The 204,422-nt window shown below is 41.4% G+C and overlaps 1 protein-coding gene, 1 long non-coding RNA gene and 1 pseudogene across 2 annotated transcripts; 2 read left to right on the top strand and 1 right to left on the bottom strand.

Moving 5' to 3' along the window:
- Nucleotides 1-22,782: 22,782 nt before the first annotated feature.
- Nucleotides 22,783-197,301, bottom strand: ST6GALNAC5 (ST6 N-acetylgalactosaminide alpha-2,6-sialyltransferase 5). The gene is made up of 5 exons (XM_059136800.1): nucleotides 197,020-197,301; nucleotides 195,963-196,187; nucleotides 51,604-52,013; nucleotides 45,417-45,524; nucleotides 22,783-27,342 (listed from the first exon to the last, which is right to left on the bottom strand). The coding sequence occupies exons 1-5, from the start codon at nucleotides 197,032-197,034 to the stop codon at nucleotides 27,111-27,113; spliced, it is 990 nt and encodes a 329-aa protein (XP_058992783.1). The 5' UTR covers nucleotides 197,035-197,301; the 3' UTR covers nucleotides 22,783-27,110.
- Nucleotides 86,821-96,852, top strand: LOC131809589 (uncharacterized). The gene is made up of 3 exons (XR_009345230.1): nucleotides 86,821-86,948; nucleotides 88,990-89,067; nucleotides 96,370-96,852. It is a non-coding gene; the product is annotated as an uncharacterized LOC131809589 (long non-coding RNA).
- Nucleotides 162,134-163,775, top strand: LOC131809587 (aspartate aminotransferase, cytoplasmic-like; annotated as a pseudogene).
- Nucleotides 197,302-204,422: the final 7,121 nt, after the last annotated feature.

Genomic DNA, 204,422 nt, shown 5'->3' with positions numbered 1-204,422 from the left:
GAATTCTGCAGCTTTAATTATATGTAAATATTTTAAAAATGAGCTCCTTAACTGAAGTCTTCAGAACCTTATTTGCTGTCAGTTTTCTGGAAAATATAAGACCTTTGAGAATTTCATATTATTGACTACACAAGAGAAACAGATCCCATCATTTTTTTTTTAAAGATTTTATTTATTTGACAGAGAGAGATCACAAGTAGGCAGAGAGGCAGGCAGAGAGAGGGAAGCAGGCTCCCTGCTGAGCAGAGAGCCCGATGTGGGACTCAATCCCAGAACCCTGAGATCATGACCTGAGCCGAAGGCAGAGGCTTAACCCACTGAACCACCCAGGTGCCCCCCCCATCATTTTTAATTTCTAAGCATTCTTTGATCCTCAAGAGTTGATTACATCCTCTACAGTTTCCATATTGAAAGAGACACTGTTTCTTTTTGTTTAAGGAAAGCCCTGTTCACTGGCTGGGTCTATACTTTTCCTGAGATAATCTCATAGAGTGGATGACTGTCTGGAAATTTCACATGTAGGGCCCTACCTTCATGTTTGATGCATCACTTAAGGCAGGAAAGACCTTTCTGCTCTCTGACATCACTTTTTTTTTTTTTAAGCCAATTAGCCATCTTCCTATCTTTCTCTCATCACTGGCAGTAGTGTTGCGATTGTGTTTTCGCCATCAGCCCCAGATACTGGATTTTTTAAAATTTGTTTGTTTGTTTGTTTGTTTTTTGCATATAGAGTGAAAAAAAACCATGAAGGTTAAGTATTCATGTCCTACAAGATATCTTTTTGTATTTTTTTACCTTTTTATATTTTGTTTTTTCTAAGAATTTATGTGTTAATCTTTATTCATTACAAAGTTCTGATTTGTAATTATAGGTAACATTAAGAAGACAACTCTTCCTCCACAATAAAACCTCCTAAAATTAATATTCCATAGGATTTGTTTTCCTTTTAACACTTAAAATATTACCCTTTAATTACATGCAAAATGGTCATACTTTTCATAGGCAAAGAATTAACTATTAACTGTCAGGTTAGAACAAATGATATTAAGGCTTTTTGCCAGCTCTGAATCTTCATTTGAATTGATCTTTTTATTGGTGTCTAGATAAATTCAAATATTTTATCTGAATGAATGGAGAGGGATTCTTCTGTACAGAGGGAAAAACAAGCTTACTATTGACTAGCCAGATCATAGTAGCACTAAGAGACGGAAAAAGTTGACCATAGAACCCTGCAGACGCCTACACAAGGTCATGAACATTAGGGTGAGGCGGAGCTATTTAGCGTCAAAAGGAAATATGATTGATCTTGAGCTGAAGTAATTTAGTCTGAATATAATGAAACGTACCCTGATGGCAAGGAGAGGCTGTAGAAGGTGCCCTTCTTAGTTAAAACCAAACTGGGAAAAGTAATCCTGGATATAATATACAGGATTAATTTTGTCGAGGCAGAGTTTCAAAGGGCAGTTATTTCTCTTTCTGTTTCATTATTGAATTTTTAGAATACAGCTAAAGCAGAAAGCTTAAACAATGTTAAATGTTCAGCTCATAACCATAATCTTTTTACATAAAGTATACTCTGCTTTCAATAATAAGTAAATCCTCTGCATGTGGTAAGTGGGTAATATTGTAAGTGCAATTAAATAGTCCAGACTTTAAATTATACCATAAAAGCGCATCCTTAAATATATTCTGGAGTCACAAAATGCTGAACGACGGAAAGGGGTTTTCTTTTTGCTTTTTTCACGGTGTTGTGAGGATCAGATGAGATAATGTTATGACTAAACACTTCAGAAATTGTAAATATGTGGTGGTGCTGTTTTCCTTATTTTGGCTTAGGAAGATATCAACAGGGAAGTTTAATGATGCCGCTGTCCCTTGTTCTGCGGCACGCACATACCTGTGTAAGCTACTTAGCTTGCTGTTTGTTCTCTGGTGTTCTTTTTCTCCCCCCGCCATGGTGTCCTTCGGGGAGACAAGGAATATAGTTAAATGGGTCCTGGCAGACCTGGCCTGACCTTTTAGGGGAGGGACGGGATATAATGATGCCATTCGGCAAAGGCAGCCTGCGGGATTAAAAAGAAACCAAACGATGTGGATTTTAAAATTATGAAAGGCATTCATTTGCAGTTTATGAAAGGGAAATGTAGTTTGGATGCAAAGCTGATTAAATTGGATCAAGAAAAATTGGAATTAAGTACATAAAATAATGCATGCATTTATGGTTTCAATTTTTATATATCCTCAGCTAGTTGAAAATGATGATTCCCACAACAAGCATAACTCAGCTTGTTTCTGCTTACTGAGTATTTTCTACTATGGTATATGTTGATAGCATTTCTTCCATTATGTATGTTGTATAGCAGAGTTACAGTTACTGTGGGAATCATAATTTGAAATTTTGACTCGCGTGTTTCTGGAATCTTTACAACATTAACATAGAACTTTTTCCATTGATTTTTACCAAAATTAAATCCATCTGTAGCAGTTTCCATTTTAACTTGTGAAAGAAATATTTTACAAACATACCACAAGGTATGGCTATAAAATAATGAAATCAGTATCCATTTTGGCTTATGAAATCAGCCTCATTACCTCATTGTGGCATCTTTACCCGAGGGCATTTACCACAAAGTTAGTTCTCCAGGATCGCTGTTCTCCCCATCTGCGCATGCCCTTGCTGTGTAAATATGAAAGTCTTTCCATTCATGGACAATACACTGTGGTAATACCCAGTCTTTTTTTGCTCAGTGCAAATATGTTTCTGTTTTGGGAAGGTGCTGTAAAATGTTTGGTTTCTTCTAACTGTGAAGACCCTTGAATATGGGATTGATGTAGTTGAAGTTGTGACCAAGACACCAGTTATTAAAAATTCACTTACTTCAAACAGAGCAAGGTCATAAAAAGGGGCTTACTGTTTGGGCTGCTTGCTGCCCCAGAGTCCTCAGAGGACTTCCACATTTGCCCGTGAAATACTCAGTCACAGGGTCTCCCGGGTGAGGCTCATGTGATGGGACTCATGTTCCTATGATCTGACCTTTTCCGACTGCGGAAGTGCCAGCCGCTGACTGCACCAGAGCTTCAGCGACAGCTGTTAGGACAAATGAGGAGCACTTTCCTAGGGGTCATTAAATCAGGTCATAAATGAAAAGCACCTCATAGAGTGCCTAACACAGGAAAATTTTACCCCTCTGTTCTTTGCTGGCCAGGACTCTCTACCTAGCCCTTGTTTTTAACCTCCACTCAGGCCCAGGGGTCACTCATTCTAAAGAACACTAGCCATGGTGCTCCCAGACTCCTATTCCCTTCTCTTCTCCGAGCCTCAGTGTTTCGTGTGTTTAACTCCCTCTGTGGTCTGTCCACTTTGTTAGAGATACATCTTTAACATGATTGAATGGACATGATTGAATGGACTTGAATGGACACCCTAGGACCCGGATGTCTGGATAGTAATCCAGTCCAAAGTTTCCTGATGTTCCTCCATCCCAGTGGTCACTGCCTTTCCAGGAGACCTCCTTCTCTACCTGCCTCCTCCACCCCATGTGAATTAGGAAATTTTAAGTTTCAAAAGATAGAAACCCAACAAGAACAAATCTACACAGAGAAGGGAATTTGATGGAAGGACCTTAGAATATCACATTGAGGGGGTCTGGCCTGGGCTTCAGCAGGGACTGGAATGGCACCTGATTTTACTCTCTGCATTTCTTCCTCCCTCCCAGAGACTGGCTTTCTCACATGGCTGGAAACACCAGAGCCTTATGTCCTGTGCTTCACCACAAGAGAGAGGAATATTACTCTCTTCCTTTATTTCTACTTAAAAGGCTTGTGGCAGAACAGACTAACCCTGCCGGCACCAAGGGTTCACTTGGCCAGCTGGTCAGGGTCCTGGAAGCACATCGGGACGTGTGGTGGCATACCCCCATCTGTTAGGGCCTCTCCCAGAGAAGGGAGAGCGCTCAGGAGCCGGGTGGCCACCCCTATCGCTGCTCCCGCTAGCGTGCTCTTCATGCGTGGTCCGTGGAGCTTGCTTGGAAATGCAGAACATCAGGCCCCACTGCAGACCCACTGAGCCAGAATCTGCATTTTAACAAGGTCCCCAAGGAGATTCTCATGCACATGGAAGGAGGAGAAGCACACTGATCGACTTGATCCTCCTAGACTAAACGACCCAACTTCATCCTGAAAGGAGACTATGAAAGAGAGCAAATGCTTGTAAAACAAACAGCCACGGAAGCATATTTTATGGGTTGGCTTCTCAGCATTGTCACTGACTTTTAGTCGGACCTTTTAAGACAGCACCGCTTTCATTCTCTGCTTTTTTTCTTCTGAGCCTTTTCCAGAATGTTTAATGGTTGAACAGGCGTCTAATGAGCACTTACTGTATGTTGTCTATACAAAGTCTTTGACACTCCTCCCCTCAAGGGGTGGAGCCAAAATCCCCTCCCCTGAATATGAGCTGGCCTTACTGACTTAACTCTAATAAACAGAATGTGGCAGAACGATACCAAATGACTTACAAAGCCAAATCATAGAAGTTGATCTAGCATCTGCCTGACTCCTTTCCCTCAGGGCTTTCGCTGTTGGAACCCAGCCACCATCGCCTGCAGAAGCCCAGGCCACAAGGAGGGGCCCGTGCATGTGTATTCGGCCAATAGCCCTGGTTGGGTCCCAGCTAGTGGCCAGCAGGAGGCTCTGGGGATACAGGGGACACACTCTGTAGAGGCTTCCTGACTGCAACCGCTGGAGAGACTGACCCCAAGTGAGAACCACCTAGTGGATCACCAGAACTGTGAGATAATAATTTGGGGGAAAAAACTATTTTGTTCCACGTTTAGTATGGTTTGTTGTACAGGGACTGTCGCTGAAACACTGTGTTAATGTGTTACCCACTCTGGCAGACACTTTGAGGGATGCAAAGAAACGGGATGCAAAAGAGTTACAAATTAATTCTTGAAAGACTCACATGAAGAGATGAAGTAACTACATAGCAGATGGCAAGTGCCCTTAAAGAGGTATAGAGTAGACATTTAAGAAAATCTTCCATTTGTAATTGATACATACATATGTTATGAATATTGTTTACTTCCAGGGGAAGGGGCAGAGAAGACTTCAAGATAGAAGTGAAATCTGACAAAGCAATTAGATTTCTCTGTTGCTTTCCCCCTCCGTTTCCCACTGCTGCTCTTCCAAAACTACAGATTTTCTTCAATCCTGTCCCCCTTCCTCAGACTTTCCAGTCACTGAAATATTTTGATTTGTACTCTGAAAAGGAAATTGAGGGAAGGTGACCAGCTTAAACTCCTTCTCTACTGCCTGCAAATGGACCTCTGCTTCCCCCCCCATCCATCCTATTGCGCCCGCTCTTTGGGCTTGGAGACTGAGTCGCTGAGACGGAGTCTCCTGGGATAGTGCTTCACTAACAAACGCTCCTCTCCTTACCCTGCAGTCAGTCTTCCTTTGCATGCACGTGATTTACCTCATGTTTTATAAGATATTCAAGCTTTCTCATCTTAAAAACTCAAAATCCTATGTTTCCTTTTAAATGCAAATATAGAAATGCTATGGAATATAGAGTTCTTTTCTACTTCATCTCATAGCCTATTATTTTGAGTGAATGGGTGCCATTCACCGACTTGACTTCCCTGCCCTGCATTTGTTTGTGAACCTTTCCATGAACCTAGCTTCTGCCTCCACCACTGCCCTGAAACTCTTTTCTTTGCTGATATCAATGATCTCTCAATTTGCCAAATCGGGTGGAATTTTTCTGCCTTTACCTTTCTTTTCTCTCCTTATTATATAACAGTTGTTGATTACTTCCACTTTTAAAAACATTTCCTCCTCTGCCTCCACGGTACTGCTCCTCCTGGTGCCTCCCTTGCCCCCGCCGAGTTTTCTTCACTCCGCCTCTCCTTTTCGGTCTTTGACATCCCACAGCAGCCTTTCTGCAGAGTTCTGCCCTCAGACTCTTCAGACCCAGCACTGTCCCTGCATACTTTCATCCCCATCTGTGGTTTCCGCTGTTACCTCCACGTCACTAGCAGCCAAATTTCTCCACCTTGGCATCTCCCTTGAGTTCTAGAAATGCCCTTTTGTACTGCAAATCCCCACAGGAATCTCAAATTCAGTAGAACCCAAACTGAGTTTATGATCTCTCATAATCACCTCACTACACGGCTCTTCTCCGTCTCTTTTTCTCAGTTTAGATTCGGAATCCTCTCGGAATAGGGGCAGGTTATAAGGATATCTGTGTCCCATGTAAGTGCTCACGAAAGCATGTACTGTGGTGGTGGCTCTTAGTAGTCAGGTGGGAAAAATGACATTTTCTGTGGATGTCAGTTAGCCTTTTATCCCAGTGCTTGCTCAGCAGGCCCATGATGGCTGGGGGTGGGGGTGGGGGAGTGGTTATGGTGGCCAGGAGGGAGACTATGGGCTCAACTGAATTGTGTCTAGTTTACCAATAGCAGAGATGTACATTAAACCCAAACACTAATTGGTGCTTCCATTTCCCAGGTAACAGGTAATAGGTTGATCATACTGACCACCACAGAGTGGCAGAGATTCATCCACACTGAAACACACACGTATATTGAGTATGGATTTGCATTCTCTGCTCTTAAAGCTTCTGCCAGCATCACCATCAATACATTCACAGAGATCGTTATCTAGCATCATCGTATCATTCTGCACAGTTCTGGGTCTGAGCAAGGAACTCATTTCACAGCAAAGAAGTGCATCCGTGGACATACGACCACGGAATTACCTGAATTTACACATAGCCCATAACCTGAGAGTGGCTGGTTTTGTCCCCACCCAGAGACAGCACTTCCAAAAGAAGGGGCTTCTGTTTGCCGGAATGCAATACAGGCTTTGAATCAGAGACCACGACATGGCATTATTTCACCCGTGGCCAGAATACACAGCTCTGGGAACAAGGAGTGGAAAGGGGAGCCTCTCTTCTCACTCTTACATCTAATAATCCATGCACGGAATCTCTGCTTCCTGTCCTGCCAACTTTGAGCCTTGCTAGTATGGAGCTTTTATCCCTGATGGGAAAAATGCTTTCACCCAGGGGACACCACCGTGGTTCCATTAATTTTGAAGAGAAGACCGCCACCGGGCCATTCCGGGCCCTGTTATCACTGAACATGCCAAAAATAAAGAGTTTCTACACTGGCTGGAGTGATGGAGGCCAATCACTAAAGGGAAATGGAGTAGCCGTTACACACTGAGGACAAGGGAGTCTATGTGGCAAACGGATCTCTTTGGGGGTGCTCCTTACTAGTTCCATATCCAATAGTAGACATTAATGGAAAACTATGACAATCCAAAACTACGACCAACAACAACAAAAACAAGGCAGGAGGACTGAGGACTCAGGTGTCTGAATGAAGGTGTGGACCCCTCCATCAGGTAAAGAACAGACTGATTCAGCTTCTGGCTGAGAACAAAGGAAATAAATAGGTAGAGGAACATAGGAAGCCATAGATAGCAGCAATAGTCCATAGCCAGCTACTGAAAGGAGAATTTTGTAATAGCTTTATGGATCTCCTCTTTGCCCTTTATATGTTCATATGTGCATGCTATTTCTCTTTCCCCATTTTTATTTTATGCAAGTTAGTGGTGCTTAACCTTATATTTATTTAGGTATATTTATTTAGGTAGGAAAATATTCAGTGGGACTGAGGGAATTTAGGGGGTAATTAATAAAGCCAGTAGTGCATACAATACCATTTCTGGCTGTGCATCTCCTTATTTTGGTGAAAGGTGAGAATGTCTTCCCTTGGATAAGGAACAGCATCTTGTTAGATGGAAATATAGAGTTGCATCATTGTTGTACAGGTCTCAAGTGTGTGTTGAAAAGTGAATGCAGAAATTAAGTAGCCAAAGGGGTATACTGGTCCAATTATCAATTTGTTGTCTCTTAGCTCCAAATCCACTCATTATCACCGGTGATAATGTTGCTGAATGAAGCCTTAAGAATTTCTTTTGTAGGGATGCCTGGGTGGCTCAGTGGGTTAAAGCCTCTGCCTTCGGCTCAGGTCATGATCCCAGGGTCCTGGGATCGAGTCCTGCATCGGGCTCTCTGCTCAGCGGGGAACCTGCTTCCTCCTCTCTCTCTGCCTGCCTCTCTGCCTACTTGTGATCTCTGTCTGTCAAATAAATAAATAAAAATCTTTAAAAATTTCTTTTGTAGTAACATGATGTTAGGCTTTGTCAATAGAGGGTGCTGGGGGAGGCGGCAGGAAGAAGGAGCCTCTCCTCCCATTTCTGGTATGGTCCTTCCTTGTCCCCCTGCCCGGCGCGTCTCTGCACGAGTGTGTGTACGCGTGTTTTCTGCGGCGCCTCGTGGCTGCCCCACAGAGCACCTTCCTGTGGGCAGCTTTCTAGCGAAGGGTTGCTGGCAAAGCACCCTGTCCTGAGTTCCCAAGTGGCTGAGCTACCCCAGGCAACTGGGCCCCAGCAGCCCTCTGGAGTGCTAGGCAAAGCTATCCTCTGGAAGAAGCCACACCCAAGAACTCCTGAAAATCAGCCACCTGAAAGGTATGGAGCAAGTTGTCCAGGAGGAGCCCAGCCAGCAGCACCCCGAGATGGAGATGCCCCCAGATGTGCCCTGGGGGAAGGTTCCCCCCTGTGTACTCTGCAGCAAGGCTGCTGGGGCCCAGTTGCCTGGGGTAGCTCAGCCACTTGCCTCTCGGTGAACCTTTTTGTCGTCCAATGAGCCCCACTGCACCCTCTCCAACAATGTCAGGACCTCAGCCCCTGAGGGGTGGCTTCTTCCTTGGGTCCTCTATCTCAGTCCGAGGGATGGTGAGAAGGCTGCTGTCAGAGGGCTGCCTCTGATGCCTGCTGTTCTATTTGTAGAGTTCTCTTTCTCTTTCTCTCTCAGTAGTCAAGTCCCCCTCCCTCTAATTCCTTGTCCAAATTGCTATGGAATTTTTGTCTTCTCGTTGGACTTTGACTGACACACCTCCTGACAGGAACCTGATGGCATTAAATGGTGAAATTTCTTGACCACAGTCATTTAAATTGTTCAAATTATGCCTCTGGCTGGATTCAAGGGAAAGCCCTCTTCCCTCCCAGAGAGCTGGACAAAGGATTGGAGACCCCTCTTACCACCTCTGCCTAACTGGGAAGGCTTCCCTGGGAAACTTCCACGAAGGGTTAAGAGATGGAAGAAGTACTTCCTTCCAACACAGTCTGGCGGCTGGAGCCAGCCCAAGTGAGGCGCAGACTTATCATACATGTGGAAACCATCCAATAAGGTCTCGTCGACTCTGTTTTAGGAACTCTGATTCTTTTGGCTCTAGGCAGCTTCTTGCTTTTTGTAATGAGTACATGGAAATGAAAAGATTCAGGCAACAAGATTTCTTGTAACCTTGCCATGAATGAAGATGGATCAAAGGGGAAAAAATATGTTAGAGGCACACTGGTGGAAGAAATACTCTCATTTGGTTAGTGAGGAAAGTGCTTACAGAGTAAGAAAGCTGAAGAGTGTAGTCGTTAAGAGCCCGAGTTTTGCACTTCTGTAGCTTGTCAGTCTGACAAATGCACATTATATAAGGAAAAGAATAATTAAAATTACAAATAAGAAAATACACTTATAAGCCAATAAAACTGAAGGTGGGAGAGAGAAATTGAGGCTGAAATAAGAGAAACTAAATAAAAAAGAATAAAAACAATAAAACCAGAAGCTCAGTTACAAAGTATAACTGGGGGAAATGAGACAAAAGAATTAGAATTTTAGATGTTAGAATCAGAAGCTTAGAATTTGAAGGATGTGTTTCTGAATAAAGCAGAAGTAGGAAGAGGAAACAAAAATATTTTAAAGTGGCAACAATGGAGGGGAAATTTAAATGGAATATAAAGAGTAAGCGAGGTAGCTGAAACTATTTTAAAGGAAGATAAAAATAAAACCAAAACTAGTCAAAGGAGTCTAACATTCTCTAAGTGCTAAACATTTAGAAAATGAAACAAACTAAAAATAAATATGGAAAACAAAGGATGAACAATTTAAAACGTGAGAAGAGTAACATTAAAAAAAAAAAAAAAAAGCAAATTGCCTGCTTTTTAAGAGACACCTGGCTTTTGTTACTTTTATTCTCCAGATACTTAAGCATCCTCTAGTTCTTTTAGATCGTCTCTGTAACTTTAATGCCCAAGGTCACATGTTTTACAGAGTACACCCTTGGGGCTCCTTTAGAACGAAAGTCAAAGGTCACCGAAAGTTCAACATGTTCAGCCTCCTTCTCCAACAGCTCTTGGCTCCCATGTCTACATGGCTTTTTAACTCGGTACCTTGAAGGGTTGGGCATGGAAACAGGCAGGAAAGCTACCAGCACCATCGGGCCAGCCCTGTGGTCAGGCTCAGCTCTACAAGAAGGGCCATGCACGTGCCCTTCACTAACTGTCCAGCAGTCCTTCTCCAAATATACTGCCTGCCTACGCAACTCGCGGGGTGGAGATGATTATGAAGCCTCTTTGCTTCTCTTTTCATTGTGGCTGCAGCTCAGACAATCATATGGTTTTGTAATATTTCTGGTCTTAGGGAAAAAGCTGATCAATGGTTTTCAAACATTTTGACTACCACCCACAGTAAGAAAGTTCCTAGAGGAATTCCGAGAGGAATATCACTCTGCCTGTTTTAAGGACTTGTCAATGGGCTGTAAGTAATATGGAAATGTGTTTTTTCTTTTGCCTTTTTTCCCATATCACTACATATATATCTACATATATCTATACAACTAAAAAAGAAGTTAGACAAAATAAGTACCTTCTCTAACATCCTCCACTCTGTTCTTTTCAATCCTTTTATATTCTATATTATAGAATTATCTCGAGTGGGAGCCAGATCAATGTTTTTCAAAATATTGGGCTTCCATCTGCAGTAAGAAATACATTTTACACTGTGACATAATGCGTGTGTGTGTGTGTTTATATCTACATAATTAGAAGTTTTACAGATGGTACAGACATTCTTCCTAAAATGGGCCTTTTAATTTTCTATCCTATTATATTATAGTTTTATTGATGGCTTCCCAGTAATATCTAGCTATACTTGCCTCAGCAGACTTCCTACCAAGAAGACATAATGAAAGCCTGGAAAACTACAGCCAAGAATAATACCCAACAGGGTGGTGAATTATTACAAACATCTTTGTACTGAGAAGGCCCTTCACCACTCCCTGGAGCTGCTCTGTGTCCTTACCTTGTGTCCTTATTCCTCCGCACTTGCTGAGTATGAACACCATCGATGTGAATGGCACGGCCTCTATCTCCAAGGCACTTATAGTAGGGAACCAGAACACTGGTGAAGAGAGTTCCGGGAGAGGTTCCAGAAGGTGTCACTGAATTGACAGTAATCGTTGGACACAATTTTTTGGAAAGTGACAGAAACCCCAACACAATTATGCTTAACATTCCACGTGTTTTTTCAAGTATTGATTTACCTCACTGAATGCCTGGGAGAGGTCTGTTTTCAGACTCAGCTCATTCCAGCACTAATGACATTCTAAGCTCCATCGGTCATAGCCGCTTCTCCAGGAATGGCTCCATTCACAAGGTGATTCCTCTTGTGGTAGCAAATACGGCGTTAGCAGTCTCAAACCCTAAAGCACCATGAGCTGGGGGAAGAGTTTGTAACGCCATGTTCCCATCCATGAACCAATTATTGTGTCTAGAAGACCGGATATGCCAGTAAGTTTAAACCAATCAGGGCCTATCCCTGGAGCTTTACCTAGAGTTAATCCCTCATTAACTACATAGTGAAGAGTAGAGGAACTGATTTTCCAAAGAAAATATGGGGACCTATGGTCTGAAAGGTGGGAACATGGAAGCTGGGCTGTCAATGACAGTGTGCAGCCCAGGGTTGGGTTGTGTGGGGAAGGGTTGTCAGTAGAGGAGAATACAGGTGAGGGGGAGCACTCAAGGCGCAGGAGCAGCCTGAGCAAACCTGGAGCCACCTGGAATTGCCTGGTGTAGTTGGACCTTCTGGACGTACGTGAAGGAGCCGGGACAGATGAGACCAAAGTTCATAAGGGAGGCAATGGGTTCTGAATCCAGGCTATGGCATGAAACGAAATCGAGCAGCTAGTCAGAATTCAGAGAAAGGTTCCAAGTGAAATTTGTACTTTAAGAGACTCATTCTGCCTTGGGGAATGAAAATGAGTTGAAGAAAGGCAATCCTGGGAGGCCACGTTCGTCCAGGCAAGAGTTAGTTAATGGAACAGGGCAGCACTACCTGTGAGTGGGGAGGGAGGGCGCGAATTGATGCAAAGCTCTGTGCTCCTTTTCTCAGAACCCCGTGATATGATCTTTCAATTCGGTTGGCTCATGCAAAGGAGGGAGAGATCCTTTAATATTTAACTGACTTCAAACAAAGATCAAATAATTCCCGAAAGCTTTACTTTTCGAAAGGGAAGAAGCTACCTGTTGAGGGTGGGGGCAGGGAACTCGTCATACAAGTCCATCCCATTCAAGAGTTAAATTACCTTGCAATAAATGAGATGGCATAAAGACATTTCTAAACTCACCAGACAGGACTCATCTCCTCCCTATCCCATAGAGCCGTGGGTTCAACAGAGTTCCCACAGAGTCTTGTTATCAACATTCCATGTGTGCATTTTTATCCCCCACAAAATTATGAGGGGGAGGACAGAAACCTCTTCCTGTTGACTGAAACAATTATTCTTTTTCTCTCTCCCTCCCTTTCCCGAGCACCTCTACTTGGATCAAGGCATCACGACAGGTGCTGGAGACACAGAAGTGAATCCCAGCTGGACCTGAACTCAACCTCTTTGGTTTCGGGGTGGGTTCTAGTGTAGGAAGTGAGACATTTCATGAATACTGGGAGAGACCTCTATCAGAATAGAATGGGAGGAAGAGTCAGCTCCACGTGGTGAGATCAGGAAGTGCTTCATCAGAGGCAACCAGAGACGACTCAGAACATGAGACTTAAGGCTAGTGGCCCGAGAAGGTGGACAGGAGAAAGGAAGGGCATTGAGTGGGAAGCACTTTTCAGGAAGGCAGATTTTTGTTTTGTTTTGTTTAAGATTTTATTTATGTATTTGACAGAGAGAGAAAGAGAGAGAACATAAGCAAGGGGAGCCGCAGTCAGAGGAAGAGGGAGAAGCAGGCTCCCTGTTTAGCAGGGAGCCCGACACAGGCCTCAATCCCAGGACCCTGGGATCACGACCAGAGCCGAAGGCAGATGCCTAACGGACTGAACCATCCAGGCACCCTGTGGTAGGCAGATGTTTAACATGTCTTTGACCTCACAGGTGTCTACAGATCTATGTAGCCATTTCTTTTAGGCACTTCTGGAGGACCCCTCCGCCCATGCTGGGACTGAGTCATCCTGGACATGAGCCCTCCATATATTCTTACTTAATTCTTACCACAACACTGTGCAATGGTAACAATTGGAGGGACCCCAGTTTTACAGAAAATAGAGGTCTAGCAAAGTGGTTGAGAGGCACCCAGTTGGGAAGGGGGGGAGTCCAGGGTTCTGACACTGGCTGGCTTATAGGCCTTTGCTTTGCTGGAGCACACAGTGACCACCCTGAGCTCTGTGAGCAATGACGTCCCTTTGCATCTGAATCAGATTACACAAGGAGGGCTCACTTTTCTGCCCTCATTTATTCATTTTATTTGCCAGAAACAGACCGACAGTTTTGATACCTGCTTAAAGAAGAAGCTAATTATAAGGGCGCCTGGGTGGCTCAGTGGGTTAAGCTTCTGCCTTTGGCTCATGTCATGATCTCAGGGTCCTGGGATCAAGCCCCGCATCGGGCTCTCCACTCAGCAGGGAGCTTGCTTCCCTCTCACCCTCTGCCTACTTGTGATCTCGCTCTCTGTCAAACAGATAAAATCTTTAAAAATAAATAAATAAATAAAAATTAAAAAATTAAAAACGAAGAAGCTCATTATAGACAGAATGAACAGCACACACACACAGACATTCAGCAATAGTGATGGTTAATCTATGGAGAAAGACATCTGGTTTTAAGGATACAGGTTTATTATTACTAAAATAAGCCAAATGTGATTTTTTTTCTCTCACCATAAGAACCACCTACAATTAAATGGAGAACAAGGAATAATCTTTTAGGAATTGAAACACTGATACTTATTTTGATGTTTTTCTTTAAAAAATAATTCTTAGCAGAAGAAAAGTTTTTAGCATTCCTAGAAACCCATGAAACATTGCTTAATTCCTATAACTTCCATGCTTAACAAGGTTAGTGATACACGGCTAACATCACCAAGTCCATGTCTTCATCTTGGAATTCAAGGTCGGCAACAATAATAAACCAAATGGACACTGAGGTAGCTATTTTAATGGCAGAAAAATACAGACTTTAGGGAAAAGGCTATGGTAGGGATAACACTGGGTAATAGTAAACAATAGCAAGTAATTTAACCAGGAAGATAAAATAATTACAAACTTGCCTGCATCTCACTATAGCTAACACAAAGTGTTTGTGGATTGCTGGAAGAAAACTCAAAGTCATACTAAAGGGCTTCAAAACACTTCTCTATTATTATTTGAGCAGACTAAAATTAGTAGCAATAGAAAAAACTTGAGCAATCCAATTGCCAAGCTTGATTTAATGGACAAATATAGAAATCCCACCAAAATTTTAAAAATACACATTCTTCTCAAGTACTCAGGAAACACTTACACAATTTGGCAAATGTAGTATATAAAACAAATATCGACTCTTTCAAAGAATTAGCATAATGACCACATTCTCTAACTATAACAATTAAGTTAGATATCACCACACAAAAATTAGTAAGGCCTTCTGTATTTGTAACTTAAAAAAATTTTTTTAAATTTTATTCATTTTAATTGACTTTACTATTTTATTTTGTTTTATTTTATTTTGCTTTGAAGGTGGAGATGCATCCACCTTAAACTTTTAAAAACTGAAGTACAATCGACATACGACATTGTATTAGTTTCAGGGGTACAACATTGTGATTCAGTAGTTATATACATTACAAAATGATCACCATGGTAAGTCTAGTTACCATCTATCACCATACAAAAAAAAAGTTTTTACAGTATTATTGACTATAGTCCCCATGTTGTATATCCCCAGGTCATATGTGTAACTGGAAGATTGTATCTCTTACTCCCCTTCACCTATGTCATCCATCCCTCCGCATCTCTCCCCTCTGGCAACTATCAGTTTGTTCTCTGTGTCTGAGTCTGTTTTGCTTGTTTACTTGTTTAACTTTTTAGATTCCACATAGAAGTGACATCATATGGCATCTGTTATCTCTGACTTATTTCACTTATCATGATAACCTCTAGATCTATCTATGTTGTCACAAACGGCAAGATTTCATTCTTTTTATGGCTGAGTTATATTCCTTTGTAGATATATGCCACATCTTCTTTACCCAAGGATGCTAAACGTCTTTCCATATTTTGGCCTTTGTAAATAATGCTGCAATGCATATGTATTTCTCAGTTCTTGTTTTTGTTTTCTTTGATAAATAGAGGTGGAATTGCTAGATCATATGATAGTTCTATTTTTAATTTTTAAAGGAATCTCCTTATTGTTTTCCATAAAGGCCACACCTATTTACATCCCCACCAACAGTGCATGGTGGTTCCCCTTTCCTCCACATCGTCATCAACACGTGTCATTTCTTGTCTTTTTAATAATGGCTATTCTGACAGGTATGAGGAGATATCTCATTGTGGTTTTGATTTGCATTTCCCTGATGATTAGTGTTGTTAAGCACCTTTTCTCATGTCTGTGGTCCATCTGTATGTCTTCTTTGGAAAATGTCTTCAGGTCTTCTGCCTGTTTTTTAATGATTGTATGTTCTTTTGGTGCTGAGTTGCGAGAGGTCTTTGTATATTTTGGGGTTGACCCCTTATTGGATAGATCATTTGCAAACACGTTCTCCCATTCAGTAAGTTCCCTTTCCATTTTATTGATGATTTCCTTTGCTCTGCAGAACTTTTTTCATTTGCTGTGTTCCCATTTGTTTTTTCTTGCTTTTGTTGTTATCGCTGAAACCAGTGTGAAAGAGCTTACTGCCTATGTTTTCTTCAAGAAGTTTTATGGTTTTAGTTCTGATATTTAAGTCTTTAATCCATTTTAAGACTATTTTTTGTATAGAGTGTAAGAAAGTGATCCAGTTCACTCTTTTGCATGTAGTTGTCCTGTTTTAATAGCACCATTTATTAAGGGACTGTCTTTTTTCCATTGGATGTTCTTGTCACCTTTGTCATAGATTAATTTTATAAGTGTGGTTTCTTTCAGGCTCTATTCTGTTCTGTTGTTCTCTGTGTCTGTTTTTGTGCCGGGCCAACCTATCTTGATTGCTATCGTTTTATAGTAGAGTTTGAAATCTGGGAATGTGATCCTTCCAGGCTTGTTCCTGTTTCTCAAGATTGCTTTGGCTAATCAGAGTCTCTTCTGGTTCCTTACAAGTTTTATGATTGTTTGTTCTAGTTCTGTGAAAAATGCCTTGGCGTTTGGTAGGGATTAAATTGAATACATGGACTGCTTTGAGTAGTATGGACATTTTAACAATATTAAATCTTCTACTCCATAATCATGGTATGTCTTTCCATTTATTTCTGTTGTCTTTAACTCCTTTCATTAATGTTTTATAGTTTTCAGAGTACAGGTCTTTTACTTCCTTCGTTAAATTTATTCTAGGTACTTTATTCTTCCTGACACAATTGTAAATGGATTGTTTTCTCGATTTAAAAAATATGGATAAATGGGAAGAATGGATGGCTTTTTCTTATTTAACAGTACAATTTCTATTCTCAGTAAAAATAAATATAGAATAAATTATGAAAATAGAAAAAACCTCCAGCATTTGTCAAGTACCACAGTAACAACTATTGCAGCAGGAATCATCTATGGATACTAAAATTAGTGCCTGTGTTGAGAAACAGGAAATTTACATATTTGAAAACATCTTCATGCAAAATTCCTAATAATTATAAAGGGGGAAATAGTAGCTTTATAGTGAGGATATCACTTGCATGAGTGAGGGTTTTCCAGAGAAACAAAGCCAATAGGATACATCTATCTCTGTATTTCTGTATCTACCTATAGAGCGGTTAATTTTAAAGACTTGGCTCATGTGATTGTGGAGCCTAGCAAGTCTGAAATCTCGGGCAAGCTGGCAGGCTAGCAATTCAGACAGGAGTTGATGTTATAGCCCGGAATCAAATCTGCAGGACAGGTTAGCAATGGGAAACTCAGGCAAGGTTTCTACATTGCAGTCTTGGGGTGGGGGTGGGGTTGGGGGAATCTTGCTTCCTTTTTCAGGAAATGTCAGTTTTTGCTCTTAAGGCCTTCAAGTGATTGGATGAGTATCCCACACCCCCAGATTACCCCACTACAGAGGGTAATCTGCTTTACTCAAAGTCTGCTTTGATTGTTAGTGTTACCAAGTCTAAAATATTTTCCTCATAGAAATAGCTAAACTGGTACTTTTCCAAACAACTAGGCACCATAGCCTATCCACAATGACACATGAAATTAACCATGACACTACCTTAATATAATGATCAAATTTAGCATCACTGTTAATGAGATATATTGACATCCTGTACCTCCTGATACTATGCACTTAAAAAAATACATCACTTTAATGGTACTACATGGTCTTCATTAAACTTGACAATTGTTGAGTTCATTTAGCTCTAATGCTGAATATAAGATCGATATACAAAATCAATTGTATTTTTATATATACTAACACAAACAGGTAGAAAATTAAATTAAAAAAAAAAAAACCACTTACAATAGCACCAAACCTATCAAACTCCCAGGAATAGATATAAGAAAAGATGTGGAAGATCTCTATATGGAAAACTTTGAATTGTATTCATGAATTTAAATACTTGATATTGTTAAAATGTCAGTTCTCCTCAAACTAATCCATAGAATCAATGCAATCACAATAGAAATCCTAGCAGGTTTTATTAAATATGGAAAGTGACACTCTGATTCTAAAATTCTATGTACATATGGAAATACCAAATGCCAAAAATAAATAAAGCAATATTGAAGATGAATAAACTAGATACTTTCTACTTCTAGATGTTGGGATTTATGAAATTATAATAATTAAGGTAATTTGGTAATGGTGCAAGAGATAAAAATGATATAGAATTCAAAGTTAAGAGACAATCCCACATACATACAGTAGCTTATTTATTGAGAAAAGGACACTTGAATTCAATGTAGAAAGGGTGGTATTTACAATAAATGATGCTGTATCACTAGATCCTCTTAAAGGAGGGGACAAACCTTGACCCCTACATCACAACATGTCCCAAAATTAATTTGGGATGGATCAAATACAAATACAAAAGGAAAAAAATATGAAGCTTTTCTTAGAAAAAAAGATAAGAGATGGCCACAGGCTAGGTAAGAATTCTTAATAGGACACAAATTATATACATGAAATCCAGATAAATTATAGTTAAAATTATTAAAATTAAGAACTTTCAGTCATTCAATATACCATTAAGACAGTGAAAAGACAAGCCATACACTGCAATATATATAACAAAGGAGTTGAAACTAGATTATATAAAGAATTCTTGTAAAGGGGTGCCTGGGTGGCTCAGTGGGTTAAAGCCTCTGCCTTTGGCTCAGGTCGTGATCCCAGGGTCCTGGGATCAAGCCCTGCATCAGGCTCTCTGCTCAGTGGGGAGCCTGCGTCCCCCACCCCCAACCTGCTTCTCTGCCTGATTGTGATCTCTGTCTGTCAAATAAATAAAATAAAATCTTAAAAAAAAACAACAAAAAAAAGAAGTCCTGTAAAGAAGAAAAAGCATGACAACCCAACTAAAAGGATGGTCCAAAGCTCAGACTAGGCAGGTCACAAAAGGGGATGTGTAAATAGTCAACAAGCATATGAAAAGAAGCTCAACTTCATCATCAGAGAAAGGCAAATCTAAAACCACGGTAATTTACCACTATATAGCCAGCAAAAGGGACACATTTATAAGGACTGCTGATACCAAGCATTGGTAAATGTGTGGAGTAAATGTGGCACTCAGTTACTGCTGATGGGAGTGTAAAATGATGCAACTAATTTGGAAAACTGGCAATATCTAGTAAGGCCTAGCACAGGTGTACGTTTGACTCAGCAATTCCACTCCTTGCTACATACCCAATCGAAACAAGCTCTCTGTCCATCAAAATGCATATACAAGAATGATCATGACAACTGTATTCATGGTAGCCCTAAACTGGAACCAACCCAAGACCACCCATATTAAGTTGCCAATTCTGATGCAAAATGATACTGTATAGTTATGAAAAAGAACCACTGCTATATACATCAACAAAGGTGAATCTTACAAACATAATTTTGACTAAAAGAAGCCAGACCAAAAAAGTACACAACAAATAATTCTATTTATATGGAATTTAAAAATAGGCAAAATAAAATCTACATTGGTGGAAGTAAGAAAGTGCTCACCCTTGACAGGGAGATTGACTGCAAGGGATTATGAATGAGCCTTCTGGGGTGCTGGAAATGTACTCTGTTGTCCTCCTAATAGTGGTGACATGGAAGTACAGTTATATAAAACGCCATCAGTCTATATACATAAAGTCTGTGTACATTATTAGAAAAAAAACTTAACAAAAATTAGTCATTTAAAAAAAAAAAGAATCAGCAAGACATTCTTTAACATCCAGTAAGGTGAGAGGAAAATTGCCCTAGAAGATACCCAAGCTTATTATAAAGCTATAATAATTAAGACTGTGATATTAGTACAAAGGTAGACAATTTGGTTAAAATGAAACAATATAGAGGACAGAAATAAATCCTCACAAACCCGGAAATCTGATTGCTGATCACTGGAGAAGAATGAATCTCAGTAAATGGTGCTAAGACAGTTGGTTTTTATACAAAACAGACGTGCTTTCTACTTCACTTTATGCAAAAATATAAATCCTTTATGGCCACATGAGAGAAAAAAATTTGAAATTTTTAAGAGTAACATATAATTTTTAAGAGTTACATAAGAGTAACAAGAGTAATTATTGATCAGGAGCGGTGGAAGATTTATTAAAGAGGGTATAAGAAGCTCTAATCATATAAGAAGCTAGAAAACATGACTACACTGAAATTAAAAGCTTCTGTTCATTGATATCACCATAGAGAAAAAAGAAAGACATGCCACAAATTGGAAGAAGATATTTGCAAACACAGACATTAATAAATACCATATAGAATATATTGAGAATTCCTTAAGAGAAAAAGGAAAAGTGAGCTAACCCAGCAGGAAAGTAGAAAAAAATGGATAGACATTTTACAGACAAGGTAATACTAACTGAAGAGAAAACACGGTAAACCTGATGAGAAGTTAGGGACACACAAGTCAAGATCGCAGTGAGATACAATTCACATGTACCAGAAGGACAACATTTTATAGTCTGAAAATACCAAGTCAAGAGTTAGCAAAGATGTGGACAACTAGGAGTTGGAAAATTAGGAGTATAAAGTGGAGTATAAACTAGTTGTGGAAAATTAGGAGTATAAAGTGTCCAGCCACTTTGGAAAACAACCTAGCAGTATCATGCACGGGGGTACAATTGTACTCTATAGTTTAGCAATTTTATCCCTAGGTATATTTCCTGCATAGAACTTCTTGCACACATGTGCCAAAAGAATTTCCCAGGAATGGTCACAAAAACATTGTACATATTAGCAACCAACTAATAACCCTAATGTTCACTGAAAGAATGGATAAAAATAAATTATGGTATAGTCACACACTGGCATTACACAATCATGAAAATAAACTAGAGTTATATGCAGAGAAAATGGATACATGTTGGGAAGAAAAACCAATTTTTGGAAGACTTTACAATGTAACTTTTATTTATTACTATGTAAAACTAAATAATATATTGCTTATTGATATATCTGCATGTAATAAAACTAATATTTAGAAAGTAAGAGAATGGTAAATTGAAAATCCAAGACAATAGAAGGAACACTCAGTGGGCTTCGCAGATAATGGTAATTTTCTTACGTTCACTTCATAATTTACATATTTGTCACTTATTTAATATGTATCAAATATTACGTACATTGTGAATATGATGTAATAGAGTATTTGAATATTCTAATAGAAATTACTACATATAAATTTCTGCCAGAAAGTACAATGGTGCCTGAAGGGAGAGACTCCAGCAACAGCCTGGTGGCTTCTAATCTAACTTTCCCACTGACTAGCTCCCTTACCTTGGGAAAGTTACTCATGTGCCCTGTACCTCAGTTTTCACATCTGTAGAGGGGAATGCTAAAATAACCCATTTATTATTGGGTTATTGTGAGCATTAATTGCAGTTATACATGTAAACCTTTTAGAGGTTGCCTGGGACCTGGCAAGCCATGTGTCAACTCTCATCTTCATCACCCTGGGGGTCAGATGCACTTCTCTTGCTCTGTTTACTTTTCTGCACAACGGGATAATAAGATTATTGTGAAATAATTATAGAGAGCTCACAACATTGTGCAGACCACCCAGTAGATCTTTAGTGATAAAATATGATTTTAAAAATTTTAATTCACTCTCATGGAAAACAAAACCTACATTTGGTTTTAAAATTAAAAGAACCAGTCTCATGGTAAAGAGGTTAAGATGCTAACACTTGAAATGATTTATGTACATAGCTGGAAATGTGGTTTCTTTTAAGTGTAGTTAGATGTGGCATTTACCAGATTTCTCCCAACATCCCAGCTGGGATCCTGTTTGAAATCTTACGATAAACTCTTTCCTAATATTTTATGAAATAACATTTTGTGATTACAATAAAAATGTTGAAAATGTGGGAAGATCTATAATCCTGTCCATTCAGAAGGAAGCATTCTCTCAGTTTCGTGTAGTGTAAAATTTAACTACTTCATCACCTTTTTTTCATGCTTTTCAAAATGAAACTGAGATCCTACAAATGGGTATGTGGAAGAACAGGCACTGAAAGAAAAGGGTTCCAGAGTGCTCACACGTTCAAGAAGATAGTGATTATGGCTCCTTGTGGAGGCCCCCACCAGCCGTTGACTCACCTTTCCTGACTTGATTCCATCTTGTCCTCTCTTGTAACCAGGAGGTAATCGGACACCAGATGTGGGCCAGGTGGGGACCCTAGATGGTGACTGGGAGGCTACACCTGAGGGCACCCTCTCCCAAGAGTTCTCCTTTCCCCTCATGTTCTGGTAGGGATAAAAGCACTGGGGATCTGCTTCATGGCAACAAAAGGGGGTGGATTTTTGTTTGTTTGTTTCATTTTGATTTTAAGATAAATGTATACTTCATTGTTATAGACCCTCAGAAATCACCAGTTGGAATTTGCAGCAGATTTGGGAAGCTGTCAAGTTTAAGGCAGGCTAGAACTCATCTCATTTTAGCCTCCCTTTTGTAATTGAACCAGAGAAGTCAGAGCCGGGCCTGCTTCTACATATGTTATAGCATTTGTCAATATTAAATTTAATTTGTGCTAAGAGCAGCTTGCTAACAGCGAGAACACAAAGCTTGCCGAACTTCACTTTGTGTGTTCAGTACAGCCAACATTAACAAACCTAATGAATTCAGCTACATTATCCTATCCAAATCTAGGTCAGTTCTGTTGATTAAAAATGTTCTAGGTTTGAGGACTGACCCTGTAAAAACCCACTTAAAATTTAACTACTTCATCACCTGTTCTGTCTGTCGCACTTCTCAAATGGAAGACTATATACTGGTTACCAATCCAATGGGCCACCATTAAGAGGTCATCACCAACAACAGACATTTATTGAGCGCCTATTGTGTGCAAGGCACTGTACTAGGCATGGGGCTACAAAGACAAAGGAGAAACAGTCCCTGCTCTCCAAGAGCTTACAATCTGATTAGACTAATAGGACACACACATAAAGAGACAGGAACAATAATACAAGGTAGCATAGAATATTAGGGCACTGAGTAAAAACAAACAGGATTGCAGACTTTTTTTGCTTTTCTATGGCGGCTCAATACCCTGAGTAGGTGGGGATGCGTGAGCTGGAATAGAGGGCTTGCTCATATTCGTTTTCAAATCTATAGACACTCTCTCACCTCTCTCCACTCTGAAGCATCTTCTGGCATTTGCTAGAACCTAGGCAGTGAATTCACATCCCCCGCCCAATGCCTTAGTATTCTAGTTTTCTCTGAGGTGGCCTTTCAATAGGGTGTCCCACTGTCCCAGTTTGCCCGGGGCTTGTCCTCTGGTTTAGCACTGAAGATTGTCCTGAAGATCCTCCCCACCCCTACCAGCCCGAAGGAAACCAAGATGATGCTTCTTAACGACCTAGTCCTGGAGCCAGATGTCTTCGTCCCACCTACTGTGCTCATTGCCTGGCAGGGCCCACCCCATGCCTGTTCCCCAGATATGTCTCTAGTTGAACAACCTTAACAGCCTCCAAAGACTGCTGGTTGAAGAGCCCAGTGTAGACAGACGACAATCAGGAGAGAATGATGGCGGAAGGGTGGGACTGAGGTTCCAGAGAGAAGCAGGAAGGATGGAAGGAAGGATTGGCTCAGGGACGAAACATGTAGGAGTGTTACCCTCCCCTTCTAACACTACAGAGAGAAGAGGAATCTCAGAGTAAGTCTGAACTAAGAGTCTGAGTCATCACCCCAGTGGAAATCAGGGTGTATTTCTGAAATGCAGTCACCCCTGCATAAGGACAACTATTTGGGTGGGTATTAAACCGGTACAGATATGTTCACATAAGACTGCATGGATCCTGACAAAATTCTAGTTTGTTCCGTCCACTTTTACTTAACATTCATTTAGCCTCCCAATCAATAATTCTAACGTTTGAGGTGAATTTTTACTTCAAAATGAGATGATATACTTCAATTTTAATGTGATTAAAATAGATCAGTAATGGAGAATACTTCAGGAGACAAAGGGAGTCTGTCCAGAGAGGTGTTGTTTGGCCTCTGAGGCACATACCAGCAATGGTGTCAGGATTCAGAGAAAACAACCGCGAACTTCTCTTTCAGAGTCAGTATTTTGTGTTTTGCTTTCCTTTATTTTTTTTTCAAGATGAGCTCTCGCTCTGAAATCTTAGGACCTTGGAAGTTCCTGAATCACTCTGGTTTTATGTCTAGCCCTTAGGAGCACATCCCAGGGTTAGTGAAGCACAGGGACTTAGTTACCAAACACCCATTAACCATAATGGAAATCACGCAGCAAAGTCCCCATGCAGCACACTGAATATTTACCTCCTAATGTTCTTTTAATGTACGCTTTCTTGGGTGAATATTTACTGTAGAATATTAAATGTAAGATTCCTCTTTTTATGGGCCATTTGAAGTGATTGATTTTGTTTGTGAATTCCTGTATCTTTGCCCATAATGGCTATCTATTGTAATGGCCTCTGCCAAATGTTCTTGCATTGAAATAACAGACGCCATGCATCGGCCAGCTGTGGCTTTGTATTACTGGGGTCTTAAAAGCGAGGAGGTAGCTGATGACACAGCTGGGAAAGAAGACAAAGGTGTATAACATAACGAGTAGGACTAAGGCTCCCAACACAATTGGATATTGAAATCACTGAGGTCTGCAAACATGGTTCTGTCATCATCTTTTATATCAGAGTTGATGTTTAGTGGTTTTGAATGGTGTTGAGACCGAGAGTCAGGAAATGATAGTGGCAAGATAAGAATTCAATTGCCCATAGCCAGCTCCGTCGGCACAATCTATCAGAATTCCAGGCATATTCTTGAAGTGTTATAATAAAAACCATTGCCCAAGTGATCAGTCTTACACCTATTTATACCATATTTGAAAAAATATGAATTCCCATACTGCCGTATCTTAGCTACATTTAGATGTAAGCTATTTCCCATTGAAGCCAGGGGTTTTCAGAATTTGGTTGCTTTACACTCTACTGAGTATTTGGGAAGAAGGAAGAAGTTACAAAAAAGATGCAGTTATCATACGGTCCTAAAACAAAAACAAAAACAAACAAAAAAACAAACCAAATCCTGAAACCTAAAGATAACCCAGGCATTTGAGATATTACAGATTAGGTAATACAGCTACATTTTTGCAGGTCCCAAGTATGCCTTTCCAAATTTCCATAAAAATAAAACTTGTTAAAGGAGCTATTTACATCTGAACAACATATTGTCTTCAAGTGATGGTAAAGGTGGCCTATAAATCCATCACATGAAATTCATACTCTTTTTCTTACGTTCACAAAGGGTCGTGTGTCCGGAGTCCATGCCACAAAAGATATCGGGCTGGAATGATATTCTACAGTCTCTTTAAAAATTACAAGAAAGTCTGAAGAACACATATATGTTTCCATACACAATAATCCCAACTTTGTTTTGTTTCTGTCCTATAAATATCCGGACTGTGTTTACACCCCAACCACAGAACCCCATATGATAAGTAGTACTAGTTAGTGCAAGGGAATGGAATCTTAGTACTAAGTAAGGAAAGCGAAAGGAAGTGGCAATGTGAAAAACCTTCTTTAGTCACAGGTCAGGTCAGGTTCTGTGAAACAATGTCGGTCTCCACACGTAATACTTGCTGGTGCCTTTGAATGTGGCATTGGAAAAGTGCATGCCTTCTAAGTCATGTGGAAAAAAAAAAAACCCACTGGTATATTTTTAAAAAGACTAATTTTGAGGAATATCACTTGCTTAAATGAAGGTCCTTCATACTAATCTGGATAAAATAAGTCCTTCATACTCCTCCAGACCAGGGAATGGCTGTGACTATCATGTGAGACTTGCAGTGAGTGAATCTGAATAGTTCACAGGATAAATGAGTCGTCTGTTAGGGAAGCTCCTTGTCTTCTCTTCTCACAGACTCAGAGAAGGACTGTTTCTTGCTCCTATAGCCAGGGAACACCACAGAGGTTCTCTCTCTCTTAGTTTTTTGCCCTCCCTCTTTTTGGGGTTCAAGAAACACCAGAAAAGCATGGGGGTAGACTGTAGCCGATGGGGACCAGTGAGGAAGTTGTGTTTTTAACCACAGAAGGAGATAAATAGTAGGGGGAGAAAAGACCCCCAGAAGTCAGGCTTTTGCTACTGAAGAAACCCTATCAATCCAAGTGTAAGGTTCTCAAGTGGGTCAAGGAGAGGCTTACAGAATTTTAGATTTGGAAGGAAACTTACACTGTCATGTGGTACAGGGACATCATTCTCACACAAGGAAACTAGGGTTTATGCCAAGTAACCTACACCAACTATTACTAAAGACAACTATCTTTAAGTTTCTTTTGTTAGTATCTTTTTGTTGTAACAACACAGTTTTTGGTTTTCGGTTTTGTCATTTGGAACATTTCTTTACATTAGAAAATGTCATAGCTCTTCTTGAAGCCCAAGGGTTCAAAAAACGCCAACGTGACATTTCCAAGCCAATCAATTGCTAACCATGAGTGTCGTGAACCCAGTCACTCACCAGCCCCATTCTAGGTGTCTTCCAACCATCATTCAGAGTTAAAGAGTTAAGAAGGATAAATTACCACATAATCATAATCTATAAAAATACTGGCCTAGAGTACACTAAAAAACTTTTAATAAATAAATATTGGGCATTTGCTTTATGAAAGTCAGTGGAGATGTGCTCTTCAGAAATCATGTCCACACTTTCAGATCGCTTTTTACAAATCACACATACAGAGCCCAACAGATGACAAAGATTATAGATCAGGTTAGGATACAACTTAATAGAAAAAGGTCTTTCGATGTGGCATTTCTACAAAGGAACACAACTAACATCGTTGAGTTGCTCGTGCTTCGGTTTTGAAGGCGATACTTAAAGAGATCCAGAATGTTCTTTAGACCACAGCAGCATCACTGACATGGGCGTTTAGCTCCCCAAGTAACCCCTTTTGCAAGGGATGACGCTCGTGTGGACATAGTAATTCTGGAATTTTCTCCTTACACACCAACCGCAGTGCTTGGCGGTCCTGCCTCCGAGCCATCTGCACGTGTTGGTCATGGAGGAGTTTCCTGCTCCCGGTCCCGTCCCTCTCGTGTGTCTGCCGGCTCTGGAAGTTCAGCGCCCTGGCGTCTGATGCAGTAGGTACTTGAGGTTTTGGTCTGGCACCCTCACTGCTCAGAACACAGGTTTATTCTCTGGAGGCTTTAGAGCAAGTGATTCTGGTTTCCAGTCTGGCTGAAAAAAGTGAATGTTGAATGTCCGTGCCCAGTTCTTAAAGACGCGTTTCTCTGTGATGAAGCGGTGATGGCTGCCCTTCCGTCCTCGCTCGTGGGAGAGGTACATGGTGCATTCGTCAGGTCCAAACGGTTCATAATAGTGGTAAGGTACTGATGGGTGATTGGGATCCCTGTAGGAGGAAGATGAGATGACTGAGTAAAGGGGAAAAACCTCCGTGACTGAGGAAGCTGATGAGCACAACATCTATTTCCAAGTCAAGTCAGTTCCAACAGAGGGTTTTCCTGATGTGTACACAAGAAGCAAGTGGAAGGGTTTTGAGGTTGTGAAATAAATGTTTGAGCATCACTATCAAAGAGAGAGATTAAAAGTATACTATGGGACATGCGGGGCTTTGGGACGTAGAAAGCCCACGTTGCTAAGACCCCCACTGTAGTTCCTCCACTCTTGCCCTTGCAGTCAGTTCAGCATAAGCAGCTACAAAGATGTTTCCAAAACAAAAACACACCACATTTCCCTCCCATCCCCCCGCTCCACCAAATCCTCCAGAAGCTTCTAATTATAATAAAAGCGTGGCTTACAGGGTGTTACATGAGGTGGTTCTCTCCAGAGCTTTCTTCTAACCCAGGCTTGCCAAACAGGCTCCAGCCATACTGGCCTTTCTGGTCATCAGCTCTGCCAAGCTTGACCTTCAGGCCTTGGCATGTGAAGACAGTCACCTGGTTGTAACACATTTCTAACCAGTTCACTCCTTCTTACTGCTGGGTACTGACATCAACATGTCCTCTTCAGAGAGGATTTACCTCACACCTGTCCCTTTGCATGCATGCTCTCTCTTTCTCAGGTTTATTTTTCTCACAGCATTAATCCCTCTCCAGAATTGCTGCTGTTTGCTTCTTTATAATCTGTTCATGAGGGCAGGCCTTTGTCTTGTTCTTAGTAGGTCCTCAATAAATACTTTTAAAATTTCTGCTGTTGACAGAAATTTATATGGCGTTGACAACTCAACAGCAAACCTCTAAAGACAATTTCTCCTCCAACATGGAAAGCTGATGATCCTAGTTTGATCCCACAGAACAAAGACAGTAAGCATGATGCCACCATTTTCTTCTTGTTCTAGGTAGACAATGGACCCAAATCCAGAGTATCTAAATCCAGAAATTCCAAATCCTTAAATCCTTACACTGTAGCTGGATAGCCCAAACATTTTTTTTCTGTTTCTATATCCCTATTTCACCTCAAATGAGAAACCCTGGCTCGTTTCTTGAGGTTGGTGTGCAAAGGACTGACACGTTGAGGCAGTTGGGTGCCCTGTGTTACTAAAATATCTAACCCCCAAAGAACCCTGGTCTCACACTGGTTTCCATTCTAGTCCAATCCACACCACCTCTTCCATGTTGAAGTCTATGATGGAATTAGTCAAGGTACCCCAACAGGCAAACCTTCCTGTCTTGAGCTACGCTCACCAACTGGTTCTGACGTAGAGCTTCAGTGCTTCTCTTAAAAGGCTCAGGCAAATCACCTTTCCGTGCCCGGTGCCCTGGGGCCCCCACTTGGTGCACTCGGGCTCTACTCTAAGTACAGTACCTTTGTTCCTCAGAGATGTTCATCTTGCTAGACACCTATTTGTTTTCTTCAGACGAGATCAATACACAAATAGCTCCTAGAGTAGCAACTTTACTGAGGTCAGGGATCGAAGTCTTTTATCAAGAGGGGTGTCAAGTTTGTGGCTCTGACAACAATAAACCTTTTGAGCTGCCTCTCCTCTGAGGTTAAAGTTCTTCCAGGAAGAGAGATTTATTTTTGTCATGCAGCATTTAAACATTCCTCCTCCTGGGTTGGATGGTATGCCGAATTAATACTTTGCATCTGCATCAGGCTTGTCTCAGAAGTATCTCTGTGTTCCACAGTGACACATCAGATCCAGCCCTGTCTAACTAATACAGATTTCACGTCTTTACTTACTCCAGAAATTGGAATCTCCTTGAAGTTTTAACAAAGGGTAATTTCCATACAGAAAATGCATTCTAGGAAGAATTCAAGCTGGAACTGAATACCATGGAGAAAAGAATAAACAAAAAAAGATAAAACTTTGTGAGACAAATGTCCCCAGATTCATATGGCACAATTTGGGGAACAGTGCCGAATTCACCGTGGCATGGTACACTTGGAGTTAAGCTTTTATTCCAATATAAATCAGGTTTTAAATCTGATTTATCTGCACTTTGAACATATTACTGGAATCAATCTGATTAAAGAAACAATTAAGCTTCTAAAAATACCATGAGATTGAGTTGGCACCTAGGAATACAGAGAAATTGGAAACCAGCTAACGGATGCTAGAAGATCAGTTTCCTTATTCAGGAAGACCATCTCTTGGAATGAAAATTTATTTGGCTCCCTATTGATCCCTTAAAGGGAGAATTAAATTTACACATTTAATTGTTATGATTTCCAAGGTGTCCAGATAAGTGGGATTGTTTCCACACTTTAAAATTCTGCCCAAATGGCCGAGGAGTGTTTTGTGGGCCTTGAGGGCAGAGCCGAAGAGCCTGTGGGAACAGCCCTCCCGCTGAAAAGCTGCCACCTACTGTAATTCACCACTGCGTCCTTCCTAGAATAAGGTCCTCATTCCTTAGGTCTTTCCTCAAACCTGACTTTAAAGACTGAAGTAGCTTTTTCTCCTTCCTCCTGACCCAGCAGCAATATACATCAGCAGAATTTCCACATCAGGAGGCTACTGTTGTAAAGGAGAGTCTGGCACCCCAGTTCCTGTCTGGGGGGGCCAGGGAAAGCGGAGGGCATGGAGGTGTGAGGGCGGCGATCATCTCAGAGCCAGTTTCCCAAGGGGCCACAGCCTGTCATCAGCACTCTAAGGGTCACCTCGGGAATAAATCCTGCAAAAACTGTGTGGCGGAGGGTTTTTGTTTCTTTAGGGACGAAGCAGGGTGCGGCGAGGGGAGTCGTGAGAGAACGAACATTCAGTGCACACAGGGAGCTTTAAAGAAATACCACTGCCTGTGTCTCACCTTCACAGATTCGGGCTTAATTGATTTGGAGGGGGGTTCCAGGCATAGCTATTTTAAAAGTACGTGAAGTTCGAGTATCAGAATAAATAATGGTAGTACTGGATTATAAACCCCATAAAATGAAAGAAACACCCACGAGTCCATGATGATTTCAGTAAATAGCTGAATCTATAAATAAACAGGGAAGAAGAAACGGCATTTCCATATAGAAGAATTCCAATAAATCTAGAGAGAATGAGGGAATAGAGAAATCACCACTAAAACAGCCTTGCAGCTGTTGCAAGCAAGGTGTGCCGATGAATGAAACATTAGTGGGGAAAAATGATGAAGAGAAATAGGTTATTTAGATGAAGTATCTCCCCCAAGATATTTATAATGACAAAGGGAAAAATAATAACTTCGAGGTGAGTAAACCCAGCAAACACCACCTTAGCGAGGCAATTAAGGTTAACACTGCCACACTGAGACATCTGACATCACGTGTCTGTTGACATGTGGGATGCTGGGAAGGGCTTCCTGCTCCTGTGGTACCCTCCCCAGGAATGCACAGCCTCAACCCAATCATAAGAAAACATCACGCGAATCCAAAGTGAGCGACCTCCTGTGACAATATCCAGATTTCTTCAATGTCGTGAAAAAGAAGAGAGACTGAAGGATGGCCCCGGACAGGAGGAGACCGAGAGCCAAGATATGTAAATGCGAAGGGATCCTGGAGTTTAGGTCCTGGAGGAGATCAGAGACCTCAGCCGGAAAACTGGTGAAATCTGGGTAAAGTCTGTTGTTTAGGTAAGAGTTTCGCACTGGTGTTCATTTCTTAGTTTTGATCATTGGACTGTAATGATGCAAAATGTTAACATTAGGGGAAGGGAGGTGAAGGGTATACAGGAACTCTCTGTGCTACTTATGCAACTTTTGGTAAGTGCAAAACTTTGTTAATGTTGAAAAGCACCTTATTTTTTTTTTTTTAAGATTTTATTTATTTATTTGACAGACAGAGATCACAAGTAGGCAGAGAGGCAGGCAGAGAGAGAGAGAGAAGGAAGCAGGCTCCCCGCTGAGCAGAGAGCCTGATGCGGGACTCGATCCCAGGACCCTGAGATCATGACCTGAGCCAAAGGCAGTGGCTTAACCCACTGAGCCACCCAGGTGCCCCTGAAAAGCGCCTTATGAGAGTCTAAATACACAGCTAGGTTGAGGACGGCTGATTTAGTGAGGTTCTTCCTAAGCTATGGTGCTTCACTTCCGTGATCCCTTCCACGTCCCCATCAGGCAAGGGAGGGAGCCTAAGGTCAGGGTCATTGCTCCGTCTGAGGGCTGAGGAGCCGGCGGGCAGGAGGGGTCCAGGTCCTGGCTGTAAGCACACAGCCTCACTCATGGACCATCCTGGGTGCCGGACTTTAGTTACTTTTACAGCACCGAACAGAGCGCTGGGCATTTGACACGACTGAATCCTCCCAATGCCCCCATGCCAGAGGTACCGTTCTGACCCCTATTTTAGAGATGACAAAAAAGATGTCAGAGATGACAGAAAAACTGAAGAAGTTTCAGGGCTCAGATGTGGACCAAAGTGGAACTCCTAAGAGCGAGTCTCTGTATCTCGGAAAACCTGCTCTACCAGGTGGGTTTCTGTACCAATGGCCCCTGTTGGAACCTGGTTTGGAACAACTCTGTCCTCCCTGCGTTCTCCTGAGCACCTGCGGACAGAGGTGCCCCGGGCTTGGTGGACACTCTGCAGCTCATCAGCGTGAGCAGCAGAGCCCTTGTGCTCCCTGAATGTCATCCTCGTGAATATTAATGGTGACGGGAGTCAGTCACGTTTCATTTGTGAATCTCTGGCAGCTCAGCTGTACAACCGGCAGAAGCGTCCTGATGTCAACAAGCCTGCGAGAATCCTTCCAGTTCTAGGTGTGATCTGGGTTGACCCTGATCCGTTAGTTGGGGCTGAAGTATCCACAAGGCTACAGAGGTTCCAGGAAGGGAATGGTGGCTTTGCCTCTCTCTAGAGCTCTCAGACTCTCTAAACACCCTTCTGTGCGGGCATGGTACCCGGCATCCAGTAGGTAGTCAAGAAATGCTAGTAGAATAGAGCTGAATGGACAGCTGTCAAGTGTCTAGAGTGTTCTGAAATTAGCTTGAATTGCGGGCCACTAGGGATACTAGTAGCATCCCGAAGGAAATGCTCCTAGAGCAGGCCTTCCCACACATCTGCTTCAGCCCGGTGGGACCTGCTGAGTCCCCTTGACTCTTTTACAGCCTCTTACAGAAGGAAAATGTCTATACCCCTTGGAAGCCAGTGGACTAATTCTGGTGATTCTGGGGCAGACAGAGCAGCGAGAGCCTGCCGCTGTCCACCCTTTCTGGGGCAGAGAGCCGGAGTGAGTCATCCGGACTCCCACTCACCCTCCACAACTCCGGCACCTCTGGTGGTGTTACAACATTTCTTCATAGATCGATGGTACCCACAGGGAGGAAGGTGATGGAAACACCCCAGGGCTGCCAAGAGTGGGTCAAATCAGGGCAAAGACAGAAGAAGGAAATCATGGCAAAGAAAACTGTCTGGGAGAAAACACACCACTATATTTGAAGTCTACTTCATAAAATGTGAACCTCCTGGGTGCATTACCATTCCCTACCTGTCTCTGTAAGCCTCTGATTCTACACAGTGGACTGTCGCCAACTAGAACTTTCCCTGTTACACCGGCAGCTTTATTAATGTTCGCTAGCTAATAATTCTAGTAGAATCAACTCTCTGATATTCATGATACCTTTGAGATGTCCTTCACATTATGGATGAGATATTAATTTAGTTCCATGACAGTGATCACTCTGAGTCATTACTCTGCTAATTAATACTCAAGAAACGACGGGTGACAGAGAGTTGTAAACTTGGTAATGTGTTAAGTATGACCAGAAATAAGATTATTAGGTAGAATTTAAACGCTTGGCCCATTATTATCGCAAATAATTTACAGTGGAAAATGAGATTAAAAATACTCACCGTAACTTAGTTTGGAAGGCAATGATAACAGATTTTTTTTCATTGCAATTTATAGACCATCTGGAGAGAATGGATTTGGCTTTCTATATGAGATGGCATGACTTAAGGGTCTACTGTCCACACAAAAATATATTTTGAGACTGTCTCTGGTGCAACGTGGCATTAATTTTCCCCAGCTTTCAGAATACCGATGAGCCTGGAGCCCAGGGCTAGGGGCAGGATGGAGACTAATTGCCTGACGGCTGAGCCCCTCTGTGAAGACCCAGCGCTCACTCCAGCTGAGTACGACGAACAGGTGGCCGCCACTGATGTCCTAGGACCCTTCAGATTTGAATTGGTCATTTGCTAATTATATTTTTCATTCACTGGACACTTCTGGGCTTGGGATAACTATAGAATCAGTTTCTTACACACTGCCAAGGTAACGAAGGTTTTCTTTATTCACTGAGTCAATCAATACTGAGTACATACTATGTGCCAGACACAAAAACAAGTCCTGAAGACGCAAGTCTGGACAGAGCACTGACCCCTCCTCTTGACGAGACTATAGGCAAATAAAGGATCCCGACAAACTGGGGCAGTGGGGGGTGAGGGTTGGCAGAGGGCCCAGTGGGGGCACAGGCAGGGTCTGACAGGAGTGAGGAAAGCTTGCAGGAGGAGGGCCTGCTGCATGTGAGACCGTGGAGGAAGGTCCTGGAGACCCTAGCTCTGTCACTTCCCTGCCCTATGACCCCGGATGGCTGTTTTAGGTCTTCAAGCTTGACATGTGAAATAATGAGAGTAATGTTTATCTCATGGCATTATCACAAGGCTTCCATGAAATGGCACATGTATTCATACTAAGCACAGGACCAGCGTGTGGTGTGTGCAGAAAAATAGCCATTAATATTATTTTAAAGAACCAGCAGTGATCAGCCAGATGAAGAAGGGGCTGCAAATTCCAAGCTGAGGGCCAAAGGCCAGATGTCTGCAGGGGGAGCTCCTTTCTAAGGAGAAAGAAGTCTGTGTGGGAAGACGAGGGGAGACTAGAGCAGATGCAGAAGCCAGGTCCTGGAGGCTGTGTCCTAAGCAAGGGGGTGGGAATTCTGTTCTAAAAGCTTTGGGGGGGGAGGAGTCAAGATGGCGGAGAAGTAGCAAGCTGAGACTGCTTCAGCTAGCCGGAGATCAGCTAGATAGCTTATCTAAAGATTGCAAACACCTGAAAATCCATCGGCAGATCGAAGAGAAGAAGAACAGCAATTCTGGAAACAGAAAAACAACCACTTTCTGAAAGGTAGGACCGGCGGAGAAGTGAATCCAAAGCGACGGGAAGATAGACCCCGGGGGGAGGGGCCGGCTCCCGGCAAGCGGCGGAGCAACCGCGCACAAAATCAGGACTTTTAAAAGTCTGTTCCGCGGAGGGACATCGCTCCAGAGGCTAAACCGGAGCGAAGCCCACGCGGGGTCAGCGTGGCCTCAGGTCCCGCAGGGTCACAGAAGGATCGGGGGTGTCTGAGTGTCGCAGAGCTTGCGGGTATTGGAACGGGAAAGCCGGCTACAGAGACAGAGCCGACAGTAAGCTCGCAGCTCCGTGTTACCTTGAACCGGTCGCAGGCTCGGTGAGCTCGGAGCGCGGCCGGAGGTCAGGCAGACGGGAGTAACTGGGCGCTGTTCTCTGAGGGCGCACTGAGGAGTGGGGCCCTGGGCTCTCGGCTCCTCCGGGCCGGAGACCAGGAGGCCGCCATTTGTATTCCCGTCCTCTGGAACTCTACGGAAAGCGCTCAGGGAACAAAAGCTCCTGAAAGCAAACCCGAGCGGATTACTCACCCCGGCCCCGGGTAAGGGCGGTGTAATTCCGCCTGGGGCAAAGACACTTGAAAATCACTACAACAGGCCCCTCCCCCAGAAGATCAACAAGAAATCCAGCCGAGACCAAGCTCACATACCAAGGAGTGCGGTTTCAATACCAAGGAGAGCAGCAGAATTCCAGAGGAGGAGAAAGCCAAGCACGGAACTCATGGCTTTTTTCCTGTGATTTTCTTTAGTCTTGCAGTTAATTTAATTTTTTCTTTTTCATTTTTTTTTTTTTTTGTTTCTTTCTCGCCTTCGGGTAAAATTTTTTTTTTTTTTTTTAACTGTTACCTTTTTCTTTTTTAACGATTTTTTACTAGTTTATCTAATATATATATATATTTTTTTACATTTTTCTTAGGTGTTTTCTTTTTTTAAAAAAAATTCTTTTCTTTTTTTTTTTTTTTTTTCTTTTTTCTTTCTTCCTTTTTGAACCTCTTTTTATCCCCTTTCTCCCCACTCACGATTTTGGATCTCTTCTAATTTGGCTAAAGCATATTTTCCTGGGGTTGTTGCCACCCTTTTAGTATTTTACTTGCCCCTTCATTTACTCTTATCTGGACAAAATGACAAGACGTAAAAATTCACCACAAAAAAAAGAACAAGAGGCAGTACCGAAGGCTAGGGACCTAATCAATACAGACATCGGTAATATGTCAGATCTAGAGTTCAGAATGACAATTCTCAAGGTTCTAGCTGGGCTCGAAAAAGGCATGGAAGATATTAGAGAAACCCTCTCGAGAGATATAAAAGCCCTTTCTGGAGAAATAAAAGAACTAAAATCTAACCAAGTTGAAATCAAAAAAGCTATTAATGAGGTGCAATCAAAAATGGAGGCTCTCACTGCTAGGATAAATGAGGCAGAAGAAAGAATTAGTGATATAGAAGACCAAATGACAGAGAATAAAGAAGCTGATCAAAAGAGGGACAAACAGCTACTGGACCACGAGGGGAGAATTCGAGAAATAAGTGACACCATAAGACGAAACAACATTAGAATAATTGGGATTCCAGAAGAAGAAGAAAGTGAGAGGGGAGCAGAAGGTATACTGGAGAGAATTATTGGGGAGAATTTCCCCAATATGGCAAAGGGAACAAGCATCAAAATTCAGGAGGTTCAGAGAATGCCCCTCAAAATAAATAAGAATAGGCCCACACCCCGTCACATAATAGTAAAATTTACAAGTCTCAATGACAAAGAGAAAATCCTGAAAGCAGCCCGGGAAAAGAAGTCTGTAACATACAATGGTAAAAATATTAGATTGGCAGCTGACTTATCCACAGAGACCTGGCAGGCCAGAAAGAGCTGGCATGATATTTTCAGAGCACTAAACGAGAAAAACATGCAGCCAAGAATACTATATCCAGCTAGGCTATCATTGAAAATAGAAGGAGAGATTAAAAGCTTCCAGGACAAACAACAACTGAAAGAATTTGCAAATACCAAACCAGCTCTACAGGAAGTATTGAAAGGGGTCCTCTAAGCAAAGAGAGAGCCTACAAGTGGTAGATCAGAAAGGAACAGAGACCATATACAGTAACAGTCACCTTACAGGCAATACAATGGCACTAAATTCATATCTCTCAATAGTTACCCTGAATGTGAATGGGCTAAATGCCCCTGTCAAAAGACACAGGGTATCAGAATGGATAAAAAAACAAAACCCATCTATATGTTGCCTCCAAGAAACACATTTTAAGCCCGAAGACACCTCCAGATTTAAAGTGAGGGGGTGGAAAAGAATTTACCATGCTAATGGACATCAGAAGAAAGCAGGAGTGGCAATCCTTATATCAGATCAATTAGATTTTAAGCCAAAGACTGTAATAAGAGATGAGGAAGGACACTATATCATACTCAAAGGGTCTGTCCAACAAGAAGATTTAACAATTTTAAATATCTATGCCCCCAACGTGGGAGCAGCCAACTATATAAACCAATTAATAACAAAATCAAAGAAACACATAAACAACAATACAATAATAGTAGGGGACTTTAATATTCCCCTCACTGAAATGGACAGGTCATCCAAGCAAAAGATCAGCAAGGAAATAAAGGCCTTAAATGACACACTGGACCAGATGGACATCACAGATATATTCAGAATATTTCATCCCAAAGCAACAGAATACACATTCTTCTCTAGTGCACATGGTACATTCTCCAGAATAGATCACATCCTCGGTCCTAAATCAGGACTCAACCGGTATCAAAAGATTGGGATCATTCCCTGCATATTTTCAGACCACAATGCTCTAAAGCTAGAACTCAACCACAAAAGGAAGTTTGGAAAGAACCCAAATACATGGAGACTAAAGAGTATCCTTCTAAAGAATGAATGGGTCAACCGGGAAATTAAAGAAGAATTGAAAAAAATCATGGAAACAAATGATAATGAAAATACAACGGTTCAAAATCTGTGGGACACAACAAAGGCAGTCCTGAGAGGAAAATATATAGCGGTACAAGCCTTTCTCAAGAAACAAGAAAGGTCTCAGGTACACAACCTAACCCTACACCTAAAGGAGCTGGAGAAGGAACAAGAAAGAAACCCTAAGCCCAGCAGGAGAAGAGAAATCATAAAGATCAGAGCAGAAATCAATGAAATAGAAACCAAAAAAACAATAGAACAAATCAACGAAACTAGGAGCTGGTTCTTTGAAAGAATTAATAAAATTGATAAACCCCTGGCCCGACTTATCAAAAAGAAAAGAGAAAGGACCCAAATAAATAAAATCATGAATGAAAGAGGAGAGATCACAACTAACACCAAGGAAATACAAACTATTATAAGAACATACTATGAGCAACTCTACGGCAATAAATTTGACAATCTGGAAGAAATGGATGCATTCCTAGAAACATATAAACTACCACAACTGAACCATGAAGAAATAGAAAGCCTGAACAGACCCATAACCAGTAAGGAGATTGAAACAGTCATTAAAAATCTCCAAACAAACAAAAGCCCAGGGCCAGACGGCTTCCCGGGGGAATTCTACCAAACATTTAAAGAAGAACTAATTCCTATTCTCCTGAAACTGTTCCAAAAAATAGAAATGGAAGGAAAACTTCCAAACTCATTTTATGAGGCCAGCATCACCTTGATCCCAAAACCAGACAAGGATCCCACCAAAAAAGAGAGCTATAGACCGATATCCTTGATGAACACAGATGCGAAAATACTCAACAAAATACTAGCCAATCGGATTCAACAGTACATTAAAAAGATTATTCACCACGACCAAGTGGGATTTATTCCAGGGCTGCAAGGTTGGTTCAACATCCGCAAATCAGTCAATGTGATACAACACATCAATAAAAGTAAGAACAAGAACCATATGATACTCTCAATAGATGCTGAAAAAGCATTTGACAAAGTACAACATCCCTTCCTGATCAAAACTCTTCAAAGTGTAGGGATAGAGGGCACATACCTCAATATCATCAAAGCCATCTATGAAAAACCCACCGCAAATATCATTCTCAATGGAGAAAAACTGAAAGCTTTTCCGCTAAGGTCAGGAACACGGCAGGGATGTCCATTATCACCACTGCTATTCAACATCGTACTAGAGGTCCTAGCCTCAGCAATCAGACAACAAAAGGAAATTAAAGGCATCCAAATCGGCAAAGAAGAAGTCAAATTATCACTCTTCGCAGATGATATGATACTATATGTGGAAAACCCAAAAGACTCCACTCCAAAACTGCTAGAACTTATACAGGAATTCAGTAAAGTGTCAGGATATAAAATCAATGCACAGAAATCAGTTGCATTTCTCTACACCAACAGCAAGACAGAAGAAAGAGATATTAAGGAGTCAATCCCATTTACAATTGCATCCAAAACCATAAGATACCTAGGAATAAACCTAACCAAAGAGACACAGAATCTATACTCAGAAAACTATAAAGTACTCATGAAAGAAATTGAGGAAGACACAAAGAAATGGAAAAATGTTCCATGCTCCTGGATTGGAAGAATAAATATTGTGAAAATGTCTATGCTACCTAAAGCAATCTACACATTTAATGCAATTCCTATCAAAGTACCATCCATCTTTTTCAAAGAAATGGAACAAATAATTCTAAAATTTATATGGAACCAGAAAAGACCTCGAATAGCCAAAGGGATATTGAAAAAGAAAGCCAACGTTGGTGGCATCACAATTCCGGACTTCAAGCTCTATTACAAAGCTGTCATCATCAAGACAGCATGGTACTGGCACAAAAACAGACACATAGATCAATGGAACAGAATAGAGAGCCCAGAAATAGACCCTCAACTCTATGGTCAACTAATCTTCGACAAAGCAGGAAAGAATGTCCAATGGAAAAAAGACAGCCTTTTCAATAAATGGTGCTGGGAAAATTGGACAGCCACATGCAGAAAAATGAAATTGGACCATTTCCTTACACCACACACAAAAATAGACTCAAAATGGATGAAGGACCTCAATGTACGAAAGGAATCCATCAAAATCCTTGAGGAGAACACGGGCAGCAACCTCTTCGACCTCTGCCGCAGCAACATCTTCCTAGGAACAACGCAAAAGGCAAGGGAAGCAAGGGAAAAAATGAACTACTGGGATTTCATCAAGATCAAAAGCTTTTGCACAGCAAAGGAAACAGTTAACAAAATCAAAAGACAACTGACAGAATGGGAGAAGATATTTGCAAACGACATATCAGATAAAGGACTAGTGTCCAGAATCTATAAAGAACTTAGCAAACTCAACACCCAAAGAACAAATAATCCAATCAAGAAATGGGCAGAAGACATGAACAGACATTTCTGCAAAGAAGACATCCAGATGGCCAACAGACACATGAAAAAGTGCTCCATATCACTTGGCATCAGGGAAATACAAATCAAAACCACAATGAGATATCACCTCACACCAGTCAGAATGGCTAAAATCAACAAGTCAGGAAATGACAGATGCTGGCGAGGATGCGGAGAAAGGGGAACCCTCCTACACTGTTGGTGGGAATGCAAGCTGGTGCAGCCACTCTGGAAAACAGCATGGAGGTTCCTCAAAATGTTGAAAATAGAACTGCCCTATGACCCAGCAATTGCACTATTGGGTATTTACCCTAAAGATACAAATGTAGTGATCCAAAGGGACACATGCACCCGAATGTTTATAGCAGCAATGTCCACAATAGCCAAACTATGGAAAGAACCTAGATGTCCATCAACAGATGAATGGATCAAGAAGATGTGGTATATATACACAATGGAATACTATGCAGCCATCAAAAGAAATGAAATCTTGCCATTTGCAACAACATGGATGGAACTAGAGCGTATCATGCTTAGCGAAATAAGTCAAGCAGAGAAAGACAACTATCATATGATCTCCCTGATATGAGGAAGTGGTGATGCAACATGGAGGCTTAAGTGGGTAGAAGAATAAATGAAACAAGATGGGATTGGGAGGGAGACAAACCATAAGTGACTCTTAATCTCACAAAACAAACTGAGGGTTGCCGGGGGGAGGGGGTTGGGGAGAAGGGGGTGGGATTATGGACATTGGGGAGGGTATGTGATTTGGTGAGTGCTGTGAAGTGTGTAAACCTGGTGATTCACAGACCTGGGGATAAAAATATATGTATATAAAAAATATATGTTTATAAAAAATAAAAAAAAAAAAAATTAAAAAAAAAAAAATAAATAAAATAAAAGCTTTGGGGAGGGCGCCTGGGTGGTTCGGTCCCATTAAGCATCTGTCATTGGCTCAGCTCATGATCCCAGGGTTGTGGGTTCAAGCCCTGCACTGGGCTCCCCACTCAGCGGAGAGCCTGCTTCTCCCTCTGCCTGCTACTCTGCCTACCTATGTTCTGTATTTCTCTGGATAAAATCCTTAATAATCTTTAATAAAATAAAATAAAAGCTTTGGGGAACTACTGAGGGGTTGAACTGAGTCAGATGTAGTCTCTCCAGCAGCACAGTGGTGTCTGGAGAGGAAGGAGAGAGAGCAGACTTGGGGAGAGCAGTCAGGAGCTACCTCGGCACCAAGCCAGGAGCTACCTCGGCACCAAGCTACCAAGGCCCCACAGACGACCTTCATTCTGTTAGATTTGGCCAGGTTTTGAGGAATGCGTCTGTCCATTTATAGATCCGCTGCTCCCATCTGTGGTTTTAAATATGAAAGTGGGACTATGAGGAGTCCACGTGCTTAGTAGTTTAGGGGCTACGAGAAGTTTTCTTGCCAAAGAATGACTCCTGGAAGCAACTCAGGGCCTGTGGGTGGAGGGGTAGGGAGGCTAGAGTTCTGGGAGGGCTGGATGGAAACGGGGAGCTCTCGGCTTGCAGGAGCGAGCCCGTCCACCTTTATCCTGGGAACCGGTCCCTCAGGGATTGCTCAGCTCTTTGCTCCCCCGGGGAATAATTTAGTCCCCTACTCCCTCTCATCTTCTGTTCCCTCCCTCATGCCATGCATGTGGCGGCTGATTTTCCCTTTGGGTCACTGTCATCTTAGGCTGACAGAGATGACCACAGAAGTAGCCCAGTGTTCGATCTCTCTGTGCCTCTGCTTCCCCAGCAATAAGAAGGCAATGATTAGATTCTCCCGAAAGGCATGTGACCAGAGAGCAGCAGGACTGACTGTAGCTCACACCGGAGGCTGTCAGAGTTCTTATTTGCCAGGCGACTCCTGTCAGAGAAGAGCCCGGATGTAACACAGAGAGAAGTGGATCTGCTCTTGGCGGAGGGGGGATGGGTGGGCCCAGTCTTCCTTCTCTCTTGCCCTGTTCCACCCAGTAGGGTCAGAGGAATACAAGGACCCCTCTGAGTCCGGCAGAAAGTCAGAGGCGGATGTTTGAGGAAAGCTGCGGGTCAGATGCGACTCATAGGCAGACAGTGTGGATTTTCTCCCACAGGTGCCTCGTGAGCTTTCTGGCTCTTTTGACCGAATTGTGTCCAAGTGACCCCAAGGGGACTGAAGGCAGAGACTGTCTTACTCAACCCTAATTACGTCCTCAGTACCCAACATGAGTTGGTTGAGGGAATGAAGTCTCTGTGGTTAATTTAGCAAATAACTCCTTTTGAGGATACTAGCTGCGTCTTAAAGTCAGAAAAAGTTGCTTTACCACAAATCAGCAGTTGGCTTCCTTTCTGCTTGCTGAAGTCTGGCCCCCTATGCCTAACTCTCTAGTCTAGCGAGACACTGGGAAGCCACAGAATGGGCTGTGGGAGCTGGAGGCCCCATGTGATGGCCTGTGGGAGCTGGAGGCCACGTGCAGCCCAGTCCCCGTGGGGCAGAAAAGTGGCATACAAGAGGCCACACAGGTCCTTCCCTTTCTACCAGCCAGGCTCTCCTCACCCCCTGGGCATCATTTGATACCGCTCGCTGGACATCTCCTTAAAATGTGGGAATGGGCACCCACACTTGCATATTAGCGCGTCCCTTCACCTGATACATTTGTGCATTTCTAATATACACCACGCTTAACATACACCAAGCCTTCCTCATCTAGTGTCTTATGAGATTATCATGGAAACCCTCACAGTAAGTACTGTTGTCGTCACCATCTTAGGGATACGGAAGCTAAGTCACTATACTACAGAGATAGTCCGTGAGATAGTGAGTATGTAACTGGCCCAAGATCACTAAGGTCAGTAAAGTCAAGTAACTTTCTCCAAGTCACATAGCTTCTGAGCAGCAGAAGTGGTTATTTTCTCTTCTTCTTTTGGAAAAAGTTCAGGGCCCTTGGAGAATTTGTGTTCTGGTGGGCTCAAACAGCCTGAGCTCTGCTATCTCCCAGAAACTTCCATACCATTCCTGGGTCCTGGTGAGAGCTTACCTCCTTAAGTCCTGGAGCCCAGGACACACAAACCCTGCTGGGCCCTTAGAGTTCTCAACTTCCTCCAAAATAAAAACAAAAGGGGGAACGGCTAGATGAGCAGCAGGACTGACTTCCAAGTTGCTTTTTCATTCTCCAGTGATCGATACTGTCTGCGAGAGTCCTTTGACTCCAAGTGGCTGTGCTGTGTTCATTACGTCTTCGTGTGGATAAGGCTTACAGTGAGTTTCTAAAAGGCAACAGCTGTGTCCTAGTCTTTGAACCTGCCAAAGTTCTTAGTAACTTTTGGGGCAACTCTCAAGTACTTAGGAAAACATTAATAATTATTTTATATATCTTACAATATCTTATTAATGTATTAGTACTATTCCTAATACTAATCGTCTTTCCTGAGCACGAGCTGTGTGCAGGACACAGAGTCAGACATTCTACTACAATTCATGGTCTCATGCAATCCTCACCATGACCTGCTGGCTTTTTTGGCTGTTTTTTTATTACCATCCTGTACATGAGGGAAGCAAGACTCAGGGTCCCGGGGTTGCTAACTGGGTGGTTCAGCTAACCTGTCGCGGAGACAAAGGTTACAGGAAGTTGGGAGGCAGCGTGTGCCGCTTCTGGTTCTTCCCTTCTCGGCCTCCCTGAGCGGGAATTACGACTGAACAGGGCGCTCCCTCCAGCCTCACCGTGTCTGCTGCCCGACACCCGGCATTCTTCTCCACTTGCTCTACCAGGACACAGAATACAGGGTCCTTCCAAAGAGCTCTTGGAGAAAGCGTGTTGTGAGAGCAACCGTCGAACCTTCGGGATGGGGGCTGGGGAAAAGAACGCCTGAGACGGTGACAGCATAAGGTGCACCAACAGTCTCTTGACGGCCTTCTTAGGGCCATCCTGAAAGCTGCTTCCCTTCTATGGACAGTCGTGATGAACTAACCCGGAGTAAGAGGAATGACAGGTTGACTTGCCTTTCATTTATTTTCCATAATAAATGGAATATTTCCTTGAACACTAGAAGTCATTAACATTTCAATTTATTCATGCTCTTTCTCTCTGGCATCCTGAAGGCAATGTTACATAATTACACCTGCCATATAGCTATCGACTGTGACGGCCCTTTGTGTGTCCATAAGCACCTGCTCCCACTGCCTTTGTTAGCCTGTTGGCTTGAGGAGGCAGTTGGCTGGGTTTTTTTTGTTTTTTGTTTTTTTTTACACTATCCTACCTTCTTTCTGCATGTGGGTTGCTAACTAGGGAAGCAAGCCTAGTGAGTTAAGTGACGAGGGACTGGGTGGGGGTCCAAGCTAACTCTTGCCATGTACGAGGCGCAGATCCGAGCACTTTACATCTACTAACTTATTTCATCCACTGACGACCTCATGGCTGAGTCTCCAGGATCACCGAGTCCACTTCTAACGAGGAGGAAGCCGAGCTCCTGAGAGACCGAACAACTAGCTCAAGGTCACACTCAGTTAGGAAGTGGCCCGGCAGAGCCGACTGGAGCTGACCCCACAGCCTTCCTCACCACATCACATCCCTCCTGGGGACCAGGGAGTCTAGGCAACTATCAAAGGCCTCTCCTGCCCAGCTTTCTCCTCTGTGCCCTGACTCTCTCAGACAAACTGGTACGGCCGCTGTGCTGGGTCTCTGGGTTAAAGAGAGTGGGAGAAAAGTGGCAAAGTGGCAAATGAGCATGATTAAGTCCTCTGTCCTTGCGTCCAACCTCCCAACTTCAGATTCCGTGTAAAAGGCCCGCGGCCTTCAAGAAGTCGTTAGGTTTCAAACACACGCAGGTATGAGCAGGCATATATTTTAATGAGCAAGTTCAAAATGCCCCCCACCCCGGGTTTTGCCATTTGAAGATCAGGATGGAGGCCATGAGCAGGTCATCAGGCACTCCCGAAAAGTAGGGCACTTTCTGAACATACCGGCATCGCTACTCTCAATCACAGGTGGATTTTCAAACCAGTTTCCGCAAACCAGGCCCTGAGGTTTTCCCGGTGCGGCTGTGTGTGCGCTCCCAGTGCTGGCTGGGCCCGTATGGGGGGAGGGGTAGCAGGGGAGATGTGTGTCTGTTCCCTTTAAAGTGGCACATCAAAATCATTATGTCTGTGCTTTTGGCCTTACAAGTACAAACCAAGGCTACTGACGTGGGGAGGAAAAGAGGCCCAGAGCAAAATTTTAATTTTAGCAAACAGGCCTTACCATCAAAGAAATTGCCCTCTTTAATTCATTAAAAATTACTGCATTCCTTTCAAATGAGAATAAAACTAATATTCCTTAATGCTTGCTCATCATTAATATTATGCCAATTATTGCATTACTTGTGGTTGATAAATATTCAGAGGCTACAAGGAGCCCACAAGACGGATTAGTTCTCCAGCAGTGCAAACAAAAACTTTCAATATTTTATATCACATAATTAAATGCTGTTTGTTGTTTCTAGAACCAGAACTTGGGACGTGTTAATTAATTGCTTCGAGAAGACAGTTAGACAGGTTTCATGGCTGATACTTGGAATCAGACCTTTGTAAGCCCTGCACGACCCTGCTGAAGAATCACACTTGCAGAATAAATCCTACCTGCAGAAGTCTGGGGGCACCATGCCGTACACATTGATCCTGTCACAGAGCTCCAGCGCGATCGTCATCGTGAACCAGCCAGTGCTGAGCCAAGTGTTGGAGATCTTCCTGGAAGCAACAACAGAGAAGTCCACAAGCTGCTGAAGTCATCATTACAACCACGACCATCTTAAATCCTTTGGGGAGCAAGGCTGACTCTCTCTCTCTATTCAGTCGGTAAACAGCTGTAACTTTACCAGATAGAAATTGCTCACCAATAGCATCGTATTCCACAGTAAGTGATAAATGACATCCATTTTCCGCCATGGTGGGTTATGACAGGAAAGGGTGCTCAGGCGACTTCTATATCATCAGAGATGATGAGAGTGTTTCAGGGTATAAGTGTGTAGGACCACAACCCAAGCTCTTTAAGGTGACAGTCCCCACATGTCAACTCTTTATTAACTAGAATACTTGACTAATTAGAAATATTCCTTGTTCCCCAAGCAGGCTGTATAATGAAGAGGTTATTAAATATGTATAAACACACAGATGTGACTATGTATTGACTGATATCTATTGATCGATCAAACAATCTTGGGGTAAAAGCTTGCCTTCAGTTAGACGAATTAACATTGACATCTTGATTGAATGTCTTTTCTTTTAGGAAGAGTGCATTCATTTGGGAAAGGGCTAATTACTAGAGAAAAAGGACCACAGGAATGCTTATGCTTAATTGAGCAATTGCTTGATTTTACCTCAGAACATCCAGAGCCCTCTAAAACTTTTTTTTTTTTATTAGAAGACTGAATTGACAAAATTTAAGGAGTGAATGTGTATGTTCCTAAATTCATTCATTTGCCCATTCAAACACCTGTGCTGAGCTCCAGCCATGTGCCATGCCTAAGGATAACCGTGGAGACGTAACATCAAGGTCTAATTTGACCCTCTGAGAATGACTCGGTCTACCATTGCTTTGCTGCTGTGGATATTAATTTCAATTCTTAGGGGGTTGCGGCTTTTGCTTTTTTTTCCCCGGTGCTTATGGTATGCCTCATTAGCCGGTTTCAAACACCTTATTCCCAAGGTCAGACTGTCTGACTTTGCCCGGCCATAGCACCATATGTGATGTGAATACCAGAGTTGCTGAAAAGCTTTTCTGTTTGCACAGTGTAGCACCCCTCTTTGAGAAGGAAGAAGACTTTTTGCGAATCATTTTGCATTATTTCCATTTCACATATGGGCTCCCCCCAATCCCACAAAAAAACCATAAAAGCAAAGCAGCATAATAAGGAGTCTTTTATCTTGTCAAATACCTGACAGGAATGGGTGATGCAGTCATGACTGAGTTTGTGGTTTCCACTTTGTAGTTCTTAATCCCTTTACTCATTTTAGCTTTCCATAACATTGTCCCTTGACCCAGTACTAGCCCAGGGAGTACATTTTTTTTTTATTTATTTTTTATTTTTGTAAAGATTTTATTTATTTATTTGACAGAGAAAGAGAGACAGTGAGAGAGGGGAACACAAGCAGGGGAAGTGGGAGAAGGAGAAGCAGGCTTCCCGCTGAGCAGGGAGCTCGATGCGGGGCTCTATCCCAGGATCCTGGGATCATGACCTGAGCCAAAGGCAGACGCTTAATGACTGAGCCACCCATGTGCCCCAGGAAGTACATTTTCAAAGCTCCTAAGGAGGAGAACATCATGGGTTTGTACGTTGGCTGTTATACCACAGGCCAGCGGAATGACCTGAGGTGGGTTATCGCTCATCGTTCATGAGCCCGGACTGCCCATCTATAACGCAGGCCTTGGCTTCCTGAGCTACTCCAGGGACTAAGTGAGAGAACACCATAAAAAGAGACTAGTGTGTTGATACATCGAGACCCCTTCCTCCTCTCTTGGTTGCCAGATTGGAGCAAATGAAGCAAATAATTCAGCCATTACTTTCAGTGTGTGTGTTGTGTTTTTTTAGCATCCCTGAAGAAATTGCTATCCTTCCAACTCCACTGCTGGCTCTGGTGAGGGATCCACCATCAATCATCAGGGCAGTAAGGACGAAATTCTGGAGCCTCCAGCCTACAGAGCTATTAACGATCCTCTTCTTTCTCCCCAAGGCCGTATATTCATAAGAACTCTGGGACTTAGGGAACCTGGTGGCTCAGTCAGTTGACCATCTGACTCTTGATTTTAGCTCAAGGTTGTGATCTTAGGACCCTGAGATCGAGCCCTGCGACGGGCTCTGTGTTGGCTGTGAGACACTTGGAATTCTCTCTCTCTCCCTCTCCCTTCCCACTCCTCTCTCTTAAAAAACCAACCAACCAACCAACCAACCAACCACTATGGGACTGAAGGAGGTGAGGCAGAGCAGAGCTAGCTGACTGAGGAAGGGAAAGGGGAAGGCCTCTTGCCTCAAGTTAGAATCTGTCTTCACCCGCCGGGCTGTGTGGTGCAACGGCCAAGTGTTCGATACTCACACTGGGTCAGTGAATAACCGAGAAGCTGGGAGACCCAGGAAGAGACTGTGTCCCTGTGCTTTCAGGGTTGTCGGCAGCGCCAAGAGGGTTCTCCCCGTGGCAGAAACTCTCCGTTCTCTTGGCTTTCTTTTGTGAGATATAGTAGAGACTGTCAGGCACGGCCAGAAATACTAGAGGGTGTGGCTCTACAGAAAGAGATTTCGTGGGTATTAATGGGGGAGAATGCGTAGTGAAGGACAAAAGAAGCCCCCGTGAAGAGTTCTTTCAAGTGTCACTTAGAATTCCCCAGATCCCGGAAAGAGTAGCCTTCTGGGATCACGTGCTATCCAGCTGCAACTGCCTTGTGCTGTCGTTCTGAAAAGATCTGAACTCTTTTTCCAGCAAAGGAATATCTACTGTTTTTACACTTAATCAGCTATAATGAAGGAATATGAAGAGCTGTCATGTGCTTATTAGGGAAAATGATCAGATATTCTTTTATATGATGAAGTAACACACGGAGCTGATAATTCTATAGTGCACACTAAATTACAATTAAAGGCCTTTCTGCTCCACCAGAATCTCATTTATAATCTCTATGGAAATATTCTTCCTGCAGTTATTTCATTTATGCTTCCTTTATCTAATTACTATAATATTGGTTCTGAATCATATTTTCCTAATACACCCTTATTCAATTAGAAAGTTATTTTCAAGTACAGTTACTTTCTAATATCCAAGAATACCACTTGGCCATCTCTGTCATTTGTCACACTTCTTAATTGCAGATTCTTCCTGGGCCATATTTCCCCCTCCACTTTTAAGTAGAGTGAAACTTCTCTACATCAAAATCTATTGAATTATTCTGTCCCCCCCCCCCCAATAACAGCCTGAATGAATGTCCTGATCATGAGATGTACAAAATTAGGCATTCCACATTTTGGGTACCTGTAATACATCTTCCTGTTTGGCTGGGTTTCAAGAAAAGCATACAGAGAAGAAATATTCTTGGACCCCCTGAATGTTTTGTGTTTTAATGTTCAGAAACACATTTGTTCTGAGGGGCTATTTCTACCTTGGTTCTCTTAGCTTGGAGTATCCACGTAAGGAATATGAGCATATGAGAATACTGAGTCAATACAATATTAGCCTCTTTAAGACAGGTTCCTAAAGGTAAGAGGCACAGAGATTCCAGAAGCGACAATGTCGTTGGCACCCTACACATCCATAAGTGTGATTCTCCTGAAAAGGAACTGTATGGAACTTTGTAGATGGATGTCTGCACGTGAGAGGACCAGTAGCCAGTACACAAAGACTTGGTTCCTTCTACCAGCTGGGTTCACCAGAGAGACCGACCCACAGAACAAAGTTTTCACTGGTCAGAATTTAATTAGCTTAGTGAAAAAGATATGTCTTCATGTGAGCGTGTTTCCTGAAGATCTAAGTGACCAAAAGGTGAAGTGATTGGTCTCCAAGTTACCAACTTAAAATAATCCCTTAAGAAGATGCAGGGCAATGTGTAGTTACCTTAAATAGCTTAGACTGCAGCCACGTTTCAGGAATTCTTAAATTAACAAAAACCATTAAACTACAAAGAGGGGAAGTGTTTTCTATTGAGTAGTGTTACTACTTATTTCGAATTTTCCAACCAGCAAAAATGAAACTGTAAATAACTCCTTTCATTCTTCTTCCCTTATAAAATGCTCTGCTAGTTAAATAATTCATTCATATGTGTGACAGTCCCTCTGATTTGTGGTTTTTGCAGGGCAGTAAAATTGGATTTCGTGATGACCAGGATCTCCTATGTGATCTGCTGGCTGGGCTAACCACAGAGGCCACTGGGCCTGTAGGGAAGGAGGCCACAGGGCCAGCAGCCAGCTCTCCCCTCTTTTGTACATCACATGCCATGCTTACCCTGGCCTAGACCTGCTCTTAAATGGTCCCCAGGTTTCCAGAATTTAAAAAGAATGGTCCTCCACACAAAGAAGTTGGGGCAAAACTTTGGTCTTTCTCTAAGACCCTGCTCTCTGATAGTAAGTTCCCCAACCTAGCCTAACCATGGATTTCATACTTTATGTTTTTCATTTTGTTTATCATGTCTTTTTAGTTTTAAGAAATCAACCCAGCAACAGTTTTTGTAAGGGAAGGAGGTAAATTATATCATTAAATATATATTAATTATAACATTACATGTTTTAGAATTAAGGAAACAAATTTAATCATCAGACCAGTCCTATGAGCCTAGTTGCTATGCTCTTTTCTCATCTGAGGTCACTGCAAGGTTAGATAACTTGTCCAGGGTCACGTAACTAGTGAAAGATAGAGTCAGAATTCCAGACTCGAGCTGTGTATTTAGACAACACTGTGCCACGCCTTTTGATACCTAGCTGTCCTTTCTTTTTCACCTAGATTGGGCCAGCTGGTGGCCCTTCATCTTGGCCTCCTCAAGGGCCACTCCCCCCCCACCCCCGCCAGTAGCCCTCAGGATTGGAGCCTTAGAGGACTTTTCTCCAACCCCTTGTGTGTTCTCTCACCTCTGAGCCCTGGACCCACAGGGAGGTTTCCCTTCCCTTCCCAGCTTCTTCTTTACCTGGATAAATACTTATTGGCCCAAGTTTCAGCTTAATTATATCTTTTGGAGAAAGCCTCTTCCTCATTCCCTCATCCCCTAGATCAGTGCTTTTCAAAATATTTTGACCTATAACAAGAAATAACATTTCACATCATGACTGAGCTTATACACATATGTGCGTGTGTATGGTTTCATTTCATTTTATTTTTAAAAATGTGTTAATTCAGGGACACCTGGCCAGCTAAGTTGTAAAACCATGTGATTTTTGATCTTGGGATTGTGTATTTGTGCCCCACACGGAATGCAGAGATGACTTAAATAAATAAAACTTTAGAAAAGTGAATAGGAGCACCTGGGTGGCTCAGTGGATTGAGAGGCTGACTCTTGGTTTCAGCTCAGGTCATGATCTCAGGGTCCTGGAATCCAGCCCCACATCCGGCTCTCTGCTCAGCAGGGAGCCTGCTTCCCCCTCCCTCTCTGCCTGCCTCTCTACCTACTTGTGATCTCCGTCTGTCAAATAAATAAATAAATAAAATATTTTAAAAAAATCGGGCACCTGGGTGGCTCAGTGGGTTAAGCCGCTGCCTTCGGCTCAGGTCATGATCTCAGAGTCCTTGGATCGAGCCCCGCATCGGGCTCTCTGCTCAGCAGGGAGCCTGCTTCCCTCTCTCTCTCTCTCTCTCTGCCTGCCTCTCTGTCTACTTGTGATCTCTCTCTGTCAAATAAATAAATAAAATCTTTAAAAAATATATTTTAAAAAATCGATGCACTGAATGAACGTTTGCTTCGAAAGACAAGAATAAATCCATACCCTCCCTGAGGTCGGTATTCTCACAAGTAAAAGGAAATGCAATAAAACTATTATCTTGCACTTACTACCTGGGTAAGGGAGCAACTGTGTAGCCTGCCCCTCCCAAATAAGGACTTGGCCTTGAATTACCCATGCAGAGTCTCAGTGCTTCGCTAACTTGGTCTTAATGAGTTCGGTTGGAGCAGCTGGGAGACCAGGGCCCCCTGGAGGCGAGCTCTACCAATGGCATGAGCAGCGGGCCCCCCACAAAAAGCCTCAGCCAAAGTTTTGCTTTGGGTAACTCAGAAAACAGCGCGGCCTGGGGGCGGACGCGTCCTTGCCCTCCCTCCCCCGCGGCCCCGCCCCGCCCCGCCCTGCCCCGCCCGGCCCTCTACCTGTCTTTGCCGGTCTCGCGCTTGAAGAGCTCGTCGAACTGCAGCATCTTGTGGCGCGTGATCATGAAGGCCTTCAGCCGCGGCAGCACCTGGCTCAGGAGCTGCAGGTTGTTGTAGACCTGGCCCTTGCCGTCCCTCCGCATGTAGCTGCTGGGGCCCCAGAAGATGAACACGGTGCCCTGGCTCACGTTGAGCAGGTCGTGGCGGTTGCGGAGGATCCTCTGGATGCTGGAATGCGCGATGACCCGCAGGCTGGTGCGGCTGCCCACGTCGCGCCCGTAGCCACGCGTCGGCGCGTCATTCATGCGGATGACACACTCCGTCTGGTCTATCTGGGGGCCTTGCCGGCTGCGCAGCAGGTGCCCCGAGCTGGTCACCAAGGCACAGTCCCTGCAGTGCATTTTCAGGGGCTAGAAGGCAGAGGGGGGAAGGACTCCATCAGCAGGCCACCCTCACTTGGCATCAGCGGGTCATTTTCGCTGCCGCTAAGGGCTGCCGGGTCCCCCTCTACCCCTCCCATGCCAGCCTCTATCCCTGCTGCTGGGGCCTCATCAGCCCTTCCTTTCGTTCTCTCCCAAAGCAGATGACAAGACCGCAAGAGGGCTTGCACTGACCTGTCAAACCCTGGACTCTGGGCTTTACTGATATTAAATAACCAAATCCCCATATCAACCCTGCAAGGTCGCTGTGACTGCCATTTTACAGAGGTGCGATGGAAAGAAATCCGCCCAAGGACGCATAACTAGCAAGCACTGAAGTCACGCCTTCAAACCCAGGTCTTCCTGAATCCAAAGTTACCCCCAAAATAAAGTAGAGACTACACTAGCATTTGCTCTGACATGAGCTTGGAAGTTCTTAAGTCACGTTATTGAAAGTTAAATGTGTATCAATATTCTTGGCTGCTGTACAAATATGTTTATCCTGAATAAACATCGCCTAAGAATCACATGGCAGGGGGAGGGGGGAAGACATCCATGTGGTAATCCCTCAGATGCCATAATTTTGAAAGGACAACTAGGATAGTTTCTCTGTTTTAAAAGGACAGGGCGCAAGACTGAGTTGGTCCATCTTCAAAAATGTAAAAACAAAACAAAACAGAACAAAGAAAAAAAAAATCCTCAGGCTCAGAGCACCGACCTCAGCCGGTGAACACGTGCCCTGTGGAAGCCCACCAGGGACAACTCCAATGACAAGGTTCATTTCAACACCTTGAACCAATGATTTGCTTTCTGAACGCCTACGTTCCCACACATTAAACATTCCCCTGTTCATGTTTAATGAGAAATATCTCTTAGTTGCTGTTTGCAGATAATGTAATTAGGGCCTGAGGCCAAGGCCAGCAAGTGCACAAGAAAATGACAATCAAGAATGGTCTGAAGGAGAGCTGCATTGTTACACGTGCCCCAGAGCCTCTGCCCTTCTTCCCTGTGAACACTGAACAGGACACGCTGGCTCCCTGCCTGGTTTTGGGAAGTCGGATCCCGCTTAGTCCTTCTATTTAGCCTGGGAGTTTCCTGAGCCACAGCTCTGCCTTCAGAACCAGGCAAGGGCACCTGAGGACAGCCACCTTCCCACACTGCGTGGTCGCCAAGGGCACCAGCTCTGGGGGGTTATACGACCCGTCAAGCCTTGTCTCCATTACCTATTAACTGTGGGACCTTGGCAAGCCACTGACCTGTGAGAATCTTGGGTTTCTCATCTTCAAATGAGGATAACAAATGCTCCATTCTATCTTGGTTGGATAAAAATGCACACAGTATTAGACCAGGCCATTTGAAATTGCCAGTATTTGAAAAATAGCAGTTGCAGGGGGTGGGGGGGGGGTGAACCCAGTCCTTACATAGGAGCTGGCGCGGTGATCATTGGGTAATGAGACTGTTCTTGGGATTACCTGTCGGAGTGGAGTGATTGCAGACACTCACTAAGTCAGTGCTGATCACTTCGGGTTGATAATTGACGTAGAAGCTTATGAAGTGGAGATTCTACCGTTGCAAATTCTCATCATTCATTTGACACCCAATTACTCTCAGGTGACAAGTGCTATGATGGGCAGTGAGAATGCAAATGGAATGCAAAAACAGAAGCCCCTCGAAGTTTACACTTTAGTGAGGGACAGTGGGTCAGTCAGAACATGCAATAGAGTGTGAGAGGATGAGGTCTGTGCGAAAGTCTTAGTCAAGGGGGCTGTTTAGAGCACAGCAAGGCGGGGGTTGGAGGTGGGGCGGACAATGGAGAGAGAGACCACTTTTGCTAAAAGCGATGAGATGTCTCTATGGGCCAGACACTGTTCTGAGCTTTTTATGTAATTGCATCAATTCCTCAAATAATCCCATAAGAAGGGTATTATATTATCACCCCTATTTTACTAATGAGAATTTTAAGGGATAGGGAAAGTAAGGAGCTTGCTCAAGGCCATACAGTTAGGAAGTGGTAGAGCTGAGATTCAAACCCAGGAAAGCATACTGCAGAGCTGCTGGATTAACCATCACAGCACCACGGTGCAGTAGAATAAATCGAACATGTGCCGTGAGATGTCTTCTTAAGTCGTTGCCTTCTTTCCTTCTTCTATCAACCCCCAAAGCTCAGTGATGCTGTTTCTTAACCAGTAGTGTTATCTCTTTTAGGGCACGGGGCCGGCTGGATGCGGTAAAGTGACCAAGGTCTTGTATCCAATATGTCCAATCCTTGGAGCCCCGTTAACAGTAGACCCCATCCATGTAGAGCCTTAAGTGAAGGAGAGTAGAAGGTACTTAAGACCAAATCTTCCTGGGATGCCTGGGTGGCTCAGTCAGTGAAGCGTCTGCCTTCGGCTCAGGTCATGATCCCAGGGTCGGGCTCCCTGCTCCTTGAGGAGCCGCTTTTCCCTCTGTCTGCCCCTCCACTTGCCTGTGTGTGTGCACTCTCCTTCTCTCTGACAAATAAATAATATCTTAAAAAAAAAAAAAAAAGATCTTTCTTTGAGGAATAGCTGCATTACAGATGTGTAGAAACTGGTCCCCATTCCTCTCCTCCTGGAACCCGGAGCCAGAAGCCCGTCTGAATCCCCTGAACGAACGGCTAGGGGTGAGGAGCAATTTCATGGGCCAAAGGACGGGGGAAATACTTAGTTTTCTTTTTTCTGATTTTGCCTGAACACCCCACACAGAAAAGATGAAGAGGGAAAGTCAAATGATCTGTTCAACCATGGAGTTCCTATCATGTCTCAGGCACTGAACTGGGTGATATAGATAAAAAAGATCCTGACCTTCCTCTCAGGAGGGCACCCAATCTAAGTGAGTGTGCCCCCAGAGAAGCAATTACAGGACCGGGGAGTAAGTGCTAGAATCGATTAGGCACACGGGGCCATGAGACCAAAGGTGAGGGAACACTGGAGCTGGTCTGGAGGAGCTGGAGGGCTGGTGGACCAGGAAAGGACAGAGCAAAGGGAACCAACAGATGAGGAAACTTTGAAGAGGTGCTGGTCGATGGGGTCACAAGACATGAGAGGATAAGTGAAACCAGACTTGGCAAGTGTTCTCTGGATTTGGCGGTGCTGGCCACAAGACTCTCAGTTGAACCGAAAGGGCGGAGCCTGAGCCCGGTTGGCCGGGAGGGAAGTGGAAGTGGGAGCTTGGCGGTGAGGGCTGGTGGAGGGTCAATGGTGGAGCAAGAGGATTTGCAGGGCAGACTCAGGCACTCAGGGTGAACGACCCACCCAATTTGTTAGGGGTTGTTTGGGACATATTGGAAAGCCTGCATCCTAGGAAACCTCTACTCGTGGGGAAACCCACTAAAAAATGTCCTACAAGATTGACAGGGGTATCTGCAAATACCATGTTCCTCTGTGATGATTAGGGTCAGGAAACCCAGGTCTGAACTTTATGTCAGGTCCTTAGCGTTCTAACTTATAAAACAAAGAGGAGATCAACTAGATACTTGTGGCCGCATGACATTTATTCGTTCATTCATTTAAAAGACACTTACTGAGCACTCAGTACACCGGTGAGGTACCGTGTAACTCAATACATTTGTTTAATAAGGTCACTTCGTAGGATTTCATTTCATTGGACCCTCAGGCCATTGGAACCTACTTTTTCTCATCAGACTCACCCTAAATTATCATCTTGAATTTTCTAGCATGACTGGTAATTACAAGACATTGTGCTTATTTTTACTGGGGAAAACATTCTGAAGAGAAGTCTTTGCATCTCTCTCCCCCATAATTAATTATTCTGCTGTGATTCTCAGAGCACAGGCTGGTTGACAGGTGAACCCCGTGTCACCTGTGGAAATTCCAGTGCCTTCTGTCTCCCGCCTCTGTGCATGTGAGGTGAGCAGAAGACCCTTCCAGGGAAGGCAAAGTTTCCTGAATGTGCCCTACTGATCCTCTGTGGTCACTGGCCACCACCCACATACGCTGGGTCCGCCCAGTCCAGAAATTCCTCCCTCATGATTCCTGCCCATCTGCCTGGGCTCCAAGGGATTGATTACCTCGGGCGACAACACCCACTCTTTGCCTTGTGCAGATACCAAACAATGAGCATAAGAGTGAAGTCTGAATTATGCCTTAAGTGTCTTCTGGTAAGTGGTGCCAATAAAATGACAATTGCGGTTCTAAACAGAATGTTACATTTCCCGCAGCTGAGAAGAGCGTGTACCAAAGGCTGAATCACTTCCAAAGGAGGAAATGAAGTCTGTTTTCTGCCTTCGGAAGGACAGATGATGTCTGGGGAGGCAGGATGACTAGAGATTATACAAATTCCATGACCCTGTTTCTCAGGATGCGTTATGGGTCCTCCGAGAGAGCCACGCTCCTCCACATCCCAGGATGATTATAATCCTTGGTGTCTTAATGATAAGGGTGGAGATACACATGCCTTGGTGAGTTAGGATTCCTGATGCCGTATTCACATGTTCCTCAGATGCTGGGTTCATGAATCACCGAGCAGAGGACGGGAAAGTGAACTTGCAGTTCTGTTAGCGCGTCTGGGATCTAAAGTTCCATGGAGAAGGCAGGAGTGCAGGCAGCTCCCAGGGAACTCACTGGCTAGCCGGGCCTCCTCTCTGACTTCTTCCTCACAGTGCTCAGTCCCTTGATTCTGGGACATTTTCCTTAAAGCCCCATTTAGTGAAGTATCCCATCCTTTGGTAAGACACAGAGACGCCCATATTAGATTACTCTAATATGTATCTAATATTGATCATCTCTCTTGCTTCCTGACCCCATAAGAGGCATTCAATTAACACTGAATAATAGATGGGTAGATTGGTAAATGAGTGAATGAGACCCAACGGCTTGCCTTGTCTGTTCTCTGAGAAAGCCACCCTCTTGAGACATAAAGAGAAGACACGATGTGGTGCCCTAACCAGGTGTTTGCCTAAAGACCCCATCCCTGTGTGCTAGATGCCATGGGGAGAAGAAGGCGGGGCGTATAATGTGAAAGCCTTTGTCTGCAGAGAAGGCGGTTGTGGCCCTTTGCCTCAGGACAGCCTCCCCGTCCAGGGAGCCATAATGGCCAGAGCTGAGGGCACTGCTTGGAATTAATGGCTGGCTAGGAAAATGGCCCAGGACACGGTGAGGGCCATTAAGCCCAGCCAGTTATTAATCCCCAGTAAGAGCTTGATGCCAAGGTCATTAGAGCTGTTGTGAAGTAAAAAAATGCCCAGGAAAATCTACAATGCATAGAGGCCACTGGTGCTCAGAGTTGCAGCCTCGTCAGGCCCCCAATGTGTGCAGGAGAGGGGCCCGTGGGAGACGGGCAGCCTGGCTCTCTGGGGGAAGCGTGCACTGCGCGGACGGACACAAACACGGAGCTTACCATTTTATTTTTGCCCTCACTTTTGCTCTTGGCTAATATGTAAGCATTTGTCATCATCCTGGGACCTAGGGCAGTGTCTGCAACTTAGTAGGGGCCCAGGAAGGTTTTAGCGTGTTTTAGAAGGTATGAGTGAGTCTCTCTCCTTCTACCTAGTCCCCCCTCCATCAGAGAACAGTGGGGCATGACAATTTGCATCACAACTTACTCCTTTGGGCTCAGGCGACAGGGAAACCCTTGCTTGAGGAGGCACGCTCAGGGAATCAAGGTCTGATTTCTGTCACAGCCCAGAGAGCAGGAGCAGAAGGAATTCTCCCTGTGACCCAGCTGATGTCTCCTGAGCCTTTCTTAAGAGAATAGACCAGGCCAAGTCAAATTAAACTTGACACCTAAAACGCTCAGTGATGTCCTTGCAAACATTTGCAGCATGGCAATCTCAGGCTTCACTTTTTAAAATTCTGATTTATTTGGCAGAGGGAAAGGTACCTCAGAGCATAATGTCCATTAGCTCAGTAATGAGACCAGTCTTGCTCTGGGAGCTGCCTGTTGGTCTGGAGCAAACATAAGATATATTAAATGGCTTTAGGTGTTTCAAGAATCTCTGCACTTTTCAATCTGATGTTTTCCTGTAATTACTGGGCTTTTATTAGCTGTCAATCTCGGTTCAGCCTGACACAGGTATAAGCCACTCTGATTATTTAATGTGATTCCCTAGAAAAATGTTACTCTTTCAAGCTGCTCTTCTCTCTCAGTGACAATCCCACCCACCAGCCTTCACTGCCAAGAAGTCCTCCTCTCCGCCCCCCAACCCATTTTCCATGATTTCCATCTACGCTGCCTGAGGATGAGAGCTCCAAAGGCAGGGGGCAGTACTGAGCAGTGTGTAAATTAGGGTCTTTGGAGTCACAGGCTTGAACTGGCTTCTTCCTCTCCTTAGGTGGATAATTTTGGGCAAGGTGACTTAGTTTTTCTGAGTCCCCTGGTTTTTTTTTTTTTTTTTTTTTCATCTGTAATATGAATGTGGTAACGCCAATCTCAAAGGGAAGGTTTGCCATCTCAGTTAAAGGCATCCCTTCTACCCAGTTTCTCAAGACAAAATTCAAAGCTCATTCTTGATACCTCTCTCTCTCCACCTGCTACAACTCTTCCAGCCTTATTGGATCTATCCCCGTCCACGTATCCTAAACCTATCCCTTCTCACCCAATAGCATCACTGGCAGAAATCTCATAGATTGTCTAGGCTGATAATTTTCAAGGTGTGGTTCCCAGACCCACTGTGACAACCAAGTTTAGGAATTTTCTAGAAATGCAAATTCTCAGACCCCATCCTAGACCTACAGACTCAGATGCTCTGAGGTGGAGCCCAGCCACCTGTGTTTTCACAAGTCCTCCAAGTGATTTCTGATGCATCCTCAAGGTTGAGAGCCCCTGGACCACTCTAGGATCCTCATTTTACAGAGGAAGGAGCCTAAAGTCAAGAGGTTCAATGATTTGCTCAAGGTCACACCCTACAAGAAGGACTGGGGATGAACCCCAGGTCTCCTCACTCCTACACATCTAAGAAAAGCCACCTATATCCATAGCCTGGTCAGAGTTGCTGGGGACACACTGAAAAAGAGTCCTGAGTTCCTGGTGCCCTGAAGCAGAAGTGGTTTTGTGGAGACAGATGAGAAAGGAGGATCATTCTTTAGCAGCACTGCCCACCTCTGCACCACCTACTGCCTGCCTGGAAAAAGCAGCCAGGAAGAGCCACAGAGCCGGCGAGCCCCGCCTGATAGGGAGAAAGCATGCGCAAGGCTGGTGGCCGCTCTCGCCCTAGGAGGTGGGGCATGGGGGTTCTCTCCAGCCAGCACAGCCCCCCAAAGGCGTGGCCAGACTCATACACCCGCTGTGGATTGAACTGTGTTCCTCCAACAGCCCCTCGCCACACACCCACAAAGTGACATTGAAGTCCCACCTGCGGACATGATCTTACTTGGAAAAAGCATTTTTGCCTGCGTAATTAAGAAAGTAAGTCAAGGGGCGCCTGGGTGGCCCAGTGGGTTAAGCCGCTGCCTTCAGCTCAGGTCATGATCTCAGGGTCCTGGGATCGAGCCCCGCATCGGGCTCTCTGCTCAGCAGGGAGCCTGCTTCCCTCTCTCTCTCTCTCTCTCTCTGCCTGCCTCTCTGCCTACTTGTGATCTCTGTCTGTCAAATAAATAAAAATAAAATCTTTAAAAAAAAAAAAAGAAAGAAAGAAAGTCAAGAGGAGGTTGCACTGGATTAGAACAGCCCTTGTGTACTTAGAAGAAGAGACTCAGAGCCACAATGACACCCAGGGAGAACACCCGTGAAGAAGGAGGCAGAGGTCACAGCGAGGCACGGACTGGCCCCGGATGCTGAGGCAGCTGTAAGGTACAAGGTAGGATTCCTAGAGCTTTCGGGAAGAGCCCAGCTTGGCCAAAGCCTTGATCTCAGACTCCCAGCTGCCAGGACTGTGAGAGGATCAATTTCAGTTGTTCTAAGACAGCCAGGTTGTGGTAATTTGTTCTGGCAGCTCTGGAGACGAATACACGGCTCCCTACTCGGTCTTCACCCTCTGCCTCCCACCACCCCACGAGCACCCCCTGCTCCACACTGGGTCTGGCAGCTTTCACCCTCATACTTCGTGCCCCACATGGCTGCAAGGCTGAGAATTTTAATGCAGTGCACTCCATTCCCCTGCCCTACCTGAAGAGTAAAATCCAAATTCTTTGCCTGGTCGGGGCCTTGTCCGTCCTGTGGCCCTGAACTCGATTCACTTGCCATTCTCAGCTCCAGGGACTGCTGCTCTCCTTTCTGTCTCGGGGAGAGACTGAGAGATCGGGTGCTCCCTCTCGGCCTCTGGTCTTCGTCTCCCCAGTTATTCACATGCCCTGATCCTTCCTGTCTCTCATGTCTCAGCTTGAAAGTCATCTCCTCCAGGAGGTCCTCCCTGACTGCCTTAATTGGACAGAGTCTCCCCCACTTATTATATAACAAGGATATTAACTGCTAATAACACAGACAAAACGTTCAGCTGATATGCCAGGCATGGTTCTCAATACAAGACATTAATCTAACACCTGAGTTAATCCTGAAAACAGCCTTGACAGGCAAGTTCTACCACGGTTCTCGTTTTTACCAGGCGAGGAAGTTGAGCTGCAAGTTTATCACGATCCTCTCATGCACGATCCTGTTGATTTCCTCTGACACCTACCACAGTCTCCAGTGATTTACATTTTTAATTGCCACTACAGCAAGAGTGCCACGAGAACAGAGATCACGATGCACGTCTGGCACACAGCAGGTCCTCAATAGATTGTTAAAGAAATACTTGACTGCCTTACTTTCTCAGCAAGCAGCAGAGGATTTTTCTCTGTCCAAAAAAGGTGTGGATGAGTCGCCAGAGCCACAAGCCTGTTTCCAGAGCCTCTTTCTTCTCTGAAGTGCCAGCACGAGGGCTGAGGGTACAGGATGGCTCACCTCCCAGCCTTTCAAATAGCCCCCGGCTGGGATTCCCCTCAAAGGTCACTCCTACGCAATTCCTTCCTCTAGGAGGCAAGCAGGTCTAAGGGCCACCTGTGCTCATTAAAACAAACAAAAAGCTGCATTCTTATGAGGGTAAGGCGACATATAATACTGCCAGACAAACCAGATTCCACGAAACTGGCTTCTTTGGCCCCTGCTACATTTGAAAGGGCTTTCACGTAAACACAGCATGGCCCAAATCTGATAACTGATAACAAAAGAATTAGGAGAATATGGGGGTTCCACATATAGCTGAATTGAGTGGAGGAGAAAAAAAGCTATGGTCTCAGTTGACCAGATGAGAAAACAATCTAATGGGACAGAACATTAAATCTGTAAATGAAGTAGAAAGAGTCAGACTTGGGTTCAAATCCCAGTTAAGTCATTTATTGATAGGTACTTCCCTAGTCAGCCTCAATGTTCTCATCTGCAAAATGGCATGGCAAGCACTCAAGAAGGTGTAACTAATACGACTGTCATGGGTTAATTGTCACAGACTCAAAAAGGGCCCTCCTGAATAAGCCACTACCCGCCTCTCTTTCTATCCAGTCACTCCAGAACCTGTACAGTCCACCTGCTATATCTGCTGAATCTGATCTTTTCTACCCATCTGCACCTTGCTTCCCCCTGCCCCCACCCCTGCATCAACTCACGTCTTCCCTGGATCACTGCCAGGCTTCCCACATACACTTCTACTGTCCACATATGTCCGGGAGGACTTTCTGAAAAGCATAGCTCATTAGGACCTGCTTGTGCTTAGTATCTCTACACCCTAAAATCCCTGAGGATCCTCCTGTTGCTTTGAGGACCAAGTCCTTCCAGTGGCTTATGAGACCCTCATATCACTTTCCCCCCAAGTCCTTCTGTATCCCCCACCCTCTCGTAGCTCCCCATACTCCACTTGCATTGACTTTGACTTTGTAGCTCCAAGTGGCACTATTCAAAGGTTTTGCCTTGGGGCCTTTGCACATGCTTTCTCTGGAAGCCAAGCTGGCTCAATTATAAAGTGGAACATAATTTCTACCTCGCAGGGGGATTCTGTGGCTTAACTGAAATAATCACAGCATTCAAAGGCTCCCTCCCCTGCCTCCTCTCTCCCAACTTTTGAAACTCCTTCATCATTCACTCAAAGCATCACACCCTCAGAGAACCTTCCCTAAACTCCACCCTGTTTCTCCTTTTCTAGTTCTCACCATGTCGGCAATCTTTGAGTCAGGGTCTCTCTTCCCTCACAGAATGGCAAGGTTCTTAGGAACTGGGTTCATGCCTCTGTGGGGTTTAGCTCACTGTAGCATCCCCGGGACCTAATATATAGTGGTTGCTTTCTAAGTATTTGCTGCACAAGGAGCTAAATTTAGTTCATGCAGGTGAGGAGAACATTCTAGAACCACGGCCCTCCCCTAGGCTTTCTCTCTGGTTTTCCTTTCCGTTTGGTATGCCCAAGTGTAGATCAAGAGACAAATCATCCCAAATCGAATATTTAATTTGATGCAAATGCTTCATCTTCTCATAGAAGACTGAGTAGTACCAACTAAACTGATTACACTGTAACCTTACTTCTATCCACTTTATTATCTAAGCATAAGGGAGTTTTCAAAATAAGTCATTATTTGAGGCTTTGAACACTGACTACTGCCAAGTAGCAAATAACCAGATTGTGTCCGTGTTGACACGTTGGTTCTCGAGCTGATGGTTTGTTTATGGAACTGCCTACTTTAGGGGCTCTGAGAGTGGAAGGATAGTCATCAGCAGCCTGAACAACAGCTCAGCACCCCAGCTGGAAACACACGAGTAAACAAAATCATAATTTCTAACTTTGCCAAGCTCAGTAAACACCATCATGATGCGTTACTAGTAAGGCAGCCATTAGTTAAATAAACACAGCACAAAGCTAAGAGGGTTATTGATGCTGGCACAGTATACTCGTTTGCTGACCACTGATGGACATTAGCTGTGATGTACACACTAGGGAGCTACTTTGCCACCTGCTTTCATTTGCTGAACATCATGCATCCTCTGGGCCACAGAATTACTTAGTTTGTATTAGTGAAAGATCGCCTTTTCTTCTTTTCTCTCGCTCACTGTATAGTTATTCAGTACCTACTCCCTGTGTAATGGCAGCTTTTGGGCAGGCTGCCCGGGACACAACTGCCTTTGCTCCTCTGGCTATAGCTCGGTGCGCAGGGGCTATGAAGGCAGGAAAGCTGTTCCTGGTGAGAGAGACAAAGGCACACCCCTCCTCTAGCTTTGTCAAGAAACTGTGAGTGGGGGCGCCTGGGTGGCTCAGTGGGTTGAGCTTCTGCCTTCGGCTCGGGTCATGATCTCAGGGTCCTGGGATCGAGCCCCGCATGGGGCTCTCTGCTCAGCGGGGAGCCTGCTTCCCCCTTCTCTCTCTGCCTGCCTCTCTGCCTACTTGTGATCGATCTCTCTCTGTCAAATCAATAAATAAAATATTAAAAAAAAAAAAAAAGAAACCGTGAGTGGATGAAGTCAGATAGCATTGATAGCTTAAGAGCGTTTCAATTCTTTTTTTTTGAGAGAGGTGCTTTTTTGGTAAAAACAAAGCAACATCAGACGGAACCAGGGAAGATATTTAGGCAGTCCTCTTCGTGTCTCCATGTATTATTATTAGATCCATATATATTAGATCTCTCTTTAGAGTACACTCCGGCATATCAGCAGATCTGTGACTCCCTGGGGACTCAGGATCCTGACTCATGGCTTCAGCCCTCTGCTCACTGGAGATGTCCCTTCTGTTCCAGCTCTTCCTCATCAGGTCCCGGAAATGCCATAATAACAACAGTGATGGTTACCAATGGTTATGAAGCAACTTTTAATATTATTATTATTATTAATATTATATTAATCTCAGTTAATTCTAAAGCAAGGTATATATTACCACCTTGGTTTACATTTGAGGTAAGAGAGGTTCAAAGTTGAATTGCTCAAGGTCATAGTGTTTCTTTCTTTCTTTCTTTTAAAGATTTTAATTTTTTTTTTTCTACTTGACAGAGAGATAGAGAGAGCGAGCAGGTAGGCAGAGCAGCAGGCAGAGGGAGAGGGAGAAGCAGGCCCTCCACTGAGCAGAGACCCCGATGTGGGGCTTGATCCCAGGACCCTGGGATCATGACCTGAGCCGAAGGCAGCCACTTAACCAACTGAGATACCCAGGTGCCCCAGGTAATAGTGCTTCTAAGGCACAGCCTGTATCTTGGGTCAATCTTAGTCCTAAGTATGTGGGTGATCTGGCCACCATAACAGGCAAGACAGAGTTGAGTGGAAGACTGGCAAAGAAAAGAAAACTGAAGAGTCTCAAGAGGAGGAAAAAGAAAATCTACAGAGGGGAGGAATTAGTAGATAACAAGAAAGGCAGGAGAATGTAGAAAGCACTGGAAAACCAACATTAGAGGTGCTGAGATGATACAGTGACTATAAAACTTCTTAGGGGGACAGAAAGACTAAAGAGAAAATTTAGTAGAACAGCCTAGAATTCTGGAGGCATTCAGTGCAGCAACAAATATTTCTAGCACTCAAAAGCCATCCGTACACAACACACTGCATTATAATAAGTGACATTCATAAAGGGGACCCTAAGTCATCAAGAAGAGCTTAAATTAAGTTAAGCTTTGTTCACTTATGTAAGAAAGTATAAAATCAATTTGGAACCTTCAAGAATAGTTTAGACAAATATGATTTGGTGCTAAAAGGGACTATACTTATATTATTTTATTTTAAGCCTCATTTGTTCATAAGACTCATTCCTCAACCAGACTTCAAAATGAGGTGCTAGACTGTTCTGAAGTTATTGCTGGCGGGTAAATAAGCTTTTCTTTCTGCATTCACGTGCGATAGACTTTCTGACACGAGTCATGTTTCCTTCTCCCGGGGCAGTCATAGATGGAAGCCTGCCCAGTCAGGGACCACATTCCTTGTCCCCATGCCTCTGGCGGTGGGGGGACATGCCTCCCAATGAAATCAGAGTGAAGGTCACTGGAGAACTTAAGAAGCAGGTGCCTTCCCCACTCTCTCTCTCTTCCCGATGTCTTGATATACACAGCACAGTGAACCTGGAAGTCCCTGGTCAAAGAGGGCAAAGCCAAAGAGTGAAAGGAGACCAAGTCCTTCAATCGCTGCTTAAATCAGAAATATCAGAAACTCCCACTTTCTTGACTATGTGAGCAAGAATAAAGAAAGCTATACATTTTATAAAGTAGGCAGGATAACTATAATTACTCTATCAGACAGCCAGGAAATTTTCTTTTCCTTCCCTTCCCTTCTTTTCCTTCCTTCCTTCCTTCCTCTTCTTCCTTTGTTTTTTGTCTACTTATTTTACTAAGTGGCTAGAGCGCAGGAACCACAGTACAGCTCTGATCCTATCACTCCAGCTCAAAGATCTTCCACAACTCCCTATTACCTGTAGAGAGAAGTCTGCATTTCTCAGAGTGACCCTTCATATCTTATTTTTTACTGACCCATTTGAAGAACTCCCCCAATCAGGACCATCACTCATTTATCCAAAAGTGTCATCTCCTTGTCTTTGCCCACAGAGTAGCGTCCTTTGGGAATGACTCCAGTCACTGAAAGTTAACTTACCACTCGTGGTCCCATGTCAAGGCCATTTGATTCACAAAGTGTCCTTCGTTCCAACTGCTTGAGTTCAAATCCCATCACTTACCCATTGCTGACTTTGGCAAATTTCTCAACTTCCTTGTACCTTAGTTTCCTCATCTATAGAATAATGGTACTGATAGAAACTACTGCAGAAGACTGTGAGGGCTCGGAGGGCTAGTCTGCTCAGGGTGCTTGGCTGCTCTTTGCCATCGATGCCATTGGTGACTGCAAATTACTTCCTCATCAGTCGTGACCAGTCATGTGTCGCCTTCTTGGGAGGCAGAGGAACTTTCCATTGTTGTGTCCCATACTGTCCTACAAAGTGGCTTAATTAAATATAGAAGATGCCTAATAAATGTTGGCTGAATGAATGGATATGTAAGTTTCTAAAGCGGCAAGAATTGGGTTTCATTTTTCCATTTACTCATGATTTGCTCAGAAGACTATGATGTTTTCCTCCAGCTTCAGTTCTACTCAGAGAATGGCAAGATCTTTTTTTTTTTTTTTTTTTTTTTTTAAACACAGATCTCCCTTGACTTAGGAAAGGGTAATATAATGATAAACCCCCTGTAAGTTGAAAATACCACAAGCCAAAAATGCATTTAAAAAAAAATACATTTAATACACCTAACCTATCAAACACTGTAACTTGGTCTAACCTGCCTTAACCATGCTCAGAACATTTACATTAGCCTGCAGTTGGGCAAAATCATCTCATACCAGGCCTGTTTTATTGTGAAATGTCGACTATCTCACCTTATTTATTGAATCCTGTGCTGACAGTGAAAAACAATGGTTGTCTGGGTATAGAATGGTTGTAAGTGTCTTCTTGCAATCATGGGGGAAGGCTGGGAGCTGCCACTTCCCAGCACCCCCAGAGAACATCGTAACACATATGGCCGGCCTCGAAAGATGATCAAAATTTGATGATTGAAGTAAGGTCTCTAATGAATGCATATTGCTCTCACACCACTATAAAGTCAAAAAATTGTTAGTTGAACCATTATAAGTTGGGGTACCATCTGTATCCTGAAGTTCTGAGAGGCTCTGATAATTTTTCTGACTTTCCATGAAATATTCTGACCCACCACCTGATCACGAGGACCTGTTTTACTAGGAAGCTTTGTCTTGGCTTTCAAGGCATGAGAAGGAGAGAGATGCTCTGGCCAGGCTGAGCAGAGACAGACATGTTCACCTTCTGTGCTTATTCCTAGATGTGTCAGAGGTGTCTGAGATGCCCAGGATTTGTCTTGAAAGGCTACAGAAGGGTTAAATGATTTGAGGCTGGAAGGATAAATATCGCTGGGAGCTGACAGCACAGGGGGCCAGAGCAGGGGTCGCTGAAGAAAGGCACTGGTAAATACAGCGCCAGACAGACCGTATTCCCCACTGCTCTGGCTCGGCTCATTTTCACTTGCACTCAGGGCTGATGGGATGTTTGCTTCAAAGATAAGACTCTGGAGGGAAGCCAGGACTATAAATCAGTCTCCAAACAAGGAGGAGAGGGTTCTTTAGAACAATATTGGTGTTTAAAAATATTAAAACAGTGAAACTCTCCCACTCAGTAAATGATATCTGGCATGAAATTAGTCCAATTCCTGATAGACTTTTCCCGCTGGACGGCACATAGGAGCTTCGCCCTCAAACCATCTACAGCTAAACTCTTCAATCTCCCCACATCTGCCACCTTTCCTGTCCTGTGATGAGGATCCCAGACCTACCCCGCTGCCCAAACCCCAAGCCTGGGAGTCATACTAACCCTCTCTCTCTTTCTCTGCCTCGACCAATCATTACTCATTAAGTCTTATTATCCTTAGCCTCAAGTTCTCCTAACTCTGCCCCTTCTCTCCATTCCTAGTGGGAATGCCCCTGTTCAGCCCTCCACCATCTCTCACCTGAATTCCGACAATCTTATTATACCCAGCTTTATATGCCAAGGCCCCTTGCTAGCCCACAAACTCCTTGGGATGTTGTCTTACCCACAGAGCTTACTCCAGTATCCAACACACAGAAGATGCTCAATTAATGGTCACTCATTTCAAGCTTATGCTTCCAACCTTCGGAAGAGGCCAAGAGAAACTGAAGTAGACCTTCACTTCTGTCCCCAAGTGCAGGTCCTCTGAGAGCGGGTCAAAAGTGCCACACCCAAGTATAAAGGAACCTGAATACTTTTCAATCCATCTTCAGTATAAAAGACAACACAAATTTTTGTTGTAAGTGATTGGAGGTCGAGGAATATATCTTTTGGGATTAGTTACAATATAGAACCATGAAAAGACCCTTAGCCGTTGTGCGGTAGGAGCTGGCCCTTTCTCATTCTTCTCCGTATCATGAACATTTTTTAGTTTCTGTTTTGGAATGGAGGTGAAGGGACTCTTGGCCAGCACCCCTCCTTCCTCTACCCCTTCCATCCCCTGGGGGAACATTGACATTGGAGCCAGCCGTTACCAGAACCACTGCCCTGCTGCCTGGGACCTCTGCCTGCCTTGCTCTCCATCAGTTTAGGGGAAGCCTGTGGGGCAAGAGCCAGACTCCAGCAGTATGTTCTACAGCACAGCCTTGTACCAAACATATTACCATTCATTCATTCGTTCATTCAAAAAACAAAATACTATATATATATATATATATATATATATATATATTATATAATATATATATATATTTAAATGTTAAAGGATTTTATTTATTAGAGGAAGAAAGAGCACAAGCAGGGGTTGGGGGGCAGAGGGAGATGCTAAGGATACAAGAGTGAGCTAACTAGACATGTCTCTGCCATCACGGCAGCTACCTACAAGCTGGGGAGGCAGACACCAAACTGATAAATAAGTCAAATAGGCCCAGGGCGGACACCTGCTGTGCTGTGCCCTTTCTGCTGACTTTGGAGAGCCCTGGAAAGTATGTGGTTCCTTGGCACCTGGAACCAGGGCTGTATGTGTCCCACCCTGGAAAGCACTAATGTTAGCCCGCCCAAACCCTTCCAACGACACCTCTGCAAGCCAGTGCCAACACTGGAATTAGTCCCAGGTCCACGCAAAGGCATCCCGGCCAGGATGCATAGGTGTGCCTTTCAGAAAGCAGTTTTACATGCAATCTGCCATACTGTGCCCTCATCTGGAGACGGCGGGGTGGGTGAGAAGGAGGAGGAAATTAACATGAGAGGAGCTGATCCAAAGTGCTCCCCCAGGTCTGAGCATGAAAGTCCCCTCCGCTGGCTAAGAGGCCAGGAGCCTCTCCTTAATCACATTTCCCAGGGTGCTTTTTCCTTCGAAACTGGCAGCAAACAAGTCAAAGGTGGCATGACATTTACATGAAAGAAAGAGTCTCTCCAAGAGGTGAAGGAACTTGACCAAGGTCGCACAGTGAGTCAGTGTCAATGCAGGGAAGAGAAATCGTGTTTAAACCTCTAGCCCAGTTTCCTTTCCATTATGCAACGCCGTCTATTAAGAGAAAATCTTAGGGAATAATATTCTTTCCTGAAAATAGTTTCAGCAGGTGCCCGCCTCCCTCTGGAAATGAGCTCATGAAAGGAGACTGAGCCCGTCTACCTGTATTTACATGTTTACTATTTACCAGACGCTGAGGCCAGTAAGGCAGCCCAGGCTCTGTAGTCAGAGAGGAGACCCCTGCCTTGAGTCAGGAGACAGGCATGAGGGAGGGGCCAGTGATCTTACAAAGAGCACGGAGCTGGGAACTGGCTGACCTCTCTGTCTTCGGGCTTTTCCTATCGCTTACATTGCTTGCATCACGTCCTGCAACCGTCTCCCCCTTCTGCACCCTAGCGCATAACCAGCACACTCAAGCCGTCTCCCTCCTGGCTACCCAAGGATGTCACTGTGGCTGCAGAAGGACCCCGTGTTCCAGATCTTCTTAACCACATTTCCTAGTTAGAATCCATCTAGTCCATGACCTGTTTTCCTCAAGACTGTTCCAGGTGCCCAGAGAAAGCTGATTCTCACAAAGTAAATTATGTCGGGAGTACAAAAGTTCAGTTGTAATCTCTTTAATTCCTTAAGGCAAAGGAGTGAGTGTGCTGGACGGTCAGGCATTTTAGCATCCTTGGAGTGAGATCTGTGTGTGGGGACAGGGGGGAGATTTCAGAATCTTTGGTGGGGCTTTTTCAGTAAATCCTCAGTGCCTATAATGTTTATGCCAAGGACAAACAGAATCCACGAGGAGCTGGGGGCCGGAGGAAGGATTCAGAAGTAGAAAGGGCAGAGGGGCCGGGGAGATGACCTGCCGGTACAGAGTTTTGGGGTCTCACATGTCAAAGGCTTTTCTGAAATCCCCAAAATCCGACTCCGCCACTGAGATTTTCTTGGCCTTCCAGAGGGACACACTCTTCCCATCCCACACTGGGGCACCTGTTATCTCACACCCTGAGGCCAGTCGAGGGCACGGGCTTCTCATCTAACCCGGGGAGGATGCTACATCCTGCCCTTCACCTTCCATGCATCCCACAGAGTTCCATACCAGAGGTGAGACTCTGACAGCTTGGGGGCACCAACATGCATGGGTTCATTCATTCACTGAACAAGTATTTCTTGAGCTCCAACCCTTGCACGTTAGAACCGTATCAGGCACCGTGAAGTCAATGGAAAGTGAAATAGCCATCGTTTCTGCCTTCATAAAACATATGGTTTAGCGGGGAAAACAGGGGTCAGATAATTGCACAAATACATAGTTATAACTGAAATAAATGCTATGAGAGAAAAGCACAGGCCGTTATGAGAATATTTTCTGGGGACACTAATCCAGGCTGGGCTTGGGGTGTCAGCATCGTGATGTGGTCCCCGCTTTCGGGAAGCTCCCAAGCTGCCAGGCCCACCAGAACCAAACAGTCCCTTCCTCTCTGCCTTGGGTTGGGCCACAGCTGGATGCCTGGGCTCCCCTAGACCTGGAACCCCGGACGGCAACCCCTTTACACAAATTGGCTGTAGTTCGGTCAGCGTTAACACAGGACGCCTGCCTAGGGGACCCAGATGACTCCCATCTTTAAAAAACTTCCCACCTGCTTCACAGCTCACGCTTTTCTGGTTGTCTCTGCCATGTCTCAATTCAGCCATACCCCCCTGCTCGGCCTCTTGCTTCTCTGCCTGTGCTGTGTGAACACGGCATAATAAAGCGCAGCGAGTACGGAAAGGTCACCAACCCTAAATTCTAACGTTGAAGGCTCCTGTCTCCTTTACTGCCATGAGTTCTGAGCCTGCCCCGGATTTCAGGTCCACTTTTGTGGAGCACCCCCCACCCCCAGCCGAGTGTCACCCCACAGTTCAGAACAGGCCCTGTGCTCCAATACTGAAAGCTGCTATGTCCGCAGGGGCCTCTGGTTACTTTTCTTTCTTTCTTTTTTTTTTTTTTTTCCGGGTTACTTTTCATGCATCTCCCCAGGAGCCTGTGCCGGGGGGGCTTAAACAGCACGTGCCAGCGCCTAGGGCCAGTCTGATTCTAGGGGCTCTTGTTGAAGATTCTCTCCTGGATCAGATGCTAGCCAGCCTCCTCTGAGCCTCTTTCTCCACCAGGCCTGTCAACCTTGGCCTATAAAGATGAACAAACGCAGTTTCTAACAGCTCAAGCCTGCATCCCTGACATGGCCGGGTTCCCCTCCAAGTGCCTGAGAGATCTCAAGGCTGCCAAGAGCATTTGCTGTTTGCTTCAGCCAACCTTTGAAGACCCCTATCTCCCAGACGCTGTGGGAGGTGGGAGCCTAACCTCTTCCAGCGCCAGTTAACAAGTGGATTTCGCACGGACTAGTTCCCTCTTCTGATTTTTGCAGTTTTCTACTTCCCTGCTTATCCCGACCCCCATGCACAGCCATCCCGGAACCCTCAGGCTGCCTTTTACATGCCCAGTCATCTCTGTACGCATCGAAGCTGGGTTCCGCTCATGTTGGACACTTTCTCTGTTGTTTCCCTCTCCAGCTTCATCTTGGCACCCTGAAAGTAAGGATTGCCACAGCCTTAACTCTCGCTACATCAGGGAACTGGGCCGCTGTCACCTTGCATGGAGCTGTACCCACACAATGCAAGGCGCTCTTAGTTACTTACCCAGAAAAATGAGTTCCAGCTACACACAGGAGAAGCTACCCCAGTACCCGTTGGCTGGGATTGCCGTAGTGAGATGCCACAGACTGGGGAACTGCCACAGCCGTAGTTCATGTCCTCACCATTTTGGAGACAGGAAGTCTAAGATAACATGTCTGCACATTTGGTTTCTTCTGAGGCTTCTCACCTTTGCTTGCAGATGGCCTCCTTCTCACTGTGTCCTTACGTGGTTGTCTCTAGTTTCGTGTTGTCTGGGTCCTAATTTCCTCTTCTTCTAAGAACATAGGTCGGATTGATTTAGGGCCCACCCTGAAGACCTCATTCTAATATAATTACCTCTTTAAATGCCCTATCTCCAGAGAGTCCTTCTGAGGTCCTGGGGGTAAAGACTTCAACATGCAGATTTGGGGTGAGTTAGCCCAGAATACTCAATGTGCCCAGAAATATTGATTCAGAAAGAGTACAGATGTAGGAGGAAGAAAACCGGAAAGGCTGTGAGATACCTCTCTTCTAAACGGGGTAATCCATAGGACTGACATTACAGGATAGGAGGTAAAATCCAACTACTTGGAAGAACATTTTCGTATCTTTATTTTCTCCTTCTTTTTTAGATTTTTTTTAAGATTATTTATTTGAGAGAGGGATAGAGAGAGTTCATATGTGCACACGCATGTGTGCACACACACACACACAATCACATGTGTGCATGCGCTGGAGAGGGGAAGGGGCAGAGGGAGAGAGAATCTCAAGCAGACTCCCCACTGAGCAGGGAGCCCTGATGTGGGGCTCCATCCCAAGACCCTGAGATCATGACCTGAGCTGAAACTAACAGTTGGATGCTCAACTAACTGGGGCACCCAGGCACCCCCCGGAGTCTGACTCTTTAAGATGCAACAGAAAACAAACCCAGTTTTCATCACGATTCCTTTTACTGGTCCCCAGTGTGAGCACACTGAAGTTAAAGAGACAGAAGCATCCTTCCTTGAGTTTCCTGTAAACTAATGAACAAATCATGCAGCCAGCGTGGGTTGCTCAAAAGCTCTGAGTCCCGAGGTAGCTCTGTTTTCTGGATGTTGGCAGTCATTTGAAGAACATGAGGAATCTAATAGTGTTGCGAGTAAACACTGCCTTACACTGGCTTCCTTGGCCTGCACGCTTCAGGGGTACAAAGTCCACAGGGGAAGTCAACACTTTCTATAGAACACTTTCTCGGGTCTACAAGAATAAAGGTCTAGCTCAAGCCTGTGTCTGTGGGAGAGGGCCCCATGCTGTGTCTGTAAATCTCTCTTCCTGGGAGAGGTACAGTTACATTATATAGCAAAGCTTCTCCTCAGTGAGGTGTTTGCAACCACCCTAATTTTCTGTTTTTATGAAATTGATGGCAAGGGAAAGCTTTTATTAGAGTGATTAAAATACCACTCTCCTCGGAAGAACGCATGCTGGGTTTCTAGGAACTGGACATGTCCCAGATGGCACTAGATGTGCATCTTGTTGGCTAGAGAAAAAAATAAAATTTAAATAGGCAAAGAGGGGTGTAGCACTGGCTACTGACTGGCATGACCATGTCTGTGTAAGAAAGGCATTTCTGTTCTTATTAGGAGGTCTGATTACACAGTTCTCAAATTTCCCCTTAAGCCTCCTGAGACGAGTGTGAGGTGCAACCTTGTAAATTGTCAGCACATATAAAGCTAAGATTTAGAGAGTGGTTTCCACTGTGCATCCTATAAAATGTGTCCCAGGAGGAAGATTAGTATCAATCACAGGCTTATTGGAGACAGAGATGGGATCCAATGATAACCTGGCACTATCAAGTAGAGTAATGGTCTAAGAAGAAAAAGCAATCAGAGAGGAAAAGGAATATCCCAAAAGAAAGACAGAAGGAGAAAATCAGGGGGCAATGTATCATATTGATGAACAGGGGCTGTTATCCAGGACAAAGGCTCATGTGAGCAATGCGGGTTCTCAGACAATGGATATTTCTGAAAGCTGAGCTTGGAGAGAGCAGGAGGAGATTTCCAGAGCACACCCAGCAGCCGGACTCTGGGCATGGTAGCACCGAAAGGGAATGAAGTCATTCCCACACGGGAGTCTTCCGCGTCCTACTTGAGAGTCATTGGCTTATTTCAGAGGCTTCTGAAAGGGCTCTTGGAAAAGAGCAAAGCAGCATTCACCATATGCCCCGCCAATTGGGTTGCTGGATTCTGTGGACTTCTTTGAGCTGCTACTAGTCCAGACATGAGTGCATGAGTGGGGGATGGAGACAAGTATGACTACTTTTGAAAAGGGAGGCTGGTCTGACAACTTTAAAAAAAAAGACCGATGGAAAGTTTTTCTTATCCTGGAATTTGCTGACACTCCTCTTATCAAGAGGCACAATCTAATTCTCTTTAATCAGCCCGAACTGTGGGCTGACCCGAGTGCCTCATCACCCGTGAATGGAATGCACTGGAAAGTGTCACTGTGGGACTCCGAAAGCTGGATTAGAAATGGTGATATGCCTTCGGCCTGGCTCTGTCTTGGGATGCTTAATGCTGGAACTCAAAAGCTCAGGCCACAGAAAAGGGCCATTTGCAGGTGCTCTGGCCAACAGCTCTATGTGAGGGCCCAGCCAACAGCTGGGATCCCAGCCCCAGCCTCTCTCTGACTGCAACCCTATGAGTCACGTAAGCGACCTTGGGGGAGACCAGCCTCGTTTGATCTAGTCAACCCTCAAGACTGAGAGATAATACTAATAAGTGATTCTTGGGGTTTTACACCAACTTTTGAGTAGGTTGTTATAGATACGTTTCCTCAGAGGCATGGCGTCAACAGCATTGCCTGCTACCTCCCAAGCTAAAAGAGGAAGGAAGGAGGAAGAAGCTGCATATACAGGGGAACTGCCTCATGAGCGCCAGACCACAGCCTGGGCTCCCACTCAGAACCACATTTGAGACACACTGTATCCATTCAACAGGAGGATCCCCTCTAAAGCACCCCTGTCAACTTCAAATAGCTCATGAGGAGAATCTGCTATTGAAAGAGCATCTCAGATTTATAGTTCAGACTTCAAAGGCCGTTGCTCCATGTGATTAGTACAATTAAAGTTTTCCTCATCATCAAAATAATATGGATTCTTAGCTCCATTCTTTGCACTGTTTGGACTGTATCACGCAATCTAAGGGGTTTCCTTGTAGAATACAATCTGATTTTTTGCTTCAGTGTTGTGTTGGAAACACGGTCTGATGTCTGTGGTCTGAGACTTTTTCATTTTCAGGCCAGTTTAAAGTAAAAGACGGGAAAGGACACACAAGCCACTCCTATATTCCAGAACTGTTGGCAAAATATCAGTTTCTCCATGTGACAGACACGTATTTTTAATCACGTCCCAGGACTGCAGGCACATCCAAGGTGGGTCTTTGTAGCAGAAGGAGCTAGCCTCCTACAGCACTGCAGTTGTGAAGGGGCAAGAACTTTCAGGAACCTCAGATGGTTGTAAACAAAGGATCCAGGCATGCCTTCTCGAGCATGCAGATCTATTTACGAAGTCTGGCAGAAGTTGGAATTAACATGAAGTGGGAACATGTTCTCCGTTCTCTCCACCCCTTGGCTCTGAAGGTGCAGGCCCTCAGGGAGAACTCACAGGACTTTGTAAACCCACACCACAGTATGGTGAGTAAAGCATACGTGGTTGGGCCGTGCCTGGGACCCAAGGCACTTCTGCAGTGACAACAAAGCAGCTTGCCCCTACTGCTTGGAGGATGGCCTCTTTCTCCCTCCTCGAATTTTATCTAGAGAAGGGACAAGTTTTTCAATGTTCCACGCCACTGAGCCGTGGGGGACATTTAATACTTCTGCCAGGAACAAATTGCCTTTGGGAAGATCTGGGCATATTCTCCTGTGGCCCAGTCTTCAAAGAGTGTGATTGCTTAACAATGGGACAGTGTGAGCAGAGAGAGCATTGTTTTCCTTTCCAGAAGCTCAAGGGAGTTTGTGAGGTTTCACTGCTTCCCCAGGCTTCAAGGAACCAAAAGTTCCAGTAGGCAGGGCGAAGGGGCTCTGTGGGGCCCCCTCAAGTTCTTTTCTAGCTCCTAGGGAAACGTCATGTTCATCTGTTCTGTTATTTCCATGCTTGTTTTCAATTTGATGCGATGGGTAAAGTTTGCAGCCTGTTCTGCCTGCTCAGTGAGAAAGAAGACAATAGAGCATAACCATGGACCAATCGCAAGAATCACTACCGTTTATCGAATGCTCACAAGTACCTGATGTGTCTTATCTAGCTCACTGGATCCTCAAAACGTGGGGCAGGTCCTTTAATTCTTCCTCATCACACATCGGAAAAGTGGGGCTTGAAAGGAATTAAATTACTTTCCCATAGCCGCTCAGCCAGAGGCAGAGGCTGGATCTGAGCCGAAGCCTGATTCCAGGAGCCCGAAAGCTGCAGCTCAGGACTTGGCCTCTCGGGCGTGATTCAGGTCTGGGGCTTTGGAGGCGGAGTCCCTGCTGGACTGTTTCCTCCTCACCATGTTCTGCACAAATGATTTTTCCTCTCGAAGACGCCATTCCTCCATCTGTGGAGTGAGCACAGTAACAGTTCTCTAGAAACCTATCGCTTGGGGTCGTTGGGAGGAATACAAACGTTTGTAGCTGCTTTTGCGCCCTCCGTGTACTCAGCAGCCCGCAGACCATCACCGCTGGTAGGATTCTGAACCCTTAAGGGTCGTTAGGATTCTTCATCGGGGATAAGAAGTCTAATGATCATCTGTTAAATGACTAGACCTGGCAGGACAGAATAGATGAGATACTGAGGCAAGAGAATGAGAGTGGCTCTTTCTGGAACTCTCCTTCTGCCCTTTGTGTTTCTTTCTTTCTTTCTTTTTTTAAATTTTTTATTTTTTATAAACATATATTTTTATCCCCAGGGGTACAGGTCTGTGAATCGCCAGGTTTACATACTTCACAGCACTCACCAAAGCACATACTCTCTCCAATGTCCATAATCCCACCCCCTTCTCCCAACCCCCCTCCCCCCAGCAACCCTCAGTTTGTTTTGTGGGATTAAGAGTCACTTATGGTTTGTCTCCCTCCCAATTCCATCTTGTTTCATTGATTCTTCTTCTACCCACTTAAGCCCCCATGTTGCATCACCACTTCCTCATATCAGGGAGATCATATGATAGTTGTCGCCCTTTGTGTTTCTAATATTCTCTGCAGCCCTGGTGTGACAGACTCTTCTTCTTCTTCCAGCACTACATCACGGAAGAGAACACTAATTCAGAATGAAACCCAAACTGCCGAGGGCTGAAAGGGGATCCTTGAAGGGGTGCCATACGGATTTCATTGGAAGGGGGTGGGGAGGTGGGTCACCAGGTTATGGTTAGAAGAGTGCTCAGGTAGAAACCGAATCAAATCTTTGGCTTTACAGCTGAGGAAACTGAGGCAGGACCGACCACAGCCCTTGTCCGTGGACGCACTGAGACTCAGAAATTCTTATTCCATACCCCGTGCTCTTTCGCTCTGCTTCTTTTCCACTCTACTTCTCTCGCCGTATTAGCTCCTCAATATAGCTCCCACATTTTGAACAAGCCTTGTTTTTAGTATTTAATACCAAATTCTTATCTCACATTATACTCTTTTCATACTACTGAGATTTACAAATACTACGAAGTCCTGTGGAGGAACTTTCAGTAATAAGCAGTGAACGATCATTTTTCCTCCTCCTAGCTAAGGATACAAGACAAGGGTTGCAGCAATTCAATATCAGGAGCTTTCCAATTTAAAAATATAAAAGAAACACGCAAAACCCAGAATTTTAGCTTTCCTCGAAAATGTAGAACATCTGGGTCACCAGGTCCCTGTTCCCTTATAATCCCAGTCAAGGGGAGCGGAGCAGCAGCCCTGTGGTGTGGGGAGGGCATCCATCTGCCCTTGTGCCCTTGGCACTCGCGAGGCCAGTCTTGTATTTACAGCTCCTGCCTGGCTCCTTGAGACGTCTCTATTTGTACCCCCTAAACCCCTACGACTAGATAGCTACTAGCTCTCTTGGCCAGTCAAGAGAGAATAAGACTCTCTGTCACTTGATATCTTGTGGAAACATCCGCTGTTCTACTTCATTGACGTTGTGATGCTGAAGGAAATAGAAACTGACGTCATGTACGTGGAGAGCAGCCCTCGGGACGAGCGCCGCCCCGGGGACTGCTTGGGTGGGAGCGCAGAGGTCTCCGCTCCGCTTGCTTTTTGCCTGTTCCTGGGTACAGTCTGCAACACACAAGCTAGGACCAGGCCTGCGAGTTCCCTGGATGCTCTCTGACTTACAAGAAGGCCCAGCCTCTCTCTTTTTTTTTGGATGCTGTACCCAGACTCGTAGTCCATAATGTCCCATTCATGTCATTGCCAATTTTCCTTCTTTACAGTTGCTCACGTAAGTCAGAAATAAGAAGTCTTCACGATGACTCACATTATTTTTGAAACAATTCTGAGCTTATTACTTATATTCAGTTAAAAACGGTGTGGTACATAAACAATGAATCTTGAAACACTGAAAAAAAAAAAAAAGGAAACATGGAAGAAGTTGCTGGAACTCCCAATTTCAGTGCAATATTCCACCCCCCTTCTGTGCACGGAGGGCACTTCAAAGGCTTGGGAATGGCATTGTCTTCTCCAATATGAAACTATTTGAAAAAGAAAATAGTATAATGAAAAGAGGGTGCATCCCAGTGAGTTTGAGTGGAAAGGCTGACATACAAGGGAGCCAAAGGGAATGTTTAAGTAACACTGGAACGCAGATGGGACCAGAAGGCTGGCGGCAACCTCAGCCTCTGCCTCAACTAGAAGCAAGTGACCTTCAGAAAATCACTTAGCGTACAGAGCCTTTTTCCAGGGGTGCGGGGGATGTTTGAGTGAGGAGTTACTACTGTGTACTTTGAGACAGAGGCATTACCTATGCTGTAGCCATTCCAGAAATGCTTGGTGATGACTAAAAGTCAATCATCTTTCCTCCTGGAGAGGAGGAGGAGGAGGAGGACAAGGACTTGGCTAGGGTTGAGTCTGAACCCCTGCCTTCAGGGATGCTCAGAAGACTGGCTCTGTGGAAACAGCCAGTTACAAGCTTACAAGTTCCTCTGTGAATAGGATGGAATCCTCTCCAGGCCACCTTTTCCCTTTCCCAAACAGTTTTCTAAGTTCCAACCATCTGCCCATTAAGTTCTGTCTTGCCTCTGGAGCTTTGCAAATGCTGTGGCCTCTGAAGCTTTGCATATACTGTTCCCTCTTTCTACAAAGTCCTTTCAGCTTGGTTCTTTGAAGCCTTACACCATTTCCTATCCTTGAGGCTTTACACAATTACCTCAGAAGAAACTCTATTAGACCACACCTAATACTGAAATAAGCACCCTTCTGTCCTCCCCAAGCACCCACTCTTCAACCACTTCCGTAGGGTCCATTCTGCATCAATTTGATGCTTGCTGCCCTCTCTCTCCTTAGACTGCGAGCTCTTTGAGGTGGTACATGGTGAGCTCTCCACACGTATTTGCTGGGTGAACAAGAGAATTGTTCTTGTGCATAGATGTGTGAGAACATTAGTACATTGAAATCCACTGACTGAGAAACTATTATGTAGAGAAACGTATGTTGCCCTAGAGACCTGGAGTCTAAACCCAGCTGTTATTAAGTAGCCACACATGAAGGAGGGTCGCTCAAGTTTCTAAACCTTAGTTTTCTAAGCCGTGAAATCAAGATTGAAAAACTCCACAATTTCCACTTCACAAATCATTGTGAGGAACATGTGATAATTTCTGCACATGGCCATGTTTCTCAGAAAATTCCATCCCGGTTGTTTTCTGGTGGCTGACACGCAGGTCCCAGAGGCCTTCTCCACCTGAGGATCCATCATTCATTCCCCACAGCGCAAGGAAGGAGGTCGGCGGTTTGGGGGCAGTGGCAGGGGCACATGTGAATCTGAGTGTGTGGCCCTGCTCTCTCCGTGGCCCGGCTAGTGGGTGTCTATCCAGCTGGGCCAGTGGCGACTTCTGGAAGCAGCCCATCACCTAAGTCAAGAGCACATCCTATTTTTACAACATCTTCTGAGAAGGCAGTGGCTAGAGTCACAGAATTCATTGCTTGGATCATTCCGAGCCTTTTAGGAGGGTGGTAGTCTGCCTGCTTATATCCTTTATTCCTAACTTTCGGGAAAGCTACACTAAATCTGCCACTGCCTCCTGCTAATTGCCTGTAAATCACCCAAGTGTGAAGTTCCACAGGCCTTTCCATACGCATAGCGTTGAAGGGTCCCACACAATCAGAGGCCCTGATGGGGAATCCTGTCATTCGGCCGATGGAACAGTAATAGATGTGGAAGTAAGTGATGCATAATGGATCATGGGATTTAAAATCCAGCCTCCACAGCCGAGCTGCCTGACAAGGTTAGCGGATTATATGGCACAGCCGCATCAATTATGAAATAGCAAACACTCTCCCCTCCCCATGCATCTCAGAAGGTGGGAACCATTCTATTCTGGGTCCTTCTGTAAGAGCAGAATACTTGCTTTTATTGATCAGCCTGGGGTCTAAGGAAATAGAAGGGATAGGGAAACACTTCGGTCCCAGGAATGACAGGCAATGATCCTTTACTTATGACTTTATCCACAATTTGGCTTGACAATTGATGGGAAATGAAGTGTGATCAATTTCAGCCGACTGTACATCGTTTCCCATTGACTGACCTGCCAAATCGTTGATTGAATAATTAGTTAAGGTTGGGGCTGAGCAGTCATGTTGCACAGCCCTCTCTAGGACAAGTCCTAATGGTGTCCCAGAAAGGCCAGCCTGCTGCCACAAGCTGGGACATTCATTGTTTATCCTTTCACTTAAGGTGGTGAGCCACCATGTCGATGTAAATAAATGTTAATAGCCCCTAAGGGATGAGTGGCAGCTGGGAAATGTGATGTAGCGTGAGGATTTTAGTGATGCTTCTCCTGGAGGAAGGAGATGCTTCCAAATGTAAATAGAACTCAGGGGAAGACAAGTCGTGACACCTCTCCGGTTAAAAGAGGAGGTTTCTCAGTGATAAGGCAAGCTGCTACAGCTTGATGAACAAGTTGCTGGTCAAGGCAGCAAATACCAGCCTTGTTCCCCCATCAAAAAAAATCCTAACCACCCAAAAGGCACTTTGCCTAGTAGTCACTGCTCGAGAAATATTAGCTTCTTTCCTCCTTGGCAATTCTAGTTTTGCAAAAGGTACTAAATGGTTTTTACCATCATCCACCTTCCAGGGGATATAACTATGAGATTACATACAGAATCACAGGAGCCTAAGAAACAGGGACTCTGACTTCGTGCTGACACACGGACCCAGGCTTTGGGGTATAGATCTAGGTCTGAGCACTCCATCAAAGAGTACGTAAGAGTCCTTCGGCAACCTGTTGGCTAGTTTTGGTTGTTCATGAGGCACCTAAGGGATGTGGGGCTACCTTCACCTTATGTCCTGTTACACACTGCTCCCTTTGCCTGGGATACACTCCACATCAACCAGGACAACTGTCAATCTTTCATGACAATGAATGGTAATAGAAGATCCCTTTAGGGGATTTTCTTGGACTTGACTGTCCCATCCCTAAGAGGTTTGAAGGGCTCTGGCCTCACTGATAACAGGCCAACTCTCCAGTATGTCTATGGAAACATCACATGAAACTGGTGCTGGTTTCCTGTTAGTGTCCACCGCTCCAACTGCGAGATTCTTGGGAAAGGGACCATTTTTTCTTCATTTTTATATCCTCCTCATTAGATCCCTTTATTAAAAACTCTTCCAATCAGGGCGCTTGGGTGGCACAGTGGGTTAAGCCTCTGCCTTCGACTCAGGTCATGATCTCAGGGTCCTGGAATCAAGTCCTGTAACAGGCTGTCTGCTCAGCAGGGAGCCTGCTTCTCTGCCCCCCGCCTGCCTCTCTGCCTACTTGTGATCTCTGTCAAATAAATAAATAAATAAAATTATTTGGAAAAAAAAAAAACCACACACACAAAAAACCTCTTCTAATCAACCCATGGTCTTCTGGAACCTGAGATGAAAAGCCCTAGGCTAGACTTATAAAAGCCCTTCCAATTGCTCACAGTGTCCATGGGCTTCCCGATGAAGAGAAGGTCCCAGCTGGCTGGAGAGCAAGAGCAGCTTCATACTGATGTTCCTTTCTCATTCTCAGAGCAGAGCTCATCTGGGTTTCCTGCGGCTTCCACACCCATCGCAGTCAGGTTGCTGGGGTTCTGCAAAGTCCTTAGGCGTCAATCAATGAAGTATGCTCCTGGCCACAGATAGATGGTCTATGTGCATCTAAGGCCCAAGAAACTACCAACCATCACTTCCACAGAGAAGGCCTTTCTCTCTCTTCTAGAGTCTTATACTTCTGCTGCCTAGGGATGATGCAATTCTCTCCAAATTTCCAAAAGCTCTTGGTCACTTTGATTAGCACAGTGTGGTTGTTAAAAGTTGTCAAATCACTAAGCTGCACATCCGCAAAGAATGTAATTGTTTGTCAACTCTACCAAAAAAACAAAAAGTCTCGGGCACCAGAATCACCAGGTCAGAGGTAAATCCCAGCCCACCACTTGCGAGCTATAAGATCTATGGCAAATACCTTAGCTTTTTTTATGTCTCTCTTTTCTGATCTATAAAATAGTGATGGGGCACCTGGCTGGCTTAGTCGGTAGAACATGCATCTCTCACTCTCAAGGTTGTGAGTTCAAGACCCACATTTGGCCTAGAGCTTACTTTAAAAAAAAAAAAAAATTGAATCACATACTTTAATTGGGCCAACTGTGTGATATGTGAATTGTATCTCAATAAAGATGTTATTAAAGAAATAAAATGGTGATGATAATACCACCTCTTTCAAATAATAATTGTGAGAATTAATGGTGATAATGTATTTAAAACTCTTGGAACAATATCTTGTATATGATAAGCCATCCTTATACACAGTTACTATGTCACCATTCCCACTATATTACAAAATGATAATACAGTATAGAGTAACTATACACAAAAGAATTATGTTGTATGGTATACTATATATGCACAATATAAAAGGTGAAAATAGAAGATGCTTATATAGGAAATAAAAAGAAAACAGGTACAAGTCATCTGAGGTCCAACTATGTAAACTACACGTGGGAGGCTGCTCTCAGAAACAGTTATTCCCAAACCCGTTGGGCTTTAGAATCATTTGGGGTATCTGCTAAAAAACAAAAATACCTGGGCCATATCCCCGGAGAATATTTCTCATGTTTTTTCTATCCCTCGACAGTGAAACTGTGTCCTGTGACTCCAGGGGCTGCCTCTACAAAGATACTTGAGTGTCCCTAAGACTCCACTCCTGTTTGGATGTTTGGGCAACCTTGTACAGAAGAAAGAAACCAAGACACATAAAACAAAAATGTTTTCCATCCCTTATTTCTGCTTGGGGAGTCAGTGGCTCCCACCAGAAAAGCTCTCATTGCTCTAAACGCTGCTGCCCCAGTGAGGGCTTCTCATAATGTCCCACGCCAGCCATGTCTCACCCTTAAAAGAAGGCTAGAGCTGGGGTGCCTGGCTGGCTCAGTCAGTGGAGCCTGTGACTGCTGATCTTGGGGTTGTGAGTTAGAGCCACATGGTGGGTGTAGAGGTTGCTTTAAAAAATATATATATATATATATATATATATATATATATATATATATCCAGAGCTTATTCCCAGCAAGGAGTCCCTTACCAGCCAGAAAGTGCTAGGGCGTTCTGTTCCCTGCTTCAAAGAGGCCAACAGCAGTTGCTTCAGAATTCAAGGAAAATGATCAAAGTTTCTTATCTGCACTGAACCATCAGGGGATGAAGAACTTTCTGCCTGTTGAGGGTCCTCAACAGCTGAACGACATGCAGATTTCTTGGGGCAACAGAGAGGCATCTCAACTTGCCCTTCAAACATCGTTTTTAGGAGAACTGGTGAACTAAATCAACTCGTCTCCAGGTGGTAGTTGCTTTCAGAAATAGTCTGAGAATTTCCATCTCCAAACTAATTAGAGTGTTCTCTTTGACAAATTTAAGGAGAAACAGGCCGGGCGTTTGATCCAGAATGCCCAGGTGTCCTGGAACCATGGTTCAGATGACTGACACGCATGGAGTCTCCTGGCTTCCTAGGGTGGAGACCATGGGCCCCACGATTTAAATGCAGTGACTCAGGCTGCAGGAGAGTGCTCCAGGGAATGAGGGAGATGTCACCTGGAGCAGAGCTGCCTAGATCCACTGGTTGGGAAGCATTAACCCCAGTGGTTTCAGCTGTATCTTGCATGATTATTGTTTACATCATAGATAAGCTCTCTAATCAATGAATAAATATCTATTGAGCACTGATTGTAGACCAAGCTCTATGCTTGTCCTTAGATAAAACAGATATAATGAAGCTCTGTGTCCATAGTACTGTCATTTCATGGATGGTCACTGGTAGAAATGCCCAAGGACTCTGCTTCAAGGACTCTCAGAGCAAACATTTTGAGCTGTCGATGTGGCTATTGCCACAGGCTGACAACCCCTTCAATTCAATTTTTTCTAGCTCGTCTAGAAATTAGAAGGAATAGCAAATGGGAAAGGATCGAGGTCATCCTATTAAAAAAAAAAAAAAGTGATTTTAGTACTTTCCATAAAAGAGGAAATTGGCAATTTGTCCTAACAAAATACTCTAAGACTAGTAAGAAACTTGAAGGCACCTCAATTTCCACAGTGATAGAATTATTATTTTCTCAGGGGGGAAAAAGATCACCTAGAACAAGGTAGGAGGCGAGACTAAAGTGAGGAGAGAAATATAGCCATAGAAGGAAATAAATCTAGGCAGTTTCCATCACATGGGGGAGGCTGGGAAGATGGTATTTCTCCCAATGCATTACAGTTCATGTTGCTCACAGAACTCAGTCTAAAAATTGGTCTTTTACCCTCATTCATTTCCTCTCTGGATCCCTTTCCTACCCCTGACTTCTTTATTCCCCTGCTTTCTCCCCAGCACACACCCCCTGCAATCCCCACCCCAGCTACCCAGAGGTAGCATCTAACCGTGTCCCTGGTATCTCATATTTATGACAAAGTCACATTGTTCCAGAAAATAGATTGCATTGTTCCTCTACCTATGATCCAAAATTATTTGTCCCTTCTCTTACTACAGAAAACTCCATTCCCATCCATCAAAGTCGACTCCCAACCAAACTCCCACTGGGTCCAGCTGCTACTTTCATCTTAGCCCAAAACGGAAAACACGAGATTGAATAAATTCACATTTTCATAGTGCGCTCTTCCAGAAAGTCTGTGGAAAACTACCCAGGAGATGTTTTGGGGAGGTTTCCTCTAGCAACCCTAATATCATTCCAGGCAAGGTGCTAGCATTTGAAGTGCTGGTTGTTGTTGTTGAGAAAAGATTGATTTGGGATTGCTTCTATGGGGACTCCAAGCCACTGAAAAATTGCTCAAATAATGGACAATAGCCCAAAAAGGAATCCCTGACTGGCTACGAATAAACAGCAAGCTTCAGTTCCATAAAGATCTTTGTCTTCACTTGAAATGGTGCTAGGATGGTTCAAAGACCACCTCCCCTGGAGCTTAATTTCTGGCACCGACAGCCATGGCGGTCAAAGGCACTTTTTGTAGTGATGGAAGTATAGATCATAACAGCATTTATTAAGATAACGGCCTTTAGCTAGTATTCTTACCAAGTGCCTACTACATCTACTGTGCTGAGGCGTCCATATGCAATCTTAAACATTTCAAATTTCATGGGTTAGTTAGTATCATTATCCCGTTTTATAGACAAACAAACTGAGTCTCAAAGATGTTAACTCTTTTGCCCAAGGTCAATGCTAAAAACAGATACATCTGACTCTGAAGTGCATGCTTTGAACCCTTCCATAGGTAATCGTCTGCTTCCCTTCCTCTGTAATGTCTCAGTATACAGAAACATGAAGCTCGGCTGCTACCCAGAGAAAGTTCTTGTGTATACCGTGAATTTTCTTTGGCAACATTACTTAGAACCGAGTGTCCCAGCACCTATGAACCACTGGCTGGACATTAAGCTGATATCACTTTTAGTCTATAAAAATCAACCTTTCCAACAAACTAGTGCTACTCTGAAAATACTGAGATCCATTCTACTCCCACAGGACCAAACACACACAATAGTAAAAAAGAAAGAAGTGCCCAAAGAAAATGTCAATCCTAGACATCCATCACTATTCAGCTGTATATGACCCTCCGGTGCCCTTTGAACTGTGAAGATCAGGGGCTCTCTCTTGGGCAGCAAGGGGGCCAAAAGTTTTAGCCACAAAACCTTGCAGAAAATGTGAAAGAGGTGAGAGACAAATCCGTGTGTCTTTTATCAAGATTACAAGTTGGAAGTTCTTATGTCCTACAGAGCTTTACATCTGCTTCCTGGCATTCAAATATTTGGAACTATGAATCAACCAAATTATTTTCCTATATTCAAACATTCATGAAAACACAAAGGGTGGACAATGGGAAATAAGCATACTCCCCAGGTGTCCTCTTTTTCTTTTTCTCTCTCTTTTTTTAAAACACCATCCTGGATATGTGTGGGAGATCCAAACACATTTACTCTCTCTCCTGAAACGTTCCACCTGCAGTAGAATGCAAGTCCTGAGAGAATAGGAACCCGGACTATTTGCTGATGGCTGTGTCCCCAAGGTCTAGAAGAGTCCCAGACACTGGTAGATGCACAATAAATATGTATGTATTATTTTTTAATTAAACTCTGTCCTCAACGTGGGGCTCAAACTCCTGATCTGGAGAATAAGAGTCACATGCTCTGTTGACTGAGCCAGCCAGATGTCCCCACAATAATGTTTATTAAATGAATGAATAAACACACACGGAGAGCACTTCAGAGCAGTTGGGACATGTAGTTCTGAGGCCTGCACGCAACGTCAGAGGCTATTATGTTCCACTCACTGCTCTAATGGCAAGAGGATGTTTTTGGATAACTCAGAGTTTGTCAGACTATTGAATCAAGCAAGTAAGTTGTGGTGGAATGTTAATAGTAATGGTCTCAGCTCTTTCTCTGCCTTGCCAGATCCATACGCTTTGGTAGTGTCCTCCATACTGCCTTTGGGTGTGGCTAGGTGAAGAGATTTGGCCAGTGGGACAGGGAAAGTCATGCAAGAAAACACTTGAAAAGTGCTTGTGCATTGGAGCTGGGAACCTTGCCACCAAGTGAACAAGCCTGGACTCGTCTGCTGAGAGATCCTAGGCCCAGTCACCTCACTGCTCCCACCAAACAGCTGAACAACCACTACAAGGCTAACCGGGACCAGGTGACACCCAGACGACCAGCCCTATGACCATGAAAGCTTGAGCTAAACTGAGAGAGGTCAGGTAAGTCCTTCCCAGCTCAGAAGAACCACCCAGCTGAGTTGCGAGCTGAATGCATGAATATTATTTTAAGTTATGAATTTGGGGGGTGATTTGTTTTTCAGCAATATGTCACTAAAAAAATAAGTGTTTCCCAAATTACCGATCACAGGATCCCCCTGGAGTGTTGGTTAAAAACCGTACATTCCTGGGTGCCTGTGTGGCTCAGCTGGTTGGGTGACTGACTTCCTTTGACTCAGGTCATGATCCTGGAGTCCTGTGATTGAGTCCCGCATCAGACTCCCAGCTCCATGGGGAGTCTGCTTCTCCCTCTAACCTTCTTCCCTCTCATGCTCTCTCTCACTCAAATAAATAAAAATCTAAAAAACAAACAAATAAACAAGAAAATCTGTACATTCCTACATTGTGGTGGTTCCTCAAAAAAATTAAACATAGAACTAACATATAACCCAGCAATTCCATGGCCAGATATATACCAAAAGAACAGAAAGCAGAGACTTGAACAGATATCTGTTGACCCATATTCCAATGTCAATGGCATTATTCTTTTTTTAAAATTTAATTTTATTTTTTCAGTGTTCCAAGATTCACTGATTATGCACCACACCCAGTGCTCCATGCAATACGTGTCCTCCTTAATACCTACCAGCAGGCTCACCCAAAACCCCACCCTTCTCCCCTCCAAAACCCTCAGTTTGTTTCTCAGAGTCCACAGTCTCTCATGGTTTGTCTCCCACTGCGATTTCCCCTTTCCCCCGATTCACTTCTCTTCTCCTTCACCCAATGTCCTCCACATTATTCCTCATGCTCCACAAATAAGCAAAACCATTTGATAACTGACTCTCTCTGCTTGACTTATTTCACTCAGCATAATCTCTTCCAGTCCCGTCCATGTTGATACAAAGTTTGGGTATTCATCCTTTCTGATGGAGGCATAATATCCCATTTTATATATGGATCACATCTTCTTTATCCATTCGTCCATTGATGGGCATCTTGGTTCTTTCCACAGTTTGGCAACTATGGCCATTGGGCAGCATTATTCTTAATAGCCAAAAGGTGGAAACATCCAAACGTCTATTGATAGATGAACAGATAAGCAAAGTGATCTGTACATACAATGGATTATATTCAGAGGAAGGAAATTCTGTTGTGCTAAAACATGAATGAGCCTTGAGAACATGCTATGTGGAATAATCCAGATACAAAAGGACAAATACTGTATGATAATATGAATTCACTCATATTAGGTACCTGGGATAGTCAAATTCATAGAGATAGAAAGTAGGGTTGGGGAAAGGAGAAATGGGGAACTATGGTCTAATAGGTCCAGAGTTCCAATTTGGGATGATGATGGAGTTCTGGATAGGGATAGTAGTGTTGGTTGCACAACAATGTGAATGTACTTAATGCCACTGAATGCTACACTAAAAAATGGTTAAAATGGTAAATTTTATGTTACGTAAATCTTACCAAAATAAAGGGAGAAAAACCCTATGTATTCCTGAAGCCCACCTTGCACCTACCAGGCACCATATCCCTGGGGAAGGAATAATAGGTTTGTGCGAGATCACCCCATTTTCCAAATTGTTTTAGTGTGTAATTCAAAACAGCATACTCACACTAGATCAGAATTAAAATTTAAGTCTCTTCCTCTTTATGAACCAGGGCAATATCTGAAAAAAGTCACAAAGCACTGGGTTTGTTTGAAGGATTAAGTTCAGTATCTAAATCCCTCATCATTACGGAAAAACACCAGATTTCAGATAAAACATACTACAAGGGAAATCCCTTCCAATTCTGGAGCCTAAGGCTGGCCAAGCTGCTTTCTTCCATTTGTTTAGGCATCAAGGGGAAATACCACATCAACTCCAAAAGGTAATTCTAACCTTTTTCTTTTCCTACAATATTGGAACAAAAATAAAATTGACTCAGTCTGAAAAGAGCCAGCTGTGTGAGTTTACTTCCCTTCCATAGTCAGTAGATCTAAATAATAATGAAAAAATGTTGCATGGAAATGATTCTAAAATAATTTCCATTCCAGGTATGAACACAGCACTACTCTTTTAGAAGAGGCTGACTGTTATTTACGCAAGATAGAACTTTCGAATAGTATCCTCAGGTAGGTAATTCACAAGACAGAAACCGTTCCATATTCTGCAGTGTATAATTACAAAAGAGAGTTTCATCTTCAAACATTTCACACATATTAGTCACAGAACTTTTAATGCCTCTGGATTTTTGATGGATTACTCAGTGATGGCTCAAAGTCTCTGGAGAATTTTTAAAACTCTAAACTTTAAAAATTTAAGTTCTCATCATGAGGAAAAAAAAAAAAAAGCCCAGTAGGCAAGTGGTATTGGTATGTAAAGGAAGCTGGATTTTCTTTTCTTGTGAATAATGCCCTTCAGTCTGCTCAGCACAGGGTATAATTCATCTCCTTGCCCATAGTCCTTGCAGACGGTCTTTGGATCGGAAATAAAAATACACTTTGTCCAATTACACCATGTAATTGTCCTCAACTTTTTTTTCCCCTTTAAAATGTCATTTAGAGAATGTCTCTATACTGGGTACAATCCAAAATTGTCCGTTTCAAATGTAACCTATATTACCGCTATCTGGTTTTATATCTTTTGTGCAAAATGAAAGAAAAGATTGAATCTTGACATGATATTCATCCTAGTATTCGGTGAGTGGTAATTTAGTTGCCTGGATCCTGTTTAAGAGGGATTAACTAACAAAAATCCTGACAAAGTTTCAATCCATACGGCAGGGGTTTCTATGACCTGGCACTGCTTGGCTGGGAACTTTGTACAGATTTTCAGGTTGAGGTGCCTGGGTGGCTCATGGGTTAAGCCTCTGCTTTCGGCAGAGGTCATGATCTCAGGGTCCTGGGATCAAGCCCCACATCGGGCTCTCTGCTCAGCAGGGAGCCTGCTTCCCCCCCGACCCCACCTCTGCCTGCTTCTCTGCCTAATTGTGATCTCTCTCTCTGTCAAATAAATAAAATCTCAAAAAAAAAAAAAAAAAAAAAAGATCTTCAGGTCATTTGGAGCCAAAGCTGGCCTCATCTGTTGCCACCATGGTCCATGCTTCTTACAAAACCACTCCCTCTAGACCTCTTGCAACTTTGACAAGTGCCTTCTGCCTCTGTACCATCGTTTTTAATCATCTCTCCCTGAGTATTCTTCTCCCCTATTTTGAAGCCAAGAATCACTGCCTCCAGAAACCATACACACTGTGTGCCCCTTCCATGGGAAAACAAATCCTTTATCCCTTAATTTCCCGAATTTCTATTCACTTACAGGGTTGTTTTTCTCTTTTTGTTTCAAAAAGTCATCTATTGTGAGACAAACAAGACAATGGGCTTATTTTGTAAATTGTAATTTGGTGGGACGCCACCTGTCCCTGCGCTGCTTCACCCAGAACCCTCCCTCTGCGAGTGTGACAGCCAAGCAACCCTCTATCTTCTCCAGGGGCTCATGTGACATTCCTGAAACAGACCCTTCTGGGAACTCTTCTTGTTAGAATATAACACATCCTGGTACAAATCCTGGACGATTACTCTCCTAGACTCAGGTGCCATTGTCTTCCCCATCACCTCTGAGATCTCAGCAGCTCGAATGTGGTAATACGATTTCCACCTCACACCTCTGCAGGTTCTTTTCTCACTTGGAATTCTAAGGAACGCTAACACTGGAGTAAGGTGGAAAGACAAAATGCACTGGCTGCCAATATTTTCCGACACAACTAATTCCCTGACGATCCCATCCTGACTCTCACGGTACCTGCTGAAGAAGTTCCACAGTCATTGCATAAATGTAAGCCTTCTGGCCTCAGCTCTGCAAATAAGTACTACCATGAGGATGCCGAACATATGTGCAGAATGGTTAAAATCTTGTTTCAAACCCGAAGCCATAGTTGTTAATGTACGTGCAAGCCACCAAATCTTGCTTTTCCTCCCATTTCACCTGCACATTATTGTATCTGTGGGCAGGGTAGGATTTCAACCACACAACAAAATTCAACAACGTAACTTGAAAATGTACATGTTCAAAAAACTAGGCTGGTGTGAGATGGTGAGTATTTTCGAGGGCAAGGACAATATCTCATTCACGGGTGCCACCTGAAACTTTGTGCACTCTAGGGTGGCCCGGCTCAGCCTTAGGAGAGGTTCAGAGCCTGGTTCTGCCATGAATCAGCTGGGCAACTTCGTGCAAACTGCTTAGCCTCACTGATTTCCAAATCTCGTCTGCAAATGCGGAAGGGGTAATCCTGCTTGTCATCTTGTAATAAGGACATGTTTGTGAAAGCTCTTTGTGAAGGATAAAAGTGCTTGCACCACTGCAGCATCATCAAGCCACATTTGCTAAGAGGAGAACTTTTAAAGACAGTGAAATCTACTGATTTCTCACTTGTATTTATCCATTCATTTAATATATGCATATTCTGCTCTTCCTGGGCTCTGGCCTAGTTGCTGAGATGAAACAAGGCATGGTCCCCTGCCTCATGGGACAAGCTCATAGATGATACAGAAATATGTTTAGTAAACACAAATATAAACGTCAAATAGTGGCAAGCTCTGCATACAGGGCTTTACAAAAGAGAAGGGAAGAACAGAGGAGAAACCGTAACTTGAAAAGCACAGGTGCCTTGGCTGTTGATAAGAATGGAGCCCATGGGCGCCTGGGTGGCTCAGCGGGTTAAAGCCTCTGCCTTCGGCTCAGGTCATGATCTCAGGGTCCTGGGATCGAGCCCCATATCGGGCTCTCTGCTCAGCAGGGAGCCTGCTTCCCTCTCTCTCTCTCTGCCTGCCTCTCTGCCTATTTGTGATCTCTGTCAAATAAATAAATAAAATCTTTAAAAAAAGGAAAAGAAAAAGAATGGAGCCCATGTAAGTGTGAGGTAGGTTCTATGAATCTGCTCTTTCCCTGTTCTGTCCCAGTTACCCTGCCTCTCAGTGCCATGTTGAAGGGGATTCCTGGTATTTAAAGATACAGAAGTTCATTAACAGGCCCAAATGCAAGCTGACTAATCTGGTGATCAGTCAAAGAGGCACTGATCCATACCAGTGGTGGGGGATTTACCAATTGGTGGGTTAATTCTGACCACAAGAGATTTTCTCCTTAAAGTTGAATTTAGAATCAATTTCCGTTTTGAGGTACACTAAAAGGTTTGAAGGCTGTGCTGGGATAGACAGGAAATGAGTCTTCGTAGGCTTCTACTCTGGGCAAAAGCCCACAGTTCTACAGGGACCCAGCCCACCTTTCTAATAATCTCTTCTGGAGCTTGAGCCCAAAGTCTAACAAAAAATAAAACAGGACTTTCCTGCCTTTGGCCGGTTATTGTCCCTTGTATGTTTTTCTCTTGACATTGTAAGACACGACTGGTATAGCCAGCCTGGGACAGCATGGGGACACTTCCCAATTCTCTCCCATTGGTAGCCTATAAATAGCACCTCTGAGTCATTCCAGTTCCTCAAATTTCATGTACATATTACCAAAAATAGAGGTTCTAGGTGTGGGCTCATGGTTTTTAATACCTGTCGTCTTCATTCTTTTTCTCTTTCATTGAAATGAAATTTAAGAAAAGGTGTACAGCTCATTTGACAGGAGGCCACAACACAAACAGCTCTGGGAAACTTTGGAAAATCTGTTCCCTACTGCGGGCCATGCCATTTTGAATTTAGTTGTGAAGGTTTTAGTTACAGAAAAATTTTCACCTTACTGAGTAAAACAAAGTCATTTTGTAAAGACAGCCAATGACCAAATTAATTCTTTTATGGAGCTGTCTGATTTGATTAAGTTGTTGTACCACATTTAAAACTCATTAACAGCAGCTATCAAGCTATTTTGTAAGTGATTTTTTTCTAATGTCTTCACGTTTACTGTCCCAGAAGCCTTTTGGTGTCAATCAAAGTAGATGACAATGCTAAATCACTAGCTTCATGACATAATTCAACAGTGGGTGAATTCAGCTGTCTTTATGAAATATGACCTTGCCAAGGTGGCTGATGTGTCTGTTGCCTTCTCTGATAAGAAAATATATTTATGAAAAAAAAAGAAAATATATTTATAACGACATTGTGGTTGCATGTGTATTTCAAGGTGTATGTTATTTTATGACACATTAAAACCCTTAAGGGTCACATTATGACCCTTAAAAGAAATTTCTTCCAATTAGATGAAAAGAGGAAATCTTTTAAAAAAGAAATTCTTTTACTCTTTCTCTTTTCAACCAAAGTTTCCTCAAATAGATGATATGTCAGGAAACTCTAGAGAAGAGAAATTCACAATTGAAAACAGAAGGAATATGGCTTTACTGAGAGAGTTTAATGAAAGAAAGAGAAGAGAGTTGGATAAATCTGCACAAAGGAGGTGAATAATGAGCATTTTCTAGAGCTAAAAGCTAAACGTAATACAGTAGAGAATTAATTGCTCAGATACATGGCATAGAGCCTGGCAGAGTCAGGCTTGGCAAATTTCTCTAACCGTAACAATTTCCTTAAACATAAATCTCAGAGATTTGCCATTGTAGGCTAAGTCATTATTTCTAGTAATACAAGAAAAGTATAAACAGGAATTAAACTTCCATATGATCAAAGGATACTGTAACAATAGTCCATATTTCCCACAAAATTCATTAGAGAAAGCTTCAGTGAAACATAACATTGAGACATAAGAGATAGTATTAAGACTGCTCAATCAATTAGGTTAATAGAGTGTTCATTTATTTAATAAACTTTGATGGAGCCCTTGCTATCTTCCAAGTTTTGTTTTCAGGGGAGGAATGACAAAGAAAAACAATACAGTCCCGGCCTTTGATGCTCAAAAAGTAGCTGAATAAACAGAAATTTAAAGATGTTATTTTCTGTGAAGCTCAGAGATAGAGCGCCACAAAGTCACAGAGGTAGGAGTAAGCAATACCAGAGAGTTTTTGAAGGTGTCATGGTGGAGGTGATATTTGAGGCAATTCTTAAAGAGTTGGAACTCCTTGGGGAGAGAAAAATGTGCATGGGACCCAGAAAACATTTTAGGGAACTGTGAAAGGTTGAGGAATCCAAACTGTAAGGCAGCGGGTTGAAGAGAGAGATGAGGCTGGAAAGGTAAGTTGATTTCCATGCTAAGAACTTGGGTCTTTATTCTAGAGATAAGACGACGTGAACTAGAAGGTAGCTTACATGCCAGTGAGTAACCAAAGAGGACGTGCCTTGTCTATAAAGACCATGAATTCAAATCTAAGGTACGTTGTCAGGTGGGTGCGTGCACGCACACAGATTCACACACACAAAGGAACCATTTGTGTGCCCAGCAAACAAGGAAGAGATAGCTATTTATTTTATTATTTAAAAAGGAGGATAGTGGGACTAGAATTACATTTCAGGAAGGTAATTGGTTGCTGTGAAGAGAAAGTATTGGCAGGGGTACTACTGAGATGCAGGAAGAACATGGGCAGGCCTGTCAGTGCTCCAGGAGAAAGATGATGAGGCAGGATGGGAGCAGCAGGGACGGAAGTGGAGAGACTTATGACCACCCAGGTGTGGGGAATGGAGGAGAGGGTGTTGAGGACTAACTTTGGAATGTGCTTTCGGGAAACTGACTCCTACATAGGTTCTAGAAATTTCTGAGTTCTGCTTCATTCTAGCAAACACCAACGAAAAGTTTTGTAAATTTACCTATTTCTCTGCTACAAAAGAAATCCCTTCCATATATTTGTCTATTTTTGTGAGGAAACAAAAACTATGGAGACCACACCATGTTACTAAGTTTGAGAATGCAGACAGAAGCACGAGTGTGTGTTGAAGGGAGGCATATTGGGAGGGCTCAAGATAATGAGTTAGGTTTTCAGTATATATATATATTAAAAATGTCTGTAAGGCATCCAAGTGAAACTTTCCCCTAGGTACCTAGATCTGTGGGCTTCAAGCTCCTGAGACAGCCGAGCTAGAGAACTAGTTTGGAGTCTCATTAGAGAAGATACAGAAACTGGCATCAAAGAACTGGAAAAGCCCACCTAGGAGAAAGAGTAGACCCAGCAGATAAGTGGGCTGAGATAGGAAATCTAGGCATGAAAACGAGGGAGGGAAGAGGCAGACTGTTTATGGAGAATGCATAAGTGGTTGGAAGATTCAGGATAAAATGGTGATAAAAAGTTGATGATTTTCAGATAATGCTCAGTGGGCGTGAGATTCAACATTTCTCTGCCTTAGCTTTTAAATCTAGAGATTTGTTCCTTTGCTCATGATGAGACATAATTGCGTTGAACCCTAAAATTCATCTTTTAATTGACACCTGGCCTCAGATTTATATTTTCTTTAGAATAATCTTGTATTTGCTTTCTGCAAGTCAACAATCTTTGCAACATGTTGGCTACAGAATAAAGTCCCTTTCAAATATTGTTTAATCAATTGGTGGATCCGTGGAGAACTGTTTGTCTTCTGTTGGCCCCTCCAGACCCACCGTCCACTCTCCTTTCCTCTGCCGTGGGAGGGTGATCTTTACAGACGGATCGATGGGCTTTATTTGCCATCTGGCTTTAAATTGAGTTTGGCCAATGAGAGCAATGCAGGAGCTGGGAGAGTGAGAGGAGAGAGACTGGGATTCTTCCCCCTGCTTCCTTCCTTAAGTGGTCTGCCTCCCTCTACCAAAGACCACCATTCCCTCCAGGAAGACTGCTCCAGATAATACCTTCTATGGCTCTCATAGCACTCCCACTCTTCAGGATACTGCACTATCCTTTGATGGCTTTCCCCAGACTCTAGTGGTCAGTTCACAGTCTGAGGGGGTTAAGCAATAATCCCTTCATTAAATCCTCAAACCTGAGTGGGCTCTCTGGTTCCTGCTGCTGGGAGAGGTTGGTTCATAAACAATTTGTCGATTGCCAGTGACCCTTTCCTGGAGTAAATGGGGATCGTGTGCGAGAAGGTTCGGTGGGAGAGGGTCAGGAAAGAATCTGGAAAGGCACAGGTTGCCTTCTTTTAGAGTCTGGCTGTCTGTATAGAGCCGGAAAGCCAGCCTCCTGGTTATTCCTCTGGGCACTTCTATGCAACCATTCTGAGAGAAGCAACAAGGACGGCAGAAGTCTGAATAGGTCCACATTTCACCCTGACAGATCTGATAGATTGGAGGATGAAACCTCAGGTGTCTGGGTGTTCAGGTAACTGCTGTTTGAGTTTATGCTCCACACCATCCATTCTGTGGTAGAGAAGTCTCATAAATCAGGTTGCCATACGATAAGCAATGGCTGCCGTTGCAAAGAAGATGTTCTAAAAGTATTTCTGGCTACTGCCCAAGAAACTCAGGTGGTAGGAGAAAGAATCTTCAAAAATATAAAAGAATATCTTTTGGGTGAAAGCTGGGGATGGAGTAGGAAGTCAGCATATACCCATGGCTGTGTCATGTCGCCTTATATCTTCTCTCTCCAGAAACCACCCCAAAACAAATGAAAAATGGAAAGGCAAGACAAAAACAGCATTTTGAATAAAACTTCAAGAGCGATTCAAATATTTTAAGTATTTTCTAAAGGAACGAGTCGTCTCACGAGGAAGTGGAGAGAGGCTGAAGAGAGATTTTAACATCTCAGTGGTTGGAGCCCAGGGTTGACAGATCTCAGGAAATGCTACAAAAAATTCACTTCTTGAAAGTGAGGGATGTACCTTAAGAGGCAGAAATTGGAACTTATCCTGGAGAAAGTGTGCATGGAAACCAGAGGTCACTTTCTACCCCCAAGAGAACCAAAGTGAGTTCAATGAAAAGGAGAAAGCAAGGCCAAATGAAGACTTGGATGGGTAAGGCACGCATTCGGAAGTCCTCTATCGTGGTAGAAGCCCTGGGAGGAGGAGAATCTTGACACTGTGGAGCTGTGCTAGAAAGGAATGCCAACCGGACTCAGGAAAACGCTTAATGAATGCCTGGTCTAGGAGAAGGAAAATCATTCAATGATGCATAAAATAAAAAAATAAAACAATAAGAAAATGATCACATCGTCTATATATAGGTAATGAAAGACAAAAGGCAAGGAGCAAAATCTTTGAACATCCTTTTCCACTTCTTTTTGCAATTTATTTCCATAGCGCAGATGAAAGTTGTGAACAATGTTTTGCCATGAATTTGGAGGGGAGAAACCCTCCAAAATAAAGGGGTCACCTGGATGAAAGACGATAGGTAACAATGTAGAAATGGCCAAATTCAAGGACTACAGCGTGAGAGAACTGGAGAAAAAAAGGTATAGATGGACAGAATTTAGGAAAAGGGCGGAAGGGGAAAAACAGAATTTTTAAAAAAGATTTTATTTATTCATTTGACAGAGCGAGAAAGACAGAGAACGAGGACAAGCAGGGGGAGCGGCAGAGGGAGAGTGAGAAGCAGACTCCCCACTGAGCAGGGAGCTCACCGCGGGACTCCACTCCAGGGCCCTGGAATCATGACCTCAGCCAAAGGCAGTCACTTTATGGACTGAGCCACCCAGGCACCCTGGGGAAAAACTAGAATTTAGGAAATGACAGCAAAAAGGAGCCAGAGAGTGAACAGATTCTATGGAAAACACAGTACATTCACAGAAAATAGAAATGAGATACTTAATGCCATGAAATAGAAATAAAGAAAGACCCAGAATGATAGATGAGACAGAGCCCAGTAAAAAGTTACCAGGCTTAGAAGATAAACAAATCTTTTGTGCACACAGGTGAAAAATCAAGCCAGTTTAATTAGGAGGGAAAAAACCTCAAGCTAGCTTCATGATTTTCTACAAGGCAGCCAAATACCAGATACAATACCTACAAAGAGTCTCAAGAAAAGGAAGTTTGAGGGAAGTACTTTATCTACTTGCAAACTCTCCATTAAGTACAAAGGCTATATGCCATAATTTTAAGATGCAAAAACTGGAGAAATATTATTTTGCTGATTCCTTTTTGTGGAAGTGAATAAAGGAGAAAATTCAGTCAATCAAGAAGTTTGGGTAAGAGACTGGAGGAACCTGAATATACTTAGCAATACCACTAAAATTAGAAGAGATGTGGGTTAGAGTGGCTGATATAGTATTGTAGAATTAAAAGATTGGGAACAAATGAGGGAAAGCCATCAGAAGGAAGAATAAATGTGTTTGTTGTCTTGTGCAAGAACTGGATGTCAAAGGATTTCATTTAAAGTTGACAAATCAGGGGCACCTGGGTGGCTTAGGGGGTTAAGCCTCTGCCTTCGGCTCAAGTCATGATCTCAGGGTCCTGGGATTGAGCCCTGCATCAGGTTCTCTGCTCCGCGGGGAGCCTCCATCCCCCTCTCTCTCTGCCTGCCTCTCTGCATGTTTGTGATCTCTCTCTCTGTCAAATAAATAAATAAAATCTTAAAAAAAAAAAAAAGTTGACAACTCAAAGGATACTTGGGTGGCTCAGTTGATTCAGCAATTGCCTTCAGTTCAGGTCATGATCCCAGGGTCCTGGGATTGAGGCCTATGTGGGGCTCGCAGGGAACCTGCTTCTCTAACTTCTTCTGTCCCCACTCCCCCGCTCATGCTGTCTCAAATAAATAAATAAATACAATCTTAAAAAAAAAAAAGTTGACAAATCAAGAAATAAAAACCCAAAAATACTTGACTATATGAAGGCAAGTACCAAGAAAAATAATATGACTAAAATCAATTTTGTGGAGGAGAGATGAGGGGAAGAAGAGGAGGAAATGCTCTAAGTGTTTAACTCTTCACAGTTGTAAGAATAGACAATCACTAAACAGAAGATAAAGAGGAATTCATAATTAAAGATAACTGTCGAAAAACCATAAACTTTCCAAGAAGAGCACACCAAATAACTTCACCAGGTAAATGAAATTAAGAAAATTGATCAGAGAGTGAACATTTTAACTAATTAATTTTTAAAGTTTTATTTATTTAAGTAATCTCTACACTCAATGTGGGGCTAGAACTCATGACCCTGAGATCAAGAGTCACATACTCTTCTGACTGAGCCAGCCAGGTGCCCCTGTAAATACTTAAAAAAAATTAACAAGACTACATTATATAAAATAAAGTGATAGAATTAATACAAAATATATCTAACTTTGGCAAAATTACCTGCTAAATGAAAATGGATTTCAGATGTGTGTGCAGCACACAAGACATACATTTAAAATTAAGTGATTCAGAAAAGTAAAAAAGAAAGAAAAAAAAACAGACAGGAGTTGATCAGGCAAATCCAGACTAAAAGAAAGAAGCAGGAGTCATGATCTCAGCAGAGCTTAATAGCACAGAATGTTTAGCTCAACATTTATATAGCACTTACCATATGCTAGGTAATTTTTTTTTAAATTTTGTTTACTTATTTGAGAGGGAGAGAGGGAGAGAGAGAGCATGAGCGGGGGAAGGGCAGAAAGAGAGAGAGAGAGAGAGAGAGAGAGAGAGAGAGAGAAGGAGACTCCCCGTTGAGTAGGAAGCTGGATGCTGGGCTTGATCCCAGGACCCTGAGATCATGACCTGAGCTGAAGGCAGACGCTTAACAACTGAGCCACCCAACGCCCCAGTGGCAGGTATTGTTTAAAGTGTTGTGCATTTATTAACATATGCAATCCTCCCTCCAAAAGCAATGAGATAGTTACCATCGTTACCATCATTATGTCCATGTTGTAGATGAAGAAACTGGGGCACAAAGCTAGTAAGTATGAAAGTCAGAATTTAAACCTAAGCCAATCTAGGATTTGTGATCTCAGGGACAATATTTCCTGTTTATCCAGGCAAAGATGCATTAAATGAGAAAAAAGAATACTGAGGGATATGATCCATGGTGTGGAATATAAGTTACAAACTGCACAGGCACCAAAAAAGGAGATGGGCAGAGTAAAACCTAACAGGGATATTTACAAAGAGAAATGAGCAGAAAAACTGTAGGAGAGGGGAATTCAGTTTTTAAGCAGCTATACTGAGAGAGAATTGGCATAACATACTTTTCGCCCACTGAAAATGTGCGTCTCAATAGCTTTTAGTATATTGACAGGAGCTGTGCATCCATCACCACAATCAATTCTAAAACATTTTCATGACCCCACAATGCAGCTCTGCTCCCATTAGCTATTACCACAGAGATCTACATATAATTTTTTCTTTTAAAAAATATTTTTTCAGTAAAAATTGGATGTATTTAAGGTATACAACATGATTTGATGCACATATACACAGCAAAATTATTATCATCAAGCTAATTAGTAAATCATCTCACATCGTTACCATTTTATGTTTGATGAGAGCACCTTAAACCTTACTCTCTTCTCATGTTTTCAGTATTGAACATAGTATTATTAACTACAAGTCATAGTGTTGCATATTAGATCTTTACACTCACTCATCTTCTGTAACTACAACTTTGTACACTTTGACTGACATGTTCCCATTTTCCCTACTCTCACACCCTTGGTAACCATAATTCTATTCTCTGCTTCTGTGGGTCTGATTTTTTTTTTTTTATTCTACATCTAAATGATACCATGCAGTATTTGTCTTGTGTCTGGTTTATTTCACTTAGCACAATATCCTCCAGGTTCACCAATGTCTTTGCAAACGACAACACTTCCTTCTTTTTTTTTTTTTTTTTTTTTGAGGCTAAGTAATATCTCATTGTATATCTTGAAAAAAAAAAAAGCAAAAGAAAACATTTCACTTCTGAATCGTGATGCAAAAATTGTGAATAATTATTACCAAGTAATTTAAAAACCTTTTCATTTTGCAATATACACAAATGGAAAAGCTGCATTAAATATAAAGGCAAAGCTCCAGAAATTATTATAAAACACATGCCTAAGCAAATACTACCTAGATCAAGAAATCAAACACTATCAGCTCCTTAGAAACCTCACTAGTAACTGTGCCCAATCACCTTTCTCATTTAAAGGTAACCATGATCCTAATTTTAATGATAACTGTTTTCTTTATGTGTTTATCACCTATGTATGCATTCCTAAACACTGTAGTTTGGTTTTGCCCCATTTTGAACTTCATATATATAAAGTCACACAGTATAAATTCTTTCATGACTGGCTTTTTTGAGGAGTGAAGAACTCAAAGTTGTGTTTGTGGGATTTGCTTCCCTTAGTGCAAATGTTTGTGATGTTTTGATTTCCATTAAATAATTTGTGTATGAAGTACCCCAAATTGTCTATTATTCTGTTGATGAACTTGAAGATTATTTCCAGTTTTTGAATGTTATAATAATGCTGCTCTAAATATTCTTGCCCTGAAGAACTGAAAATCATTATGACCATGTAGAATTTATCCCAGGAATGCAAAGATGGTTCAATATTGGCAACTATATAGATGTCATTATCATTTTAATGGATCAAAAGGGAAAATAATATGAAAATCTCCAGATACAAAAATATTTGAAAGAGCCACATTCATTCTTGATAAACACTCAATAAGACAGTAATCAGTGGTTAGCTGCATTTAATAGGAGATAATGTAGTTTCCTCCGTCCCAAACCCAAACCCAAACCCAAAGCCAGTGTCATAACCTTTTTTTTTTCTTTTTTTTTGAGAGCGAGAGCGAGAGTGAGAGAATCAGCGTGATAGAGGCAGTGGGAGAGGAAGAGAGAGAATGTTAAGCAGGATCCATGCCCAAGGACATGTGGGGCTCGATCTTAGTACCCTGAGACCATGACTTGAGCCAAAATCAAGAGTCAGGCACTTAACCAACTGAGCCACCAAGGTGCCCCATCAGTGTCATTCTTAATAAAGAAACAGTATTTTCATAGGTACAGGATACCAAGTATTAACATTACCATTTAATGATTTTCCAGATTTACAATCTCATAAAATTATCATGAGAAAAAAAATGAGAGGTATAAAAACTGGAAAGGAGAAGGAATGATAAGATTTTATATCTAAAAACCTATACTAGCAATAAAAAATGTAGTAATGTATCAGCTTATAAAACTAACACATAGATATCAATAGCTTTCATACAAAACTCCATTTACAACAGCAACAAAAATAGTAAAACACCTATGAATAAATTTACTAAGAAAACTTGCAGGCTTTTATTAAGGGGGAAAAAAACCTCTAAAGCAGGCATAAAGAATATAAAGGAACAAATGAAAAGGCATACTACATGTTTTGATATAAAGATTCAAAATCATAAAGGTGTCAATCTTTGTTAACTAATAATTTTAATTCAAATCTAATAAAAACACCAACATTATTTTTTTCTATGACCAGATAAGTTGATTTTCAATCTTATAAACTAGAATTTTCAGGAAAACAAGGAAGGATAACTAGTTTTAGTAGAAATTTAAATATTCAGTAAGTCTTTAGTAATTAAAGCAATTGCACAAGAATAAATGAATAAATCCCATCAGCACATAACACAGTGGGGAAGATTACTGGACAATCTCACTTATGACCATAGTTGTAAAAATTCTGAATAAAATAGCAAACTGAATCCAGCAGCGTGCGCGCACACACACACATTATGATCAGATGGGATTTAATTCAGAAATACAAAGTTGGTTTAATATTTTAAAAATTAATATAATTTATTTATTACAGTATAAGAGAAAAATCATTGACATGATCACTTCAGTAGATCAACATTCATCCATGTCCCAAACATTTAGCAAATAAGATATAAGAGAACTTCCTTCATCTGATAGATGCTATCTACAAAAACAAAACAACTTTCAACAAATTTCATACCTCATATGAGGTAACCTTGCTAAGCTCTTTTTGAAAGGAAAAATGAGAATAGCTGTTATTTTAATTTTTTTAATAGCTGTTGCTATTTTAATTTGACATTGTACCAGAGGTTTTTCTTTTCTTTTCTTTTCTTTTAAAGTAGGCTCCACACCCGATGTGGTGCTTGAACTCACAACTCTGAGATCAAGAATTATGTGCTCTATAGACTGAGCGAGCCAGGAATCCCCACACTGTACCAGAGGTCTTAAACAGTGCAATAAAGAAAGAATAAGAAATAAAAGTGACTTGGAAGGAAATAAAATTGTCATTGTTTATAGATAATTTGGTTGTTTACATAGCAAATCCAAAAGAATTCAGAGATGGATTATTAAATGAAATGAACAAACTCCAGTTACACACAACTGATTCTCAAAGATAGAAGTGAGTGAAAGCCACTCACTGGAATGGTGACTGTATTATTCCATTTATATGATGTTATATAATGTTCAAGAAGCTGACACACCTGAATTATACGTGACATACATATAGATGACTAAATTATGAGTAAGATTAAGGAAGCAATTATTATAAAAGTCAGTAAACTCAGTAAAGTTACCCTTGAGGGGGAGCTTCTGTGTCTAATGGGGAGGGGTGCAGTTAGCAGTATGACATAAGGTCCAGGAGCGGCCATTCAGACTTCTGGGTTTTATTCTAAGGGCAATCAACTCACTGAACAGTTTTGAGCTAGAAAATACCATTGCCCTCGTATTTTTGAAGAGGACAACTCTGAATAATTGTGGGTTGTAGAAGGACAGAATTGGAAGCAGGGAAACCAGTTGCGGTGGGGTACTGTTGTAGCTCAGGTGAGTGATGTCAGTGGCTCCGATTAGGGGACTGTATTAGTCTTCTATTGCTGCTGAAACAAATTACCATAAACATAGAGGCTTAAACAACACATTTTATTATTTTACCTTCTGTATGGCAGAAGTTCAATGCGGGGTTCATGGGCTATCATCAAGGTGTTGGCAGGGCTGTATTCATGCCTGGATGCTCTAAAAAGAATCCATTCCTCATCCTTTCCAGCTTCTAGAGACTACATCCATTCTTTGGCTCCTGGCTTCCAACTTCCACTTTCAAAAACAGCCCTGTGGCGTCTCTCTTATCATTCTTTCATAGTCACATCTCCCTTTGACTCTGATTTCAGCTGGAAAAGGTTCTTCCCTTTTAAGAATTCATAGGATTAAGTTGGGTTCACCTGGACAATGCAGAATCATCTCCCATCTCAAGGTCCACAGCCTTGATCACATCTGCAATGACCCCTTTGGTAAGGTAAGGTAAAGAATTCTAAAGTAATACATTCACAGGTTCTGGGAAGTAGGATATTTATTAGGACCTATTAGGACATCTTTGTTTTACTGGAACATCATTGTGGGTTTTTATTCTGCCTATCACAGAAGTAGATGGAGGGAAATGGAGAGAAAAGGACATACTCAAAGTAATCACCTGCCTTTGAGAGGCAGTCTTGATGACTCTGGTAACCTCTACTTACCTACTGAACTAGACTCCCAACCTACTCTCTGTAGGATGATGACTTAAATCAGGCCATCCTTTAATTAAGACACCCCACTCTTCAGTTAAGACTTGTCCTGAATTTGTTGCTTATTGCCACCTTGCTTAGTCCCACTCATCAGCTCTTCTCAAGGTCAAAGATATTTCAACCAATTAAAGTCTTTGGTTACACACAATTCCATGGGGTTTTTATAGGCAGAATTGTACCTGTTCTAATAGAAACGGTTGTAAATGCACAGCAGTCCAATTGGCCAGAGCACTCACTGTGTGATCTTAGCCTATTATCAATTAAGCATTGGATGCTTACATTAAATTTGATTTATTTTCTAGCTGGGAAGAAAATGTAGGGCTATTTGAGCCTTTAGCCACATAAAGAGTACAGTGGGCAATATCTCTCTCCTATCACAGTCCTATTGTTCCCTTAAAGCTATTTCCTTCAAACTCCTTGGTAAACATTAAGGAATTACAAATCTCTCTTCACTTTCAAATCAGTGGAATCCACTAATGAGTAGAAACAGTCATATTTCTGTCTTTCTTTTAGACTAAAAAAAAAGAAGCTGATTAAAATGCAAGATGAATATATAGTATTTTGCTTTAAAAGATCAAATTAACACCATCTCTGTGTTATACTCTTTATTTTTTATACTTTCTTAAAATAAATATGTGTGTGTGTATGTGTGTGTGAGAGAAAGAGAGAGAGAGAGAGAGAGAGGAGAATTCTTTCACAGATACAAGAATGTTTTACCCTAGCTATCAATTTCAATACTCAACACTCTCCTATGCCTTTAGATTCTGTAGTTGTTATTGATAATAAAAAAATACTTCATAAATTTGCCTTGAATTTCCCAGACCTCTACTCTAGGATCTGCATTGCATAAATAGGTCTGTGTTAAAATGAAAGCAGGCAACATTACCACACACAGCAATTGAGCTTCGGATCTATAATTACATCTCCTTCAAGTCCTCTTGACTTTCCACTGTAAGTCTCTAAACTTTCTGTGAGCTGCTTGACATTTGATCTGGGATCACCGGGCTGCCCATCCCAAGCTCTTCTCTTCACTCTATCTTTAAACTCCTTCCAGCAGTGATGTGACTAGAAATGAACACTGTGCTTTCAGACACAACCAGTAAGTAGCTCTGAATTTTTTATCATGTTTTCTTCAACCTTCTTCCTCAATTTTCTCTCTTAGTTCTTCCATCTGTCTCTCAGGCTACATGTGTTCAGCTGTTTCAGACTCTCAGAGAGAACCAAATAATGACTTTTAAACAAATCAGCCTACTCTCTATCTGATTAAATGGTTGCTCACTATTTGTTCCATTTTGTACAGTTAGTTGCTTTCCATGGATTAATTGATTCATGCATCCAACAAAAATTTTACCCAGCACTTTCTGAGGACCAAATTTTGTTCTAAACACAGAGAGTCAATGGTTCGCAGGAATAAACTCTGTTCCTACACTTGCTGAGCTTTTGGTCTGGTGAATGAGGAGAACATTGTTAGTGAAATGACCCTGCAAAAATCTAAAATTATAACTACAAGAAAGTCCTTGAAAGTACAAATTACTATGGGAATGTATAATGGGACATTCATGGAAGACTTCTCTGAAGAAGTGATATTTGACATGGGATCTGAAAGATACACAAATAGGGGTGCCTGGGTGGCTCAGTGGGTTGGGGCCTCTGCCTTCGGCTCGGGTCATGGTCCCGGGGTCCTGGGATCGAGCCCCGCGTCGGGCTCTCTGCTCAGCGGGGAGCCTGCTTCCTCTTCTCCCTCTGCCTGCTTCTCTGCCTGCTTGTGATCTCTGTCTGTCAAATAAATAGATAGAATCTTAAAAAAAAAAAAAGTGGTTGAAAGATACACAAATATTACTAAGGGAAGAGATAGTATAGGTACCTTGAAGGTAGGAAGAGCCAGAGAGTGGGAACAACGTATGCAAATACCCTCTGGTGGCAAGAGACCTGGAATGTTGGGGAAACTAAAATGAGGCCAGAAAGCAAGGACTTTAGGATGGCAGATGATGCTGGAGAAGTAGGCATGGGGCAGACAATGGAGGATTGTATAGGCTCTAAGAATTTTTCTTATCCCCAAACAAGGAAAACTACTGAAGGGCTTTTCCAAGGGAGTGTGACATCATTCAATTTTAGTGTGCCCCTGTTTTTATTTATTTATATCCTAGGGACATGTGCGTGTTATAAATAACAACCATAAACAGGATAACTCACAGAACTTCAAAAAGGTCTAAAGACCGTTTGAATTTGCAATACAATGCAGATTTTTTTAAAAAAAGATTTTATTTATTTTATTTGACAGAAAGAGAGATCACAAGTAGGCAGAGAGGTAGGCAGAGAGAGTGGCAGAAGCAAGCTCCCCACTGAGCAGAGAGCCCGATGTGGGGCTCGATCCCAGGACCCTGAGATCAGGACCTGAGCCGAAGGCAGAGTCTTAACCCTCTGAGCCACCCAGGTGCCCCCAATGCAGATATTTAAAAAAAAAAATTATTTATTTGAGAGAGAGAGTGAGCGAGCATGGGGGAAGAATAGAGGAAAAGGGGGAGAGAGCCCTCAAGCAGACTCCACACTGAGCACATAGCCTGATGCAGGGCTCAATTCCATGACCTTGAGAGCATGACCCAAGCTGAAACCTAGAGTCAGACACTTAAGTGACTGAGCCACCCAGCTGCCCCACAATGCAGATTCTTAATTGAATTTATGATCTTGTCCCTTCAAAAGGGCTTTCAGGCAATGCCCAGGCAGCTACTTGCATAATCGTTGTATAGACACAACATGAGATAGATACATGGCCATAAAAGGGGTACATGGATAACCTTGCTTTCTCACCACTCCTTGAGCAGAATGAAGAGGTATTACATAGCCTGTTGCAGAGTTGACCTCTATGAGGCTGCACAGCACCCAGGAGCTTCTATACTCATTTCGACTCGGGTGTCTTTCTTTTCTTATCACTCTCTAAAGGAAGATGAACTGCTTTTGATGGAACACCACTTAGGATCTCAAGGGAGATGCAGGCTTTCAAAGGTGTCAGACTAGTCCCTTAGCACCCACTTTGGACTCCTTCTGAGTGCCCTGGGAGAGAAGACAGTTGCAGTTGCTTTTGAAAAGATGGACCTGAATGGAGAATTTGGGACATAGAGAGGGACGAAGAATGTGACCATCCATAAAGCTATTCTGAGTATGATGAGCAGCCAGCTCTGAAGAGCGGTTCGTCCTCCAAAACTTGGCAGGAACGAGAGCCTCAAGTCCCAAGAGGCTGGCACTTGACTTTTCTAAGAAACTGACAATCATGCCCCTGTCCATTTGGTGCTTCAAAAAGCATCACCCACATTTGGGCAGGGCCCTAGTTTACAAGTTGTATCTCTAAGCATCTTCCATTTCTAAGCAAATTAGGCTAAGTTTCCTTTTATTCTACAGTGCCCATAGGCCAGGAGAGAAGCAAAAACAAGGACTACTTCCAGAAGAGTTAAAGAGTCCAATGTAAAAAAGAGAAAAATATAGATATAATTATGCCATCATGACAGCTTTAAAAATACAAAGTAGACAATTGTATTTACATCAAAATACCAAGAAAATAAGAATAAATATATGCAGGCTTTAAATTTCTACATTAACTAACTATGGATTTCTCTACACATGCCCTCCAACACCTATAGAGATCAACCTATAACCCCTGTCTACAGCATCAGTAAGAGACAGAGAGTGTTACAAATATCAGCTTACACAGAGATAGGGAAAGAAAAATCTGGAGTCTGCAGAGCCAATATGGCAATGTTGTTGGAGCTGAGTTGGCTGGAGAATGCTTGGGACAAAGGAGAGACCACATGGAGCACAGATAAAATCCTTCCCGGTAAGAAAATGTCACGCTCTGAGAGGATAAACGCTGATAAAGGTCTATAACCTGCCGGATCAAGGCCCCACTACTGGGGACACAAAAGGAGAGCCTACCAGTGCACAAGACCAGAGGTGGCAGCCTTGGAAAGGCACCTTCTTGGGAGACGGGAGGTGTCCTTGCAGCCTAGGTGGTGGAGTCAAAGAAGGAAGTGTTTGAGATCCAAGGGTCCATCAGAAAAGAAGGCATCCCTCACTCCCCCAACCAAAGGTGCAATCTATTTTAAAATTTATTTATTGGGGGGGAGAGATATTATGTGCATGCATGCACAAGTGGGGAGAGGGGCAGATGGAAAGAGAGGGAGAGAATCTTAAGCAGACTTCCCGCTGAGTGTGGAACCCAACATGGGGCTTGATCTCACTACCCTGAGATCACGACCTGAACCAAAAACAAGAATTTGAGGCTTGCCTGACTAAACCACACAGGGTCCCCAAGATCTGTTTTAAATAAAGTGCACTTAACTATATCAACAGAACCCAGCCCTCTTGAACTAAGAAACCAAGTGAGCCTCCCCTAAACCTTACCACTGTATATATAGAATCACCTTCTATTACTGGTCCAGGAAAATAGGAGACAATTCAAAATCAGAACAGCAGACAACATCCCCCTGTTACTGTTGGACCCTGGAAAATGAGAATCAAATCTTTCAGTGGGTGAAAATTCTTCCCTGCAAAACTACAAAGTAGCAGAAAACTGTAGCACAACCCTCAAACTGAATTAAATGTCTGTAAAATCGCACTTACATATATTTTTAAAACACCTCTAATCAACAGTCAGTTAAATGTCAGACTCCTGATTTCATCCTGGTCATGATCTCAGGGTCGTTAGATTGAGCCCCAGGTTGGCTTCTGCACTGGGCATGGAGCCCAATTAGGATTCTCTCTCTCCCTCTTCCCCTCCCCATCTCTCTCTCTTTCTCTCTAAAACAAAAACAAAAACAAACCCAAAACAAAACAAAAACCCCACACCTCTAATCAGAAATTCAAAAGTTCATGGGCGTCGGGTGGCTCAGTGGGTTAAGCCTTTGCCTTCGGCTCAGGTCATGATCTCAGGGTCCTGGAATTGAGTTGTGCATCAGGCTCTCTGCTCAGCAGGGAGACTGCTTTCCCCCGTCCCCACCTGCCTCTCTGCCTACTTGTGATCTCTGTCAAATAAATAAATAAAACCTTAAAAAAAAAGAAATTCAAATGTTCAGACCAGAAATAGAAAAATTTATTCATTCATTCATTCATTCATTCATTCATGAGAGTGAGTGTGGGGGTAGAGGGTTGGGGAGGGCCAGAGGGGAAGGGAGAGAGAGATGCTTAAGCAGCCTCCATGCCCAGTGTGGAGCCTGATGTGGGGCTTGATCTCACGACCCTGAGTTCATGACCTGAGCTGAAATCAAGAGTCTGACACTTAACTGAGAGACCCAAGCACCCCAAATTTTCAAAGATAATATGAAACAAGAATTAAGTGAACAGGGAATCATCGAGAACCCCAATACAATGGAGAGAAGTGGCTCTCGGCACTTTAGTCAAGCAATTGTATTTAGCATCAGCAGTGATGGAGCAAATGGAGATTCCGAGCCTCCTGGGAGTAATACAATAGGGACATACAATGTTGCCTATGTAGTCTTCTTTCCAAAAATATTTAGCCTGAGCCTAATCATGAAGAAATAATCAGACAAATCTAGAATATAGGACATTTTCAAAGGTAACTAATTTGGACTTTTCAAAAATATTAGTGATAGAAAAAAAGGGGTGTGTTTTTTTCCTGTAGAAGCAGACTAAAGAGACATAATAAATAAATGCAATGTTAGGTCCTTTATTCAATCCAGATTTAGAAAAAAAAAGACAGGGACGCCTGGGTGACTCAGTCAGTTAAGTGGCTGCCTTCGGCTCAGGTCATGATCCTAGGGTCCTGAGATATTGAATCTTGCATTGGGCTCTCTGCTCAGCAGGGAGCCTGCTTCTCCCCTGCCTGCTCTGCCTGCTGTTCCCCCTGCTTGTGCTCTCTCTCTATGTTAAATAAATAAATAAAATCTTAAAAAAAAAAGACATTAGATACAAAGAATATTTTTGAAATAATAGGACATTTAAATATTGTCTGTATCTCAGACAAATTATGGTAACAGATGTTGAATTTATTACGTTGTTCCTAACAATATTGTGAAATATACGACAATGTCTTTTTGTCTTCTCAGATACCAGCTGACTGAAGTATTCAGGGGTGAAATGACCTGTCTAGTGCTAAGTTTCAAATGGACCAAAAAAATCTGTGTGTAGGGATGTAGGATGCATACATGCATACATGGATAGAATTAAAGATAAATGCTTAAAAATGTTAATAATTAATGAATGTATATGTACTAGGTTAAATAGCTCTCCAAAATTCATGTCTATCCAGAAGCCAAGAGTGTGACCTTATTTGGAAATAGGGTCTTTGCAGGTATCATCAGGTAAATTAAAATGAAGCCATATTGGACTAGGATGGGCCCCTAATCCTATAAAACTGGTGTCCGTATCAAAAGAAGAAATTTGGATACAGACATGCATACAGGGCTGATACCATGTGGACCTTAAATCCAATATGATCGCTGACCTTGTAAGAGGAGGAGAAGGAGACACAGAGACACCCACAAGAAGAAGGCTGTGACAATGGAGACAGAGAGATACAAACCAAGGAATCCCAAGGACTCCAAACAATCACCAGAAGGTAGGAAGAGACAACAAAGAATCTTCCCTGGGGCCTTCAGAGGGAGCAGAGCTCCTCTGACCCCATGATTTCAGAGTCCTAGCCTCAGTACTATGAAAGAATACATTTCTGTTGCATAAGTCATTCAACTTGTAGTAATTGTTATGGCAGTCCTGGGAAACTACATAGGTCAAGGTAAATGCGCAAATTGTTTAACGAGGGGCTCCTGATTGGCTTACTGAGTAGAGTATGCAACTCTTAATCTTGGGGTAGTAAATTTGAGTCCCACATTAGGTGTAGAGATTAGTTAAAAAAAAAAAATCTTAAAAAAAATTGTTTAATGAAAATACTTTCAGTTTTCCCATAAGTTTGAAATATTTCAAAATCTTAGGTTGGGAAAAAATAAAAACAAACTTTAAAAATTATATGCACAGAAAAAAAATCAAAGAAATAGCTATCTTCCTAAGAGTTATAAGGGGTTGCTGGCTCCCATGACTCCAGAAACCTTTCCCACCTCCATGTTAACAGGTGCACATAAGCACTGCTCCCCTCCCCAAACATATGCTAATTCTGCACTTGACTTTGGTTGTTAGGTGGAATGGCCAGAGGTTCGGAACTGGGGAGGGAGTCAGGAGAAAATATATATTTTTGTTTTTAAATTCTACATGACGGAAGTGCACTTGGCCTTCAATAGAAATGAGTGAAAAGAAGGTTCGAAGAAGATAAAGATACAAAACAAAATCTCCATTCACAGGAGTGATAGACAGTATCACGTAACAGGGAAAAATATGAACAAAGTCAATAGTGGGCTTAGCTCGAGACAAAGAAACCAAGAAGGGAATGTGTTGAGGAGGGAATAAGTCCGCTTTCTATAATCCAAGAAAGTCAGTTAGCTCGTGGACTTGCAACTGGTCTTCCTGAGTCAGAATTTGGGTTATGCAACTGAATGCCTTTGCGACTCTAGAAAAACGGGGGTTGTAGTAGATTTCTTACAGGGTTTTTGTAAGCAAGGAATCTGCAAAATGCTTCGACTCATTCCTGCGCCACGGCATTGCCAGTGTCTAAGTGGTACCTGTTTCCTGAATCAGGGCCCACATTAGGCACATTGCTTCCCCCATTAGTCTCAGGCTGTGGTAGACACTGACTTTGACAGAGTTCAACTCTGAAATTTTGGAATTATCATGGCCGGTATTTCAAGGTCTGGGGGAAGACTTCCGCTAACAGTAGAATCACTGATAATTTTTCTTTTGTCCTTTGTAGTTTTTGTTATTTTCCAAACTTTCTACATTAACGCTGGGCTAATTTGTCAATCAGAAAACATTAAAGCATGGAAACAAAAAATAACTATGTCCTTCTTAATTTTCCATCTTCCCACTGGAAAATGGAGGTAACAGACCTCGTAGTAGAGTGGAAAGATGAATCCTTTTGTCCCAAAGGATAAGAGCACCAGCCAAGAAGCAGAAGCCCTCGGATGTCTCCACAGCCCCTACCCAGGCAGCTACTGAGGGGGCTGGCTGCTCAGGGAGACAGGGAAAGCTTTGTGGAAAACCAGGTAAACAAAAAAAAAACAGAAAAGACTCCAATTCTGATGAAAGCACACAAATGCAAGCAGGAAAGCCGAAGCACGCCAACCAGTATGCATGTTTACTTACTGTGGATTTATGGACTTCATTACAAAAACCCATTGATTAGCAATAATGTATTTCTGAACAAAATCCAATGTGTGTAAGAGTTGAAAATAAATTTGGTAAACACTTCAGCAGTCATTTCTTTGTTCCAGGTTTCCAGATTCTAGCTCCTTAGTACTTTTTCATAATTTGGTCCATTTTTGAAAGGACACAGTGACTAGGGAGTATGCTAGAAAAATATTATTAAAAATATAAATACATGGGAGCGCCTGGGTGGCTCAGAGGCTAAAGCCTCTGCCTTCAGCTCGGGTCATGATCCCAGGGTCCTGGGTGGGATCGAGCTCCACATCGGGCTTTCTGCTCAGCAGGGAGCCTGCTTCCCCCTCTCTCTCAGCCTGCCTCTCTGCCCGCTTGTGATCTCTGTCAAATAAATAAATAAAATCTTAAAAAAAAATAAGTATATATAGCATCGGACCTAATGACTACCATATTGACTGAATTTATCTGTGTCTTTAAGGTAAACGAATGAAACAAATCCTTTCTCTTAACACATAACACTGATTCTTAAAGTAGGAGCGAACCCTTTAAGAACCTCTAATTCAGCTTTATATGCAAAGTAAGCATTACAATACTCAGGAAAAAAGGACAGTTGTTAGGCCTTCAGATGAGGTCTCCAAAAGTCTGCTGTGCCACTCTGAAACTTACCCAAATCTATAACAAAAAAATAGCTAACACTTAGCTATTTCCTAGTTCCTTAGCTAGTTCCTGTTGCTGGAACTGTGTTGGGGTGTTTGTTGTTGTTGTTGATTGTTTGAATCACAGCACTTGTTTTTATTTATTTATTTATTTTTCTTTAGGACACTTAATACAATTGTAATACCATTTTATTTACTAGTGTGGTCATTTTCCATTGTCCAACTTCCCATTGGACCGTAAGTTCTTTGAGGGCAAAAACCATAATGACTTTGCTCACTGCTATATCTTTAGTCCCTTCTACATAGCCTAGAGCTCATCAAGTATTCATAAATTAACGAACGCAGTTTTTGATTCTTCTTTCTATGTTAACACTATGGGAGAATAAAGGTGAACAAGGTGTTTCCTCAAGGCTAGGAAATATCAGAGCCAAGACTCAGACCCAGCTTTGTTTGACCACAGAAGCCACGATTGTCTTACCAAGTTTCCGGGCTATGAAATTAGTATGAAGGAAACCCATTAATTAAGCAATTTTAAATTAATAGTACGAATTACATTCAATTCCTGCTCCCTCTCCCCAAAGCTAATAAAGTGTGAGTTTCAAGCCTGAGTTTTAATTTTCTGCAAGATGGTACTAATGCCACCACTGGGCCTTGACACTTTTATAATGTCTTATGGTATATGTTGCAGTGTTTGCACATGCTCACCATCCCTAATCATCTCTATGACCGCATCTCACTCTCCTTCCCCAAATCAAAACCATGCACCACAATTTAAATCATTAGTGTGCTGAAGCCCGAACACATGGTCAAATTGTCAGGGAGTTTGTGAGCTGGATGTCAAATCACAGACATCATTACAAATAAACTTACAAGAGGATAAATTGTATGTAGAACAAAGGAAATTTCAATGGAGAAAGGATAATCTTTTAAGCAAATGCTGCTGGAACACTTGGGCACCCATGGGCAAAAAAAAGTAGAACCTTGACTTACAGCCTCACACCATATAAAATTAATTCAAAATGGATCAAGGATTTAAATATAAGATGTAAAGCTTTAAAACTTTTCTATGAGAACATAGGAGAAAATCTTCAGAATCTCAACCTATGTGAGTTCTCAGACACGATACTAAAGGCATGATCTATAAAAGAAAATATTGATAAACTGGGTTTCATCAAAATTTGATATTTTTGTGCTGTAAAAGAACCTTTTAAGAGAATGAAAAGACAAGTTACAGACTGGGAGGAAAAACTTGCAAACCATGTATCTGACAAAGTTCTTTTAGGTAGACCATGTATCATATAAGGGCTATTATGCCTCTCTTCCTTACTCTGCACTCAGTGATATCTCATTGGTAGCTGGAAACCAGCCATGTGGGAGGATTTATATCACAGAAATAAGCAAACATGACAAGTTGGAACTTGGTTTATTATACTGTTCATTGTTAAGAAAGTGATGGAGAAAATATTAATGTTATAGACTAAATTTTAAAAGTGTGCTTTGTCTGTAGCCATTATATCATGAATAGCATAAAAAATGAGTTGTCTTTTATCTGAAAACCAAGGTTTGAATCAGCCAAGAAGTCATATGTGCTACTAAGGAGTGAATAAAGTTCCAACATAGGTTTTTTTGTTTTGTTTTGTTTTTATCTTAGTCATTAAGTAACCAAAAATATCAACCCCATTCATGTTGGAAGCTACATCCATTCAACTAATTGCAAACTTATAGGTTGGCTACAGACACAAGTATTTGGTAAAAATCCATGGAAGTATACTGTGAAAACTGATTGGCCCTATAGAATTTACAGCAAAGAGTATTATATATTTTATCCTTACTTGTAAGTTGTGCACTGTCTTTATATTAATAAAATTCATAATAAATTTAAGCATGTACAGATGCACACTTTTAAAAAAGAACTAGTGTATAAAGGTTTCATTCCAACCTTCTCTTTTTGTTCTTACTTCCATTGGGAGAAATCACCACTCCTCTTTAAAGTGGTGATATAGATTAATTGTGTTGCATTAGGCTTTTCTCTTTTGCAGATACTCTGTTTCTGGGAAGCTGATCTGACCCACTGTATGTTGATTTCTGCATCCAGAATCAATGACCTATTTCAATTGTAAATCCTGTGGACTCTACAGGAAAATGTTCTAGTTACATCCATGAAGAAATGCTCAGTGTGGGGTCAGTTCTACTTTGCTTTTAGTTTAGACACCAAGTTTACAAGTTTTCTAATGGTTTCCCCATTTCTTTTGGTAAAACAAAGTCAGAAAGCAAGATGTCTTTATAGCAAGTGGTTCATGAGATTAGTCTTTTTTTTTTTTTTTTTTTTAAGATTTTCCAAAGGTTTTATACTCCCTCTCCCTTTGTTGTAGCTATGTACTGGCCAGAGATCAGACTTTCCAACTGATTTGCCACTTGGGTCCTGACGCAGCTAGATTTTTAGGTTCCTTGCCTCTGTTTATTCTGGAAGGCTTTCCATCCAGTTCCAGTTCCCAGGACCTACCCTTCTTTTGAGTTTCAGTTCAGCTACCTTCTGACCCTTACCTTTCTCCCTTAATCCATTCAATATGAAAAACAAAAATACATCCCTTTCTCTGCGTTCCCCTGGAATGTAGCCAGATCCTTCTTCTGACATGAGTTCTATTTCTCCTTTATGTTGCTGTTGCTGTTATAATGTCAGACGTTACTATTATTTCTTTGAAGGCAGACCTCCTTTCTAGTTTATTTCTAAATTCTACCACAATGATTAGTTTAATGCCTGTACATAGCAAGGACTTTTAAAAAAGTGGTTCAATGGAATGAGTGGCTATATGTCACCAAATGAATGAGTCAGTTCATCTCTCTAAGCCTTAGTTTTCTTACCTCTAAATTGGGAACAATTATATCTTATGGAGTTCTTGTACAACACAGAGCTAGGTACATAAAATGACTAGCACAATGCCTGGTTAATGGTGGCTACTCAATTAATGTTGTGTGTGTGCGAGTGTGTATGTGTAGCACATATGATATGCATAAGGTATAAACATATCGTATCCATAATTACCATTATTGGCACTGCCACCATATTACTATTATTATTACTATATTACTATTATATATTACTATACATATTACTATTCTTGGTACCACATTCAGGTTTCAGGGAGTGTGTCTATGAATTCTCTAGCACAGGACAGAATAAAAGCATGGGCCTCTGAGTCAGGAGTCTGAAGATACAAGCTTCGTGTCAGTTCTGTCCATTGATCATCATCTTGAGCTAGTAAACCTCTCTTGGCTTCAGTTCTCTTGTCTGCAAGATGTGCGTAAATGTGGGGAGGAGGCTGAGCCTCTGAAACTCTGAGGTCTGAAACTTCCCAGTGTTATGTGGTAAGTCCCCTTAGGCTGATCTGTGCTCCCAGTGACAGGCAGCTCTCAGCCTTCGATAACTTTCTCTATAAACTCACGAACTCTCCCCCAGCCATGGGCCAAGTATCCTTCGGCAAGGCTGTCTTAGGGATGTATCAGTGGGTACAAAGAGACCCAGCCATTCCAGTTGCTGACTTTCCTGGCTGGAGGATTATTTATTTCCTTCTTCAGTCTGTGACCATAGTGAGTATCTGGAAGTTGCAAGAGAAAAAAGCCCAGTGCCCAAGAGTTTTAGAGGTGATATGTCTAATGGTTTTTCTCTTGGCAAGTCACTGTGGAGTGGATTCCTTTTGAGGTGATGGGCCCAGTGACACTGCTCCAATCCATCCTCCCTGCAGACCCTGTGTGACACAGGGCTGCTGACCTCAATTACAGAAGCAGAAATGCAGAAGCCCACAATAGCAGGGTTTCACAGCTGGGAGAGCCCTGTTGTGTCCAAACATTCGATTTTACACATGAGGAAACTGGAGCTCAGAGGGCCAAAGGACTCCACCAAGGTTGCAGTGCTAATTAGCGGAAGAGGTGGGTCTAGGCAGTGCACCTCCCCGAGTCTGGGCTTCCAGCTGCTGTCCCACTCCATGTCCACCCCCTGCAGGCCAGCATCATGAGCCCCACACAGGCACCAACAGGCAGTGTTCAGAACATGGTCCTTTGCCCTACCCCCAGTTACCAGATAAAGTCTGACAGACATTTGGGGAGAGCTGTAGTTTGCTTGGGGAAAAACAAATCGTAATTCTTGACATCTATGAGAATAACAAATATTTTGTCTTTAATGTATGTGCCATCCCATCCTGGATATGATTATTTGGGAGCAGCAAGTAGGCAATGGGTACCTCAGAAGGCCTTCTTTTTATGGCTTAGCACAGACCCAGAAGCACACCTCGGGGCGTGGGTTACAAGAAACAGTGGTTACGGTTCCCACAGCGTATCTGTCCAGACTCGATGGCAGCTGCTAGACCATGAGCTCCTGGAGAGGAGCGCGGCCCCAGGAACAAGCTGGCGCAAGGCCTGGCACTTGGAAGACATTCAAAATGTTGGCGGGATGAGTCCAGAAAGTGTCACTCACGCTGAGGACCACAATGTCATTGAATATTCAGGAGAATATGAAATGGCTCAGGAGGAGCTACCCTTTAAGAAATGAAGATAAGGTTGATAACCGGGTGGCTTCAGATTAAGGAAGCTTAAGGTTCTTGATGTGTTTTTGGAATAAGGAGATGAAACATGAACTTGATCATCCTCACTACGATGGGAGTAATTACACAGGAGGAGGGAAGTAGAGTAAGAAGTATATTCTTATTTATATTCTTGTTTATTTCAGGAGTGTAAGCATATATTCTCATTTCAGTAGCATTCTCTCTCTCTCTCCTTACTCTTTAAGAAATGATGTGCAGGACGACATGGAGCCAGGTCACCTAATTGAAATAGGGCGCCATTCTGGAATTTTATGCTCTTGGGCTTGGTTGAAAGGATGGTGCTCTCATTCAATCTCTCTTTCTTTCTCTCTCACTGGAAAGTTTTCTCTCTTTGGAGAGACATTAGTTCAGAGGAGAGAAAACAGGGAGCTGACTGCTAAGATGGGATGACCTTCGGGGAGTTGGTAAGTGTCCTGTGGCGGAGACCCCAAGTCCCACGTTGTGTCTTCTTCCTGGCCCCACGTGGCTCCACATCCCTTGCACTGGCTTGGGAATAATGTGGCTGACTACGGTCCGTGAAATGTGGGAGGAAGTATCACGAGGCACTTCCAAACCTGGCCCTTACAAACACTTGGAGCAAACTATTAGCTCTCTCTTTCCTTGACACAGAAACCTTGGAGGTTATAAGATGGAGGAGGAACATCTCATTCATTTTGGACTTTGAGTGAGTGCAGATAAGCCCTTAGTGTGTTAAACAGTTTCCTCTTTAGGGTTTATTTGTTGCCAAAGCATAGCCTACCCTTTCCTGAATTTTCCTCGGATCTATCAAGCCCATCTCATCTGAAGATGAAAAAGGAGTCCAGAAAGTAAAGCCTCTAATGAATTAACAACTTTGCATTTGTTAATTGAGGAGAAAGAGCCTCTCCTGCCCCTTCACAGCATGAATGCATCAGTCCAGGAGAGAGGGATCTCAGCGGAATAGACACACATACCCCCAAATGTTCTCTTCTGCTTTAAATACTTTCCCCAAAGTCTTACTTTTCCCTAAATGTTCCTTTTTTTCATTTTGATGTGTACTAGAAAAAGCTTTTGAGATAAAAGATAAAACTGTAAAGGTGGATTTAACTTTCAGTATTATTTTTGAACAATAAACTTTCAATAGTTTTGTAACTTTTTAAATAAACTTGATCTAATTTAAACTTAAACAGTCCGTCACTTTAAAAAACATTACTTATTTAGTTTAAAGAACTATCCAAATGAATTTCTAGGCCCAAGATGGAGCTGTTTCTGCCAACTGGTGCCATGCCAGCAAACGGGAACCTTGATAGGTTTTCTGACCCTGTAGTTGCTGCAATGACCAAAAACATGGTATATCCAGTCAGCTAATCCCAATCACCAAGCTAACTCTGGGCACTTTGTTTATTTCCTTTTTCCCAATCGACTTCCATTTTTCTCTTCCTGTTCCATATTCTTTGCCCTCCAGAAACTTCCTTCCTTCCGCCCCATTTTGTAGTTCTCTGGACCCTTGAAAATGGACAGTGTTCACTTCCTGAAATTGTTAAATAATTTGCATCACTGAAGTTGTCTTCTTTAATCATTTTAACTGAATTTAATGTCCACTTATTTTCTGCTCTGTGGTAGAGAACAATTTTTAAAAAGCTACAAGACATAGATAGCTCTTAGGCCAGAATTATTTATATTATGATCAACCTAGATATTATAAAATATGCGTCCTAAACTTCGGTTAATATGTAATTTAAAAAAAAAAGAAAATTCATTAATTCTGAACCTGGTCGCATTTCTGTTCTCAAAGTTAAATTGTGGCTAATAAATAAATTCTTGTGCTGAATATGAATTGTAGCCCAGGCTGATTAGAATCATGGATGCCTGAGTAAATAAAACCTGTGTTTGAGTTTGGATAAGTGTTTTATAAACCTAGTATTTCACAAGAGGAAACTGACTCAGCTAATATTGCCACCTACTAAAATTGTATGATTCCTATGTACTTAAATTAATTTTGTCATCTGGTAGGACGCCAACCCATCCAATTGAAATAGATGCACCCATATGAACTAGAAGTTAAATTACACGCACAAAGAATGGATGTGTGCTTATCCTTAGGTACAGAGAATGCATCATTAAAATTAGATCCAAAAGCATAAATCCCAAATCATTAAAATTCCTAGGTGAAGTCACTTAAAGTGTTAAAAATAAACAACAGCAACTTTTTATCAGCTACCAACCATTCTGGCCTGCTCTTGCAAAAAAAGCTCATAAGGCAATTTGGGTTGGAGGCATTTTTCTCCTTTAACTCTTCCGAATTCAGCTTTGTATTAGCATGTTCAATAAAGCAAGTAACACTTCCACTTGATTGCTTGAAACCATTCTTGACCCTCATTTCATTCTAGTTGGAGGTAATTACTTGCTTCTAATGCAAAGTGCTAAAGACAGCCTTAAATTCTGTGGAGTTATTATGTAGATTGGGAATCATGCCTCCCCAATTCTGCTCTTAAAACAGCACCAGAACTCCAGTGTCTGCTTTGTCAACATCGGACGTCAACCTATTTTTCCGGACTGAAAAATTCTCACTTGAAATAAGACATGGGTCCTGGAAGGGCGAAAGCAATGGGTGAACTGCCTTGGGAGTGAGGTCAGCAATGAATAAATCAATAATGGTGGAGGGCTCTCAGGTACCCCAGGATAGGGAGTGGAGCTTTTACTCTCTTTTTTCATAGCTGGTGCCCTGAAAACACACGCTTTTGTTCAGGCAATCTGAGCAGAAACTCTACAATTTAGCCACAGTCACTGGGTAATTTTGTTGTTTTTACCTGCGTCTAGATGGAAATGCTGAATATTAACTCATTTAAATTCAAATCAATCATTTCTCTGCACCAAGAACTCGTCTCTCGATTAATAGTATTTACGGTAAGATGGAGCACGGTTACTCTTAGCCTCATTCCTGGAATCGGTAAAAAAACCAACATGACTAAAAGGCTATTTTTTTCTGTGAATACCTAAATGACTTCACAACCATCATTCCACTCAGAGGAAAAATTATTCTTCTAACACAGCGAGAGGGAGAGAGTGTAGGGCTTCTATTAGGACAAATGGAGGTCGGGAGGCAAAGTTCAGTTGTCAGGAAGGATGCCACAAGCCTGGGGAACTGGAGGGAAATTTCGTCATTAGTTCCTCCTAACCCACGGGGTTGATTGTTTTGCTCTCCCTCCTGCACAAGAAAGCAAAGCACAGGGTCATATGTGTTCCTGAAAAGAGTAAGTGGAGGATCTTCCAAAAAATTAAAAAGATGGCAAATATAATAATATGAGCTTAAATGTAAGGGATTGTGTATTAGCTAGTTTTTCATAGTGTAGAAAATTCAAGTCTACAGCATGTAGGAAAAAAACCCTCACACTTGGAAAATGGGGGACAGAGGGCCTGATTTATGACCTCGGTTCATCCCGGGAGGGCAGGCCCCAGGCTCATTTTCTGCTTCATTTCTACTACTTTCCATTTTCTAAAATTACGCTTCTGGTCTAATCAAAACACTATTTTGACACAGCCTTTTTAATCTTCCTTTTTTTCTCCCACAAAATCACCTCAGGCATCACAAATCCATTTTATTAGAAACCATAATCTTATACTTAAAGAACAACTCAGCGTTAACCCTGAGCCCTCTGGACACCTTTTATCAGGTTTAGATGAGTCCTCGAATGTTTAGGATGCCAGATGGGGCATGAAACAGCAAGGAGGGTCTCCCAGCCCTCCACTAGGTCCTGTCCACCCTAGAGCCATTTCCCCAGACCCTCAGGCACGGCCCTGCACTTTCATGGAGCTGGGACAGTGTCCAGAGTCAGCCCTGATTTCCTGGGAAAGCCGCGCTGAGCTGGGCCCAAGCTGCCAAGCATCCCTCCAAAGCAGCAGCCACACAGCCCGTCTCGAGCTTCCGGGGCTCCTAACGTTTCAAACGATGGTCGCCTGTTCGCCTACGTTGCTTTTACTCAATTTGCTAAGTTTCACATGTAAGAGAAAGGCCAGTCTCTCCTCAAGTGAATTCTGAGCTGAAAAGCTAGAACCGCAGATCCAAAACAAATGCAGGGAAGGAAAACTGGTGGAGGGAATCCGAGAGCAGATTCTGTGTTAGAGCAATGTCATCGGGCTGGAGGTGATTAACGCCACCTCGTGTTAACCTCAAAGCCAGCCCTTAATGGGGGAGGCTGCTTTAGAGATAACGCACCAGCTTATTTTAACAAATGCGTCCTTTCGGAAAGGTTGTTCTTCAAACCGCAATTCACTCACTCATTCATTTACATATATATATATTTTTTTAAGTTTTTTTTTTTAAGATTTTATTTGTTTATTTGACAGAGAGAGACACAGAGAAAGGGGGAACACAAGCAGCTGGTCGGGGGCGGTGGGGTGGGGGAGAGAGAGAAGCAGGCTTCCTGTTGAGCAGGGAGCCAGATCCTAGGATCCTGGCATCCTGACCAGAGCCTGAGGCAGATACTTAAGGACTGAGCCACCCAGGCGCCCCACCAATGAATATTTATTGACTAGGGACTGCATGCCAGGCTCTGTGCCAGGCACCAGGGGTACCATGATGAGCAAACGGACAAAAATCCGTGCCTTCATGTGGCTTACGTTCTTGGGAGGTGGGCAGGGTGTGCAGAATAAATAATTAGGAAGATAAGAAAGGGAGACAGAGAGGGGGCAATTGAATTTTTCTTCCACTAGAGACCTCTTTCTATTTATCCCTCCTGAGCCTGTGATTACATGAGAAAATTCTCTACCAAACAAAACTCTCTTCCTCAAGCTGTGTCATAATGAATATTACATTTCTTAGCTCCAGATCATCTTGCCCTATAAACTGTAGGCTGTGGAAGGGACACAATAGTCCTCTATTTTCTCTCTTTTAAAAAATGAAAGCAATTCCACAGGAATTTTTACCCGTGTTCTAGACAGAACCAGGACACGTTTACCTCTGGATTTCCGGCACTGTACATCAGGGGAAGCACTTCTGTGTCCTACTGGGATGAAAACTATTGCCTCGGGCAGCCTTGGGGTAAGAGAAACAGCCCCCTACCCCACCCCCCGGCTCACAGGCCTCCTCTCTTTTGATCTGTCTACACTTGGACCTTTGTGCTGCTCAGTCCATGACTGCTAAATAAATCACCTGCTGGGCCCCCACAACTCTCCCGTACCCGCACCCTTGCTGTGCAAATCACACCTTACTTTTCTTAGAGTGCAGGAGCCCGGGATCGTGCCTTCCAAAGAAATCCCACACGATTTCGTATGTGTACTGACCAAATTTTGGTTCCTAACTTACCGTCACATTTTAGAATTAGATGCAGTATCTTGTAACAATAATGAATTAGAAGCATGATTTTTACACTGAGACTCTGGGGAGAAAAGATTCCATTTAAAGTCCCATGTTACTTGGGTTTCTGTGGATAGATGGACCGAGGGGACCTCCTCACACTGTCAGAGAGAGCTGAGGGGGCATGCGCTGCATCTGGAAATGCTTCCGGTCTGCACCCCCTCAGGTCAAAGGCAGTGCAGCAGACTCTCACCCTGCAGGGCCTGGAAGGGTGCTCTCACCCTGCAGAAGGGTGCAGGCAGACCGGGAACTCCCTCACGTCAGTGAGAAAGGAGGCTTCAGTGCGTTGCCTTGCCCTTTCATTTTCAATCTCCCTCTTCTCTACGATTCTTTCTATATATGTCCCAGAGCAGACGGACCAGTATGTGTCATCAAAGAACCAACATCAGCTACAGTCAGGTTCACAAGGCCTGGTGCCTGGGCCCTGTGACGGCAGCCGAGCCTAAGGCCTAGGACTGTGGGCTTGGAAGCCAGACTACAGAACCCCTTCTGTCACTTTGCAAATTGGGGAGTAATTTCACTTCTCTTTACCTCAGTTTCTCCATTTGGGAAATGGGAATAAGCGCACCTATCTTGGGTCTTTAGGAGGAACAAACGAGTTATTACTTCTAAATATGCTTAGACCAGCACAGGGCAGATCAGTGTCTCCATAAACCAACATGGTGGCTAGAGGGAAGGAAGGGGCAGAGGCTAATCGCGAGAAACAGGTGGAACAGACTAGTGAAGCTCTCCATAAGCGACGGTTCCCACTCTTAACATTGTTATCCCTTCAGGCCAAAAACAAGTGAGTTGTTCTTTATGGGACTTAGGATGGCTCACGTTAGCCTTTGAGAGGGGTAGCTCTTCAGGTTGTTGCGTACCAGTGACAAATCCAGCGCAAATCAGCTGTTTGTGGATTTTGAATCAGGTTCTTTCTTTGGTGGGTTGGGGAGAAGTTCTCTGGAGGCCTGTGCGGGTGGAAAGGGGTTGGGGAGGGGACGCTCCCAGAAGCTCTGCAGATGCCCTCATCAGTATCAGAACTCTCTTTCAGGAGTCCAGGTTGCTTTGACTCAGGCTGGGAGAGGGAAGTGTTCAAGAGAAAACCAGGGTGTCTGGGTGGCTCAGTCTGTTAAGTGGCCACCTTCAGCTCAGGTTGTGATCCTGGGCTCCCAGGATGGAGCCCCGAGTCGGGCTCCCTGTTCAGTGATGAGCCTGTTTCTCTCTTTCCCTCTGCCTGGCATTCTGCCTACTTGGGATTTCTCTCTCTGTCAGATAAATAAATAAAATCTTAAGGGAGAAAAAAAAAAAAAGGGAAGTTAGATCCCCAAAGGATCTCAGATTGCACCAAGCCTGGTCTGTCATCATCCAGATGTGCTCCTGTGCCCAGAGCTCCAGAAGGACAGCACCGGGCCTGTTCTGGGTTCCTGAGCACTCCATGCCCAGCACAGTGCCTGGCACACACAGATGTCTCCACAGGCCAAAGGAAGAAATGAGCAGATGTGTGCACATCAGTCATTTCTCCAGATGCCCTCAATCTGTGGTACTGGAAGTACTAACTGCTCCAATCATTTTGGAAAGTACTCTGTTGGGTGCGGCTAGACTGATTTATCTACCACAGATGAACTTAAACCAGTCGAGAGAGAACACTGGCCTGTCATGTGACAGATACATGACTAGAGTGAATGGTAATGGGAAAATGAATGCTAAGTGAAGTCAACAATAGAAAGTATTAAAATAAAAAATAAAAACAATTTAAGAAATACTGTTTGCTAACATGGTGGCCTCAGAGGTTCAAATCGTTATCATACAGGTTAGAAGAAAAGGTAAATTTTGGGCATCCCTTCACTGCATGCATATGGAGAGGGGAAGACTGGAAGCGTACGTGAGAAAATAAGCAATGAGCAGTCCTTTTGGAAGTCAAGCACGTGGTCAGAGGCTATGTGAACTGTTCTTCCGGAAGCTAAGGGCCAGGCCTCTCTTTACGTCCATCTTGCTCAGGCAGGCAGGCGGGGCCCCTTCTACCTCTCAGGCCAGCCCATCTCTTGCTCCACAGACTAGCATTCTCCAGAAGTGACTCTGAATCCCCTGCTCCAGCCAGCACCTCTCATTCAGGGAGCCCTGGACTTGTAGGTGGCAAATGCATTACTTTCCTGGGGCCGCTGTAATAAATCACTGAAAACTCAGTGGCTTACAATTTTTTCTCTCACAGTTCTGGAGACCACAAGCCTGAAATCAAGTTGTCGGCAGGCCTGCACTTCCTCTAAAGACTCTGAGGGGCAGGTCAGGTCATGCCTTGCTTCTCGCAGCTTTGGGGGACTCTAGAATTCCTGGTGTGGGGGTGCATCACTCCAGTCCCTGCCTGTCTTCACGTGGCCTCCTCTTCTGTCTCTTAGAAGGACGCCTGGCATTGGATTTGGGACTCACCCACATCACCCAGAATGATCTCATCTCAAGATTCTTAGTTACATCTACAAGGAGCCCTTTCCCAAATAAAAAGTCACATTGACAGGTTCCAGGGATCAGGAAGTGGACACATCTCTTTGGGAGCCACTGTTCGATTGGCTACAGGAAGTGAGGAGAGCAACCAGTTCTCAATGTGTGGGGTTCAAGCAGAACTGGTACATCCCCTCACAGGAAAAGTCAATGGTGACAGAGCCTATTATGTGGCACTAATGTAAACTCCTCAGCGTGGGAAATTATGTGCTACAAAGATAAATCCAGGTCCATTTTAGAAGAAGCTACCTACTAACATGCCTGAGTGTTGCAAGTTCCGTGTTAAATAGCCAAACACACAGCGCTGGCTATTTAAGAAGGAACAAAGGTAGTATTGAAGAGGTCCATGTGATAACAAAATGTCTGACCCACAGAGTTGTCGTTCCTGACATTTGGTCACCACAGCCACATCCTCCATATTTTGTGTCCAACAGCTATTTAACGGGAGTGGTGTTCAGTAAACCCAATGTTTATTTAATCCCCACAATTAAAATGCTAATTTTTGTGAAGCTCCAAACAGAAGTTCTCACTGATTCCATACAAGCACAACTAAGCCACAGCCATCCAGTGAGACCAGCGATGACTGTCAGTCTTAGAATTGCTGGGTTAGGCTTTTATTTTCGTTATGAACCCACACAGTTGGCAGACACGTGAGGACCCAGGAAAAGGCAAATCGCTGTTCTCCGGCTTGTAACTAAGTTTGCTGTCCAAGGGCAAGGGGTTTGCCGTCTGCCCTGTGGGGTGTGTGTCCCTTATCTTCAACATTGGGTTGGAGATGAAGTGGTGAGAAGAGGCAGTGTGAGGTACTGCAGACCATTCCCAGCTGGGGCAAAAGAGCAGATTTTAGTTCCCAATTTACTACTCACCATGAGATTTGGGCAACTTATTTTACTTCTCCAGACCCCATGTTCCATCATCCCAAGGAAGTCAGACTCCATCATTCCTAAGGTCCTTTCCATTTCATACATGCTAGGAATAGGTTTGCCATAAAGATGGAAACTAATGTGTGTATTCATGGGTTGGGGTGAGTTAACATTTATTAATTTTTGGATAATGTAGAAGAACCACACTTGTGCTCCAGTAAGTCAGTCTTATTTACTTATGAAGGCTTCAGGGCCCAATAATCATAGCAACACTAAGAACAACTAGCATTTACTGAGCATTTATTTCAGGCCAGGTATGTGGCTGACCCATTACCCAAACTCAGAAATCTGTCATCGCTTATATCTGGTCACTGTAACCACAGCCTCTGTATCTTGTCTCCAACTGCTACTTAAACTAGAACTGTGTCCAGGAATGATCATTTTAATTTAATACTCATAATTAAAATGCTAATTTTGTTAAATGCCTCAAATGCAAGTCTTTAGTGAAACTATACATACATAACTAAGCTACAACAACCCAGTGAAGCCAGCCTAGGTGTTGGTCTTAAGATGTCTAAGTTTCACATGCATTTGCATGTAAATAATTAAAGACTCATCACAGCTATACTATGAGGGAGATACTCTGATTATTCTCATCTTCCAGGTAGGATATTAAGGCCTAGAAAGGTTAATTAACTTATCCAAGGTCATTCAGCTAGTGGGTGGCAGTCATGACTCAAATCCTAGAGTCTTCGATTCACTGTAAGTTCCATGAAGGTAGCCACCATATCTGTCTTATCTGCTTATCTCTCTGGTGCCTAGCACTGTGCCTGGCACAGAGCAGGTGATCAGTAAATACCTGTGGGATGAATGTTTAATTCATAAACCTCTCTTATATTGTATATATCGCATAATCAACCCTCCCTCTGATCATGTAAGTGATAACAAGGGAGACCCCACTGGTGTGCCCATAAATAGATTAGCATCATTCCTTCTACCTCAGTCCTGGAAAACCAATTGAAGCCAGGGCACGTTTTGTCGACCTTTTGCACAAAGGATGGGGTTATGGGGGTATTTGTGTCAGGGATGCTAAGATGGATAAGGCTGATTCCCTTGGCCTTTGTTCTGAAAATGACATTCCCACTGACAGCAGGTCCCGATTTCACCATGGAAAAAAGGCCTGGCCGATCAGTTCGTGTGAGTGACCTCCTCTCGTGACAGCTATGATTCTCATTCATCACACCTCTACCTTTTGACCACAAATAAAGTTTTTTCGCTTTTCTATCACCAGAACTGGCTCCTTGTTATTGTGTTTCCAGCCCTAACAGAAGAGAAATGAGAAGGGAGATGGCCTGAGTGTCCCCGTGGCACTGAACCTGCTAACATTAACACAGAGCAGGGCCATTCATCCCATTAGACTTGACAGAGTGTCCCTGAGACAGCACGGATCCCGCAGTGGAAGCCATAAGCGCCCGGAGTGCAGCCACCTCCAGAACACAGGGGTGCAAAGGAGGCCTCCTGGAAAGGTTTACTGCAAATTGAAAACATTCAGCTCTGCGGAATCCAAGAGGGTTGATTGTTTAGTAAATATTTCATCGAGAACATTAGCGGTGGAATTTGGATGCTTAAGTAAAGCAGATAATTAAATGTAAATATTTAAAAATTAATAATGTTTGAAATGTTAAGCATAATGAGATAGGCGATATTTCAGCAATACAGGGGGTCCACTCCTCCTGAACACCTGCTAAGCACCTTCAGGGCTGTGTCACAGCGGACGTGGCCTGCGTCCAGTCTTCATCGTTCCACTGTCAGCAGATGTCTTCTCTGCTAGACACCACCACGGCATAGGTTTCTTTACAAAGGAGCTACACAGAGCAGTTATGGGGAGGGGGGGGGTGATGCGGTGGGGCAGGGGGATCTGTAAATACATTGCCAGAAATGATACATCTAGTCAGAAGGAGCTGGAAACGAAACCAAGACGAGTCCGGGCTTGTCTAGTGAACCACGTAAGGGAATGGAGGTCCGGAGAGTGGCTCCACTGAGTCTTGCTCTCGCTCTCTCATCTTCCTCCCCAGCATCTACTTCTCCTCAGCCTAAAAGTGATAGGATCAAGCTTGAAATAAGACAACACGATGCCCCCAGCTTTGTTTCTCTTTTTGAACACTTAGCAATTCAGGGTCTTTTCTGGTTCCATACAAATTTTAGGACTGTTTATTCAAGGACTTCAAAGAATGCCGGTGGAATTTTGATCGGGATAGCGTTGAAAGTATAGATTGCTCTGGACAGTATAGACATTTTAACAATGTTTACTCTTCCGATCCATGAGTATGGAATGGTTTTCCAACTTTTTGTGTCTTTAATTTCTTTCATGAGTGTTCTGTAACAATTATCCTATGGTTTCACTTACTTGTGGAGCATAAGGAATAACATGGAGGACATTAGGAGAAGGAAAGGAAAAGTGAATTGGGGGGAATCCAAGGGTGAGGCAGAGATGAAGCATGAGAGACTGTGGACTCTGAGAAAGAAAGTGAGGGTTTTGTAAGGAAAGGGGCTGGGGGGTTGGGTAAGCCTGGTTGAGGGTATTAAGGAGGGCACGTATTGCATGGAGCACTGAGTGTGGTGCATAAACAATGAATCTTGGAACACTGAAAAAAATAAAATTAAATTAAGATGTTAAAAAAAATAAAGGAAAAAAAATGATATGGTCAGAAGTTCCTATTCATACCAAGAGAATTCTCTCAACACGTCCTCCAGTAAACACAGTAAACATAGTGCCCCTCTCTCGAGTTTCTTTCCTTATCAGACCTTTTGAGAGAGCAAGCACATTCCCTCCTCCCTCCCTCTCGGCAGCCCCCTTTCCCTGGTATTGCAGTCTGACTCTGCCCCCACCACACCACACAAACCCTGCTCTTATCAGTTACCAATGTTTTCTACTCTATACATCCAAGGATCTCTTAGGACCTCCTCACATTCTCTTACATGACTACTTTTCTGAAATCCTCTTTTCCTCTGGTTTGAGATCTAACATTTTCTCCTGATGTTCCATTACCTCTTTCAGTTCCTGGCCTGCCCTTTAATGGGAGCTTTACCCTTAAGTTCTTTTTTTTCCTCCACAAATGGCCTGGAAATAAAAATAAAGCAGAAGGGTGCCTGAGTGGCTCAGTCCATTGAGCAACCAACTCTTGACTTTGGCTTAGGTCATGATTTTAGGTCCTGGGATTGAGTGTAGGACTCCACATTCGGTGGAAAATCTGCTTGGGGATTGATTCTCTCTGCCTCTGCCCCTCCCCCAACTTATGCTCTCTTTCTCTCTCTCTCTCCTCTCTCTCTCAAATGAATACATAAATCTTTTTAAAAATACAGCAAAGACAAGGCAGGAAATATAAATGCATGAAATGGATGGGAAATGAAGGAGTACAAGGCAATAGGGAGTGGTGGAGCCTATGGCAAATGGATGTTGAATATCTTAGTCCTAAAGGCATTCAAATTGGAATACAGTCAGTTTTGATCTCTTCAGGGGCCCTACTGAGAGCAATCAATTATACACATAAATATTATTGGTTATATAAGGTCAGAGGGAAATGAAAGCCTACTTCTTTTATGTGCTCCTCTAGTAATGGGGGCTGACATCGATATCAGGCACCAGTTCACAGTGCTTTTATTTGGTTTTTCTCATCATCTTACCAATAACAGTAGCTAAGTACAATGTGCACTTACTAACTAAACACAGTCATTCCCTTTTCTTCCTTAAGTTTGCCTGTACTCTGTCTTAGAAATGCCTATTGGGTGTTTGCCTTAATTAGTGCATTTGCTCTTTCCTCTATAACTTTGAAGCCTCAACTCTTCCTTACACTATCTAGTATCAAACTATCAATCATTTCCATTTTTAAAAAATTATTGGTAATTTAACATGGTTTTAAACCATGAATGGAAAATGTTTGCACATCATATAGCAGGGGTTAATATCCAATATATAAGGAACTCATACAATCCAATAACAACAACAACAACAAAATCCCCAAACCATCCAATTAAAAAAATGAGCAGAGGAACTGAACAAACATTTTTTCCAAAAAAGACATACAGGTGACCAACAGCTACATGAAAAGGTGCTCAACATCACTAATCATCAGGGAAATGCAAATCAAAACCACAAGATAGCACCCCACACCATCTGGAATGGCTTCCATCAAAAAAAGATAAGATGTAACAAGTGTTGGTGAAGATGTGGAGGAAAAGCTATCCTTTGTGTACTGTTGCTGAGAATGCAAACTGGAAATCAGTACAGAGATTTCCATAGTGCAGCCACTATGGAAATCAGTATAGAGATTCCTCAAAAAATTAAAAATAGAACTACCATATGACCCAGTAATCTTACTTCTGAGTCTATTGCCAAAAGAAATAAAAACAGGATATCAAAGAGTTATCTGTATTCCCACGTTCAATGTAGCATTATTCACAATAGCCAAGTTATTTAATTCAAGTGTTCATCAACAGATGAAAAAGAAGAAATCCTGCTATTTGTGACAATGGGGACTTCGAACTCATTATTAAGTGAAAGAAACCAGAGGAACATAAATATTGCATGGTATCACTAATATAGAGAGTCTTAAAAAAAAAAAAGAAGAAAAGAAACAGAGGTCAAAAAGTGGTTGCCCCAGAGTGGGGGAGGGTTGTGGAAGATAGGGAGAGGTTGATAAAAGAGTATCAACTTTCATCTGTAAGATCAGTAAGGTTTACAATAATGTAAAATATAGTGACTGACACTATATTTTAGTGTTAATAACACCCTATTATATAGTTAATAACACCCTATTATATATCTGAAATTTGCTAAGAGAGTAGAACTTAAATGTTCTCCTCCCCCCCCCACCCACACAACTGTAAATTTAACATGATTTTTAACTGTGCTGGTAATTTCTGAAATTATTGTTGTTTTTATTAATGTTCTGGTTATAAGCTTCTGGGTTGTGAGTTCTCTGTCTTATCATTATTGCCCCCATAAGTCCCATTATTTTTTTAGTGTTTGATTTATAAAACTTTGGTTTTTCAGAAAAGCTTGCATTTTCAAACATCAAAAAAACAACCAAAAAGAAATGACAAGCAAAAACCAAAAACCACCTTTAAGGCCAGCTTAAGACCTCTGCTGTGATCTCATCGTTCATTTTGGCTTTGATTAACCCCTCCTATGGAGACTTATATTCTCCAGCCCAGACCATTCTCTGAAGAAGCAGGGATATTCAATTATCTGCCAAAAATCTCAACATGGCCTCTCCAATGAATGTACCCAAAATAAGCCTTTTATTTTATAGCTCTCTTTTCTATCTTACCAACATGCCCCCCCCATCCCCCCAACCCCGCCACAGGCTCTGCTTTCCTCTTCCTGTCCTAATTTGGATTGTGACCTCTGGGTCCATTTTGAGTCTTTATTCTCTCTCACCTTCTATCTCCAGTGGGTAGCAAAGTCCTATTGATTCTCGCTCTGAAATAGCTTTACATCCAACTGTTCTGTATCTAATTCTGCTGTCACTCCCTCTTTGAGGACCTCATCTTTTGCCTGAAGGAATCCACCAATGTTGAATTGTTTCTCTGACTCCATCCCTTCTTTGCACACTGACATTTCAGACAAATGGAGGGACAGACAGTAAGGGGAACTGATGAGAGACGAAATAGGCTGTTAACTTTCCATTCTGGTCAGAATCAGCCTTAGCTCTTCATGGGCCTTACTTGAAGGAAATGAGTTATATGGATAAGTGTTACAGTTCAGGTAAATCAGAGAAGAAAAAAAAAATCCGATGATCCTGAGAACCATTTAAATTTGTTCCATCTGTTGGTTGTCAACAAGGGATGAGACTGATTTTCTGAGTAACTGGCACTGAGAAGGTGGTTGAGAGGTATTTGTTGAATGAAGGTTGGAACACTGGTTGGGGTCTTACGAATCTGAGAATTGACTTCCCTTTTCTCCCATGCCACTCAGATATTGCATTCTTTAAATCCTTCCATCAATAAAGAGAAAGGAGAAGCTAGTTGATTTTCAGTCAGAGGATGCATATTTTCCTTCCTGGAAGAATACACATTGGATTGAGTTTGGGGGATTTCCTTTTTCTAGGGGATACCAGGGAACTGACGGTGGCATATGGGAATGACCTTGTAAACAAGGGGACACTTTTCTCTCTAGTCTTGTGTCTTCTACTCAGACCTCTGCTTCTAATCAAAGAAAACTCTCTGAATGTGTTCAAGTGTTAGTTCATCATGCTTAATAAAAAGTTCAAAATCACTTATTTTTTTTATTATACTCTTCTACTTCTCTGATTTCTAAATCTCCATTTAAAATGGAGGATTTAAATTAAATTTAAATCCTCCATTTTAAATCTGCATTTAAAATAGTTATCTAGAATCCCTTTCTCTATTTCAAATTCACTTATTTGTTAACTTCTAATCAGCTGACTGGTTATGAATTAGTTACTCAAATAGCATGTAAGGTTCTTCATAATAGGACCCTGCCTACGTGTCCCTTTTCAGCCTTCAATTCACTTGTGTAAGACTGGCTATAGCCTGCTTTGCCCTATGCTGCTTTCTGAAAGTACTCAATTTATGCTTTTTTCCTACTTTGGCTTAGTTTTTTTTTCTGCAATCTAGAATGTCTTCACCTTTGACTTCTCCCATTATCCTTCTTAGCCCAGATTAATTATTTCCTCTTTCACGAAGACCTTTCTGATCTCCTTTACTTTCTTTCCCCTCCTTCCTTTTACAACTGGATAAGAGGCTTTTTTCTTCAAAATCCTAAATTATATAGGAAGTCAAACAATAATTATATCAATAATGTATACCACATGGAGCTTCCAATACCTCATTTATTCTATCATGTTAGGCCATACTTCTTTATTATTTTATCTGTGCTAATTTCTTGATACTAACCATGTCTTAATTCTGCATCTAAGAGGACAACCAAATGGCATCTTTAATTCTCGGACATGGTTCCCTGTCTCCTTTGCCAGTTCCTCTATTACAGAACCATTATATTGGATCTTTCCAGTTTCATCCGGAATTCTTCTGGTTTCATGTGTTTCTTATGTTGTCTATTTCCATGGCTTTTAACAGTATTTTCTTGCTTAACAACTTCCAAATGTGCATCTTCATTTTATATTTTTCATTTGGATTTCGAATCCATACAGCTAAGAGCCAACTCAGATATCTAAGACTCAACATGTACAATTGAATTCTTGAGCTTCCCTATACCTAGAAAGGAGGAGAAGAAAAAAGAGGAAAATACCCTCTATTAAAAGGGGGGAGACTTTTCCAATGGTCCTAGAATCAGACATTCCTAAAAGGACCTTGGAATCATCTAGTTCATGTCCCCATTTACAGGTGAAAACTTTCATTTTCTCATACAAAATCCAATGTTTTTTTCGTCTACATAACCAAATAATCTCTGCTATGGGCCTGAGAAAAATCTTTAGTTTCTATAATTGATTATCAGGAGTGTAAAAATTAATACAATTTTAAAAGCTAAGTGATTATAAAACTGAAAATAAACCTCCCAGCTTTACAAATACTTTGTTTATTTATAAATACTATGTAATTACCATATAATAATGGTCTCTAAATTAAGGTTTAACCTCACAAAGGGAATTAATTCATAGAAAAGTTTCCTTCCTCTCAAATTCCAATAATACTTGCACAAAACATCTAAATGAAATTTGTCAGTGAACTTTTCTCCAAGGGGAAAGGCTCATTTACAAGATGAAAAATGCCATTATTTTTGGTGTATATCTTTTCCTTACTATGTTTTAAGGTATGAACAACCAAATAAACTGCAAGTTCTGTTCTTTAAGAAAAGATCCGTTGCTTCATAAAACACAATAAATCAGACATTTGCTTTAAAGAGCTGTGTACCAACAAAATAAACTGATAGATGGGGACACTATAGAACATATGACAAAGACATAATATCTTAATTCTATAATGAGCTTCAAATGTAAAAATACCAGAACCCCAGGAAAAGTAGTCAAAGAAGTTATTTTAAAAAAAGTAATACAATGAGCAAATAAAAATGTAAAAATTTTTCAACCCAACTAAAGGTGGGTTGCCTCTTATTTTTCTTTTGAAAAATTAAGAATTTTTATCTCCACAGAGGATTATCTTTCTATTACACTAGAGAAAAGTTCTGTGTGCTTGGCTGGAAAGTCAGACAGGAGGAAACAATACCTTCTTCTTTCTGAAATCATGCCCCATAGGGTTAATGAGGTTAAGACTAGCAGAAAATTTAAAACTTGTTTTTCAGAGAACAGTTTCTCCTTAATCACTTATCCCTTCTTTTCAGAGTCCACTAACAAACGCACTAGCTGTTTCTGCAAAAGCCTAGACTCAGGGTCAACAGATAGGGTTCCAGCCTATGAACAAGCAAGGCCCTGCATTCCTTAGCCTGAATGGTCTTAGGCCACAGAATAACCCTAGACTACCTATTGGCCAAGCAAGAACTAGTCAGCCTAACCCAGTTTAAACCAGCTTGAGCAGATGCCTGGGTGGTTCAGTTCTTTCCAGCGTCTGCCTCCGGATGGGGTCATGATCAGGGTTCTGGGATCGAGTCCCAAGGGTTGAGCTCCCTGCTCCATGGGGAGCCTGCTTTTCCCTCTGCTTCTGCTCCTCCCTTGCTTGTGCTCTTTTGCTCTTTGTCAAATAAATGAATAAAATCTTAAGAAACAAAAACCCAAAAAAACAGCTTGAGCTTGGCCACCAAGTCAATGTCTATGCAGATGAGCCAAAAAATGTTCAACAGTTACCTCTGCCTCATTATAATGTTAAAGTCTCCATCATAGGAAGAGCACAAGCTTCATTAACATAACATACCAAGCCTGTATAGTCACAACTGCACGCCCGCCTTTACCTGTGTTAACAAAGCTCCCCCTTCTAAACATTCTTCCTAAACCCCAAATAAAAAGAACTTGCTCACCCTACTCAGGAAGTCACGGCTTTGGAAATTACTCCCCATGATCCCCTTATTTGCTGCAAGTAAAGATTACTTTGTGCCAGAAGTCACCTAGTGTAATCTCTAATGGTAACCCACCAAGGGGAGGAGTCCCACTGGCCCCATTAAGTTCCCTGTACCAACAAATGACCACTCAGAGTCTCAACCATGTCCGGGGAGAAATTGGTACAGACCTTCAATGAGTTAACTTCAATTATACCTTAGATGTTCTACAGGCTCTAACACAGAATCTATACCTAGTAAGTATAAGCTCATGAGAGTAGAACTTAATTTTGTTCACAGCTATATTCCTAGGATCTAGAAAGCTCATGAGAGTAGTACTTAATTTTGTTCAGGGCTATCTTCCTAGGGTCTGAACTTTTCCGGTACTTAATAATAATAATAATTCTTGAATTAAATTGCATCAAAATGATTTGAATTCCACCTCATTATAGGTCTTTTATACAAATCCCTAATGTTTTGCTATAAAATACTAGGGCCAAAGGTCTTTGGTTTTGTGCTAACTTTACAATTCAATTTTTTTGACATCTGGACTATTTCCCCTTTTCCAAAAAAAAAAAGGATTAGCTAAGGAATTTCAATCATAATAACCAACTAACAGAACACCAATTTTACTCCCAAATTATTACCATTACTTCTAGTTACTTAGCACTTCACAACATAATTAACTTACTAACCTATACCTTTATATATACATGTACTTATTCAATTCAACACAAGTATATAATGCTGCACTCACTGAATATATTGCCACTAGTAATGATTTATGCCTAAATAATACTTCTGAATAGAGTTCACTGTTTTATGGGTCTTTGGTGGGATTTTTAAGAAACAAATTCTGCCCAAGAGAGGATGTTAAAAAAAGAAAAACCCATAATCTGATTTTTCCCCCATCCAGTCATTGTATTAGTTTCCTTTTATTAATATAAACAATAAAATCATTTTGATATACTGTTATTTGTTATTTATTTCCCACATCTTTCAAAAAAAAAGGATTTAGAGTAGTCCATTTTAACATGCTGTTAGTGTCTTCGATATTTGGCTCCCTGGAAGCAGTTATAAAATTGAATATATACAGCTTCCTCAGCATAAAATCCTATACAACCAATTTTTCCTATGACCGATAAATAAAACATTTATTATATATGTACATACTTATTATACTGAAGTAATTTCTATTAAATCAGCAATTAAGCAAAGTAAAATCTGACTTACGAATCAATAGCAGCATGAAATGAAAGTAATTATAGTTTAATTTGTGAATACTGTATACAGCCTTAAAAATACTAAGTACAGATTCATGAAACGATTGATTAGCTCAAAATTTCCAAATTTTGACTGAAGACTCCACGGAGGCTTTCTAAAGGAGGCTGTCTTTCTTGCTTTCTTTCTTTTCTTTTTTTGCTGCCATCATTGCTTCAGAAGAACTGACTAGCAAAGGCTTCCCTTTTAGCCTGTTAATAACTACCAAAATATTCACAGTATTCCCTGGGCTTTCTCCACTTCTCACATCGTCAGGTTTTAGCATGCAGGCCTTATTCTCAACCCAATTACCTGGATATGAAGCAGGAACTTCGCAGCTGTCACAAAACACCTATACCATTTTAGAAAAGCATTGCTATCAATAACCAAAAACGGGGATTTTATCGCAGACAATATGTGAAATTGCACCTCACTGACAAAACCATTGCAGAACCCGGGTGATAATATTATTATAGTAATTACCATATGTCTTACATCAAATGCAACTCCAGTTTTATTATCATTCGGGTTTTCTAGAAGGAGATAGGAGGGAGCTGTCATAGTTAGACAGATAGTTTGTCCTCTATTCAACTGCCAGCTCTCCTCTGAAACATAGGGTTTCTATTCTGCTAAAGGAAATACAATTATAACTCCATTTGCATGGAGAACAAGAGAAGCCCTGGGTTAATTACAGGTAAGGTTCTATTTACATTCCCTGGGGCTAGCCACAGCCAGATTCCATTTCTCAGGTGGAAAAAAAGCTGCCCGGAGTTTGAGCTAAATCCACATTTTTTATTCGACTCTTGCAGTTCTGTGTGGCCGAAGGGAGCCTGTCAGTCAAAGATCTTTCGAACGTAACCTCAGAAACCTCCATTTTCCAGAGTCTGAATGTAGTTAAAGTAAGTTCAGAACCCAAAGCCTAAACAAAAGGAAAGAAAGATAGAGGTCTGAGGCCATCCAGGTGAAGATCAGGGACAGAGAAGGAGGCAATGTGTGTATCATTAGCATTATTGTAATTAACTGTTTAAAAATGTAAGACAAAGGAGTATTAACAGGTGAGAGCCTCAAAACCAATATACTGACAGGACCATTTATTTACAAAAGACTGCATACCTAAAAAATAATTTTTCTCATCTGTAAGTAAGGCTTTTCTGGTTTTCAGGGATTTTTTTTAAAATTTGGCTGAAGAAAGGATGGACAGCTGATGTCAGAAATGGGTCTCTGGGTTCCTTTCTCCTGATTTAGATTAAGCTTTCCAAAAATATATATACGGCAGGTCTTATGCCACTTCCATTCTTGGCAAGGTAGTTGCAGACTGTTTAGCTGTCTGGTTGCAATCTGATAATCTTCTAAACTCTGCATATTTTAGATGTCTAAAGCCAGCCTCTTCCCAGTCATTATCATACCTATAATACATAACAGATACCACATCTCTGTTATTTTGCTCATACTCACCACTTACCACTATCTGCTAGATCTTTTTTAAACGTATTTGTTGAATTGTTTATTTTCAGCTTCACTCTCCCTCTTCTCCCCCATCACATGCACATAAGAACGCTAGCTTCCTGAAAGCATGGGTCCTTCTTTGGAGCCTAGAACAGCGCCAGACCCATAGTAGTACGTACTCATTTGTTAAATGAAAGGATAAAGTGCAACAATATTTTCAGATGATCTGAATGTTCATTCTGGCAGTAGCTCCTGCCAGAGCTCCATTCGTAGGTGATATAGATACAGAGGATGCTTTCTTTATAGACCATTTCTCCAGGAGCAAAAATGTAGGGTTCCATTTAAGAAATGAAATGGAAAACAATTCCAGCTTTATGGTGTTAGATTCTTCTGAAGAAAACACAAGTTACCCCAGAAGAGTTTTCATGCATGCATGCACTGTTTCCAGAAGAACCAGCCAGAGAGAAAAATGAAGGGTGATTCTTGTTTTGTTTTGTTTTTTTAAAATATTTTATTTATTTATTTCACAGAGATCACAAGTAGGCAGAGAAGCAGGCAGAGAGAGAGGAGGAAGCAGGCTCCCTGCAGAGCAGAGATCCAGATGTGGGGCTCGATCCCAGGACCCTGTGATCATGACCTGAGCTTAAGGCAGAGGCTTTTACCCACTGAGCCACCCAGGTGCACATGAAGGATGATTTTGACCTCATTCCACTCAAAAAAGATGAAGAGGTGGGGACTGAAAATAGTGTCAACAGGAAAAAGAGTAAGTATCACCCCTTCTAGTTAAGAAGGTGTGCATGTCACCCACTGTAAGGACTATGTCCTACAAATAGAATTCCTTACTTTCAATCTGAAGACCTACATTTTTTTTGTTATGCTAAATTAAAAACAGATCAAAACAGAAGCCTCATTTGTCAGTCACGAGGTGGGAGAATAGTTCATAGGAGTGCAAGAGGAATGGCCTTGGTAACAGCCTGGGAAGCTGGGCTATGAGCTGCAAGCTGGGCTAGGATTTACTACCCAAGTTCAGGTTTCTCCTGTTAATGGACAAACCAAAATCCACTCACCTTCAACTCCAAGGGAGATTTCATAGTGGGACAGATTTTGGTTTTGGTAAGTCTTAATGCCTCTTAGAAACTCTACTCAGCAAGACTCTCATTTGTGCCTAATGAGCTTCCCTTATAATTCCCATCAGTGGTTGTATCCATTTAGTCCCTACTCAGCCCTGCCCCACTTCCTCAAGGCAAGTGAAAAAACAAAACTCCTAAAATTTGACTAATTACTCATGTGCACATCTATGAGTGTATTTACTTCCACATGGAGGAGCACTTCTTTCCTCCTAATCTGAAAAGAGTTGTTCTCCCCCCATCTGAGGCTGATTCTTCATGCTGTCCATACCAACAATTACCTCTCACCAAACCCTGGACCTCACCTGTACAGTAACCCCCTTCCTTTTCCACACTGACAACCTCTCTTCTAGTAACTCCTCACAGCAACAAACATGAAAGCCTCTTCTGTCTTAAGAAAACTCTTTGATTGAACGTTTCCTCTTTAGCTATGACCTAAATAAATATTTACCTCCACTTCCCATTCCTAAGCTATTTAGTGACTCATTGAAATCCAACTTCCATCCCATCTTACTAAAATCAAGTCGCTTCCTAATTTCTAAATCCAATTAATTCAGGTTTCCTTTTCCTTTTTTTTGGTACTCTTTTTACCTTGAAACTCTTGGCATCCCTGACATCACTCTCTCTTAAATCTCTTTTTACCTTCCTGACTTAGTTCCCCTTTTGCCAATTCTTCTGTATGGCCCTTAAATGTTGTTTCTCTCCTGAGCCTTGTCCATAGTCTTAACTTCTATAGATGATCAAGTGACTTAATCCATTTTAATAGTTCTTATTACCATCTGGAAGATGCTAGTGATTTGAAAGAAATATCTGGTCCACAGGCACCTGGGTGGCTCAGTTGGTTAAGTGTCTGCCTTGCTCTCAGTTCATGATCCCAGGGTCCTGGGATGGGCCCCTCAACGGGCTCTGTGCTCAGCGGGGAGTCGGCTTCTCCCCCAACGCTGCCCCCCCCCACCCCACTCTTGCTCTCTCCCTTTCTTTCTCTCTCTCAAAATAAATAAAATATAAAAATAAAACCCAAAAAACCTATCTGGTCCATATCTCTCTTTGGAGCTCTAGACATATGTGTCTGATATTTTCTGAATCATGTGAAACCAAATTATGGGAAACTGAATTATCATTTACCAACCAAAAGTCTATTACATGTAAACCCTAAAATGCTATAAAATATTATAAATATAACTGACTTATTATTAAATACACACCTAAATCCCTCAGCCAGGCTTGAGAAGATGGCAGAGTCTACTGAATCCAAGAAAAGGAATAAAGAATTTCAGTAATTTCAGTGCACATGTCTTTACTTAAAATGTGCTTAATGGTTACAATTTGGATAAGTCAAAGTAACAGGGTGTTAGCTAACTATTGCTGAATAACAATATTATGACAAATTAGCAGATTAACATAACAGATATTTCTTGCCCAGTTTTCAGGGGTCAGGAGTCTGGGCATGACTTTGCGGGATCTTCTGCTTAGGGTCACAAGGCTGCAGTCAAGGTGTTGGCAGGGGTCATGGTTTCTTTCGAGGCTTGACTGGGAGGGAATGCAGTTTTAAATTCAATCTGGCTGTTGGCAGAATTTAGTTCTTTGTAGTTTCTCAATAGTTGTTAGCAGAAGCTGCTCTCAGCTTCTAGAAGCTTTCAGCGGTTTCTTTCTATGTGGAATCCCTCAGCAGGAACACTTACTTCCTCAAAGCCATCAAGGGAAAGAGAAATTTCAGGAAGATGGGAGACACTATCTTATGTCATGTTATCACACACATAAAATCATAAGCATCCCATCACTTTCGCCTTGTTACCCTGGTTAGAAACAAGTCACAGGCAGGAAACATGTGGGCTGCTCTAGAATCCAGGCAGATTCTCTGCTACAACCCATATATATTTTTTCCTCTATACACAGGTGTCATAAATACCTTGATTTTTGACTGACTTCCCAGTGTCTCCTCTGCAGTTAGTTAACAAGCACAGAGATTAAAGAGTGACTGCCAACAATGCTCTTTAGCGGGTCTGTTTGGCAAAGAATCTACTCTCTAACTTAGAAGCTTGAATTTTCATACTTTAGACTTCTTTCTAAGAACCCACACAAAGTAAAAAGGGCCTGCAATTATGTCAAAAGAAAAATCTTGTAGATTTGCCATTCACTTAGGCATCTCTTTCCCAAACAGCTTGCTGGAGAGAAAAGTAATTAATTCCTTTTGAATTTTACTCATTTCCCTCCATCTGTTCCGGGCAAAGAGGAGGGTGGGAAGAAGGGAATTGAGTTAATAAACTATCAAAATGTTCCCCAGGTCAGTCTACAATCACGCTCCTGCCCTAGAAAATAATGGGGTTATTTACAGCACTGCTATTTATTTTATTTATTTTTATTTAAATTTTGTTAGTTGACATACCGTGCAATTATGACTTCAGGAGTAGAATTCAGGGATTCACCACCTACATAGAACACCCAGTGCTCATCACAAGTGCCCTCTTAATACCCAACACCCATCTAGCCCATCCCCCACCCATTTCTCCTTCAGCAACCATCAGTTTGTTCTCCATCTCTAAGAGTTTTTTTTTTTTTTTTATTTGACAGACAGAGATCACAAGTAGGCAGAGAGGCAGGCAGAGAGAGAGGGGGAAGCAGGCTCCCTGCTGAGCAGAGAGCCCAATGCACGGCTCCATCCCAGGACCCTGGGACCATGACCTGAGCCAAAAGAAGAGGCTTAACCCACTGAGCCACGCAGGTGCCCCAATAGTCTTTTTTATGACTTGTTTCCTTCTCTTTTTTTTTTTCTTTCCCCCTTCCCTTATGTTCATCTGTCTTCTGTATTAAATTCCACACATGAGTGCGATCATATAGTATTTGTCTTTCTCTGACTAACTTACTTCACTTAGCATAAGACACTCTAACTCCTCCACACTGTTGCAAATGACAAGAGTTCATTCTTTTTGATAGCTGAGTAATATTCCTTTGTGTATATATAACACATTTTCTTTATCTATTCATCAGTCGATGGACATTCAGGGTTCTCTCCATAGTTTGGCTATTGTTGATAATGCTACTATAAACAATGGAGTGCATGTACCCCTTTGAACCTGTATTTTTGGATACTTTTTGTAAATAACTAGTAGTGCAACTGTTGGATTGTAGAATAGTTCTATTTTTAACTTTTTTTGAGGGCCTTCATACTGTTCTCCAGAGTGGCTGCACCAATTCGCATTCCCACCAACAGTGCAAGAGGGTTCCCTTTTCTCTGCATCCTCGTCGGCAACTGTTGTTTCTTGTACAACACTGCTATTTAAAAACATTACCCCTTTGGGAGAAGGGGGTGGGATTATGGACATTGGGGAGGGTATGTGATTTGGTGAGTGCTGTGAAGTGTGTAAACCTGGTGATTCACAGACCTGTACCCCTGGGGATAAAAATATATGTTTATAAAAAATAAAAAATTAAAAAAAAATAAAAAAATAAAAAAATAAAAATAAAACATTACCCCTTTGATAGTTCTACTCACTGGGGTAGACGTGGTAGTGACCAGTAGATTTGTTTACTTACTTAACAAATACATAAAGAGTGTACATTACATGCCAGATACTGTCTATATGCATCTATTCTCATAGCAACGGCATGAGTTAGGTAGTACTGATATCTCGATTTTACAAGATGATAAGACAAAAGAATTAAAGACAGATTTAGTAAGTTGCCAATGGCCACAAAGCCAGTAGGGGGACATGGTCCAGATCGACAGTGGAGCATTCTCCAACCCATGCTGTACGACTCTCCACTCACAATATTCGATAGCAATATAATCCAAGTCAGAGATACAAACGGCATCAGTAAATTTAAATTGCCTAGTAGTCACATACATTTTTAAAAAATGAGGTGAAATTAATTTTAATAACATTTTATTACCCCAAAATATAAAAAAATTATTTCAACACATAATCAATATGAAATTATTAATGAGATATTTTGCATTCCTTTTTCTGTACCCCATCCTCAAAATCTGGCATGTATTTTATAGTTTTCGTCCCTCTGAATTCACACTAGCACACCGCATGAGCTCACAGCCACATGTGGCAAGCGGCCACTCTAGTGGACTACACAGCCCTTTGTGTTTCTCTGCTATTCTGAGCTGCCAGTAGCAAAGTCCCAGACACAGTTTTTAATTTACTTTTTTAATATGAGGGGATGCTTGATTTGTTTATCCAAGCTGAAATTGAAAAACACATGAATTGGACAAAAAAGACAATTGAGTTATTTCATTAGATTTTTAACTCCTTGAAGGCAGGTTTTTTCCCTCTCATTTTCACCACTGTGGTCTCTGAGCCAAGAACAAGCACTCAGGATTAAACAAGCACTCAGCAAATATTTCGAAAGGAAGAAAGGAAGGCTTGAAGGAAGCCAGACTCTTTCATCATCAGTTGCATGTGTTACTCATTCAATACGTTAAGGTGGCAAGATTGGGTTCACTCAGTTGGATTCACCCAGTTATCACTCTGTGCGAGAGCGCACAGTTAGGCACCAAGCCCTGAGGATATACGGAAGACAAGCCTGAATTCTGCCCTTAAGACACACACATAGAGATGGGTACTTTAAAAATGTAGTGTGGGTATGGACAAGAACAGCACCTGAAGGCTTGGGAGTGATTAACTGGCCCTGGACAGGGGTTGGGGGAGGGAGCAGGGATGGCAAAAGGCCATATCCTGAAGAACAAAGATGACAAATACTGAGGCTAGGCAAGAGTAGAGCTGCACATTTCCGAAATAAGGCACCTTTTCACTTACATCTATCCAGTTATGCACCTGACCCTTACTAGCTGGGGTAGACTCACCCAACTGATTTCGGTGAATGCCACAGAAACTACAAGCAAAACCCATTGTGGAAAACAACTCTAAAACCTAGGTATGACAACGGAACCAATGTGCTGCATTTATTGCTATGAAATCGGGGAAAATGCCTCTAAGGAATTACAGTATATTAAGGACTTGATGGGACACAGTTGATATGGCACAAACGATCACAAGCATTTCCTTTTATTAAAAGTCACACTTCGGAAGCATAATTTTGGTGCCGCACACAATAATGAATATGGCTATAATACATCACATCATGTTAAAAAATCAATGAAGGATGGAAATACAAGTACAATATTCAAAACATGTCCGATTAAGATAAAGTGTCGACCTTTATGTTCTATTCTCTGGTCTTGGTGTAGAGGAGAGAGAGACAGAAACAACAGAGTTGGTAGTAAAATGTGAGGCTATATTTCTCTCTGGTTGGTACTAGAAGTCCGACATTATAAACTGCTGAATAACAGCAAAGTAATACAAGGTCTGTGTGGGGGCTCCCTCCCAACTGTCTGTTCCCAGATTGTCTCCATCACCATTCGTTTTCCTCCAATAAATCACATGTTGAAAAGATCACCACTTTCTACTTTGAACCCCAAATTAGGCCCTACAACATATGGTTAATCTTCTGGAAAGCAGCATTAATATTGGCGTACACAATTATACCAGAATCAGAAATAAATGACTTTAACAGATTTGCGAACAACCTTTATGGATAAACTCATCAATCAAATTTAAATGCTTGAATGATGCAATAATGCCACTTATTAGACAAACTTAAAGAGATTGGATACATTTGATTGTTGCCAGGGGTAACAAAATATGATAGAGATCACAAGAGGACTCCTCAGCTAAGGAACAGAAGAACTTACATTGCATTAAAACAAATGGGACAAATGCAAAAGAAAAAAAAATCTCCAAGGTTTGTTTGAAACCATAAATTACTAAAACACACACATTTAGTGTATTATTGTCCTGATTATTTATTCATCTTCCTCCAGGGCTATTTTTTCTTTTTTTCTTAAAGATTTATTTATTTATTTGAGAGAGAGTCAGAGTGTGTGTGTGTGTGTGTGTGTGTGAGACAGAGAGAGAGAGAGAGAGAGAGAGAGAGAGAGAGAAAATGCACACAGGCACACAGGTGGAAGAGCAAAGGGAGAGAATCTTGAAGCAGACTTCCTGCTGTGCGTGGAGTTCCACATGGGCTTGATCTCAGGACCCATGAGATCATGACCTCAGCTGAAACCAAGAGTCAGATGCTTAGCCTATAGAGCCATCCAGGCACTGCAGGGCTATTTTTTCTTAATATGCATCCCATCATTTTTTTTTTTTTTAAAGATTTTACAATTGTGCCTTTGTTTAAGTCTTTGCCCCTTTATCAAGGGTGATAAAAAAAGATTCTCCCATCATTTTGAATCTCTCCTGTTACTAAAATTTTGAAGAGACCAGCTACTTTAGTTTTTCTGTCTGCTTATCACCTCGCTATCCTCTAATCCAGCATTGTTTATGATGGTAAGAAGCATAAAATATCAATATAACCAGGAGTAGGGAAAAAAATCACTAGGAAACTACATTACAGTAAGATTAAAGAATGGTGCATTCCTAAAACACATTTTATATAATCATTAAAATATTTTACTTGAAATTTTTAATGAGGGAAAGTAAAAACAATACAATGTTAAAAAGGTAAAAGCTGGATGTAAAATTATGTATTAGGTGTCATGTAAAGGTATTAAAGTTCATACATAGTTTAAAAACATCCCAAACAAGTCAAAAGACAAATGACAAATTTGGCAAATATTTGCAATACATGATAGACATGAAGTATATATTTATAAGGTAAGATGAAAGATTTATCTTTCGAAAGCAATTTCAGACATAACAAAAAATCCCAATTTGGAAATTGGCAGGATAAAATGGCCCATAAATCTGTGAAAAGCTGTTTGCACCATTCATAAAAAAGCTACTAGTACAAATGATCTATAATTTCTACCTAATGAGTGGGGTAAATATTTCATTTTTTCCCTAGAAAGTTGGGAAAATATTAGTAATACTGATAAGGGGTGAGGAATCCACCTTTCTTACTCCTTACTAGTGAAAGCATAAGTGCTTAGTCTTCTTTTTTTTTTTTCCAGCAGTCTCGAAATAGACATAAAAATTCACCCAGTAATTCCTCTTCTAGAAATTTTTCTAGAGCTATTAGGTATAAGATACATGCACAAAGAGCTTCAGTGAAGCATTATTTCAGAGAACAGAAAGCTAGAAGCAACTTTCCTTCTCATAAATAAGGGACGGGTTGCACAATTTCTAAAACATCCATCCATCCACTTAAAAGAATAATCTGCATCCATTAAATTGATTTTTAAAAAATATTTCTTGATATAGAAAGATCTCTCAAAAGTTCAATTGAATAAAAATTCCAGACGCAGGGTACAACAGAGAGAATGACCCTTATAAAAATTACAGTCATAATTATGTGTAGGTGTGAATAGAGAGATGGCTGGGTGATGGATTTGGATTTGTTTTCTCTATGCTTGCATCTTCTAAATCAGCATGCTGTTTTAATTTTAGAAAAATATTTATTTGCCGTGATTATCACTTAATAGCAAAATCATGCAACTTGTTTCTCTTTTAGCACTTTTGGTATTTTGTTTTTTACTATTACTTTGCTTTAGTTCTGTAACAAGAAAAAAAATTAAAATAATAAGAAAGAAAAGAAAAAAGAAAAGTCATGGAATTGCTGGTGCTCATTACCTCGATCCTACCAAAAAGATCTATTTGCTCAGTTTTCCCACCAACGTGGCAGGGGCATGGGAAGCGTGGAGGTAACTGTTCCTTTCACAGTCAGGTGTCAGTAGTCAGGGAGCCATGAAAGCCACCCATGGGTTTAAAGTCCTGGTTTTAGTGTTGCTGGATTAAAATGTGTCAGTCCAGGTCCCAACCATCTCTTCCAGACAGTTCTGCCACGAGTTATCTCTTAAAATCCAATCTCTTTAAAGTTGACAAAAGCAAAACAAGCTCAGTTGTTGAAATGGCGATCTGTATCTTCCACAGGTTTATGGTGTGGAAGAAAGGTTTACATCCATTAATGGAACTCTTGGGAAAAAAAAAATAACAATCTAGGTTTTTACTTATAGATTTGTTTTCAGAACACATAAGTAATGATGGAATGTAACACGCAGGACACACAGAACTCACTACCGCTTTTCTTCTCTAGGTTAGGTGGACTCCCAGTGATGATGGGGCTTACAGCTCCTGAATGCATTTTCGTGAAAGACTGCCATTTGAAATTTTAAAGCAAAGGACAGACTGTTCTTATTCTGAATTAATTTGAGTACAGTATTATTGACTGAAGGCAGAAAAATGGACTCTGCTGTGGTCTGTTCACCCCGTGATCTTCTAGTATAAGTTACTCTGATGGCAAAGATAAATAAGTCCTTGGCTTCAAATTGGCAAATTCAAATAGATTGCTGGAAACTTTAAGGAAATGAGGCCAGCTATAATTATTCTTTTTAGTTTAAAAAACAAAGAAACAAACAAAAAATCTAATTATTGCTCATGGGTCCGTACTGGTCAGGAATGTTTAGACACAAAAGGTTACATATTTCATAACCTTTAGGGTCTCTTGGAACCTCTTGATACTATTAGTTGAACTTGTCCTTGATCTGAAACCCTGGATTTTTAAGCTAATATGACTGCTGGTGTTCCAGTCCAGGGGTAGGGGTGGAGAGGGACTTTAGTATGTATGTGACAGCATATGAGTTTCTCACTAAAGAAACAGGTTTAAACTAGTTTTTCAGCAAAGATGACATTGCGGATAAAAGGGGACATGTTAAAATTCTCGTTATCAACATTTTAGGGAAAGGACAGTGTATTAAATATTTTGGTATCCAGCATAAAGTCGAATAAACTGGTAGAAATAAAGTTTGATTTTAGTTTTATGTGTGGATTCATCCAACTGCTCAACAAATATTTGTATCCCTCCATAAAAGTAACTGTTTGGAATATTAAGATGTATGAGATGGAACTGCCATCAAGAAATGTGATTTGAATGAACCTTTCTAAATAGAAACATTGTCTCTAGATACTGAGGTAGTGGAGCACCTCTTCAATGTCTGCATTTCATTCCTCACGGCTGGAATTGGATATGGAATGCAAAAGCAATGCCCCTGAGCAGACTCTCCTTTGTGGGCTTTGAAGATATAAATAGTATTTCTTTTATCTGGAAAAAAAAAAAAAAAGCCTTTAATTCAACTCACCCACACTGCACACCTGCACACGCACACAAATGCACAAATGCGCAGAGTTTAAGACAACCCAGCAGACAGACCCCTGGGTGGCTCAGTGGGTTAAATGCCGGCCTTTGGTTCAGGTCATGATCCCAGGGTTCCTGGGATTGAGCTCTGCATCTGGCTCCCTGCTCAGTGGGGAGTCTGCTTCTCCCTCTGCTTTCTCTCTCTCTCTCATTTGCTCTTTCTCAAACAAATAAATAAAATCTTAAAAAACAAAAAACAGCAGGAATCTGTCTTTCTCACTCTTTGGCATCACAGAAGTGCTGATTTTCCCCCTACCTGGCTCTCATGCTCAATTTAGTATCATCATGCTGTGTTTATTTGACCATGTTTTCACCAGGATGTCATCTGGTACATTTTCAAAAGCCCAGGAGTACAGTATGCAGTACCTTTTCATTGGAATGGAACGTGAATATGTGAAGTGTTGAGCTGATGCATTATAGTTTCTGCGACTATCTGTATGGTGTTTACTAACTGGGATCTGGGCTGGTCATAGATTGGGATCACATTTTTCTAAGTACACTTCATTACGTCAATTTTTCTGTGGTAAATCTATGAAATCTAACATCAGCGGGGCTCATGATGGAACTGGATGATCCCATTGTTGGCAAACAAGTATCTTTTATATCCAAATTGACCATCCTTCCCTCCTCCCCCAACTTCCTGGAATCTGTTCTCAAACTTGGTAGTTTTATTTTTTATTTATTTATTTTTTAAAAAGATTTTATTTATTTACTTGACAGAGAAGTCACAAGTAGGCAGAGAGGCAGGCAGAGAGGGGGAAGCAGACTCCCTGCTGAGCAGAGAGCCCGATGTGGGGCTCGATCCTAGGACCCTGAGATCATGACCTGAGCCGAAGGCAGAGGCTTAACCCACTGAGCTACCCAGATGCCCCTAACTTGGTAGTTTTAAAAGTAGTATATAAATGATACTAACCTTTGAAGATTGACTTTGTTTTTCAGATTAAGCATAATTTTCTATAGATATATACAAGTTGTATCAACAATTTGTTTCCTTTATCGCTCCATATAATTCCATGACATGAGTGTACCACAGTTTAACATTTTGTTCATTGAAGGACACCTGGTTTGTTTCCAATACTTGGCTATTATGAAGAAAGCTGCTATGAACATTTCTGTACAGGTGTTTTGTGTGAACCTAAGTTTTCATTTCTCTAAGAAAAACTACCAAGAGCGTTACCGATGGAATCACCAGTTTTATGGGCAAATGCTATGGCAAATGAGCAAAATGGCTCTATCTTTTTATACTCCTACCAGCAATGTGTGAGTGATTGCTCCTCTGCATCCTGAACAGCATTTGGTTCTGTCACTAATTTTTATCAAGCCATTCTGGTAGGTGTGCAGTGATACCCCATTGTGATTTTAATTTGCATTTACTTAATGACTGATAATGTTGAACATATTTTCATGTGTTTATTTGCCATATGCATGTCTTCTTTAGTGAAATGTCTGTTCTTATCTTTCCCATTTCCTAAGTGGATAGTTCTTTTTTTCTTCAGTCCTGAGTTTTGAGAGTTCTTTGCATAGTCAATATAATGATCCTTTGTTGGAAACATGGTTTGCAAATATTTTCTACCAAATTGTATCTTATTTTTCCTTTCTCTTAAATGGGGTCTTTGCTGTGGAAAACTTTTAAATTTTGATGAAATGTAATTTATCAATTTTTCCTTTTATGGATTATGCTTTCACTGTCAAGTCTAAGAACTCTGCCCAGTCCCAGATCCTGAAGATTCCCTCCTAATGTCTTTTCTAGAATTTTTTATTTTTTACATTTTTCCTTGAAGTCTACAATGCATTTGGGGTTATTGATTTATAAGGTGTGGAGTTAAGTCAAAGTTCCCTTCTTTTGCCTAGGAATGTCCTATTTCCTCTAGCATGATTTGTTCAAAATGCTGTCCTCCCTCCATTAAATAGCTTTCATACCTTTGCAGAACATCGGTTAGGCATATTTGTGTCGGTCTATTTCTGGGGTCTCTATTCTGATGAAATATGTGCCTATTCCCCCAGAAATACCACACTATCTTGATTATTGTAACTATCTAGTTAGTGACAATATCAGGTAGAGTGATAACTATCATTTCAGCTATTCTAGGGCCTGTGCCTTTCCATACAAATTTTAGAATAAGCTCATCTATGGTTACAGAAAAACCTTGCTTGGATTTTGAAAAGAATTGCATTAACCTATAGATCAGTTTGGGGAAAACTCACATCTTTACTATGTTAAGTCTTCCAATCCATAAACACAGTATGTCTCTCCATTTATTTAGGTCTTTTTAAAATTTCTTTTGTCAATAGTTTGTGGTTTTTGGTATACAGGTTCTGTACATGTTTTTGTTAAGTCAATATTAAGTATTTCACTCATTTTGGAGTGTCTGTAAATGGCTTTGGGTTTTTAATTTTTAGTTCCATGTGTTCATTGTGAATATAGAGAAATGCAACTGATTTGTGCATATAGATCTTTTTATCCTGTGATGATAGTGCAATCACTTACTGGTTCTAGGATTTTTTTTTGATAGATTCTTTGAAATTTCCTCTGCAGATTATCCTGTCATTTGCAGAGAAATAGTTTTTAAACTGTTTTTTTCTTCCTTTTCAATACATATGCTTTTAAAATTTCTTTTTCTTTCCTTGCTTCAGAGGATGCAACTTCCAGAACTATGGTTAAGAAGAGTGGTGACAAATATACTTCTCTTATTTCCCATCTTAGAGGGAAAGCATTCAGTTTTTCACTGTTATATAAGATACTAACTGTTGTTTTTTTGTAGATATTCTTTATCAACTTGAGTAAGTTCCTCTGCATTCTTAGTTTTGCTGAGAATTTTGATTGTGAATGGGTATAGGGTTTTGTCAAATGGTTTTCTGTGTCAATTGATATGATCGTATGTTTTTCTCCTTTAGCCTACTGATAAGGCAGATTATATTGATTGCTTTTTAAATGGTGAATTAGTTTTACACATCCTGGTTTCCTTTTCTGATACTTTTAAATGACAAATTCAATTTCATTAATGGTTATGGACTATTCAAGTTTAGGCTTGGTAGTTTGTGGTTTTCAAAGGATTGCTGCATTTCTTCTAGGCTGTCAAATTTATAAGTGCAAAATTGCTCATGGTGTTCCACTGTGATCATTTTAACAAATGCAGAATTTGTGATATCTCTGCTTTATCCTGGTATTGATGATTTGCGTCTTCTTTCTTTGTACTTTAGTCAGTCTTGCTAGAGGTTTATCAATTTTATTGATTTTTTTTTCTGAAGAACTAGCTTTTTGTTTTACCAATTTTCCCTTTTTACAATTTCCTCTTCTTTTTTATACTGAAAATCAGCAAGACAGGAAAAGAAGAGCTCTTTTACTCTCTCATTTTCTTTCAGGTTCTTGTTATCTTCCTCTATCTGTTCTTCATTCTTTTTGTGTCCAAGAAAAAAAAAATCCTTCTTCCAATTTTCAAAAGCTAAGCCATTTATCATAAATTTTGTTTCAGTTTCCTTCTCTGTGGTCATGCCAAATTTGGTAACTTTGCTTCTTTATAGTCCAGCTTCTCCTTGCCCATAAGTTTGTTCCTACCACCATTTCATCCTAAATAAAGTCCTTCAAGCATAACTGACACTAAACTATTGCTTCCCTTCATCATCAAACTTCTTAAGTCTGTAGTTACATCCATTGCCACTAGCACTTCATATTCTATTCATTCTGGCTGTCCCCTATTCTTGACTTTACCCTAATCATGTCTTTTTTTATTTCTGATTCTGCTTGGTGCTCCTACTTTTCCTGACACTAACCTCTCGATAAATGATGGTTTCCCCTGCTCTGCCTAATTCTGACCCTCTATTCCCTTCTCTGTCTTCTGTCTTCTTGTGACCTCTGCCTACTATCTGTTACCTATGTGACTATGGGTTTTGGTGTCAATCTACTATTTGTGTTTCTGTATTCAAACTCTTCAAGAGAGTATCTGACTAGTTGCCCAGTCACTCTCTAGTACAAACTGCTGGATTGGTCACCTTCATTTTGTAAGATTAGCCCATAGTTGACTTCGGGCTGCCCCTGTTCTCTGATCCAACTAGCTGTGGCTAGCTCAGCAGGGTACAGTGTGTATGAAGCATGGCTATTATGCATAAAAAGCTTTCCAGAGGTGGTTGGGAGCAGGATCTCTGAAGCATTCAGAGTAAACTACGTTTTAACATTCCAGATTATGTATACTTATGGTGCTATTTTTTTAGGTTTTGGCCATTTTTAGTAAAGGAGATCAGTAGACTATTCAATGACAGACATTATATCCAAACTGGCAGGTTTTAAAAAAATAGACCTAAATATCAATATTTTAGTTTAAATTTCTTTATAGTTTCTATGGCACATGATTTTGAAATTCATCAATGATCAGTCATATGGCTCTTTCCCTTTCAGATGTGTAAAAATAAAGGAATCCTCATTAAAAATGGAGTTGGAGCACCCTGAAGGGAGAGCTCTCAGACCCCAATGCTAAGACCTCAAACAGTAGGAAGTTTACTTTACATACTACAGCAGGAGTAAGGAAGAATCTCTCCTTGCCCAGCAACAGCTCTGCCCATGAGAAACTGCCACACTCAGCCAATGAGAAACCATCACCAACCAGAACTCTAAAACAGTCCCTCCCAATTTCTTTCTTCCTCCGTTAAAGCAAGACTCTCTCCTCTGTTCTCTGGACTTGGATATGGTTTGCCATGCTTTGATTGCCCCAAATTCTATTTCTCTATTCTTGAATAAACTCATTTTTTTTTTGTAAAATAGTTGGTGTTTTTGTTTTTAAGGTCAACAGATGTTAAAAAAAATGAGATTAACTCACAAAAAGTCACTGAATTTACAATAGCTTAGATTTTTACATTTCCAAGTTTTGTTATTTCTTTGTAGAAGGTAAGATTTAAAAATTCACCACTACTTCAAAAGACCGTAATATATAGAGAGCTGACCAGAGAAGCTATTCTAAGATAGTTGACTTTTCTTTCCCGGACATGACATGTATATACTTTCCTTTCTCTCCTTTTTTTTTTCTAATTTACATGTGAAATATAGTCATCTTCAAGCTTTAGCACAGCTTTCCACCTTATTTAATGCCATATTTACAGCGTTTTCTCTGATTTTTATTAGCAGTCTTTGGTGAAACTGGTTACAGCTATTTTCTATTATATCTTACACACTGCTAAAAAATTCATTCTTTAGTACTACAGTTCTCATTCTCACTCAAGCTTCAACTCCCTGATTACAAAGTTATTTTAGGGTAAAGATATTCTGAATTTGCCAAGATTATAATGAAAAAAGGTCAGAAGTTTATTTTATTTTATTATTTTTTTTAAAGAACTCTTGACTTCATCTCTGGGAATTCAGCTTAGGTTCAACCTACATTTATTCAGCACTTACAGTGTTAGACACCGGGGATGTTAAAATGAGTTAATACAAGTTCTAAAATCAAAGACCTTATAGCCTAGCAGAGGTGACAGTTGGATATAAGGTTCATTTACACCCAGTGCGACCATGGGTAAATTTCCTGTGGATAACAGAAGAAAGGCACCTTGTCTTTTTGAGAGAGAGCAAGGGTATTAGAAAAAACTTTTCAGCCAAGAAGATGGCTGAACCATGCCTTACAAAATGAATAGAAACCCCTTGAGGGAAAAAGGCAAGGGATTTGTGAGGTGTGGAAGCAATGCAGGAGTGGGAATTGTATGACAAAATGGTGCATTTGAAAAACTAAAAGCTGATTAGTGCCCCAGAATAACATGGCTACCTGGAGTAGAGGAATTGGGAGGCAAGCATGGCAGATGGGATAGGTTGTCCAAGCTGTGCTTAGCAATTTTCACTCAATCCTCAGGGTGCCAAGGAAGCTCAGAAGCCATTTAAGCTGGGAGTGTTGGGGTCACATTTGTTCTTTAGAAAGATCTCTCAGTTGCAAAGATGCATTTAAAGGGGTAAAATCAGAGGCAAGCAAACCAGTTCAGAAAGTTCTGTACTTGTGATTAAAGAGAAAGATAATGAAGGTCTGAGAACTAAGACATTAGTAAAAGAAGCGGAGAGGTGCTTCCCTGAGGAAGTAAAAAAATAGCATTTTAATGCTATTTTTAGGATCTTAAGTGATACTCTAGTAAACCCAACCTATAAATATAAGAAATATGGAGAAGAAAACAAGAAGTGGGCAGAATGGAATCCATATGATCCTTCAGTTATGAGGGAGGCCACTTTACATCAGTAAAACTCATTTTAAATCTCTGCATGTGTATAATGTGTGTACATAATAGATAACAGTCCACTTAATAGCCATCTGTACTGCTGTCCAGCTAAAGAGACTGTTCATTGTGGTCTAAAGTACCAAAATCTCACAAATGCTCAAGCAGCGAGAACGACAGGAGTGTCCAGTGCTCAGCATGGAAACTCATTCTTCTGGCTTTCCAATACTGATGTGATGGTGAAAGTGACCCCCACATTTAGAAATGTTTTATTGAGTTCTCTTCTTTTCCTCATTTTTCAAACTGTGTTGGAAGTCAGAGAACAAGTTTCAGCACGTGATCAACTTGCCGTTGGGTGTCTTTTAGGAAAAAGACAATTTCTTGATTTCTTTAAAAATAATAACTTTTAGTATGTTACTTAAATAATAAATCACTTACTAAAAATAAGAAAGGAAAAGTTTAAATTATAACTGCATTAAGCAGGCGCAACAGGAGTGTGTGTGTGTGTGTGTGTGTGTGTGTGTGTAGGTTGACAGTTAAATTTTTCCAAATAATTTAATCACACTGTATATATTTGTTAGTGATCCTAGCTCAGTAATAGATCAGGAATAAATACAGGACATTTTGACTGTGCTATCTATATTTGGTCCAATTTTTCCTAGCTTGCTTTTTAGCAATGTTCAGTCAGTTTTTGTCCATCACAAATTTTACTCTGTTTTTTAAATTAATTTATTTATTTTCAGCATAACTATTCATTATTTTTTCACCACACCCAGTGCTCCATGCAATCCGTGCCCTCTATAATACCCACCACCTGGTACCCCAACCTCCCACCCCCCTGCGACTTCAAACCCCTCTGATTGTTTACTCTGTTTTTTTAAATTCTTTTGACTTTATTTTGTGTTGGCTATTTATGCCAGTACTTTCATTATAAACTGAAGGGAAAAAATCCTCTTTGCCTTTGTATATAAGCAAAGAGAAATAGTAAAGCAGACACATAAGCTCTTGGCTTCAGGCAGAGTCAAATAATGAAGTCAAAATTTCCTTTTCTAAATCAAAACTTGTATAGTTGAATAAGGGAGGGCTCAGATCCTTGTCCAACTGACTTTCCACTCACCCTGAAGGAATTCCTAGGGAGATTCCACAATTAATCTAGGAGGATTTAATTGTGATGAAGTGTATCTGAGACTCTACTCAGGATTTGTATATTTTTTCAGTTTGTTCATTATATATTTAATTATATATTTATTATATATATTTATATATAATTTATGTATTATATATAATAAATATATAGTAATTATATATTTATATATTAGTATATATTTATTATATATTATATGTTTACCAACATACTTCGTTAATTCCTATACTAAAATTTTAGTAGCATCTAACACTACAAAGATAATTTATAGGGAAACCATAATAACATTTTCATTTAACAATACATAAGGAAAAACTTGTTTGGATCATAAAGCTGCAGCCAAAATAACATTAAGATACATACTAATTACAAGAACAATACCTAAAAAGAAAGAAAAAGTCTCAAATTTTGCATTGACAAACATAATCCTATTTTTTACAAAGCCAATGACACACCAGCTACATTTTAACTAGTTAAAAGAGAAATACAAAAAAATTTATTCAAGCTTTGTGGTTTCTCCTTACTGAGCACTGAAGATTGCTTCAAAATCCCATCCTGTAATAACTTCATTTACTTTCCAGTGGATACCTAAATCTTGATGTTTAAAGAAGCTTTACTTTTCCCCTGAAAAAGAAAACTTAGACCGAGATCACAAGAGGAAGACAAAATTTCTGGATCATGAAGTTTCTAACTCTAAGATCAATGTATGATATCTGAGTAGGGGTACAAAGAGGTGTTTTGTTTTGATTTGTTTTTTCCCTTCTGAAAGGAACTAAAGTGAAAACAAAAAGATTCTTAGGATGCTGAACAAGGGATGGGTTGCTAGAGATTGTGCAAAGGAACTGTGTGAGGTGGCTGAGTCACTTCTTTCCTTGACATGTCATGTTTCCCAGCCTCCCACCTGCAACTTCTGTTTCAGAAACATTTCTGCAGAGCACAGGTATTGGAAATTTTGTTTTCAGATCCAAAATTTGGATTATTTTCTTGGTTCAAAGGCAAAAGATAGCTTTCCTTCTAAAAACTATGAATGCAGTCATTCCACAGGAGATAAATTCTCCATGAATGTTTCAGAGACTTTTTTTTTTTTAATGCTGGTAACTAGAGCAATCTTGTCTTTTAGTAGAAAGCACTTTTTCTCTTCACCTTCCAAATTCTCAAAAACACAAATGATCATTATTACCACCAAGGTATTTTTATGAACATGTTAATATCCTAACAAAGATCCATACTAGTTGCAAGCCTTCCTTGATTGAGCCTATGTGCTTCCAGCATCTTCTAAAATCAAGTGTGGTTCTTTAATTAAAGATGAATGTAACTCAGTAGATGCTCTCTTTATGCAAAGGGAATCCTAGAGCTAATGGGGTTAGCTTTATTAAAGCCTGATTTTAATCATCTAGTGTTCCAGTGGGTGCTGAATTAGAATTAGGCTATATATATATTTTTTGGCCTTGACTACTTTCTAAATGTGCTTATTTACCTAATGCATAATCAGAAGAACAAATTTTATGGTCACAGAGATTCTGAAAGGCATATATATCACTACCTGTATCTTTATGTCAACATAAATTTTACAGAATAACCTTTTTTATTTTTATAGATAGAGATGTCAATATTGATAATAAACATCCAGTTCAAGGAATAAATATGTCTTCAAGCTTGCATTGATAACAATCTATAAGAAAGTTGTCTTTAGAAGCATATGATCCTCGGTGTTTTTGTGCTTCATTTATTTATTTATTTATTTGACAGAGGGAGAGACAGAGACACACACAGAGAGGGAACACAAGTAGGAGACGGAGAAGCAGGCTTCCCACAGAGCAGGGATCCCAATGTGGGGCTTGATCCCAGGACCCTGCAATCATGACCTCAGCTGAAGGCAGATGCTTAATGACTGAGCCACCCCGCACCCCAGTGTTTTGTGTTTTAAAGTTAATACTGAAACTTTCTTTAAAGTGTTTCACCAGCGATCAAACTGATTATTTAAAACCAAGATGTCCAAATTTCTTAGCGGTCAATACAGGTAAAAGCCAAACCTCTGATCCACATCTAAATAAAAATGTTTGGTTAACTTCTTTGGACAATCAATTCAGACAACTAAAATGCTCTCTCCTGAAATTACTATATTTACTTATTTCCCCCCCCAAAGATTAAAAAAATTATACATCTTTTACCACTGCAATTGTGACATCGCACATCACCACCCACATGCTCTAATTCCATGATTGCATGTATTTACACAAATTATATAATAAGATGCAATTACAATAATTACAGAGGAATAGGCAACAATTGAAAAAAAATTACAAATTCCCACTAAAATAACACTAACATGATATGAAAATCATCAGACAAACCAATACAAGGAAAGAAACAGTTTTAAGATGAATAAAATAATATAGGGCCCAAAATCCAGCAAACACCTCAGTCTGAACAAACGGAAACATGTTATGCTGGGAAATTTGAGGCTTTTGGTTTAAAAGCCAAGCTCCTTTTCCTTTAATTTTGCTTCCCAGTCCTATAATGTGAATGTTTACCATCTTGACTTTCCTAAACACATGATGACTAGAGGACCTTTTTTTCTTGGTGATTTCTTGTCATTTCAAAGAAAAGAGGAAGAATCATTTCTGAAACAATAAAACATGAACACACTACAGACAACTCTGTGGAATTTAGGTAGGAAAAAGCAAGTCCTGCTATGATTTTCTTGTCCTTTTCTCTATAAGCCATCTCCAAGTGTGCATCTCATTTTCAAGGAATTTATGGTCTGAGAATATTGTTTGTCCAGTTTCATTCTCCTTTTTGAAAAGAATATTCCTAAGACAAATAAGGCAACTGATACATTTGAGCGCTCTACAAATTGTCTTATAGTGCATTTTATTTGCCTCCCAACATCTCCTTTTGTTTTCTATTTCAGACAAACATCCTTAATATAAAAATTGGGAAGTTTTCCTCTTTTGTTTCTCTTGCAAAGATTTTAGTATATCTGAGACCATGTCTTGCCAGCCTATGACAAAGAAAAATCCATATTCTAACATACCAGAATTCTCTACAAAGGAGCTTATTCATAATTTCCTTATGTTCCAGACACTCATACTATATTTTATGTAATATTTCCAAATATCCCCACAAGATGATCTTTTCTATGAGTCAAATCCTCATTTTACAGATGAACAAACTGAGGCATTGAGAGCCTAAGTACGGAGATAGGTGTCAGAGATAGAAAATAGTACAGCCAAGACTTGAATTCTGGGCTTATCTTCAGCATTTTTATAAACACTTGCTGACTGCTGACATTGCACCAGGTATGAGGTTTTGAGGGTACAAAGATGAATATGACATGGTCACTGCCCTTGAGGCCCTTAATGTCTTGCAGGTTACACAGACACAAACACGAGCAATTTCAATATACAATGGAAAGTGCAGACAGATTGGCCTGGAGAGTTTTTACTATGAAACACGTTTCTTAAGGCAGTATTAGATGCCTCTTGTATTTTACTGTCTAGCAGCAATGGCTTTAATAAACATGGTAGTACAATTTAAAGTAAGGATACATCAGATTCTTTAAGAAATGAAATGAATATATAATTTCAGAAAACAAAACTTCCATGTCTGAGAACATCAGAGACTTACATAGAATTGTAAATGCATTGAATCACTGATTAAGTGATGAGTGGAGTGATATCTTCATTCTTTCATTAAGAAATGATCATTAAGGGCTTACTCTGGGCCAGATACTGCAACAGGCCTTGAGGATGCAAGGAAGAGCCAGACAAGAACCCCCACCCGTTGCAGAACATACAGATACTCAAAGCAACCTGACAAAGTGTGTCAGGTGCCACATGAAGGGAAGGGGGAGGGCAAGTGGAAGTAAATAGGAAAAGCTCTAACCCAGATGTTCCAGAGGCAATGAAGTCTAAACTAAGATTACAGAGTAGCCAAGCAAAGAGGAGGGGTAAGATCCCAGTGGTCTGGGGGCAATCTGGTCTACTAGTGTAAAAGCCTTCAGAATAAAGAGAGCATGGCAAAAAGGCAATCTGAGAGAAAATTATCTGCTTAGAGCCATGGTAGGAAGGGAAAATAATGAGAATAGATAGTATCATCGGAAAGAAAATTTACTGCATTAAAATCCGATTTTAGGCTAATGGTGCATATGGGAAATGAACCCTTTCATAGACTCGGCAGGTGGTCTCACATGCTGGAAATATTTTGTGTTATCCTCATAAGAATATAATGCACTAAATTAATGTTTTTAGTGTTAACAAGATATGTGAAAATAATTATAAAATAGGAGGGAGATCGGGACCATTTTAGGATTAAAACTAAGGGAACTAAGGATATCCACTTAGCTGCAATCCACTAAGTGAAGCCGAGCCAAAGGCTAAGTTCAAATATCTATTCTGTTTGTCCCAATTATGAGATCTCTCTTCCCATGCTGAATAAGAGGCAAAACCTCATGTAAATGAAGCACATAGTAACCACGAATAGGGTAATGTCGGGTAGATCCACGGGGGGAGTCGGAAGACTTTGTGTTCAGGACAAAGTGAGAGATCGTGTGAGGAAGCACTTAGGTGGTACATGGAAGAGGCCGCCCAGAGTCTGGTGATATAAGAAACTGTGTAGATGGACTTTCTTTCACCAGTGTAGTAGCAGCTAGTGAAAACCAACTCAATGTCTTGTTACCGTCATCCCACGGAAAGGACCCTTGTCTTAAACTAGGCAATTTTGTGGGTTGGTTTTGGCCTTAGCAAATCTGATAGACAGCTGCCTCAATTGTTATTTCTTCAGCTGCCACCAAAGATAGCTGGGCATCTTCAGAGACAATAGGAACAGGGGGCATCACAGAGACTAAAGTAGTAAGATCATGAGTAATAAGATCATCACTGAATCCAAGCCATAGTAAGGATTTTAGCTTAAGAACAACAGAAACCCAGCAACTAGACACGAGAGTTGAGTTTTAGAAAGACGCTTCTGGTGGTAGCAAATTGAAGAAGGCAAAGGAATGGATGGCTATAGGAAGGCTAGTTAGGAAAATGTCAAAGGCGTCAATGGAGGAATGATGGTGGCCTCCTCCAAACAGCTAAGTGTTGGAGATGCACAAAGTGGGTGGCTTCAGGAGGTACATGGGAGGGAACTGGCTGGAAGGTCCCACTAGCATGGTAGATGGCAGAATCCAAGTATGATACCTAGACATAGGATTTTGTAAACTGGTTTAACAACGATTAATAAAAAGTAGAAATAGTAAAGGGTCAATTTTGGGGGGCAGGAGAAGACCGAGATGATGAGATCTATTTTGAACATGTTGAATTAGGGTACCTGTGGGACATTCAAGGGGATGTGCCGAGTAAAGTAGTTGGATATGCAGACCTGCCACTTAGGAGAGAGAGCTGGGGTGAAGACACAGGTGTTTTGCATTAGTTATGCACATTTCTAAGCAAAGGGAGGCAAGTTCAAGTTCCAAACAGACACACCTTACTACTTAAAAGCACTTTCTGTTTATACTCCATCTTATCAATCAGAACTGTCTTCATTAAATTCTTGTCATGCCTGTACTCAACAGTCAAAAAATTATGGGAGAAATACTACATTTAATGATAGTATTCCTCTAAAATTCAACACTTTAAGTGGCATTAATTCTCCCTTCCCATCTTGTAAAGACTTTAAAGAATAATTATCTGATGAGGAAGTTCAAAAGTTCAGATATTATTTTAACTGCTTTTCTCCATTTAAATTCTTCCTTCACCTTTTGCAACTGTCATGAACAACGCTGCACTTTATTTCCTTCATGGAGGAAATGATTCCTGAGAAGTGCTGCCAACAAAAACCAGTGTGAGAAACCTTAATGAGAGTGGCTTTATTCTAGCTCTCGGAAAGCCCACTTTGGTGGGGGTGCGTGTGTGTGTGTGTGTGTGTGTGTGTGTGTCATTTTTCTTGTCATACTCTCCGTCTCAAAAGGGCTTTTAACTCAGCTATATCATTGTGCCATAGAAAGGAATTTTGGCAGGCCATTTTTTTTCACATTGGAAAAAAAAATGTGAAAATTGGAATTTTTTTGTTGCTAGATAGTTTAAATATCATTTGCTGCTGTTCAGTTAAGAAAAAGAGAAAGAAAGGACTCATTGTGGCTTTTCCTCCCACAAAATGATGAATACATTTAAGACCAGAGCATTCTGCTTCCTTTCAAGCAGTTAAGTCATGCTAATTTTCTGTATGCTTATGAAAATGGTAGTTCTGCCACACTAGAGAAGGTACCTTTCTCAATCAACACCAGCTAAAACTCACTGGGCTCTAAGGAAGGATTGCAGCAAATGAAAGAGATGAATGTATCACTCACTCTCACCGAAGCTCCCTGATATGTCACACTAACTGAAACGTGCCCTAGCACATTTATTGTAAAGATTTTTCTTGATAATCCATACACAAACTTCAATCTGCAAAAGACCAATTTAGGAAAGTTGGGTTCTATTCAATGAAAATAACATTTCAATATAGAACAGTAGTTTTGGGGCTAGGTGAAGGTGAGAGTCTCCTCCAGTCGCCATGTCTAGACCAGACCCAGTGGCTCCAGACGCAGGGTGAAAGCTCTCGCCTGTCTCAAGCTCTCCTGCCATGGCGCCTCCGTCTGTGTTCGCCGAGGTTCCGCAGGCCCAGCCGGTCCTGGTCTTTAAGCTCACTGCTGACTTCTGGGAGGATCTGGACCCCCGCAAGGTCAACCTGGGAGTGGGAGCTTATTGCACAGATGACTGCCAGCCCTGGGTTTTGCCAGTCGTGAGGAAGGTGGAGCAGAAGCTCACTAATGACAGCAGTCTGAACCATGAGTACCTGCCTATCCTCGGCCTCAGTGAGTTCCAGACCTGTGCTTCCCGCCTGGCCCTCGGGGATAACAGCCCAGCTATCCAGGAGAAGCGGGTTGGAGGTGTGCAGTCTCTAGGGAGGACAGGGGTACTCCGAATTGGAGCCGAGTTCTTAGCCTGATGGTACAATGGAACCAACAACAAGGATACACCTGTCTATGTGTCCTCACCAACCTGGGAGAATCATAATGGTATGTTTTCTGCTGCTGGATTTAAAGACATTCAGTCCTATCACTATTGGGATGCAGCGAAGAGAGGACTTGATCTCCAAGGTTTCCTGAATGATCTGAAGAGTGCCCCCGAGTTCTCCATCTTTGTCCTCCATGCCTGTGCTCACAACCCAACTGGGACTGACCCAACTCCGGAGCAGTGGAAGCAGATTGCGTCCGTCATGATACGCCGGTTTCTTTTCCCCTTCTTTGATTCAGCCTATCAGGGCTTTGCATCTGGAGACCTAGAGAAAGATGCCTGTTTCGCTATTTCGTGTCTGAAGGATTTGAGCTCTTCTGCGCTCAGTCCTTCTCCAAGAACTTCGGGCTCTACAATGAGTGAGTGGGCAATCTGACCGTGGTTGCAAAAGATCCTAATAGCATCCTGCGGGTCCTTTCCCAGATAGAGAAGATTGTGAGAATTACTTGGTCCAACCCTCCTGCTCAGGGCGCACGGATTGTGGCCTGTACCCTCTCTAATCCTGAGCTCTTTAAGGAATGGACAGGTAATGTGAAGACAATGGCCGACCGGATTCTGACCATGAGATCTGAACTCAGGGCATGCTTAGAAGCCCTCAAGACGCCTGGAACCTGGAACCACATCACTGAACAAATTGGAATGTTCAGCTTCACTGGCTTGAACCCCAAGCAGGTTGAATATCTGGTCAACGAAAAGCACATCTACCTGCTGCCAAGTGGTCGGATCAACATGTGTGGCTTAACCACGAAAAATCTAGATTATGTGGCTACCTCCATCCATGAAGCGGTCACCAAAATCCACTGAAGAAGCAGCACCCGAACCAGCACCACCAAAGCGGCCCTCTGTCCCGTGTGTTCCCTGCCTGCGCCAGCCTTGCTCTGTGTGTTGTGGATAAGACACTCCGGAGGACTAGAACTGGCTCTGGTGAGGTGGCCTCTGGTTAAGGCGGCCCCACACAGGGCAACATCCCTTGTCAAGGAACGGGGGCCTGGGATCAGAGCCTCTTGGGAGGCCAGAGTAAATCAGGTTTTTATTTAAGAAGAATAAAAAGGTACTTTGATCATGAGAGGTAGTTATCTTGCTCCCTCACTAGAAGCCAGAATGTTACCTCTGTCGCTCCTGTGCTTCTGTGTATTGCTTGACTCTACACAAAATCCTGCCCTGGATCAAGTTGTCTGAAGAGCCAACTGTGATTGTGAGTGTTGGCTGTGTCATTAAAACTTGTCATCTCCAAAAAAAAAAAAAGGTAGTAGTTTTGTATTTATAACCAGAAAAATTATTTTTATTCATTATCAAAGCACAGAATTTTTAGTTTTTCACTGAACTCAAAGTGAGATCCCCTCCCCAATTCACAGTTTGAAGAACCATGACCTGACAGTTACTAATTACATTTCTTATTGAAATATTGAGCATGATTCCTGATTTGGACATAATTACACTGTGGCGAAATATACTGCCCTCTACTCCATGTGCCTTCCCATCTACATCTCCTCTCTCCATTTAACTCTAGTTGGGATGGGAGGATGTCTGAGCAGCCTTCCCAATGTGGCAGAATGGCCATTACCACCGTTAACCTGACATTTAGGAGAACGGCTGGACAGTTTGGTTCCAAGATAATAAAAATGAAATGGCTAAGATGGAAAGGGTCTGTTTTTTTGCATGCTCAGGAAATGCCCCATAACTCTGATTCCTGTAAGTGATATCCCTCCACTGCATCCTTGGGCAAATTCTCTACCTCTGCATGAGACAGAAACGTGATTTACAGCTTAACTCTACAGAAAATAAACAAAGCTTTTCAAAGTTTTTTTTTTCCCCCACTTTTAGCAAAGTATAACTTGCATAAAGAAAGATGCATAAAGAAAGATATTATGGCTCAATGAATTTTCACAAAGTAAACATACCCATGTCGACAGCCCCCCGCCAAGAAACGGAACATAGTCAGCACCTCAACAGCCCTTCTTCCTCTGCTTTCATTCACAGCTCCCACCAAGACAAACACTAATCTGTCTTCTCACAACATGGATCAACTGAGTCTATTTTTGAACTTTATTTAAAGAGATCATATAGTTTATATCTTTGTGATTGACTCTTTTCCTTCACCATTAGGTTTGTGAGATTCAACAACATTTTGTGCTGTTGTAGTTGGTTCATTCTTGCCGCCCTATGGCATTCCAGTTTGAATATACCACAATTTATCTGTTCAGATAAAGATGGATATTTGGGGCTATTATAACTAGTTTTGCTAAAACATTCTTGTACATGTGTTTTAATGAATGCATTGATGCCTGTCACATGACTCAACAACTGCAACTGTAAATTTAAATCCCCTCCCTTTGCTTCTCCCACTGAGTCTAATATAGTCCTCCTTTCCCAGTCCTGAAAAGACCAAATTTCGTTAGGACCTCAAGGACATGCATGGTAGACTTTTGCTTTTTACCATCTGGCATTTTTTACCCTTGTTCTGGGAAAAGTACGACTCATGTATTCAGATGGAACTTCTCCCCCCAAACAGGCAAAGAGCGTGTGGCCTGGCTCTAAGCCAATAGAGAGTCACATTCCTGTTTTATTTTTATAACACCTTTTTGGAGATAACATTCATATATTTAATTCGTATACCATACAATTCACTGGTCTAAAGTGCACATTCAGTGTACCTTTCAGAGATATGCAAAACCATCACCACAGTCAATTTTAAAACATATTTATCACTTCAGAAAGAGTACCCTTTAGCTGGCACTCTCCCATCTACCTCCCTCTTAATCCCCAAACCTAAGATCTCACGAATCTACTCAGTTTCTATGGATTTTTCTATTCTGGACACTTCATAGAAGTGGAATTCTAGAATATGTGGTCCCTGGTGAGTGGCTTCTTTATCTTAGCATAATGGTTTCATGGTTTCACAGTTCAGCCATATTGAGGCAGGAATCAGTACTTCATTCTTTTTATAGGTGAATAATATTCACTTGTATGAATATGCCACATGTTGTTTATCCATTCATCAGCTGATTGACATTTTGATTGTTTCCATCTTTTTGGCTGTTATGAATAATACTGCCATAGACATTTGTGCACAAGTGTTTTGGTAGCTAGACATTATCATTTATATTGGTAAATACCTTAGAGTGGAACCGTGGGACATATGGCAACTCTGTATGTAACGATTTGAGGAGCTGCCAATTTTTCAAAATGGTAGCACTCTTTTACATTCCAACCAGCAGTGTGTGAGGGTTCTACTTTCTTTATATTCTTGCCAACACTTATTTTCTGTCTTTTAGAATATAGGTATCCCAGTGGGTGTAAAATGCTCTCTCATTGTGGTTTTGACTTACATTTTGCTGATGACTAATGAGGTTGGGATCTTTTCATGTGTTTGTTGTTCATTTGTATATCTTCTTTGGAGACATGTATCATTTCCCTATTTTTAATTGGAATATTTTTCCATTTTATTGAGATATAAGTGTTCTTTACATATTTTGGATAGAAGTCTTATCAGAAATATGAGTTGCAAATATCTCCTCCTATTTCATGGGATGTTGTTTTACTTTCTTGACAGTGTTCTTAGAAGCATACAAAATTTTAACTTCAATGAAGAACAACTTATTTTTTTCTTTTGTTGCTTGTACTTTTGTTGTCATGCCTAAAAATTCATTGTCAAATCCAAGGTCATGCAGATTACTGTTTTCTTCTAAGAGTTTCATAGACTTACATTTACAGGCATTTTACATTTAGGTCTTTGATCCATTTTGAGTTAATTTTCTTATGTGGTGTGAGGTTAGTGTACAATTTCATTCCTTTAACATGTAAATATCCATCCAGTCATCCCAACATTTTTTGTTGAAAAGAGTATTCTTTTTCCATTGAATGGTGTTGACATCCTTGTTAAAACCAGTTGGCCATTGACATATGGATTTAATTTAGTACTGCCGATTACATTTCACTAATACATAGGTATTAGTGAAATGCCAGTAATTCACTGTCTTGATTATTCTTACTTTATGGTAAGTTTTAAAATAGGAAAATTTTAGAACGTTAAAGCCTCTAACTTTTTCTTTTTTTTCAAAATTGTTTTTGGCTTTCTGGTTCCCTTGCAATTACATGAATTTTAGAATCATTGTGTCAGTTTGTGTGGAGACACCACTGGGATTCCAATAGGTACTGAGTTGAATTGGAAGACTAATTTGGAGAGTACGGTCATCTTAACAATATAAAGTGTTTTGATCCATAAACATGTTTTCCACTTATTTAGGTCTTCTTTAACTTCCTTCAAAAATGTTTTATCATTCTCAGAATATAAGTTTTGCATTTTTAAAAGATTTTATTTATTTATTTGACAGAGATCACAAGTAGGCAGAGAGGCAGGGAGAAAGGGAGGAGGAAGCAGGCTCCCTGCTGAGAAGAGAGCCTGATGTGGGGCTTGATCCCAGGACCCTGGGATCATGACCTGAGCTGAAGGCAGAGGCGCCCTCAGCCACCCAGGCGCCCCAAGTTTTGCATTTCTTTTGTTAAACTTATTCCTAAGTATTGTCTAAAGATTATATTTATTTACTCATTTAGAGAGAGAATGTGAATGGGGATACAGTGGAGGGAGAGAAAGAGAGAAAGAATATCAAGCAGATTCCTTGCTGAGTACAGCGTGGGACACAGGGCTCACTCTCACAACCTGGAGATCATGACCTGAGCCAATGTCAAGAATCAGACGCTCAACACACTGAGCTGCCCAGGCTCCCCTATTCCTAAGCATTTTTTAATGCTATTATAAATGGAACTGTTTCCTTCATTTCGTTTTTATATTGTTCATTGCCAAGTATAAAGAAATAGAATTGATTTTGTATATTGATCTTGTATCTTGCAACCTTGCTGAACTCATTTATTAGTTCTAACAGTTTTTAGTGTATTCCCTAGGATTTTCTTTACATTACAGATCATGAGTCCCTAAAAAGAAAGAAAGAAAGAAAGAAAGAAAGAAAGAAAGAAAGAAAGAAAGAAAGGCAATCACAATCACAATAAAGAGGGAACCAGTTAATTTCAGTGTATCATCTTCTAACAATTTTTTGGAGATGAGAGAATAACACCCTCTGACCCTGAGAGAAAATCTATAAAGGAATTAAAAGGAGAAGTGATGTATTACCCTGTTTTCTCAATTTACTGTAAAATAGGACTGGGGGAAAAATCAAGCGTAACCTCTTGCAATTAGAAATAGATTACTCTATTTTAAATGGCCACCTAATAAACACATTGAAGAGAAATTAAAAATTAACTATATAATAAGATAAGAAAGCGAAATTCAAATTAATAAAGACACTGAGGAAAAAAGAAAAAATAGTAAGATTTTATTTGCTGCACCATGCAAAAGGTCAGGAAAACGTTATCCAGTTCAGTAAACCAATGCAGTGGAGTTTCTCGCCAAGCAGCAAATCCATAGCCAGAACAAAACATTTCTCATTCAGTAGATCTTATATTCCCAAAGTACCCTGTTCTCTTGTTACTCGTTATTTCTCAGCAGTTTCTGAATGTACCATAATTTATCCTCATGTTTCCTAGATACAGTGTTTGATGACTGGTAATAAAAGCGCTAAAATGATACTACAGTAGACTAGGAGAATATATATCACCACAGGCTGGCCTGAGTTTTTCCACATAAAAACCTAGGTTTTAACCATACTCACAGTGGCGAATACTGCCCGACTGGATAGAGGTAAACCCAACCCTGGGCTGAGGCCATCTCAGCGCTGCTGGCTCACAGCAGGTGCTGCGAAAGGACATGGGTATGCCTTAGCAGCCAGAACAACCAGGCTCCTTTCAACCCTAAGTGCAACCCAAACAATGGCCAGTATGACCTTTTTCAGTCTACCAAAAGGACTTTAAGGACTAAGGAAGTAAAATATAGCAAATGAATACACAATTCTTTGTGTCCTTGAAATACTGTGTAGCTCTGCTTTTGATAGATATGCATAAAAATACCAAATATTTATTTCCTCAGAAGAAAATGTTGGAATTCATGAACCACAAGCACTTATTGCAACTATTCCAATTCCTCAACCTCCATGTTCTAAAGCAAAACATCTTCTCACTCAAGGCTACGGAGGAATCTCAGAAAATACTTACTTGAAAACCACACTGACATCTAATGAAGCTAATAATGCGCTGACTGTAAACATCATCATATTCTTCCCTAAAACACTGATGTTCTGGACCAATATTAATCCGTAAATCTGTTCACAATTCATTATCTGAATTAATTATATATTCTGATAATTCTCAACAAGCCAGTATTATTAAGCTACAGAAGACATTGACAACAGATGTGTCTATATGTGATTTTTTTTAAATCATGGAGGAAATAAGAATCATGTTTAAGAAAAATTATTCCTATTTTTAAGGCATAAAAATGAAATATTTGAAATGATTACTTTTATCAATTTGCTCAGCTTGGAAACTAAGCTGACCATTTTCTTACTTCCATTTTGTTTGACAGCATGATAGCTGCTTTGATCAGGTAAAAATACAAATATTTCGCTCCACCTTCTAGTAGATTTGATAAACATTTTCTTTTGCAAAAGTATGCTTTAATTCTGGGCTAATATGAAACATTTCTTCAAGTATGGACTATTTCTACTATATTATAATCTATATAACCTTTAATAATTGAAGTTAGAAATATACTAATTGTGAGGGAAACCCTAAGATATAATCATGTAACTTCACATCTCAAATTTCAATACTTACCCCCATCCCAACCCACAGTTATTACACATCTACTACTTACTAGCTTCATAACATTTTATCATTTATTTATTTTTAACTTTTTTGGATGATTGAAGTTTTTTTTTTACATTGAGATAAATTGGATATAATATATATGTAATAATTTATATAATTGATATATAACTGAGACCTATAATTGATATATAATACTGTGTAATTTTAAGGTATACCATCTGTTGATTTGATATACCTCCTTGATTTGATATATATCCTGCAATTATATATATATATATAATACACTGCATATATAATAATATATAATACAGCACATATAAATACTGCTAATATAATATAATATATACCACTATTATAGTATAATACTATGCAATATATATAAATATATATATTTAACACCTCCATGTCACATAGTTATCATTTTTTTGTAGTAAGAACATTTTATATCTACTCTCTTAGCAACTTTGAAGTATATAATATAACATTGTTGACTATAATCCAAGTTTTGTGCACTAGATCATCAGAATCTATTCTCTTCTAACTGTAAGTTCATACCCTTTGATCAACTTCTCCCCAATTTCTTCACCCCACCCCAAGCCCCTGATAACCACAATTCTACTCTGTTTCTAAAAGTTTGGCTTTTTTAAGATTCTTTATCTAAGTGCTATCATACAGAACTTTCTCTGCTTGCCTTGTCTCACTTAGCATAATACCCTCAAGGTCCATCCATATTGTCACAAATGACAGGATTTCCATCTCTCTCATGACTGAGATTCCATTTTTGTGTGTATGTTGTATACACACACCACACACACATATACACAGCACATCTTCTTCATCCGTTCATCCATTGACAGATACTTAACGTTGTTTCCATATCTTGGTTATTCATATCTTAAATAATGCTGCAATGAATATGGAAACAAATATTTTTTTATATCCTGTTGTTTTTTCCTTTGTATATAGGGATTTATATATCCATATATAAATGGGATTACTGGATCATATGGTAATTCCATTTTTTAAATTTGACACAGAGACAGAGTGCACATAAACAAGAGGAGCAGCAGGGAGAGGGAGAGCTAGAAGCAGGTTCCTCACTGAGCAAGGAGCCCAATGCAGGGCTCCATCCCAGGACTCTGCGATCATGACCTGAACTGAAGGCATACTCTTAACCAACTAAATCATTCAGGTGCCCCTACTTTTTCTATTTTAGAACAGCGCTCAAGTGTTCCTTTTCCTCCAAATCCCTACCAACACGTGTTATTCCTTCTTTTGATAACAGCCATTATAACAAATGTCAGGTAATATCTCATTGTGGTTTTGATTAGAATTTCCCTGATGATTAGTGATGTTGAGCATCTTCTCATGTGCCTGTTGGCCATTTGGATGTCTTCTTTGGAAAAATGTCTATGTAGTTTTTTTAATTGGACTGCTTTTTTTTTGTTACTGAGTTATATATATATTTTAGATAGTAATCCCTTATCAGATACATGGTTTGAAAATATTTTCTCCCATTCTGCAGGTTGCCTTTACATTTTGTTGACTGTTTCTCTTGCAGTACAGAAGCTTTTAGTGTGATAAAGTCCCACTTGATTTTTGCTTTTGTTGTGTTGTGTGTGCTTCAAGAACTTGTTGTCAAGATGAATGTCAATAAGCTTTTTCTCTATGTTTTCTTTGGAGACTTATGGTGTTGTTGAAGTCTTTAATCCATTCTGAGTTATTTCTTTCTGAGTGGTGTAAGATAGAGGTCCAATTTCATTTTTCTGCATGTTGTTATGCAGTTTCCCAAACACCATGTATTGAAGGTGTTGTCCTTTCCCCACTGGATATTCCGGGTACCCTTGTCAAATATTAGCTGACTGTACATGTATGGGGCGCTATTTCTGGGCTCTCTGTTCTGTTCTGTTGGTCTCTGTGTCTCTTTTTACGCCAGTACCATACCATTTTGATTACTAGAGCTTTGTAGTATAGTTTGAAATCAGGAAGTGTGATGTCTCCGGTTTTCTTCTTTCTCAGGATTGTTTTGGCTATTCAGACTCATTTGTAGTTCCAAATTTAGGATTGTTTTTTTCTATTTCTGTGAAAAATGCATTGGAATTTTGATAGGGACTGTACTGAATCTCTAGATGGCTCTGGGTAGGGTGGACATCTTGGACACTATTAATTCTGACCTATGAATGCAGAATATGTTTCTATTTATTTATGTTTTCTTCAATTTCTTTCATCAAAGTCTTGTTAGTTTTCACTGTATGGATCTTTCACTTCTTCAGTTAAATTTATTACTGCGTATTTTATTGTTAATACTGTTGTGAACGGGATTGTTTTGTTTCTTTTTCAGATGTTTTGTTATTAGTGTGTAGAAACAACTGATTTCTGTTTTCTGTATGTTGATTTTATATCACACAACTTTACTTAATTTATAGGTAAGTTCTAACATTTTAAAGAGTGCATTAACTGTGGAGACATCACCACCTTCACTCATGAAGTGGCAATACTGACAGATAACACTGTGGAAGGTAAGAGGTTTTTTTTTTTTTCATCTTAAGTGTGGCCTCAATCACCAAGTGACAAGTCACAATGGAGTTCCTATAAAGTCCACAGGGAAGACTACTGGACACAGCAGGAGACAAAGTTTCCCTGCTTAAATTTCTCCCTCGCCTCTTGTGTGCTCCAAACATCTTTGTCACATGGTATCATTAACTACAGCTGGTTAATTTTTGTCATGACTCTCAACATAAAACTCCTTAGCATCTCAAATACTGCTGCCACAGGGGCACTGGCCAGGCAGGGGGTATACTCTGTGCCCTGGAATGGGATGTTCAGCTTGACAGAAGGTCAGTTACCAAGAGACCTCATCCATGTAGCTCCAAAGTAGATTCAAAGCAAACTTTTAAAAGTTTCATGATGATTCAGTTTGTTTCGGCTTCCAGGAAGGTCATGCGGGAAACTTTGGGGATTTCACAGATTTTAGAAAGCCAAAAGGTACAACAAAATTACAGTTTCTGATACAAATGCTTTCCATGATAGCATTGTCTTGAACCTCTTTCAAAGGTAAAGAAAAATTTAAAAGCCTCCCACCCATGACTGATTTGAAAATGTTTACATTTGTATGCCATGACCACATTTCAGGGTTAAAGAAAATCAGAATATAACTAGCATCTTCCATGTTAATGGCTAACATTTCCTGAGTGCTTTTTATGTTCCAGGTATTGTATTAAAGGAGTAACATTTATTATCTTATTAAATCCTTCCAATAACCCATGAGGTAAATACTGTTACTCCTTACACATTCTGGAGGTAATTGAGCCTCAAAAATAATTGATTACTCCAAATCACAACTAATGAACGGCAGATCTAGGACTGAAATCTGGCCTCTGTCTCCAAAGATGGTACCCTTAAGCATTATGCTATAATTTTCCTTTTCTGCCTTCTTTAACTCACCTCTTCTCTCCTTTTACCACTTTGCCACAGTGTGTCATCACGTGATTCCATCTTTCTCTGGTATGAGGGATGGAATCCAAGTTTGTCCATCCATCTGTCTCTCTGTCCATCCCTTCCTCTTTTCCTTCTTTCCTTCTTCATCAACCAACTTCTACTAAACACTCTTTGCCAAGCTATTCTCTGAGAGCTACGTCTTCAAAGCTCAGGCAATTCTTAAGGGCAGGACCTCCTTTTTTTTTTTTTTTTTTTTTGCATTGTGCTATTCCTTCTGCTTGCCATGGCTACGGATATAAATTAAGCAGGGACGACATGAACGATATTTAGAACAAACCCCACTGTCTAGGAACCTCATGTACTTGGGGCTGCAACAATGAATCTGGATGCCCTAGCAAATGATAACTGCTGCTGAGAGTAAAAAAGTTATGGTGGACGACAGACACATGTTGATTCATTTTCAGGAAAGTCTATTTAACAACTAGAGACACCCATTACTCCATTGAATATTTGATCTTCCTCCCTATCTGGACAACTTAAAATGAGAGGTGCCAAAATTTAAATTAGAGGTTTAATTATGGGTGTTGGGGTTATCTTGTGCACTTCATGCTGATCCATTTGTTTGTTGCTTTAAGGACTCCAGGTATGGGAAAGCAGACTTTTTTCTTTGCTCATAACTTTCCTCTGTATCAGCTACAAATGACCCTTCTACTTTAAAAAATATGCAATTGTGTGATTTTGCTTACAGGTCTTCTGTCCTCCCACCTGAGACATTGATTGTTTTATTAAAGAATGAGATTAATTTGGATGGAATATTTAATACACATTCAGATGCTTCTAGAATTGAAGGGAAAATCTGAGACACTGCTTTGGCTCTATTCATAAAGATTTGTATCAGAAACCGCATTTGTCTTCACTGTTTAAAAGTGATGGTGAGGGGTGTCTGGGTGGCTTAGTGGGTTAAAGTCTCCGCCTTTGGCTCAGGTCATGATCCCAGGGTCCTGGGATCGAGCCCCGCATAGGGCTGTCTGCTCCACGGAGAGCCTGCTTCCTCCTCTCTCTCTCTCTCTCTGCCTGCCTCTCTGCCTACTTGTGATCTCTGTCTGTCAAATAAATAAATAAAATCTTAAAAAAAAAAAAAAAAGTGATGGTGACTCCCTTCCAGGGTAAATGGAAAATCACTGTGAATAAAGAAAACCAAAGTCCTAAATGTAACTCTCTCTATTTAAGATCTACCTTATGGGTTTGCTGCATAATGCAAAATATAATCTTTTGAAATAACAGCAACAAACAAAAAAGCCCTAAATAACAATAGTAGCAATAAATGAGACACGGTCTTTTTCTCCATCCTAGTCCATAGTAACACTCTCATGGGAGTATTTTCATTTGAGACTGTCATGTACAAGTTGTGAAATCAAGCTTCCTGCAAGCGTGAGCTTTGAGAGACCTGAGAAATTTTACAACCTTTTAACTACTTACTCAACAGTGTACAAAGCAGAACTATTCTTGGTCCATATAAACCAAATAAACTCTCAGTTGCACAGGCATTTTGACAGGACTTTCGGAAATAACAGACCATGAGTCTTTTCTCTGACCATTGATAATCACTGTCCATGTCAGTCTTAAGCATGTAGGAGCTAGGGACAATATACCTACAATTATTGATGCAACAGAGTTGAGAGTCCACAAATAAACTCTTGTATTTGTGTTCAAATTATGTTTGACAAAGGTGTAAAGGCAATTGGATGGAAGAAGAATCTTTTCAAAATGATGCTGAGATAACTGGATAATATCCAAGAGATAATTAATTTGGACCCCTATGTCACGTCACATACACAACTAATTCAAACTGAATCATAAACATAAATATAAGAGCTAACACTATAAAGCTCTTAGAAGAAAACAGAGGAGCAAATCTTTAAGATCTTGGATTAGGTTACGGTTTTTTAAATATGGCACCAAAAATACACATGGTAAGAGAAAATAAGAGATAAACTAGTGTCATTAAAATTACAGACTATGTTTCATTAGGTTGATGTAAACAAAAACCACAATGAGACAAGGAGACAATTCTTCCCACCCGCTAGCGTAAAATGAAAAAAAAACAATGACAAACACTGGCAAGGATGTGAACACATTTAAACCCTCCTATGTTGTGGACACACTTGAACCCTCATATGTTGCTGGTTGAGATTGTAAAGCTATGCAGCCTCTTTGGGAAACAGTCTGGCAGTTCCTCAAAAGGTAAACCCTGGATTATCATATGATCAAGCAATTCTCCTTCTTGGGAATATTCCCAGGGAAAAAATGCAAGCATGTGTTCACACAAAATCTGTACTTGAATATTCATTATTAGTTATTTTTAATGGCCAAAAAGTGGGAAAACCCAATGTCAAACTGATGAATGGGTAAATAAAATGTGGTATGGCCCCATAGATCCTATTTTTTCTTTAAACTCTAGGCTGTAGGGACGCCTGGGTGGCTCAGTTGGTTAAGCAGCTGCCTTCGGCTCAGGTCATGATCCCAGCTTCCTGGGATCAAGTCCCACATCGGGCTCCTTGCTCCGCAGGGAGCCTGCTTCTCCCTCTGACTCTGCCTGCCTCTCTGTCTGCCTGTGCTCGCTCTCGCTCGCTGTCTCTCTGACAAATAAATAAATAAAATCTTTAAAAAAAAAAAAAAAAACTCTAGGCTGTAGATGAAATCTCTTGTTGTGTTTGATGATCGTTGATACTGTTCTGTTCCAACACTTCCTAAAAATGGCTATTAAAAAAAAATAAATAAGGTGCCTGAATAGCTCAGCCGTTTAAACATCTGCCTATCGCTCGGGTCATGATCTCAGGGTCCTGGGATCCAGCCCTACATCAGGCTCTTTGCTTAGCAGGGTGTCTACTTCTTCCTCCGCTCCCTGCCCCACCGCCACCGCTTGCACCCTCGCTCTCTCAAATAAAATCTTTAAAAAATTTTTTGGTTGAGACATACTGCTAAAATAATTACTGAACAAAATATTTTTGCCTTCCACAAATAGAAGTCTGCATAGTGGAGAGTTTAATTGTTTAAAATATATATGGTGAAATATTATATTTTTAAAACTTAGATTGGATGGCATGAGAATTTAGATTTTGCTATAGAAAGACTTGATATTATTTGCTGCCAATCTTTTTATATAATCCTCCACTCTTCCATTTGTTAGTATCTTTTAACTATGTTTAAATTGATACATACAATATAATTTCATCTATGTAAAAATAAGGTACATAGAAAATAGCCTGTAAGAAAGGATATAAAATTTTTTTAAATGATTTTTTCCTACTCTTTTTTTTTTTTAAGATTTTATTTATTTATTTGACAGACAGAGATCACAAGTAGTCAGAGAGGCAGGCAGAGAGACAGGGAAGCAGAGAGCCTGATGCGGGGCTCCATCCCAGGACCCTGGGATCATGACCCTAGCCGAAGGCAGAGGCTTTAACCCACTGAGCCACCCAGGCGCCCCTAAAAATTTTTTTTTTAAGATAACGGCCAAACTGTTTGAGAACAAGGAAATGAGAAACTTTTTTAAAAAAATATTTTTATCTTTTTATTTGAGAAAGAGAGAAAGCACAAGGAGGGGAGGGGCAGAGAGAGAGAGAGGAATAGATTCCCTGGTGTGCAAGAACATGCATGTCGGTCTTACCTGAAAATCTGTGATGCAGTTGCAGTAGATGAGCAGTTATGACAAATTTATAAGACCATGGCAAGAAGAATCTGAATGTTTTCTTATACGCTTTTATTTATTTATTTAGTATTTTATTTATTTATTTGACAGAGAGAGAGAGAGAGTGCACAAGCAAGGGGAGCAGCAGTCAAAAGGAGAGGCAGAGAGAGTGCTGACCAGGGATCCTGATGAGGGGGTTCTATCCCAGGACCCTGGGATCATGACCTGAGCCAAAGACAGATGCTTAATTGACTGAGCCACCTAGGTATCCCAAGAATATCAAAATTTTTACAATGGTAATGTTGTCTTTAGTTTACAAAATTTCTGGAAATTTTAATTTTATTCTTCTGATTTTCCCTATTTCTAAATTAACCATAACAATTTTCTATCAGTTAAAGAACAATATTTTTATACTTGCCACTGATACAAGTACTCAGATGAAATTCCTTGAAAAGTTGAATAAAACAATTTAAAATCTTTTTTATTTAGTGAAGTGATAATAAAGTAAGGGAAATACACAGAGGTTGAAAATGAAGTCAGAATACAAATCTAGCATGTTGAGTAGGCACTGAAGACAGCTGCTGCTCCAAGGATAACTGCTGATCCTTTCACCTAGAGCCCTGAATTTCAACGCCCTGTAGAGGAACAGGAGGCACAGCCCTGAGCCTGAAAAACAAAAGGAGATCCTGGAAGGCCAACATAGCTCAAGGAAAGAGTGAACTTGAAAAGAAAAATCTTGTAGTACAGAGGAGGCACCTGTTTATTCTATCCTTGGCCCTGAGTGAAGGTGGTAAAAAAATCTTCCTCAACTATTCATAAAAATCATGTAAATTTGTAGTTTATATTCACTCTATCAACATGTATGCAGAAGTTCAGGCTTATTTTAAAGTGGTAGCTCTTAGTTGGTAGGGCCCCTAGTAGTTTGGCAGAAGCAAATGCAAGCTTTCTTTAGAGGAACACATTTTCAACATAAGTCACTAAGGATTTCTGCACAGTCCAGATGAACATAGAGTCATGATAAACATATGTACCCACACAAACACAAACAAACAAACAAAATCAATCAATAAAGTTCTTTGAATAAAATCAGAACAAAAATTCCTTAGACACCTAATGATTTAAGATATTGGAGTTATCAGATACAGAAGATGAATGTAACAAAGAATACGCTATGAAAAAAGACAAGGATGATGTGGGGGGAATGACTTGGAAAAAAAATTCTTGGTGGATGCATTAAGTAACAGATTAGACATAGAAGAATACAGAATTAACAAATTGAAAGATCAGAAGAAATTATCCAGAATGCACTACAGTGAGACAAGTAAATAACATATAATGAAGAGACAGAATAAAGAGGAGACAATGTATTTAAAGAAATAATGGTCTAGATTGCCTAAAATGCAATGACAATTAGCCTGATGACAAAGAGCTCAATATCAACTCTGAGAGGGAAAGAAACCACAGAAATTAGGTCTTCAAAATATTGCAAGCAAAAATAATTGATGATCTAGAATTACATTCTCTTTCAAGAACATGGACAAAATAAAGATATGTTTAGATTAACTAAAACTGTATTTACTACCAGCAGATCTTCATCAGTCAAACTTCTAAAAAAATTATTGCAAAAAGGATAATGGAAATCTAAGTTGCAAGAAGAAATGATGCAAAGAAATCTGTAATATGCAGGTAAATCTGTATAAACATTGACTAAAACAAAAACAATAGTAATGCTGGGGTGGGTGCCTGGGTGGCTCAGTCATTTGAGCATCCAGATTGTGATCTCAGGGACATGAGATCAAGCCCCGGGTTAGGTTCTGTGCTCAGTGCAGACTCTGCTTTACTCTCTACCTGTCCCTCCTGTTTGTGCTCTCTCTCTCAAATAAATGAATAAATCTTGAAAAACAATAATGTTAATATCCAATTTGTTAGACTTTAAAAAGAGAACTAAACTACTTTAATAAAATGGTAGTGAGATTAGTGTTCAGGTTAACCAAGGTTCAAATATTCTAAGATCTTAGAATTGTCTGAAAAGAGGATAAAGATATTAATTAAGACTTTGGTAAGTGCATGTTAAAATTTCAAGAATGACATTAAGAAAATAAATATCAAGAATATAACTTCCAAATGAGTACAGGCTAAAAAATGGAATAAGGAAATAAGGTGGGGACAGGGACAATCCCCCTTCTTACCCCTCAACTCCACCAATGCAGAGGAAGGGGGAAAAAAGAGGGAAAATAAAGCATAGAAAAATAGACAAATACAAAGCCAATGCTTAAGGTTAAAATATATATATATATGTATATATATATATATATAATAGATAGCAAAAATCACAGTAAATGTAAATGAACTAAACTTAACTCTTAAAAGACAGTGATTGTAAATTTAGGTTAAAAAATAAATTCCAGCTATATGCTATTCATATAGGACATACATAGTATTATTCTTAATATCAGTTGAATGTGGCCCCTGAAGTGGGCCCTGTGCTTTAGAGTTTTGCTACTCAAAATGTGATTCCTGGAACAACAGTAGCAGCATCACAGGGTGACTGTTAGAAATGCAGGTTCTCAGCTCCCAAGTCAGACCTAAAGATTCAGAATCTGGATTTTAATAAGACCCTCAGCTGATTCCTATGCACATTAATGTTTGAGATGCACTGCTAAAAGGACACAGCATATCACAAACAATGAACAAATTATATTAAAGCCTATTTGGGCACCTCTTTCATTCTGTCATAGCATTATCCATAGTCATAAGTATCCAGTCTGTACTTAATACCATTCAGGTCCCAGAAAAAATGCTTCACCACATTTCTTACCCTGTCTTTGAAACAAAAGGCCACTATTTTCAAATGCCATTTGTGGGCTGTACTACTGCTAAAATGGAACTTGTCACTGCTTCAGCTTGTATGTGGGGGAAGGAGAATAAAATAAGAATTTGAGATTCTGATAAAATAGAACATATGAACAGAAACTTCGTGGGGAGGGGAGAAACTGAAAAATAGAAAATCTTCGAGAAAGTCTGCTACATTTTTAAAAAATTGGAGATAATGTGAGTGAGTAGAATTTTACTGAACATTACCCACATAAAATTCTGAAACATGATATTATGCACATTTTATCTAATGAAGATTTAATTTTGATCAAACAATAACATGACCAAGAGAATGGTTCTGATCAAATCCATAATTCCAACAGGTCAAATAAACCTTTCAACTTGAAAATCTTTCCTAAATGAAGACATAATTACAATGAAAGCAATTAGGGTGTCTGTGGATCTCCATTTGCACTCTTGTCCCAGGCTCTAAAAATATTGTGGGCAGGTAATAATATACAAAAAATGTAAGAATACAGAGACATTGAAAATTTTAGAATGGGAAAAGATATGAAAGGCAAATGCTAACTAAAATAAATCATAATGGCTATTTTAATATCAGCAAATGGAAACAAAACAGACAAAAAAATCACATGCACTTAAAAAAAAAAACCACATAGCAGGCTCAAATTTAGGTTTAAAGAAAATGAAGAATGTAATGCAAAAAACTGGCAGACATAAACCAAAATTATATCATTACACAAAGTGTTAGGAAGATGGAAACATTTCCACTTTCCTTCTATTTTTCAAAATGTTTACATTTTACATAAAGAAATATGATCGGGGCGCCTGGGTGGCTCAGTGGGTTAGGCCGCTGCCTTCGGCTCAGGTCATGATCTCGGGGTCCTGGGATCGAGTCTCGCAACGGGCTCTCTGCTCGGCAGGGAGCCTGCTTCCTCCTCTCTATCTCTGCCTGCCTCTCTGCCTACTTCTGATCTCTCTCTGTCAAATAAATAAATAAAATCTTAAAAAAAAAAAAAAGAAAGAAATATGATCAATGCAATTAATGTATTTTCCTATTTTTATTTATCTGTTTATTTATTTATATAGGGGTGGCAATAGCTAGAAGTAAAGTGGTCTGCACAAGCATGCAGTGATGGGAATTGGAGACTCAGGTATTTCCACAGGGATGTAAAAAGAAAAAAAAAAAACGGGAGTACTTCAAAAAATGAATGAGAATGCCAATGTTCATTGCAGCTTATTCCCAATGGCCAATAGATGAAAATAATCCAAGTGTCCATTGAAAGATAAATGGATAAACATATTGTGCTATATCCATTCAACAGAATATTATTCAACCATAAGAAGGAACAAAGTTCTTTTTTTTGTTGTTTCAAGTTTTTTTTCAAGTTCTAGTTAGTTAACATACAGTGTAATATTGGTTTCAAGAGCAGAATTTAGTGATTCATCACTTACATAAAACACCCAGTGCTCATCACAAGTGCCCCTCTTAATATCTATCACCTATTTAACCCATCCCGTCATGTCCCTTCACTCCAGCAAACTGAGGGCTGCTAATAGTCTGTTATGATTTGTCTTGTGTGTGTGTGTGTGTGTGTTTTAAAGATTTATTTATTTATTTGAGAGAGAGAGAATACAGCAGAGGGAGAAGCAGGCTCCTTGCTGAGCAGGAAGCCTGATGTGGGACTCAATCCCAGGACCCCAGGAACATGACCTGAGCCAAAAGTAGACACCTAACCGACAGAGCCACCCAGGTGTCCCTCCCTCTGTTGTTTTTTTTTTTCTTCCTTCCCCTAAATTCATCTGTTTTGTTTCTTAAATTCTACATATGAATGAAATCATATGGTATTTGTCTTTCTCTGACTTGTTTCACTTAACTAGAATACACTCTAGCTCCGGCCACACCATTGCAAATGGCAAGATTTCGTTCTTTTTATCGTTGAGTAATATTCCATGTGTGGGTACACACATACACACACATTTTCTTTATCTATTCCTCAGTTGATGGACATTTGGGTTCTTTCCATAATTTAGCTATTTTTTTTAAAGATTTTTATTTTTAAGTAATCTCTACACCCAACGTGGGCTTCGAAGGTATAATCCCTAGATAAGTATTACATGCTCTCAACTGAACCAGCCAGGCCTCCCTATAATTTGGCTATTGCTAATAATGCTGCTGTAAACATTGACATGCATGTGCTCCCTTTGAATCAGTATTTTTGTATCCTTTGGATAAATACCTGAATGCAATTGCTAGCTTGTCAGCTTGTTCTATTTTTAACTTTTTGAGGAACTGCAATAGGGCTGTCCCAGTTTGCATGCCCACCAACAGTGTAAGAGGGTTTCCCTTTCTCTGCATCCTCACCAACATGTGTTGTTTTCTGCGTTGTTTATTTTAGCTATTCTGACAGGTGTGAGGTGGTATCTCATTGTCGTTTTGATTCCTATTAAAAGGAACAAAGTTCTGATGCATTCAATGATTTGGGTGAACTTTGAAACATTATTCTAAATGAAATGAAATAACAAATAAAATAAAATGACAAATACTGAATTACTCCACTTCCATGAATTATCTAGAATTTGCCTAAATTCTTAAAGACAGAAACTAGAATAGATATTACCAGGGTCTGGAGGGAGGGAAAATGGGGAGTTATTGCTTAATAGTTACTGAATCTGTTTGGAGTGAGGAAGAATTTTGGGAAATAGGTAGTGTTGCCGGGAATGTAGTTAATGCCACTGAATCATACACTTATAAATGGTTAAAATGTTAAATTTTATGTTATATATATGTCACCACAATAAAAAATATTTTTTAAAATGGATGGGAAGGATTCAGTGGTGCCTCAATCAAGAGGATAAAAGAGACAATTTGGGCAAAAAAACAAGCACTGGTTTGATAAAGAGCTTGCTGGCAAAGACCTCATGTTTTCAGACTTGAGAAGCTACCAACCAAGATATAGGAAATATATCTCCTGCCAGTTAGCCGTCAGAGTAGAGGCAGGTCCTGACGTCTCTAATGACAGAATTATTCTACTTGTGGACTAGAAGAGTAACAGGAGACCTGAGATTATGCCTAAATGAAGAAATAACAGCTAGCACATATTTGAGAAATGTAAGAAATTAAGAGTAGCTCAAAGACATCTTTGAGTACAAAACTAACAAACAAACAAACAAACAAAAACCAGTCAGGAAGAACAGGCATAGAATTCAGTAAGTTGGTTAAAATATGATAAGGGAATTACGATGTTTAATAAAATGAAGATGAAAAATACAGGAAAACTTGCTAATTAAGAAGGTGATAATTACAATAATTTGTGCTATAAAATTTCTTTTTAAGAGAGACAGTTATGTCCAAGTATATCTGTACTGTATATGGACAAGGATTAGATTTGTACTAGACATGGACAGAGAACCAAACCACAGAGTGAAGCCCAGGAAATAAAGGCAAACTTGAGATACATATCTGGACAGGAACCACCCAGTGACCATGAAGACAACCATCATCTCTAACCCTGACCTGGAAGCCTAAAGGAGTTTGCCACAGGCTATTCCCCTGAAATAACGATTGATAGGTTGGAAGGAACTTACAGAAAAGTGACAAGAAGGATTAAGGGGCTACTGGGAATGATTCCTAGAACTTAAAAAATTCTGGAACACATTCGTAGCTGAGCAAACAGGCAGGAGATCAAAGCTAGGGAAGGAGGCATAGCCACAATTTAAAAGTACTTTAGGGCTGTAAACAACAGGGAAAGAATGGGGATGTCAAGCTAGTAGAGGGATGTACACACCTTTAAGATTAATAAGTGGTGAATTTAGCACAATTATCAAGACATATTTCCTGAATATTCCAATTATAATTGGAATATGCTTTGGTTTTAAGCTATCAAACAAGGTAAGGATCTAACAGATAGTTCATGCCCTCCTTTATACCACTGATGACATCATATTGACAAAACAATACACAGACCCCACATAACCTACATAAAGGAATAAAAAAAAATGGGAAGGAATTACATTAAAACATCACATTTACACACATCTGATGTATATGAAAAATTCTGAAAGGAAATACAAAAAATTACTAACAATAGTTGTGTCTTGGTGGTAGGTTTATAAATAATTGCTGTTTTCTTTTTACTTCTTGCCATTTTGAGAAGAAAATTAATACACATGCATTTACAACCGGGCAGGGGGTTAAGTTTGCTTTTCAGAAGACGACCCTGGCTCTCTTCTTCCTTATTTCTTTTTCAACAAGCTATAGTGAGGATGAAGCAGAGAAAGGTTTTCCCAGATCGAAGGCTTCCCATGTACTCAAATATAGTCCCTGGGCACAATTTGCATGAAATGCTACTGAGTTTTGGTGTTCATAGATTGGCAGGATACCCTGAAAGATACATAAATTAAGATCTGGTCCCTTTCCATCCTTCACATCTTCTAATAAGTGAGACACTTTCAGGATGCTCTGTGGGTCCAGTAAGAAGAACTCTTCACTTGGCAGAAGAGTCAGTATTGAGATTCATAACTCCCTCGAGGACATGAGCTTATCATCTTAGAGGGATCCTATGGTGGTTAGTTAAGAAAAAATCCTGGTTGTTAATCTCCCCAACTCTTGTCCATCCTGGTTACATGAACTTATTTCGACAAAGTGATTCCTTTGTCCTCTGATGTTCTGTTCTGTTACCAAACAGCACATCAAACCACATTCAAATATAATAACGTCAAGTTAACTGTGACCTCATCGTAGATACTACAGAGCCCATGACAAGCCTCTGTTACTAGAACCCAGTCAGCATTTTGTGTCTGTATGGGCAGAAAGAGGGCCCTCTGCTAACAGTGAAGACACAACTAGTGTTATTTCTTGCTCTGGTCCTTACTCTTGGTCCTGGATCCTGTTATTTTATCTTTATACTTCACTATTGTAGCCCATTCAGTCAGGATACCATGTTCTCTAGGACAGCTCTCTCTTAACTTTAAATTTCTGAAATTGTGGGTTTTTTTTTTTTAAGATTTTTATTTATTTGGGAGAGACAGAGAGAGCACAAGAAGGGGAGAGGCAGACAGAGGAAGAAGTAGCCTCCCCGCTGAGCAAGGAGTCCGATGTGGGACTCATCCCAGGACCCTGGGATCATGACCTGAGCCGCAGGGAACCACTTAAACAACTGAGCCACCCAGGTGTCCTGAAAATCCTGAACTTTTGAGATAAGACTCATCATATTTCAAACTGAGCCCAAACCACACAGAATCATCAATAAAAATAATAAGCTTCTATATGGCAAAACTAAGAGGCAACCCACGGAATGGGAGAAGATATTCACAAACGACACTACAAAGGGCTGATATCTATATCTATAAAGATCTATATAGCTATCTATATAGATCTTAGAACTCCTCAAACAACACACACAAAACAGATGATTACATCAAAAAATGGTCAGAAGACATGAACAGACACTTCTCCAAAGAAGACATACACATGGCCAACAGATACATGAAAAAATGTTCATCATCACTAGCCATCAGGGAAATTCAAATAGAATCCACACTAAGATACCACCTTACACAAGTTAGGATGACTAAAATCAACAGGACAGGAAACAACATGCATTGGAGAGGATGTGGAGAAAGGGGAACCCTCTTACACGGTTGGTGGGAATGCAAGTTGGTACAGCCACTTTGGAAAGCAATGTGACGATTCCTTAAGAAATTAAAAATAGAGCTAATCTATGACCCTGCAGTTGCACTACTGGGTATTTACCCCAAAGACAGAGATGTAGTGAAAAGAAAGGTCACCGGTACCCCAATGTTTATAGCAGCAATGTCCACAATTGCCAAACTGTGGAAAGAGCCAAGATGCCTTTCAACAAACAAATGAATAAAGAAGATATGGTCCATATATACAACAGAGTATTATGCCTCCATCAGAAAGGATGAATACCCAGCTTTTGTATCAACATGGACAGGACTGGAGGAGATTATGCTGAGTGAAATAACTCAAGCAGAGAAAGTCAATTATCCTACAGTTTCACTTACTTATGGAACATAAGGAATAACATGGAGGACATTAGGAAAAGGAAAGGAAAAGTGAATTGGAGGAAATCAGAGGGGGAGATGAAGCATGAAAGGTATGGACTCTGAGAAACAAACTGAGGGGTTTGGAGGGGAGGGGGATGAGGGGTTATGTGAGCCTGTTGGTGGGTATTAAGGAAGGCACATATTGCATGGAGCACTGAGTATGGTGCATAAACAATGAATCTTGGAACACTGAAAAAAAAACCAAAATTAAGATGTTAAATTAATAAATTAATTAACTAATTAAAAATCAAAATAATGGGCATATTTCTTCAAGAGATTTGTGATGGCTCGAGCATCAGAGTAAAGCTTTGCTCATCAGTCTGGCTGGGGCATTAGAAGTGAACACATACAAATTCCTACAATCCTCTTTCCCTTTTCCATGTTCTGGCTGAATGTCCTCACTTCCTGCACTTTGTTCACAACTTGAAACAAGGGAAGTAAAAATGAAATGAACCAGCTTTATAATTTGCAGTATTGAGTGGAAACACTATGGGTAATGGGTAATGAGAGACAACTGGAAATCCCGAACAGCAGCCTGGCAGGTGTGACATGGCCAAGTCACCCCATATGGGCCCCATAAAAATAGAGTTTGTTCCAGTATCTACTTTTTTTTTTTTTTTTTTACTCCCAATCAATTTTTTTTTTTTTTAATGAATTAGGACTCAGACTCCCTCTTGAAGAATTTTCCATTAATTTATGGCCCATTTCCTTCTGATGCAAGTGAAACAGAAACTTGCCGTTTCCTAGAAGTTGTTAACAACGAAGTGATTTAGAAGAAAGACAATTGTTCTCTCTGTAAGTCTGTGGGAAAGGAAGGAGGAAATCACTCTCTACCCCATACTTCCAACAGATCTATACCCAGTAAGATCTATCGTGCAACAACTTGACAAGGTTATTCTAGAAGCAAGTCTCTCCAGAGTAGAACTGTTATATAAGAGTCTCTGGCAGTACACTCATCCCACACCCCACTGGCTGTGCTGCAGATGGAAACTTTAATTCCTGGGAGGCCAAGTATGCATTATAGAATCTCCAGAAATGGCTTGCTTTGGCCTTAACCATTAACACCATTGTTTTGCTCCAATGTGTGGTATTAAGATACACAGTGAGGTTCAAAATTAGACAACGTTGGAGTGCCATCTGGGATCACTCTCCAACTCTCTTTGCTAACTCCTTAGAGGCAGTCTTGAACCACTAAGCTGCTGATTGAGAGCCGCATCCAGACAGTCTACACTGATGTGGTGGGGTGGGCAACCACACAAACATAAGGTGGGCAGAAACTTAGGGTCTCTTCCTCCTCTGGCTACCAGCATTATTCACTGAGATGACAGCAACGGTCTGCTAACTGGCCCTCTTCTACTCAACCAGAACTGTTCTGACCTGTGCCACACAGAAGCCATGTTAATCCATTCGAAGATACATTTGATTGGAGTCACTCCTACAATTTGACCCTTAAAGACTTCCTCAAAATTTTTAGGATAAAATCTAACCTCCGTAGCATGGAAATATTGATACCCAAATCTGCACTGTAATTTCATGTCTGTTTATCTGCCTCTCAATAGACATAAGTTTCGTGGAGTTAGGGAATCACACCTTTTCAGTGTTGCCTCCTGGGTCTTGAACACAATGTCAGGTATATGGGTACACAATATTACTTGGTAAAAAAAGTAATTAATGAATTTAACTCTTCTCCTCCACAGACTAGCTCAGGCCTAGACATCATGTGACTTGCCAAAGAGCTCACAATAAGTAAAAAGCTTGGATATGTTCCCTGCCTCGTGATACCATACTGTCCTCCGACATGGGCATTTCCACATCTCAGCACCTGGTCTACCACTCTGAAGGGTCAACAGATGCTGCTCTGTATTTAAAGGGGAACTAAAAATTAAAGATATGAATATCACATATGTGAAGTCCTTCTGCCCCTACTTATCACTTCTGTCCATTCCTATGGTTAGTAAGTCTATTAGCCACACTTGTTCAAATCTCTTCCTATTATATACTGTTACAACAGGACACTTCTCATCTGACAGTCAACAAAAATTTATTGAGTTTTGATATATATGAGATACAGTTTTAGGTTCTGGAGATACCAGGATGGATTCAGTTATATTCTTTGGCTTAAAAAAGGTACAGTCTAGGGCATCTGGGTGGCTCAGTGGGTTAAAGCCTTTGCCTTCGGCTCAGGTCATGATCTCAAAGTCCTGGGATCGAGCCCCACGTTGGGCTCTCTGCTGGGCAGGGAGCCTGCTTCCACCTCTCTCTCTGCCTACTTGTGATCTCTGTCTGTCAAATAAATAAAATCTTTAAAAAACAAAAATGTACATTCTAGTCAGGGAGACAAGCATGTGGACAAATAACCACAATATTATTGTATGATAAGAAGCAGATACAAGATACAGAGAATATTTTAACACTTACTAACAAATAGCAATTACAGTATTTCCTCCACTGTGACTTTCCTGTGGTCAGGGGTATGTCCTTCCTCTCATTTCCTCCCCTGTGTATAACACATCGGAGATACTCAGTCAATATGGGATTGACTGACCAACGCAAGGCTGGCATAAAAGAATGTGGGATCTAGGGGTACCTGGATGGCTCAGTGGGTTAAAGCCTCTGCCTTCGGCTCAGGTCATGATCCCAGAGTCCTGGGATCAAGGTCTGCATCTGGCTCTCTGCTCAGCAGGGAGCCTGCTTCCTCCCCTCTCTCTGCCTGCCTCTCCGCCTACTTAAGATCTGTGTCTGTCAAATAAATAAATAAAATCATTAAAAAAAAAAAAAAAGAATGTGGGATCTACTCTGCAAAGAGGTTATATGTGGGAGGACTCTGGAAAGGAGATGCTTGAGCTGGATCTTAATGAATGATTAGTTCTCTACCTGGGAGAAAAAAAGAGAAAGGGCATTCCATGATGGAGGAAAAGCAGAGGGAAGCGTGAGACAGCAAGATGTATTCCCTGGGTGTGTGGAGCTTGGGGAGAAGGGAAGTGAGGTTGGAGAACTAGGCCAGACAGACCCCTATTGGGCCTTGTGAGCCTGCCTGTGAAGTCTGAACTTGAACCTCTAGGCAATGGGAAGCCATTGGAGGCAAGCGAGAAACATGAGCAGATCTGTAAATTAGAAATGCAATAATGCAGTTCAGTCAGTGGAGAGGCCCCATATGTGCAATTAATTTCCTGAATATGCTTTCTTATTAAAAAAATGGTTTAACTCTACATTTCAGTCTGCCCGAGTGTTCTCAGACTCTGTGAGCTTCCCAGAAACACTATGGACACCTTCTTGGCCATTAAGAGAGAATATAATAAAAAGTTCTATTTTCATACTGAGCTTCAACAACTATCAAGGTTAATTTTCCCTACTATGGGTAAAATGGTTTCTTATCTGCCTAAAGTAATTCTACCTCAGAGTAGGTATTACATCTCAGAACTTAGGAGGAATCAATGGTTACTGGCAGAATGGCAGTGTTTCAAACACTTGCTTAACCTGATGATGTTTTCATGTGGAGAAGGTAATTCAGCTAAATGAGTGATCTGTTCATGACATTTTTCCACAAATAACATGGCAGTCCTTGTGGCTTGGTTTACTTTTTAAAGGCAAAATCCACTCTTATTTGCAATTGTTCTAATACACGGGTACCATGCATTTTGTGAGAACTTTCAAGTACCCACTTGCTAAGCCAGTGGTTGGTGGAAGCTCTTTTGAATACCCAGAGGCATATTCTCATATTCATTTCAGAATAGTAAGATATTTAAATATTTATTTCTTTCCAATAACTGGGTAGGCCTAGGCTCTTCGTTTTAATAAATTCTGTTCAAATAATATTGAGTCACTGCTTAGAATATATTGGCACTGAAACTTCCCTATGGTAATGACATTCATGTCAGAGACCCACACTGTAGCCCCAGCTCTGCCGCTCACTGGAGACTCTGAGCAAATCACACAAGCACTTGTGAACCCCTTTTGGGAATTTTCAAGTTTTTCTTCCAGCTCAAAACTCTGAGTATGTTTTAAGAGATCGGATTAGGACAAGTACATAGAAATGCAATAGTTACAGAACTACAACTGGTGGCAGGGGAAATGGTATGTGTGTCATAGTGCCAAATAGAAAATTTTCAGGTGGAATTAGTTTAGAAGAAATTAAAATTTCTCATTTATACTCATTTATTCAACAAATACTTACTGAAGACCCATTCTATATCAGACATTATATTAAAGGTTGAGAATACAATGACATGAATGAGGGGAAAAAAAAAAAAATCCCGGCCTCCAAGAGCTGACTATAGAGCAGGGAAGACAGGCAAGTTGAGATAAGAAACAACAATAAGCTGGAATAAGTATTACCATGGGATCCTGGCTATGAACACAAAACATATAGCTTAGATCTAACCCAGGCTATAAGTCAGGGAGGGCTTCCCTGCGGATATGTTGTCTAAACTGAAAGAATATGCATGCCTGTGACTTTAATTTGGGAAACCATACTGAATAGGGCACACAATAAACATGTTTATTTGTCCCAGGCCTACTCTAAGAGGTTAGGACTAAAGAGCTCATGAAGAAGAATCAGAGTGCCTCTCATAAATAACCCCACCTTCAAGTTTTTATCAGTCACTCGATCCTAAACTCACTCCTAATGGAATTCTTCTCTTGAATCAGGTTCATAGGGTATAGATAATAATACCATTATTTAAGAACTAATAATTCTTGGTCTTTCTATACTTAAGATTCTTCACAGCTACTCAAGGAGTATATAGTAGATGTACAGCAGGTTTCAATGATTTGTTGTTTAGTGGTGGGTTTTAATTTTCAGTAGTTTCTCATCTCCAATCTTGCTTCATCTCAGCATTCATAGAATGGGAATTAGAGTGAGTTGCTACTTGACCCTACAGGCTATGGAAAGTCTCCTCCTTAACAGTTGTCATGTTTCTATGACAGATATGATGGTAAATGTTTTGTCTTGTGGCCAACACAAATTTCTCAAGCCATGAGTTATGAGATTTGGTTTGGAAGACATGATCACCATGTGACAGAAAGAGTTGAACAGGGCAATAGGGTTAGCTCCCTTCAAGATTCCAGAAGACCCTATGCTACCCTTAAGGAAAATCATAAAGAGATTGAATATTTTTAATTTAACCCAACTATCCTCTTTGAAGTTGCTTTGACATCCAAGTTTTTATTAAGTATTCATTTCATGTCATACATACACACACACACACGCGCGCAATAAAAAAGGGTTAAAAAGTGCAATTTTAGTTTGAAAGTTTTATAACTTCTCAATTAATAATAGTATTTAACTTATTTTATAGATGAGAAAGATCACAGAAATTGGCTCCTTTTTAATGTCAATGCCTTGATTGTTTCCTGGTTTCATATTATTATTTAGCACTTGCTTTATTACTTAACCTTTCTTTCTTGCTTCTTTGTCTTCTGTCTCCAATTAGATCAAAGATACTTTGATGGAAGACACTCTGTTCTTCCTCCAGAATACCCAATTTTGCAACTATTAGGCCTTCAGTGAATATTTACTTTGGGCTATGAGTAGTTCAAAAACCCAGAAACAAATTAACTATGGAACTGCACATTATGATGATTAAAAACATTTCAAATGATTCTCAAACTTTAATGTGCATAAGAGTTGTAAGGGAAGCCTGCTAAAATGTAAACTCCTAAATCTCATTCTCAAAGAGTCTTGTTTTAAATCATTTCTTCATCTTCCTTCCATTATTATTACTAGTAGTGTAGTAGTAGAAAACCAAATTAGGAAAGATGAGACATACCAGGGCCTTGGGACTGCACTGATGCTTCTTATAACGAAGGGAGTTTACATAGGGTGAGGTAGCTTTGTCTTTCTCCTCTCCCCATACACTCTGCTTTCTTCTTTCCTTCAATAAATACCTGCTGTGTGATCATTAAGTGTCAAGTATTATTCTAGAGCCTGGAGTGAAACTGGTCAACAAGATGTATAAATACTTTGCTATCATTGCTCTTAGATTCTACCTGGGGTGGGGGGAGGTGGTGGAGAAACAATACCAAAGACAACTTTGAGATTCGCTCAGATATTGTTAAAACTAGTATTAGGAAAATAAAACAGGCTGATAGAGTATGACGGTTAAGGAGAGAGCTATTTAAAGAGTATGATCTAGAAAATGACATGTGATCTGAGGACTGAATGACCAGAAGGAAGCAATCATGTACAAATTCTTGGGCAAGAGCTTTCTAGAGAGAGGGGACAGAAGTACCAAGGTCCTGAGGCACAATGAGTTTTCAAGGCCCAGCAAGGAGGTCAGAATGCCCAGAAATGGAGAGGGAGCCAGCTCAGACCTATTTACCAAGTGTGGTCTGGACTTTGGCATGGGGGTATCTTGGCATTATTCCTTGGGAACCTGAAGAAACACTCCTGGCTCTTAGAATTAAGGAAGGTTATATATTATAACAAATATTACATGAACCCTTCTCCTGTTAAAAGCAATAACATTATCACAACTCCTCCCCCATGAAAAATCATTCATTTTATCATTCTTTTTGGTTGCCGATTTGTGTTAACAGGGCTTCATCATCTGCAATTGGCAGATTACATTTTAGTAATTACTACATTTTAGTACTTGAGTTCACTTTGATTTTGAGATCCAAATTATCAATCGTTGATTGGATGCCTCAAATATTATAAAACAGGGTCTAATAAATGGTACAAACTTATATTTGAGCATTTATATACTTTTTAAAAGGAAGAATAATTCTAAAGTAAGTTATACGTCATGTGCCTTTTTTCTGGTTTTGAACTATTTTTCAACTCTTACATTGACTTGTCCTATCACTCCAGCTGGACATCTGTGAATTAATAGCAAACATACTGTTACCTCCCAGCAGTTCCGTTTTGTCTGAATAACTGAGTGCTTAAGGAAAGAAAGAACCAAGGACAAGCATGTTATTAGTATGTGTAAAATCCGTTCCTGGGAGCTACTACTGAAGCAAGGAGATAGCAGCTCAGCTTCAGACCCCATTGATCACTGCTCCTTCATAAACCATCTTAGAAAAGGGCAGCCCAGGTGACAAGTGGGCCTCCTGTGATAAGGGCTCCTGTCCACTGGAAATGGGAATCCGCTCATAGTTTCATTTCACAGGGTCCACCAGACAGCAAATGACTTTATCTATCCAGACCAGATCCAGGCTGGAAACAGAATACACTCCATGTTCCCTTCCACTCTGCTGGGAGAGTTGAAGCTTTTCTCTGAAGGTTGCTTGATTTAGTGTGTGTGTGTCTGTCTATATGCGTTTGTGTGCGCACACGCACCCCCGCATGCTTTAGTTTGGTTATACATTATGCTATAGTTCTAAATACAGAAGGTTTCTAAAGGCATGAAAATTGACTTTGCTTGTTATCTGGCTGATCTGCTTAGAAATCAGTGGCTCCAAAACTGGGGACCAGAACACTAATGGCAGATACAGATACAGTACCGGCAGTGACAGATGCGAACAAGATTGAAACGAGTTGGTGAAACGTCGGTAGGAAGAGGTCTGGGGAAAAGGGTTGGAAATGAAGAGAAAGAATCTCTCTAACAGAAAATGAAATGTCTTCATTATCACAAGAAACTCCAAGTAGCCTTCACTTAGTCACACTGGAATTACAATTTCAGCTCACATCGTTTGTGAACGAGGAAGGAGAGAATATGACCATGGAAAGTGATATTTTAAGCTTCAACACACATTGCTCATCACTGGCTTGACTTGCAGCATGTCTTTCAACAAAAGCACACAGTGATTTAATCTCAACAGTAATTTAGTCTGCAGCCGTATGAGACAAGACTATCATTGCAGACAGGCTGTAATTTGAGAAATTCAGGTGTTGGGGATTAGGACCACCTGTTGAATTTAATCTTAGAGCTCTAATGTTAATACCACCATGTAACTGAACATAAACACTACGTATTTATCAGACTTCTGGACCACCAGCCATGGAGATGTGAATATTTTCCTCAATGGTATCTATAACTCTCTCCAGATTCTGTAAATCAATGGCAAATAAAGTCTGTTGGAATTCTGATTCAGTATGCAGCAGCATATGGCTTGGTGGTCATCACATTCAGCACATCCTATAATTTTTCTAAGGCCTGATATGAGAGTGAAAAAAAAAAGCAATCAGGGCATCATCTGGCAACATAATGAGAATAGAAAATCCTGATTTCTTAACCTCTCCTGTGTTAATCTGGAAAAAAAAAAATCCTAGCAATATTCTAACAAATTTCTACCTCTGCTTAAGCAAGACTATTGGAAGATCTTAAATAAACCGAAGTAAATAACAACTTAACACTACATGAACCTTCCTATAACCCTCAAAAATAAAACTTCATCCAATTTCCAGCCAGCAGTCAAGTGACGACATTTTGAGAAGTTTTCATGTGGTTCAGTGGGACAACTGGAATAATGCCTAGAGAGAAGGCATAGATTTTAAGATTTGTATTTGTTTAAAAAAAAAAAAAAAAGATTTGCATTTGTTCTTTTGCTTAGGGTGGGGTAAAATCTTGAATCCTTGGAGCATGGAATTTGAAGACCCTATTGGTTTTCTATGGAAGAATTCCACTGGTATTCATTGGATGCAAAGACCTTCCTGGTCACGTTTATAATTCTCTTTTAAGAATTTTTAAGACCTTTCGCACATTTATCATCCATATAACACATCACAGTTTATAAAACCCTTTACTATAGATTAGCCCAATTTCTCATAAAGAGTTTCACCATTCCTTTCAAAAAAGGGCTGTTTTTCATTTTAATGAATAATACTCCAATCCACTGAAAATGGAATCCAATATATTTACATGAATAAACACCATTTTTGAAAACAAACATGAGGGTATCATATTTTGCCGTATGCTATCAATATTCTTAGCTGCTGTCCATCCAGCAGAACACAGGAAGAAAAGTATTAGGAATACCATCCCAAAGGCAGATCAAAGCTTTCAGCAAATTTACCTTTTGACACCCCATTAATCAAAGCTTCACAAGTGCTATACAGCCATTTCCACTAAACAACACCATGAAAATCCACCAAGTTCAATATATTCATCCTATACCAGTTACACATAAACATCACATCCATCCAGTCAGAAGCCAATGTCTAAAGTTTTCTAGAACTCCAGCCCTTATAGGTTGCTTAGACATACAAAGAGTGTAATCAATCAACATCTTAAAGAGAAAAGTGAAGCTGTTATTGAAAAACTGAAGACCCTCTCTACTTTTGATTTCAAGATTTTATTACTAGCCCTCTCCCCAGTCCCCAAATCACCTCCTAAAGAAATCCCTTCCTCTTTTCTGCTTCCCCAAATTCTCCCCAGGGCAAAGTCTACCTTTTCAGAGAGAATGTCCTTAACCCTTCCTGGACAGTAATGGTTCTCATTTCTGTACCCCAACAGTACTGTTTTATACCTAGCATTTCTTATACATTATACCTATTGGTCTATCTACCTATCCATCCACATTTCATGATATGTTGGTTTTTTTCCCACAAGCATTCAAAGATCCCTAGCAGCTGCATAGAATGTTTACCCCCCAAAATCCTCTTTGCAAGATGCTTTGCACAAATGAGTGGAAATATTTTGACTGTCACTTAAAAAAAGTTTGACTTTTTCATAAAGGTTAAGACCAATCTTTTCACGGAAAAGGACCACCTGCTAAATAATACTTTAGTTCACAAATATAAAATCGTGTAATATAAAAAGCGGAATAGCTGGGTGGTTTCAAGAAATCCTCCAGCCTTTTTAGAGCAGATACAGAGTGGAATTGTGTTTTAATAAAAACATATTAGCAGCTTCAAATAATGGGGAATATATATTTAAACTATATTAAAATATCTATTCAGAATCAGGGAACTTGATTAGAATTCTCCCAGAGGCTTCGCGCACTAAAACCAGAGATTTATCACTTGGGGGGGAAGGAGGCTCAATTTAAAAAAAAAAAAAAATTCATCTTATTAATTATTAGCCAAGCCATGCTGTGGCTTCCCGGAAGGCAGAGAAAAACAGGTCCTCAATGATGAGTTTTCAAGCCAATGGAAGCTGAGTTTGTGCCTCCAGCCTTCCGCGCCTGCCTGGGACCGCTCCCCAAGGCGGTGGTAATTCTGCCCAGAGCAAGCCGGAGCGCCGAGATGAGAGAGGAATCTCGGAGCAGCCGCCGCGGACTGGCTGCCACTCACCCTCCAGTTCCCCGCGGGCCACGCTCCGGCGTTACGCGCGCGATCCCGGCTCTCCTCCCACCCCCGCGCAACTGGGCGGCCAAACCCGACGCTACAGGCACCCGGCACCCACCCGCGGTTGCAGTTCTGGGGACCAGAAGGTTCTACTTCCAGGCCAGTTCCTGTAAGGAAACTGAGCTTTGGGTCCACTCGTCTCACCCCTCTTCCCGGAAAAACTTTACCTCCGACTCCAAACAGGAATTCACACCGAGAAGGAACTATCCCTCCCCACCCCAGCGGGTCCGCTCCCCCTTGCATCCTCCGAATGGCACCTACTCACGGCGCCTCCCAGCCCCGGGAAAGGGGGCAGGCTCAGGTGTGCGGGATCCCCAGGCTGGGTGGCGTGCGCGCCGGCGAGCGAGCTGTCACCTTGTGGTCCCTCACGCCGAGGTATCCGTCCAGCGGCTGCGGTCCCGCGGGGGCCCGGGGCCTCGAGGGGGGGCTGCTCTCCGCCGACGGCTGCGCGCTGCCGGTCGCCGCCGCCTGCTGCGGCTGCTGCGGGGGCCGCTCCTTCTGGCCGCCGAGGCTGCTGTACACGAGCAACAAGCTGGTGCACATGGTGGTGAGCGCTAAACACACAGCCAGACCATGGCGCTGCGGGCGGGCGGGCGGGAGAGAGCAGAGGAGAGCCGCTGAGAGCCAGCCCCGGAGGAGCGCGCCGGCGGGGACACGCGCGAGACGGTCAGACGCGCGGGGGAGGCCCGAGGCTGGAGGGAGGTGGCCCGGATCCCAGTCCCCCGCGCGCGGCCGGGGCAGGGGCAGGGGAGGCACCGTCCCCGCGCGTACGGCAGGGGATGCTCCCGAGCGTTGCTGCTCTCGGCCGACGCCACCTCCCAGATCTCTCGGCAGAGGGCAGGTGGTGCGCGGCGCCCGGCTAGGGGAGGGAAAGCGCGCCGGCTGCCGGGGCAGAGGTGGGCTCGGACTTCTCGGAGGGACCTCCCTCCCCCAGCTCGGCGGCTGGAACCCTCTAGCGCTCGCACCCGGTCCTTTCTGGACGCGCGCGGCTCTACCTCCGCGATTCTTGCAAGTTTGAAATCCGACAAGAAAACCAACAAAGTCTGCAAAGGTCCCCCCCCCTTCCCCGCCCCTCTTAGTTTTTGCCAGGCTGTTGCTTTTGGGCATCCCCCTGCCCCCGAGCCACGCGCCCACCTCTCCACCGCTTCTCCAGTTCTCCGTGGGTCCCCAGACCTCTCGCCTGAGATCCAGAAGCCGAGGCAAGCCGAGTTCCCATCTCGGCTCTGGGATTCCGAGCCAGGCAGAACCGGAGAACCAGAAGGGGACACGGAGCAGGTGGAAAGTTGTCCTTTTGTAACTAGCGACCTCGCGGCGCAGGGTTAGGCGCCCCTGGAGCTCTCCCGTGCGCCCTGAGGACGCCGCGTCCGGGGGTCCCCGCCTCTGCTCAGAGGAGTTGCCACAAATGACTCACCATCAGGGTCTTCATTTTGGGCACCTCTTTTGTGAGGAATCCTCAGGCACACGCGTCCGGAGCCACTTTTTCTTGGAGGGTTTCCATGGTGGGTGATGAGGGGGCGGGCGGCTCTGATTTTCGCCGGCCGGCGGCGGCGCCTGAGTGGGTAGGAGAGCCGCGGGACCCAGGAAGCGCGGCTGTTGCAGAGATTAGAGACAGAATTAAAACTGAACCGGACCCTCGTAGTCTCTCAGTGATCTACACAACTGCCGCCTGCCGCCGCCTGCTGGGTCCTAAAGACCTCTGCATCGCCCCTTCCCGCCCCCAAGTAATAATCTTTTCAGCCTAGTGGAATTTCTGGGGCGAGAGAGTTAACCGTGCTAGGGTACCCACCTATTGGTCCGAGGGCTTATTTATCTTTTATGAAGTCATCAAGTAAAAAGGAAGGAGAACCCACTTGGATTCAGAACACGATAGCTATTTGAAAATTTTCAAACTAAATTCTTTTTGTAATTTTGATAAAAACAAGTCAACTGTCCAAATGTCACTTGCTCTATTTATAGTTTTTGCATTTATGCTCCTAGCATGGGGAAATCTGACAGGAAATAATTTTTCCAAAAAATTATTTATTATTTCGGCTGTCCGATTGTAGGCTTTCTAACATCCCCCTGTATTTTACTTTTTAAAGCCGGCTACTGTCATGCAACCTTTATATCTAAATTTTCATCTAAATTATTTAATTCATTTCCTTATTTTAAATATTACAGTTTATATTTCTCACAGAACTTTGAGGTTTCTAGCCGTCATTTAAATGATTTTAAGTGTTAGAAACATTCAGCACATCATAGCCACATGATTAACTGGACCTGTAGATTCTTCCTAATTGTGAGGAAAGATTTCTGGCTGCTGGAGATAAAACTGCTTACTGTTTATTTTTTAAGACTCCTAAGGACTTTGGTGTTCTCCTTGTATTGGTCTACTGCACTGACAGTACATAATTTCACACTTAGAATATAGATTAAAATTTTTAAAAATTATTGTCTTATGTTGGGAAGTTCACATCAATAGCTTGTTTTAAGGACATTCTCCCTCCTCCTCCCCGGGCTGAATTACAAATGGCATTTGTTAAATGTCTAATTTAGTCAAAAAAACATATTTCTTGTGAAATTGCTCAGCAAGAATAGTTGTCTTACTGTTTTACTTAACACCTCACCTGTAGCAGTGTAATGTTAAAGATTACATTAAGATGGAAATGATCAGCAAGCCAACTGAACCATAGGCACAATAAGAGCTTTCTCAAGGCCAAAAAAGGCATTACAATCATTTTTTAATCTTCAGTAATCCATTGCTCCACTGATGATACAACAGGAACTATTTTTAACTTATGAGGCATCCTTCCATACTTAGTATTAAGAAAGTTAAAATTATTGGTACCACAGTGACTATCCATGCAATGTGTTTGGGGGAAGGCAAGACACACATAGGATTTTGCCTTTTAAGGGAAAACAAAAAATTCAAAACACGATCCAATATTGCCAGCCTTGAAGCTATTTATTCAACTTGTGCTCTAGGCATGAATAGTACCAGTTGTTAGGGCAGGAAAAGCAGCAGCCAGAAGAGAATCTTATCGGGTCTTGGCAATTCTTTATTGTATGGTTGCACTTGACACTCAAATTAGGGAAACAAAGAACCAACTTGATGAATCATTGCAAACAGATTATCTGTGTTTCTCCAGGGCTCCTTGTGAGATGCTCCTGGTCAGAGCTCCTACATTTTTCAGGATCGTTCCCCTCCCATCTACCAAGTTGCCCAGTGACCGATGAAACACTTCTAATATATTTTGCTATGTCAAACAGAGCCATCATATTTATGATTTAAGCACATGGCAGTATGTTGGACATCTGTTACATGGTATGTCTGACCACATTCATTAGGCTTATGCTATTGGGTTGTTTTTTTTTTTTTTCTTCCTCTTGGGATAGCAGTTAGCTAGTTGCTAAATCTACTTATGAGATGGCTGGAGTAAATTTAAAAATGTAATTCTGAACTTGATTTAAATAATTTCAAGGTCTCTGGCTTTCAAATACATGATTAGATTGATGTGATGGTTTTAGGCAGTCTGGTCTCAGAGCCAAATGGACAAGGTGGGGTGGGCGAAGGGCATATGAATCAAGTAAGAGAAGTTAAAATCCTTGTGCTGTTCAATTTAGTGATCATTTAATTATCACCTGCTATCTGGTGGTTCTTTAGGGAATGCAGAGATGAACAAGACATAAATCCTCTCCTCTGGGAGCTCACAACCTAGTGTGCACGTGTGCGTGTGCACACACACACTTGTGCATGGAAAGTATGTGACACAAGTCTGCAAGTAGGCAATAAAAGATGGTACTAGAGCTACAACATATATTTATCAAGTGCCTACCATGTTGATCACCTACTCTTGTGATCACCTACTATGTGCCAGATGTTGGGATACCTGGGTGAACAGACCTACCTGTGCCAGATGGTGGGGATACCTGGATGAACAGATTCTGTGCTGCCCCGAAGGAACCCAGTCTATTCCCAGATAAATGCTAAGAACCTTTATGTTATAAAGAACTAAGAAACAATTAAAATACTTGATTTGCTTTTCAACATCTGAGTGCTTGCTTATTTAAGATCCAAGGGGTTTGATATTTTAAAGTTACCCAGCTGTGTTTGTGTAACTTCATGCATACTTTTCAAGTTAATAATTTGAATATCCAAAAAGAGAAGAAAATAGGCAGCCCGTGCAGACACTTGCATGACCTGGAGACAAGAAGACAAGCCAATAAAGCTATTTTAATTCATCTAACTTGTCCAGTTCAATACAAAGTGAGTTAGGGAATCACAATTTGCTTCTCAAAATCCAGGTAGCTGAGAGAGATTTCTCACCACTTAAAATTTTGCCACAAATCTGCCTCCGGTGCCATCACATTCAATCAAATAGATTCCTCCTTTCTGAAAAAAGAAAAGAAAGGAAAGGAATAGAAATGGAATGTTCCACAATGTAGGTTATGTAATACACTGAAGGCGAGAATTTATGAAACAAGACATGTCATGGGGTGAGGAGGAGGAGTAGAATCTGAAGCTCAGAGGGAACGGCAGCCTGTGCACTTGGCCACGAAAGCACCACGAAGCTACCGGAGGAGGCATAAGGACAAACTACCAGAAGCGCCACAAGCCCTGCCCGTGAATCCTAAGTGACCTCTCAGTTCAGAAACAACGATTTCAAACATTTCAAAGATGGATGAATAGCAGAAAGCAAAATAATGTAAATTGAATTTGAGATACAACTCTCCACTTCATCATCTTAGAGAGAGAAACGTTCTGCTAAATTCTGCAAAAGCAAAGAGCTTAAGGATGGCAGAAAGTCCTAGAACAAATTTGGTATTTGTCCATTTGAGTTCCACAGTTTACTTAGTTCTGTTCACTTCACAGGCTATGCCTAGTGGGCTAGTTGATTGGAGAACAAGTCCTAAGAGTCAAGTACCCAGGACCCAGATTCTGACTGTGCCATTTAGCAGCTCTGTGACCTTGGGTAAGTTACTTAATTTCTTCCTCTGTAAAATGGCAGTCAGAAGAGTACCTACCTCAAAGCATTGTTAAATGAAATACTACAAACATCAAGAGGAGTACTCATAGACTGTTAAATATTGTTAATAATACTTTATGATTATGATTATTAAGCTGGGTTTGAAGGCAAAAGACCAGGGTTTGACCTATGTAACCAAGAGCTGCATGACCTTGAACAAGGGACTTCAAAAAGAGTAAGCAGACTTAGAACTTATCTGCAAAATGGAGATAACAGAGCCTATCCCACAAACTGTTAGAAGGCTTGTTAAGACACTGTATATGTAGCTACTTTGTAAACTGGGAAACTCTACATCAATTAAGATAATAGTTATTCATTCATCTATCACTAATCAATTGAGAATCTCCTATGTGTCAGGCACCATTCTAGTCCCTGGGGTTGTGACCAAAAGATACAAGGACTGTCTCTGCCTCATCAGGCTTATATTCAAGCTAGGGCAATAAACCAATAAAATAGAATGTCAGGCACTAGGGGGGAAAATCAGAGAAAAGCAGTTAGAGACTGGGGTGGGAGTGTATGTGCTGTTTTAGTTAGGATGCTCGTATTTGAGCAGAGATTTGAGTAAAGTCAGGGAAGGACCCATGAGACTATCTGGAGGAAGAATAGGCCAGGCAGAGGGAACAGCACGTACAAAGGCCATGAGGTAGGAGTTTGACTGGTATATTGAAGAGACAGCAAGGAGGTTGGTGTGGCTGGAGAAGGGAGCAAGAGAGAGAGAGAGAGTAGTAGGAGAGGACAGAGAGGTAGTCCAGGGCAGATTGTCTTGGGCTTCATAGGCTGTGAAAAGGACAGGGTGAAGGAAACTTGCTGGAGCGTTTAAAACAGAGGAAGGCCGTGGATCCTTAATGTTTTGGAAAGGTCACCTGGCTGGTGTGCAGAGACTAGTTCTGGGGGAGCAAGACTGGATGCCCTATGATCCCTTAGGAAGCTCTTGTATTCTAGATGGAAAGGCGTCATCGTGCTCTTAGGAATGACTGATTTTAGGATTTGCCGACTAGTGGGTATGAAATATGAGAAAAGGAAAGGAAGCAGGCCAGGACAAGGCAGCGGGAGAATGGAGCTGCTCTTTCCAAGATAGGAAGCACTGAGGAAAGGGCAGTTTGGGGTGGCTGAGGATGGAGAATTTGGATTTAAATGTCCTTATATGCATGGGAGTTCAGCCATGATGCTGGGTTCAGAGGCATGAACTCAGCATCACAGCTCATGAAAGAGTGAGATCACCTAGGACTAAGCTAGGACACAGAAGAATAAAGGTCAGAGGCCTGAGCCCTGGGAGCTCCAAATTTCAGACGCCAGGAATAGAGGCATCATTACAATAATAATACTGAAGAACAATAAATGACTATCTGAACTTGATTTGATTTAGGTGGCTGATTATTTTCAGTTTGAATGGGTATTCCATTCCAAGACAGTCATCTATGTACTCAGAGCAGTTTTCAAATTTTGTGATCATATCAAGCATATTCATTTACATGTTTATTGTTTCTCCTTTCTTTGACATCATAAATTTTATAGAACTGGAACTAGGTCCTATTACTGTGTATATACTATGAGCCTGGCACATAACTGAGGGTAATAATATGAAACACTAGCATTTATTTAACCCTTACCATGTGCAAGTACTAAGTCTAAGAATTTTGCATATATGCACGCCTTCAGTCCCCACAACAACCCCACGAGGTAGGTACTATTACCATCCCCATTTCACAGATGAGTGAACCGAACACTGAGAGTCGTTTGTGCCAAATCACCCAGATCCTGAGTGGTAGCATTGTGCTAAACAAACATTTGTTAAAACAAATATTTGTTAAAGAATGAAGGAAGAGAAGCTTTGTAAGACTTCCATAACCAAGTTCCTCTACTGAACCCTAAATTTGTATGATTTGTAAGAATAGAGTTTACACCCAATCTGTAGGTAACTTAACCAAAGGCAGTTCTTTGTTTTGTGATCTATTTTTTGGGTACTTTTATTTTTCCCAAGATCCATTTTACATACATTATAATACACTAAATCTGAGTGTACAGTTTGATGAGTTTTGACAGAGTTTTGCACCTGTTAACCACCATCACCATTAGATATAGATCATTTCCATCATTTCAGAGAATACCCTTGTGCCTCCTTTCAGTTATACTAACTCCACCCCATTAGCAAACGGGCAAGCCTTGTTCTGATTTTTATCACTATGGATGAACTTCGCCTATTCTAAAACTTAATATAAAGGAAAACAAACTGCATATGCCTTTTATTTATTTATTTATTTATTTAATTTTTTAAAGATTTTATTTATTTACTTGACAGAGAGAGAGAGGAGGAAGCAGGATCCCTGCTGAGCAGAGAGCCGGATGTGGGGCTCTATCCCAGGACCCTGGGATCATGACCTGAGCCGAAGGCAGAGGCTTTAACCCAATGAGCCACCCAGGCGCCCCCAGCATATGCCTTTTAGTGTGACCTCTGGCACTTAGCATAATATTTTTAGGGTTATCCATGTTGTTGAGTGCCTTCTTAGTCCAACCCGTCTTATTACTGATAACGATCTTACGGTGTGAAAACAGCACAGTTGTTTTTATCTATTCTTCTATTAATGAACATTTGGTTTGTTTCCAATTTGGGGCTATTAGGAAAGAATATACTAAGAAAGTTCTTGTCTTCTTATAGATACACAGTTTCATTTTTCTTGTGTGAATACCTGGGTACATGACGGTTGGGTCATGTGATAGGAGAATGATTAACATGAGGAGAAATTGTCGAACTGTTTCCACAGTGGTTGTACCACTTTGTATTCTCACCAGCAGTGAATGAGAGCTCTGTTTGTTCGACATCAACATCCATTTGTCAGCACCTGGTGTGATCTGTCCCTTTGCTTTCGGAGAGTTTTGGAGATAAAGAAATCCTTGCGTAGCACCCAGGATCCTTCCTTACTCTGTGTCCACTATTCCCTTTTAATCTCATCTCCCAACTTTCTACACAAGAACACTTCAAACTAACCCAAAAAACCTGTTCCTTGAATTTACAATATTTATGGTCAGTGAGCTGAGCCTTTGAACAAGCTGCTCTATATTGGGTTTCCTTTTCACATCTCTGCCTGTGCCCTGTCCGCCAACATCCCCCACTATCTGAGCCTGCAGTGGGACTGTGAGGCTCCACCTTTAGCTCAGTTAAAAGCACAAGCTTGGAACCACACAGGCCAGATTTGGTTCAGCCTCTGACTCTTAACTTACCTGTGGCCAAAAGCAAGCCATAGTCATTCTTCTCAGTTTCATCATCAAAAGTAGAACCTTTCTAGCGCAGAGAGTGGTTGTATAGACAAAAATATACTAACATACATAGTGTTCATCACCTTTCTGATTATATAGTTGGATGAAGCAAAAAATATGTTTTTCATAGAGGACTGCCTGTTTGGTATAAACAGAGGGACCTCCATTCTTGAATGTTTATTGACATTATAATAAAAATAATAATTAAGATGTATTGTGTACCTGCCATCAAGCATTATTAATTATAGGCATTGGCTTATCTAATCTGTAATGATGTCATCTCCTTTTTACCAGCAAAGAAACTGAGATATAGAGATGTGAGATCACTTGCCCAAGGTCACATGGCCAGAAAATGATGGGTCATCTGCCACTTTGTTGCAAACTGGGGATGCTGTATACTAGGAACCCACAAGGTGTTTATGGAAGCAGGGAGTTTTCAGAACCACGGTGGTTCTGTACAATTGTAGAGGTTATGCAGTGCAAAAGGATGCACATTTCAGTGGGCATCACACATTGTGGACACTGTAGATTTGTGTATTATTTTGTCAATTTC

Source organism: Mustela lutreola, chromosome 10 (genome assembly GCF_030435805.1).
Source record: "Mustela lutreola isolate mMusLut2 chromosome 10, mMusLut2.pri, whole genome shotgun sequence".
In the NCBI taxonomy this organism is placed as follows: Eukaryota; Metazoa; Chordata; class Mammalia; order Carnivora; family Mustelidae; genus Mustela; species Mustela lutreola.
The sequence above is the reverse complement of the archived record's forward strand: the minus strand, read 5'-3'. Positions and strand labels throughout refer to the sequence as shown.

Bases quoted from the DNA above. Each gene is read 5' to 3' on its own strand.
- ST6GALNAC5 (XM_059136800.1), bottom strand. The intron at 52,014-195,962 runs GTGACAGCTCGC...TCTGCCTTCTAG, and splicing joins TCGGCGTGAGGGACCACAAG to CCCCTGAAAATGCACTGCAG. The intron at 27,343-45,416 runs GTAGGATTTATT...TTCCTCCTACAG, and splicing joins GTGCCCCCAGACTTCTGCAG to GGATCCCAATCACCCATCAG.